This window comes from Excalfactoria chinensis, chromosome 2 (assembly GCF_039878825.1).
Source record: "Excalfactoria chinensis isolate bCotChi1 chromosome 2, bCotChi1.hap2, whole genome shotgun sequence".
NCBI classification, from domain to species: domain Eukaryota; kingdom Metazoa; phylum Chordata; class Aves; order Galliformes; family Phasianidae; genus Excalfactoria; species Excalfactoria chinensis.
Genome location: NC_092826.1, coordinates 78,792,323 through 79,077,995, shown reverse-complemented (window position 1 = coordinate 79,077,995; position 285,673 = coordinate 78,792,323). Strand labels below are relative to the sequence as shown.

The 285,673-nt window shown below is 44.1% G+C and overlaps 7 protein-coding genes across 14 annotated transcripts; 3 read left to right on the top strand and 4 right to left on the bottom strand.

Moving 5' to 3' along the window:
* The first annotated feature begins 56,294 nt into the window (after window positions 1-56,294).
* Window positions 56,295-151,054, top strand: SLC22A23 (solute carrier family 22 member 23). 3 transcript variants are annotated; one of them, XM_072328383.1, is made up of 11 exons: window positions 56,298-57,767; window positions 71,826-71,929; window positions 77,049-77,203; window positions 123,231-123,399; window positions 126,345-126,472; window positions 130,968-131,057; window positions 135,769-135,871; window positions 138,410-138,642; window positions 141,360-141,392; window positions 142,281-142,404; window positions 146,732-151,054. In XM_072328383.1, the coding sequence occupies exons 1-11, from the start codon at window positions 57,267-57,269 to the stop codon at window positions 147,087-147,089; spliced, it is 1,998 nt and encodes a 665-aa protein (XP_072184484.1). In that variant the 5' UTR covers window positions 56,298-57,266; the 3' UTR covers window positions 147,090-151,054. The 3 variants fall into 3 exon arrangements, with proteins under 3 accessions (XP_072184486.1, XP_072184484.1, XP_072184485.1); XM_072328384.1 differs by lacking the exon at window positions 130,968-131,057 and having other exon boundaries at window positions 56,302-57,767; XM_072328385.1 differs by lacking the exons at window positions 135,769-135,871; window positions 138,410-138,642; window positions 141,360-141,392; window positions 142,281-142,404; window positions 146,732-151,054 and adding an exon at window positions 134,466-134,494 and having other exon boundaries at window positions 56,295-57,767.
* A 1,304-nt stretch (window positions 151,055-152,358) lies between these two features.
* On the bottom strand, window positions 152,359-156,572 carry PSMG4 (proteasome assembly chaperone 4). Its single transcript, XM_072328763.1, has 3 exons — window positions 156,345-156,572; window positions 156,196-156,271; window positions 152,359-152,613 (listed from the first exon to the last, which is right to left on the bottom strand). Exons 1-3 carry the CDS (start codon window positions 156,519-156,521, stop codon window positions 152,492-152,494), a joined length of 375 nt encoding a protein of 124 aa, XP_072184864.1. The 5' UTR covers window positions 156,522-156,572; the 3' UTR covers window positions 152,359-152,491.
* Window positions 156,573-165,516: 8,944 nt separating this feature from the next.
* LOC140248045 (tubulin beta-2 chain) lies at window positions 165,517-168,016 on the top strand. Its single transcript, XM_072328420.1, has 4 exons — window positions 165,517-165,664; window positions 166,039-166,147; window positions 166,401-166,511; window positions 166,723-168,016. The coding sequence occupies exons 1-4, from the start codon at window positions 165,608-165,610 to the stop codon at window positions 167,781-167,783; spliced, it is 1,338 nt and encodes a 445-aa protein (XP_072184521.1). The 5' UTR covers window positions 165,517-165,607; the 3' UTR covers window positions 167,784-168,016.
* Window positions 168,017-175,602: 7,586 nt separating this feature from the next.
* On the bottom strand, window positions 175,603-198,370 carry BPHL (biphenyl hydrolase like). 3 transcript variants are annotated; one of them, XM_072328424.1, is made up of 8 exons: window positions 198,137-198,326; window positions 196,842-196,945; window positions 195,596-195,762; window positions 190,495-190,648; window positions 188,161-188,292; window positions 186,496-186,619; window positions 183,939-184,046; window positions 175,603-176,261 (listed from the first exon to the last, which is right to left on the bottom strand). In XM_072328424.1, exons 1-7 carry the CDS (start codon window positions 198,223-198,225, stop codon window positions 183,959-183,961), a joined length of 858 nt encoding a protein of 285 aa, XP_072184525.1. In that variant the 5' UTR covers window positions 198,226-198,326; the 3' UTR covers window positions 175,603-176,261; window positions 183,939-183,958. The 3 variants fall into 3 exon arrangements, with proteins under 3 accessions (XP_072184525.1, XP_072184523.1, XP_072184526.1); XM_072328422.1 differs by lacking the exon at window positions 175,603-176,261 and having other exon boundaries at window positions 183,628-184,046; window positions 198,137-198,370; XM_072328425.1 differs by lacking the exon at window positions 175,603-176,261 and having other exon boundaries at window positions 183,838-184,046; window positions 188,164-188,292.
* Window positions 180,950-185,574, top strand: LOC140248046 (tubulin beta-1 chain). The gene is made up of 4 exons (XM_072328421.1): window positions 180,950-181,108; window positions 181,738-181,846; window positions 182,097-182,207; window positions 182,401-185,574. The coding sequence occupies exons 1-4, from the start codon at window positions 181,052-181,054 to the stop codon at window positions 183,459-183,461; spliced, it is 1,338 nt and encodes a 445-aa protein (XP_072184522.1). The 5' UTR covers window positions 180,950-181,051; the 3' UTR covers window positions 183,462-185,574.
* An 8,619-nt stretch (window positions 198,371-206,989) lies between the features above and the next one.
* Window positions 206,990-227,227, bottom strand: RIPK1 (receptor interacting serine/threonine kinase 1). 3 transcript variants are annotated; one of them, XM_072330124.1, is made up of 14 exons: window positions 226,840-227,227; window positions 225,218-225,319; window positions 224,140-224,293; window positions 222,947-223,158; window positions 221,289-221,442; window positions 220,673-220,810; window positions 218,020-218,248; window positions 217,028-217,177; window positions 215,883-215,959; window positions 213,467-213,554; window positions 210,846-211,391; window positions 209,391-209,462; window positions 208,638-208,790; window positions 206,990-207,940 (listed from the first exon to the last, which is right to left on the bottom strand). In XM_072330124.1, the coding sequence occupies exons 4-14, from the start codon at window positions 223,096-223,098 to the stop codon at window positions 207,654-207,656; spliced, it is 2,046 nt and encodes a 681-aa protein (XP_072186225.1). In that variant the 5' UTR covers window positions 223,099-223,158; window positions 224,140-224,293; window positions 225,218-225,319; window positions 226,840-227,227; the 3' UTR covers window positions 206,990-207,653. The 3 variants fall into 3 exon arrangements, with proteins under 3 accessions (XP_072186225.1, XP_072186226.1, XP_072186227.1); XM_072330125.1 differs by lacking the exon at window positions 224,140-224,293; XM_072330126.1 differs by lacking the exons at window positions 224,140-224,293; window positions 225,218-225,319.
* A 21,673-nt stretch (window positions 227,228-248,900) lies between these two features.
* On the bottom strand, window positions 248,901-261,996 carry NQO2 (N-ribosyldihydronicotinamide:quinone dehydrogenase 2). Of its 2 annotated transcripts, XM_072330127.1 has the most exons (7): window positions 261,521-261,996; window positions 260,134-260,298; window positions 257,884-258,014; window positions 256,109-256,222; window positions 254,134-254,235; window positions 253,044-253,204; window positions 248,901-251,459 (listed from the first exon to the last, which is right to left on the bottom strand). In XM_072330127.1, the coding sequence occupies exons 1-7, from the start codon at window positions 261,525-261,527 to the stop codon at window positions 251,405-251,407; spliced, it is 735 nt and encodes a 244-aa protein (XP_072186228.1). In that variant the 5' UTR covers window positions 261,528-261,996; the 3' UTR covers window positions 248,901-251,404. The 2 variants fall into 2 exon arrangements, with proteins under 2 accessions (XP_072186228.1, XP_072186229.1); XM_072330128.1 differs by having other exon boundaries at window positions 248,901-253,204.
* Window positions 261,997-285,673: the final 23,677 nt, after the last annotated feature.

Here is a 285,673-nt window from a genome sequence, read left to right as displayed (position 1 = left end):
GTTCTGTTCAGACTTGTGTGTTTAGATCTGGCTGTGTGTGGCCAGATCAATTTGAATTTCTGAACCACAGCTTTATTTCCTGCCAATCAGAATCATTTGTCCTCTGACCACTGCAGTCAATCAGTGATTTGCAGCAGTTGTGGAACTGATACAGCAGTGTGAGGCTAAGTAGATAATGGCAGGGGAGGGCTGCTGCTGCTGTATATGGTGTTCAGGGAGGTTTTCTATGGAAACTGTTTTAAAATCCCACCATACAGCAATAGGAAGTGCCTTTTCTTCTACTCTTCTTGAGGTAAGAAAGTTGAATAGGTCACTTCTATCTTTAAAATATAGAGTTTACTAACATTTGCTTGAAATTCTCAGCTTAGGAAGCCTAACAAAGTAAAACTTCGGGATTTCCACCAAGTAGAGATGATGTCACTGCAACCTGGGATTGCTCTGGGGCACTGGGTTGCTATAGGCTCTTGGTTTGAAGTGAGCTTCCAATGATGCAGAAGCTCATTAGGAAAGGGAAAGCTATCAAACAGCAGTGGGTTTTCACTTACCTTCACAGAAAGCATAATGCATGTGTTCAACTCCTGTTCAGCATCCGTAAAACCTTATCTCATAAAGGGACTCTGTAAATGAACAAGGGTGTTGAATGGTGATGCTCCTGTTTGCCAGCAATTTGTGCTATTCCTGGCCTGCTGGGCACTCTCCCATGAATCCTGACAATACTGAAGTTTGTTGTTTTGTGTTCTGAGCTACCTGGATTCTCTGGGTGAGACCTGGGGGGTGCACTTTGCAAATGTAACTGATAGAGGAGAACAGAAAAGCTGTGCACTTACTGATGATGGCTCTTTGAGTGTTGTTCAGGATGGCAGCAGAAGGAACAAAGTGTTCTTCTGAGAAGTGACCTGTTTATATATATCCTGCTATTGTACTTTAGGTCAGAGTAGCATTGTCTTTGCAAATGGCACTGAACCCTCTTTTTCAGAATCTGGGTCTGTTTAAAATTTGACGTTGCTCTTTATCTTCCAAGCAAAGTACGTATGTGTATACGTGTATGCATGCATACTGCCCTTAGAAACAAGTGCTTCTCTTGCTGTCTATGCCAATTTCTAGTGGCCTTCTGCCACTGCATGGCATTTACCAGTCCTTGTATCTGTTACGTGATAGGGTTGCCACTCAGATATGTGCTTGCGTAGGGTGGTGCAGAAATATTTCAGCTTTATTTCACTGGAAAGGCTCAGAGGCTGAAAGCTTCTGTTAATTGAGTGGATAGAGGAGGGGTTGTTGGACGTCAGGTCCTCTGAAAGTCCCAATAGATTGGTTATGCTACCATTGAATGTAAGGTATTCAAAGCCTAATGCAAGGACAGTTTTTGTCCGTGTTTTGTTTAGGGCTGTGGATGCTTCTGTATAGCACTTCTTCAGTCTTTGTGTCTCATTCTTCCTGGCTGCCTGCTCATTGCAAGGAGCTGCACTGCCAACTGTACAGACAGCTCTGTCTTTCACCTCTAGATCCTGCCATATGTCAAGGTCTTTCTTGCAGTAACAGAAAATGCTTTCCTAGAGTGAAAAATAACCAGTGACAGCTCGCAACACCCCTGAAGGCATTTCTTAAAACAGGCTGCTTGCTTATTTCACTTGTAAGGAAATGTGGAAGACCAAAAAGAGAGCTTGGGCAACTGATTGACCAGATTCGAAATGTGGCAGTCTTAACACTGCTGTGTGCCCATATCTCTTTCTGATCTATGACGTCCCTTCTGCTTCAGACTCTGTTATGGTGGGACCCCATTGGCTCAGCAGCACTTCTGCTTAAGGCATCCATCAGGGAGAGGCATTGTGTCTGGCCTGAGCTCTGTTACTGAACTGGTGTGACTGAGGAGGTCATTTGGCCTTCATGGGCCTCAGCTTCTCTTTTCATAAATGGAAATGGTGACAATTCTGACATGCCAAATCATAAATACGCAGGGAATACGGACAAATTGAGCTTTACTGTTGGACAGGAAAATTGTGTAGCCACCGGGGCAACAAAGTAACAGTAGGAGCCACTAGTATAATGCAGAGATCCCTAATTCCACTGGGTGGCATCTGAGACTCTCTTTAGATAAAGAATAATATTTTCTTCTTTTAGATTAAAGGCATCACCCTCTGTAGTGACAATAAATGGATTCAGAATCAAGTCTACTGCAAGCTTGGTTCTGAATCCCAAGCATGAGGCTTTAAGCATCTAAGATGGCCTGTTTCCCTTTGTCTGTACTTCTTGAATCTTTCAGTTTTAGAGTCCTCTAATTTATTATAGATAATAAATCAAGCTCTGAACAGGGAAACCCATTACACAGGCTGGTTTTGGATTACTAATGATCTACAATGTTTTTAAAGGTTCGACAGAAGCCTGCCCATTTTTTCATTTGATGTTTCCTGTTGCCATTTGTATAAACACCAGGACAACAGGATCATATTTCCTGTCAGTGGCAGTGAAGGTGGCAGAAACCCAAACCAATACCTCCCCTTGTACGGAACTGCAGAGCAGATCAGATTGCATACAAATACCAGATTCCCTTAGCTGTGTCTGGCCGTGACAGGAACCAACCACTTCATGGAAGGTCACTGGGCCTGGAATGGTGTTCTGGTAGTCCTGTGGTGCTCCCAGTGGTGTTCTTTGCTGGGTAATACCCTGATAGCAGAGACCAAAGCACCACACAATGCACTGTTCTGCTCAGCTCAATGTTACCCTCCATCCCTGCTGAACCTGATGTGAAACAACTTTTAAATGATCAGTTCTTTTGTTTCATTTTGGTGCTTTAGCATCCCAAGCTGCTCAGGGGCTGGTTCTTATTTTCTGTTCAAGTGGTAAAGCCTCTGTAAACCATAGGCTCATGGGTTAGGTTGTAAATTACTGACATAGTTTAAAGCTGGTCAGATGCTTTATCAGTGCTTGAGGAGGAAATGCTGTGTCCCTAGTGGAAAACCAAAGTTTCACCAGCCCTGCTTGGAGGATTTCCACTGGGGTACTAGAGCACTGTGTCCTTCCAAACAGCTCTGCCAGATCAAACTTGCTTGCCATTAGTGTGGGGGAAAAGGCCTTTTTACTTTCTCCCTATGCTGCTTCAAAGTGGGTTGCACCTTGAGTTGCTAGAGGAGTGTGAAGATGGTTGTCTTCCCCTGCTTGTCTCACTTTACTTTAAAAGTCATTGGATGGGCATGTGACTTCAGCACTGAAGTGAACAAGACTGTGGAAATACTGGACAGGTGATAAGAATTGTTTTATACTCCATAGATCACCTGCCACTGACAGTTTAACTAAGGTAGTAGCGTCACATCAGTTTCTTGCTACTTGCCGTGCTGAGCACTATTAATGCACTGAGAGGTAAGAGCCATCAAAGAAGCTAATGGTGGCTCTGCCCAGGTGGTATAGACAATCCATAGAGAACCCTGGAAAATGTCAAAGCAAGAAAAGCATAAGATAACATTAACTTCAAGAAGAAAGCAAAAAGAAAAATAAAAGCTTCAAGGTAGCTCAATGCTCAGCTATGACACATAGTGCCCTCCCAGAATAGTATGGGACTTCAAAAGCATGTGCTGATGAAATGGAAAGGATCTGTCCTTTGATGATGGAACTGGGCGAATGCCCAGGACTGACCACCAAGCTGAAACACAAATGTTGTCCTGGGGACACTGTTCCCTGAAATGGCTGTGGTACGTCACTGTTTTTGATGCTAAGCAAGGGGAGTTTGGTGCCTTGTTTTATGTAGTCACCCCAAGGACTCTCCTCTCTGCTGTTCCTCTGCCATCATAAAGAAAAAAAAATTAATGTTATTTAATTGTATTAACTTAATTGCGTTTATATATTTGTTTCTGTAGCTAATTAATCTGAAGGTGCTGGTTAGGAGGAAAGCCCACTTGGGAAAACTACTGTAACAGGAGAACCTGCTTTTAGCTGAAACTCTTCCTTTGTTTCAATAAATTTTTTGGCATTGCCTTCTCCAAGCCTCTGAAAACAGAGGTCTGTTCACTTGTGTACTGTAAGAGCAGCTAATGGTTCTATTCTAGCTGCACAAAACATGTAAGGCCCCAGTTAGGTGCTGGGATGAGCATGGAAAGCATACATATGAAACCCACTGTTTGCAAATATGCTGCCTAGTGCTGGGGCTTTTGGAGGAGCTATGGGCTGAAAGGAGAACCTGTAGGTCAAATTCTTCCTTGCTGCAGCTTCATTTTTCTGCACATTGACCTCTTGTTTAAAAATGGGTCAAGCAATGCTTATGCTACCCATTTGTTTCCCAGAGGACAGATAAGTCATTCACTTGTGTGTTGCTCAATGTTTGGAAGCAAAGAACATGTAATTGGGGTAGGGTATTTGTGGCTGGTGTGCACAAATAGTTTGACTAATTAGTCATCAGTTGCTGAAAATATCACCTAAAAACACAACTGGAGATAATGTGCTAGCTGACAGCTGATGTCTTACCTTGGTAGTTTATTAACCCAATACCAAGTTTTAAATTGATCTCACAATTAACAGCTGCGAGATAAGTTGCTGTGAACTGTAACTGCTATAAATGAATTTCACTGTGTCCCTCAATGAGTTTCTGAAAGATTAACTGAATCAGTTTAATAACAGATTGTAGTTAAACTGGGAGTTATTTAGTGCAAGCCAGTCCTTGGGGCTGGGAGGTTTTGTAGTGAATCAGAGGAAGGTCTGCTAGCCGGGTCCTGGGGAGAAACCTCAGACTGATGCTTCTACCCGTGCATCAGCAGCCATCAGTTCCTCTGCTGTCACTGGAGAGAAAAAAATCTTCCTTAAACCAGATCAAAAATGCTACAACCACAAGAGTCAAACTGCCAGGACAGTGTAATTACTTTCTGTCAGTTCCAATTTCCTGAATACATGTCAGTATAGCACCTGTTTTTCACCAAGCTGTGGATCAATTATTGCTCATCTCTTGCACCTGGATTGAAGTTTCTGGATTTAGCTATCCTATAGAGAGTGCAAATTTCAGACTGCACTAGGTCCTTCCGACAAAAGTGTTTGTGAGTATATTTAAGCTGGATCAACCTTGCACTGGACACAGGTTCATATTAATGACTTTTTTTTAAATCCCAGCCTTAGAAATAGCAGCCTGGATGTGTTATTCTGCTCAGTCCCCCACTGAGGTTGTGTAGGTTGTGCCACACATAATGCTATTGTTTTCTCTGAGAGATAACTGCTTTTCAAATAAAGCTTTCTCTCTGTGATAAGAGAGAAAACATAAGCAAATGTTTTAAGATGGTGATAATGAGAGCACAGGTTGCAAAATTTGTAGCATCTTGGGAGGCAGTAGCTCAGATAATGTTCCCTTGGGTACCTGAGAGCATTGCATTTGCAATACCATCTTGAATACTGATGGCAAAGGCAACAGCTATTCACTAAGTTGTGCAAGTGTAAGCAGTGTGCTGTTTAATGGACACAAAGCTATCTGTCTGCAAAGAACAACCCAGCCTGCCCACCAGTTCATTTTTGGGAGACTGGATGTTGTTTGGGACCCAGATGCTATCTGCCCAAACTCTGGCGGCATAGTAAATGTGTCTCACTGGGCTCCTGCACCTCAGACTTGCTGAGCAGATAGTGCTGTGAAATGCTAGCAAAAAAAAACCAACAACCAAAAATGCTATGAACTTTTAGATCATTAAGCACCTTATCAGATCACTGGACATCTATATTGCACAGTAATGAGCACTATCTGGCACTTATGGCAGCCCTCTCAACAAGGTGCTCAATGATAGATTAGGTATGAAGATTAATTTCTGCTGGGTCAAGGAAGGAATGAAAAGCTGGGCAGTTTGCCCTGATTCTGTGCTGTGGGGGTTTTGGGGGCTTTTTGACCGCTTGTGTTTGGTGGGTTATTTGTATTATTTAAAAACAAAAACAAAAAACCAAAAAAAAAAACAACAACATTGTTCACTGAGATTAATTAAACTTCCCTACCATTATCATAACCTCAGCCTGTTGGCCTGGTTCTTCTTCCTGAATTACCAGGTTGGAGGGTGGACCATCAGTTAGAGGAGCTGGTACAGAGAGTGGGAAGTGGTATTAGGTGCTTTCAGTTAGCCCTCAGGCAATTCACTGAGCTCATAGAAGAATCATAGAATCAGTGTTGGAAGGGACCTACAAGATCACCCAGTCCAACCATCCTCCCATTACTGTTGCTACCACAGGCCACTAAACCATCTCTTGTAGCTCCTCATCCAGATGCCTCTTGAACACTGCCAGGGATGGCGACTCTACCACTTCCTTGGGCAGCCATTACAGTGCCTGACCACTCTCTGAGAGAAAAAGTTTTTCCTTATGTCTAATCTAAATCTCCTATGGTACAACTTGTGGCCATTTCCTCGGGTTCTGTTTGTTGCCTGGCAGAAGAGGTCAAACCCCTTCTCATCACAACCTCTCTTCAGGAAGTTGTAGAGTGCAATGAGGTCTCCCCTGAGCCTCCTCTTCTCCAGGCTAAACAATCCCAGCTCCCTGAGCCGTTCCTCATAAGACTTGTGCTCCAGACCCCTCACCAGTTTTGTCTCCCTTCTCCAGACATGTTCCAGGGCCTCAATGTCTTTCTTGTAGTGAGGAGCCCAAAACTGAATGCAATACCTGAGATATGGCCTCACCAATGCTGAGTACAGGGGGATGATTACCTCCCTGTTCCTGCTAGCCACACTATTTCTAACATGGGCCAGAATGCTGCTGGCCTTCTTGGCCACCTGGGTACAATGTTGGCTCATGTTCAGCCGAGCATCAACCAACACCCCCAGGTTCCTTTCCCCTTCACAGTCATCCAGCCACTCAGCCCCAAGCCTATAGTGCTTCATGGGATTATTGTGGCCAATCTGTAGGACCCAGCACCAGGCCTTGTTGAAACTCAGCCCAGCTATCCAGCCGTCCAGATCCCTCTGAAGGGCCTCTCTACCTTCGGGCAGATTGATACCACCTCCCAGCTTGGTGGTTATGCATTGCACAGGAAGAGAATGTCCAAGAAAGGCAGCAGACTCCACTAACTCACCACAATGCTCGTTAGGAGTTCAAAAGCCTCTCATCTTTTCCTTGAATTATGAAATCTGAGGGAAACAAAGGAATCCCTGGCTGTAGATCACCAGTAATGCTTCATGTTTGAAGGGGAAATCCCCTATTCCAATGGTGATACTGCAAAGTTTGTAACCTTAAGTTATATTTACCACTGAGTAGAACACAGAACTCTAATCTTTTTTTTTACGTGTCGGAAAAGTTCTGTGCGTGTGTCACCTGTGTTTTGATATCTGTCCACAACTGTAGGAGGAGGGTTGGTATTTGCAGTCTGCATGGACCAGGCACAATGAGGAAATGTTTAACATCATAGAGTCATCAAGGTTGGAAAAGACCACTGATATAACCTAGTCAAATTACTAACCCATCACCACCATGCTCATTAACCATGTCCTTAAGTGCCACATCTACATACTTCCTGAACACCTCCCTTGGCAGCCTTTGTCAGTGCCTCACCCTTCTTTCAGATAAGGGATTTTACCTTGTATCCATCCAGAACCTCCCCAGATGAGAGAGAACTGTAGCAAAAGGACAAGGGTGAGGATGAGGAGGGAGACTGGGTGCATTGGTGTAGACTCAGAATCCTTAAAGTTAGAAGGGACAACCGAAGGCCATCTAGTCCACCTCCCCTGCAGTGAACAAGGACGTGCACAGCTAGCTCAGGTTGCCCAGGGCCTGATCCAGGGACAGGGCATCAACTGCATCACTGGGAAGCCTGTTCCAGTGCCTCACCGCCCTCACTGTAAAAGACTTTTTCCTTATTCCCAGCCTAAATTTTACTCTCTTTGAGCTTGTTCTATCACCGCAGGTCCTGCTGAAGAGTCTGTCCCCTTCATTCCTTTAATGTTCCTTAAGATATTGAAAGGTCGCTATCAGGTCACCAGCCGACATGTGCTGTGTGAATGATCTCCTTGATCCTTTTGGCTAATCTTATTGCTCCTCTACTATGACTCAGGGGTTAGGAATGAGGGTGTAACACAGCCAGCCACTACAGGCTCTCTTGGGGCTGGCAAGCACTTGTGTTTTCAGATCACCGAAGCAGACATATGGGAGGAAGACTTACCCCTGTCCTTTATGCTAGCTTCTGACCCAAATAGCCTAAATGAGAACAGGAACTGGGTGTCCTCAGTAAATTCCACCATATAAGGGAAGCAGCAAATAAGAAGAAACATCAGCACTGACACTGGTGTGATCCAGAAGATAATTCAAATCACACTGATTTTCAGGGAGTCCTCACTTTCATGTTTTGAGGATTTCTGCCAGTGCCGTCTTTTGTAGAACAGAAAGTATCTTAGGTAAAGATGATAGTTCAGTTGGCAGGTGCTGTAGCTCTTTTCATTTAAGAGTGATGATACTTCATGCAGAAGCTTTCGTTGCAGGATGCAAGTGAATGTGCTGTAAATCAGGTGTTGTGAATGAAGTATAACAACCATCAGCAAACTCAGCACCACACAAAGCTTCTCCATCACAACTAGAAATGAAGTGTGTATTCCTTGAACAACTAGGAATAAATTGTGTATTCTTTCATTCCCAAAACAAGGTTGTTTTTCTTCCTCAAGAAGAATAATTTTAATAATGGTGTTATTGACTAACATCCTTGTGCTCTAGTGTGGTCTGCCTTGTTTTGGTAGTTTGCTTCAACTCAAGAAATTTGTAGATTGAATGCATTTTACTGACATGGTTTTCCTTATCAGTCTGCCTTGTCCCAACTTCTATTCCTATCACATTGAGTTTTTGAGGTTTATATAGGAAGAGATGTAGTCTGTTCTAGAAAGAAAAGAAAAAGAAAGGAGTGAAATCTAAACTCCCCTGCTGCATGTCATTTCAACTTCCCTACCCTGTGCTTAAGTATGATGCTCATTTTAAAGAAAGAAATCTCTCCATCTTGTCCTGAAACTTTTTATTAATTTGAAGGACAGATAAGGTTAAAGCGTTTTATTTTTCATCTTTGTGCAGCCATTAAAAGTTGTGCAAAAAAACCAAACATTTGTATCTCACCCTGATAACACTTAGCTTGCCCTGGTAAAAATGACTGCACAAGTGGTAGAGGGGAAAAAGCAATCCTTTTCACTTCTGGATGACTGCATCTGTGAGTGTGGAAGACCAAATGTAACAGCATTGAGTCCTATCAAAAGGGGAACTCCAGGCTGTGACTGCCCTGTTTCAGCAAATACCAATCTCCTTTGTTGCAAGACTTTCTGCATGCATCATCAGTCACTTGACATTCTGTGAACCCGGGAAGTGTAGAAACAGCAGCATCGATGCTAATTTGTTTATCTGTTTTAAGGAACTCGTTTACAGTTTGACTTTAGTCACATTGTTTCCTAAATTAACTTTCAAGTGCCTGACTGAGCCCAGGGTTACTGGAGAGCAGCCAGCCTACCCATGGCCTTTAACCATTTTACCTCCTTATTCCTCATTCTAATGACTAAGCTTACCCACGGTGTTCAGACATCTGTAGTGCTCGTGACCTTCCCAGGCTTTCTAACATTATTCATAATCGTGATTCATTGGCTGTCACCAAGGCCTATCTATGCTCGTGGTGCATGGGGACAGCCAAGCTGCTTGAGCTGTAGGTTTAATCCAGTAGATGGAGCAGCTGCCTGACACTGCGGAGATGCCCTGTGGCTCTCTCTCAGGCACTGTGATCTGGTGGTGGGGGCAGCTGGTAGTTATTAATTGAAATGTGGTCGTTATTAGTTAGCATCCACAGGTGAGAGTATAATCTCTGCTCCGCTGAATGCTCTGAGTTTTGATTTCTTCCTTCTCTTGCATGATCCCACTACAAAAAAGAACCTATAATCTTTATAAGAGTTTGTTATTAGGCTTTTAGAGCTTGCAAGTCAGAATGGGATCTCTGTTGCAGATGGTGTAAATCTGGGATATCATCTGATGCTGGTTTGATTGCTGGAAACTGATCTGCGATTCAGCCCATCTTGGGGCTTCAGAGCAGCAGGCAGTGCCTGCATGTCTTCTATAATTATCAGTGACTGTAGTCAAAGATGGCCTGATGCACCTTGTGGAGTCTGGGGTTTCCAGCTAGTATCTGTGATGCATGGAAATGCCCCTTACCTTACGTGTAAACTGTTCCACTTTGTCCCGTGGGAATGGAGCGTAAAGTAAACTTTCCATTCACGAAGCTTTGTATGCTTTTACAATGCTTTCCCTACACCCTCCTGGATCAATTTTCTCTTCTCTGTTCTTTCTTGACCTTCCTAAATGGTGCCCCTGTACTGCTGACAGTGAAGTGCTACTAAATTGCAATGCGGTTTAGAGATGACAATTTCAAACAATGTATGATAGGCCTTCATCCTAATACTGCTTAAATGTGTACTTTGGGAAACAAGAAAGGTAGATAATTATGTCATTTATATCTTGATGTGAACCTGTATCTATGAATCCAAAGCCCATGGGCTGCCTTGAACCCAGTTTGCAGTGTCTGTGCTATCCCAGGCAGGTGGAGCTCATCCTCACAAAAAAGCAACCATCACAACATCTTTGCGTGTTCTCAAGGCCCACTTGAGGAATCCGAACAGAGCTCATGGAGGTTCTAGTGTTACTAAGGCAGCATGGCGCCTCTCTCCACAGGGTCAAATCTGTGTTGCCCACTGAGCTCTTGCCCACTTGTGCTATTTAGAGCTGCTCCGTGGCCATGTAGAGATGTTGCCATGATGATAACAGAGTGTAGAGACAATGTTATTGGCTTTTTAATATTGGCCAGAGCCCCTGGGAAGTTCTCTATCTGTCAGTTTGGCTTATTTCCCTAGCAGAACAGAGATAAGGCCTACCAGCAGAACCATTCTGTTGCTGTGTCTTTTCTAGGAGCACTTGCCAATGCAGTTCCATCTCTGTCTAACACAGAGACCAGTTCCCTCTTCATGAGAACTGTGGGCAAGGTTCCAGTTACAAGTGGTGGTTGCTAAATCTGCTAGCCTGAAAATTTCTTCAGGCAAACTCCTGGGTCTGTCTTTCACTTCTGCTTTGTTGCCTTGAGTCAGGAAATGGTTTGGGCATGACTGACCCTCTGCCCAAGGTGGCACTGCAGGAATTTGGGCCAGTGGCATTAAACAAACTACTGCCTGGAGTGTTGCCACTGCTTTCCTATGAATCTGGAGGTGCTGTCTCTTTGCTCTTGCACTGAGTAGAGTTCTGCTTCTAGAGGGAATCTGGCCCACTATGATTAATTCTTCAGTTGAAGCCTAGGTGCCGTTGCTTTAATTTCTTGTTTCTAAGATATCTTCTTGTGTTGCAATATTAAATATCTAGATCCCTCAGGGATTCATTAAGCAATAAGTGATACAGGATGTAGTCTGAGAGCTGGGAAAGAGAACTTATTGACAAGACACAGAGACCTGTGTTTGGTGGAGACCCAGCTTCCATTTTGCTTTCCTGAACACTGGACTAATCTATATCTAAAACATGCATGCTTCTTTCTCATTTTCTGCCTTTGGCTCTTGTTTCTATACCTTCTCTTGGCTGGCCATAGTAGAGAGATCCCAGTCTCCTTTAAATTCTTATTTTCAAACCTCTTTTGGGCCTTTGTATGATATTAATGACTTGGAAAAATAAAACTGAAGGCTATATTCAAATCAGATGTTATTCCTTAGGCATGCAGCTTCCTATTATTTTGGTAATATTAAATACAAGAAATAGTATTTGCATAGTAGAAATAATTTCTGGGTTTTCTAATTGTCTGCCTTTCATATGCTTCAGAAAGGGAATTTATCCATGGTTGGTAAGTCAGTTGTGTTCCTCTGTGATCCTGAAAAAGTTCAGCTTGAACACCGCGACAGTACAGGTAGTACTAGAAATAAGTCTGCATTTTTTTATCATCTGTTGTCTAAAACATAGAGTCCAATTAAACCCAATGGTTCCTTGACTGGGATAAAGCAAGACTGGCTTCTTCTCAGCTGGAGGCTGCCCTGCCTCTTCACATGCCCATTCAGTGCTCTGCCCTGGCTGACAGAGGTGCCAATTAGTACAGCTGCCCTTTGATGTTATGGAAACTTGTCTGGTGAGAACCAAATGGAGATTAAATTGCCATCAGAAGATAATGATCCCTTTGCTGAGCCGGTTGACTCCTGCAAAGAAGGTGCTTGCAAGATTGTGTCCTTAGCGTCTCACTCCTAATCTTTCTGTGCAGGTTTCCTCTTAATACAACTTTCCTGTTTGACCTCTGTCAATGTAAGAAACCTGAATGTTCTTGGGGCATTAACAACAGCAATACCTCATCTCCCTATCTCCCAACTTGCCCCATTAAAATCAGCCTCTGCAAGTTGCAGAGTGCTGATGCCCAAGAGAAACAGTGAAACCTTTCCCCAGCTGATGAGCCCTGACTAGGTCCAACACTTAATACTGCTGTTTTCCTGGCCCTGTGGCAGGGTAAGCAGGTACCCAGTGTGTGATCCTGGGACATGAGCCCACCAAACTGGAGAGCAACTGCTTCAGAGAAGTTTGAGCAGGTAGAACAGATCCATTTCCTCCCAGGTTGTGTCCTGGCAGAGCAAACTGACTCATGAGAGGGTCAGATTGGGAATTCCTTTGGAATGAGAAACATTCCCTACAGCAAGCATTTCCACCAAGATGAATGCTGGATTTGTGGCGTATACAGTAATGAACTAATTTCCAGCTTGTTTTTCTTATCTCTGAAAATCTCAACATCTGCCTGTGTGCTGATTCAGTTCACTGGTGAAAAGACATTTTTGAGGCACTGGTCTTTGTCAGCTGAGATGTCCCTGCTTACCCTGCCATGCTTTATCCTTCTACCTGGCAACTTGCAATTGGTGCGGAGGACACCAGCTCAAGGTTGGACAGGGATAAAAAAGGAGGGAAGCTGCAAAGACTTCTAAGAGGGTGAAGAACTGTGGGCATGGAGAGATGCTACCAAAAGCTAATTTTAGCTTGAAGTGTTCATTTCCACAAAAGCAAACAACCAAACCTGGAATCAGAACATTAAATCAGCTTGTGTTTTGTGAGTTCTTTCTCTTTCTTCTTGAAAATGCTTTTTCTTGGGAAGCCTTTGATTATTTAACGTTACCTCAAACCCAGAATTAATTCTGGGAACTCTAAAGCATCTGAGGAGTACATATCACTCTAATTATAAGTTGTTTCCCTTTTTATTTAACAGAAGGGTACATTCTGGTACTGTCCTACTGGCTTTACTGGAGCTGCTGACATAGCAGCTCATAGTTTTTGTCCATTTTCAGCAGTGGAATTGTTACACGAACCTGGTGAAAGTTATGGGTTGGAAAGAGATATACCATGGTAAGATTCATGCCAGTGTGTCAGGGAGCCTCTTGTCCAATCCTGATGCAAAACCTAAGCAAGCTCTGGTGCAGTTTGAGATTCAGCAGCAAAGATCATCCATTCCTCTGCTCAGGACAGGGTCAGAAATTGTGTTGACCCTGACAGACACACAAAGGAGAACATGGTTTGGCAAATACTAGTCTCCAGCTAAAATACTTCTGTTCTTCTCTACAGTGCTTGGAGAGAGATGCATTCTAGAAGCTAGCCTGCATGGTGCAGCCAATGTTTGTGGTTCTCCTTGCTTCAGGCATTGTGTTTGGTAGGAACTTCGACTTGGCCTGTGGGCTGAACTTTCTCCTGTGTGTTAGACCCAGATGGATGGAGAGAAGCTGATGTAGGCACTGGGCAGACATCAGCTGGGTCCTCTCCAGGGCTCTGCTGACCTCCAGGTAACCTTCTCTTAGATTTAAAAGATCTCCCTCCCTTATGTGATGAGCAGCATATGTCTGGGTGCAAAGCCCTCCGCTAAATCCACTGCTCAAAACATTCACGATAAGCAGAACCCTTAGAGATCATCTCATCCTCTGTAAAATTTGGCTGACGTTAATGCAGGTGCTATTTTGAAGGTTTGATAGAAAATGCATCCACAGTCAAATAATTTGAAAGTAATCTTTTGGTTTAGGGGAAAAATGCTAATGGAAATCAGCCAAGGTGAACATCCGGAAGCATGCCCCGCTTCTGAAAGAAACATTTAAGTCTACTGCTGAATCTTGAAGACTATACTATCCTGATAGCATTATAGGAAAGTAATGGTCCTCAGATGTGTGTACACTCCATCATGCCAGAAATTGCTTTTATTTGAATGCAAATAGGTTCGTTTATAGCCTAGCTGTAAGCTGCTGCTTAAAATTTTCCACTGCTTTATGGGAAGCTGAAAAGTAGATAAGTGAGCCTGGCTTTATATGAGGGCTCCTACAAAAGTAAGGCCTCCTATTTTATTATACTGGCTCATGATGTCAGAGGCAGATGCTGATGGTATGGCAGTAGAAGTTGAACCTTCCTACTTCCTACAGTATTGCCTTACATGTTGTTGCTGTGTGACAGATGGAAGCAGAGGGGCAGTCCGACAAAATGGTGTCTGACATGGAAGTGTGTATGAAACAGAGATGTGTCACTGAATTCCTCCATGTGGAAAAAATTGCATCCATTGATAATTCATCAGCTCTGAATGTTTCTGGAGATCAAACAGTGGATGTGAGCACAGTGAGGTGGTGGGTGGTGCCTTTCAGCTCTGGCAACAGTGATATTAAAGACAAGCCACACTCCAGATGGCCACACATGGCTGTTACATCATGGCATGAAGAGTGTCTCCATCAGCTCATCCATGTGAATCGGTGATTTATGACAAGGGAACTGTGGATGCAGCTGGATATCGGCTTCAGTGCATTGGAAATTACTGTAGCAGTTTTGGAATATCACAGAGTTTTCACTGGGTGAGTCCCTCAGAGTCACACAGGAACACAAAGAACACCGTATGTAAGTTTGTCAGGACCTAGCGAGTCAACATGAGGCTGAAGGTGACAGTTCCTTGGATCACATAATTACCGGTGATGAGATGTGGTGTCACTGCTATGAACCAGAGGCAAAACGGCAGTCCATGGAGTGGTTACATGTGAATTCCTCATTGAAGACAAAGCTCAAGACGCAGCCCTCAGCAGGTAAAGTGATACACACTGTATTTTGGGATCGGAAAATAATGATCTTTCTGGATTTCTGGAACACAGACAAGTAATGAACTCTGACTAATGCACTGTGACGCTATCTAAGCTGAAGGCTCCAACTTCCAGAGTCAGGGTGGAGGAGAAGATAACCTTTCTCTTGCAACACAATAATGCCAGGCCCCATTCCAGTGTGAAGACTGTGGAGCGCATTGCCAATGTTGACCATACTGTCCTACCACATCCACTTATAGTATAGATTTGGTGCCTTCTGACTTCCATCTGCTTAGGCTGTGTGGGTAAGATTTTCCTGGCAAGGATGCCATCATAGCAGCTGTGAAGCAATGGGTAATTTCTGCTGGTGCAGATTTTTACAGACAATGCATGCAGGCTCTTCACTGACAAAAATGCAGAGCTAGTGGTAGTGAGTCTGTTGAAAAACAGTGTTTTGTAACAGAAAATGTTCTCTGTCAAATAGTGTAGTTGTGCTCTCTGTACCTGTCGTAGTTTCCACAGAAGTAAACAGGAGGCATTACTTTTGGAACAACTCATGTAAGCTCACAAAAAAGCTCTTGTCTTCCTTATGCTCTAATGAACTCTTAAGTACCTGGATCAGTTCTGCTGTACTAATAACTTCTGAAATAGCTTAGTTTTATTTTGCTGCCTTAGAAGCACCTTGCTCTGATGTGGAACTCGGATGCTTTAATTTCCTGGAGTGCCTTAAAGAGATATGGGCAATTTGGACTGTAAAGATGTTGTATGACTAAGTGTGTCATCAGCATTCTAGGAGTGGTTGAATATTTGCTGCTCTATTAGATCCTGTGAGAAATGAAATTATACAATCCTTAACTATACTACCTTCTGCATAAATAAATCAAATTAGATAATAAGGTGTTGCAGTGTCCCAAAACCAATCAATAGCATTTATCACTTACTTCACTCTCTAGAATTCTTTTCCAAAGCTTTTGGTACATCAACTACTTCGCAATTTGCTTACACAATGTACCGATGAATCCCAGCTGGTACTCCTGACCACTTCTTCCTTTTTCCTTTCTTTATTACAGTGACTATAATAGTGACTGAGTGACAATTCTGTCTCCTGGTCAAAATAAGAGCATCCTTTTTTTCCTCTTACGATTCCATTTCCTTTTTGGTTCATAAGGGTGCCACTTCAGTGTGGCCATGTAATATAACTTATATGCACATCTTTTTGAGAGACTGGCTGGTTGTGTTGGGTTTGTGAAGTTTGTGAAGTTTGGGATTTAGTCAATTAAGAACTATGGCCATCATGAATGGGCATGGCTATGGCTTGTCGCATGATCATGAGAGCTACTGGTTCAGAGAAAGGGAGAAAGCAAGCGCTTTGTGATGCACCAAATGTCATGGGTTAGCACTGTGCAGTGTCTTCTCCTGGAGCAGAGCAGCATCAAGAAGTCTCCCCCAGGATTAGCCAGCAATGAGAGAATGCAGAGTGGTTTTATCTGCCTGGCACAGGACAATGCTGAGATGCTGGAAGCAGGTCAGGAATGAGGATCACAAAGCCTAGGTGTCCCTCTAACTGTCTTGGTTTACAAGGAAGACTCTTGTACAGGATCTGCTGCTTTGGGGCTCAGCCTGGCTTGAAGTCAAGGCTGAAGAAAAAGCCTACAAGTTGCTGGATGTGCAGCAACACTGTGATAAGCTTTGCTCCTTGGTTGCTAGGTTGGTCCTGAGACAAGAAGGGACGCTACAGACGGTTTATTGTTGGCCTTTTTGAGTATTCTAAAAACACTTAATGGAACAAGTTGTGGGGAGGGGCATTCACCCAGGTAAACTTTTGCTGAGAAAGACTGTGAAAATACTTCTCTGGCGTTTAACAGAGTAAAAATCATCCTGGATCTCAGCATAAAGGGCACTAGTGAAGCTGTTGGTGTCTGACTATAATGCTAGAGAATGTAATAAGCCTGCCTGCTTGTTAGCTTTTATCACTCTCCCCAGTCATAGGCTTGTATGTATGGCGTTTACTTATTTATGCCAGGTGATCTATGTGAACGAAAGCTGGCAGGAGCTGCTCAATAATGGATGAAACACTGCAGTTCTGCTGGTGGCAAGCTCGACAGCACAGAGGAGTGCTGGGGGCTTGCTGCTCCTGTAGCTGAGTTATTTGCTCAGCTTTGCCTGGCAATAGCCAGAAACTTCCAGCAAGTCCCGAGGTGCCTCAGTGAAGAATGCTTTTCTGCAGAATACACCCTCACATCCTACCTCACGGTCTATTTCATTTTCTAGCTGGTTGCTCCCATGTCTAATGAAGAGCCTGACTAGCACTGGCTTAGGGGAACAGCACTCCCATTTTTTTTTGCTGCCTTTTGCAGCACTTCCAGAACTGCATCCTGTAGGGCTCTGATCATTAAGTTTGGAATAGGCCTCTAAGATCACCTAGTCCACCACCAACTCACCACCACTATGCGCATTAACCATGTCCCTCAGTGCCACATCTGTGCATTTCTTGAACACCTCCAGGAACATGCTTTACTAAGAAAGAAAGCAAAATGTATGTAATTAGGGTAACCTGATAGACTGACTGATCTTTGAATGCAATGCTGAGAGTAGGTCACGAAAAAGCTTCTGCCTTTATCATATCTTAATCATATATCTTGGTTTCCAGGATACTTAGAGGCTTCATTCTGATGGTTCACAGATTACACTAATACGAGAACAGAGTCATTAGCATAATAAATACTTAAGAAAGGCAGAGATCCAGCTGTAGGAAGCCTTCCTGTATTTGGCCTCTGGGATCCATTGCAGTGGAAGTCTATAAAAAGTAAGCATTGACATCTGGTGCCTGTTACCTGTGTGTACATCTGAAACATTAATCCTGCTGGTTTTGCAACAAAATGGGGCCAGGAAGGCTCAGCTTGGGCAGCACATTTTGCTTTGTGCTCTGGAGGATGCTGAGCAGTCCTTGCTAATCATCTGTCTATTAAAGTCAGCTAATAGCAAAGGTCTGATTACAGTTCAGTGACTTGTTCACAAAGCGATTAATTATTCTCTCCACTAAGTGAGGAACTTGCTCCTACAGCACAGCTGATGAAATAGGTATTTATAACCTCATTTGCAGGAGGGAAAGGAGTTGGTTGAGCTACAGTAGCCTGGTTAAAAACACCTGACCGCTTGATCACACAGCTGTGGTTAAGGACTCATTCCACTTCCTCTTTTATCCGGGCAGGGTTTGACCTCAGTAGAACCTCAATATCTTCAGTTATCTGATGGCTGCTGGGAGGGTGTTGGCTGGTTTGTAAGCCTTTGTTTTGCTGCTCTGCTCCAAGAGGTGATCACTATTTCTACCCTGTAGCACTGAGGCTCAATGCCTGTATGGTACAGGAAAGGCTGAAGAGCAAGCAGAGGAACCAGAGCATGGTGAGAATACTGGGGTACAAGCCAGCTCCTTTCCAGCAGCACTAATCCGCTGCCACTGGGGATATCTCACTAATTTTAATATAGCAGAGGAACAGCTACCCTGCCTCAACTGAAGGCTAATATTCAAGGATAGTGGGTGTTTGAAAGCACACCAGCAAGGTTATGCAGTAAGCGTGCCTTTGGGCAGTGTGATTAGATTGCATCCCAATGAGTTTGTTGCTAATTCCATCCCAGTTTGCTCTACTGCTGTGAGCAGCTGGAGATATCTCTGCTGGCTCCCTCGCTTTTGCATACAAAGGCATCTCTGAGTGTGTGTAACAGTGTCACTATTTTCTTTTTTCTTTATCTTTCACTCCCAAATGGCTGTGAACAGACAGCTTTTTCCTCTGTGCAGCTTTGTGCAGATATTACAGTAGGGAAAGCAGCCAGGGAACTGTGGGGGAGACTATTAACACTTTGTTCCTCTTTTGGGGTCTGGCAAGCAGATACAGGGGTTACTTGGCTCTGGGAGGACTGTGCCCCCCTGCTCCTGGGCTGGAATGCATCTGTGCATTGCTTAAAAGCAGCAGAGGGATGGTATATGTTGAGGTGGCCCAACAAAGCCTTGGTGTATGTGGGATTTTGGAAAGCCTTTGTGTAGAATGAGGCATGAAAGCTGACACCAAGGGACTAGGGAAGGTATCTGTCCCCTGCAGACCCTTGGTGGCACTTTGCTGATGCAGTTACAGTGGCTCAGAGAGGGAACTGGACAGGGCTGGCAGACAGCCTGCATTGAGCCAAGGGGCTTCCCTGTCTGCTGAAGGGATTGCACAAAGACAAAGGCAAATGATGTTTGGCCTGGTGATTAAACTTGAAAGATCAGCTTCCTCAGGCCTCTCAGAGGCTCTCCTTTGGGCTGTAAATACATACTTTTCTGCCTATCCTCTGTCACAGTGGACTTTTGAATTTTCAGTATCTTGTATAAAAGACAAAACCAATTAAAAGGTTCTGGGAATAAAGCCTGCCCTCTGGTTGCTCTCTCCTATGCTATTTGCACATCACCCTCTCTGCCTCCAGGTACTGCCCATCCTTCCACAAACAGCAGCCCTGGGCCTAGAGGTCACCTGCTCTCAAGTTCCCTCTGATAGTAATTCTAGCAAATACCTTTAAACAAATATTTAGCAAACGTGCAGAGCTACTGTTAAGAACAAGGAAGTCTGCTCTGAAGTTTCAGTAAAGCCCGGTCCTTGGTGGGGGGGAGGGGGGTGGGTTGGGATATAAGGTCCATCACACCCCTGGTACAAACTCTTTGCTTTCAGTCAATGCATTTTTCACTTGTATCTCACACTGTGCAGCTTCCTTCCACCTTTAAAATAGCTGTGCTTGCCCTTAATTTACAATGGAATTTGTATGACGCATGCTAGGATGCCTTGTACATGGTGCAGTTTTCACCTGCATTGACTCAAAGACAAAGAAGAGTGCTTTGACTTGTTTTATCCCTTCAGTTTTTACTTCTTCGATCTGGGTTTCTCAGTTACTGAAAACACTGGCTTTTAACAGGAACTGGGGAATCCCATTTCTGAGTGTAAAGCTAGTTTTATTTATATTTACATATATTCTGGAGTTTATATTTTTGTACTTTTTTGTGTGTTTGTTTTTATGCTTGTGTTTTCCCTTTGTCCTCAACTACTTGATCTTCCTGGTAGGCACCACACCACACGTACAGCAAGAGGTTGTTTCCAACGCCCAGCTGCAGGCTTGTGGTGAGGCATTTAGTGGGGACTTTCCTCTGTGGACTCCTTCCAGGCCTGCCCTAGCTTTTTCTTCCTAACCTCATCTGTTCCTCAGCAGCATTTGTTTTTTATCTTCGGTATGAGAAGTCATTGTTCCCTAATAAAAAATAATCTGTTGAGAAAAGCTGGATCTGTTCCATCTAGTCAGGTGCTTTTTTTATCCTGCTTGGAAGTGAGAGGTGGGAGCACAAACTGACCCCTCTAATTCTGTTTCTGGACACCTATGGCAGTTCTTTTGCCTTCAGGATGCTGACAGCCATTTCTAAAGGAGCAAAATGCCTTATCAGCCCCTCTCAGAGCTGCTCAGAGTGAAGTGATGAGACCAGCTGCAGGCAGCTGCCCATCTGGGTGGCGATAAAAGGCGCAAAAGGCTGCATCATCACTGCAAGCACCATGCCACAGAGGATGGTTACTCTCCATCTGTGAATGATGAAAACAAAGAGCACTGGAAATGCTATTTCTGAAGTCATGTGAGAAACGATGATGTCTTTTCTAAAATATCCCTGCTCTGTTGGTAAACAATGAGACTGTTCCAAAGCTGTGATTACAGTTTATAAGCTTTCAGTCCCCTAGCCTGAAAATGTTGAGGGAAAGGTGGGGTTGGTTTGGCAGTTTGCTGTCAAGCTCTTCCTTCACTTTCTGGAAGAAGCAGGAGCCGCCCCAGGGAGGCTCACACAATCACTGTTAGTCACCCCATGTGGTCACGGTCTTCTACAGGCTCTGTTTACTCTTGGTATGAAAGGGGAAAGTCCAGTGTCAGTAAATCTGGAAGCATGAATGCATGCCTTAAACATTTGTACTTGGTTGTTTGGTTTTTTTTGTTTGGTTTTTTTATTCCTGGTTTTGGCTTTATCAACAACACAAAAATTAGGGTGGACTCCTCTATTTAATATCCCTTAATGTTGAAGTGAAAAGATCAATGAGAGATATAACTTTTTATTTCAAAAATATCTTATTTTCCGCTCCCTTGCCCCTACATATACGCTCACTTCTGCTCTTTAAAAGCCTAGCGCCACTTTTTAGCAGGTCTGACTATTTGCATGAGGGTGATATCTCAAACAGGCTCAGGACATGAAAAAAGCATGGGAGTCTGCAATTGTTCTCATTGAAATCTGTTTATTTTTCACGTGGCTTGTTGTCCTCATAGAAGCATGTGTGTTTCATGTCCTTGTTTACCCAAGCTACGCAGCTGGTAGCGTGAGCCAGGCTTCGGCTATGAGAGGCCCTGAGGGCCCAAGCCAAAGGTTGACCCTGTAACTTGAGCACTGGATCCGAAGGGAAGGTGCTGAGAGGATTAGGCTGCCTTTAAAATAGAGCTTTTTGACTGTCTGTCTTCCGGATGCAGTTGTTTGGAGCACATCCTGAACCAAGGTTGATGTTGCAGAAGCTTGGCTGTTAACTTCCTGGCAAAATGACTCTGAACCCCATCATGTTACGAGGTTTCAGAAGTGTTTCTTCATCATGTCTGGTTCTGAGCCGAGGCCTTGTTGCAGACCGGATGAGCCTGAGCATCTTGGAGGCCCTGAGATGTGTCAAGCAGATATCAGCTACAGGGTTTTTCACTTGTGTTAATGCCTTAACAGCATAAAATAAATAAATAAATAATGTTTAGAGCTAAATGCTCCAGTTTTAGCCATTCACTGATACCGTGCGGGATACTGACCACTGAATGCTGCATCTAGAGGTTTTACTTTATTCTGTGGAACAGTGCATTATATGGGTGTCAGGAGAGTGGCTCATAGTGCAGTGCTTCTCCACTTGTGGTCTGTGAAACCTTAGAGCTTGGATGTGCAAGTGAAGGGGAAAGAAAATCAGAGCAAGCAAATCTAGTTGGAGAATTATGGGGGTAAGAAGGAAGCAGTAAACAAGCATTAAGATTAACCTAAGAGTGAAAGGTATGGGATCTTACTGTAACATTTTGGTGAGGGTTTTTTTTTTGTTTGTTTGCTTGCTTTCAAAACCTTAAATAGTTCTTCCATTTCCAAAATGAAAAGGAAAAAAAAAAAAAAATGTTAGGAAATGCTGACCTAATGTTAGGTTTGATCTATGAATAAGGTCTTGGTAAACTTTCCAACCCGTGAGCAAAGGCTTTGAAATCTTCGCCTGCTTGAAATGGAGCTGAATGAGTTCAGTGGTAAATGTGCAACAAGTGCAATGCCTGTTTCCGCTCTTTGTTCCCCTAGGAGTCATTAAAACAAAACAAATTCAGTGCACACTAATAAAGTGGGTAGGTAGCTATTGCAGCTTAATAGCCTGGGCTCGACCATTTTCCTTGGCAGGGAGTTGAGGGAATGTTTCCAGCTAGGTTATGATATCTTCATCGTGTACTGTTATCAAGACTTGCATTTCCTGGTGTCAAGCCACAGTGCTGGAAATACGCTGCTCTTTCTGCACCAGGGAGATCCAGAGTTGTGCACTGCATATGTGCTGCTCCACACAACCCTTTGTTATTGCTGCAGCATTCTCCACTGGCTTTCAAAACATTCTCCAAACAGAGCACGTACTGGGAGTTTGACTGTTTGCTTTTTCTTTTCTTTTTCTTTTCTTTTCTTTTTTTTTTTTTTCCAAGCTGTCAGTGATTGCTGGGACTAGCCAGACCATTTTTCTCAACTCTATCTCCTATCTTTAGTTTCATTTTAGCAAGTAGCAGGACATAAATGTTTTGGTCTGTACCCTAAGCCTGACACTGCTACCTGCTCTGCATAGTCCTCAGCCATGGCTTGCCATGCACACTGGAGGTGAGGAGATCAACTGCAGAGCTGGAAACACAGCCAGGATTTACTTGGTGAATGATGTTCTATGCCTCACTCGCTTCCTTTACCCAGCCCCTCTGCAGTTCTTGTGCTGAACTGGGTCATGCGCCTCCAACAGATGGGACAGTACTACCCTTCCTCTGCAAACCAACAATTGTATTTGGTGGGTTTTTTTACTAGTCTTTAGGAAATGGTGCAAGAAACTAGAAAAAGATCTGCATTCTGACAAAATAATAGTACATGGTTTCCAAACATTTTGTGTCCATAGCTCAGCATCTCAGGTTTGTCTTCTTTTGGGGATTCATAGAATAGAATCATTTGAATCAGAAGGGTCTCTTAAAGGCCATCTAGTCCATATCCCCTGCAATTAACAGGGACACCTACAGTGAGATCAGGTTGCTCAGAGCCCTATCCACCCTGACCTTGGATGTCTCCAGGGATGGAGCATCCATCACCTCTCTGGACAACCTGTTCCAGTGCCTCACCACCATTATTGTAAAAAACTTCATCCTTATATCCAGCTGAAATCTCCACTCTTACTTTGAAACCATTTCTCCTTGTCCCCCCTCCTTGTAGATGAAGGTTTGTCCGTCATATACCAAGGTAGGATCCTCCTCTATAGCTTGGAAAATCCATGAGAGGTTACTTACGGCACTTCTGCTTTCCTCTAACCTTGTAAGCATAACGAGCATATTGAAGTTTGAGACATTGAAATTTGCTGGAAGGGTTGCTAATTACTAAGAGTTGAAAATGAGCTAGGTAATGTGACAGTACATCTTCTTCAGGAAACTCTAACATTGCTCGTCCAGCTTGGACTTGCACATTGTTCTTTTCTTTCTAGTTTGGTGTGAATGCATCCTCCTTTGCTAGAAGATTGATTACCAGGAAATTGTGCCTGAAAGATTTTAAATTTACCTTCAACATCTAGAAGGAACTGATGTTCAGACATGCAATATGATGAAGTACAGTCTAGTTTAAATCAGAAAACCATTAATCTTGCCTTCTGGACCCCTAATAAGAAAGAAGCAAAGCATTTCTGGTGAGTGGCAGATTAACTGAGAAACTCAGATTAGAATTATTCAGAATCCCGAGGCAAATTCAGTCAATAACTGAGCAGAATTTAAAAGACCTTGAAACATAAGCGTGTAGAATATATTTTGATGCTTAATTGATTATTTCTAAAGGCTTTTTTAATTATTTAAGCTTTAGGAAATAGAATCAAACCATTATAAAAAATGGAACTCTTAGTCATTTTGTCCCTGGTTTTGTAGTTTTGTAAGAAAATAAACGTTTGCTTCTGTAGTTTTGGTTCTGTCTAACAAAAAAAAGTAACGATAATTGTGGTTTGCTCTCAGAGATACTTTATTATGTGCCCAGTGTTACCACTAGTTACGTGTTCAACTTTGCACACACTGGTGGCTATTTCTTATGATAAAATCTATACCTGAACTCTAAAGGTTATTTCAGCTTTCAGTACAATATTACCTAAAATGCTATACATTGAACCATGCGCTTTAGAGGCTGATTTTTATGTGCCTTACCTTTTCAGGTGGCCCAGATCACTGATTTAAAGAGATCTGTGCAGTCTTCATGGCTATTGAAATGCCAGCTGTTGCCATTGCTGCTCACATGTGGATGTAGAGCCTGAATTCTCAGCCCGAAAACTTAAATACCTGCAGCATGCTTCCTAGCATATTTTATTGTCTATGTATTTGTCTGTAGAGCTACCCTGAGCCTCTCTGCAGAACTGCTGTGTTTGCAGTTATGATTTTCAGTCACATGATGATCATCACAAAAGCCTAGCTCTTTCCTCTGTACTAATGGAGTGGTACAACTAGATGTTAGTGTTCAGGAAGGTTATGTTTCCTACAGTGACAGTGGGTACCAGTCTCCCTCTTTCCCCAATGACTTTGGCCATTCATGGCTGTGTTAGTGGAGAGGCTGCCTTGCCATAGGTCTCCAAAGTGACTACTTCTCTCCTCTCTTGATACCAGGTCCTATCTCCAGTATTGCTGCTGAAAATTAAAACAAGACCATTTATCTTTTCAGTGTATACACTGTCCTCTCTTTGTGCAGGGCCAGCATCTGTTTGCACCAAAAAGTATTGGAGCTCTTGAGAACTGGTGGTGAGACATAGATGTGGGTGCTGCACCCATGGGTGTGCTGAGACCTCACGTAGACAGAGACAAGCATGGAGAAAGCAGTTATGGGTGCCCAGAGTCTCCATAGGGAATATGACTCCAGCAGTCTGTAGCACGTCCTGCAAATTGCTGTAGCTATTAGAACTCTGCCATGGTGAAGTTTGTTCTGTGGTGGTCTTCTGTCCTGCAGCACAGACATCAATGGGCTGCCTATTCTGTCCTCATAAAGGAAGCTTGTTTTGCAGGGGACATGATGCAAAGAGTCTGCAAGCTTGAGATATCTGAATGTCTTCCAACTTCTATTCCCAGAAGTTTTGTTCTAAGAAATAATGTTGAATATACAGTGCAGAGGGGTGCAGGGAGAGACTCAGCAGGAGATGGGATCATGCAAAACATCACCAGTCTTGGAATAGCACAATTAAATAGCCTGCCTTAGATCTTTTAACTCAAGTTGCAATGATTTCTTCTTTAGGAAATCACATTGCCTGGGAAAAGCAATAACCTGATGTGTGTTTGATCAGCCACACTCTTGAGTCCAGAGGTTTATTTTCCAATCTTCGTGTGGTCATGCGTATGAATTTCAGAATGCATTTAGGCATAAAAGTCAGCTGATGTTAGGAGTTCCCCCACTCACTACAGCAACTGGGTAGTCTTCATCTGCCAGTCTAGCAGCAGGAAATATTAGCAAAACTTTTCCACATTCTCAAGCCCCCAAACTTTCCCCTTAGTCTGACTTCACAGCAGCCAGTAGTCCCCACGACTATCACTGCTTCCTGTTTGTTTAAGTTTAGACATTCACAGACATGCTTTGGGAAATGACTATAGCAGAGCCAAGTTGTGAAGTTTGCTGAAGGAAGTTCTGTGGTAGCAGAAGGAACTGGAAAGATTTCTCCCTCTGCGTTTCCCAGCCTAGATGAGTTATTGACAAGTTCAGCAGAGCCATTGGCCTCCAGCTGACTCTGTTCTGCTTCTTTTAATATCCTTAAACCTCAGCGTGAGGAACCAGACTCCCTACACATTTGCTCTTGGGAATATGGTAACAAAAGCCAATGCACTCCCCTGGAGAGGTTAAAGAACCACCTTGAGAAACAAGCAAATTGGAAAAATAAACCACAGCAATAAAAACGAGCGAAGGAAGAAGAGCACAAATGTATTAGTCATATCTTAATTGCTCTTGGAGCCCAATATGTTTAACATCCTGAAATAGAAAGCCCATCAGTTCAGTTCTGTACATTAGCAATTTAAAAAGAAAGTAAAGTAAGACCTCCTGAGAATGGAGTCGTGTATATTTTCATATTGTCAAACCAGTGCTTTTCTTGTTTGCAATCTCTCAACTTAATCCTTGATGCTTTATGATATTCAGGACTTCTAGACAAATTCCATTTTGGACAAGAGAGAAGTGTTTTTCTGGACTTCCAGGAAACATATTTCATATTGCATGGCTTGAGTGTGCCAGCGTCCTACTAATATAAGAACTCTTATATGTGAATAACCCTGAGAGCTGTGCAAGAACTCTCAGTCTTCAATTTTTTCTTGCTTGGAAATCTACCTTTTGAAGCCTGTGTCTCAGAGGTGACGGCATCTATAGATCCATTCAATTCAGCAAAGCTAGATTTTTTTGTTGATAAAATCTGTATTTTACCAGGCCAACTAACTCTCTCCCTCTTGCACAGTGAATGTAATGGAAATTGCCTAAGTGGGAATGTTTGGTTTGCACATAGTAAACCAAGTGATCTTCCTTACAGATCTCTGGGGCCATCCTTTGTTCCCAATTCTTGGGTATATCAGCTGTGCCAAAAGTTGCCATCACCTGTCTTCTGTCAAAGAACATTTCCCCCAGTGTGTCTGCCCCCATTTCCTTCCTCCCCATGACTTCATTCTTCCCTCATTACTGCTTCATGCACCGGTACAACTTCAGTTCCTGGGTGCTATTTCTTGGCGCTTCAAGTAGATGCGGTCAGCTCTGGTTTGGAGGCATCAGATACTTTCTGCAGGGCATTCTGAGGCTGCGAAGACAGCAACCTTTTGAAATCTGCTTGTGCACAAGTTAATGGTAGGCACAGTGCTGATTCTGTGGGTTATTGTGTGACCCATAATTTTGCTTGGCATTGCTGACATAACTGATCCCACAGCGGTAATCAAACAGGTTTACATTCTTTAATGCGTTTCCCATGAGGTGTTACTCATGGTGATATTTTGATGGTGGAGAAAATTACGTATTGGAAAAAGCATTGTGTTCACAGTTGCATGGCAGAGATTAAATGGTACCATGTTGAAGAACGGTTGTTGTGTGAAAATAACCGATATTTTAAACTGAAACTATGTTTTTAACTATTTTCTTTGAGATTTATAGCTAGTGCTTTATTTATTTTGCTGAGCATTAAGACTCTTTGGCAGTATGAATTACTGTGATTTTTAGAAGCACTTCCTAGCAGTGGATTAAAAGGTCATTCCAAAAGGGGCCAGATTACCAAGCCTTCTGATTTCTGGATCACCACTCCACTCTTTCTAGTAATTGCTCAAGAGTCTATAAATGCACTGAAGTGATGGCTCTGTTTTTGACAGAGAAAGAGTGCACACGCTTGGAGCAAAATCTAATATCAGAACTGAAGGTCTAAAATCAGATTTAGGGGTTCAGATGAGTCTTCAGTTTTGGTCAAAATCCTTACTCTCCACTATCAACACTACAGTGTTATCATAGGTATTGGCATTCCTTATAATTTCTAGTGCAGAAGCCAGCAGGACATGAAGACGTTCAACCTCTGTAAGTTAATCACTGCTTGGAGGAAGCTCAGGTGAACAGTGCTTAATGCTATGCCAGTTCCAGGAAGGAGAAGAATTTCATTCTACAGTGTTCGCAGTCTCCAAGCACTTAATCAGAGCTAAATTCACATGCGGCAGTCTCTCAAATGAGCTCAGCAGGGAGCGCTGGCATTTGCAGCATCTGCTGAGCTGACTTCTAGCCCTCCACTACCCATGAACTTTAGTGGTAGCGGTGAGGACAGCAGGAACACTGGTGTCAAAGGGAAGAAATTCAGACAGAGTTTGTGGAGAGAGATCTTCAGACACAATCATTTGTCATGCTTGTTCTGTAATCCTGTATTGCTGAGAGTTAGTACTTAAAGCAAGGGCTGAAGGAGAATGAGTGGGGTGAAGCAGTATTTGAGGAATACCTGGGGAAGAGGATCCCCATTGTCAACTCTGTACAAAGGGACAAAAGGAAATTGATCGTTTCTCTTTTGTTTCATGGTGTAATATCCTAGGGCCTTGGACTCTCCCCTCATTACATCGAGGTAACTGATCTAGAGTCAGCTGTGAGCAATGAAAGCTGTTGGAAAAAAAAACAACAAAAACAAACAAACAAAAAAAAAAAACATTTTGATTTAAAATGCAGGATAACCACAGCATGCTGAACTTCACTTTTGGAGCACTTCTTGGCTTTGGAAATGCTGTTGAGCTGCAGTGATGGAGGGAGTTATCTTCTTGACAAGGAGATAACTGGCTGTGGTGCACCACACAGGAGAAGTAGCCCCGGGGCTCATAAGAGTGGGTTTTAGCATCACTTTAAGCAATACTCCAGGCCCACGTGTATTTTATAGTCTGTGACTGAGGGAAGTCTATACTCAGGCCATTTTGGTGACTATCTGTGCCTGCTGGATGACCACAACAATCAAATGACAAGGTCTCATCACAAACCAGCATTTTTTTCTCTTTCTTTTATTCAGTTTTTTTAAGGCACACTTCTCAGTATTGAATGGGCAAAAACGTTGTCGTTTATTGTAAACAACCCAAGATGTGGAATGTGGGAGAGTTTTCTGTGAGCAGCAATGAAAACCTTCCTTTGTTATACATATGAAAAGTTTCCAATATACATTGCTAAAAGACTTTTTAACTTTTTCTTTCCCTTCACAGCTTGTACCTTCAGGCTCTTTAGTACTAACAAAATCGACTTGTACTGATAAAATTGAATGTTCATCTGCTTTTTTATCTGGGGATACCTAAGCTATTTTGCGTGTCTACAGTGATGACACAGAAGTAGAAAGGTTCTTGCTGAGATGTGTGTTGATGGGTTAAGTGTTTGGTATGACTCTAGGGCAAACAAATTACCAGTGCAAACTTCTGAAGCTCCATAACAGAATGTAAATACCTAGGAAGTCTGAACACAGACTGTACACACAAGCTCTAGGGGTTATGTTTGTTTTGTTTTCTAAGCCAAACTTGACTTCATTTGAGCACAATGAACAACATAAATTATTTATCTCTCCAAACAACTAAACTTCACAAAAAATCCCCTCTGATCCCTAGCACATACACACTCAGACCAGATAGGTGCCCCCACAAACACGTGTGGCTCTCTGGGCAGAAGTGCAGTCCTTGCAGTGAGCCCCATCCCCTACAGAATGAAGCAATCAACATTGAGATCTCCGCTGAGCAGCACCCGCAGAGGGGAACTTGTTGCTATTTCATTCTGCAGCTGAAGAAACACACAGTAGTGGCAGGGAGCCTTGGGGCAGCTGATTTAAGGGTTGGTTTTGTAAGCCGTTCCTTACTATCTGGCATTCATAAAATTTATCTTGAATAGCTGTCTTTTTTTTTTTTTTTTTTTTTTTTTTTTCCTGGTTTTGTTTTGTTTTGTTTTTTTTCCTGCTAACCAATTCAACTCCTACCAGAAGAGCATCGTGTTGGCCAAATGTTTCCAGACCATTTCTTGAGCTGGTACCATCCATACTGCAGTCCAATGAGAAGTGCTGTATTCCCCACTCCAAGTTAAGATCTGCTCCGCTCCTTTCCAAGGCACTCTGCGAACGCAAGCAGTAAATTCTCTCCCCAGAGAGAGCTTCCCACCATCCTCTGCTCTGTTCTGAACAAATGAGGTAGAGTTAAAAGAGAATAATTGCTTCTGGGCAGCCAGTTCCTGGCCAACCACATGGTGATTCCACACAATTTGGACAGAAACTTTTAATTTAATGCAGAGTTGCTAATCAACATCAAACACATGAACGTCAATGGCTGATAAAATTTAATTGGGTGTTTGTTTAAAAGTATTGCAGGAAGTATGTACTTGAAGCATCAAAGGTTGGGCTTCAGAACTTCAAACGATACTCCTGTTAATGTTTTGGGGAACTGCCAGTCTTCCAGGTCCCTTCCCTTCATTCCCATTTACCTTGAAACTGTCTTCTACCCCTTCTTTGCTAACAGCAGAAGTTGGAGGGCATGTGGTGAATGAAGCAGGCACTGGTAGAAGGGGAAAGAAGTCTCAGGCAGCTGAATGTGGTCCTAGAGAAAGGGATTCCTTCCCAGCCTGAGCTACAGAGCTCTGGTGAGGTGCTACAGGTGTTCTACTGCTCTTGGTCATTCCTATTACTGTGCCCATCTGCAATCTGTTTTGATGCATTAAACCTTCCAAATTTAAACAGAAATTAGCAGAATGTGCCCTGAATACATAACTTCAACCTTTCAAGAAAGCAACATCTTCCTGTGTGTCCGTTGCCTCTCTGTAAAATAAGGGCAACAGAGCGTTTTCAGGGGAGTTACGTAAGTTTGTTAATACTCTCCAAGGACTTGGATGCTGTAGTGCAGTGCGGATGAGGCCATGAGGAAAAGATGAATTCTGTCCTCACCATGGGGGTTGGACAGTATGCCATGAGGAAGGCCAACAGTCTCATGCTGAGCTTTGACAAGAAGAAAACAGCATATTAAATGACTGCTGATTAAGTGAGCACTTTTCATTCTTTGCGTTAAAATAAGGTAGGAATGCTAGAGAAGAAGTCATATATAGTATCTTTCTGCATAGGGTTTAAGGTGGGTGATTTGCCTTAGCTTTCTGTGAATGATTGAAAGCTTTCAAATGCTACCCACAAGCATGTGCATTGAACTAAGACAAAGAAACTACGCTAACAACAACAGGAAATCAGCTCCGTGGATTTTATGTCTCTGTGATTGACCAGCTGGTGGATGACTCAGCCCAATATGGGCAAGTTGACAGCAGTGATGGGTTGACCTTCTCTGGGCTGATCGATGCTAGGGGTGTGGGGCTCCATTGCCAGGAGTTGGACAAAGGGTAACTTGTCCCATTCCTTGTCTTATGCTTGCCCTCATCATTTCTAGATACCTCCTGTGGCCCCAGTCTTGGGCTGCTATCTGTATACAAACAGTCCTGATGCCTCCTTTCTTCCCTCCCATTGCTACAAAATGCCCACTCTAATGACCCTTTGGCCTCAGACTTTTGGTGGGTTTTTGGGGTTGTTTCTCTCTCTCTCCCCCACCCCCCCACCCCACCCAACCCAACTTTAAGTTACTCTTTCCTTCAGTGAAGAAAGTGGCCAGCTCCAGAACAACAGGCAGCATAGAGCAGTGGCTGCAAGGGGAGTCCTATAGCTTTCCATTAATTCCTGGCAGAGCACATCCTATAGGGATGGTGCACATGCAGTGTAGTCAGGTTTGGCCAAGCACAGCAGATTTTCAGAAAACGCTAAATATACATTTATAGCAGAAGGGCTTTTCCACTAATGAATAGGAAAACCTTACTTTACAGAGAGGAGGGTGCTGGGAGTGTTTGAAAAACAACCACGTTGCATCATTTTACACAGAAAATTAGAAACGAACAACTTCCATCACCCTCACCCTGCAGAAATGGCCCAAAACTTATGCCTTTATGTGAAGAGTGTTCAGCAGCCGATGTATTGCAGCTCTACCTGCAGTATCCGGCATTTGTGTTGTTACTGGCAGCATCGCCCTGAAGCTGTAAGATTTAAAATTGGCTATTAGAACAACTTTGTGGAACCAGGAAGAAAAACAAGCAAGCATTAAGACCTGATGGTGAATCTGCACCTCCAAGAGCTCGTTTGTTTGAATATTGGCTGTGCCATAAGAGCTACTACATCTCTGTACAGACCTTTCTAGCCTTCAGCATGTTAAGCAGAGTGTGTTCGGCATCATAGTGCTGTGGGTCCATGGGTTAGGAGTGAGCTTGGAAGAGCGTAAAAGAAATACGTGCTGGTTAGTGTGGGGCTTGGAGGCTGAGGTCTGCTCTGATAAAGTTATGAGGGTGCTTCACCTTCCATACAGCTGCTGTTCTACACTTGCCTGGGGCCAAACAGGAGCTCCAGGTACTGTCTGCTCCAAGGAAAGCCTCCTGTATTTAGAGGCTGGGGTGTTCTCCCACAGGTCCTAAACACTGAGGAATGCAGGCATGAATTGTATCAACCTGATTCTCTTCTTTCCTGCTCTCCCATGTGTCTCTCACTCCTCTTCCTGCCCAGAGATGTGTCCCACCATTAGCTCCTCCTGAGAAGAACCCCAGCTTCTGTTGTGCTGATTCAGCTGATGAGGAAAAAAAAAACAACCTTTAGAAGAAGACTACATTGTCTTCTCCCCGGTGGCATTCTCACCACCGAGGACTGACAGATTACACAGAGTAGGTGGCAATATCCTACTGAAGATCAGGTGAGAGAAAATCTTAAAATGACAACAAAACGACTTAATAATTAGTGGAGAATCAATGGGATTCAGGAATTTCTCTGCTCTTCACAGTCACCAAGCGTACAGTGTCAGGGATCATTTTCCATGTGATTCTGACTTTTGCATTTGTTACTTGTTACCCTTTTCTCTGAATGTGGCAGTCAGAAGTTTTGTAAAAACCTACTTCTCCTCCGCCTTCTTTGAAAGCAATCCTAAATCACAGATTCCCTGGTAATTCAGGAACAAATGTAGGGCTTGAGTCCATTGTCTAAGAATCGCTATATATAGTATAATTAACAGCTAGAAGAAGAGGCTGTCCTGGTCTGGTTAGTGAAATTCAGGAATGAAGTTGAATCTCTCAACTGTGATTTCATGATCTGTACATCCTGTAGGGGAGAGCATGTCTTGTTTATTCCAGCATCTTGCTCTCTTTAAAAATGCCTACACCCTTATTTTGCTGGACATAGGACATAGACCTATTGGCGCATGTTCAGAGGAGGGCTACAAAAATATTTCAAGGGATGGAGGACAGACTGAGAGCTGGGGCTGTTCAGCCTGGAGAAGAGAAGGCTTCAGAGAGACCTATGAGCAGCTTTCTATATCTAAAGGGGGGCTGTAAGAAGGGACAGACTCTCTAGCAGGGTCTGTGGTGACAGGATAGGGGGTTTCAAACTCAAAGAGAGGAAATTTAGGTTAGATGTAAGGAAAAAGGATGGTGAGGCACTGGAATATGTTGCCCAGAGAAGTGGTGGAAGCCCTATCCCTAGAGGCATTCAAAGCCAGTCTCTAAACAGCCTGATCTCACTGTTGATGTCCCTGTTCATTACATGGGGAGTTGTACTAGATGACCTTTAAGGATCCCTTCCAACTCTAAGATTCTATGATGCAGGGTAGTTATTCTACAGATTGGTTTGCAAAGGGGTTTCTCTCTGCTTATAGCTAGCCTTTGTTCTATCAATTAAGGGAAAAACTGAAGGAATGATGCAAACTGGTAAAACATTTCCTGCTCCTTGCAGTTCCTCTTAGGAAAATGACGCAATACCTGAGGCTGCTGGCATATTGAACTGATCCTGGTTAGGAGTCAGAGAAGCCAAAGCTGAACATGAACCATCTAATGGGCTTTGATGCCTTTGTGTGACTTCTTATGATCAAGTAGTATTACATCAGCAGAAAAGAAGACCAGAAGAGATTACATCCCTCTGGGGCTCCCTAATTTTAGATTACACAGTGAGTTAGTCAGATGAGAGATGTTTAAAATGAATAGGAACTTCTTTCTATGCACTCTTGGGAATTCCTGGCTTCAATAACAAAAACCACTAATAGAGCACAGTGGCAAAGAGAAGGCTGAAATTCTCATTTCAGTCAATTTCTGCCCTCAATTACCCCAGTGTAGGCATGCTCCTTCCTGGTGGCCTGGCTTTACTGAAGCCAAGGACACTGGGTCACTCCTGGCAGGTCTCTGCTGATGCTTGCACTGCAGAGCGTCCTGCCTGATCGCAGATGGAAAAATCCATATTTTAATATTTTTGTTAACAGAATGCATTGCATACAGTGGTTGAGGCACTGCAATTATAACAATTCATCACTGTCCTCAGTGTTTACTGCTTTGTAAAATAAACAATGGTCTTACAGTCTTTAAAAACATGGTGGCCTTAATCAGCTTTTTCCCGGTTGCAGTTATCATCCTCAGTAGGTGCTCAGTCAATGGTCCCTCCTTCACAGTGAAGACTGAAATAATATTTGGAATATAATGGAGTTAATTTCAAGGTGTCTCATTATATCTATGGGAATTCTTATTTTAGCTCCATCCGATGTTATTAATGATACTTTTGAGGGAACGTGGGTTTCTTTGACATTGTACTCTGAGACTTATTGATTAATGGTGACAAAATCTGGCCTGACTTGTCTATCTGGAGTTTCAAGTGAAAAGCTGCTGGTGCAGCATCACCACCTAATTGACTGAATAATTCTCCCCCGTCAGATATCACAAAGATAAAAGAGATCAGGGCCTAATTGTTTTCTAGTGGAGATAGCTGATGTGCAAGCCACAGTTGTGTTAACCGAGGAGTGCAAGAATGCTGTTTGCAGAGATTTGGATGCAATCAAGCTGAGCGTGCCCAAATGAAGAGTGGTGCACGCAGAGCAGACCCACGGTGCGCTACCAGCCTTTTGCAGGAGGTGTTCAGGAGGCAATTATTGCTTCTTTGTGAAGAAAGCTCCAGTGCTCTTATGAGACCAGGGCAAAGCCAACGCCTTCTTGCTGTGCTGCCAAGGGAAGGGTCAGGTTGGATATTAGGACAAACTTTTTCTCAGAAGGACTGGTAATACATTGGAACAGGCTGTCCAGAGAAATGGTGGAGTCATTGTCCCTAGAGGTGTTGAAGGAACATGTGGATGTGGCACTGAGGGGCATGGTTAGTGGGCATGCTGTTCTTTGGTCAGCAGTTGGACTAGATGATCATAGTGGTCTTTTCCAGCCTTAATGATTCTAAAAACACATCCACATCACCTGTGGCTGCTGTGTCCTGGTGCTGCCAGTGAACAAGAAGTAAATAATAGATTGTATTCAAAAGCTAAATCTCATAAATCAATGTAGTGTCTATAGAATAACTGGAGAGGAAATGGCAAGGGTCTTGAATTGCTTCAGGGATAACATCACTCAAATATTAGTAGAAACAAAGGCTTTCTAGGCCAAGTACTTTAATAAATGGTCTGATCTCTGAAGCAAGTCTGTAACGTTCCCACTATTTGTGTGTGAACTGCAAGAGCTCTGCCATTACACAGACTCCAATCTGAGATGGACAGTGCACCCATACACTCAAGCAGCGTATACCTCTCCCCCAGGAGCCCATATGCTAAGATCCCTGTTCAGCAGCCCACCCTCAGCCCCACCCTGCTCCCCAATGACTTCAGACTGGTTTAAGATCTAAGGAATAAAATATCATCTCTCTTCATAAACTTCTCTAATTATCTGTGCCTCGTCTCTCAGTGGCCTCAGAAATTGTCATATCTCTGAATTGTCTTTGCCAGCACCCTGGGGTGTGGAGCTCCTTGCCCTACATGTTTACCCTCCCTCCTAATTTTGAAGTCTTCAGCCATCCCCTGGCTGCTGTGACCAATCAAGGAGAACAGAGTTTCTACACTTTGAACCACTCATAATTTCTTTCGCTTTTTCATCTCCTGTGTTTAGCTTCTCCTTAGAGAGACAAACCCAAGGGGTTTCATCGCTTTAACGTGAATCTTTCTAAGCCTTTGATGGGATCTGTTACTCACTTCTGAAAAGCTTCTGGTTATCCAACAGCCGCTTTTAGGATAAGCTGCACTGAGCGTGCTGTTCCAAGAGGCTGGCCCATTCATTCATCTTACAGCATTATGACCCTTTCTTTGCGTTTATCTTCATCTCGTTCCTTATAAATCCTCTTTTGTTTCCTTTTGACTGGAGTTGGAGATCCAACATAAATCTTCACCGAGCCGCCTCAGTTTGAAAAATGTGTCTCTTTCCCCTATTTTATCTGCATGTTTAGGAGAAAAGAAAATCCTGTGGGAGGAGAAGAATGCAGTTTGTATGTCTGCCCTGCCCACACACACGTCCTGCTGCCCCTTGCCCTGTAAGATCCATCATTTCCTAACAGCCTGAGGGGGGTCTCGCCGGCCCTTCAGTTGCTTGCTGACGGCTCTGTGCTGCAGCCCAAACTCTTTTACAGTTTCCCTGCAATTTTGCTCTCACAGCAGAAAGTTCAGAGCTTTCTTTACCGCTCTGTGCAAAGTTTTATGGGATTTAACTTAGAAATGTGCAGTCTTGATCTGACTGGGGGGTACCCTGTGGGTAATTCAGAGCAGAAGCAGCTCGTTGGAACAGTCTTTGAAATAAAATCTGCTTCAGCATAAAGGTCTAAGATCACCTGAAAAACACTAAGCTTGTTTTGTTCTACTGCAGTGTTTCTTCGTGGACTTTTGTTTCTGTATCTTGGCAATACTGCAGTAAATAAGGAAGTCGCAGAGTTCAGCAATGGACAGACGTAAGATATCAGCGGTAAATCTGTGGAAACATTTGACATCAGAGCACTATCAATCTTTAGTCTCATTAAGATCTAGTGGATAATTACAGTCCCAGGCTCTTGCATGTAGATTGATGTGTTTGGATAGTGGGGCTTACAGTTATGACTTTGTGCTGGCATAAATGCTTATTTATGCAGCCTAGAATAGATAACCCATAGGGGCTGTGGAGTCTCCTCCTGGAGATCTCCAGCAGCCACCTGGACAGAGGCCTGGGCACCCCGCTTTGAGTGTCACTGCTGGAACAGGAGCTGCTTTGGATGGACCCAGAGAGCCCTGCCAGCCTCAGAGCTTCTGGGATTCTGCGATAGCCACAGCCTGGATGCTGTTTTGTAGCATCAGCAAGTTTAACATTTGTGAACCGCAGGATGGAGCAGAAACCTGAAAGCAATACAGCTTCTCAGTTTACCGTGCCCTACTTGCAGACTAAAGCCTGCATGAGAAAAGAGGCAGGCTCATGCTGCATTCAGAACCCAGCACAGGTGAGACATTACATGCACACATGCTCAGCAGCCTGCCCAAGGTCTGCAAACCAGGGTTTATTTCACAGCGGCCATATCTGACATTGGCTTTAATAAAGCAGGCAAGAGGAAGGAGTGGTAGAGCCCTCACCTAAACCAGATTAGGATGCTGAGCTCATCCTGGTCTGGAAACCAGCACAAAGCAGAGCATTGGACAGAGCCAGCAGAAACTCTTGTTTCACTGCTGGTTGCCAGGTAGCCTGAGCTTCGTGGAAGGTTTATTATCCAAGTAACAAAAGAGAAGGGTAAGTTTTCACTGACACAGAAAGATTACACTGGTGAGGTCTGTGTATGCACAGTTGTTTTTTTTAACTCTTATTGCTTTCTACTGTCTCCTCCCTGCTACAAACATAGAATGCCAGAAATGGGAGAGAAAAAGCAAAGCTCAGCCTGTAAGAGGGGCAGAAACTTGATTTCAGAGTGGTTTGAAGAGACTTCAAAACTTATCTAGCACAGGGAGCTCTGGTGCTAGAAGGCAGTGAGCAAGATCATTTTTTGTTATGCAAATTAATAATTAATAATAAGCAAACAATTTCTGCATTCTTCTGCTAGTTGCTTTTATTTTTATTCTCCTCTCATGCACAAGGGTTTCCCACAAAGAATGAATTTTACAGCTGCTGGGCGTGCCAACAGGGGAGAGCCTCACTTTACAAAATAATTGTCCCCTGCTGCAGTGTCCTCATCGCCCGTTGCCTGCCACAGGCCCTGCAGTGAGCTTGCTGCTCCAGCTGGCTTTCACACTGTCCCTTGGCTGCTCTCCTGCCCCTGAGGAGCTATTCACAGGCTCCAAAAGGCCAACTGGCCCCACGTGTACACTTGTGATCATGCACGGACTTTGCCTTGGTCTCCAGCGTGCAGAGCCTGGAGGCTGGGCTGCCTGGTGCCGCTGGCTGGTGGCATCCAGCACTGTGTCAGCACACCTTGCCGAGGGCTTGCATTTAGCACTGAGAGTTGTTCCTAGGAGGAAGAAGTGTTTTCAAAGGGTGAGATAGAGAATGGCTGTGCTTTTTTAAACCTACCAGGAATGCTTCCTATGCAGGCTGGTTTTCACATTGTGTTTTCTTCCTCTCCTCTGGGACAAACGCTGCTGCGTCTCTTTGTCAAAAGGAAGGATGTAGTTGCTCACGACCTGGGGGAGAGGGAGGCTGCTCTGGTGTCTTTGTTGTATTTGTTTGTCATTTTTGTAGCCTGGTTTCTTAAGATAAGCAGAGTTAGTTGGGCCGTGTCATCTGTTTGCCTTCCTCCACCATTCTTCTTAGTTTTATTGGCAAATTTCATTCTAAATTGATAGAGGTACTTGAGATATCAGTGATGCTAGATATCTGTAAGTTTTAAGGAAATGATGCTAGATAAGCAAGAGAGATTGCATTAACATCCTTACTGTGGGACAAGCTAATAAAGTGACCCTTTACATCAGAGAATCCCTGAGGAAAAAAGAGGTGCCTGTAATTCTACTTATTTTAATAGAGAACTATCTGACATGCCAAGGGGCATACAAAGTAAACAACGTACTGCCAAGATGTGTCTAGTGCTCAATTAAACACGCAAGTGGGCACATCGAACACACAGGGCATGCTCTGGAGGAAGGGAAATAGTACAGCGATTGCATCGGACTTTCTTGTTTGAAATGAGCTGCTGTGCTGATGTGGTGGTGCTGTTCCCAGCCTCGCCGCAAGTGCTCATCAAGAGCAACAGCATGAAGAGCAAGGGCGCTAGTTGCAGAAAGGACAGTGGGTCAAAATCACTGTCGTCATCTCCTATAAATCTCACAGTTCTACCTTCAGGACTAAAACCAAAAACTGCCCAGTGTGCAACTTCTGTGTGCAACAGCACAGACCTCAAATTGCTGGCGCTGCACTCCCCCGCGCTTGAAAACCCACCGTCTGTATTTTTAACTGCACTTAGGTTGCATACTGTCAGGAGAAGTTAGAAACTCCATCTCTTTGGATTCAATGATATCGATGAACCTTTAAATATCGGAGAGCTACTTGCAGCTCCTGGGCTTTTGCATACAGCCAAGGAAGCGCCAGTGCTGTACTGTGGCCACCGCATGCTCTATTTGGTGGCACTTTAGATTAGTAAACTGGAATTTTAAAAAAGGCCTTTTTATTTTTAAGTGTTCTTAATCCACCAGATGCCCATGAATGACATTAATGATGAAGCTCCTACCTGCTGACAAGTGAGGGAGGCAAAGGAACATCTGCCGCTGAGCGTGCAAATGGCAGGTCTCAAGTGTGTGCGACTGTGATGGGGGGAAAAAAGAGAACAGAGACCTCGGAAGAGCACCTGGCTTAGGTGAAATGTCAGACTGTTGCAATTAATAAAAGAACAGACATGCTTGCCACACGGTAGGCGCCCTGTGGTCTGAGAGGCCTCTTTTGGCATGGATTTCCTTTTCCACCCTAAGTCCCTCATCCCACCTTAGCTGTGTCAGTTCATTGCCCCATAGCTCCCTTCAGATGAGCCGCTTGACACAAGCAAGGGGAATAGGGCTCAGCCTGATTGAATATACTTCAGAGGCAGCTCAATCTTTGTCAAAGGAGAAAGAAAACTGTGCTGTTCCCAAATGATCACTGTAGTCTGTACAAACAGGAGTTCTTGTATCTTGAAAAGTAAATGCTGTCCAGCCTTCCTTTGCCAACCTGTCACTGAGAAATCTCATTCTAGGAGCAGGAAGTGCAGAAAGGCGGGGTTGTAGTTTAGACCTCCAGCAGGGAACATGAAGACTCACAGGATAAATAGCATGAACATGCCAGTCAAATCTGTTTTATACATAGCACCATTTTGGGATCTTAGTTCATTTTTAGCTGTCATTTTGGTGTTGCGCACGTGATCAAACTAGATTACCATTGAGATCTGTGCTGTTTGGATGGAATAATTGGGCTTTATTGGCTGTCCTCAAGTTCAGGAGGCACTGGGACAGTGATTTCAAACCAGACATAGGGTCTGAATTTTGGGTGGTCCTGTGGGTGATCCTTGTGGGTCCCCTCCAGTTTGGGATGTACTATGATTCTGCCACACAATCTGAAGTACTGATTACTAGGTTTAAAAAGAACTGATGGTACAGCAAGTTTGTATTCCCAAGGTGTCTTACTGGAATTTCACATATCTACATATTTTGCAGCCATTCTACCTATTACAGAGTCTCCATGACTGGTTTGTGAGTCCTAAAGGAGACAGGGAGAAGGGTTTGTTCGACAACAACTCTTGGCTTTGGCAGCTCTTGACTTTCAGAGGGAAACTGGAGTTAAGGAAGATAAAAGGGTGAACAGAGATTTGTCAGCTGAGCATTACACCCCCGGTACTGGCAGTCAGGAATCATGAATCCCTGTCACAGACTTAGCATCAGCCTTTGCTAGTCATTGCTTCTCCTATCACCGCCTCCATGACATTGCCCTAGGGAATGTATAACACAGAGTAGTGTGCACATCAGTCTTTGAATGCAGATTTATGATCTTTGCATAAAAACTTTCCCAGATGACATGATAATAACAATCATAGCTGTGCAATGAGGTTTCTTTGGTATTTATGTGCGCAGCATGACAGAGAAATATATTATTAGCATATGTTTTGCCTTATGGTGATTTATTCAAGCTTTTAACCTTGCTGTTGAAATTTCACACCTTTAATTGCTATCTGTGTCAGAAAATGGATGTCACCTACATATTCCCCCAGCTCACTGCCACACACTAATTAGCTCAGAGGACAGCGCCAGTGAAACTAAAGCTCAGTAATAGGTGGGAATGGTAAAAAGTGAGTTCAGCCAGAAGTCAGGAGGTCTGATACAGCGGGCTCTGCATCATGGGACAAAATAGACAACACCTGTTTTAAATGACTAGCAGTCAGTTACTGAAGACTTACGTTCTTAAGTATTGCACAACATTACAGAGTCACATGCCAACCTGATAGAGCGGACAGCAGTACTCAGGAGCACTAAAACACGTAGTTTTTCTGCTCTAGCTTAGAGAAAACCATTTAATGAACCATTCTGAAAAGTGGCTTGAGAAAAATAGCAGTCTTGCACAACACAGGGGCTTAGGGCCAGTCCTCAGTAGTAGTTACCATCTTAACATGGTTTACCTTCAAATCCAAAGGGCTACATGGCACTCTTCCCCCTTTCATTTCAAGAGCTTTTCTCCATCTCCCCAGTAAGAATGTTGACAGCAGTATTCAAAGCCTAATCTACTGAGCTCAACTTATCGACTGACTTGTGCTGAACTGGCAAGCTGTGCTTATCATTTAAGTCAACTTCCTAAATTTCAGGCAAACAATACAAGCTCACTTGAACACGTTCATGAAATACCACTGGAGCTGTGGGGACACTGTCTACTCACTTTGTTTTCATCTCATCTCTTTCATTGTTAACCCCACTGTATTGCAGCTGTTTGGAGATACCAGTGATCTTTTCTGCCCTTGCTGACTGCTTAGGGTCAGTTGTCTTAAAGGCTCAAAATGGATGTGCTGCCTTTTTTCGCTTGCTGCAAAGGTACACAGTAAACCAGAAAGCTTAAGAAAAACATACAATTACAACACAGAGCTACATGCAGCTACTTAGTAATGCATTTAAATGGAGGCTCCAAAACACATATATACCCATTCCTTAACGATAAAACAAAATGCCAACAGCTTGAGTGAGCTGTGAGAGCCTGGGCTCTGCAGTAAGCCTCACTGTCTTTCTCTTGGTTTCAGCAAACAAATAGAGCTTGGAGTGCACTTAGCTCCCATGGAGAGAATCAGCACAAAACACACGCATCTTGAAGACCCATTTTGAGGACTCAACCAGGATTTAATTGGTACATTTTGTGGTAGATCATTACCCGGCATGAATTCTGCTTCAAGAGAGTTCTCCAGACTAAGGGATTTTGTTTGTTAGTTGTTTGTTTTAAGATCTTCATTTTTATGTTCAAGGAGAACAAGCTGAATTACCTTCCCTGGCACACCAGTAGTTGTTCTGCAACTTCCAGTGAATTACACTGCTCAAATCCTTTAAAAATGGGGAGGTTTCCATGGCATCACTAAAAGACGCCCTTTGAAGGGAATGTCATTGCCCTTGCACAAATGAAGGTAGAAATCACCCAGAGAATTTTCATTTCTCCCATGTTTCACAAGAAGTATAAAAAGAAAGGAGGCCTCTCGTGAATGCAGAGACCCCAGCCTACATCTGCAGAAGCAGCAGCTAGAGAAATTGTCTACTCAGTGCGTGGAAAAGAAACTGAGAGCTGCTGGACTGTGAGAGCTGCTGCTCCTTCAGCTGCAGTGTAGAACAGTGCCTTCAGATGTAAGCCTCGAGGAGGTGGATAGTCCAGGTATTACACCCATGCAGCATATAACAGGTGCCATGCTGCCTCCCCCTTGGGACAGCTGAGGTCAGCTCTGTTCGCAGGCTGTGAACACAAGAGTCCTCTCTAGGCTGGCACTATGAGGTAACACAGGAAAGTGCTGCTCCACACTGTGTAGCTAAATTGGGGATTACATTCAGCAGCCCTCTGTACCCAGTATGGCTCCTCGGGAAGCCTGTAAATTCACACGTTTTCTTTTTTAAGGGGATGCCTGGAAGGCATTCCTGGTGAAGGCAATGGCTGCTATGACTAGTTTAATTAGTGCTTACACACACTAATTCTACTAAATTTAGCACCTGGGTCTGCTAATCTAGCACCCAGCTGGAGGGCATTGGATATCAAAGGATAAAGGAAAGTAATTGCTCTGACCCTGGGGATTAAACATTAAAATTATGATGGAGAATTGAGTCAATTGAAACATTTTACTCTCTCAGGGGAGAGAAAGAGAAAAGGAAAAAAAAAAAAAAAAAAAAGAAGAAGAAAAAGAAATAAATAATAATTATTACAATTGCTTGGTAAACAACTAATGTATTGAACATCTGCCTGACATGTACACCCAGCACAATACGTGGCACTATTGAATTGTTTTTGCATTGAATCACAAGCAGGATTTTACAGACTGATGCCATTAATTAACATCTATTAGTTATCTAGAAGTCGGAGCATCCCAGCTTCTTTGCACGTGAGCTCTCCAGCAGAGAGTAGAGGTCTTTCATGGGGACTTACAAATCACTGTCCCGCATTCTGGTGAGAAGAAGGAAGACATATACTCTTGTGTTATTATCAGGAAGGGCATTCAGTTAAATAGTTAAATGTTGCTTTTCATACCCTCTCTAGAGACTTGTAAAAACTTGTTCTTACTGGGCCCTAAGGAGCATACATCTCCTGATAGCCTCAGAGGGATTACAGGCATATCCTCCCCAGGGCAATAGCCAACTCTGAGTAGCGTAGACCAAGTTGAAGATCCCCAGAGTGTGCCCTGGTGCTTTTCATCCCTAAAAATCAGCTTGGTGAACCCAGGTTCTGCACTTATGTACATCTCACTGTGCTGCTTCCTCTCCTGCAACACATTTCTGTGTTAGAAACCCTGTCCCCTTTACTCCCTGCATCACCAAGGTGAGGAGAAATGCCCCACTGCCTGCTCAGCTCTACTGCTGTAGGCTGGGACCGCCTAGAATCATAGAGTTGTTAAGATTGGAAAGACATCTAAGCTCATCTAGTCCAACCGCCAACCCATCCCCACCATGCCCACTAACCATGTCCTTCAGTGCCACATCTACATGTTTCTTGAATACCTCCAGTGACAGTGACTCCACCCTAGATTTCCCTGGGCAGGCTGTGCCTCCCCACTCTTACTGAGATGAAATCTTCCTAAGGGCAGGGAGTGTGGTGGAAACCTGTCTTCACTGAGTCTTGCTTTTATTGTTCTTCACCCAAGCTTCACTGTGCCAAGGCACAAGGAATGCATGGCATTGCCTTGTTCTGCCTTCTGGGCCTTTTCAAAGCCTCTGAGCTTTTGGATTTGGGGTTTATTTTGTGAGAAGTCATCATTTTTCCAGTAAAATCAATAGCTAAGAGACAAGCTCCTTCTTCTCCACTATGTCTTAGACCCTGAGAAAGAGTAATGCACATGTGTAAAGGCAGGAAAATAATCCAGATTAGTACCATAGATTATTGTTAAAACTGCATTTTCCTCAGTATTCAGGATCTTAAGGAATCCTGGATTCCTGAAGGGGTAAGTAATCATACACTGTTTCTTCTGTTTGAAAAAGAAATACATGTATTTTAAGTTTAGCTATAGTGAGGTGCTGTTTGAAAGAGTTTAGTGCGGAGAGACACAAAACAGCTAGTGTAAGGCACGCAGCTTTGGATGCTATGCATTGCTTTCTGGAGGTGTCCAGTTCTTAACCCTGCCTGCAGAGGTAAGTTAGGCTCCAAACATCGCGCATCTGACATGGCATTTAAACTAGATGCTGAAAAAGTGAGGGAGATTGGATAGTGCTCAGAATGTCCCTTGCTACCAGCAATTAGAATCAAATGCTAATTGCCTGCTTGGGTTTTTGAGGTACTTCATTAGCCATAATTTATGCCTATAGCTCTGGAAAACATGGCATCTATCTCTTCATGCTCTCTTCACTCTCTTTTCAGCAGCGATCCCGCTGTTTAGATACCCGTAACAGCAAATTTTGCTTCTGTAGCAAATTTTGGGTGCAAATTGCTTTCTGCAAAGTACAGCTAAGTTTCACATTTTCACACTGCTTCTGTTCCTTCTTTTGGGGAAAGAAAAAAACGCTTAGGACAAATACTAGAAGCACCGGGCTTTTGTGTATCCCCACAGAACAGATGAGGTCCTTCAAAGCGAACAAAGAGAGTAAGTGATAACTTAGGTTTTCAGAACTGGAGGAAGAAAAAGGTAAAAGGCAACATCCTGACATAATGAGCACAACACTCAATTCTGTCAAACAAACAAACCAACAAACAAATAAATCACAACAAAATAACAACAAAAAAGCTCACCTTGCACTGCAAAGCCATTATGCTCAACAAGAGGAAAATACATCCCTACAAGGAGATGTAGACTTGCAACTCAGTTCAGTTTCTCCATGTATAAGCAGACTGTCACCCCGGCGTTTCAAAGACTCACAACAAATACTCAAACCTCGCTTGTTTAAAATGAGATGATGGAAACCACGGCTCTAGAAAGCACGAGGGAAGTGTAAAAAAATAATAATGGACTGAACTGTGGTGGGCAAAATTACAGCACTTTATTATAAAGTACAAGCGGTTCTGTGCCTGCTGTAGTGGGTAACAACATGACTGCTCATGTAGCATTCACCGGATTATAGAAGGTGGTTACAGGATCTGTATAATTCCTGCTAAAGCTGAGACTTACCAATTACTGAGAATAATATTATGATGCAGCTTGTGAAATGGCAGCCTGCAGCAGACTTTGCAATCAGGCTGTCAGAGAAGGCTGTAAGCTGGAAACTTGGCACTCTAGGAAACTGTTATGGAAGGTTCTGATCGCGGGGGGATACTCTTGACAGCGTTGGTAAAATCTGAAAACAGAATTTAATTAAATACTTAAAGGAGACATTACATTTTGGAAGACAAAATAGAAGTACTATGTATCTTGCTCCCCTCTGCACAGATAAGTAGTCTACCAGCGATGAAGCTCTTCACTCTGTGAGAATTTTGTTGCGCTGTACTTGATGGGAGAGGTTGAAGAAGGTTCAGAATCAACAAATGCCCTAAAACATTCAGTAAAATTGATGGTAAAGTCCTTCTGGCCCAGAAGAGCCTAAATTTCCCTGTATTAGTGGACTAGGTTTGAAAAGGATGTTGCCAGCATTGTGGGCTTCATCAAAACCTTGTCAAAAAACTCACAGAGAATGGGCTTGTTAATAAAAGAAGGTGAACCACTTGCTCTCTCCAGTGCTCTTAAGGACCAAATCTACAAGAAGAGTCTGACTGTGGATGGAGCCAGAACTTTTTTTTCCCTCTAAAGAACTGCAAATTTCCCAGGAAGACACATACAGAACAGGAGAAGCCAAACTCCACATTCACGTGTCTAAATTCACCTCCTCCCACGTATCACCTGTAACATACCCTACACAGTGAAAATCTGATGAGGGGCTCTTCAAAGCTGTTTTAAAATCTGAATGTCACAAAGCCTATTGCACTGGAAATGCAAGATACGCTACAGATATATGGGTTGAATTTCAACCCCATTCAACTGATGACTCAGCTTTGCTTGTTGAAAGCCAACTATCAATTTGCAGAAGGTCATTGAGGTCCATTCCAAAATATTTTTTGTTCAGCCAAACCAAATGCTGACTGTTTTGCAGAAAGGTGAAGCTGATACCAATGTTTTCCATGACAGTAGCAGCCAACTTGAAAAATGAGAGGATTATGGATGCCTAATATCTGTCACAGCTCAGGAGTCTGCACCTCCTGCAATTAAAAGGGAAAGGCAGCAGAGAAGTCTGATTTAAAGTTCGCAGAAGATTTAGGTAATTTCACTTAAAGAAAACTGCAGCCTGTGAACTTCATCCAACTTGGACTCTGTTCTTCTGTTTCTGTTTTTAAAAGAAGTAATTATGAGCTTTGTACCATGCCTACTTTTTCTATCTATAATGAAATCTGGTAAAGCAACTCAGTCTTAAACTTTATAACTTGCTACCCGTAATCTTCTTTTTTACTGTCAGCTAATGCCCAATGAGCACAGCACTGATCTGCGCTGAGGTCTTTGATGAGTGAACAACACAGTTTGCATCTGCATTAACTGGTGGAATAAAGGTTTGTCTTCTGAGCTGAAAATATGGGAAGAATGGGTTTAAGCTCTAAGAAAAGAAATAAAAAAAACTTGAAATAACTGACTCCAGGAGCATTCTCCCATAGCAACATGCTTTTAAAAATAAGTGAGAGAGGTTAATAGAGAATTGCTGCATAATTACATAGATTGGTCCTCATCTTGTAGGTATTGGGGCAGTGTACAGGGGCCACTCGTGTGAGGAACACGAGTAAGTGCTGCAGAGAAGAAGATGAACTGGGCACCAGTTAGTCACCAGCTAGGGGTGAGGTTATGAAAATAAAGAGAAGCCAGAGAGGTGACTACTGAGGATCATTATTTGGCACTAAGTTGAGAGATTGCAGAGGGGTCAACACCATTGAGAATCTAGCCTGACAGTCTCCCCTGCCTAAAATCCAGAAACAATATTAAAGCTAATAAATGTACGCAGCCTTCTGACAAAACCAGGAATATTTCATCACTACAGAAACGAGCTAGACATGAAAATGTCCCCCCGAGGTAGATGGCAAAGCAACTATGTTATGAGATATGTGAGATGTTTGCCAAGACAGCTTTGGCTTATTTCCTATCTCATCCCAAAGAACCATGAAGCTGGTGGAGGCCTTTTATGTTCTCCCATGACAAAGTCACAACAGGGAACAATTTACAACAGCTGCAGTCACCAGTACAGACAGTTCTTTAAAATGCTAGCTACTTGGTGCCTGGTTCATTTCTTCCTGAGAAAGATGGCAGAAAATAACGATTGTCTGAAGAGAAACACAGGTTTGCTAGCAAAACTCACACTCCTCCCTGCACATGGAGGCCACTGGTGTTGATCTGCAGCCTGACCACCAGGGAATCAGCAAATGGGTACAGGGACAAAGTGCACAGCAAAGACTGCGCTTCTCATATACACTCCTCTGTCCTTTTGTATGTTAGCCAGTTGGTAAGACAAGGAGAAATGGTTTCAAACTAAAAGGGAGAAGATTTAGATTGGATATAAGGATGAAGTTTTTAATGATAAGGGTGGTGAGGTACTGGAACAGGTTGCCCAGGGAAAGGGTTGGCACCCTGACCCTAGAGACATCCAAGGTCAGGCTGAAGGGGGCTCTGAACAACATGATGCAGCCATAGGTATCCCTGTTCATTGCAGGAGAGTTGGACTAAATGGCCTTTAAGGGTCCTTTCCAACACAAAGGATTCTATAGTTCTATGAACCACAAACAGGAACTCTGCAGGGAGGAAAGTTTAATTTCCCTTTCCCCTGTCATCCTATACCAAGTTTGTTTCTTCCCAGTATTGTTTACTGCTTGCTGTTTCCCTTTTTCCTTAAGCCAGACCTCCCCATACCAGATGTTGTTTCCCTCCCTTGTAGCATTTCTCCTCTCTCCAGGTGTAACCTCTCATTCTCCTCTGGCTGCTGCTGACAGCTGTTCCCTCCAAGCAATATGTTGCTAACTAGAAGCCTCCAGATGGAGAGCAACTTGCCTTTTCTAGCTGGCTGCTGTGTTCTCAGACTCCACAGACCCAGCATCAGCAGAAAAGGCTGGGGCAGATCTGCGGCAGCCATTTGGTACAGAACATCTGGTAGGCCTGATAGCTTCAGCTCCCCATAGACACACAGGGTGGCAGCATCCTGGTAAGCCACACACCCTACCTAGTCCAGAGCAAAATTGGCTGCTCTGTGATTTTAGTCTGCAAATGCTCAGGCTGAAAAAAAAAGAAAACAAAACAAAAACCAAGAAACAAAAAAACCAACCAACCAACAAACAACAAAACGGATTGTTAAAGAGGAGCTTGGTATTTCCATTAACAGCACAAGGCAACATTTCTAGAGTGCTGGAGAGGGAGTAGTGACCTTTGTGGGGTAGGGTACAAACTGGTGGATGTGCCTGGAAAGACAAAGTCTGCTGAGCTGACCTCACCACAGAGCTGTATTTACACAAGCTGACCTGGATTCTAGGTAGCTACAAGCTATTTAACTCCTAGCAGTGCAAGCCTGTTCTCTCCCGAATCTTCACATCTTGATGGAAAACAAAAAATAAAAAGCTATCATTTCTCCCCCCACCTCTTTCTTTTCCCTTTGTTCTTGTGGTGGTTATTTTTTTTCATAACAATTTTCTCGAACAAAGTCAACATGCACTTTCTCTGGCTTGAACTAATTAACACTCTTGTTTCCCCACTTAAACCATATGTGCACGGTCATGCTTGGGTGGTATGCAGAGAATTGACAGTGTGCTCTTCTTGATATTTTTGTAAGGATTTATTGTGGAGAACCCAAACCAGGAGATGAACTATGGCCTATGGTGCAGGTACCCCTGTGGGTAGGCAATGGGAGAGTATCCTGGGCTGTATTAAGGAAGCTCAAATTTAGCAGGGTCTTTGCCAGTTATCCCACTAATTCCTGTCTGTGATTTAGGGAACAGCATCAGAGAATGCCATATAATGCATAAAAGGATGGGTGGGATCAAGGAAATATGAAGAACCGGGTTCCTTGGAGCTCACTCTCTGACAGCAAAGCCACTTGGATGACAGGTGAGTTGGAGCTTGCATGTGCAGTAGAGGAGCAGGCATGGAATGAAACACTTTCCATTGAGCGTTTCTTGTACTCAGGTATAATTTAAAAAAGAAGCAAAGGGAAATATTTCATGTGCAAATGAGTTTCTTGATTATATGTTCTATCCTTATTAAATATGCCGGTTTAGTCCTGCAAGGTTGGAACCTAGTGATTAATACATTCGAGGCAATTAGGCTTTGAGCTGCCATCCTTACGTTTGTTTGGTTATTTTCGGTAGCACATATACACACTTGCACAGTTAGTCTGCATGCAAGGTGTAATTTATCTGTCTGAGGGCTGCACTCTGAGTCACTGACTTACCTCAGAGTGTCGTGATTCCTTTCCTCTAAATCCTCAAGGAATATCCTAGGTGCTGTCTGACTTTCACATTCCCATTAGAAATCAAGTTACACCGTAGAAGTGGCAGTAGCCATCTGCATGTAGCAGCTTGTGATTCCCATTAAAGGTGAAAATACACCCATCTTTCTACTGAACTCTTAGGATTCCTATTCTAGTCTCGTTATTTCCGTAAAGAATCTGTCAGCAGCCTCAGAGAAATATATGCAATATATTTCTACTTGGTGATGTTCAACATTAGTTATTTGACTATAGTCTCATGACCAAGGGAATGTAGAATGAATGCTGTTTGAGACTTTGGTCCTTCGAAGCAGGAATCCAGCTCAAAGCCTGTGTTTAATTTAATTTAACTTAATTGTTCATTTCATTAAATTTATTTAATTCTAGTATTTGAAGATCTGTTTAAAATAAAAAAAACACTGGACTGACTTAATTCCTACCTAATTTCCCTATATTCCATTAAGGCATTCAAACCATCCGTGTCTAAAAATTATACACACTGTGTAACTTGTCTTGTGTGAGCACTCATTGTTTTTTGCATTGTTTTAATGTATACACACAGAGAAAAAGCCCGACATTAAAACACCACAAAGAATGCAAAACCAAACACTCGAAAGTAAGGAATTACACTGGGTAAAGAAGCCTATGTAAATCTAATTTGGTCTCTGTGTGTGTCTGCATTCACATAATGTCTATGTTACACACAGATAAATAATGAGCGCAGTGTTTCTGTTTGTACTGGGATAAAAGCCTTTAATTACATGAGAACCTCCTGCCTTTTCCATAAAGGATTTGCCTTGTTCGGTGAACAGGACAAACCTGCTTTCAATGTGGGTCACTTTACAGTGAGGAAGGCTGTTCCCCATACGACTCTGCCCCATTTGTCCTAGCGGTGAATCATAAACGAGGTGGGAGGCTGCAAGAAGAGCTGAGGTGTACCGCCGCTTCTGCAGGGAATTGAATCCATCATTTAGAAAGACAGCTGGGCGACAGCTGACAGGTATAGAAATATCTGAGCCTAGCTCCTTAACTCCACTCAAGGAGAATTCTCCTGACAAGCTCATGCAATTTAAATTGCCCATCAGAATGAACTCTGCCAGTTTACCCTGCTCTGAAGCAGGGGTGAATGCGGGAGCAGTTCTGCACGCAGACTGCAAAGGGGACTAATTTCTAGCAAGGAAATGGTCCCAAGAAGCTGATGGACTTCAGCTCTTCTGGTGTCACCACTGTGCCTAGAAGAGAACAACTTGGTAACATAGAGCTACCTCAGGTTTATCTTTCTTACTCTCCAGTTGCTAATACAGTACAGGAGGACCTTCATCTTCATTAACCAAATTTATGAGCTCATTTAAGAATTGGTAGCGTGGCAAGGTTTCTTTTTCTTAAATCCAGGTCAACTGTCTCTAATTATTTTACTCGGTTTTAATTCTTTATTAATCAAGTGCTGCCTCAGCAGCTCCAACATTTTGCCCAGGAGTGATGTCAGGCTTCTGCCTCTTCCTCCGAGCCCCATCTGATGTTATTCCAGTTGCTTTTGTCTCCTTTTATGAGTGCATGCCTTGAGACTCCGGACTCTGATGTACAAAAGCACTGCATGTTCACGGTTGCCAAGAGGAGCTGTGCTAAGAAAATACAAAATGCTGCACCGTGCTCAAGAATGCTAAACTGCTAGGAGCCGCAAGTTAGGCACCCAAAACTTCATAGTTTTCACCTTAACCTATCTGCCTCTGGGTTTCCCAATAAAGAGAAAGGCAATAAATCTTTATTTTATGGAGACGCCATAAAAATAAATGCATTAATATTTGTGAAACACTTGTATACTTCATAGGGGAGAACTATAAAAAAGCCCATGAGGACATTAATCATTAGTTCTTGAGAGCAGAGTTTGAAGATAGTGCATTAAATAAGTCATGCGGCTCCATACTGAACAAAGAGAAAACAAAATATTGAATCGCTCCTCATTAAGACCCAGATTCTCAAAGGTATTTTAAGAGCCTAAATCCTGCTGAGAGTCTGGGCTTCTTAAGTGGCCATCTTTCCCCTCCTCCCTCCTCCCCCTCCCCCCTTTTTTCCTTCTGAAAATGGTAGGAGTCCCGTGAAAAACATTGTATATGATGGTGTAATTACTGATTGCATCACAATGCACGCATAATTAATGGTTGCATTGGAATGCACATGCACAAGATTTGGGGCACAAATTAACATCACCCAAGGAATCTTAGTTGCAGCATTTACCAACGCCAGATTGCCTGGCTTTGCAACATTCATTATCTTTTCCAATAGCTACAGTACAGGTTATATTTTCTCTGGGTTTAGGATAATAAACATCCCTGGTGGACAGAGGATGGGAAGCTTGCCCTCGCTGCACACCACCCTGCATGGCGGTACAGACCTCTGCCAGCAGTGTGAATGGTACAAGTAATAGGTTGCCATCTTCTGCTTGAATCTGCAACAGGGAGGGATGGCACATTTTGCCAGTGAGTTTCACTGATATTTGCTGACATCAGAAGAATGGCAAAAGTTGAGTGTCTTTAGTTTAATCCCAGGATTAGCGGGGAGTGTGCTGAAATGAGCACAGGCCTTTCTTCCCGTTCCCCATACAATGCAGCCATTTTTACCACCCCATACAGTGTAGCCATTTTTACCATTTTAATTGTCTCTCTTCCTTGTCCCTCACCCAGTTCTCACAATATACCATGCTGTCATGAACTAAAAAATTCCCTGTAGCACCTGGATAACACCCTGTGCATCCTGATCCCATAGCTGGAATATGATCCTTCTGGTCCTTTCCAACCGGAATTATCCCATGATCCTATGAACTCTTTGTGGTTTTCTTCATTATACAAATAGTCTGTATTCTATTAGGCTATTTTATTAATCAGTCTTTGTACCAAGTAGCTTTGATTTTTTGCATTGTCATAACTTCACCCCTCCAGTACAAGATTCTTTTAGATAAAAAAGGCAACCGAGCATACATCCCATAAAACAGTAAAATATAGCCATGGTTGTTATTATACCAAATAAGGCTGTTGCAAATTCTACATAAAACAGGAATTGGTGCCAGGTGCTCTTCATAGTGCCATGGCTGGCCTTCCAAGAATCTGGAAATGCTAATTTCAAGGCTAAGGAAACTTGGTTTCTTTTCCTTCTCTGTAAGCAAGATGATATTTGGAGTCCTGACTCTAAATCCTGCAAGCTGTGGCTGGGTGCTGACAGACAGGATGCCAATTATGTGACCAGAGGCTTGCTCTGCCCAGGGTGACGCTCACTGGTTTCCAGTGCTGCCCCAGTGCTGAGAGTCCTCCACACTGTGGCAGGGATCAAAACGTTCCTTTCAGTTCTGAACAGCAGAAGAGACCAAAGCCACCTTTCCTGCTCCTCCTCCCCAAACTGCTGAGAACACAGGTTAACAGCATGCAACTTCCTTAATATAATCCAACGACAGTGGAAAAAATATGCTGAAAGACACTGAATCATTCTTGAGCACAGCCTATCTTTTCAATGGTATTTTTGCCTTCTAACAGAGAGTCACCCCAAAGATACTCCACCTTTTGTCAGAGGTCAGTGAGGCACTGGTTAAGAAGCCCTGCACAGTAGTGAAAGGCTTGCTTCTGTAATCTTCCCCTCAACATTTACTTGTGTGTAAACTCCACCATGCAGTTGGAATATTCCTTTCAAACTGTTTTTGTTTCTCAAATCAAAATCAATTTGCACCAGAACATGTAATGACCTTTCTGTTATTCGAAAGATATTTTCAGTGAAACACTACTTCAGTACTACTTTTTCATCCAAAACACATCTTAGCTACTAGAAATGTATTTTCTTTCCTTTTTTTTTCCTTTTTTTTTTGTTCTTTTGTCCTCAACCCTCCTGTGCCCAGAAACAGTCTCTTGAGGATCCCTATTTCAAGGATAGGAAAACTTCTGCTACATAAATCATGTGATTCCCAGCAATGTACACCTTGGAAATTTTCTGCTCCAAACGTTATCTTAGGAGACATGAGCAGCCCAGAAGAGGCATTTTGCATGAAGGTATATTGTCACCTCTCGTTATATGCTTTTCATCACCCTACAGGATTTGTGCCTATAGAACCGTTTCTACAGATCTACTCATTCACATCACTCCTGTCCCTCTCTCTGAACCTTTTCTTTTCATAGAATCACAGAACAGTTTGAGTTGGAAAGGATCCTTAAGAGTCCAACTCGCCTGCAAAGAACAGGGACACCTACAGTGAGATCAGGTTGCTCAGAGCCCCATCAGCCTGACCTTATGTATCTCCAGGGATGGGGCATTGGCCACCTCTCTGGGCAACCTTTTCCAGTGCCTCACCACCCTTATTATTAAAAAAACGTCAAGAACAACAAAGAAAACCAAAGAAACAAACAAAAAAACCCACACCTCCTTCCTTATGTCCAATCTAAATCTGCCATCTTTAAGTTTGAAACCATTTCCCCTTCTCCTATCTCAACAGATCCTACTAAAGAAACTGACCACTCTTTCTTATAGATCCCACTTTAGATACTGGAAGGCCACTATTAGGTCTCCATGGAGCCTTCTTTTCTCCAGGCTGAACAGTTCCAGCTCTTTTAACCTGTTCTTGCTGGGGTGGCGTTCCATCCCTTGGATGATTTTTTTCCCTCCTATTTCTTGCAGAGTTTTCTGTTCCTTGCTTTTAGTCAGATTTCTCAAAGCTGTGTTTGACCTCTGTTCCCAAAGGTCATTTCTGTTTATTCTTGCCAGCTGTAGGCCTTGCCCTTTGTAGGAAATGAGATCTGGTGGTATCGGGGAACTGCTAGGCCAGTCCTATTGCAGAAGAAATCCAGGAAGAGTAGTGAGCAACCGACTGGGGTAAATCACAAACTCACAATGGCAAAAGCGTGGAGAAATCAGGTAAGGTTCCTGTGGGTTAAGTACAGAAGCACTGGATAGCAGGAGCATGCAAGGAGGCTCAGTGCACTCAACTTGCACTCAACTGCAAAAAGCTGATGGAGAAAACAAAACTCAACTAGTGAGAGCATCACAAGTAACAAGAAATCATTCAGTAAGTACGGCAGCGGGGAGAGGAAGTCAAAAGAAAGTGAATTAGTCATCAGAGACAAAGCTATTGACTGATGCTGGGAAGGCTCAGAGTGCCTAATGCCTTCTGTGCACCAGGCTTTGCTAAGAGAGTTCGCTTGTGATTAGGTGATTGCCATTACACACAGCAGTGACAAAGGAAAAGGAAAGAAGAAAGTACAAAAGCATTCAAGCAAGTTAGAAGTGTTCAAATCAACACGCTGGCCTGGCTACGGGTGAGGGTGCTGAAAGGAGTGGCTCTGACAAGGCTGGAAACATTAATGTCCATCCCTGGGAGCTTGGGAAGGGCAAGTGAGGAATGTGCTGATGGAAAAGCATGAGTGGGGCCTATCTGTGGAAGGATGCTCTAAAAACACAGAGAGCAGGCAGCCATTTTCTTCCCAGCACAAACAGGCAAATCCATTGCAAACAGCCAAGATGGTCAAGCTGATCAAATTGCCTTTGGCAGCAGCAAAACGGACCTTGTGGTGGGAGAATGGAGTGACCTCAGTTAGGTTCTTGTTCATAAATGAAAAAGTTCAGTTTATGTCAGGTAGAGGGCACAGAACTCTAGATGCCAGCAGTTACTTGGTCGCTTCCTGGCAATTGAATATATTACAGGTGCATTTCCAAAGAGGTCTGTTTCATTAGCAGCCTCCACAGGCAGCACTAACTGGGGAGTGACCAGGATGAAATGGGAATTAATCTATATTAACATGACTGGAAGTGACAGGAGGCAGCGCTGTGGCCATGGGGGCCAGCAGGCTGAGATCTACAGCTACATGAGGGCAACAGGGGGCCATGAGGCAGCAGGGATGTGAGAGGGTGCGATAACACTGTGAGGAGATGGGTGTGAGCTTCCTGGGAAGGAGCTGCTCAGTAGGGTATGGAGCAACCAGATAGGAGGGTGAAATGTGTGAGGAGCAGGGTGAGGGGCTGCCCGATGGGGGAGGCCACAAGGACTGGCGTCCTGCCGAGCAGTGCTGAGGGAAGCCATGCAGACAGGATCCAGAGCCACTGGTAGAGCACAGGCCTCATGGTGCCCTTTGTAAGAAGGAAGCTGAGGGGAACGAGATCCGAGGAGTTAATGATGCTCCATAACTCGCTTGCAGAGAGCAGATCGGATAAATATGGTTGTCCACCACCAATCCGCCCTTCCATTTACATTCAGTGAAGATGCCAATCCTCTACTAATGCACTCACATATTTTCTGCTCGCTAACCATGTTCCTGTGTACGAGCACCTATCGATCTGCTATCTCTGCTTCTCTTCTTCCATAGAAACAACTGCATAGCTCAATAATGCACACACCGAGGCACTTACGTGCCCAAGTGGGTTTAGCCAAACACAAAAGTAACCTTCACCAATCCGAAATGCCTATGTTACAATTTACGGGAGGCGTCCACACGATCAGTTTAAGCTCGCACCGATGCGAAGAGACGCAGTCCCTCCCTTCGCCCCGCTTCTACTCCCCGAAGTGCCCCCTCGCCCCGCAGCCCCGACCCCCCTCAGCCGCTCCTCCTCCTGCAGCGCAGCCAACCGCAGCCGCACTGCATTAGTAAAGGCACACCGCGTAAATAATTGATCCGCGCAGCACCGCGGGCCCGCCGCTCCCAGTCCTCTCCTTTCAGCGGGGCGGTGCGGCGGGTCTCTGCGGGGAGCCGGGCCAGCGGCGCGGCGGGAGCAGGTGCGGCTGCCCGGCGCGGCGGGGGCGGAGCGGAGGGCCGGGCCGGCAGGTGGGGGCTGCCGGGAGGCGGAGGGCCGGACGGCCGGGCTCGGCGCGGGGCTGCTGGGCGAGTAGCCGAGGGAAGGAGAGAGGCGGGCGGCGGCGCTCCCGCAGCCCGGGCCGCGAAAGAGGCCGGCGGGGCCGCCCGCTGCTGCTGCGGAGCCAGATGTGCGGGACGGGAGGCGGCCAGGGGCCCGCGGGGGGGTGCTGGGGGCTGCCGCCGCCTCTGCTGCCGCGGCCGGGGGGGGCCCTTTAGCTGAAAGCCGGGCAGCCGCATCGGGAGCTGCTGTTTTCTTCCCCTCCTTCCTTCGCCTTTCTTCTCCTCCCTCCTCCTCCTCCTCACCAAAACCGGGAGAGGAGGCGTGTTCGCAGAGCCTTGCTGCACCGGTTTTGCTTGGTTCGCTGTTGCCGGGTTTGGTTCGCAGGGTGATTGGGCTGCGGGATTTTTTGTGTGCTTTCTTCTTTTTTTTTTTTTATTTCCCCCCCTTTTTTTCTTTCCCCTTTCCCTCTCCCGTGGCCCTTCGCATGCTCGGCTCTGGCTGGATCCTTTTCTTTATTTTCGGCGGTGCCGCTCGGAGGGGGAAGGGAGCGCGGGGATGAGTGCAGCCTGACGCACGGGCACGGCGAGGGGGGCCCGCCGCCAGCCGCAGCCCTCCGCGCCCGCAGGGCGAGGGGCTCGCCGCCGCCGCCCCCTCCCCTCGCCCCGTTCCGCCGCAAGGTGTGCGTGCGCGGACGGCAGAAGAGGAAGGAGGAGGAAAAGCTGCCCTCCGCCTCGCCGGCAGCCGCCGGGCGCCAGGGCTGCCGCCGTGCCCCCCCCTATGTAAGGCCCCCCGGGCGGCCGCATGGCGATAGAGCGGCGCCGTGAGGCGGGCGGCGGGGGCCGGCCGCTGCCCGAGGAGAACGGCTCCGTGCCGGGCGCCGCCGCTCCCCCGCCGGGGTCGCCCCCCGCCGGGGCCGCCGAGATCCAGGCGGTGCCGCCGCCCGCCGCCGCCTGCAGCCCTCTGCTACTCGACTACGACGGCTCGGTGCTGCCCTTCCTCGGGGGACTGGGCGGCGGGTACCAGCGCACCCTGGTGCTGCTCACCTGGGTGCCGGCCCTCTTCATCGGCTTCAGCAAGTTCTCGGACTCCTTCCTGCTGGACCAGCCGGACTTCTGGTGTCGGCAGGCCGACGGGCAGGGCAACTGGAGCGTGGCCCCCGGCCACGGCAACCGCAGCGGCAACGGCAGCATCTTTCCCCCGACTGCTCTGCCCACCCCCGTTGCGGGGAACGCCAGCGAGTGCGATTGCCACGAGTGGCACTACCGCATCCGGGCCGGCCTCGTCCAGAACGTCGTCAGCAAGGTGAGCGAAGGGCTGTTGGGTCCCCGGGTTCACACTCGCCTGGAACCAGTCCCCCCTTTCTCATTTTCTTGTCCCCGTTGCTGCATGGGTTTGTTGTCGTCTCATGTCTTGAGATGGCATTCTCGGCACTGTTCATGAGCAGACATGTCTGGCTGTCCCAGGATGCGGGACTGTCCCAGACAGGTGCGCATGGGAGGGCTGGGACAGGGCTCAGGCAATGTGGCCCTCAGTTCTGTGTGCCATCAGAACTGAGAGCTGGGCTGGTGTGTGGGGAAACTGATGATACAGGGTAATGGACAAAGTTCTGCTGAATTCCACTTGTTCTGCAGCCACTCCCTCAATAAGGTTTTCAACTGAGTAGTAAAAGAGGAAATGTCTCGTGCAAGTTGTGTACCTCTTCCGAGGTAGAAAGCTCTGTTTTCTGCTCCCTGATGCAATGGCTAAAGTGGAAAATTTCTGATAAAGGAGGCTGAATTTGCAAATAGAGGCTTCATCTCTTCACCTTCTCAGGTTTTGCTTGTGCTTTGGCTGCGTGAAGGCTCTGCCGTGGGCCTGGTGGTGTTAACAGAGCTCCTGAAAGCGCTGTGTTATCTGTAGCTCTTGGAAGTGCAGAATTAAACTGTTACACCAGGAAAGTGGTTCCCCTTTGGCTCAAAACCCTGAACTCAGCAAAATTGCTTCCTGCCTAGGAGCGTGTTAGGGATTAGCTGCGCTTATCTGGTTGGGAGAAAGCAATGCAGCAGTGGCTGGGTGGTCGGTGTGCTCGCGCTTTGCTCTGCCAGCAGGCACCGGTATTAATCATCAGAAATCGTCACAGTTTCTCTTCATGTCCCTCGAAAGCGTGTGCAACACTGGGAAAACAAGCACAGCAAATCCTTCACAAACTTGAATCCAGAATGGATTTAAACAAGCCTGCTGCACGCCTTCCACGAGAAGGAGCGCAGGCACATGGTGGACTTGGTTGGCTTGTGGCGTAAGAGAGCATAATGAAATCTGACATTTAAGAGAAGCAGATTTCCTTCTGTTTATAACTGGAGATGGAACGTTTCATATGTTTTTGGGCTTCACACCGATCCTGGAGTGTGAAGAAGCGATCTTGAAATATTTCCTTCTAGTGCGAACTGTAGCAAATCTTTTTTTTTCCCTCAGAATGTTGGAGATCTTGTGAAGGTCATCATCACGTTGGCCTCAGAAGGTCGAGGGAGAGTTAGTTTGCTATCTTGCACGCTTTCATAATAATAATAATAAAGTGTTCTTTGGAAGAACTTGCGGCAAAGGGCAGATCAATTTTAATGGATAAATAAACAGCTGTGGTCCCTGCTGTCTTGTTTTCTACTAGGAAGAATAATAATCATCTTTTGAGACTCTGGGTTTTTTTTTTCAGTGTGGAGTTCTTGTTGTGTGTTTGCTTCCAAAAACTTGGCAGCTTTTTCTCTTCCATTTCTAATCCCTTATAATTATAATTAGGTTGTTTTTATGGGGTCAGGATTCCTCCCTAGCTCGTGTTTTTGTTCTCTTTGGGGCTTTCTGGGTGGGTGTGCTGTCTTGTTTTCATCACAGTAAAGAAAGAGGGAAAACCCAAACAGAACGTCAGCGTATGGCTGAATGGTCTGCCTCCCATAAACTGCCAGGCACTCCTGTGGTGCAGGAGCATTCCTCATCGCTGCTGGCTCTCCCTGTGTGCATCCCACTGGCCTTGGTGCAAAGGGGCTTTGCTGAGGGACTGAGGTGTTCCCATCCCAAGGTATTGAGATCTCCCTTAACTCCTCTCAACAATACTTTTGTATCTGTAAAGGATTAGGCGATGTTCTCATCTTTCTAAGTAGAGTTTTATTAAATCTTAGTCGAATGTACAGTCATCTGTGTAATAGCCAGGGGTTATATGGAAATATTGTAAACAGAGCCAAAGGTATATCAATAAAAAGTGCACTTTTGTTTGGCCACTAAGCCACTTTGTTGTTGAGGTAATGCACTGGATCAGTCTGCCCGAGGAGTTGCTGAAGTCACTGTCCCTGGAGGTGTTCAAGAACCATGTGGATATGGCACTGAGGGATCTGAGTTGCTGTGCATAATGGTGATGGGTTGATGGTAGGTGATCTTAGTGGTCATTTCCAACCTTGATGATTCTATAACTTTAAGTTCCACCATCTCCACATCCTTTCCTCTCATGGAACCTCTATCCAGTTGTTGTGTCTCTGCCCCTGTTCTCTCTGATGACCCATCCTCCACCAGGCGCAGGGCTCATGGAGTTGTGATCCAGCCCTACTTGTTGTCTGGCTTCTCCCTGTTCTGACCCAGGAGGCTGCTGGGGCTGGAGGTGGCCTCGTGCTCCTTAAAGGCCAGCACTGCCTCACCTAGTGCTGCCATCACCCTGCCCTCCTCCAATGAGTCACTGGGAGCGCTGCTTTTTATAGTGCTGCCAGTCATTAGAACTGGGAGCGGTAATAAAGGACGTGCTGCTCGTTATTTAATGCTGTTGAGATGCATATAGCGAAGGGGTCAGGTGCATAATTTAACCACAGGAATTCCAGTGGCCATATTAAATCATGGATCTGAGCTCATGTCCTGCCTTGGTGCATAAATCTTGGTCTTGAGCTATTTCGTGTGTAAATATCCCTAGGAGAATATCTCTCTAGGAGTATTCACTTGTGAGGCTTCTTAACGTTAAATGCTTCTTGGAAGCATTTTCATCTGTTCTTTGTCACGTCATCACCACTGTCACATCACCACAAGCAGAGCGGTGCCCGTATCACTTGTGATATATGTATCCTGAACTGTCCTTCAGGCCAAGAGCTGGCAAGTGAATCATGTTTAGCGGGCTGTGTCTCACTGCTGTCCGAAGGGTGGATGCTGAGAAATATTTCCTTCTTTTTTTTTTTTGAAGAGGAGAAACCTGAGTCTCACTTTGGCTGTTTGCAGAGTGGCCATTCCGATAAATTATTAACATTGATGTAACAAGCAACGTCATTACAGTTAAATGTATGTAGCTGTGCAGTGTGTTAGGTGTGTTCACCTAACAGGGACTTTTCCAGTCTTCTTGTCACTCTCTTCAGTGGCTGCATCTTCTATCAGTCTGCAAAGCCAGCTGTACTCCTGGGGTGAAGTTTTCATGGCAGTGTGTAGTTATGGGGCTGATGGCTGTTGCTTTTCCCTTTCTTACCAGGATGACCAGTCTGCTGTGTTGAGTGTTGTTATGTGGTGGTGTGGTGTAGTTCTGAATGCTAATCTGTATAATGAACACCAAGAGCTGGCAATGGGCAATGACTGAGGCTTGATTAAATTGCAGTGGATGGCAGCATCACTCCATGCACACTTGTGGCGTTCCAGATCAGCAGCGTAGGGCAAAGTGGTTAGTTGGAGGCTGCTTTTTAATCATCTAGAACAATTATGTAATGGTATTTTGTGTCTGGTCACATGGGAATTCTTGTTGTGGCTGCTTTTCTGTTCCAGATGCTTTGTTTTGCTGCAGTGCTGTTCCTCTTGGCTCTTTGCTTCCCACTTGATTTGGGTTGAATCATCTTCTTTCACAAGGAACGTGCCATGATTTTACCTACTTGCTGCTGGTTTGATCCTTCTCATTCCAGTTTGATTGGGCCTCAAGCAGATTGTCTTCCCTAAAAGAAGGGAGCGTAATTCAGGGGATCCCCTGTGTGGCCCAGCTATGAGCATGGGGCAGCGCTGTCTTGGCGGGGACTTGGGTTAGTTCAGGCAGTGATATGATGCTCTTTGCCTCTGCGAGGGCATGTCTGTGCCCTGCCAGGTTTTATTCCCTTCTCTTTCTTGCAGTTATGGCATTTTTCTGGTCTGGTCTTCTGTTGTTTTGTGTCGCTTTATCTGGCAGTGTTTTTCCTCTTGTATTTTATTTTAAATAATCGTTTTCTTTTTCCCTCTTAAGTTTTTTTGCTGAGTTAATGAGGTGAAATGGCTCTGCGTGGTGACTCATGCCCTGGGCTGTGGTGATGTCTCACAGGTAACTGCAAGTAACCTGAATGGGATAACAGTGATACATTTGGCACTGCTCATGGGTTGGTAGTTCTTGGAATAGGAAACAGGTGTGCATTTCAAGTGCACTTTTAGAACTGTTATTAATTCAAAGGGATCTCTGGCAAGGTTCTTCCCAAAGGAGGAGTGACCAAGCTCTGGCACAGTGCCTGTGGAGTCTCATCCTTGAACATACTCGAAAGCTGTCTGGACATGGTCCTGGGCTCCTGGCTGAGTAGCTTCTCTTTATTCCCAAATCTATTAAATCCTCAAGTCATGGTATCCCACACAGTAGGTGGGCCAGAAGCGATAAGATCAAAACTAGTGCCCTGCCTTTGCTCTTGCTGGCCTTATATGGATTGAAGGGGGCAAAGGGACACACAGCATGGTAATGAGGCTTTTCCATTATCAGGGTGCTAATGAATACCATCCTAAAACAAGGCATGAATGTGTGTGTGTTCTGGCTGAGCAGAGTGTGACATGTGGCTGTTCCGGTTGCAGTACCTGTGTTTCCCAGTGTTGGAGCTGTGCAGAGCTGGCTGTGTCTGCCTGCAAACAATGTGTTATCATATGCTGATGTATGCGATAACCAACTGTGATCTCACTAGATGACAAATATGTGCCTAGTGAGCTTACATGGTTTTATTTACTTTTGAGAGGGTGTTATGTGCACACCAAAGTACTTCTAAGCAATTGGTGTAGGAAACAACAACTACTTTAGGATCTGTAATGCCACCAGGACTCATATAGGCTTTGTTTGCTTTTTGGTGCGGGTTTTCTGTGCTAGAGGGAATGTGTACAGAGTTAATGTTTATTATCAGCTTGAAGATAGTGTCTTGGATACTGGAATCTGTTTTCAACCTACTGTGAATTTTTGCTTCTACAAACAGCGCAAACTATAACCATTTGGGAAGGTATCTCCATGTTACAACATCTTCACATCATTCTCAGCTTTCACAGACTGATTTTGGACCTTTCCTATTCCTCATTTTCTGTGAGTGTGCAAAACCACTGTGGGTTTTTGTTGTTGTTTGTTTGGGATTTGGGTTTGAAAAGGTTGGAGTTTTGTTTGGTTTTGTTTCTACTCCCTGGTAGATCCTGTATCTCAGTCATTGAGTCTACACATACCAGCTCTGCACCTGTTGCGGCAGGAGTTGTGAGCTTCAGTGTGTATTTCCCAACTGTTCAGGCGGTTTCATTTCTAATGTGCTTTAGCAGTTGTCTTTCTGCTTACTCTGGCCGCAAGTGTGTGATTGTAAAAGATACCCTCTCTGTTTTCTTAAAGAAATTGTCAAGGAGGATGAACTGGTGTTGAGGAAAAGCATTTATTCTGGAGCTAGTTGTGCTGTTTGTCATGGTAACACTGAGATGAGGTTTACAAGCCAGCTAGTTGTGAAGGTGTCCACTTTCAATGAAGTAACATCTGGAATAGCATGAGATTTGTGGTTTTCCTTAAAAACTGTTGGCTTAAACTAAAGCTTTCCAGATAAATTCTAGAGAGCTGCTAAATTTGGAAGGTGCCAAAGGAGATTTCAACTTTCCTGTTGCTCTGGTTCTGTTTTCCCCATTAGCCCTCTAGTTTCCACCCATGTTCCCCTCTGCACTACCTGGTGTACCCTACTCCTTCCTACCCTTGTGCTCCTGCAGCGTAGCTGGCTGCCTCACGGTTATCCATTAGCAACTATAGATTAAAAGAAGAAAAGTTCTTTTTTTAAATTTCTCATCTTCTCCTTGGGAGGAAAGTTCAGTACATGGTATAGAGGGTTTTTTTTAGGCTTTCTATTCTGTATTTAATTTGCAGCTGAGAGAAAAGCCCTGGATATGGGCTGTCCCACTGCAACGCCAAGAACAAAACACTGGATAAATACTTTCTGATACTTGTTCTTGGTGCATGTATTTAGGAACACAAGGAGCAGGGTCAGGAGAATAAGGAATGCTGCTTGTATGCTGGATTCACCTTCTCCAGCAGCATGTAGCTTGGCAGCATGGTGTCCCCCTCTACTCTGCCCTGGTCCCCCTCTACTCTGCCCTGGTGAGGCCTCATCTGGAATACTGCGTCCAGTTCTGGGCTCCCCAGTACAAAAAAGACAGGGATCTCTTGGAAAGAGTCCAGCGGAGGGCCACAAAGATGGTGAAGGGCCTGGAGCATCTCCCCTACGAGGAGAGACTTAGGGAACTGGGTCTGTTTAGCCTTGAGAAAAGAAGGCTGAGAGGAGACTTGATCCAGGTTTATAAATACCTGAAGTGTGGGAGCCATAGTGGCAAGGCTGGTCTGTTTTCAGTAGTGCGTGGGGACAGGACTAGGGGAAATGGGCTGAAACTTCAGCGTAGGAAGTTCCGCATGAATGTGTGCAAGAACTTCTTTACAGTGAGGGTGACAGAGCACTGGAACAGGCTGCCCAGGGAGGTGGTGGAGTCTCCTTCTCTGGAGATATTCAAGACCCACCTGGACGCCTACCTGTGTGACGTGGTGTAGGGAGCCTGCTTTGGCAGGGGGGTTGGATTCGATGATCTCTAGAGGTCCCTTCCAACCCCTACAATTCTGTGATTCTGTAGTCTATGGCTGCTCTTGTGCACTGTTTCAGAGTACCAGGTAGGTGGTTCAGTTTCCTGAACCAGGTGGTTCATCCCCAGTGGGATGGGTCTAGAGGAATTCATTTTGGCTCAAGTGCTGTCTTTGCATTCCTGTGCAGTACCCTGGTGCTGCCCAGTCTCCTATTGGCCTGTGGGCCGAAGTCTGTGAGGATGTCTGTGGTGTCACAGTGTCCAATCTACAAATATCATTGAGGATAGGTCTTTCTTACCTGAGTTACAGTGGTGAGAGGGCAGGGTCATGGCAGCGATAACTGCATGTCAAAATTAAGGTGTCTGTTCTTTTTATGTGCAGCAATGTTGAGGAAGTGTTTCTCCTGAGGAATGGCTTTCCTTTTCTTATCTCCTTTCCTTGTTCCCGTTCAGGAGTTTTGTTCCATGCTTGACATTAAGCAGTGCTTAAGAAGGCTTGTGTGGTTTGTTACCAATATGTATTGTCCTGAAAAATACTGGCCTTGAAAGCGTTAACTTGGTTTTGATAATCAAATGATAGTGAATGTTAATATTTAACTAAAACGTTGTGGGTTCTTTACGTATGACTTCTATTTACAGTGAGACCTGTTCAAGATACCAACATGACAACTTGTTTGGTTTTTTATTTATCTGGATGGTGAAGCCAGCCCCACCAGAATGTGGCTTTCCGGAATAAGTGTGGTTAGCTGAAAACTGAGGTGTGCCATTAGGGCACTGTAGAAAAGATCTTTGCATGTCTCAGTCAGTTCTAGTGAGAGGCGTCATTGCTCCAGTCTTTTCATGCATCTGGAGGGTGGCAAACATCTGTGGGTATTAAAGTAAAGCATAGGTTTGAAGTCAGTCAGATCTGTGACAGTGGTTTCCCTGTGATGTCACAACGTACGTAGAAAAGATGCAGCACAGAGATGTAGAAGGGAGGTGAAAGTATCCTACATGTGAATGTAGTGTCCATGAAAGCTGCAAGACTTAAGAAGTCTTAATATCTCCCAGTGCTTTGATGTTAGATGATACTGTGGAGTTGGCAAAAGGGGAAGCAAATTATAACAGCTGGAAAACAAGTTAGTTAACTAATCTTAATAGGGTGAAGTCTGGAGAAGATGAGAATGTCTCAGGATGAAGGGAACTGCTAGTGAAAATGAAAGAAGTGATAGAGAAGTGGGTGGTATGTGGATGCTACTAAAACTGATTTAACCATGTTGAGTATTCACAAGACTGTCATATGATTAACAAATCATATTTTAATTGTTGGTGTATTAGTGATGATTATTTACCTAGCAAACTTCCTTCTTCCCTGTCCCAGTGGGGAAAATAAACAGATCTGAGATGGGACCAAGGCTGGAAACAGAAGAACTAATTGCTCCTGTTTAAAATGTGAAACTGTAGATAGGAAGAAAGCTGCCTAGTTTGTGGTGTTTCAGACTGCATCTTGTCCCTGTTGGACTCTGCTGATGTTGTGGTTTTTGGATAGCTTGGAGGCTCATCTTCACCTGTTGCATGAACTAAGGAGTAATTTGGTGCAGAGCAATAGAATTTATAATAGAAACCTTTTCTGTGTTAACATAGTGACTGGGTGACAAAGTTAGTTTCTATGGTCTTGTGTATTTGAAGTTTGTGACTTGTTTTTTTTTTGATCACACTGCTGCTGGAGCCATGTCACCACTGTGGGGAGAAGACCATCCCGGGTGAGCCATGATAAAAAGGCATTGAATACAATGCTGTGCTTACAGATGTGAGTGGGGAAGCTCAGCTGGCAGGCATAGAGTTGGGGCACAGAGTTACGCTGGGGGAGCACAGCCATCAGCATCGTGTCACAGGGACTAGTGGGGCCAACCTGTTTAGCCTGAGGTATTATATAGGGCAGTGGCTGAGAGTGTCTTAATGTACCCTGTGCCTTATGTTTGCCTCTTTGTGATAGAGCTGAAGTTTACAAAGCAGGTGGGAGCACTGTTTTAGGTATCAGTGTTTGCATAGAGATGTATGGTAGCGTGGCACCCAGCCCTCGTGCCTTATTTGTAAGGCTGAAATACCAGACTTTAAAAAAAATAAAAAATAAAAAAAAATAAAAAAAAATTAGTGTGGAAATATCACAGTGAAATCGTGCCTATCCCAAGGATGTATTTCAGCAACTCCGGCTTTGTTAAACTTCAGAAACTGTTAGGTAAGCTTTTGAGATCCACAGTTGTGTACTGCTTTGAAGGAATGTTTTCATAGGTACATGAAACTGCTTTCATGCAACACTGTGTGGTCTAATTATATCTTTCTGGGAAGCCTGCTGAACACATGTCCTCAGGCTCATGCATCCACTCCTCTTTCTCTCTCCTTTCCTGTCCCCCCAAACCCTTGGCTTTGTGGCAACTGTCAAAAGTATCTACACCCAAACACTTGATACTACTTGATACAATGCTAACAACAATATATTTCTTGCTGCCTGAGTAGAAGTTCTTGCAAACTTGGGCAGTTATGAACCCATCGGAATACCAGCGGGTGCTTTCTTAGTAGTGATTTTAGTAGAAGCATTTCTGTTTAACAAAAGCATCCATTCAGGACGAAGTTGAAAGAAGTTAAATATATGTGGTGTTTGGAAGTCTGGTGTCATGCAGAAAGGAAACAGCTTGAAAGTCAGGTGTTCCGGGTTCAGGCATTCCAGCATAGGAGGTGCATATTTCTTTGAGTAGCTCTTGAAAGAAAACATACAAAAAAAAAGCTTTCAGTAGCACTTTGCTGGCTTTCTTCTTGCTGTTCTTACTTTTTTGTTGTTGCCTTGACTCTCATTTTCCAAGTAAGTAGGTTGTACCTGGTAAGAAAATAGGGCTTTTGCAGGGATTTCCTCCCATCAATGGGAAAGACATGTTTTGGAAGACTGTTGCTGAATGTAGCTGGCCAAAGAAATTTGAATTTATTTTTGTCCCTTATTTTGAAGCCTTTCAGGATTATTTGGTTTATATTTAAAACTGCAAGTGACTGTTTTGGAATGTGACATTATACTTACTTACAGGTGGCTGTATTGGTGATCAAAAATGCCAGGTGTTCCTGAAAACAATTTACTGATGCTTCAAGTATATTTGAGACTGGGGAGTGTTTTGCCCAGCTGTGTGCTCAACGGAGTGGCATTGCTGCCCCGAGCCTTGAAGATTAAAAAGATTAAATGCTCTTTTGTTGCCACTGCTGGCAGGAAGGTGAGGCTGGAAATATGATGGGGCTTCCCCTGTTGTATTTTTTTTTGTCTTGATTTGTTGTTGTTCTGATGGGCTTTTTGTTCAAGGATGTCTGTCAGTAAAACCACCCCAACTCTGTGCTGCAGACAGGGTGGTATATGTCTCTGGGTGGCTTTTCCTGCAGCCTCTTCAGTGTTACAGCTGCAGGGTTACTTTCTGTAGAGCTGAGCATTGTGGTGTTTTCAGGATCTTGTACCTTTTCTCAAACTTTAACATTAAAACACAGACACGTTGTTACTTCTGGCTCGAGGCTGAGACAGCAAAGAGAGGAGCTTTGTCCTGTAGTAGCCTGTAGGGACTTCTTGTCACTGTCCTCTACAGCGGCTGTCACTGTGAGCAATTGAGTTACTGGGAGAAGGCATTAGTGATATGCGTAGTACAGTAGAAGGACTGACTGTCCTACTTCTTTGGTTGTGTTGGGGTTTATATCTGTTTGGTTTTTTTTTGGAGGGGGGGTATATTTGCTGTTTTTTTTCTGGTTGTACTTTGGCCTGCTGACTTGGAGCTTTTCCTCCAACAATAAGGGCCTGCAGATGGTTTTGATTTTTGTTATGCATAGGATATGAAAATCATCACTTTAATTCTTTTTTTTTTTTTTTTTTTTTTTTTTTTTTTATTTAGCTTGTTATATTTGGCGTGGGTTTGTTTGTTTGTTTTTTAACTAATTTTGTGGTTCATGTTTTTGGGGAAAAATACTGACAGAATGCAGAGGCATCGTAAACTCTCACTACACAAGGTGCTTGCATAGGAATGGAGATGGGTTCTAGAATGACATAGGGAAAACCACCAAGCTCTGGTAATAAAGTGATGAATCAGGAATGGGTGTTGGTGGCATGTAATTGATTCTTGTTTCCTAACTACTGTGCAACATAGCAGTGTGGGGCTTCTCCCTAAGAGGGGTCTTTGGGCCGCCCCAGCTGGCTGTGGCATGCATAACATTTAGAGGCTGAGGATCCCAGGGTAGCACCTCTTCTACAGGGACTAATGAAACAGACAAGGAATGGATTTTACATTTGCGTTTCACATAAAACTATTGCCTTAATTTCACTACAAATCTTGGCTTGCTGTATGAATCCTTTTCAGACTTCCATCTTATGTAAGGAAGATATGGGATGGTTACATTCAAGGTACACTAATGTTTGCTGAGCGTATTCTGAAGCATGTTTCTAACAGTCCTCCGGCTTGACTTCTGGCTTTTGAAGCACAGTTACACTCAGCATGGGTGGTGACTCACTGAGATCAGTTAAACATGAAGATGCTGAAGGTGTGACTCCTTAGGCTTTGACAAAAAGCGCTGTCAGCGTGTAAAAAACACTTGCAAATGTATTACATATCTGCTCAGGTGAAATTCTCTACATTGCTCTACTGTTACAGAAATGGCTTTTTTTCCCCATTTATTTATTTATTTTAGGACCCCTTGCCATGCTTTATGTAGCTCTGGGTTTGATTTTTATTATTTATTTATATATATATTTTAAAGCATAGCCTGTTGCTTCAGCACAATCTCTCTATCAGATCCTTTGCACTATGAGGCTGGATGGAAGATGGAGAAAACCCAGGGTTCACTGTGAGTTTACTAGCGTCCTTCCTTCAGGCTGCAGGCTGGTAACTACCAAATGGGAGGGAGACCATGGGCTTCTGCCAGAGCAGCTGCAGGATTTACTGGTCTTCCTGCTTGAAACAAGTTAGTCTCTCTTTTGTCAGAGGTGATAGGAGATTAGTGTCTAGTCTCTGGCCAAAACGGTCTTCTGGTCTTCTGGTGCATGTTTACTTGGAGTGCCATCTGAGCTGCCTCTCCCAGTGTGCAATGATGTGGGAACTTGCAATTTCTTAGTGAAACAGATCTGAGTATCCTATTTACCGGACAAAACCACTGGTGCTTGTAGTAGGCCGTACTGCATAGGCAGGCTTTCAGGGTTGCATGTGCTTGTGCCCCGTTGTGCTGCTCTCATGGATGTGGAAATGTTCTCAGTTGAGCCATACTGGGCTGCAGAGAAAGCCTTCAGAAGGCAGCAAGTGGCCAAATGCAGGATTGGCACGGAAATAGATGTTTTTGCTTTCACGGTGGCTGAGAAGTTGGGCAAGAGCCTTGAGAGCAAACAGACACATGGTTCCCAGATAGCTTATCAGAAAGTGCACTCGGCATTGCTGAAGGACTTGCTGAGAGTTTAACCTTTCTTCTGGTTTTAAGTTTCTGCTCTATGTGCTAAAGTGGACAATTTAGTGTCTGACATGTTGTCCCAGCATGGAATTTCACAACAGCCCTTTGTGAGGCTTGGTCTCCTCTAGCCATGAACCTTCACTTCCACCTGGCCTGGCATGGTACGTTCCCTGTCTGGGCTCTTGTGATGGCTAGCCATTGTGGCTGGCAGTGGTAGGCCCTGTAGGTAAATGGACCTCGTGTTCTTTTCATGGTGTTACTGCTCATCTGACAGTAATAAAATAAAAATGAGCAACTTATGAATATTAGAAGTACTTGTGTATAAATTTGGCTATTTTTAATGCCTTTAATTTATAATCTATGCTCAAGAGGTTTCTCACTCTTAAGACCTTCTGGATTGTGGAAATAAGCCCAGAGGCTTCTGGAAGTTTGTCTGGAACTCAGAGGTACCTCCTAAACGTGGTTTTGTTTGCAGCTTGCCTGCTCAGGTATCTTTGTTGCAAACTAAAAGCTGATTCTATAGTTGTGCAGATATGAAGTGGAGGAAATGTAATTCCTACTAAAATACTTAGAAAACGTCAAGAGCTGAGAAGAGCAGTTCTCACTGCCTTGCTGAGCTGCTTCCTGTAGATAGCCAATAGCTATTTGGTGGGGGGAAAAATAACCATACTACTTGCTTCTGGTTCCTTTATGTGCCTTCAATATGCAGCTTGCAGAATGGTGTAGAGAATCAGACAAGCCAGTACAGTGGCAAACTCAAAAATACATTTAATGAAAACGAACTCCTGAGCCCAAGTGTTTGCAGAAAGCTGGCGTGTTTCTTTCAGCCACAAAACGCTACGGTTCTTGGTGAGATGGTACGTTCTGGGGAGGATAATCTTCTGTGATGTTGAATGAACCAAATGGATGAGTCAGAGCTGTATGTCATGAAAATGCCTAACTCTGCACTGCACCTAATTGAGCTCTTTTGAGGGAAGGCGCTTCTTTTGAAGTTGCATCAGACTTTTGAGAATAAATTCATCTTTTTTATTTTGCATGATTGACCGCTAAATTTCAGTTAATATTTTTGCGACTGCCACTACAATTACATTATACACAAGCAGCTGTTTATTCTGTAGTTTTAATTCTGGTGTATCTGATCCTTCAAAGTTGGCTGTACTTATTTTTTATTAAATGTGTATGGCTCCTGTTACCATCAATATTTGAACACTTTACAAACCACGAGCAAACATGCCTTCCTACATTTATTCAAGGACAGAATAGAGCTATCTGCACTTTACATACAAGAGAGACTAAGTTGCCTGTCTGAGAGCAATGAGGATGTTGGGCTAAAGCCAGGAATGCAGCCTGACTCTCCTGAGGCTTAGTTTGAGCCTAAGAGGGAGAACATCTTGAAGGTTAGGGAAGCCTTGCTAGAGACCTTCATTATTCCCATCGAGTGCCCTAATAATGGGCTTCACGGAATGGTCCATTTTCTCTTCTTTTGGATGAAAAGGGTGGCTTTGGTATTAGAGATAGCTCTGGCATGAAAGTTTGTTTTGTGAGCTGTGATGGAGGCTAAGGCTCTCTGGCTCAAAACAAGGAGCTGATTTGACAGGACATATAATTAATCCCTGTCACCTTCCATATCTAAGCATGCTTTTCTGAAAACAGAAACATCTTAACGTTTTGCCTATGGGAGCCTAAAGCCAGAAGCCACTGGGATCTTGTGGCAAAGAAGTTGCTTTTCATGCTGTATCCCAGTGATACCATATAAGTCAATAGCAGAACATTGTCCTAGGTTGTCTAGCAGTAAGTGTTTGGGGACATTATGGTAATGCACCCTATTTGCATCAGTAGTGTCAGTTGTGCCCCACAGTGTCTAAACAAAAGTGGCCTGAGGAGGTAGAGATTTCAGTGTTGGGTGCTCCCCTTTTGTAAATATGGGCCTGATCAAACTCACTCAGATTAATCTTTATGTGAATTTCATGGGATTTGGGGCTCGATTTGAGAAGGAAAGCTCTCCCCTGTTGTTTCACCATAAGTTTCCATGCACTCATGCTAGGAATGAAGCTTAAAAAACAGTCTATTTCAATGTTAGTATGTTTAAAAGCATATGAGAAGTTCATATCTTATTTTTGTTTATCTGTCTTCTAGTGGGATCTTGTTTGTGATTCTGCCTGGAAAGTCCACATTGCAAAATTCTCCCTACTTGTAGGATTAATCTTCGGCCATTTGATAACAGGATGTATAGCTGACTGGTAAGTGCAATATCTTTTAATGCAGTATATCAATTAATTAAATGTCAATATTAAATATTGCTTAGATTTTTATCTACTTCATATTCATAAAGAACCTTTGCTTAATGATTTTCAGGTTTGGAAAAGAATGTGATGAACAGTTTAAAACTGTGTGTTAATTGCTTGAACTGAGTAATGTGCTCCAAGGTAAATAACAAGAAAATAAGCTATTTGATAGTTGACTTAGTTATTTCCTGCTGGCACAGTTTATTACAGCTGTAGAGCTAGTGCAGAAGTATGTATTTGCTAATCATGTAAGTGAAGCCTTTGCTTTAGGGTTTTCTTTTTTCTTTTACTGAACTAGGAGATAAGAAGCTGAAAGCAGCATTGATTTGATTGTATACAAGAGAGTTGTGTAATGTCAACCCCGTGTTTACACAGTGACTTTTAAGAGTGGTAGAAGCCTGTTTGTTGCAAACCTTTCAATTGTTCTATTTTTAAAGCTGTTGTTAAGCAAACGTTCTGAATTAGTGTTAAAGAATCTCAGCCTTAGGTGCTGTTGATATTGGGGTATTAGATTTGAGCACACAAAGTGCAGTTCCTTAAATTACAGTACTGAAAATATAATGAGGTTCCCCAGTTGTTCAGAGTTCAGTTTTTATGTAAAAAGAGGGTCTGGTAGCGCAGGAGAAGGGGAAGAAAATTGAAGGCCTGATTCAAGTGATTTAAAAGGAAACTTGCTGAATCTGAAACAATAGCTGTGATGCCGCCCCAGTCATTTCAGTGGCTTCCAGCACAATTGCAGTGTCAGAGCTTTAGTTGGCCCCGGGTTAACTCTTTCACTGTTTGCTAAGCCAGGAAAGGAGGGAGTTGCTTATTAAGGAAATTCTAAAAAGCCTCAGTGATGGCTCATCAGTCAGCGGGTAGAGAAAAGGCTCCCTGCAGCTGTGCAGCAATGCATCTCAAACTTGTATAGCAAAACTATGTCTTTCTTCTTGAACAATCATTAAATGTTTTTAGACAAATGAGGAATTCTGACTTCTCAGTGAAGCAGGGGATGGGCATGGTGAAATACAGTTGAATTTGATTAAAATGCTGCAGTAAAACAGGGCAGTAACAACATGTAGAAAGTATAGTGGGGAAATGAATCAGGGTTCTCACTTGGTTTTCCAAAATAGGAATCTGTATGAAAGAAGCAGACTTATTGCCAAGCTAGGGAAATGCTGCTGTAATTGACAAATAAGTCACAAATAAGCCAACAACTTGTTGCTTTAAGCACTGGCTTCAAGGGAAAAATCTGCAGTAAGCAGATTTAATAGCTCTCTGAGAAAGGAGTATCCTGTTCTTCCATCCGTTTCCTTCCTCAGTGTGTAGTTTGCTCTACCACATGTTCTTTTTCTGTGTTTTCCCTACAGTGAGATTAAGAGAGTTTAAGGACAGTTTGACAGATGTAATGCGATGGAGAAAAGGGTAGTTTGTTAAATAGGGGGGAAAAGAGTTCACCCCTTATCCTTTCGCAGGCATTGCATTGTTCTGGCTGCTGCCACCAAAGCTGATCCTGGTGCTGGTCCTCTTGCCCCCATCATTGTCATATAATGTAATTGATGCAGCAAGGTAGTTCTGCACTGGGGTAGTCCTTTTTCATCTGGTAGTGGCATTTGCTGCTGTTGAAAGAGCACCTAAACAGGATTTGCTTTGTTATTCAATCACTGTTTGAATTTCCTCTAAGACGGGGGGTTGTGTGGAAAGACAAATACAAAGCGGATTGTACTTGTGAAGAGTTATTTTAATTTTTAAAAAGTCAATCCACAGCAAGAGCAGGCAAGATAGGGCCAGATCAACATATGGAAGTGCTATAGTCTTTCACAATTCTCATTTCACTTGTATATCACTGTCCAGTTCAGGTCATCAGAAGAGGCTTTGGGTGTTTGGTTTAGATTGGTTGATTTGTTGCTGTTTGGTTGTGGAGTGTGTATTTTGTTATGGGGGGTTTTGGTGTTTTTTGTTTGTTTTAATTTGTTTTAAGCCCATAAGATCCAAGGCTTTGCTCTTCCTTTTTGAAAGGTTTTTAAAGCTGTACATGGCCATAGCATGGCATGCATTATGACAGTTTGCTATGCGGACTGGAGTGGTCTGTGTTCAACATACAGTAGATATGCTACCTGCCCTGGTACTCTTTGGCACCTTTGTACCAATTCAGATCCCAAAACTGAGAGAGAATGCCTGCAAGGACTGACACAGGAAGAATAATGAGATTGGCTGAAGAACCAGTCTTCTCAAGGGTGGCGCGATACATGTGTAAGAGCGTGGGAAGGGCAGGTCCTGTCCTCAAAACATTTGCCTTTGCCCTGTGCCTCTGATGACACTGGAAGTGTCTGTTTGATTCATCTGCATATCACTCTGCGTAGGTTGCAGGTTGATCAGAAGCCTGTGGTTGCTTTTATTCCTGGTTATTTACCTGTGTAGGCAGAATTTAACATCTGATATAGATAATAATACATGGTGTAGGCTGAGGCTGTTGTGGCATGGAAATTTCTCTGAAGTAGTGTGGATGGCAGCAGATAGCATCCCGGGTCTGTTTTTACAAGGGAGATTGTGTATGGTTTAATCTTTCACAAGCATTTCCATGTAGCATTAGTCAAATAACTCTGTCTACACATAAAAGGCTTTATATACTCTTAAGACAGCATCCTGTCAAAACGCTGCTGGATCACCAACGATGTGGCTGAAAGCTGCCCTGCAGTTCTGATTTCTTTTTATTTTGAGGAATGTAATGAATTTGGGGGTGAGGAGAAATGCTAGCTTTGTCTCTGAGAGGAGGTACTGAGGGGCTCAGGGGCTTTCAGAAAGCCCAGGAGGATCTCCTGATTCTTCATTAGCAGCAAACATTCATTTGCATAATTTGTATAATGGTAGAAGAAATTCCAAGCCCTAATGATGGGTAACCTCAAGTAAAGAGGAGGGGAGGAGGGGAGGGAGGGAACTGATGTCTGTGAAGCGTGGAGCCTTTTTTAATCAACATCAGGAAATGGCAGGTCAGGCTCGTGATGAGAATTTAACTCCCAATTCTGAGGGCTTACCTTAATGCCTTTCATCTATAAAATGCTTCCACAAATACTAATTGGTATGAATTGCAGCTTGACTGTTAGGAAAACAGGGCTGTGAAATTCTGTGCACATCCCTGATAACACAGTTGGCAGTTTTTGTATTCAGGATTTGGTATGAGGTATTTTACCTCCCTGCTCATGTGCTGTGTGCCCTGTAAACACAAAATGTAAAGCAGAGGCATCAGCAACTGCCATCATGTCCACCATGTTCCTGGCACATTGCATATCACTGAGGGGGAAGCAAAGCTGTGTTCTCACCTTGAGGCTTGTCTCTGATGATCTGCATTTGCACCCTGATGAAGAACCATCTCCCTCTGACCTTGTGGTCTCCAGCCTGCCCCCTGGTACTTGCTGCTTTCATAGAACAGAATATCCTGAGTTGGAAGGGACGCATGCGGATCCTTGAGTCCCAACTCCTGACTCTGCACAGGATGACCAATGTTTTATAAACGTGGAATGTTTGGTGCCAATGGCTTAAGTCTTGGTGAGGTATCCTGCAGTTGATGCTGCAGCTGGAAATAAATGAAAACCCCAAAACCTGTCCAATATCATCATCTCTGGTGTACTTTGAAAAAGTATAAGTGATGACAGAATTACTGATTTGCTTTTCCAGTTCCCAAAGGCATCAAATATGATACTTCCTTTCCAGCCCTTTGCCCTTCTATTTCATTGATCTTGCTCCACTTTAAAGCAAAATCCAAAGTTTTAGTTGTGACTTTGTGTATGAAATATGCTTTACAACTGCTGGTAACAATAAAATAATTGAGTTGAAACACTTCAGTATGTGAAACTGGATTAAGCAGTGATGTTTATATGCTCTTTGTTGCACTGACATACAGCCTGATAGCTGGCTTACAGCTGACAGTCTGCTTTGAATGGGTCTGTGAAAGCTGCCTACGAAAAGCAAGTTCATGTATTCTTGGTGGAAATGGCATATGGAGCCGACTGAAAGAAATCCTCAGTTCCACTGGAAAACTTGTGGGAGTTGACAAGTTGAAAAATTTTGGAAGTCTCCATGTAACGATCCAATTTTTGCTTAAAAATAGCAGCATGCTCTGGTGCTTCGTATTACCAGCCTTGTGCAGGAAAGGGGGGTGGGGGGTGGGAAGGGGAATTACAAACAGTGAGCATGTGAGATGTGTAAAAGGAATATGAAGCTTTGCATAGGGAACTGACTTCTGCAGCAGGTGCCCTGTGTTTGGTGGCAGCAGAGTTCCTTATCGGCACCTGCAGCTGAAAATTTTCTCCACCAGGAAGGGCTGGAAATGCTTACACCTCAGTTGCCAATGATTGCTTTGGAGTGGCTTCTTCCTCCTCTTCCCCCTTTTCAGCTGGTTCTGTGGGTCTTTTCAGCCACTGTGAGGATGTGAGGCGGATGGAAGAGTGGAGCTCACTGCTTTCCTGTGAGCATTACTATCAGCTGTCTGAGGATTAGGGGAGCAGCACAAACCCTGTTTTTACATTCAGTCCCCGTTTCTTAGGCTTGTCCTTAATAACGAAGCTAAGAGAAGTGATCTTTTGAGCACGCTTCTCTTGCAGAGGAGTCTGGAAGGTGCATGTCTGTTGGGAAGAAGAGACCTTTGCAATAAGCTCTGGCTGTAGGCTGTGGGGAAATAATATACGCTGTCGTGTAACATATATATCATAAACCCATCTTTTCTGCTACTGGAAGCTCTGAGAAGCTGTTTTTGATCTCCAAGATATTTGTTTATGGTCCTGTTGTAGTTCGTAGAAGTTTCCTCGTTAACTATTGGTGTTGTGCAATTGGTCAACTGATGTCTTATTGAAGAAGTAACAAATCACATGATGACCCTGCTTAATCCCACCTGAAATTAATCTGTCAATGCGAAGCTGACTGAAGAACTGAGTGGTTTTTAGCAAGCAGCAGGGTGGGCAAAATGGAACAAGTGTTAAAAATGGGTGGGAATATTTGGAAGGCATTGTACGATTTGTGCTACTGTTTGTAATGCTGGAATATTATGTCCATCCTGTCTTTTAACGCTATTTCTCTCTACTTCCTTTCCTATTTTTAGGGTTGGTCGGCGGCCCATACTGCTCTTCTCTGTCATATTCATTTTGATATTTGGACTGACTGTGGCACTCTCAGTGAATGTGACAATGTTCAGCACACTCAGGTTTTTTGAGGGGTTTTGCCTGGCTGGAATAGTCCTCTCCCTGTACGCATTGCGTGAGTATACCTTTACAGCCCATCCAAATGTATTTTTACACAGTATGTAGCTTGCTGTTCTGGGGCATCCTGCTTTCCTACAAGCAAACAGTTCTGAATCACACCCTTTGAAAAAAGCTTCAGCCTGTGTTTTGATAACAAAGTAGGGATTTTTGCAGCTATCTCTTTAGGTTGGTACAAAGCAATACTAAGCTTGGTAGGAGACTCAGTGCTTTTCCTGTCTGGAACTATTTCAAAAATTCCCCTGCTACTTGCAGTTAAGAGTCTCTTGTCCCTGCCTTGGATTATGAAGTACAGCAGAAGTATGTGAGATGTGGAGCCCAGTGTCTTCTTATCAAGTCTTCTTGATCTTTGTACTTTTTGTTCTTTTGTTTTGGAGTATTTCAAGGGGGATAAAACCTGAGAGAGTCTTGAAGGAAAGCCTATGAGAAATGTCTGCATACTCATAATATCTAGGAGAGATGCCTGTTAAACTTGTTGCCAAAACATATGGAAGTCCCATCCACAGGTTGTGCCTTGAGAAGGTGCGTGTGCAATGCCACCAGCCCTGACTGTGTCACTGGAATGCACTCTGGGGAGCTCTGTGTGCTTGTGCTTCCTTTGCTGTTTGTGATAAATGAGTAGTACACCACCTGAGACAAAATACATCATTTCCCCCTTTTTATTATGGCTCTGGAAAAGTATTGCCTAAATATATCCTGGGACTTGCTGTACAAATCTTCATAAAATTTTATTCACTTCCTATCTTAGCTGTTAAATCCTTATGGGTTATAGATACCACAGTATCCTCACTCTACATGGAGTATTAAGCTCTACAGTATTTGTTATTTTGTTTTGAGATTGTGCCACGGGGAAAATAACCCGAGTAGAATACGCAATGGTTTGTTCTTTTGCACTTCTTTGTAGTAGACAATGCAGTACCCAAGAGAGTTTCACTCTTTTTCTTCCTGCTTCTCTTGCCTTTGGTGGTGTAATCCCAAAAGGGGGATTGGACCAGATGATCTGCAGAAGTCTCTTCCAGCTCCTACAATTCTGTGACTCTGTAATTCCCAGCAAGAATTCTTCATCAAAAAGTAAAGCTATTATTGAAGACATCAAATCTTCTTTTGTATTCCCCCCACCACTGTATATAATATCAGTGAGAACTTCATTATCCCTTTTACTTAGTGACCCTAGAGATCTTGCTAGAACGGAAGAAACCGATTAGGATCTTCAGCTGGAATTCAGACTAGTTTGGATTTTTCACTGCTCATTGAAGTACGTGTGTTTTTTCTTGGTCGTGTTGTTGTTGGGTTTTTTGTTTTTTTTTTTTTAAGAGAGTCATTGCAACTGAAAATTTCAGTTGTGATATATACAAAAATTTCATCATGGTCCTGAGGGTGTGTGTTGTGTTGGAGTAGTTTGACATTAGTTTGCCAGACAATGTCTCATTCAAAAAAAAAATGGAAGATCAGGGTTAGTCCATGCTCTGCTTGATTCAGATCAAGGACTTGAATTTAATTTCAGGCCCACCCCCCACCATAATTGAAGTGTTTGCTTGTAATTGCTTACGTGAGTGTGCCCATTGCAAGTGGGCATATGTCTGCATAGGCATTGCAGCCTTCTGTGTAGTCGTCTTCTTTTTTCATAGCCCCTTTTCTCTTCTGTTACTGGTTTTGGTTTCTCCCACCAAAGCTTTGGGCCCCAGAATTCTCACTTGGTGGCCCTGAGCAGAACAATAGAAAATAGAAAGTTTATTCAGCCAGAAAGAGTCACCAGCTGAAATTTCTGAAGCTACTGTGTTGAAGAAAACTACAGGATTGCACAGCCTGCAAAGATAATTACTCTGCCACAGAGATCCTCTTTACACTGTGTCAAGCTCACTGGTTATGTGTGGATTTATGGTCTGCCTCAGGGAAATTGTAAATAACCATCCTGATGCTCTAGGAGTGGGAATAGCACCAAAGTGCTGCCTTTAAAGCAAAGGGCTGCTGAACTTGAGTTGCCTTTGCCGTTCACACCATGCTCTGCTCAACAGCCTAATGTGGTTTTCCTGTGGGTCCCTGCCAGTGTGCTGAGCAAGCCCTGGTACAGGCCTTCCTTTTTGTGCCACTACAGGCTGGCTTCAGCACTGCCATGAGTTGGCTTCTTGTAGGCTCTGCATATTGGAAAGGGGGCTGCAGCAAAATGCTGTTTGGCCTTTTTTTCTCAGGTGACAGCATGACAGGATGTGAGGAAATGGCCTCTCGTTGCACAGCAGAAGTTTAGATTGGATATTGGAAAGAATTTCTTCCTGGAAAGTGTGTTTAGATATTGGAATAGACAGTGGAGTTTGCATCCCTGTATTTAAGAGATGCGTGGATGTGGTGCTTATGAATATGGTTTAGTGGTGAATCTGGTAGTGTTATGTGATGGCTGGACTTGATGATCTTAAAGGTCTTTTCCAACCTAAATAATTCTGTGTCATCTTGTTGCTCAGGATTTAACTAATCAAAGTAGTTTCTTTGGCTAAGGTAAAAAGCTGTCTTGCAGTTGTTTTAGTTTTTGTCAAAACTTTTCCTGGGAAAGGATTTCAGATGAAACTTCTGGTGAACCTGCAGGAAGAGATGGTCTCTGCACAGGTGCTGGCACCTGCTGTGAAGGGAGTAAGTAGAGGAGAAACGAACCTGGGATTTTATTTCTCAGTGCTGCATTCATTGCCTTGTTTGGGAGAATAAGAGGGATATGGTCCTTCTCCCCTGAAGAAACTCCAATTCTGTGAAACACAGGCAGCTCTGAGAGGTCTTTCTTTCATGATGGAGCTTCCTGCCTCTTCTGCCCAGTGTGCTGTACACTACAGCCTGATGCACAGAACTTGGGTTGCTGGTTTGGTGACCTGCTGTGTTGGATGAGTAGGAGGGTGCTGAGACAGCAGGGTGGGTATTTCACATCAGCTGGTTGCAGGGTGCTGTAGCGTGCTGCCAGGCTGAAGGTGAGGGGCTTCAATTTGACCCATTGGGATGGAAAGACCAACAGCTGGGAGAATTGGCCTTGAAAGGGGAGGCAAAGGGAAACCACCCTGAGCAGTGCCATGTGTGCCTGAGTGCTGCCTCAGCTGATGCCTGCAGGCTTTTACAGCTGGTGAAGGTGTGCCGCTCCCCACAAATAGCTCTACTCACTGGCTGCCAGCCCTGTGGGACAAAGTATGCTCTGCAGATGTGGAAACCACAGACGTGAGCAGAAAATGTGACTCTGGAGAGCACAAAGGGAGCAGTTGCTGGTTCCTTCTAGCCTGGCAGGGATATTGGAGTGGCTTCATACTGCACTTCCCTAGCGCTGGGTTTCACAACCCACATGTGCTGATGCAAGAGCTGGCAGGGCTGCAAGCAGGAGATCTGCACCCATACCACTGCCAAGGCTGTGCTGGCATCAGTAGTTGTATGGGGAAGCTGTCCCCATCCCTCAAAGGGCAGGGCAAAGATCCTGCTGCCAGCAAGATGTGCCTAGCAGTCTCTTCTCACCTGCCTTTAGGTGTTCTCTGGGCCTGGGGGTGCAGAAGCTGTCATTTTCCAGAGCAGAAGCTGGGATGATGGCGTTAATTACATTTAAGAAGGAGGTGGGGGTGGAAGGTATTGTTCTGCAGCTCCCGTAGCAGCACTGGTGATCACACCTGAGATCAGGCAGCAGGAGCTGTGGTGTGGGTTTGCAGGCTGTTTGATTGTTTCATGGGTGGCTGGACTGCAGATTAGGCTGTGAAATTAGAAAGCCTAGGCTTGAATGGAGCAGTAAATAGGCTCTGAAAATAACTCTGCTGAAAGAGAGACATCATCTCTGCAGGTTGGAGTGAGGAAGCAGGGGTGCACCTCTAATGCGTAGTAGTGGGATGAGTAGGCACACTGTTTTCTCCCTTTCATTGGTAGGAGGAAAAAGGTAGAAACACAGTGAAAAATAATAGCTTGTGTTTGGAAAGGCTGAAGAACACTGGCAAAGGTTTCCAGACTGGTTAAGACGCCCAGCTGTGATGTATCTTTCTCAATTGTAGCTAGGTCAACCTAACCTGTTGCTTGTGAAAATTACAAGGCACTGACCTGAGAGAGGCTCAGTGTGACTTCTTAAGCTGCTTTTTTTTATTTTTATTTTTTTAATGCGTATCCTGGAAAGCTGGAACAGCATGCTAGAAAGCTTGCTAATGCTGAAGAATGAGCAGAGAAGCATGTGGACTCAGGGCTATGGAGCATCCCCAAGCACACAGCCCCCAACTCCATTGGAGCTGGAGTGATATAAGCAATAATTGCTCAATTTTTATTCTCTGTTTTCCTCTCCTGCCTCTTCAGCAGTAAACGTGGTCTTGGCTAGGCAAGGCAGGTGAGGTGCTACAGGCTTCAAGTCTGTGCTGTTCCATCTGAACCAACGGAATTAAAAACACTGTAATGCCTTCTTCTCTTCAGATCAGGGGAAGTGGAAAACATCCGGCTGTGTTCCAGTGCATTGACATGTGCTTCAGTTCTGCAGTAACACGCCGTTCTCTTGGCTGACACTTGGTGACAAGAGCAAGGTTGTTAAGCCACCTACCTTCTGTTTACATAACCAGCCTTCTCCTGCTCACGTAACCAGCCTTCTGTTCTGAGTCATCCAACTCAGGTCTGGGAGGGGTGATCATGGGAGGCTGTACTTCATAGAGGTCCCCCTAGAGTGGCCAGTAATTGCTAAATGGTTTGGACGTTTTTGGTAGAATTAAGTTGTGACTTCTCATAGAGTCTGCTGCCTTCCTCCTTGATGTTTCTTTCCCTTTTTTTTGCTGCTAAGAGTGGTGTGAACTCTTCTGGAGATGTGGAGCCTGCCCATGGTCTGGCATGCTTGTTTTAACCTCTGCTATCTGTTTTCCAGGTCTGAAGTGCCTTTGGAGCATTGTGGGCACTTTTTTCCCAATTTTTTGGAAATGTTGTACTGTTTGAGGCAGCAATTTGAAATAAATTTGTATCAACTCGTGAAACATGCCTAAGGGGAATAAAAACAGTATTCTCTGTAAAGCTCCTTGGGAGGTTATTATGAGAAATCCTACCTTCTGTTGTGCAGTTTCTTGTAACTCATCATAATTGTAATGACATTTCTAGGGATTTTTATTTCTTGTTGAGTAATGGTGGGCAGAATTGGAGCTGTGCTGGAGGGATGAGGAGACCTGAGAGCTCACAGCCACTGGAAGGAAGGGGGGTGGGTTGGTTCCTGCTTGCCTTCCAAGTTACCTCAGTTGCTTGTGGAACTGATCAATAAGAGGGAGTGTCTAAGATAGGTGCATAGTTAAATCAAAAAAGTTGCCTTTCATTTGTAGCTCCTTTGCTCAGATGAAGTGGTGTTAGAGCTTTCTTGTAAGTGCAAATTGTAAAACATCTTCTCACATGCTTCTGTGTGTGTGTGTGTGTGTGTGTGTGTGTGTGTTCCAACTGCTCTGTTTGTGTCAGCAGGGAAATGGAAATGTCCCATTACAGGGCACACCAGTCCTTAGTACTGCTGTATGTCTGACATCACAGCTTTGTTGGTAATCGTGGACTTGTTAAAGTTGGAGAAGACTTCTAAGATCATGGAGTCCAACCATCACCCTATCACCAAATTATACTTCTCTGATCTCAGAAGTATGTTTCTTCTCAGAAACCCAAGTGGATCAGAGGCAGGGATGTGAAAATTCTGTCAGTTGCGATTCTTATTTATTCATTTTTCCTGTCAGGAAATTGTATCTGCTACAGAAAGCTTCCTTTGTTGAAGGCATGCATATGCAGCCTATTCTGCTAAGTCTGATGGCTCACTGGAAATCACCTATGAATGGTGTTTCACTTCCCTTTCCTACTTTTGCTTGCGGACTTGTCAGAAAAATCCAAGTGTCAACAGGGTGTGCATAGAGGAAAAGAACGTGTATGTGGAAGGTGGATTTAGCAGTTATCTGCAGTGATTTTAATATTTAAGTCTAGCAACAAATGTCAGCACACAAATTCACTTAAATATTTATGTGCCTTTCAAGAGGAACTGTAATTTAACAAGACTAGCCAAATTTCCATCCCCAGTCACACAGACATGACTCTTATTTTCTCACCTACAAATAACATGACCCCATGGAATTTTTTTGCTAGTTCAACTTAATTAAATTTCACTCAAAGCATGAAATTTGCAGGCAGTGCTCACTGCAGTATTTCTAAAACTGCGTATTATTTTGTCAGATGTAATAAAAACTTCACTTTTGTTTTAATTGTTGCCTTTATTTGTGTGATTAAATTCTGTAGGCTGATGACACGCTGCACTAATTCTCATACACCCCATTTTTCTTTTTGAAAGAGAGCTACTCAGAGTTGCACTGTACATGCTGTAGTTACGAGTATGAGCTGTGTTTTTTGAGAACATCTCATCCCCTCTTCAATGAACTGTATAAACAACCAGGTAGTTCTTACAGATAAGTTTAGGCACGAGTGTCATTGCTAATTTGAAAACTTGTTTGCTTGCATTCTTTGAATTCTGGTTATGGTATGAATTTTGAGAGAAGAAATCAGTTCACTGGAATCTGCACCTTCAGTTCTGAGCTTGATGTTCCATGTAGGCATCTGATATGTTCAGTACTGAATCTTTGAGTTTAGGTTGAGTTGGGTGATCTAAAACATCCTGGAGTAAAGGGGCATTCGAAGAAAGCAACTTGGTTTGGAAGTGTGGCTATCTCCTGATGAGGGGTTTCTGTGCTGAAGTATGAATGGGAGTGTGGCTCACTCTTTGCTTCGCATGTTTGGGATCTGCATTCTTGTACCTCTGTGATTCAGGTTGGATTAGGAAAAAAAAAAATCTCAGAGCAGTAATGAATGCTGAATGGGCTGTCCATGGCAAAGAGGGATGTGGCTTAGTGTGCATAGCAAAATGGGTTGATGTCTGGACTTGATGATCTTTGCAGTCTCTTCCAATCTTAATTAGTCTATAGTTTCCCTGGCTCCTGGATGCCAAGCATCTCAGTCCAGCTTGTCTTCACAGGAATTCAGAGCAGATAAACCATTCTCATGGTTTCTCCCTTCTACCTTTCTGTCCTGTTACTTTGTGGCAGAGATTGCCCTCTGTAGAGGCACGCTGTTAGATTCAATGGTGAAGCCTCTGTAGTCTCCAGTATAGTCAGGCACTGTTGTGTAAATACATCTCTACCAGTGGCTTACCTCACATCATCAACATAATAGGGGGTATGCATTTCATTCTGCTTCTGTGTACCCTCTGAGGAGAGTAATTGCTGGCAGAGGTGGTCATGGAGCGCTGTTCCTTAGCTGAGGATGCAGAAGTATTTGGTATTATGGAGGAGGGCAAACTCTGATGGAGTGCTGCAATTAACAATCATCTGTTGGAAATAAGTACCAAGTGCTGAGGCTCAGGTAAGTTGCTTTGTGTACCAGCTGTTATCCAATCATTCAGACTAATGGTGTGGAGAAATTAAGAGGGTGTTTCCTCTGTGAAGCATTCAGTTCAATACATATTTAGACTCGTGGATCATTGTTTAAAATAAACAGATTAATGAATCTGTCAAGTTTTCTGATTGATGGGGAGTACAGTGCTGCTCTCTTAGCTGTTCTGCAAGGCCCTCTTCTAGACACATCGATGTTTTCGCCCAGATTTTGGTGCTGTGCTGGCAGCGTAGGTGCATTGTGAGTACTCAGAACTTTGTTTGCAACTTCATAAGGGAGGTTAGAAAGAAAAGATGCACCAGAAACACACGGGAAGCAGAATCAGTAATGTCAGACAGGGGATGCAATTTAAGAAGAAATGATTTTTGGGCTTTGTGTTTTTGGGTTGTTTTTCTTTTTTTAATTACAGTAAAAAGTGGACTGAAGGCAGGGAGGAAGAACAAGAGCAACTTAAAAATTGTATAATGATAGAAGTAGCTTGTATGTTGCAGTTGCAACTGGCATTTCTAAGAAAATCCTATTTTAATTTCCTTTATGGCTCTGGCATGAAAAGGGGGTTTAATCTCAAACTTGACTGACTTATTTCTCAAAACAAAAGCAAATCTATTTCTAGGAGGCTTGAAGAAAATTAATTAAAGAACCTCTGGTTTATAGATCCATTAAAAATAACTCTGCTTTGGAAGTTAAAGAAATAAAGCTGTCGTTGTTAGTCATTGATTGGAAAAATGATTTCTGTACCTATAGAGAAAACCAGTTGCTGCACTTCAGTGTTTTGGAATTTGGACAGGAGAAGCTTTGACTGTATGATCCTTGGTTCTACCCACATCGGTCTTTTGGGATGCTACATGTGCAGTTAGAGTTATGGACCATCCTGTCCTGTTCTTGCTTCCTTCATTCTTAGTGGTTACAATATATATAGAAGAGAATACATGGAGTTCAGTTTGCATCTTGTAAGCTTTTAACCTGATGGATTCAACTTTTTAAGGGAACAAATTTCACTCTTCTTGACCAAATGTCATATCTTGATAAACTAAAAATAAAAAGTAAGTATCTGTGCAGCTGACGTTTGTCTTGACGTTTTAGTCTGCCTTCCTTGGATGAGGGAAAGTGCTTCATGCAGCTCTGGGGACAGCAGTGCTTGGCAAGGCAGAGAACAAGAATAGCCTGTGCATGACCCGAGGAGGAAGAGTAAGGAAAACAGAATACATAGCGTGTACAACAGCTGTGCCTTCTCTCTTCTTCCTGGTAAGAGGGAATGTGACAGATAACTTTTCTGAAAGAAGAAATCCGCTTCTATGCAGTGAAGAGTAACAGCAACAATGAAAGATTTTGTATCCTAGCTATTTCAGAAACAAAAACACAGCTAAGAGAAGCAGGCTGTGCATCATGCTAGTCTGTGCAGATCTGGGCTGTATTGCCCTCCTGGTGCTTTGAGTGACTAGCAGCACTTGCATGGGACATATTCATGCCTTTTCCTGCTTGGACATCTTAGTGTGAGGTCTGTCCTGGTGAGAAAACATCTATTTATGCTATGTTTCTATTCTTACTTCAACCCAGGTTTGTGTCCCTGCCTGGTGCTACTCATCTGCAGCCACCCAGCTGCACTGTGGTTCTGAATACAGAAGTGGAAATCTCTCAGATATCTCACTGGCTCACACAATATAGGGCTGGTGGGCTTTTTTTTAAAGAAGAGACAAATCTCTTCCGTTCTCTGATCCCTAGAAGTAGCTAAAATATCAAAACTGCACTGCTGAAATAGGCTGAAGCTTTTTCCCTGCTCTTAGAAGGAGATACAAATTTAGCTTGCTATGGTGCCCTGCTGTAGATGCAGTTTTGTTCTTGAATGCTTGTTGCAGCAACCTGAAGTCTGGAAATTCTCCTGTTAAAAACAGATTAGTCTGCTACAAGTCACTGTGAAGCTTGCCTTTATTCTGCATGGGTCATTTTTGAACACAGAATTTAGAACGTCTTTCTTACAGGCTCTTTAGAGATTATACTGTGTTTAACTGCAGCTTGGCAGAGACAGCAGGTTTAATGTGTTCATCTAAATGTGTGTCTTGGACAGGTTGACATTTCCTCCCAGGATAGCTGACTGCTTGCAGTGGTAGCAGATGGAAGTCCTTTTGTGTCTTCTGGGCATTAACATGAGATGGAGATGAGTGGATGAACTGGCAGCAGAGAGGAGGACTCTTAAAAATGATTTATAGTGATCTGTATGGCTTTGTTTAACTTTATTTACTTCAGCTCGTGGTGTGAGGAAACTGGGTTTGGGTTTATTTAGAACTTCTAAAACTCAGTTGGAGAACCAAATATGATCAGGTCTTGCCTATGAGACTTCCAATTTTCTGGCTGGCTTTTCTTAGCAACATCTAAATTAGCGAATAAATAGAAAACTCCAGTCTGCCGATGACAACGAATAATGTGTGATTCAGAGTAAAACAACTTGATTGTGGACTTGGCAACCCTAAACCTTCAGGAGCAGAAATGCAGACCATCAATCTGATATTGCAGTGCTGGAAAGACTCATGAAAGGTCATTTTGTTGCTGTTCTTTTGGTAAATTAAATGCTTTAAGGAGAAGACTAGGTTTTATTTTTGGCTTTAGAGGGGAATAAAAAGTTAGGACTGAGGGGCAGAAATGACATTGCTTGCATCTAGTATAAAGATGCTGAAAGGTTCACTCTGTACTGCACACAGCTCGTATGACAAAGTCCCCAAAGATTTTTATAGGTTTTGGTGTGTTTTTTTTCCCCCTTGTTTCTTAATAGTTTTTTGATTGCTGCTTAGGTTGTTGCCTGACAATGTCTGACCACAGTGTACATCCCTATTTTAATATTGAACTGAGTAATACAATGGGAAGCTTCTAGTGTCGTGCATTTGGGCAACAGTATCACCCATATTTTTTTTTGCTATAAAAAGTAGTACTGAAAAAGGAAGGTTTTTTTTTCTCAGCACTGGAAGGGAGTAGTGCATATTCTTTGGAAAAGACCCATGAGACAGGTATGCTGCAACACAGACTACAATATATTAAGAGAATTCACTAAGATTTATAGAAGAATGTATGTGTCCTAATGATTCTGAATGGAGAATATTGGTCTGCAAAACATTATGCATAATTCTAACTTACATTTAAGGTGTTACTGTAACAAGGTTAAATGCCAAACCAGAATAGCATCATTTTTTTTCTGGTGCAATGCAGTTATGCTTGTACAGTTGGTGTGAAGCAGTGCTGCTGTGACACAAACCCTTTGACAATTTTAAGTCAGGCATTTGGTGTAAATTGTATCAGATGGAATGTCACTGTTTTTTTCCTGGTGATTGCTATCATGAGAACTGTGCTGCAGGTGTGATCCCAGCAGATGCTGTTGCTCAGTGATCACAGCCATAGCTTTCCTATTGCTGTGGTCACTGTACAGGAGAGCTGCATTTTCACTCTTTGGCTGCATGCTGACTCCTGGTATGAACCTGCATGGAGGAGCTCCTCCTGTTCCACATTCTGAGTTGAGCTGGTTTAGCCAGATTTGTGCTTGAAATCAGATGTGCAAGATGACAGGGATTAAAGGAATTCAGAAGCATCTCTTGAGCTATTACCCTCTGTCTTTTAAGAGATCCACCTTACACCTGCTGTGAGATTGCATCAGCAGTGGAGTTGGTGCAGCTGAGGGAACACAGCCTTTCCTTCTCACACCTCTATTGTCTGTGTGCATTGAGAATGAGCTGAAAGCAGATCAAATGGAAGGAAATCACAACATCGTGCAATGAGAAGGAATGGCAACAGCTTTTGGACCCCGGTAAAGGAAGTTAAAGAAACAAAGAGTGCTGTGCATATATGGCCTCTAGCTAAGCTTGCAGTTTTCATGTGGGAAGGGGGTGAAACTCTCTCAGCTCACTCTTTTTGATAAGAGTTCCTTTTCCTTTTCCTTTTCCTTTTCCTTTTCCTTTTCCTTTTCCTTTTCCTTTTCCTTTTCCTTTTCCTTTTCCTTTTCCTTTTCCTTTTCCTTTTCCTTTTCCTTTTCCTTTTCCTTTTCCTTTTCCTTTTCCTTTTCCTTTTCCTTTTCCTTTTCCTTTTCCTTTTCCTTTTCTTTTTCCTTTTCTTTTTCCTTTTCTTTTTCCTTTTCTTTTTCCTTTTCTTTTTCCTTTTCTTTTTCCTTTTCTTTTTCCTTTTCTTTTTCCTTTTCTTTTTCCTTTTCTTTTTCCTTTTCTTTTTCCTTTTCTTTTTCCTTTTCTTTTTCCTTTTCTTTTTCCTTTTCTTTTTCCTTTTCTTTTTCCTTTTCTTTTTCCTTTCCTTTTTCCTTTCCTTTTTCCTTTCCTTTTTTCCTTTCCTTTTTCCTTTCCTTTTTCCTTTCCTTTTTCCTTTCCTTTTTCCTTTCCTTTTTCCTTTCCTTTTTCCTTTCCTTTTTCCTTTCCTTTTTCCTTTCCTTTTTCCTTTCCTTTTTCCTTTCCTTTTTCCTTTCCTTTTTCCTTTCCTTTTTCCTTTCCTTTTTCCTTTCCTTTTTCCTTTCCTTTTTCCTTTCCTTTTTCCCTTTCCTTTTTCCCTTTCCTTTTTCCCTTTCCCTTTTCCCTTTCCCTTTTCCCTTTCCCTTTTCCCTTTCCCTTTTCCCTTTCCCTTTTCCCTTTCCCTTTTCCCTTTCCCTTTTCCCTTTCCCTTTTCCCTTTTCCCTTTCCCTTTTCCCTTTTCCCTTTCCCTTTTCCCTTTTCCTTTTCCCTTTCCCTTTTCCCTTTTCCCTTTTCCCTTTTCCCTTTTCCCTTTTCCCTTTTCCCTTTTCCCTTTTCCCTTTTCCCTTTTCCCTTTTCCCTTTTTCCCCCTCCTCCATTTGGAGTTCTGAAATGTTAGCAGCAGTCCTAGCAAAAACAGGTATATGAGCGAGTGGAGGAAAACAGATAAAAGGTACCTGATAAAGCACTAAATGGAAGTCATGGCAGATGACTTACAGAAGGGGAAGGCTGCCTAAAACCATATGCACGTTTCTTCTTTTGAAAACTGTATTGCCTTGAGATAAACATTCTACAGAAGGTGCTTCGTTTCTTTGGCATCTCTCTATGCTGTGGAAATCGTAAATGTCTTGTTCTGGGTCAAATTTAATTTCTGCGGTCTCTGAAAGTAATGTGATGCTCATAAATGTGATATTTATTCCATTCCTCATGCCCGGACTCCTAGACCGTATATTTTTACTGCAGGCTTCTCCCTTGCTGAACTACTCTGTTGTATCGTGGGAATTCGTAGGCAACAAGGACAGACTTAGGTGAAAACAGATGTCAAAATAAAATTTCTCGTGGGGTAGAGACTCCTCATCCCACACACACAATGTATATAATCTGCTATTGGCATAATCTCCTCTTTTATTCTTCTGCATGAGGTTCTTAGCAATGAACTGAGACTGGTTTACAGAAGATGCTGACTGAGCACAGTGTAGAATGCCCCGAGATGTTCACAGAGATACCTTGTGTGCTGCGTGGGTGTGAGGTGGGAGAGGCAGTTGTTCCCAAACCCTGAAGACATCAGCATCTGTGTGTTTGTACCTGATCACCAAGCGATTATTCCTTTCTCCATTCATTTAAATGAGGTTTACAGCAACAGCCCAAAGCCTTAGGGTGAGAAGTCAGAGCCTTTTTTGGGAAGCTCCTGGAGAGCCTTTAAATAGTGCAGCGAAGGCAAGAGCTGAGAGCCTGTCCTGCTCCTACAGTCCTGGGCTCTTCTGGACCTCTGTTCTGGGGGGATATATTCCAAAGTAATGATTTTTATTTTGTTTCTTTTGTATTTTTCTTTTTGTGTGGCATGGAATCGGTTAACCTTTCTATGTACTTTATCTTCTAAAGATAATGTGTTTAAGGTGCATAATGAAAGGTTGGCAGATACAAATTGTGAGTTTAGTTACATTTGATGGTAAAATGGTCTCAGATCGGGTGCTAGATCTACAGGCAGGCAGAACTGGCTCCTTACTGCTGGTGTGCTTGGCTCTGTTGGCAACACTCACATTCTGTGTAACACGGAAGAGTGCTTTTTTGTATATGAGTGTGATCCTGTGCCATTCTCCCTACCTACACTGACCTGAACTTTGTTGCCACTCTTCTCTCTCTCTTCTAGGCTTCCCTTCTCCATTTCTTTCTAAGTATTTTAGGGAATGTTGAGCCGCTTGAGGCAAGGAGAAGGAGCAAGTCACACTTTCATGTATCCTTATGGATTTGCTGATGGCACTGCACCCACTTTTGATCCAACAGTAGTGCTCTTCACCTGAGCAAAGTCATCTAATGCCATGCCTGTCTGCCTCACTACTGATGGTGATTTCCTGGCAGCGGCACTTAATGGCTTATGTCTATTATAAGCTTCAGCTGGATTCCCTGGACACAGCAGCATGATCTGTTCCTCCACTCATCGCCACCCCTCTGTAGGGCATTGTGGGTACTGGTAGCAGAGCAGCTGGCATTCTCATTACTTCCTGGGTTTGGTTTCTTTGCTGGCAAAACTTCTTAATGAAACACCTGATGAGTCAGTGTGAACTGATCTCGCTTGGGTGTAAGGCTGTCATCTCCCTGAAGGCCAGGGACAAGTTCTAAGTGTCAAGGATGCTGTACACTAAAAAGATGATGTAAATGTATAATTCTGCACTTGTACGGATAGCAAATTGTGAGCGGAACTGGTGCAGCCAGAAGGAAGAGTGTCCCCTAATCCCTTAGGCAGCCTTTGTACATAAGAGGGACACTTTAGATGTGCATATTGAAATTGATTTCATCTTTCTGCCCCATTAAACAAGCAATTGGTTTTCAGCAGCAGCTCGCAGATGAATCTGAGTCAAAGCAGGCTGATTAACTGGAGGATAGCCAACTTAGCAATTGTTTGTCATCTCCTGTTTAAATCTAGCTGTATACTTCAATAGACGTGTCAGAGGCTTAAAACTTCTCCCCTCAAGAGACAATGCAGTATATTAGTCTGTTGAGAAATTGCTGAGGTTTCAGCATCTGTACCAACTTCTGGATTTAACCAAGTACTGCTGCTGGAGTTGTTCACATCAGTGACTTGCAGCAAAGGCTGGAAGACTTTATTTGTGCCTCCTTGCATCCTGTGTTTATGAACGGATGGGTTGGAATTCAGTTGGATCAAATGCGCTGAAGTGAAACCTAATTCCTGTCAGTTAATAGCAACTATTTCTCATTCAGACAAATGCGCTCTGCTTTTTCTCTCAGAACTAGATGATCTGAGAGCACAAATGCCTGTTTGTATTCTGAATATCTGAATTTGGGATTTATTGGTGACTAACCTGACTTCTAAAAGGCAGCGGTGCTAAGGAGTGTCTGCTTAAAGTCTGACAGGTCTTATCTGTAATCTCCCAATATTTGTCGTCTTGATTAGTTTAAAGGAAAAATACTTGTATTTAAGAGTTCTTAATCTTCACAGTCTCTCTGTTGGTTTGTTGATCAGTGAAGCAAATAGACAGGGAGTGCGAGGAGAGAAGGTGAAGGGAGGGAGGAAGCTGCTACTGCTGTGTACAGGGTGCCTATGACTTATATTTTCTAATTCACTTCATTATTTCAAAGGAGAGTTAATGAAAATCAATGACTGTGATGCTACCTGGGGGTTGGGAACTGAAGTAAACCTACAAATGAAAATGCAAGCCTGTTGGGCACTTACTAATCTATATCAGGGACAAGTGGTATCCTTCAAGGGTCAGTGCTGTGACTGATGCTCTTTAATATCTTCATGGATGACATCAACAGTGGGATCGAGTACACTCTCAGCAAGTTTGCAGATGACATCAAGCTATGTGATGTTGTTCGCACACTCAAGGGACAGGATGCCATCCAGAAAGACCTAGACAGGCTCAAGCAGTGAGCCCAGGAGAACCTTACAAGGTACAACAAATCCAAATGCAAGGCCTGCACCTGGGTTGTGGCAACTCCTGCTATCAATGCAAGCTGGGGAATGAAAGAATGGAGCACAGCCTTGTCAGAATGTACAGATGGATGACAAGCTGAACATGAGCCAGCAATGCACCTTCACAGCCCAGAAAGCCAACTGTATCCTGGTCTGCATCAAGAGAAGCATGGCCACCAGGTTGAGGCATGGCCAGCCCCTTTAGATCTGAGCTGGTGAGACCTCACCTGGAGTACTGCAAACATATGTGGAGTCATCAGTACAAGGGTGATGTGGACCTCTTGGTGCCCATCCAGAGGAGGGCCACAAAAATGATTCAGCGAATGGAACACCTCTGCTTCAACGTGAGTGGTGTGAAGCAGGAGGACTCTCTACTTGCTCCTTGTGCCAGTACCAGTTTTCTTCCTGAGATCCCCTTATGTTTCCTAGCAGTGTTCAGTGAGCTGAGCAGCTCCTGCTGCTTTTTTTCAGGTGGGAGAGTCACAGCTGTGTGCTGGGCTTTGTCCTGGCCACCCTTCCACTTCTTGTTAAGTCTGGTTGATACCCACTTGGCATGAAAGTGAGACTGGCTAAGGTGTGTTGGGGAGAGGAAGGATAAGGCAGCTTTTTGAGACAAAAAGAGTAATAATGTGGTTCTGGTTTAGTCTCTGAATCCCAAGAAGTGGGAAGAGGTGAAGAGAGAAGTGGAGAGCCCTATCTTTGACACGATGTGTTTTCAGCTAGTGCATTGAGTGCTGATGGCTAGCGTAAGCCCTTTGAATTGATCACCTTCCAGCTTTCTTGTATTCAAAAATATGCAGAGCTTAAATTCTGAAGGTCTCTGCTGTGCAGTCAGTGATGTATAAGCAAAGACTTCCCGAGTGCTGGATTTTTTTTGTCCTTTTAACCTTTTTATTTTTTCATTTTTAGCAGTCCGTGCAGTTAAGGCCACACAGTGTTGTCTTTGTGGCTGATCCTGTTTTTTAACCCTGGTTTCTGGAGGCAAAAGATCAGGGTAGTATCATTCTGCCTCATCTAACTGTTTTTAATTTGGTTGGGGTGCTGCTCAGTTCCCAAACAAGATTATATGGGTTGCCTGGAGCAGGTCAGTTGTACAGTTAGTGCCTGGCATCACTGATGGCACAGTGTTTTTTTTCAACATAGAAAATAGGTTAAACTAAGCCTGTGCTCCTCGATTCCCTGCAGTGCTGTTGGTAACTGTGTGTACGATGAGTACTGGGTGGTATTGACAGCTGGTAGAAAAAGCAGTATTGTTTTTCAGTTTGGTGCTATTTTAGTCACTTGTCAGTTTTCAGCAGGACATCCAACAGGCAGCGTTGCTCCATCAGAGCAAAGTATGCACTTCCCGCTGTGATCACAGGAATGCACAGCTCTTCATTTCTGATGTTGGAGCACACGCATTTCTAGGATTGCTGAGGTCTACAGTTTAGTTTGGAATGCTGCTATAGCAGCGATGCTCCGAGTCCTCAGAAATACTGCCTGTTTGTTGTAAAGCTGTACGCATCTTACTTTAGAAACAAACTAATTACCAATTTTGTGTTCAAAAAGTAACTTCTTTTAAGGGATGGATGTGCAAACACAAAACAATTTCCTGATGTCCTGCAGTTTGTGGTGTTGATGTGAAAAACTGTGAGCTGGAGTGCACATACTTAAGTATTCTTCCTTCCTGGAACGGAGGAGCACAGCATTAGACCACAGTTCTCACCAGGAGCCAGATCTGTGTGCAGGACTCTGACACGCACACATTCACAAGAAATACGTTCTGAGTTGCATGCTTTTTTCCTTACACCACTGATCTGTAGCCACAGTGTTCTAGAGGTCATAAGCTGCCTTTCTTGCTTACTTCTACCTTTGAGAGGATCGGTTTATCTATTCTCCCTGGCTACTCCATATGCAGCACCAAACTAACTGTTGTCTGTAATTATGATTTCAGCTGTTCTCAGTTTATTGCTATTTATTTACCTTGGAAACTGGCCAGCGTTTTCCATGGGATTATTTCTCATTGCTGAAGTCAGGATGGCTAAGGCAAAGCAAAGCAACTATTAGTTTTTAGGCACCGAAGGCCAACTCGGGACTTTGGAAGCCTTTAATTTACAGCCCGGAATTGTTTGCTGCCCAGTGTAGGGGAGCTAGAAAGTGCTGTTGCTTGCATATATTCACCTAATGTTTTGCCTCCCATGAAAATGTGAGAAATACTGCAAAGATCACTGATGAACTGTAAAAGCAGTACCTGCTGTAGGAAGCAATCTTGCTACTTTTTGGTTAACTGCCAGCAGAACAGAGCAAAAGGAGCTTTTTCCCCGATGGAAGGGCAAAGCTATGATAGGAGGAGGAGCCTCAGCAGCAGTCTGAGAAGTGACAAAGAAATTTGTAGAAGGAGAGACAGCATTTTGTAAGGAGCAGCATGGACACATCTAATGAAGCAGATCTCAGTGGATGGTGTTTGTTTCTTAGCTCACTGCAGTGGCTGTTTTGATTAGGCTTTCCACTGTGTTGAAATGTCCTGGAGTAGGTAAGGAGTGCAGGTAATGAGTGTTGTTTTTCTTGAGGTAATAGCTTTGCTTATTTGAGCCAAAGGAAGACAGGAAGCCAAGTTAATTTAGTATGGGCTTCATCTATGAGGTTTCTGGTGCCTTTTATTATTATTTTCTTTTCCATGGTGAAAACTGGCAGAATAGGAAAGGAGTCTTTGCGACCTGATGGCTGAGCAAAACAAGACTGCTAATTATGTTTAGGAGGGTTGCTTAGATTGTCATAAATATTTCTGCTTGCATTTAAACCCACAGACGTCCTTTTTTAAGAAGATAAGAATTCAGGGTGGATGTCACTTGCAATTCATGGACTTCACTCCCTGTTTTTGTTCCGGTGCTGACTCCTGTGTGGCTTTATTTGGGCGGGCCAATTGCTGGGTGAAACTACCTGACCTGTCAATTGCTAAAGCTGGGCAAATGAAGGGTTTATAATTACCTTGCCTCAGGAATGAGACCTGAAGTGTTATCTGACTTTGGCTTCCCTTGCCCTCTAGCTGCTGCCTCTCAAGTGTTGGGTGCCTGGAGGCTACCACAGGAGCAGCAGCCCAGCGCTTGGGGTACAGTGGGACCCCACAGGGGTTCTCTTGCTCTCCTTTTCATAAACACAAAGTGAGTGGAAAGCTGCAAAGTTTGAGTCACCTTGTCTTTCACTATAATGAGGCAAGGGGGAGGAGGAGGAGGCAACTGGATTCAGATTTCCTGTTGTTCTCCCTCTTCTGGCTTAGTTTCTCAGCTTTCCTACCCCCTTGCTACATGCCCTTGTGATCCCCTGTCAGGCTGTGCTGCTGCACAAGGAAGCCTTTGTTGCAGATGGAGTGTGGTATTTATGTGTTGTGAGAAACACTACAACAGCAATCTATATTGGAGGCTCCAGGCACTTTGGAGCACTTCAGACCTGAGCTGTGTGGCCCACACCCCTGTGAGGTAAGCATAGAGCTGTAGGGAGGCTTCAGGCAAATGGAGAGGATGCTGCAATGCCAGCCAGTGTAAAACAGTGCTGGTGGTCGCTGCCATGTAGGTGTTTCTTCAAAGCAACTGCTGTGTGTCCACACAACAGCAGAGCAAATCTTAAGATATCTGTAGAAGGGAAGAAACTTTTGATAGATCAGTCATACAGAAGTTGCAGGGAGCATCATCTGCTTGGAGAAGGAATACTTCTTGGGGGAGTTCCGCCTGCAAGGTGCTTTCCTTCACTTACAACTCCCAGTCTGCACTGTGTCCAGCAGCCCTCCCATGTCTGCATTAGGGTGGCTCATTGCTCTGTTATACCAAATGTCATTAAGAAAAAGCTGTCATGGGAAGGCCATAGGCACTGCATGGAGCCTTCTTTTGAGTAAGCCTGTTGATGCTGTGCTGCAAGTGTATCTTGTTCAAAGGCAGTACTAATTATAAATCAGTCTTGGGAGATGAGGGTAAAAATATCTTTAGTTGGCTTGTCTCTGTAAACAACCTGTGATGCTATTTGGAAACATGGCACAGTTTCTGTGTTACAGGGAATACACATGCTGTGCGTGAATGACTTTAGCACAGCCATGGTGCAGAGCTTTCTCCTGGTCCTACCTATGAACAAAGCAAGAAAGGGATTTTTGTTTGAATATCAGAGAGGTCAGAGTCAATGAGTTGCTCCATGGTGCAATAAAGGGAGATATTGTTTTCCTCAGAACTGGAGGAGGAAGAGGTGTTTATAGCAAGCATCTCCCACCTTTTCTTCTTTTAAAGAAACTCCAACAAGGAAGCACCCTTGGAGTACCCCTATGTTCTTGCTGTATGGATTTGGGTAAAATCTCTCCTGTGCTTTACAGGACAAATAGGTCGTGCTGGTTGACCTGTGTTCTGAGCTATATTTCTTATGAAACAGGCCAAATATGGGTGGAAGAGCAGTCGATACACCCGCTAAAGTGCCACCAGCTCAATACTTTGGGACTACACTGATAGTCTTGAGGGGAGAATGCCTGAAGTGCACAAAAGGATTTATCGTCTGGACTAAATTATTCATTGGGGTACTAAAAGAAGAGCATGTGAAAATGTAAACTGCATAGCACACTGCAGGCTGTACCGAGCTAAAGGACAGGTAATGATCTTAGGGAGAAGACAGAGGATTTCAATTAGTGTAGTGCTGTCAGAGCATATAGCAGCACAAGGGCAATGCCAGGTATTCGTCATAGTTGTACTTGTTTTTTGGTAGCTTAAATACAGTAGGGCTTAGTGTGTATTAACAATAGGTTAAAGAACTTGTTTTCTCTGTCACTAGCAGTGCTTCAGGCAAAATCCTTCTCTTCACGAAGAAGGTCTTGCCATAGTCTCGATGACAAGCTCAGGTATTGTAGCAGTGGGATTTGATTACAGAAAGTACTAGGGCATGATTAGAAGTAGTTTGCATTCCAGATGGTAATTAATGTGCTGGAAGTTGGTCAGCTTGGAAAAGGACTTGAGCATTTGGGGGAAGAAGATGCTTTTCTGTGCTTGTTTCCAACTCTCCCCCTTTTCTTCCTCCTGCTCTCTCTCTCTCTCTTATTAATTAATAATAGTCTTTGTGTGGGTGAAGATTTGTAGAGCCCGGAGTGAAATGAACTAGGAATGACCTGGGAACTTCTGCCATTCTGCATGTATATATATAGCTCCTAGACAGCCACAACAAAGGAGATACTGCTAATGATTTTCCAAATTTGATGGAGGCATGAATTAAAAAAAGGTACTTGGATATTTTTGGAAGATGTTGAGCAAAAATTTTCTCAATTTAGAAGCTGCTTGATCTGTTTTTAAATAAAGAAAACGTGAAAGTCAGCTAAAAAGAAGATGAGGGAGAAGATTTTGTTGTGCTTCTTGGCCTTGTCTTTGTTTTCACTCTACAAGAGTATCTGTGTTTCAAACTATACCAGGAGAGAAGGGAGAACAGAGATATATAAGTTAGGTGTGCAAATAAAGTTGAAATGGCTTTCTGCAAAGAGAAGATTATCACACAGGATATGCAGTGGAAACCACAGATCTTTCTCATTATTACAGATAGCCTGGGAGATACTGCAGGGATCTCATGTGAGATTAGAAAACTAAGCAGATCTGTCTTTCAGTGATATGATTAGGGTTAAGGTCATCCCTGCCACCTTCGCCTGGGGAAAATTTAGTCCTGTGTGCCTGAGGAACTGAGTAGTTGATGTCATTTTCTGTTGCTCAGCTGTGGAATGCTTGGTTTTTGGCTGGATGATTTTCTGTTTGTGTCATTTACACATCTTTCTGGTCCCTCAGCATCTACAAATGTTCTTGTGTCCTGGGACAAATCTAGCCTGGCTCATTGCTTGCATTCTTTTGAATTGTAAGACTCTCCGTTTAGCTCTTCACCCTCTGCTGAGTTCAGGTAATTCCTTGTCTGATATGTTTTAGCTTTCATCCTCTTACTTAGTGTTACACCTAGTTTGGCAAGGCTTTAATTTTATGTCCCTTTAGCTCTGCTCAGTGGTCCATTACTATTCATGTGGCCCAAAGGAATGGGTGAAAAAATTCTTCAACATAAGTAGTTGCTTCCAGCAGGGTCAGAGATTTTGGTGCATTAAGTATAAGGCTATACCAAAATCGTTCTGAAGAGCTGTGCTTTCTATAAAGGTTTAAATTGTTTACATCCTCTTTTTGCTGTAAGACAACAATGTTCTTGATTGTAGCATTGCTCAGATTTTTTGGAAGCTGTCATCTATTGATAGGTGTGACCTATCAAGAAGATATGACCCGAATTGTCACAGTTCTGCTTCATTTCTCCTTGCTCTTTGGAGTTGTTCCACTCTCCCTTTGTTAAGCCTGGAAAGTGCTTTTGAAGGAGGAGTGTGTCCTCCCAGTCATTAAGCCTTTCCTTAGACCATGTTCTAATCTTAGACACCCATTTAAGAAGAAGAAAAACTTTCTTCCTTCAGTGCAAGTTAGGAGCTAGCAGGTCTGCCGTGGGAACAATTAGCATTTCTTTTCTTGTCACTTTAAAATGTATAGCTGTTACTATGCTACAGTTCACGTGCTAGCCTAAGAGCTATGGTTCAAACTGAAGTAGTTAATGAACTTCCTTGCTTCTAGCAGCTTGTATGCTTTGGCAAGTATGCGAGTCATCCGAACTAAATGAATGCAAATTGGCTGGTTACTTCAGATAGAGCTGAGGTGCACAAAAACTGTGATTACATCATGCTTGGGGTGAGTCTCCATGCGTGCTGGAAGTACTTCTATGTATAGGTTGAATATGATCCAACTGAGAGGTGTCAGCAAAGTGATCTTCATGTCCATGACATAGCAAACAAGAAGAGGAAAAAAAAGGCTTAAAAACAAAAAATAAAACAACAAAAAGGACACAAAAAACACCACACAGGGGTTTTGCAGGGTCTTTGCTTATAGCTAGGGTATATTTGTCTCCGTGTTTATTACTGTGTAATTGGCGTTGTGAAAGAACTGGCATCTTACATAGAATTACACGAGCTACTTTGTCCTGAGCCTGTTTTCTGTAAGTTAATTTCCAATATGTCTTTTACTAGTAATCATCAAGTATTTGTGAGCAGAGAGGTGACATATTGTAACATATGAAGTAAAAGAGCTGAAATGAAATCAGATGATTGACGGTAAGGGGGAGGGGAGCATAAGGAAGACAGCTTGATTAGCTGCCAACATGACAAAGAGTGTTAGTTCACTGTTGGTTTCTTTTGTTTAATTTTTGTTTTCAGTTTTGATTGCCTGGTTGGGCTCTGAAAGGTGTATTATTTATGTAAGGTAGTGCTGTCATTTCTTCAAGATGAATGCTTATAGCCATTTATATAAATAGAAGGTCTGGTACTGGCAGGATTGATGCAGAAATACAGGTATCAAGCTGGATTTGCTGTATGCCATACATTCTCCTTACTTTTCTGGGATTTGTAGCACAAAACTGTTGTTGTTAAAAGCAAAGCTTCTTTAGGGCGTTAGTTTAACATGTTTACTCTAAGCTTCTGAAATGCTGAATTGAAATTGTTTCCCAGTTTGTATGCGCTGCCAAGCCTTCAGCAAGAATGGGGAGAGTAACTTGGTTAGCTTTCATTCTGCCCTCTGCACAACACTGAACTGATTGTGACTGTACTGAATGAAGTGGTCAGAAGTGGAGGGGGGGGGAGGGGAAAGAAGCTGAACACGGTGTTAATAGTGTCAAGCAGTATGGTTGCATAGCTTCAGCATTTTATACAGAATATGTATAAAGTCACGTGTTTTGTTGTTTTTTGTTGGGCTTTTTTGTTTGTTTTCCTTCCAGGCAATAAATAATGCATAATTGAAACTTTAATTTGTTGAACAAATTAATATATTTTTCTCAGAAGTCAGGGTCAAGCTTTCTTGGCACAGGCAAACATTTAACAATTATTTTTATTTAATCCAAACAATCTTCGCTGTTGGCAGACAAATTGCCTGTGTCATTTCATGCTCCGTGTTGCCAACACGTTCTCTGTTTTCCATAGTGCTTGTTATATCAGAGAATCAAAGAATGGCCTGGATTGGAAGGGACCTCAAGGATCATCAAGTTCCAGCCCTGCTGTCACTGCAGGGTTGCCATGAGATCAAAGTCTGAGATCAGATCATCCAGGGCTCCATCCAACCTGGCCTTAAACACCTCCAGGGATGGGGCATCCACAGCCTCTCTGGGCAGCTTGTTCCAGCACTTCAGCACTCTCAGTAAAAAACTTCCCTCTGACATCTAATTTAAATCTCCTTTTGTTTAAAACCATTTCCCCTGTCCTATCATTATCTACCCTTGTAAAAAGTTGATTTGCCTCGTGTATAAACTCTCTTTAAATATTGGAAGGCTGAAATGAGGTCTCCCTGCAGCCTTCTCTTTTCTAGACTGAACAAGCCTGGTTCCTTCAGTGTATTTTAATAGGAGAGGTGATCCAGCCCTCTGATCATTTCATGGCCCTCCTGTGGACCTTCTTCATCTTTCCTGTTTTGGGGGGCCCAGACTTGTACACAGTACTCCAGCTGGGTCCTCATGAAGGCAGAGTAGATGGGGACAACCACATCCCCTCTCTCTGCTGGCCACCCTTCTTCTGATGGAACTCAGGATACCCTTGGCCTTCTGGGCTGCAAGCGCACACTGCTGGCTCATGTTCAGTTTTTCATCAACAAATGAGAAATCATATTGTGCATACTCACTGCAGGTTATTTTTTTTTCTGGAATATCAAGCCAATTTGGTGTGAAAGAAGAAAACTTTTCTCCTTGGGCTATTGCTGCTTTCTATATATTTCATATTTTAACTGATTTATACTCATAAGAGCTAGTCTCATAGTAAGAAAGCAAGTCTTAATAGTGCGAGGGATAAATTGGCAGCAGCTTATGGTAATTGTTAGGACTGAGTGGACATCAGGAGAAGGGCTGCCCTTGCTGAACCAAGGCTAAGTTATGGATATTTTAGTGGTTCATTAACTAATATTGAGAGCATGGACCTGAACTGAATTTTTGGGGGTATGTTTGTTTTAGCCAGGTGTTGTGGCTTACTCAGTTTGGTGACGTTGTAAATCAGCGTGATATGCAGGGGTGGAATCAGACCATTTAAAACACTCTTGCAAGTCTCTTTGGCATGCCAAGAAGGCCAGAATATTTAGTTTTGAAAGTGTGATAGCTGCCATGAAAGCAATTAGTACTTTCTTTAGGAGTATCCTTTCCCTGGCTTTGTAGTTCAAAAGTAGTTAATGGTTTGTCCCCTGCAAGCTGTGTCAGGGAGCTACTAGTCTAGTGAGGAAGCAATCCCAAGTATTACCAGGTGGCTCGGGCATGGGCCACAGCTGGAAAGAACACTCCGCATTTCCTGTCCTTGCCTTCAGTGTCCTGCATCCCTGAGCCTAGAAATTTGTCATTCTGTTAACTGATTTTTTTTCTAATCCTGCTTGCCTACAAAAATCAACTAATTTAGCACAGTTGGTCACCGTGTATTCTAGTTCTCTCCCTCATTCATTCTTTCTTTTACTCGCCCTCATCCCTTTTGAGCCCATTTACCAGTTTCAGCCTACACTCTGTGCCATGGCTTAGCCATGGCTCTCTTTCTGAGGAGTCATCTCTCATTTCTTTGCAGTGCCCTCCATTTGACTTAAACACCACAGGCTTCATATGCAGCTCCTCACTATTATTCTGGCCCTCACTTAGAAAACAGGTGTTCCTAGACTTAAACTTTGGAAAGCTGAAGGAGTGCCTAGAACTGAGATTGGTGGGGCTGCAAGCTAGGCATGCGGCAGTTGCTGTGTGTTGCCCCAGCTGCGTTAAAATGCTCAGCATTCGGTACCTTCAGAGGGTGCTGAGCTTCATCTGGAAGGCAGGAGGAGGCTCTTGCAAAAGTTTTGGAGTAGGTAGTGAAATAGGAAGAAGCTCATGGGGCGTTTAAGCTTTGTTAGCCATTGCCAAGTTTCCACAGGGTTGTAATGTCAAGTGCTTCTGTAAACAAGACCTCAGCCCACGCTCTCCTCCTGTGTAGGTGGACACAGAGCTTTCAGTTAAAACCCTGTGCATGCCTGTGTGCAGAAGTAGTAATGACTGACCTAATGACTCTGCCAACTAAACTTTAACTTTCAAGTCTCATTATATGGCTGTCAGGCTTAGGAAATGCTTACACATCCTGAAGCTTCCTGGACAAATGGGTGCAATGTAAAATATTTCCAGCTCCAGGAGCAGCTGAATAAAAGGAAAAGTAGCACAGCTCAAAAATAAAAGGAAGCGCCCTCTCATTTCAGGTTAAATAAATAGATGACGAGCTCTGAAACTGGTTGTTCCAACTTTGTTGACAGGAGGCTTTACTGAGACCTGTGCTGGGCATGGCTTGTGGTGCTTGAATGTCTCAAGATATGACTGAGATTTGGTCACCAAATGCAGGTGCAGGTAAACTTCTGGCCAGGGAGTGGTTGGTGCCAGGTGACAAAATGCATCTCAGCATGGCACGATTGCTCAGGCAGGGTAGCAGGGCAGCTGTGATGGGGTGTCTCATTCTCTGAGTGAAGGCCATTGCTTCTTGGGACCCATATTGTTCCTCTCACAAAGCCCGTATTAGGCTGCCTTGAATGTGGTAGGTGCTGGATGGGGTGTAAGCAAATCTGCAGCTTCTTTCTGCCTTTCTCCAAAGGGACTAGGAATCTTCTTGTGAAGAAAGGTTTTTTTGCTATTATTTTTAGTGCTATTTGATAAAGCAGTTTTTGAGGTGAAGATAGCTGCTGGTAGAACAGTAATCCCCAGCGGCAACTTCTTTTTCACATATTGATTATACAGCCATGTCTGTAGACCAAAAGTCTGTTTATTTTTTAGGATTTTTTGAACTTGCTTCAGTGCTTTGAAGCTATTTGGAATAGAAACAATCAAAACAGAGTAATGAACTTCATGTGTGCACAAAGATGTTATATCAATTAGTGCTGGAGAAATCCACACCAAGGGGTCTTTGGGCTATTGCTTTTCTGGTTTGTGGATTCAAACCAAGATGTATTTGCAGTTAGAGCAAGAATTTTTGCTTACGTTTAACACACAGGCTGACAGACCTAGGAAATCCTTACGCGTGCTTTGCTGTTCTTAAGATATCTAGTGACACTTCTGGGATATGGCTCCTTCTGGAAGGGAAGCTGGATGGTATTTAGAAATCTCTTGAGTTACAGGTTTTTACTGATGCACATCCAGTATTCATTTGTCTGAAAATGTCATTCATTCAAAGGTCAAACTCAAACCTACTTGAATATAAACATATTAGTTTTCTCCTCTTCTTTGAAGAAGGCTGGAAAGAAGCTGCTAGGATATGTGTTTCCTTGCTTAGAGTGCTTTGGATGTCCCTTAAGTCCTTGGATGGGAAGAATGCCTCATGATTGTTCAAACCCAGTTGGATTTACATGCTTGGCAATAAGGCTGTTCTGGGAAATGGAATGAACCTACAGAGGGATATATTTAAAGAACGGAACTGTAGTGAACACACATAGAAGTGAATTTAAATTTAATTAAGTGGATTTAAATCCACTTGTCTAATCTCCCAGACCAAAGTATCATTTGCTCTGTAAGTTCATTTCCTATTGGCTTGGGTGCTTTTTTCTTTTTTTTTCTTTCCCTCTAGTTGTTTGCTGTCAATTTTTTGCTTCTGAGATTTAAGAGCCTTTAAAAAAAGATATATATATAAATATGTATATCAAGGTTAGGAGCTTCATAGAGAGCTTTCTGTACATCAAAAATCTACTGTCAAAGTAATATCAAAAATCTAATGTCAAAGCAATATGTAAAGAGTGCTTTTCCGTACATCTTAATTGAGGAAGAGCTTTTCAAATCAAAGCCGCTTCTACGGCCTTCTTTTTTATTTCCCCCAAGAAAAGTGCTTTCGAAAGGAACATCTGATATTGTTGTTGCAAAATATTCTAGTCTTAGAAAAATTGGGAAGGAATATCAATGGTCTGGCCTCATCCTACCACCTGATAACTGCACGGTTCTGTCTCAACATAAATGTCATCAGTAAAATATTGTTAACAGTGTGCTGGAATACTGAAGTTGTGGTTGTATGATGCGGTAAATGAGTTTTTGGTTGTTTGTTTTTTGGTTTGTACCTGTAATGTTTAGGGCAATGGCACTCTGGTCCTCAACCACAGTCAGTATAAAAGAATCATAATTCGGCAGTTTTAGAAATTTCTGCTTTATAAGCATGGAAATACACACAAAGTGCATGTTGGGATATGGGGACGTCTGCATGTGCAGGGTCAGGTTACAAATGTTTGTTCCTAAACCACACAACATGTACTTACAGTAAGAGCCCCATTCATTCAGGTCAGGGTCTGCAGCAGGGTCATATGCTGCTTTAACGTAGTCCACAAAATTGCAGTGATTTTGCCAGTAATTGCAAAAGCTGGATCCATCTGCTAAGTCCAAATCCCAATTTCACATCGTATCTTAAAATAGAATATTTGGTGTGGGAAATACCAAGAGTTGGCCATAGATTTTATATTCTTGCCTTCAGGCTGAAACTCTAGCTTAAAATAAGAGCTAAATTATTTAAGATGCTTTTCCAAAGGAAAGTGATCACTGGTAGTAATTCAAATACGATGACTTGTAATTAAGTATAGTTTTCACATTCGTTTGGCTCTGTTCCTGGAAAACTGGGTGGGTGCATACTGTATCTCTCTGTACACGTTCTTACTCAAGCAGTTGTAGGGCTCAGCTCGCACTTGCTCAGATCCTGATTAATAGCTGTTTTTTTTTTCCCTTGTAGCTTGTGCCAAGCTGCGTTTGGATGGAAAGTTGAGTTGAAAAGCACAAACAGCATTTAAAGACTAATTATTAGTAAAATAAAAGCTTGTTCACGAGCTCTTCTGCTTAAGTGAGATGGAAATTTATCAAAATGTGTTTCTGTTCTTTCCAGCTACCCAATCTCTTTAAACAAAGGGAGCGTTGTGGCTTTTTGTTTCTGGTCACTGTGCCCTTCAAGGTTTTAGATATGACAGTAGATAACATAGTGTGTACTGGAGAGATGAGTAAGCTGTTGGTGTCCCGAAACTTCCCCTCAGGTCATTGTCAGCATCAGGTTCAAAGCCTGTAGTAATGGGTTACTTGAAACAAGCTGAAATAAACTTAAATTAATTCTTTGCACGTCTGTGAGAAAGTGGAGCTGTCAAAAAATTAGAAAGACTTTCTGCAAACTCCTGTTTCAGGGCCTTAGTCAAGGGCTGCTGTGACTTCAGCATCTGCCTTTCTTTAAAGTTTTCACAGCAAATCGTATACTTTTGAATTAATTTTGTTTAATTTTGTTTTTAGAATTAGTTTTGAATATAGTAAGCATACTTTGATTTCAGCAGTAGAAGTGAAAGGATTTGATTAAGAAGTTCAGATCTACTTTAAATCTGGCTACAGAAGCACATGGAAGTGTGATTTGGAGTGAAAGGGTTCCTCATTCCCTAAACCACCTCCCATCCCAGCAGGTCTTACTTTTGCTGGTATCCTGATTTTAAAATTGGGTAAGCATCATACAGAGATGAAAAACAACATACTCAAACTGGTTTTCTAGGAAGGAAGGCTAGTCCTAAATATTGCAGCACATCAGAGATTAAAAGCGAAGTAGCTGGGTGTGTACGTCAAAAATAAGGCAAGATTTCCGTGAACTACCTGATATTTCTGCAGTGCATTTGGCAGACTTGAGGTATTTCAGAAACTGCTTGTGGTGTGAGAAGGAGCATCTTTCAACTCATATTTGGAATGCCTGGGATCCTCCAGTATGGTGAGAGGGGGAAGAGCAACAGCAAAAAACTTCTTAGAACTTCTAACTTTATCTTTGTTCCCTACCTCATTCCAGTGGTGTATGACAGCCCTTATATCAAGGAAGACTGTGTGCTTAGGTGCTGCTTTGCAGGTAGGCTGGCATAATTCCTAAGTCAGGAGTATGGGAATGAGAAATATCACCTTATATCTGTTCAGGTAGGTGTGTTCCCATTGGAAGAAGGAGGAACAGCGATTCAGGAAGAGCAGATATCAGATTTATGGTGTTTGTTGCTGTTTCTTAATTTCTATGAAAAAAAAAAAAAACAAAAAACAAAAAACAAGTAGCATCAGGCATGGATGTTATTCCTTATTTCTTCTTTTTTAACAGTTCCTTGATGTAAAAAAAAAATTGCTTGGGTGAAATTGCACAGTCATATAATCATAGACTCATAGTATGGTATGGACAGAGTGGCTTGTATCAGAAATAGTGTAGACAGCAGGTCTAGGGAGGTGATCATCCCTCTGTATTCAGCTCTGGTGAGGCTGCATCTCGAGTACTGTGTTCAGTTTTGAGCCCCTTGCTATAAGAAAGACATTGAGTGTGTCCAGAGAAGGGCAACAAAAGCTGGTGAGGGGTCTGGAGCACAAGTCTTCTGGGGGTAACAAAAGCAGCTGAGGGATTCTTTAGCCCAGAAAAGTGGATGCTCGGGGGAAGCAATTGCTTTCTGCAACTCCCTGAAAGGAGGTTATATTGAAATGAAGATTGGTCACTTTTCCCAGGTTACTAGCAATATGATGAGAGATGGTGGCGGCCCTAAGTTGTGCCAGGAGAAACTGGATATTAGGAAAAATTTCTTCTTAAAAAGAGTGGTGAGATCTTGGAACAAACTGCCTGTGGAGGTGGTGGAGTCACTGTTCCTGGAGATGTTCAACAAAAGGGTATAAGCAGCACTGAGGGACATGGTTTGTGGGCATGGTGGTGATGGGTTGATGGTTGGACTAGATGATCTTAGTGGTCTTTTCCAACCTTTATGAATCTACGATATTGCTGTTAAGCAAGGAAGGCTTTGGGTCTGGTTGTTACCATTATAAATGGAAGAATAACCCTTATGGTTTGTGAGAGTGGCGATGAACAAGCAAAAAGCAAAAATGTCTGAGATGGATGTGTTTGGCTGTGGGAAAGAGGTGGTGCCAGGCTGCTTGGAATGCAGCTACTTAGAGAAGGAAGACCGATCACCAAAGGAGGATGCTTCCTTTTGCTCGCTCTGCAGCTCTCCTCCATGCAGAGACCTGGCACACTGCCTGCTTGTGTAAGCAAGCAGCATTGCTACAAACAAGCAGGCAAAGCATGTATTATGGATAGTGTCTCCAAAAAAGCCTGTTAGAAAGAGAAATATCTTAATTCTCAAATAGCACCAACTTGTGTTCTTTGATTTCCTATGCAGAAGACATCCTCAGTCTGGCTCCTGAGGAAAAAGGTACTATTTTTCAAGCTCTGTGTCTTTTGTCTTTTCCCTTTATACATTTATGAGACTTAAAAGGATCTTCTTCTTTCTAACAGCTAACCCAATTCAAAGGAAACTCTGTGGTCCCTCTCAAAGAGAGATGGTGGCCGCTGAAGGATTTCAGGCGCACACAGTGCCAAGATGGGACTTGGGGGACATGGCACATAGCTGCTATCTGAAGAAAATGGGAAGGGAGTTCAGGCTGTTTCTTTTGAGGATCAGTTATTAAGCCTCACATCTGTGTCTTTGGATAAGGAGCGGATTTGACCCATGGTACATAACACCATAAATTACTTTGTGGTTGTCTTCTAATACAAGATACGGAAATCTGCTTTGTTGCCAGCATTGCAGATGTACAAAGAATCTACCTATTGCCTTTCCTTCTTTCATTCCATGTTAACCATGTAAGTGTCCTACCGTGTTACATTAACGCCACCACAGAGCCGTCTGTTAGTAGCATTCACAGTGTTGGTTAGCAAGTTTTTCACAGGGAATGTGCTTCAGTCAGAGAAAACTTACTTTTTTTTAGCCATAGTTCTGCATATTCTGGTCCTGTATAGGATGCATTTGGCCATGAGCCTTCATAAGCTTCAGTGTATGCCTTGCAACAGGGATCAGTTTTAATTCAAGCAATAATGTGTGGAGGAAAAGACTCTTTTATTGTCTTGTGGATGTTTTTTTAGATGCCTCACACACAGATCTCCCAGAATGCTTTCACACATCATTAGTTATCTTAATGCTTTGTCAAAACCACAGTCACCCATCCTACTTCATCTACATTTCCTTGGAAATTCAGTGCTCCCTTTGCTTCCTTGCCAAGAAGTGCATTGAGGATCATTTGGTGTGTAACCGGTTGAGTGCTCCCCTGGTGGCAAATGTCCCTAGGGCTGCACGGCTGTGTGCATGCTGGGGGGCAAGAGGCTGCCAGCTTCTGGCCTTGTTTCACTGCCTGATCTACCTAGTAGTTTCACCTGTAATTTTATTTGCATATCTTATTTATTTTTGAAAATCAACCTGTTTTTCTATAGTCCCTACAAAAAGAAAAACTGAATGAGGGGAAATTTACTCAAGTGGAAGAAGCCACTGGGTGTTTTAGCACCAAGGAAGTAAGAACCTGAAACAGACAAGCTTTTTCTCTTCACTGCTTTGGTACAAGGTATAATCAAACACATCCTTTGAGTTGTCTGTACCTTATATTCTTCTTTGATTAAGTCTTTGTTGTACATGACGATGCTTTTTGTAGCACAGATGGATATTTGGCTGTTTCAAAACGCAGTGTGTTTAAGTGGAAGTAGCATGGTCAGTCGCAAAGCGGAAGCAGCAGAGGGAAGCATCAGACATTGGAAAACCTGTTTCGTGGGCTACAGGCGTATTGTAAACATAAGAATTTCTTCCTGAAGTACATTCTCTAGCTGAAAATGTTGGTTTGTTGCTGCTGTGATTGCATTCTTTCAGGCTAGTACCAATTGTACTCATCAAGAATGTCCAAAATGATTTTCCCATGATAATTCTGACGTTGGCCATTTATGTCCCGTTATCTGCTGTCCTATTTCTGTCTTAAATAATAAGCTCAGATTTCTTCATAATGACAATTTCCTAATCTCCCCTGAAATAAATTGTGCCTTCTATGAATGTTTCTAGGAGATCTATGAATAATTGACTACCAAGAAAAGGGAAAATCCTTTTAATAGGCAATTGAATCTGATATGATGTATGAAAATTAATAAGTAGATCTAAAGCTTTAGATTTGCTATAAATAGTTCAGTGTAGGTGTACAGTGTTCAGGCATGAAGATGCTCTTAGTAGTACCAATTCCAGACATTTTTCTTTTCCAGATGTTTTCTGTATGCCTCTAAATAACGTCAGTGTATTTTTCCTAATGGTTCAGTTTGCGGTTGATGCGTTGCGGTTCTGTGTTTGAATGCACGGACACACTGAAATTGTCACATTATTCATGTCTAGGTGAGGGAGAGGATCCAAAACAAAATCCATTTAATTTTACTTTCTTTTGTTTCTTCCTTTCTGTTTTTTTTTTTTGTTTTTGTTTTTTGTTTTTCTAAATTATTATTAACTCCTCAACATCTGTTTCCTCTTTGTTATGCTTTTGCAGGCATTTGCTACAGTGGAAAAAGCCTTGTATCTTTTAGGATGGGCGTGCAATGATTATTGAAATGAAAAATATTTTACAGCTGTTGCTCTTACGGTTGCTTTTGTATGCAGCTACTGATGAGCCAATAATAAATCAGTGCAAGCCTTTCATGCCCACGCTTTTCCTTCTTTGCACAGAACTTGGATATTTTTTGCTGCTTGCTCTCCTTTGTGTGGTGGACTGCCTAGGGAGTTTTCCTGTTCTGGAGGAGGATTTTGAAATGAAGTTACTACCACGCTTCAGATCTTAATCTCCACCACTGTTTGCAGATGATTCTCTAGCAGCCAGCTGGGTCAATATTAAAACCATGCTGTGCTGCTGAAAACCCCGCAGCCATGTCTGTATCAGCATTTCCAATTTCTCGTATCTGGCGTTCAGAAATTGACTGTAAATCGAGTTCCCTGTGGGGAAGAAAGGGTATAAGCAGCAGTGCTCACCGAGCTTCTCACCCATCTGGCTGTGTTGAGCCCATAGGGCTGAGCCAGACACGGGTACAGGGGATGCTTGCAGGAAAGGCAACCGCAAGCACAGGAGGGAAGCGGTAGTTTTGCGTTGGTGCTCATTGCCAAGCTGCGCTGCTTTTGATGAGCTGTGTAGGGCTGGGAACCAATTACATTGTTATCTTGGTATCCATGCTGCAGGCACTTTTTTTTTTTTTTTTTTTTTTTTCCTTAATAAACAATTTGCCTTGTTTAATTTCTGTGCTGCCTATGTTTGTATTCTCTTTTTAGGAACTTGTGTTATTGCCTTTTGTCAGCCATAGTTGTAGTAATACATACATTAATGTGGTTAGGCTTGTACCTGGGTGGTTGTTTTATTTTTTTATTTCCTGTGTGGTTCCCAATCCCTCCCTTGATTTGCATCTTCCCAAATTAAAAACTAACTCCACAGTACGGTTGCTTTTGCTTTGATCACTGTGGCCATGCAGAAGGGTTGCCCCGTCCTTGGAGGTGTTCAAGACCAGGTTGGACGGGGCTCTGGGCAACCTGATCTAGTAAAGGCGTATGTTTGGTGGCCCTGCTAGGCAGGGGGGTTGGAACTACATGATCCTTGAGGTCCCTTCCAACCCGGGTCATTCTGTGATTCTGTGATTCTGTGGTTGCTGGAGACAGCAGCATTGTGGTGACAGTGGCATTCTGATAGTAGCTGTCTCAGCAGTTCTCTGGCTTGTTCACCCTCAACTTTCCCATCTCTATTTGTTTCCATTTCAAAGGTGGCCTCCTTCTTAGGAGGGTTTATTTTAATCAAATGCACGTGGGTGCCTGGCTGTGTTATTTATAGGTCTGTGTGCCAAATGCAAAGTGATCTGAGCCACAGCTTCTGAATAAGTTAGAGGAGATTCCAACTCAAGGTGAGGGCTGTTCCCACTGTTTAACTCTGTGCAGGCAAAGGGATGTGTTGTCTGCATTCAGGAGTGAGGTAACTCATGATAGGTTTGTGGAAGTTTTGCAGGTTGTTTATGTATGGGCAGCGTACTGTCACGCATTGAACACTGGAATATAGAATCATAGAATCATTTGAGTTGGAAGGGAGCCTTCCAACTAGCTGGACATCTAGCCCAACTTCCCTGCAGTGAACAGCAACACCCACAGCTATATCAGGTCGCTCAGAGCCCCAGCCAACCTGACCTCAAGAGTCTCCAGGGATGGGGCAACCATTACATCTCTGGGCAACTGTTCCAGTGCCTCACCACCCTCACTGTAGAAGACTTTTTCCAACCTCTTTTAGTTTACTATATCCAATCTCCAGAGTTATAAATGCTGTTTCTTGCCTCTAGCTCACTCTCCCCCAATATGGATTTTTTGGTTTTTTTTGGTGGTTGGTATGGCTATCTGTGTTGGAAGGTGTGAGGTAGATCTTGCATTTTGTCTTCTCTTCTGGTGCTGTCTCTTACTGTCATTAGGACACAGTGACCATCGTTGGCCAGGCTATCCTTTCTCAGTAATGGTCTTATCCACTGCCTTCTGTAAGGCAGGAAAGCAAAATTAAATAACCAGCCCGTGGCGTCCTTCATTTCTTGCTGCTCTGGGCTCAGGGATGCTTGCTTTCTCCTACACAGATATACTGCAACCATGTATAAGGTTCAGTTTTGGAGAACCTGGGCTGACCTCCAGCTGTGCTCTCCAAGGAGCACAAACAGGCTGGCCACACGGGCACTGTACACTGGGACTAGAGTAAGCCCTACAGGGTGCAGTGATGTGAGCAGGCAACCAGGGCTGCATCAGGGTAGCTGCAGAGCAGAACAAATGCCTTGGCCGTGCATTCAGCTCTGCTCTGTGCAGGAAGAGCTCCTTGCTCTCAGTGCTGATGGACCCTCAACCACCCACCCCTTGCATATTTAATGTAGCCAGATGTTTAATTTAGCAGATCCACTTCCTACGTTTATTTATACAGTAAAAATAAAAAATGTGTTGCAGGCAGCTGGGCACTTGACATCAGCTCACATTAAAGCAGAAGAAATTTCAAGATGAGAAGCCTGTGGTGCTGGTTCTTCTCTTACAAATACTACCTCTATACCCAGGCTGATGAATGCCTTTTTACGCATTGAAATGAGATCTGTGTTTCTTTCAGAGGCAAATTCTGAACTGTTCAGGCATAGCTGTACACAGATGCAGATATCCCCAGCAAAATAAAAGCTCATTATGACAAATACAATTTTACAGGCTACAGAAATTAATGGTGTATTTTACTGGCTTGTGAATGTGTAGAGGAGTCCTGATGCCAGTGGTTTTTCTATGAATGCAGCACGTACCCTGAGTGGAGATTTTTCCACTGAAATGTGATTGTAGGGGTTGGGATTTTTGTTGTTTAAGGGCAGTGCAGTACCACATAACCCTTGGAAAACCAATTCCCTTTCAGTCTCTGTCAGGCTGTGCACTGCAGAGCAGATGTCTGGCACCTCACCCGCTTGGAACTCAGGTTGTTTTGTCATCCAGCACTTATGAGCACCAAGCATTTCCTCTCCTTTAAACGAAGGTAGCTTTATTTAGAAAAGAGCTTGCTTTCATCTATTTTTGCTCTCGGTAGAAATGGAATTCCTACTTCCACATGGAACATCTGGTGAAACTGTAAATGTGAGGAAGTGACTGAAGAAGTGGTTCAAGTGAAGTGTTGCGTATTGCATGGTTTTCTGTGTGTTTTATCTTGGCTTAACTATATAGGAAAATCCTGTAAAATAAGGAAACAGTGGCAATAATAGAAGCTCCTGTTCTTAGAAACCTGAGCTTAACATTGCTTTGTGAGAAATAGATGGCTGACAAAGACGCTAGCAGTGCTGCAGAGGGTGTCTGCAAGTGTCATGCAAGCAAACAAGGTGGTCTAAAGAGACTTCTTGCTTTAACTTTCCCTGCAGTCTCATGCGGGAGCTGTCTCAGATTATGGAAGCATGGGCTGAGTTCAGAGGTCAGAGAGCTGTAGCGGCCTCTGTCTGTGCTCTCCCTGTGGAACTTGTGGGCCATGTGTCTTTAGACATGCCTGCTTTTTCTCATTTTGACCAGCGAGCTCAAAGGTAATGAGGCAAGGCAGGTTGTGGCAGTCTTCATCCCATGTAATGTTAGCCATTTAATTTTACCACCACATGTTCTGATCCTCACATCTCATAAAGTTCCTTTAATCCCTCCTCCAGACCTCAAGATGGCAAAAAGCCCTTCCTTCTGAGACTGCACTTTGAATAATGAAAACTGAAAAGGAAAATAGTAGATTTGTTTTTTCTCCTGTAGTCCATAAATAGCATAGTATGCCTATAGAAGCTTTGTGTTTTGCAGCTTTATATTGTATTTTAGTTTACTGTCTAGAACCTGTAGTTCGGAACAGTTCTGCTCTTTATTTTTATGACTCTTGTGTTACTCTTCCTTGCTTACTTGCTTATTTTTGCCTTTGGCTTGGAATTCAAGATGTGTCCCATTTATAAGGCCCTCTGAGCTTTATCCTTCATTGTGCAAGCTTTGGAGTTCAACTTAACAAATACAGATGCTCTATGGCGGCACCCTCCACATGTCTGTCATAGCTGAAGGGTTTACAGCACTGTCAAATGTCTTTAGTTTTTTCCTTTAAATTTTGATTAGAAACATCACTCAGCAAGACGGAGCAGCAGCTCACATTTTCTCTGCTTCTGTAAACACATATAAATGGAAGTGAAAATTAGTTTTTCAAAAAACATCTACGCTGCTTTTAAGTAAGAGCAGATCTTATGGATTTAGTTATTCTTTGCAGGCATACAAACCAGATTGCCTTTTAGATATAGATCATTGGTGAGTACCTTCACTGAGAAGGCAGTACTGGCAAGGGTCACCCAGAGAAGCTCTGGATATCCCATCCCTGGAGGTGTTCGAGTCCAGGTTGGATGGAGCCTGGGGTTGCCTGATGTAGTGCCAAATTTAGTGGTTAGCAGCCCTGTCCATGGTGGGGGGGATTGGAACTAGATGAACTTTGAGGTCCCTTCCAACCCAAGCTATTCTGTGGTCTTGGTAAAATCAGGATGTTAAGTACGGAGTGGTTTTCCTAATAGGACTATGCAGCTTAAAAGTTGCATTGGAATCTTTTTGCTAGTTGGTCCAGTGCTGCCTCTGGGGAGCTGCTGGTGTCCCACCACTGCCTGGGGCCACTGAGGAGGTCTTGTGGGCAGGGAGTGGCAGGGCCATCAAAAAAACAACCTTTTTTCTCCCATCACTCAGTGCTTGTCTCAGGGATGGATATACCCATTGAATTTACCACGTTCCTTTAAGTGGCTGGGTATGACTGCAGAGCAAAGGGTTTGCAGTTTTCAGTCTGAGCTGAAAACTGAGCTTAGCTCTCATAGTTCTCCAGTTCTGCCTTTTCTTTCCTATCTCTTTACTGGCAAGAAGATCAAAAGGAAAATTTGGAAACTTTGACTTAACTATTCCTGTTGTGTTAAGCAACAGGGTGATTTGTTTGTAGCTTAGTATGGGAAGACACATGGAAAACTTCAGAACAGGCAACTAGCCCATGAGAAAGGGCTCTTATTAACTTGAGAAAACAAGTAAACTGCCTCTAGCTTCTGCTGGTAGCTGGAAGAAGCTTGTTTGTGAGAAACTGCTTTGTAGCTGTAACTAGGTATCCTTGCTTATCCTGATAACGTCATACTTTATTGTCTCCCACTGTTATGTATGTGGCTGCAGTGCTAAGGAGCATGTGGACATCTTGCTGACCACCATGAGTATCTGCAGGGGGAACCCCAGGGCTGCCCCCAGTAGTGAGGACTTGGTGGAAGCTGGCCACCCCCAGTAATTTGAGTGCCTCTTTATTAAACTTGTGAATGGTAATTTGTCTCCATGTACTTTCTTTGACATCAGTAAACCTTATGCAGAAGTGCTAATGCTTTTGCATTACTGAAGGAAAGCTAACATGATGAGCTGAGAACACTATATCTATAGTTCCATCGTTTCCCACACCCTACTCCCCACCTTCCCATCTTCTTTCTTCTTCCCAGTCCCCTTCTCTGTTGCACCAGAAGGGTGGTAAATGCAGAAGGGACACCTAACACCACATGCTGTGCAGTGCAGGCACTGCCTGCAAAAGGTACACCATGTCAAAGTCATGCTGTCAACTGTGAGCAATCCATGTATTGTTGTACAAATGTTAATAGGATTGTAACTGAGATGTTGCTTGCTTTTTGCATTTGTCTTCAAGGCAAACGCATGTCAAACAGCAAAACTTAGTAGAGATACAACCTCCCTCGAATCGCATGACCTTACTGCTGCACAGTTGCACACAGGCAGGTGAGATCTGTGCCAGGTCTCCTGGCATTGCCTCTGCCCATAGCTCTTAACCTGCCTCTGGCTTTTCACCACCAGAAGCAGTGAAACACAGCTCAGTCATACCCACTGTGTGAAATGCGTGAGTAAAGAATTGCTTGGAAGTTGATAAGGAAAGGTTAAAGATTAACCTCCAAAGGGCAGAGGAGTGCATGTATATATCTCGACAATTCTAATTGCAGTTGTGATGCGTACGAAGTTTGCTAACACTGTCGAGAGAACAAATGAAAAATCCACTTCTGCGAAGTGCAGCTGGATTCTTTCCAAAGAGCTTAGTTTCTTTTAAATGTTATTTTATTAATTAGTTCAGCAATTCGTTCTGGTTTTGTTTGGAACAAATCAGCAAGTGTTGCCATCTTTTAAACTCCGCTGTGAGGGACAGAGTTGAATGAAAGAGGTTTTTCACTGCTGAGAGCCAGCGTCCTCTGCAGGCCCTTCTTCTGCAAAGGGACATCTCTGTTAATCTCTGTGAAAGGGGGTTATGACGAAATGTCAGCTTTCTCACTTCCAGTTATTACAAATGAACAGGGAGCGGTGATGTTCTGCCATCTGTTCAGCAGAAATATCCCACTTTTACCATGGTTTTATCAGATTATATTGGTATTTTCCCCTGCTAGGACTAGCCTGCTTGGATTTTACATACAGTTAACTAACTCATATGTTTTTCAGAGATCCTACCCTTGGAAAACTTCAAATCCAAGTGGATGTTCTTGGATGGACTGTTTTGGTATTGTGTGGGCATACATAGCAGAGCAGTTTATGTGGACGTTTTAATGCCAGTAGCTCTTGTACTGTTCTTCATCCTCAAGTCAGTCACTCTAAGGAGTTCCACTTCCTCAGTTGCCATGAGGGCATTTTCATTCTGTGTCCCTTTCTTTGCCTTCCCCTGATCTGTGTCAGTTTTCAGCATTGTTTAAATTCTCCAACAAATACAGGCACACAGTTCCCTCATCGGAAGCATAAAAAAAGAAGAGAGAGATTCTCTGATGCTTCTTGCGCTGTAGTTTTTGTTTCAGCTGCTTTTTTTCCTCCCCATCAAAAAGATGACAGTTGTGATTTAGAACCTGCCAGAAGAAAAGGGGCCAGCTGGCGTGAACACAGAGGTGTTAGGTTTGCAAAATAGTCATGTGATCAGCTGCATGCTTCCTTTAGAGCAAGCCAACATTCTGGAACAAGGAAGAATGCAACAATTCTAGGCTATCTTACTCTGGGGCAAAAATAAAAACAAATACTGATGTGGTTTTGGAAAGTCTGAGGTGAGGACAGGAGGTTATTGGGCTGACCCATTTCTTTTATGGGGAGAATTCAGGAAATGCTGAGCCTTGTGTTGGCTGGATGTTGGACAAGAGGTGTTGCCATCTTGGTTGGTGCCGTGTGACTGCATATTGCAGTGCTCATAGTGGCAGAAGTTGGGTATTGAGGTTGGAGGGCGCTTTGCCTAGTGGCATCTGTAACAGTACACTGGTGGCTGGACTCAAAATGAGCACGTAGTGTGGTTTTGGTGAGAGAGAAACCCATTCAAATGAGTTATTTATCTCCTAGCTTAGCCTGATGGTGCCAGGTGCATGCCCTGACCAGGCGTAGGGAGTGCCACTATGTATGTAATGAGATGTGACTGGGCTGCCCATCACAGTCTTAGAATCACAGAATTGTGGAATAGCCTGGGTTGTATAAGGACCGTATAATGTTCTAGTTTCAACCCCCCTGCTATGTGCAGGGTCTCCAACCACCAGACCAGGCTGCCCAGAGCCACATCCAGCTTGGCCTTGAATGCCTGCAGGGATGGGGCATCCACAGCCTCCTTGGGCAACCTGTGCCAGTGCGTCACCACCCCCTGAGTGAAAAACCTCCTCCTAATATCTAACCTAAACCTCCCCTGTCTCAGATTAAAATCATTCCCTCTGTCACCTCAGGATACATGTTTGCAAGTGGCTGGTTGGATAGTTAAACACATTCATTGGGTGTAAATGGTGGCATAGTGCATGTTTAAAAGAGATGGACCCTGAGATATGTGGAAAAGTACTTTTGAAGGAACATCGTTGCCCTTTCCCATACATTTTAGGATAGCTTTTGTCCTGTGCTGTATAGAAAGAAAATAACCCCATTTCTCTTACTTGAAGTTTAGTCTGTTACAGCTCTCTTTGCTTGACAACAGATTGAATTTCTCCAGAGAGGAAATTAGATTTTTCCCTTTTCTTTCTCTCCATCTCTGTCGTTTGTTTACATGAATTGGCTGATTGCGGTGTGTGCGATAACCTTTCCTTCCACATTCTGCTTTATTTGCTGTTCCTTAATAAACTGTATTTACACACACTGCCTCCTTTTAGCTGCTTCTGGTGACAACCAAAACGATCAAGAAAAAGCACTGTGTCTAAACTGAGCCAGGAGTGCCAGCAGGCTTAACCTGTGCTGAATTAGAAACACGCTGATTGAGGCAAGGAGAGAATTGAGCTCCTGAGTAGGGTGTGCGGCACTTACGAGTTTGAGTCTGTAAGTGCCTGAAAATTTGGATATATATGCAGGTATTTGGTGAATTTTATTCATGTATTTATTTTTCCCCTGGCAGCCAGCTGCAAACTTAGAAGTCTTGCTGGGGAGTTATTAATAGCTTCTGCTGTAATAGTATCTGGTAGTCTAGCCATGGGCTGGCATGGGGGCTGTGTTCCTCTAGGAACATCCAGCAGAATTATCTGCTCCCAGCTGAGGGCAAAGGAAGAGGCCCCTGGGGTTTGAGAAAGCTTGGTGGGAGTTGTGAAATACAGGGCAGTAGAATGGGATCACCTCTCAGCACTCCCCAGGATCACTAGGTGCTGGAGTGTGCCGCGCACAGAGAGTTTATAATGCTACCGACACTAATGATTTCAGGTGCCCTGCATTTTACACCTAATTCTACGCTGCCTGAGCTTTCCCTCTGCTCACCTTGTAATGAGGGCTTTGTTGCAGAACTGACTGTTCTCCTCCCTTTTGAGGTAAGGGTTGCATCGAGAGCCCTTGGAGTGTGGGAACTAAGACCTTTGGGTAGATAGCAATATGGTGAAAACTGCCAAAAGCTGATTTTCTTTTTCTTTTTTCTTTTCCTCCCAGCATTTCTTAAAATACAATATGAAACTGAAAATAAATCTGTAGTCAGACCATCTCCTCAAGGATTCCTTTTTTTCAGTGGGAAGCAACAGCCCAGGCTTCAGGTGTTTTTCCTTGGCCGTTTTCTCCAAGGGATTATCCTATATAATTACAGCCTTGGCAGCTCATAGACTGAAACTGGGAGGGGAGAGAACACTGCAAAGGCACAGAAAGCGGTTAGCTTGTGGTTTGTAATGTACCTAGTGTATGGACTGCATTGAGAGAATTGCTTTGTGCTTTGGGACCAGAGACGGTGAGTGAATGCTAAAGAGTTCTTCAGGCAGTGTGACTTAACCTCTTTTCCCTCTTGATGTATTATTTGCAAATGGCTTACTGCTTTTTCTTCTTTTTGGTTTTTCTTTTTAAAATGAAAGTCTTTGCTGTTCATCCTTGTGCTAATGTCAGCCTTTGAGAACAAATGAGGGTCTTTCTGAAATCTGAAGCAGGAAGTCTATTACCAGTGCGCAAGGCTAAGACCAAGCAGGAAAGCCTGGTCATGGCCCTTAGTCCCTTCCCAGCCTGCTTAGCAGGTTTGGGACCTTGTGGCTGTGTGAGCTGATGTCAGCCCAGTGTTAATGTCGTCCTTCCTCCATAGTTGCCTGTGTGTCCATCTCCTCTGCAGAGTCTCCCATGAGCTCACTCCTCTCACCTGAACCATGACCTGAGCTCTCTGCCCCCGGCCTTGTAAACCTTGCTGGCCGTGCAGGGCCATGTGGTGCAGTGGTGCCCTTTTCTGTAAATCTGAGCCTTTTTGGTGGGCTGTTTGGATGGCAGTTAATTTGGGAATGGAGCAGTCTAGAGCCCTGTTGTCTTTAGCCAGCTGTATCTAGGTTTCCAAAAATGATTTTAAAAAAGAAGTGAAAGCTATTGGGACTAATGGTTGAAGACAAATGCAAGCATGAGATGTGCCATACTTCTTCTGCTTAATATCCCTTCCAGACCAAGCCAATGTATGATTCTATGATCTAGAAGGATTAAAACATCCCAGGAGTGTGTGTTGCTCTGTTAGGGACCAAGCAGGGCCTTTGCTGGTGTGCTAGAGGGTAGAGGAAGAAGGTTGGTGTGTGAATCAGCAGTGGAGTTTTGAGTCCTCTGAAATCTGTCCTTCTGCCCTCATAGTTAGCATGCCAAAAAATGTTCACTTGAATGTCCTTTTCTTGAGCTCATTCTTTGTCATTGGGAGCAGCCAGCATTGGTGCCATGGTTCTTATTCCCTTGGCTAATATTTGAAAATATTTCCATTTCTCTGTTCTTTTTTTCCCTCTTGGTCATGATAATTTATGACCACGGCCGTGTTCGTCACATTTTTTTTATACCTTTAGGTTTCTCTTTTCTCCTTCCACCTGGGTGAAGTCGCAGAAGGGCTGTGATTGACATGGTGGATGTCTGCCAGCCCCACACTCTGCCTTCTTCTGGTGCCTGCTCATTTGTTCCTCTCACACGTTATCGCTATGGTCTTGTTCATCAGTAGTTGTAACACTTGTCGTGGGGGTTACTGCATGAGGCTGACCGTAGCAAGGTGTCTGTCCCTGGTGCTTTTCCCTCAGTGCCTGGGGATATCTCTGTGCATCCTGCATGGTTAGCCATGGGGTTACACTGAGTGCAGCACACAGCCACCAAAAATGGTTGGTGCCCCGTCAGAGGGACATGGTTCACATTGTCTCTCTGTGTGGCGGGCTTGCAGACTGTAAGGTTAGTGTATGCCATGGGTTAACCAGTATTCATTGATTTGCTTATTTCCCTAGTGGAATGGCACCAGATAGAGTTCCAAAGCAGAATTCTGCTTTTCACTTCTTTGTCTCCCATCAGAGTGTGGGCCATGCACTGAAACTCATGGTGTTGTGTCTCGCGTTTGTGGTGCTTGCAGAGCCCACACCTGCATCACATGTGGTGAAGCAATTGCCTGTAGGAACACAACTACAGGGCAAATAAGCAAAGTCTTTTCAGTGCCTCTCTCCTTGCCCACACAGTGTTTTCCAAGAACAAACAGATGTGTCCAGGAGTTTATGATACTGGTGGCCATTTCCATGGTTTGTGTGTATGTTAAGGGTTTGTTTGACTCTCTACAGTCAGCAAGATATTTGAGTTGCAAACCTTTTTGCTGAAGGGGAGAGCTGGAGTTTTCTCACTGGATTTGCCAGAGAGCTGATCTCTGTCTTTCAGTGATTTCACATGAGTTGGTAATATCTCTTGTGGGACTGGGTGAGCGCATCGCGGCCCTGGTAAGAGCATCAATCAGGAAGCCCTTGCTAGTCCTGCATAGAGGTGCTGCAGTGTCTTTACTGACGGGGCTGGAAAAAGCCTGACCGCTAAATGCTTGCTAAAAACAGCAGCACTGAATATTTTATTGTATCACATCGAAGGCAGAGGTTGTGGAAAGTCAGTAGACTGTCCTGATGTGTAGAACATTTCAACAGAGATGCGATATTTCATTTAGGCAGAGCACTTGCTGATGACGCTTGAAGGTCATGCTCACCCAACTACTGCAAGGACTTTTCTTCCCCTATCCAGTTCTTCCAGGGGAAAAGGCAAAAAAGGCTTGTGATTATCCAGAAGAGAAAACAGATGCCAGACTACCACTGAGGTGATTTTCATCCTATCCAATGACTGACTGCTGCACGTGGAGTTACATGCATTATGCTCCAGTGACTCCAAAGAGCATAACTTCCTTATTTTCATGCCTCTTCCTGACGTCATGAAGAAGTTGTTCTTGTCTCAGTGAATTTTTGTTATCTCGTGCTAACCTGAGCAATGCAATTGAAATGCCAAAGTCTCACCTATCTAATGCAGACTTCCTGTTTCTATAGCAACGGAAGTCATCCTTGCACTTAGTGGAGGCATACTGGAGCATGAGAAACTGCGACTTCAGGGTGTAGGAAAGCAAACAGAAACATTTGTGCTTGAAGATCAGGAAAAGAAAATACAAGTGACCTCTTGGCACAATTAAAGAAATGGCTGAGGCTTGGAATATTTCATTAGTAAGATTGAAGCTGTATTAGTATCATAAGAAGTCCTGTGTTTTAATCTCATTTCCCTAATTAAAATGTAAAAGCCCTTTATAGCAAATGAGAGTCTTTGAGGGTTTTTTCTCCCCCTTCATTTTCCAGAGCTGTTGTGTTTCTGGTTACACTAATGAAAATTTGGGCTGCCTCACAACCGATGTGTTTCCCTTTTGTGCTGGTAGAAAAGCATCAGTGTTTTTTGTCACTGACCGAAAGAAAAGGAAACAAACAGCATGTGGTGCCTAATCCTATATTTGATCCGCAGGCGGCCAGTTCCTGGTCAGTGGGTTTAGATCTGTGTTACAGAGATAAGTGCTGAACAAGCTACAGATGAGAAAGTGAATGAATGAGCAGCTGTCTCCTCTTCCTATTGTCTTATGGCTTTTCAAGTACTATTTTAACAACCATTAAATCATAATTTAAAATAACTGTAGGAAACATCCCAAGGAAAAACACCAGCACTGACAGCAACACATCATGAGTGTTTATGAGCTTGTGTTTGTGTATCAGCATACTGATAAGTACTGCACAACAGTCATGGCAGGTTTATTGTACTTGGTTATTAATCTGTGAAAGTGAATGTAGGCAAGTGAGAAATATGACACAGGGGGTTCTATGATATTCCTACTAGCGAAAACATTATTTATGTTTGGATATATTTTAAAAAGGCAGTCCAATTTTAATGCTGTTTCTTCTGGGTATAAGAAAAGAAAAAGAAAAAGCTGCCTTTTTGATAAATTCATCTTAGTTTCTCAAGAATAAAGGTAGCCAGAATTCAGGATTTAAGGAAGCTTTTAATCTACTGGCATCACTTGTCACTGGGCAGCTGAAACAGCCGGTTCTAGCAGTGATGGTGGTTGTTTGCCCTACAACAAAAGGAGGGATGGGAGACAGGATAAGGCAGATACAAGGCTGTCTTGTTTGAAAGTTGATCAAGACTAGTTATTATGAAAATAAAAACCACACCCAGAAACAATCCACTCAGCAAAATCCGACTTGAAACCAGCTGACTTGCAGCATGTTTAGCTGTGAGAAGCTAGCATCCCATAGGAGCTGGGATCCTGCTGAGAGCTGTGCTTTTCTGCCTCCAGCAGACTGACTGGGAGGTGTCTGCTGTCTTTGAGAATCGCAGTAAGGCTCTACATGAAATCTGTGGATCACCTGTCATCTTCTAGTCTCCTTAAATATACATACATATATATATATGTATGTCTATATGTATATATATATATAGTTTTTTGGGGGGTGGAGGCATAGGCTGACAGTCAGAGATGCAGCAGGTCTGCAGGAGATGCAGTATGTTCATGGAAGTTGCGCATGTTAGCACCACAGCCAGCTGCTAATGAGCTTCCCTTTTGCTGCAAGGGTATTTGAAGCCCAAATACGTGAGGGAACAGGATTTATGGGATGGTCAAAGGTCTTGACGCTAAGTCTGTGGAATTTCATGAAGCTGGGCTGCCTGCTGTGGGGAGGTGCTTCTGTGGGGGTCTGAATGCATTGCATGTGCTCTGTGTTTCAGGGATAGAGCTCTGCCCTCCTGCACATCGGTTCATGATCACCATGGTGGCAAGCTTCATTGAAATGGCGGGGCAGTTCCTGATGCCAGGGCTGGCTGCTCTCTGCAGGGACTGGCAGGTCCTCCAGGCTGTCATCATCTGCCCCTTCCTACTGATGCTGCTCTACTGGGTGTAAGTATTTCTTCCCTCTCAGGTCAAAGGCAACACAAGTTCCTAGTGCTGGACTTGAGAGGTGCCTGGATATAACGGTGCTTCTCCATACGTCTAGATTATTACCTTGTTCTTCCACTCACTTTGTGTGAAGTTTTGGCTGCGGAGTAAGAAGAAATAATGTTGCAGCTTACTGTAGTAGCCATAAGTTTTACATGTTGATGTGTCAGGACTCAGTAGATGAGTATTCTGTTGGGCAGAAAGTTGTACTTAGTAATTTTTCTGGCAGTAGCTTCCACTTTAGAGATACAAAAGGATGTGTCCCAGCCTAACTGCTTCAACTTGTGGCTGCACAGCTCGGTTTTCTCTTTAAACCTGCACTGTGGTTCTGGGCAGTCGCTGTTCATTCCTTTGGCCTTGGTTAAGCCCATCTAGGTAAAAATAACACACCTCTGCTCATGAGTATTACAACTGGGCCCAGTGTGTGCACGAGGTGGCTGGCTCTGAGCCTCCCTGCTAGTTGTTGCCCAAATTAATGTGCGCCAGGCTGGCAGCCATGTAGCCAACCTGCACTGGGAAGCACTCCCACAGGTCGCTTCTCTTTTCTGGCTCCTTGTCCTCCTTCACTGCCAGCCCTGTGGGCTGTGATTTGGCAAAGGGTTCCAGGCCTGGTGCTGCCTGTCCTGGAGAAGTGGGGGGGGGGGCCTCTATCCTCACCAGAACTTCATAAACCTCCCAAAACCGTGTATTTTTGCTTCTGTCTTAAGAGTGACACACAGTGGTGGCATAACATAGCAGAGACTAGTGAGAGCAGGGTTGTACAAAACCATAACAGTGAGAACAGAGTAGATAATTAAATTTAAAGTAATGCTGGCCATGTTTAAATGTATAGTTGCTATAGACTGGAAAAGGAGCAAGTTGTTGGTTGTAACACCTAACAAGTTGCAATGTGTAAGAACTTGTTATGATATGTGACACTTAAGTTCTACGTTTTTTCTGTTCTTGGGTAAAGATGGAGTTCTCATCCATTCATCACCATTACCCCATACGTAGAAATCTCTTTGCCCGTCTCTGAGCTCACATAAGTAGACATACTACAGCTTGGGCTGAGGGCAAAGAGCAGCTCAGGGGAAAGTTATAGGTCTTTTATAGGATAATGACCTCTTTTACCTTCTTGTTTTCCAATATATAATAAGTATTTTGCTGGTGATACCTTGATGTTGAATAGCCTAGAACGTTGCTGATGTACAAGACTGTTTTCCCAAACCTGCCACGTGATGTACACATGCAAACGGAAAACTCTTGCAGTTCTATTCCCAAGCCTTGTGCTGGGATCCCACCATCTGAAGGGCGTTATATCCACCAGTGGATAGAACCCAGTGCAGTGCTTACTGATATCTGTGTCCAAGCAGAAGGAAGATGTCTAATGAACATGGTAAACAGGATGAGCCCCCAGTAGTTTTCTGGAAGAAGCAGCGTGTTCCCCACATGGCTGAGGCAAAATCTCCTGCATTTCCTCTGAGAATTCAACAGGGACCTCTTCACAAGGGATTGTAGTAATAGCAAATGCTAGAACTTGTTACCAAATCTGCAAGAGGTTTGTGGTGTTTTTGCTGGGCAGGATGGGCAGAGAGCACAAATTAATCCCGCTTAGATGATATGTGATATGATAAACAGGCCAAGCAGCAGAATTTGCATTGCCTGGGGTTTTTGCATTTGCTGAAATGGGCTCTGCTGTGGTATGTATAAATACATCTAAATACACTCACATACTTTATCTGCAATGAAGTTCTTGCTAAGGGTGAGGTCCAAATTGCAGTAACCTTAAAAAGTAGTAACCTAACAGTACAATCAACTGCTCCACTGCTTAGAAGAGCTGGGGCTGCATTTGCAGCAAGGGTCGGTGCTTTGTGAAGGAAATATGAGTTGTACCATATATTTGAAGTTAAAAGAAGCTGATAAATCCATTCTTAGAAAGGTCTTTTGGAAAATGAGTGAAAATGAGGACAAAGCAAGAAGGAAAAAAAGACGCCCATTCTGAAAGTATCTGTATTGATGGAAGTGTAGGGCTCTGGTGGGGGTGGTTGGTGGGTTTTTTTGAATGGTTTTTGTTTTTTATTTTTTAGATCTTTATTTTGTGTGGCTTTTGTTCATTTGATTGATTGTTCATTTTAAATGAAAAGAAAATGAACTTAGCTGAAAAGGAAATAAGGGAGAATTAAGCTGGAGATTCAGGTGAATGGCAGCGCTTGAGGGAAACGAGCAGATGAAAAATAAACTCTTTTAAAAGATGACTGTATGTGCATTTGTGTGTATGCTCGTAAGGCAACTCAATTAACATCAACTTGTCTTTACTGGGAGAAATTTTTATAGCAGCTACTGAACTTTATCTGGCGTACACACCATATTCACTCGTATAAGAGAAGGCCTTTAAATCAGCATGTGAGGAGGAAGATTTTTTACATGTTTAAAAATTAAACAATTCTGTTCCGTTATAATCCTGGAAAGTAATTTTTCACTTTTTAATCTCCATCTTTACAAGAGATTTCAAATCGCTTCTGTCAGATGTTTTCCTTCTGTGGCCTGAATTATCCTGTGTAACCGTGCAGCTCATCTGTCCCCTGCCTGGCAGCAAATGTCTCCTGCTCACGGTGCTTCCTCCTTCTCCCCGTTCTTTCACAATGGTATTAATAGGCAGAACTCCTCTACTGTGTTATAGAATTCTAATATGTCCTATCTCAAGGTGATAGGATGGTTCCTATATCATTTGTGGATCGATGTAAAAGGGAATGGCACCAATTCCCGTGCTCTGAGCCTTTTTTTTCTCCTATATTTTTAACAGATGATTTTTCCACTTTTTGAAAATAGTTTTATTACCCACAAATACCTAAATGAGCAGCTGCCCGCTATACTTTAACTCTGGCAGAAACCGGGCAGCAACCCTAATGTGTTTTCCATCTCTGAAGTATTTTCCCAGAGTCCCTACGGTGGCTGATGGCTACGCAGCAGTTTGAGGCATCCAAGGAACTTATCCTGCAGCTCACGCGCAAGAACAGGATGAACACGGAAAGTGACATCAAAGGAGTGGTGCCTGGTGAGTAGAACAGGCATCCATGAATCTGTCTATTCAGATGAAATTCTTTTCTATAAGTTATTATCCAGATGCTTTTTTAACTTTGCTGGTACTCACTGTCAAGGGTCTCTGAAGTAGCTCACGTCAGTTTGGTTTTGTGCTTAAGCTTGGTAGTCATACCAAGGCCAGTGCTGTGATTTCTGTAGTAGCTGGCAGACCTGTGTTAATTATCTGGTTTGCATGTGAATTGCATATCTGAAGTTTCTTGGATCTACATCACACACAGCATGGCTGTATGATGTAAATGACATTTTCTTGGTAAAGTTCTGGAAAGCTCAAGGGTGTGGAGCAACCCCTGATCTCCATCCCTGTCTCTTGCAGATCTTCTGCAGGGTAGATGAAGGGACTTGGAGAAAATGTTCTTCAGAGGCAATGAAAGGTCTCACAGTTAGACTTGGAGATTCTCAACCAAGTCTAAAATTGGCCTTTCTCAGCTAGTTAGCTACTTGAGTTTGCTGACAAAGTGTGTTTTTAGGGGAAAAATAATTACTTGAGTTTCCTTGCAGGAAAACGATAAAGATGCAACTTGGTGCTAGAGGGATTTATTTAAGCTATTTCTAGTTCCAGTGTTACTGAAGGAGTGCTAAGTATCAAAATGGTTTTATGACTATTACTTTTGATTATTTTTTCAGTTTCATGGTAGAGCCACACTCCTGTTCAGGGAGGACTCCCACTCATGTGCAAAACGGTGTTATTGTACCTCTTAGTGGTATGGACTCTTCCTGCAAATGCAGTTAGATATTGTAGTTGTCAGCATGTTACCTTCTGAACACCTTCCTAAGTAATACAGAATGTGCTCAGTTCTGCCACTTTGCTGATGCTGGATTTTTTATTTATTTATTTATTTATTTATTTATTTATTTATTTTGTGATTTGTTTTATTCTCTGAAGTGGTTGGAAAACATTTTGCTTCAGTCCAGGCCTGTTGTGTTGCTGTTTAGTATTAGTGATAGTAGCCTTGTGTGGTGGAGTCACTCTGTCTGTTGTTGCATACAGTCTCTTCCAGCTAGAAACCCCAGTGTAATTCTACTCACCTATATCAGTCAAATTGGTGTACCCTGTGTAACAGATTGTTACTGGAGTTGTATGTATATATTTTGGCAGCTTCTAACAGTTCAGTAATAGAAAGAATTGGCATTGAAATGAGTGAAATATTTCTGGGATGGAAGAAAATGCAATTTTGAATTGTGGCCCAAGCAGTGAATGGGTATATTTTCCCTTCTGAAGAACTGTGCTGCTCCCATTGTTGGAGGAAAGCTTTTAATTCTTCCTTTGGTTGTGCTACATATAGTAGAAACCAACCTTCTGTAGCCTCTTCGTGCTGTAGAGTGGTGACCCATGTGTTAGATAGGAAAAAAAAAGAAAAACTCATTTGCTCTGTTTGAATCAATCCATGAGGTAAAAGCAGTTTGTCAGTGTTCTCCTAGAAGATGCCTCCAAAGAGAAGAATGAATTGTCATACTAGTGGTCGCACTGGGGTTGTGATAACAGCTTCTATGTCTGGAGACCAGCACAGACAGCTGATGGGCAGTGCTTAGCCTGCAAGGCAGTAGGCAAACAAATTAAAGCTGGACAAGAGATGTGGATTGGGGTTGAAAGCACTGTAAATTAACACTGCCCTCATCTTCTCAGTGACCTGAGTGGTGTCTCCCAGGGACCGGTGCTCTTTGACATGTTTATCAGTGATATAGATGATGGGATTGAGTGCACCCTCAGCAAAGTTTGCTGTTGACACCAAGCTGAGCAGTAAAGTTGATGCAACAGAAGCAAGGGATGCTATCCAGAGGGGCCTTGATAAACTTGAAAGGTAGGCCCATGTGAGCCTAATGAGATTCAACAAAGCCAAAGTGTAAAGTGTTACAATTGGGTCAGGGTAATCCCTGTTGTGAGGTGCTGGAACAAGTTGCTGTGGATGCCCCATCCGTGGAGGTGTTTAAGGCCAGCTTGAATGGGACCCTGAGCAACCTGATCTAGTAATTTTTCTAGCAACTGGCAACCCTGCCTGTGGCAGTGGGTTTGGAACTTAGTGATTCTTGAGGTCTTTCCCGATCCAAGCCATTCTGTGATTCTGTGACCTGCCCTAAGGATGTGAAGGCAATGTATGTTCTGAACTGCAAAACAAATGGAAGGTTGGCCCCTCAGCCAGGGCTTTGTTCTGGGGCAACTGGTACACCTTTTGATTTGGGCTATGTGAACAGTTTGCCATCTCAAGGAGGGCTGGTGGTTTATGCAGTTGTATTTTCTTCTTTAACACAAGAATAGTAGATGCACATACTAAATATCTCTGAAGTCTCAACATTTTACCAGTTGGCTCAACAGTTCACCTTCTGTTTTTTGCAAGGGAAGTTTGCATTCATTGTTGCAACAAACTAATTATTTTTACCCCGCTGCATTTTGAAATGTAACTTACAAAGCAGGCCTGTTTTGTTGAGAAATATTTCAGAACATCCCCAGAATGAAGCCATCTTCAGTCATGAGCAAATTAAATATTCTGATAATATTAATTTGGTAGAGGTTTTTCGCTGCCAGTTTCTTCTAAAACTTTCTCATCTCTTCTGTGTTCCACTGTGGAGAATGGAGATCAAGTGCAGTTTTCATTACAGCTTTACACTCCCGTTCTACACTTCACTGGTCCACCATGAACCCCTTGAGTACTGCATGTCATTTTGGGCTCCATAAAGCTATCAGAATATCCAAAGGAGGGCTGTGAAGATGGCAAAGGATGCTTTTTTTTTGCTCAACCCTAGCTGAAAACACAAACTAGAATGGTGCTGTGGACATAGTGTATATAGACATTACTATTTAAGGTAGAGCCATTCCATTCCATGGAAGAAGGCACAAAAATATTCTTGCAGCTTGGTGAAATAATACTGATGTAATTACAAAATTGTATGGTGGTGATAAGTATTGCGTGTGCGTACGAATGCTGGCTGCTGCTAGGAAAGATGTGGTTTTCAAGGGGTTTTTCTTTGAATTAAAAAAAAAATATACATATAACAGATCTCCTTATGTCTGAGTCAGTCTACTATTACAGTACTGTGTACGGACTGGGATGGATGAAGAGCCAGGTGTATTAGACAGAGGAAGAAAGGAAGTTCCCTAGGTCAGTGACACAGGGTAGCCTCATGTGATGCTGCTCCATACAAACCTGCTGGATGTGTTCCTTTACAAGATCCTGTTTCTTGGTTGTTTATTAGTGCCGAGCTTAAGTACCCCATGCAAGTCCCTGGGGTTAGTCAGGTACATTGTGGGAAATTCAGTTCAAACCATTGGAATAAAGGCAGCCTTCAAGTCTCACGGACAAAAGAGATTTCTGTGTTAAAGGAAACCAGCCAGCAAGCAGTGATTTCTGTTGCCCTCTTGAATATCCGATCAGTTTTCAGAAGGGGCTCCTTTTTTCCTGACAGTCCCTTCTTGTCTGCCAGTGGCAGCTGATGAAGTTTGTGCAGCTCCTTCAAGGCGTGCCATACAGGAAAAATAGTGAGCAACAAGAGTAAGACTGATGAATGTATGTCCTCTTTTGCTGGTTGAATATACAGAAATGGAAGGAGGTCACGCATGCACTGGCTATATGTATCCCTGTGAAGACAGTAATGACATGACAGCTACAGGATTTGAAGAGGGAGGGCGTAGAAGGGAGCACTGCACTCAGAATGTGCCTTGTGGTGCCACTGGGAAAAGCCAAATACGCTGTAAAATAAAACAAAATATAAAGAAGCAATCAGGTGGTGGTCAGCTTCTCTTAAAGCCTGACTGAACTTCAGTGGGAGCTTGGCATGGAGGGCTAGCAACCCTGTTGATCTCACTGCTCATGTGAACAGGGCATGAATGTGGAGCAAGGAGAGGAAACATAAAGAACCAATCAGAGGAGAAGAGCACTAAGAGGGACTGCTAACAGAGAGGAGAGGGAGTAGGAGGTTGAAAAGAGTTGTGGGGGAAAAGTATAAAGATAGTTGAAGGTGACCTCCATGAGCAAAGACAACAGGGACAGAGGGCATTAATGGCTGCAGAGGAAGGAAGAAGGAGAGCTAGGGCACAAAGACCAAAGAGGCTGTTACTACTTGCTTCCTCCTCTCTCCAGAACAAGTTGTCAAGCCCTAGGATGTAGTTTCAGCATTCTTCTCCTGTGAAACCCACTTCTAAAATGTGTGCCTCACTCCTCTGCTGCCCACCTTGCTTGAAGCTCCCTCCATAGCTCCAGCCACAGATAGCCGTAACACTTGTGTAGGTATCTGAAACATGATAGCCCAAGTACAGCTCCACACAATGACATTTGAGATATTCTTTTTTGTTTATTTTTGAATGCTGGTAAGGTTAGCAGAATGTAAATATTGGCAAGTCAGGCTCTCAGAAATGCAAAAAGTCAGGTTGCCTGGGCAACCCTTGCTTGGCCTCCTGTCATGAAGATAAGATGATACAGCCTTTAATAACGTGACTGCAACCTATTTTTTCACAGGACATAGGATGGAGGAATCAGTGCATAGGATGGACGATGCTGTGGGAATGAAGCTGTTGTCTGTTCCTCATTTGTTGCAGAATTTGGAAGGTGTGTAGTGAACGAGCCAGAGGGTTGCAGGAGGAAAGAGGGCAGTCCTGGGGGAATGGAGCTGAATAGCTCGTGAAGAGCTGTACTCATGTCTGTGTCCACCAGGGATGTTCGTGCACAGTGATGGAACATTCCCTGCAATTAAGCTTTTCCAGTTGTCACCAATCATTGTTTCTTCAGTGTGTGTCCCTATAGCATGTATTTCTGGGGCTTGGTTTGCAGAAAGGTAGTGTTTATTTCAGTACCTACAGTGAATATTGCATGCAGAGCAACCCAGAGCTCATATTTCTCAAGCTATAATCCTAAAATTACTGAGTGATTTTTTTTTCTCATTCTGGACATTATTTCTCTGCATTTCATCTCCCTGCATTGCAAAACTGGAATAATCTTACGAGAAAGCAGTGGGGGTGATTCCATTGATATTTATGAAGTACGGGAGTATTCTGACAGCACTGTGGGAATGTCTCTCGGGAAACCTACCATTTTGTATTCACTGTGAGGTCTGAATAATAAGGCAGAGGGGCGCAACTTGAATGAGAAAGGTAGAGAATGTCGTTAATAGCTCATTTGCTGACTGCAATGAACATTTTGGAAGAGGAAAGCAATGTGCGATCATCTAATTAAGTGCTGTATCATAATGTGTATGAGCGACTGAAAGTTGCAATGGAAACCTTGTGCCTGGCTTTTCCCACCTTTTTTTGAATGTAATTAGAAACACGGATTGAAACAGATTATTGCAGTCAGTCATTTGTGTTTGTAGTCAATGAGTTACACAGTTGCTTTGACTACCTGGGATTCCTCTTAAATGCTGTTAGCTTTTTTGTCCCATGCTTTTGTTGGAAAGCTATTCCCTAATCCGGATTGCTCTTACGCTTGGCTACATTTTAGCATTCAGTTCAAATATACTGTAGCTGTCCAGATTCTTTGTCTTTTTTCTGTTCCCATTTGCTCCTGTTCTGCAACTGTCTCTATCTTAATTTTCTTTTTCCCTTTTCCCACACTGTATTGGCAGACAGCTGGAGTTCTTCTCTATCTCCTCTCCTTTGATAAATAGGCTTACCAAGGCTTTAGTTTCTCAAATATTGATGACTAGAATTGTAAAAGAGCACCCATATTTCATTGTGTGGTTTGGAAATACTTTATAAATGCGGCATGTGGGTTCCATATAGTCAGAGCAGAAGCAGAGAGCCAGCGGCATTGCAGTCCTTGTTAAAAGCTCATATTCCAGCAGAAGCGCTTCTCTTGAATTGCTGAGTTGTATTTTGTATTTCCAACTTGCATCTGCCACACACGATCTCAGGTTCATCCACTTATCTCTGTTGTCCCATTTCTGTGCTGAACGGCTGATAGCGCCTCACTGTCATCAGCAGTCGTCATTGACACATCCCTAAGTTTTGTGCCGAACTCCCTACTGCGTTTATTAAATATCGTTTTTGTTTTTGAGAATGACAAGTCACCCCAGCAGTAATCTCCTCCATCCTGCTCTCATTTCCATTTTTGTGCCCCTTTTTGCTGCCTTTCCATCAGTCAGCCCTTTACCCAGCTCATACTTTTGCATGTGACTTGATAGCCTTCAATACTCCTCCAACATGAGGCTTTTAAAAAGTACGACATGCCGGGCTGCCAGTCCTTGAAGAGGACAGTGTGGCTGTGGGCAGGTTGCTCAGCTCTGCATTTCATCTTTCTGCCTCCTGCTGTTGAGCTCTGGGGACCGACGGAGCCTTTCTGTTATGCTTCCATAGCTCTTTTCATGTTCAAAACACTACTGACAGTAGCACTTAGCAGCCAGAAAAATGCAACAACTCTCCGTCACCATATGGCATTTGTCACCTTGGACATCCTTTTTCAGAGGTTTGCTTCAAGCTTTGTCCACTTTGCCTTTGCCAAGCAGTGCGGGGATGGGTGGCTTCATTTGAAGCCTTGAGAGATGCTTTACAGTTTTGAAAGCCGTGGTCCCGAGATGTAGTGAATCCCACGAGAATCCAGCAGCGCTGGGAGCTGGAAGCTGATGGGGTTCCCCTCCCTGTGAGACTGTCAGAATGTTCCAGTGAATAGCTTTAATTTCCACTGAGACGTGAAGAGCGAGCATGCTGACAGTTTTCCTACCGAGTCCTTGAATAGGAAGCCCGCAGTGTGTGTGGGCTCTGGAGTATGGGAAAGCTCATAATGGGCCTCTGGGAACGTGGGGGAAAATGTATTTTATTTTCCACACTCTCCTTTCTGGCGTATCAGTCAGAACCAAAATGTTTAATGCAAATTCCTTCTGAACTGATGACTTCGGTGCAAAATCAAAGGAAAGACTGGGGGAGGGGCAGTTGTTCTGCTGTAACTGGCAGAGCAATAGTTTGCTTCTATGTGACTTTAATGGACGTTGGCTCGACTTTTAAGATCATATCATTGACCCGTGGAGTTTAGACAGCCAAGGAGCTGCCAGGGCCGTGCTGCTGCTCTCCTGGTGGCCTATCACAGTCACATACCTGATTTGTTGCAATCTCAGTGATGTTTTGCCTCTTGTAAATGTTTGTGTGGGGGTAGATGAGTTAGGCTTGGGGTTGGTTTTTTTTGGTATATATAAAGGATGGAGGAAGCCATCGGAAAGATATATGATATTGGAGACTTGGGGAGAGCCAGTCATCTGAAGGAAGTGACTTGTGAGTAGATTTGGATTTTTTAAATATTGAAGAGATGGGGGGAAAATAAGTGGTAGAGTCCAAAGGCTCCGACAACATTACATGAAAGAATGGAAATAGCACTTGACTTAAGTATATATATATATACATATATATATATATATATCTTGTGTCCTCTTCATTTCATTTAATGAAGTTGCGGTTCAGCAAAGCACAGATTGACAATGAAAAATGACTTTGAGAATCACAAGCACCCAAACTGGGAAAGCCCAAAGAGCGTGGTGTTAGGGACAGTCTGCTGCTGACAGAGGAGGAAATGTTTTGCTTTGAGAGTCCAGATCTGGTCGTACTTAAACAGACGGAGAGAAAACCCTGGTGCCCACAAGAAGTCTGTACAGTGTGTATTGTGTGGATGGTGATTTTCATTGTTTCTCTTGAGCCAAGTTAGTAAACAGTCATCCTCTGTTCAGCTCTGCGAAACCTTGTGCTTTTTCTTCTGCTTTGCTTGACGTTTTCAGTACAAAAGGTTTAGCAAGGGCTCAGTTATAGACTTTAGAACACTGTCTTATCTGGCTGCTTTAGTTGTTCGGAATTATTATCTTCCCATTTAATCCTTTCCAGAATCTTGCTACAAAAATCATTTTGACCTTGCTCTGTGAGATTAAGTACCGCCATTTTTATTGCTTTCTTTGTTAAAATAGCCCCGATCCATTGCTGTGCCCGCTGGGTGCTCCTGTCTTGCAAATATTAATTTGGCCAATTTCCTCTTTTGCTCCAGCTCTGCTGTTATGATTCTGTGGGCCTCACGCTGCATAGATGCTGGGGAGAATGGATATTATCAGGTATAAGGAGACTAGTGCCATAATATCCTGCTTAAGTACGGTCATTAAGTACAATGAAATACCTCTCATTTTTTTTTCTCAGAAATATCCCACATAGTTAGAGCAGATAGGTGACCAGGAGTGACCTGTGAGCAGTGAACAGTGAGACTATTTGCATCCAAATAGTCTTTCTTTGCTTTATTATTTTTATGACACTGTTTTGCAGTAACAGCGGACAAATGCGTCTTTTGTTTTGGTTGTAAATTAGAGTTGGTCTATCTCATTTCTCCCCAGTGGTTTGCTTTTTATTTCTTTTTTCTCCTCCTCTCTCTCTCTGTCTTGCATCTCTTGAAGGGATTACTGTTCAGTGAGTAGAGCAGAGGCCAGGGCAGTGCAGTGTGGGCAGCTGAGGACACTGGGCTGATTGCCCATGCACAAAGGGAAAGGATGCAGGGTGCAAAACAGGGCTCTGCTGCTGCTGTGGAGCAGGCTGGAAAGCAGCAATACAAGTCTTTGCCCTAAAAAACAGTCATGGTTTGCACTCCTGGGATAGAGCGTTTTTTATTATTCTGTTTTATAGCTGTGGCTTCTGCTTGCAGCAGGCTTCATGCCCTCCTGGTCATCGCACTGCTATTATATCTTAGAATCATGGAATCATTCAGATTGGAAAAGACCTCTAAGGTCATCTCGTCCAACCACCAGGCCATCCCCACCGTGCCCACTAACCATGTCCCTCAGTGCCACATCCACACGTTTCTTAAATGCTTCCAGGGATGGTATCTCCAACTGCTTCCCATAGCTTGGGAACAGTGGTCCTGTTGCATCCTGGGTAGGAAAGAGTTCACTTTCAGTCTCTAGGCTGATGATATTTTGGAACTGAGCAGCATCCTTCATTTCATCCTACACCAAGGAGGGTATCAGATACTATATTTGAGAGGTTTGTGTGTTGTAGGATTGTAAATAGAAGTTGTTTTGCAGTTAGCTCAGTAGTTTAAGGACAAATCTGGTTCAACCATCAACCCATGCCCACCATGCCTACTAACCATACCCTTCAGTGCCACATCCACACATTTCCTGAACACCTCTAGGGATAGTGACTCCACCACCTCCCCGGGCAGCCCATTCCAGTGCTTTACCACTCTTTCTGAGAAGAAATTTGTCTAAATATCCAACCTGCACCTCTCTTGGTGCAACTTAAGGCCGTTAACTCTTGTCCTATCACTAATTACCTAACGATTTGGTTCATTTGTTTTCTTTCAGAGCTGGAAAAGGAGATCACTAGGAGATCGAAGAAAGTCTGCATAATCAAAGTGGTGGGAACCAGGAACCTGTGGAAAAACATTGTGGTACTGTGTGTGAACTCGTAAGTCCCATACTGTGTTTCTGTTTGAGTATTTTTGTGGTTGGTGACCTGAAAGAAATGATGGGGACTCTCCAGTGAGGGACCCTTAGCTTGAGTCTGATAAAGACCGTGGAAAAGCATGAGCTGTTGCAGAGAGCAGTTTTATACGACAGAGTGGAGGAAATGGTCGGTCATCTCAGACAGCAGCACCATGTGTCTTCCCAAGTATTACGCTGCAAGTGCATTGCCATCAGAACTGCTCTGACAGATCTCACACAGCTGCATGCTTATAGTTGCAAACTCTTCTGCTGGCATCCTGGAGGGGATTTTTGAAATCATTAACACCACGGGAGCACAAGCCTGAATTGTTTACATCTGATATAGCTGCGTTGCAGAGGAAGACATTGCTTACCAGCAAACACAAGCTTTGCTCCCTTGTACAGCAGTGCCCTTGATGTGGCCTCAGAAAGAAACTGCACGTGGACCAGTCTTAATGCAGAGAGGACAGCCCCTGAGAGGCATGCAGTTCTGCACTGGTTGCAGAGCCAACTCTCTTCTTTGGGCATTGCATTCCTCTTTGCCACTTCTCAGTATTTGGCCTGGTTCTGAACCAATGTCTTCTTCTTAGGCTGAGCAAGCGGATTGAACAGCCAGAGTTAGCTGTATGTGGAATTCTCCCTTTCACCCACACCCTTTCTAGTGACGCATGTTTGGAAATTCCCTAATCCAGAACTAGGGAGCCCACAGAGCAACTTAGAGCAATAGAGCATGGAGGCTGTTTGCCATCCAAATAGAGTGTGTAGCTGATGTGTGTTTAAGGAAATAGCTTGCAGGTTTGTCTTTATGAAGTGGGAAAAAGTAAATCTAAGTTCTGTTGATTCTGTTGCTTGGGTCTGCACTTGATTTTAGCAGCGTGGATGGGACATGGAGGAGGAACCTTTCTCAGGGAGTGGCGAGATACCAAGGGAGATAAATGTCATCAGTTTCAACAAGATAACTGAGTAATTCATGGGGAAGCAGACTGGGTAGCAGAGCACAGATGATGTGCTAATCTGGCTTATTGGTCATGGCCTAAATATCAACCTTAGCAAAGCATGTGTGCATGCACAGAAGAGGAGAAGATAGAAGCTGGTAAATGCTGCTTCTTTGTTAAAAAATGAGTTTGCTAATTAGTATTTCGCTTAGAGGAGGAGTTATCCAGATACCCAAAGCAGGTGACATTTCTGTATAATGGCAGGTAGCTGTGCTGCTGTTTGTTGTTGTGGGGAGGAGTGCGGTGCTGGGTGGGGTATTCTTGAACTGTGGTGTTGATTCACAAGGTTGCAAGAAAAATTCCCCAGGCTCCATGTAGTCACACACTCAGCAATTGTGTATTCCCCAGATGTTTCTATGCTTAAATTAATACCCGGTTTACACTGACAAGTGCTTCAAGTTCCTGACACTCGGGAGGATAGAGGTGCATCAGCATAATGCACCTGCCATTCATTTTTGGAGACCCAAGTCTGCAGCGCTGTGAGGCACTATGAATTTGACATGAGCTTACAGTAGGTTTGTCAGGTGTAGGTGCTGGGGCAGGAGGCCCTTCCCTGTGGGGGTACCGCTGCTGCCCTGGGGGCTGTTGAGTTGAGAGCATCGACCTCCTGCCAAAGCTGTGCTGCTACAGTGCAGTGTTGGCACCACACTGGAGTGGCATTAGGGCTTCTCACAATGATTTCTGTGCCTCCAGCCTCCCTGCTGGAAGGGAGCTTCCTTGTCTTCTTTTCTTTTTGCTTTCTAGCATTGAGGGGAAAGGACAGGAAGGAGTATGACAGAGCAACGAGACGTGGAATCATTGGCATTGTGAAAAGCCTTCTAAAAGGAGAGATGTTGCTCTAATGTGATATACATGTGTAGACTGAACTAGGGGTTGTTGTTTCATCATAGTAATAATCATTGCAGAACAATGAGTGACTTTGAAAGCTCATTTCTGAGGGGTTTTCAGTTGTAACAGGCTAACATGGGGGGTGAGATGCCATCCGTAGTATAATCCAGTGCTGTGGGCAGGAGGGGCTTTCTGGAAGAGGTGTTTGCATTGTGCTGTGTTCTGCCACCCAAGCACACAGGTTGCTCCATCACAGCAGTGCTGGTAGAGTGGCCATCAGCAGTTGGATATTGGAAACAGTGAGATGCTTGAGAGAGGAGTTCCAAAATGTGTTGGGAAAACCAGTCATAGAATCTTAGAATCACAGAATGTCTCAAGTTGGAAAGGACCATAAGGATCATTGAGTTGGAGCTAAGAGTCCTTACAAAATTTATCATATCCTGATCTTGAGCAAAAGCTGTACGAATGATGACAGTAGATTGCGAATCTCTTCTTGAATAAGGTTTCTTTTTTTAATTTCCTATTTTAATCATTTCTTCTTTTAATGACAGCACCTGGAGGATGAATTAGAGATGGGTCTTTTTGCAGTAGGTGTTGTATTCTCACAGCAGAATTGCTTCCCACGTGAATATGTTTCTGTGTTGAATTACATTGCAGTACATGGTGATGATCTCTCGCTGCCCTTTCCTGTTCCCTAGGCTGACTGGCTACGGCATTCACCACTGTTTTGCAAAAAGCATGATGGGGCACGAAGCGAAGATGACGATTACCCAGAACTTCTATGCAGACTACTATACCATGGCTGGGATTGCGCTGGCATCCTGCCTGGCCATGTGCCCTGTGGTTAGTTTCCTGGGGAGGAGAGGAGGGCTCCTGCTCTTCATGATCCTCACAGCCCTGGCATCGCTTCTGCAGCTGGGCCTTCTGAACTGTAAGTTGGAGATGAGCTTTCCGGGACCACAAGAGGCTGAGTGTGATACATAGGGGTAAAATGGCCATAGAGGTTGATGGCAGAGAGTCTGACAGCCACATAGCTGTTTGGGAACATGGCTGATTTCTGTGCCATATGATTCTGCTGATGGTGATTACAGAAATGTCACTTAGAGTATATTTAGGCTCCCTTTTATTTGTAGTACATCATTAGGTGCTCATAGGAGTCTCCTTTTCGATGTTTCCTTGCACTGTACAGGTACAGAGATTAACACTATCACAGTTAAGAATTCACTGTTGAATTTTGGATGAAGGTTCCTTGCTTTCCGTTTTTTTCCTACGGGAGGGGAGAATTGATTTTAAATTGTTCATGGAGTTGTTGGAAAATGTTATGCATTTTTTCATGCATTGATTCCTCCCCACCTCCAAAGATCTTTGGATAAGGGACCAGGGAAGGTTTCCATTGCCCCTCTCAGATTTGACATGCAGTACACCTGCTTAGCTTCAGTGGCTGAATTTATCTGAAGGTTTCTCCAAACGCCTGTTGCCTTAGATTCATTAAGAAGAGGAATTGTGTTCTGGATGAGTCCCAGTGGTAAAGCTTATTGAGTGTTGGTGCTGCTTCTAGTTCTGTCACGTGAAGACAAACAAAAAAAAACCATTTATTTCAGTGAAATGGGCTTTTGGGAAGGAACTGAGTAGGGGCTTGGGAAGGAAGAAACTTCCCACTTGGTGTGCTTTACAAATGGCCTCTATAAGAAGCAGGAGCTAAAGCAATAGGTGCATGTCTTCTGCCTACTCTGACCATCTTGCTACTTAGAAATAGTGTGTGGGTGGCAGAGAAGCAGAGCTGAGGAGCCCTACTTCTACTGTGGCATGTGTGTAAGGTCAACGTGTATATGTAGGTATGATTTCTTGAGGTGATGCATCTCGTCTAAGAGGTTGTTCCTTTCAAAAGCAAGAGATTCTGCCCTTCTTCTGGGGGCTGTTGGGAGACAGAGACGTGCCTCTGAACAAACTGGAATTGTGACAAACACGAGAACACTGGTTGTTGCTGTTTTCTACTTCTAAGTTTAGAAATGACTTCAGAACTTTAATGAGAGAGAGTTTTTACTTTGAGGATGGAAAGATTTTTATGTTTCCTTGTGTTGAGGGGGAGCCCTTGGCCAGCAAATGTTGCCCATATTTACAGACCATATTTCCTGAAAGTGTTGACCAAGTTAACCTTTAGTGAACACTCTATTTGTGGAAGTGAGAAGGGGGAACAGTGAATATCTTTCAGGACATTGAGGAGACTCCAGTGTTGCTCTCCACTTGGTACAGATGTTTACATTTCCTTTAAGTGCACGTACTGTGGTACTGTGCCCAACAGTGTCAGCTGAAAGGGGAGAAGCTCCCTGCCACATCTCGTTTGGAAATACTGTGACATGCAGATGCACACCGTGTGTGTGTGTGTATTCTCCCAGAACTCCAGGTTGTGGTGATAGTATCCAGCAGGGTCTCTACAATACATTCATCTTTCTTTTTAAGGGCATCAGATATTTGTGGAGGCTGCGGAGTTAATAAACGTAGTTGCTTTGTAGAGAGAAAGTGCACTGGAGCCGTTAAAATCTGGTTTCAGTTTTTTCAGCAACAAGGGCTGATGGTAGGAAGGAATGTCCTGTAAGAATTGCTAGAACCTTTTCCGTGATGGGTCTGTGTGGTTTTGTGAGCAAAGGCAGTGGTGCAGCTGCCCAGAGAAGCTGTGCTGCCCCATCTCTGGAAGCTCAAGGCCAGGTTGGACGGGCCCCTGGGCAGCCTGAGCTGGCAGGGAGCAGCCCTGCCCATAGCTAGGGGTTGGAGCTGGGTGGACTGTAAGGTCTTGTCCAACCCAAACCATTCTGTGACATGAAGTAGCTAATGTGTAAAAACAGCCACAGACCCTAAGTGCTTTCTGCTATGCTGACACTTACACTTTAGCAGATGCTCTGTTTCTGTAGGCTGTCCCTTCTTTCCTTCCCCCATTTCTTTGTGCAAAGTGGAGAGAGAGGCAGCCTTGAGCTTTGGAGCAGTTTGTCTCTTCCTGCTCTAGACCATACCCCACTTCTTCCCCAAAACTGCTGGAGAGAAGTAGCGACCCTACCAAGTATTAAATCTGCTGCAGCTATATGTAGTTTAGCATAATTTGGGTGTAATTAGCAAATGAAACGGGAATTGCAGAAAAGGGGAGAGGAGTGTATCCATCAGCAGCAGGCATTGTGGCTCATCCTGATCAATGCTTGCTCCAGACCCCAGGGTGCCCCTTGCATTGCTGCCGAGTGAGGAGGTCACTCACCACTTAGCGATGCTGACACTGAGAGCTTTGCTCCAAGCACAGCCTGCATTGGCCATCTCCTTGGGGCTGCAGGATGGGGGCAGTTCTCTACTCCCTCTTCATTAACAACAAAGAGGCCTTTGTGTTATCCCAGCAGTAATTCTGGGTCTCTTCAAAATGCGTTTCCTCTGTGGTTATTATCACCATTCCATTAGCATTTATTTGGCTGAAGCTGGCACGTCGCATCAGAGGGCATGCCAGTCCTGCTGTGGGACAGGGGGAGTGCGTGGGGCTGAGGGAGGCATGCGGGGCTTGTCTTGTCTTTTTTTACTCTGAATGAGTTGCATGAGTAACAGCAGTACATTCCTGTTTTCTCTCCCTCTCTTATTTTTATCATATTATAACTTCCGTGATCTTGGACACAGTGATTGGAAAATACAGTCAACTTCCAGACTCAGGTACGGTTTACATGCATGTCTGCAACGTGCAAGAAGCAATGCTGAAGTCTGTTCTGAGAAGGGGACTCAGACACTATTTCTCAGTCTGAAGTAATGTTGTGGCAATAGCATGGGCTACATAAAGTGCCCAAGAGCCTCACAGAGTCCCAGAGTGCAAGGTACTGCACTCACATCCCTGTCTGCCAGCAGGATTTGTCCTCTCCTGCAGACTTGTGGTACACGGCATAAAGGGTTCAGCCCTCAGCAGGCTGTGGGAATCACTGGATACACTGCAGAACTTGTGACCTGAGTACTCCCATATACTTTTTGCTCTCCCAAGAGCTGATATTTTCAGCAAGAATGTAAGTGGGTGGTTATCCATTGGATCCAACACAGTGGGTCAAGCTGAGTTGCAAATCTGCAGACCCATCACTTGCAGGGCATTGGCAGGTGGAATGGAAGTGGGAGCACATCTGTTTCCCTGCCCTGACGTCCCATGAGCCTCTCCAGCACCCAGGCCTGTGAGCTGTACCAGATGATGGCAACCTGATGAACACCGCCTGCATCCGCCTGTCTGTCAAATGTGGGAGGGAAATGTGTGTCTGGTGCCTAAAAGGCTGCCCAAATAGGTGGGGGTTTTTTTTGGTCTTTTACCTTTTTGTGGTGGCTGGGTATAAATAATGCAGAGATCACTGCCATTTTTGGCACAACATTACAATGTTTCTTCATCTGTGTTTATGTCTTGGATGCTTGGGAAAGGATTTTATAAATACCTGTCTTAAATTAGCATTACAGAAATGACTCAAATCCTTATTTGAGGGGAATGAGTAACGTAGACCTGTTTTCTTGTTTTCCTTCTTGGAGATGTGGCCTCCTTCTCTCTTTTCATGCTCATCCTTGTCTTGACAGGTATGAGTGACAGTGTCAAAGACAAGTTCTCTACCGCATTTTCCATTGTGGGGATGTTTTCTTCGCATGCTGTTGGAAGTCTCAGCGTATTCTTCTGTGCCGAAATCACACCCACAGTAATAAGGTGAGACAGCAGGGCCCCTCACCTTAAAGTGCAGGGAAGAAATTGAACTCATTTTCTTAATAATGGGCTGTGTAACTTAACACGTTGTTTGGGGGGGGATCTCCCATAATTGGAGAAAGTGCAGTAATTTCTGAGCCACTTTTTAATCGCTGCAGTCTGTCTGTCTAAGTGAATGCCTATCTGAGGACAGAGGGGCTTTGTTTCAGATGGCTCCACCTCATACCCTATCGTGGCGATTTTCAGCAGGCCAGTCATCACATGAAGTGCAGTTGTTTACAGCATGGTACGGTCTAAAGTACTTAGCTGAACCAGATCCTGTAGTTTTATACCATTTTCTTACTCTGCTTACCCTGCTGGATTTGTACAAGCAGTGTGAGCCCACAGTTGGATATAAGATAGATTGATACAAGTGGGCAAAGATGGACGTAGCTGCAGTCAGTTCCCTGCCTTCGTAGGGTGAGTTAATCCTACATTAGGAGTGGTTCACTGGAAAGGACTTGCTGCAGTATGCAGTGATCTGCAGTTTCACCTACAGCACCACTTAGTTCTGCCTTTACTACAGAATCATGCTCTGCCTCTTTACCATCTTTCTCTTTGGCCCCAGATCTATCTTAGCCAAGGCTCAATGTTTCTCTAAAGAGGAGTGCTCTCATGCTGGGCAGTAGTAGAACTCGGGCAGATGATCTCTGGAGAGCCTTCAGTAACTTGTCTTTGTATTGTGAGGCTTTTGTACCATGTTATTTATTCACCGTTATCTTTCCCGGCACAAAGTTTGTGCTTGTGTGTTCTGGATTGTGCTTTCAGCAATGCCACAGCGATTCCGGAGTCCACCCTGATTCCCATTGAATTTCATAGGAATGTAGGTCATACGGGTGGGAGGGAGAGGGGAGAGAGGAGGAGGAGATTCTGTGCTTCCCTCTTCCCCTCCAATTACACGGTTTTTCAGTAACTTTGTAAAAGCTTTATAACAAAACTGTCAGATTTGCCCATCCCCTCAGTCCACAGCCTGCTCTTCTAAGCTCTCTGACTTTGGGAGCGTATTTTACAGATAACATTATTCCCACAGGGAAGGGCAATGTGAGTGGCGAGCAGATTGCACAGCAGCCCAAAACACTAGCAGCTATTTATTTACGTGCCTGTCAGTTTGGTCTCTTTATGCCTCTTTAATTTTCTTCTCATCTCTGTTTGAAAGGCCTGCAGATAAGGAATTGGCTGAGTCCACTAGAAGGGGATCTGCCAAGTGGGGTCAGATATGCAGTGTGAACCTAGCAAGCTTTTTCCTTAAACCGCTCGTGTTGTAACGGAGAGGGGAACAAATTCCTGTCTGGGAACCAAAGTTGTGCTTCCCCTGGCTCTACTGGGTGACACCAGCCGAGTGACAACAGCTGGATGTGCCTCAGGGTCCCCGTTTATAAATAGGGATGATGATACTCTGCAGCGCTTTGCAGTCCTACCATTGCAAACCTGTTGATGACATCAGCTCGGGGCTGTAATTATGTTGTGGCTCTCAGGACAGTCTGTAAACATGTCTCAGTAGGAAGTACAGTTAAGCTGTCTGTGCCTTGCACTGCAGTGGGCTCTGGCCTCGTTGCCTGTTTTCCAGAATACCACCTCCCTTAGTGTTTCAGAGCATCATACTGGGCTTTTGGTTGAACCTTGAGGAGCCTTAAGAGAAGTAGTGAGAGAACTGGAGCTGTCTCTGAGGTTTCCCTTAGCAGGTGGTTTATTTGTACCACGGACTTACAGCTACTGAATGTGAGCATCAAGTAGAGCTGGTAATCCATCTCCAGTAAGCTTGATGAGAATACCATTGTGGGTTGCACAGCTCCTCAGTAGGAATGGGCTGAGGAAAGCATGGTGTCCTCTCCCTGTCCTCTGTGTTCTCAGTCACTAACAAGTGGGAAAAGAGGCCTGGACTGGGAGTTCTTTTGGTGCCCTGCTGTTAACTGGGACCTGGACCAGGCTGGTCTTTGCAAAGGCATCAGGGCCATGGGTGTCCAAACTCTGGCCTGGAGCTCAGGCTCCAGCAGGGCTGTTTGTGTAAGAGGAAGGCTGGCAAAAGCCACAGGAGCATTCGGGGGATGATTTCAGAAGCAGCTGAACAGACGGGATAAAGTCCTAATAAGCAGTTGGTTCTGAGGACAAATGGCCAACCCAAGATAGGATGACAGTGCACTGTGCTAAGCTGAGAAGGGCAAGTCCTTCCTGTCAGGCTCAGCCGGGCTGAGGCCAAGAGCCCTGGGGAGGATGTTGTGCTGCTTTCTGATGGGCACTACAGCCCCCAGGGGCCTGCACTGGGCAGCTGTTTCAGGCACAGGCCCCTTCAGGACAGGGCAGGTCTGCCAGGCCACCTGCTCACTGCTGTGCAGCAACATGAGCTCTGTCTGCTCCCTAGTGGTGGCACTGCTTCCCTGTTCTCAGAGCTTTCTGCTTTTTTGCTTTTCTTCCCCCCTCCCATTTTCATATTTGCAGCATAGTCAGACATGAAAAAACTAAGCACACCAATGTATACTTTCAGTCCTTCTCCTGCCAGTTTCTGAGGGCAGGATAAAGTAACGCTTGCTCTAATTACTGACACAACGTGGAAAAACTGTATATTTCCTGACTCCAAATGTGAAGCTGCTTGCCCTGTAGTGACAGAGCTGCCTTTGTTGCCTTTTTCTGCTTCTTTTCAGCCTCTCCAATGTCCTTCCGCAGCTGCTTTTAAGGCTCCCGTTAGGTCCCCTGACTCGCTGGGATGCAGTGTAGCTGCAGCAAGTGCTGATGTGAGCGAGCCAACTTGGAGAGCGGCTCACCATGTGTTCGGGAGGGAAGTTCTGCACAGCACCCATGTGAGCCTATTAATGAAGCTGCAGGGAGGCCGCTTGCACAAGGGGCGCATTCAGCGAGGTTTCTAAATTGCCATCGGAAAGCTGGCAAGGTTTTAATTAGGGCTTTGGCAGTATTTGGGGAAAATTCACTCCTATCTGTGTAAAGAGCTTCACCAAGTCGGGAGAAGCAGAAGGTACCTAAAGGAATTTTTAGAGAGAGAGTTTATTAAAACCTGCACATCTCTGCCACTGGGCCTGACCTCCCTCTGCAGGAGAGGGCGCCTTGGGAAGGGCACGCTGCAGCTCTGTGGGATGCAGCTAAAGGGAGCCGCTTTGGGTTACAGCCAGGAGGTCGTGGTGTTCCTGCCACAGAAACAGGTCTGCCCATGTCCATAGTGTCAGCAGGCGGGGTGGGACAGCCTCAGCCACGTGGCTGGATGTGCACGGGGCTTGGAGAGGCTTCAGGGAAGGTAAGGCATTGCCAGAGGGGCTGCTTGCATAACCCAGAGTCAAAATGGCATGGAATGCAGCTGGTACAAACATTTCCTTTCTTGTGATGGGGTGACAGGAGAGGCTGGTTTCACACTTCAGCTTTGAGCTTTACTGCATTTTCACTCTTTTTCAGTGCTTGCATGTATGATCTCAGTACTCCGGCATGTTGCTGTAATAAATAAGCATTTGTGCCATATTCTATGAAGTTCCCCATTTATAATGTAAGCATTTACCTGAATTCACCTTTTTGTCACCCCTTGTTGCACAGCATGCAAATACATGAGGAAAGCAAGAGCAAGGTGAGGCGCCTCCCTCATGGCAAGTTAGGAAGAGATCTCAGAAATGAATCCCAGAATTCTTGGCTTATTCTCCTCTTTCAGCCACTTGCTGTGTTATCTTTTATTTTTTTCTTTCTTTCTTTCTTTCTGAAAATGATTCATGTTGTACAACGCCGGTGCATGTAGAGGTTCCAGCCCCAACACATTTTATAGGGAAAATATTTCAGTGCTCATACAGCAGAATGAGGCAATAGTCTGTGAAGCCTCATCTCCTGCCTCCACTGTCCATTGCTGCCAGGTACTTCAGGGACAGCCGAAATAGACTTCTGCACCTACCACTTCAGGTGTGTCTTGTGTAAGCAGGATGCTAAGCACAATCTGGTTTGCCCTTGCTAAATACAGGAGCACTTGGAATATGTTAGAGGGCTATACTCGCACAGTACAGCTGCTCTTCTCCTTGTGTAGGTACAGTTACGTGGGTGTGGAAAGATACTTGAGTAAGTATGGTTATTTCTCCCCATAGCAGCAGATAGGCAGTAATCATCTACAGCAGCAAAGCAACACAGCTTTTTTTTCCACACAGCACAGAAGCTGTGAGCAAACAGCTTTGTCTCAGAGATTTCAGAGTCCATGTGCCCAAGTTGCTTGCCCAGTAAGACAGCATTGAGTCTCAAGTCAAAGGGGTGTTCAGGTGCTTTTCCAGCACAGTCGTGCGAGGTTGGGCTCTCACCTCTGCTATATTTGCAGGGGTGGAGGGCTGGGACTGGTCCTGGCCAGTGCAGGTTTTGGCCGCCTGACTGCCCCCATCATGGAGCTGCACAACCAGAAAGGCTACTTCCTGCACCACGTCATCTTTGCCTGCTGTACGCTCATCTGCATCATCTGCATCCTGCTGCTGCCGGAGAGCAAGAACCAGAACCTGCCTGAGAACATCCCAGACGGGGAGCACTACACCAGGCAGCCCCTCCTGCCTCACAAGAAGGGCGAGCAGCCCCTGCTCCTCACAAACTCTGAACTCAAGGACTACTCGGGCCTTCACGACTCAGCAACTGTGAGCGATGGCATCTCGGAGAACACCACTGCCAACGGGATGAAGTCTATGTAACTGGGTGGATTTTCTCCTTTTTCTTCTTGGTTTTTGTTTCTTTGGTGGGTTTTTTGTTGTATTGTTTTGGTTTTGTTTTCCGTTCTTCCCTTCCTTTTGTATTTTATTTGATGCTGTTGTGCAGGAGGAACAGCACTTTGGGCAAAGGTGTTTTGCACAGGTTTTACGAACCAGCAACAGAGCAGATGCAAACTTGGGGGAATTCAACTCTGTTGCTAAAGCAACTTGTAGGAATCATCAGCTGTTGTGCGGATCACTCTTGAAAAATCATGGGGGAAAATACTCCTCTGAGAAAGGACCTGGCTGGAGGTAGCCCTTCAGAACTCTTTTTTTCCTGCCATTAAATATGTATATTTATTTTGATTTATTCTCAAGAAGCACTTTATTTCCTTTTCCTTTCATAGATCACAAAAATGAAGCCATCTTATTATAAGAGGTGCAGCCATTCCAAGAAAGAAACCATGGGTGGAGGGCGGGGGGGGGGAGGAGTGGGGAGGTTGTTTTTTGTTTTCTTTTTGTGTTCCTTTAAAGGAAGGAGGTATCACTGCAAAGTTGAACCTTGACTTGTGCAACATTCTTCTGCCTGTCTAGAAAGGCAAAGCGCCCCGGTTGCCTGCTGTGTTTGTATACACCAAAAAAAAAAGAACAAAAAAAGAAGAAGAAACAAAGCAAAACCTGTTGTGACTCAAATTCTGACTGCATTTTAGGCAGCTTATGGTTCTTTTTTATAGCCCGTGTGCATTGAAAAGTTACTTTCTAAATTAGTACGGGTTTTTTTTTTTTTCACCAAACGCATCGAAGAAAATCCTACCCAAACAAGCTGGTTTTTCAGTGAGAATCAGCCTTATGCATTTTAAGAGTCGGTTAACCTATTTTAGACTGTTCCTGCTGGTGTTTAGTACTAATGTAGATGTAAATGATTTTGACCGATGATGCAAAAAATCAGTTTTGCCAAGAATGGCTTTATTACTGGGAGGTCCTGAACCTACAGCTGACATCTCCAGAAGACCACGGACCAGCAGTAACAAAAAGTAAGGAGCATTGGCTACAGTTTGTACTTTTATTTCCCAAGGCAGCGTGGCTGCCTTTGCCAGTCCTGGGAAATGAGAGTCCTGGCATTGCCCTGCCTGCGTTTAGAACCAGGGGTTTTGCTACCAATTTAAGTGGACAAAATGTTTAAGTGACTATCAGAAAGGAAGGAATTGATAGCCTGGGAATGATTTATTGTCTGCTGTTGGCCGTCTTTGGACTTTCTGAAATGATTTCTGGTTCTGACCCGTGAATACACGGTGAGCTCACCTGTACTTCCCCCCTTTCCCAATTGCTTTTGTCAGATTTTCTTTCAGGAAAAAAAGAAAACAAACAAACAAAAAAAATTAAATGGGGTCAGTCCCACTCTGCTACTCCAAGGAAGGTGAATATCCAATTTGTCACGTACTGTATGGATAGCACTTTGATCACGGCCACTTGACATCCTTCCTCTGGACTCCAAGCCAACTACTTGCATTGGCCATCAGCTATTGGTTCTCACTGTGTGATGACTGTGAGGACCCAGTTCAGTGCGAGAACACTGTAAACAAACAGCTTTCTTGCATTGTAATTAAGCTCTCTCCTCTCCCTCCCTCTTTTCCACTCAGGCCATCCATTTGTGATTGCGCAGTAGTGCAGACGTTTGAACAAACAGAGCAGCAGGATGTCGATGTTGTATTGCGTGTCCATATGATTGCCACTTTGTTTGATGTACATCTTGCGTTTGCGAGCATGGAAAGCGCTTGTTTGCGCTTTCCTCCTCTACCTGCCCTCCCCTTCCTCCTTTGCTGTATATAAATTGTCTACTAACTACTGAACGTAACAATTTCCATCCTCCACTAGGCTGCTGATGTCCTCTTCCAGTCCCCAGTATATCAGAGAGGTGCTGCCACGGCAGGCACTGAGGTACACAGCACAGCTCAGATACTGCCGAGCAGGAGGACAGGTAGACCCGCGGGAACGACAGAGTTTGTCGTGTTGAGTATAACAATGTTGTCCTTAAGCTACTAATGTTTGTACAGAGGATGTGGACATTTGGGTTCTTCCTGAGCCCGGTACGAAACACTGGACCAGTTGATGCTAATTTTGCCCACAATTACACTACTGTTTTTTCATCTGTGCTAGACTTGCTGTGATGGCGAGAGCCTGATCTTCCTTACACCAAAGTTTTACTGCCCAGTTTGAGAGTGGCCATTTCCCTTTCTGTTCTGTGCTGACTTCCATGATCTGTGCTCACCTAAAGAAAACCCAAGGCCTTTCGAGTCCATGCGGTATCCACGTGCCAAACTTGTGCAATACCTCTCGCCTTCAACTTAAGACGTTTGTGGAAAGCCACACGCACTGGGGGGAAGAAGTGAGTTCACAAGGGAAATTGACGAGGCAGAACAAGTTTGAAGGGAACAGAAAAGGTCTTTGTGCGTGTGTACTCAAGCTGCGGTACGGCTCTTGGAGCCCATTCACACAGCTGGCTGCTTGCAGCACCGTCAGCGGTCCCAGTATGCTCACAGCTGGTGTCCACAGCGCTTTATCGTTTCCTATTGTGGTGTTTGCTCTCTGAGGACAGGCAGGCCCAGGGAAGAGAATGCTTGTTTAAAAGTATCAACGTTGATGTAATGAACACGAGGTGACAGGAATATTTGGCGCTTTTTGTTGTCGTTAATTCTTTAAAAAGTCACATGAATTACTGCAGGCTTTTTTGTTGTTTGTTTCCCTGTAAACAGATACTTGGTACTGATCTGCAGTGTGGGGAGTCACAACTTCTCAGGCCAGTTTGGCCCTCCACCTCCGTTGTGATAGTAAAACACAGAATCGGTAGCTTGTTTTGCACCTTCTGAAAAGATGAACAATTATGTGTGTTTTCTTCTGTTCATGTTTCCTTCTCCCCACGCTCGCATAGCTGGAAAGCTTTTCTTGAGCTTCTCTGGTGTGGGAGAGCTCAGAGGAGCAGTCGGGTGCCGCAGGCAGACACTCAATGCCTTGTTGCTTGGCCATCGGCTCGTCCATCCGCTCCTCTGCAGTCATGGCCAGGAGTTGCTCTTCTGCAACGGCCGTTTCTAGCCACCACAGTGCAAGAAGCGCTCCAAGTTGTCCTGTCCACATCAGTCTTTTTCTGTGAGCCTTCGGCAACCTCTCAGCCCGTCCATGGATTTTTTTCTTTTGGCTTACCAGTCAAGGGCTTTCTTCTTTCTTTCTCGTTTTAAAGAAAAATGTGAAAGTGACGTTATGCTTGATCTTGGTTGTCTTTCCTTTTAAGGTTTCTGTAATGCTTGTGCTGCCCGATGCACTACAGACAGATACAGACAGCATGAAGAAAGCTGCCATCTGTTTGGAGGTGTTTTTGGCACCTGTGAGAGGGTTCTGTCTGATGTACCCTGCAGTTTTGGTGAGCACGTTTGTTGTACGGTTGTTGGTTTTGGTTTTTTTTTATCATTATTATTATTTTTAATGGAAGTACTTTGCTTAACTGTTGCCACTTCCTGGAGCCAAACACTAAAGGTCACCAAATTGGAAGCAGAAGTGCCATTAAATGAACTCTGTGAATGTCAAGTCAAGTTGCGCCTGTAGCTGGCACATAAGACAACACTATTTAAAGTGAGGGATCATCTCCCCCACTGTAACTTTTTTTTTTTTTTTTTAAGACAAATGACAAACCTCATTTTAAATGTATTGTGTACAATGTTTTGGGAAAGGAGTAACAGTGTGTTATGTCTATGGGTGAGACTTCCCTCCCCATTGCGGTTTCTGATGAAATTTTAAAGAACTGTGTTAACTGTATGTTTTGATCATGAATAGTCTGGTGGTGCTTCCTCATAGCACAAGCTTAAATCGAGTACTGAAAACAGTCTTACAAGCTAAATGTCTGCATGATGTTACATCCGTTGTACCTACTGAGAAACTTTGTATGTAAATGTACAGAATAAAAAGATGTCGTCTCATCGGTTTGCTTTCTGTGGTCTGTCTCCCTCACTGTGAGTTCGGGTGAACCCTCCTCTACAAACAGAATGAAACGATTTCAGTTCGGGCTAATTAAATCTGCACATTGATTTGCAACTAATTACCCTCTGCATTCAGTCACTGAAGCCTGGGCTGTATAAATTAAAATCCTCTCCAACAGCTGCTTTTGCTGCTGTGATCTTGAGCTGCAGCCAACTGCTGGTGGCTGTGCCTACCAGGTAAGAACATGCCCAGTGCTCCCACATGGAATGTACGATGCCAATGGCAGGTCTGCAGCCATGGACATTACAACTCCTTCAGACAACTGGAGACTGGCTGTAATCCAGCATCACGCACCAACCTCTGGTGAACCTGGGATTTTTTGTTTGCATCAGAAGTTTGAGTCAGCTTGCAATAAAAAAAAGAAAAATACTACATTTGCTCATCAGGTTGCTGTGCTCAATGTTCCTGAAACTGCTGTGAAGAACAGGTACTGCTCAATAGCACGGCACGTATTGACAGCCACAAACAGTCATTACACCATTGGCTCTGTGGTGTTTTGGAGTTCGGGGGTTTTTTATTTCCCAGTTAATTTTTAGCTGCCTGTTTTGTTGAACAAAATAGCAAGGAGGGGTGGGGGGGGTTATACCTTTGAAAGGATATCCTAGCAAGAAGCAAGTCTAGAGCTGTAGCAACAGAATGCCTAGCAGTGGTGGTGGTATTGACTGCTCTGATTTCTCTAACAAGTATGTTCAATTTATACACGATGTATTTGTAGCAGCTGGCAGACTTACCTACTGCTCTAGAAGTCAAGCTGTGCTTTTTCCCTCTACATTGCTGTCAGGGCTGTACAGAAAACCCTTTGTGAAAGCCTCCCAGTATCCAGAAGATGGAAGGCGATTCAGTGTTTAGCGCTAGTACAACAGCAACTAAAATGACAGAGCAAGGTAATGCTCATTGTATTTTACAGCTGGTCAATATAAAGCCCACGTGGCTCCATTCTAATAGTCCCCATTTCAGCTATTCCCGTCATTTTCCTCTGAAGCAAAAAGTGCTGTCTGGTACCCTCACAGGTGTTTATATGAGCAACTGCAAGCTGCTCTACTACATTCAACACTACCACATGGCAGATGAACTGCTACAACTTGGCACTGATTTCCCAGCAGAGGAAGCAGGCCAGATGTTGTACACACTTCTACAATGATGTTCTTATGTGGCAGCACCTTCCTACTCAACCAACCTGTCCCCAGCTTGGCAGGGTATCAAATCTGGGGTAAAAAAAAATTCCAGGTCCAACTGTATTTAGGTCAGCTACATTTAATAACAAATGCAAATCCAACCAATGCAATGCAAAACAAGCACGCTGCTTAATGCAGTGTGGACACCGCACTCAGTTCTTCTGAAACAAAAACTTCTGGTTATTTTACAATGGTGCAAAGTCAGAACTTCTCAGGAAAAGCCGTCATTTCTTCCTTGATCCTGTTTTCTATGAGTAAGGTGAAACTGCTGTCTGTGTTTGGCAGATTGTAGCTGACAAATACCTGCTTTTTTGTCTTCTTGGCTAAAACACAGAACAAAGCATTCAGACATAGTTTGCTTCATTAAAAAAGCCATGGAGACACTCAAGCATTCATTCTAAAAGATGACCATGAAGGTGCCTACCCGACCACTGTCAACTTCCTGCATGCCAGGACCCAGTTGTAAAGCACCCAGCATGGGCATGTCAGGCAAATCTCTGCACGTCACCAGAGTGGGCAATATAATCCCACCTGGTGACTGTGAACAAGTTTTTGGAGTGACACTGAAGCCATCAGTCGCTGGAAAACCTCCCCGTGCTTTCTGTGTATTTTGAACAATTCTTAATCAGAGGATAGTGGAAGTGAAACAACGGACCGAGCTCAAATTGCATCGCTGACACTTGGTTCATGAAGAACACAGAGGGAAGGCAACAAGAAACTTAACAGACCACAATTAGCAAAGCTCTTTTCATTATGAACACCCCAAAAAGGCCCCCAAAGCTGCACACTGCTTTTGTCAAAGCCTGCTGTCAGTGGTTGTGTTTCCTCTACCCTTCACTTATGTGGTGTCCATGGACATCAGAATTTCTGGGCTACTGTGCTGCTAACTACCTGGAGAGAGGTGCTGTGAAATTAAAAGCTGTCATGCATCACAGAACTAATTAACAGTGACAGAACCAGTGTCCACTGGGGCAGGAAAACTTAATTATCGGAGCAGAACGGATAACACAAAGAAGCATTTTATAAACAGAATGGAATTCTACTTAGATATTACCTCTGTGATATCGCTGTCCTGTAACTCCCTTAACACATGGCTAAAATTCAACTGTTGAAGCACCACCAGGGAAGGACAGACACTAGGTTTAAAACAGTTGGGCGAAATAAAAGACAAAAACGGTATTTAGGTCACACCGTGCTCCTGACTGGAGGAAGCTGGGAGCTGCCAGTCCCCAGGGAGAAATCAAGAGTGTTCCACTCAGTGTTCAAAAGCATCATCTGAGATCTAAGAGCTGAAAATAAACACGCCAGAACGCGTGATACCTCAGTCCTTCTTCAGGTGGAAAGTTAATCTCAGAAAACCAATGTATACACTTATACTCATATTTTAACACACACACACACAAATGTGTGCACATAAAATGCAGTGTAATTACTCCTTTGAGGCATTTTCTTTATGCAAACCTGTTCATTACCGTTTTCCATTCTATCAGCTCACCCTCTCAGCCTCTTCGTACACAGAGCTTTCCCTAGAAGGGGACTCCTCCAGCTCGCAGGGAACAATCTCTTAGGACACAAGTTTCTCATCACGAGATGCATCTCATGCTAGAGTATGGAGGTAGGACATCGTGATACGCAGTGGGAAGCAGCTGCTGCACCCAATGCAGATCGAAATAGGTATGAAGGAATGGGAATGCTGAAAATGTGCTTTCATCAGTGGAGGGGAAAAAAAAATAAGGGAAAAGCCAGAGCCAGTACACTAAATGCAGCTGTTCTGGCTAGGAACTTGGTCAGACTGTAAAGAAAACAGTGGGAGGATGTGTGTATACTGACACATGGGAGCACCAAACCTCCTGCCTCCGAACAGGGAACTTGGCATTGCAGGAACAAAGCGCAGGTGATGGAACACAACTGGGAAGCAGAAGAAATACTACTATTTGCCTCCAGATGGCATTGTGTGCCACTTAAACGAGAGCCTGCCAACAGCAGAATGGAAATGGCACATAAAAATGTGGTGACAGCACAGAGAAAAAGAAGCTATTGCCTGCTTGAGGGTTCCAAGATGGCAGGATGGGTAAGAAGGCTGCCTCAGCTACGGGGCGGGCTGAGATCACACAGCCATCTCTGTTATTGCAGAAGCTGTGGGAGTACGAAGGATTTAATTCCCCCGGAGCAAAGCTCATCACCAGCCAAAGCAATGCTTGGTATTTCTGCTCAGGGCAGAGCACACATCTCCTTGCCGCACATGGAACAGAGAAGACACGGAGAGGCTTGGCAGTGATCTTACACTGATTTTGTTGATGCTGAGATGTGGTGTCAATAACTGACCTCTGACAGGAGAGGAAGTATCAGCATTGTCCCTGAATCCTGCAACTATTCCCTGGAGGTATTCAAGGTCAGGCTGGATGTGGCTCTGGGCAGCCTGGTCTGGTGGTTGTTGACCCTGCACATAGCAGGGGGTTGAAACTAGAAGATCATTGTGGTCCTTTTCAACCCAGGCCATTCTATGATTTCATTTCAGTGTAAAACAGCTTTGGACTGAGTGGCTGCAAGCTCACTTGGCCCATGTTACATTGCTGGGCTGGCAAATGTAAGCCTAGAAACCAGGGTGCAGAATCTCAGGAAGAAGATTCAATTGTCTTCTCAAAACCCCACTAGCTAATTATGATCAGCAAGCACATGATTAGTCAAAGCCAAAAGTGTGTCAATGACTTTCTGTTTCCAATCCAAAGTGAAAAAGGTCCCCAGGTCTTCCTCAGAAGAGTGTTCCGTAGGTTGGAAACTACAAGTGAGAAGAGGATCTATTAAGAACATAGATGGGGGTGGCCAGGGGGGAAAACTGCAGCCATGAGGTGAGCTGGACAGGAACGCTCACCAAAAGACCAGCTGGGCATGGGAAGCTTAAAATAAAATACTGACAGGTACTGCATGCTCACAAAGAGAAGAAAGACATGAAGGTGTGTTATGCTGTGAGTATCAAGAATAACTGGTATCCCAGTACCAAGCTCTCGGTAACAAAGACAGGACAATGCACTAGCTACACATAAAGAAACCATATGGCACCCCATAACATTACTAGTGATAGTGGAGATGCCGAACCCTGGTAAGAGAAAGAGCTGCCACCAGGGGAGACTACAGCAGTAACTGGTAAAAGACAAATTATAGGGATTAGGAAAGGACACCAGCTGGTGATGGTTGTCCAGTAACCTGCAGAAGGCCACTGTTGAAGCTAAGGTGCTAGGTGCACTGACAGGACATGCCAGGGGCTAGAGGCATACATTTGGGTTACTGCATGCATTGGTGTTGTGCTGTGGGTACACCAGGTTGTCCTAACACTGAATGGAGACCTTAAGAGATGTAATTTAGTGGCCAAGGTGGTGACAGGTTGAACTTGATGATCTTAGAGGCTAAGAAAGCACGAAGGGTCTGGAAGGTGTACAAAGAGTGACTGAGGTCTCTAGTTCACTCAGCGCAGAGCAGAGGAGCTGAGGTGAGGCCTGATGGTGGCTGCAGTTGCTTACAGGGAGCAGAGGGGCCGCGCTGAGCTCTGCTCTGTGTGACAGCGACAGGGCCCGAGGGAACGGCATGGAGCTGTGCCAGGGGAGGGGCAGCTGGGGGGCAGGGAGACCACCAGAGGGAGGTGGGCATGGAACGGGCTGCACAGGGCAGTGGGCACGGCCCCGAGTGCCGAAGTTTAAGAGTGTTCGGACAGCGCTCTCAGACATGCGGTCTGATTTTCGGGTGCTGCTGCGGCTCTTGTGGGCCTCTTCCAACTCGGGATGCTGAGTGATTCTGTGATGCTACGACCGCCCCTCAGAAGCACTCCCGCCCCGCCCCACACAAGGCATCCCCCGCCGCCCACAGTCCCACCCCAGCGGTACAGTTCGGTCCCGCAGCCCCGCACATACCCAGGCGCTGGGCCAGGCAAGCAGAGGCGGTGTCGGAAGGGTCCCCCAGCAGCGAGGTGGACACGGGCACGCTGTCCTGCGGGCAAAGCACAGCGCGGGCTGAGCCGCGGAACGAACCCGGCGGGGCGGGGACGGGGACACGCACTCACCCGAGGGCTGCACATGGCCACGGCCAGGCTGGATAGGGCGGGCGCGGCGCCCACCCAGAGGAACAGCGAGTCCTGCAGCCGCATGGCGTGGAAGTGCACCCGCTGCTCGCCCAGTTGCCCGCTGAAATCGTGCAGACCGATACATCCTGCGTCCACACCGCCGCCCGCCGCCTCCATCTACCCGGCCAGGCCGCAGCGGGATCGGGGGCGGCACCGGGCGGAGCTCCGCCCCGGCAGCGGCGGGATAGGGCCATGTGCGGGACCGCCTTCAAAATGGCGGCTTCAAAATGGCGCTTGTAGGGAGTCGGCGGTGTGGTGCCTGTGGTAGCGCCTGCAGGTGGAGGGGGGTTTCCAGTTGGGAAAGAGCAGTGTGGGGCACAGTTAGGTTGAGATGCTTGGGGCCTCTGCTGAGGCCTGCTTTCCATCAGCATAAGGGAGGTTAGGGTGAAAGGTGGGCACACTGGGCCATGCAGGCATTTATTTATGTAGGTGAATCTTTTTCTGGATTCCCTGAGCCAGTTTCTTTGCTAAGTTAGGCTGGAGCCAGCGCTGTGTGGTCCTAGTGGAGGCTGTGATAGATCACAGAGCAGATCTATAGATAGATAGATAGATAGATAGATCTAGCAGATCTGCTAGAGCAGAGCTCCAGTCCAGCATACCTCTCTTGCTGGGTAGGAACTGAGGTAGCAGTCCTCTCGTTTCTCCCTTGGTGTTACTGCACCAAGTATAGGTCTCTTCTATTGCTTACAGAGCTGCCTACAGGCTTGTTCCTCCCTAAGAGGGGCACTGCATTTACTTTACCACATTTGGTTCTCCTCACGAGTCATCTCAGAAGCAAAGAGCACTGGTAGCTTTCCCTGGGATCTTAAGACCTCCAGAACCCTTGAAAGCAAGTCCTTGAAGGCCTTAGAGTGGCCTTAGAGGGCCATTCTGCATGTATGCAGTTCTATTTAAGGTCTTTTGTGAAATACTGCTGCCTGTAAATCATGCTGGGTCCACGTGCAAGCTCAGAAGAGGAGTATTCACCTGTCAAGTAAATGGATGATGAGCTTGCTGATTTGCCATGCAGTTGAGAAGGGTGAATGGAAATCAAATCAGGCCATCAAATGTGAAACACATTTTCTAATTACAGCACTGTGAGGCTGTCAGAGCCCCTGCAAAATTAGAGGATAGCATGATCCAGCAGCATAGGAAGCCTCTTGTATTTCTTTTAACATGCTCATCTTTATTTTGCAGCTAAGAAAGCTGAGCCCGTTGTCATCTGTCTGATCTGTCAGGTACAAGGCCAGGATGAACATCAACTGCACTGAGACATCTGATAGAAAATCAATGATAAAGCAACAATACTGTAGCAAAAAGCACTGCGTGTGTGTATAGGGATGCATTTATATTGCTGCTGTGATGAGGTCTAGGCCCCAAGAGTGTGGTTTAAAGGCATGCAATTCTATTCTTCCTGTTCTTCTCCAGAAGTTATGTTGCCCACGGGAGCAACTGAATCCTAGACACTGAATCTACAGCCCACCTTTTCCCTCTAAACCTTGAGTAAATCTCCTTCCTGATAACTGAAGGGCTAACAGGTGTAAAGCATATGATTATGAACTGGGATGTTGCTGAGAGAAGCAAGTATTTTCATAGAATCACAGACTCATTTGAGTTGGAAAGTGCTCTGAAAGGCCACCTAGTCCAACTCCCCTGCAATGAACAGGGACGCCTACAGGGTGCTCAGGGCCCCAGCCAGCCTAGTGTTGAATGTCTCCAGGTATGGTGCATCCTCATCTCACCACGCTTATCATCAAAACAAAACACAACAAAAACCACCCTTCTTTCTATCCACTCTAAAACTCCCCTCTTTTAGTCTGGAACTGTTTCCCTTTGTTGTATTACAACAAACCCTGCTAAAGACCTAAGACTTGTTTTGCAAGCAGGTGTTCCATTTGGGCTCCATATCACGCGTTGGCCAAGCAGGTACAGTGTGCAGGTGGAAAAAACCCTGCAGACCCCAGGAAGAATAAAAAGCAGGAGTGAGGCTGTGGTGAGAGAGAGAGGAAAAGTGCACCTTGAAGCAGGGGATGTGTTCCTTCCCTCTCCTTGTGGCAGATTGCTGTCTCTCAAGGGTTGGTAAGTAATAGTGCACTTGCTTAGGGAGTTTCTGCTTCCCTGCTCCTGGGCCGCCCAAACATGACCATAGTTCTTTCTTCACCTGAAGTCTCGAATTATCTGTACCAAGCATCCATCAGCCTCATTCTGTGGGCCCGGAAAGAAGGCCAAAAGAGAATTCAAGCTGACTTTCTGGAAGAGTTGTGAGGGGAGTGCACTGAACTCCTACTATGAATTACATGATCCAAAGCAGCATCAAGGTCGATTCCTCCTGAAAGGCTCACGTCTGAGGAAGCACACGTAAGCAAATGTAAAGTCTAGATGACAAGCAATTGCCTGTTAGCAGAACTGCTGTAATAACCCCCTGGTGCCAGGTGCATCTGAGGGTTCCTGGATAGACATCACTGGAAGAAATCCAGTTCCTGCTTTCCAAAGGACTTAAGGTAGCAGCTTTTCCCCTGGGGGAAAGCCTCTTCTTTGCATGGGGTCGGTACCCTCAGCTGTTGGCATCTCTGATGGGGTGGGGTGTAGAAGGCAGGGTGATTCTCTGGCCAGCAGCTCACTGTGACCTGCTGCAGTGTTCTGGGCCAGAAATCAGATTTCACGCCTGCCTGGAGCTGTGGCCATATGCAAACGCCTTCCACTCTGCTTCATTTCATTCATCTGCAGACTGGAAGTGTGGCAATCCCTGCTTGTCTCCCTGCAGCTGAATGAATATCTGCATAACTCGGCTCTTAAGGAGCTTTCTGAGCACAGAGCAAGTGGTTTAGACGTTTTCTTTTTGTTGTTATGAGTCATGGGAGGAACTTGTCATAGATCTGTCGGAGCTTCTCAGACACGTGGGTCTATCTGTGGATGCTGGCCGTGGCACTGACACTGAGTGACTCATCACTCCCTTGAGACAAGAAGAGGTTTGTGCAATCAAATGGAAATCATATTTTTTACACAGATAGAGCACTTCACCCTGGAGAAACCCCAGACTGCTTGCAAGCATTGACTCTGGCACGTAGAAGCTGTATTGAGATTTGCAGCTGCAATTGGCTACTACGTACCTGTGACATGGCTGTGATAGGACTTGGAAGAAAGGACACAAAAGCTTAATGGAAATGAGCTTTCAAAAGACTGAGAAAAGAAGTGTGAAAAGATGGTACCAAACAATGTTTTTCCTTAAACAGCTGGATGGAATGCCCAGATCCCACATGGCACTCAGTACGCATGATGGATGCTGCTATCTTCCTGTCCTTAGGCCACCAACAGGATCAAGGCTGGGTGTGCAGCATCATCGGGATGAGCCTGAATCCAGAAAGGATCTGAGAGTGCTGCAGCCCCCAGTGCAAGGGCTGAGGCGGGCTTCTGCTCAAACCACACGGAGCCATGTTCCTAGCCTCGCAAATCTCTGACACAACACACAGTGCTGGTTATCCTATAAACCATGGTCTGTCTGTCTGAGGTTCAGGTTGTGGCTATGCACTGCTGGCCTCTTCCCTGTCTCTCTGGGTGCTTTTCCTTTGCTGATGGCAGAATTTCCATGAATCTTCTTTTCCTCCCTGGACTTATATAATAGTCCTGCAGCCCGTGGCTTGGCCGGGCATGTCTGCACACAGTTTCCCCCTTTCTTTGAGCACCAAGTGCCAGTGTCTCAGTGCAGCTCTCCAGACAGTCATCCTCTTTCATTACTTCTTACAGTCCTGTCACAGCCTTTTAACTTTTCCGTTCTCAACAAACCCAGCTGGACAAAATCGGCTTTGATTATTTCCCTTCCTCCTCCCCAGGCAGGGAGCAGAGCTAACAGCCTGCCACTGTCCATGGCAGCCCCACGCGTTTGCTCAGAGATGAGCTGCCTCGAGCTGGGATCTGCTTTGCTTTTCCTTCCTGCTCTGTTGGATACGGAGCTCAGCACGAAAAGCAAATATCCCAAATGGTAGTTTGGTGTCTGTATGTGATATTGGGGGTGCATCTGATTTCCTAGCAGAAGCATCAAACTGCTGCTGGCACTCAGTTCATGTGAGTGATGATTATAGAGGATGTAACCTTCAGAAACACCACTTCGTCCCCATTCTCCCTGGGGTAAAAGTGTTACATTTTAAAAGAATTCTTAGCACTACCGCTGTAAATGCAGAATAAATCCAAGAAGAGTGTGTTACCTGCTAGTGCAACAGCAGAGCAGACAATAGCTGAGCTGTCAGAACGTGCTATCCCAGGAATATGTTACCAGTGTATTCTCAGTCCCAGGGGGTCCCAGCAGGCACCTCCTAAAGCCTGTGTCCCACCCCTGAGCAGCAGCTGAGAGCATCCCTCCCTGCTGCCTCTTGGAAAGCAGGAGGAGCCATCTCCCAGCTTGGCCGTGCATTTGGAGAAGCTGTGCCAGGCGTGGCTGGAGCTGAGCTCTTGGATGGCGGCCTTCCCCACGGTCGAGAGGCAAATGCAAGCACCGGGTGCCACAGAGCTCACCTTTGTTACGTGCTTCTTCCGAGGCAAGCGAAAAATCAGGTGAAAATCATTCCCAGAGCTTGTAGAGAGCCACAAATGGGAAAACCGGGAGAGAAAGAAAGACAAAGGAACTCACAGCACTTGGGAATGATACCTCCCTGCCACAGATTCGGGATCTGAGCCAGCCGCTACCAAAATCAATTGTAAAAGCACCTGCTGGCTTCCGAGAGCTGAGGATAAGCTGTTCATTATGAGCCTTGCTTATCGCTCACCCAAAGCGCTGCAGTCAGGCTGGCAGAGGCGTGCCCTCAGCCCCACGAAGCCTGCATGTGCTGCTGAGAAGGGGCAAAAAACAGGGCTGGGAGCAAAGCCCGCGTCTGCCGCCCGCCCCAGTTTGGTGAGGACGCTTCCAGCTCCATAACCCAAGTGATCAAAGCCTTTGTTTGAATCCTGCCATCGGGAGAGGCTGCGCTGCTCTCCTGAAAGCATAGCACGGTGCAGCCACTCCAAACCCTGCTTTTCTCAGCCACAAATTCCTGGCGCCCTGATCTTCTCCCTTCTGCCCAACACAGGCAGGCAGCTGATGCTGGGGAGGGAGGAGAAAGAGATCTTTCCACACAGCCATTTTATTTTCCTGTAAGCCAGAGATTTGACATAATATATATATTGGAATGATCTGGGGCCATTTTGTTCGTCATCCAAAAGCATTTTATTTTTCTTTAGCCTTCAGAAGGGTGAGTATCAGAGGCACCTGAGAGTAACCAAAGTAGCTGCCTGATAAGATCTTTAATATCTTTACGATCCATTTCCACAGCGGTGCCTTTTGCAAAGAGAAAGAAAGTGTTAACGAGTTGACAGCAGCTCTGCCTTGCAGCAAGCTGCGCTGCTCTCCGCAATGCTGCTGCAGGGAGGGGAGAGCTGGGTGGTGACAGGAGACCTTGACAAATGCTTTGTTCAACCCGTTTGCCGAGCCCCTGCTTCATTAACACACCACGTCCTAGACAGCAATGGATTCTGTAGGATCCGTAGGGATGCGGGGCAGTGTGTTGCTATTGGGTTTGCAAGGGTGAGAGTCCTTGGGATGAATGAGAATAAGGTTTAAACAAAAAAGGCTTGAAGCAAAAAGAAGCATTTCCCGGGCATGTGGGTTGCGTGTCGCCGTGGTTCCAGAGCGTGACCTGAGGACTGCAAATGAAGTTCCAGCAGTGCTTTTGCCCTCTAACGTTGCAATCTTCCACCAAACCCCCCAGCTATGCAAATCTGCCCCATCTCGGTTCAGACCGCACACAAAGAGACTGCTCAGGACAAAACCGACTGAGAGCAGATTGCAAGAACGACTCAGACTAGCAACTGAATCTTTTCTTTCATCCCTCGCTCTTGTGCATTCAGCGAATTCGTTCCACATTCACGTAAGAAACAGCTGCATCAGCACTAGTGCCGAGGCTGGAACCCTATTAATATTTATGCCCGGAGAGCCGCGCACACAGGCACCAAGTGGCCCTCCTGCCATTGGCTCAGGGATCACGGCATCAATAAAGCACCTTGCCGTGCCCGTTGTCCACGCGACGAGATTTATGTGAGGATCAATTCCTCATCAGCACTCCTGCACCATCTCAGGAAAACTCTGCCCTTCGCCTCCCGCCTGCTCTTTGCTTCTAATTGCTCAATCATTTCCTAATCACGGACACCATTTTTCACCTCTCTTTTGTGCTGTGGTGGCTTATACTCCACTACTACACACGGCTTGAGATGCTGGTAGACTCTCACACCGCCCTTTGTCTGCCGTAAGGGCACACCTGCAAGCCTCAGCAAGGACGAGCCACAGCAAGAAGTGCCCACACTGCGAGCTGTAGGGCAGCAGGTCTCCCCAAGCAGTCATCCTTCCCAGCCCTCCCTCTTTTCTTCCCTTTAGCATCCTACAGAAAGGCTTTCAGAGCCACTGCTGATCCTCCCCTGCTCCGGAGCTACCCGTGATCCTGTTCCTATAATCCTCTTTCTGTCTGCAGTTTTACCTTCTCCTATCCAGCAAGGCTCTGCTCTAATGACTTTCTCAGAGCTTAGCCATTTTCTCAGGCTCCTGGGCCAGGCTGTGCAGCAGGGCTGTGCAGGAGTGTGCTGCTTCGCACCCTTTCTCTCTGGCCAGCACAGGTTGAGACAAAAGCGTTTCCTCAGCCCAGACGCCGCTGTGAAATCCTCCCAACTCATCGGATCTTTAGGGTTGAAAAGGACAGCTAAGATCATCTAGTCCAACCACCAACCTACCACCACCACGCCCACTAACCGTGCCCCTACACCGTGGAGCTCCCCAGCCTCTGTCGTGGTTTCCAGGTCTCTGAGCCATTCGCATCCTCCCGGGGTGCCCCTGGATGAGGATACATGGTGGGCACACGGTTTCCAAAAGGAAGAGCAAGTTCTTCCTTGGGTAAAAAACATGCCGGTGAGCACACACTGCTGCAGCACCGCACACCAATGCAGATATCACAAAGTGAGAAGATGAATCCTTCCCTGGGGCATTCATTGGCCGCCTCTGGATATGTTCTGCCCCCTGTGAGGGCCTCTGGTGTCCATCAGCCACCACTCCGGCAGCAGAGGGCTGACGGGGATCACACCCAGCTCCCATATGGGAGGATGCAAACCCTAACAGCAGCAGGGAGAGGATGCATCGGAGAAAACCAGCCCGATCCTCCGAGCTTCATTAAATGTGCTCCGTGCTGAGGTCACATTGTGCCTCCTTTCACTCATACAGCCAGCGGGGATGGCTGCACAATAACCCTGGAGCTGCCATTGCCTGGCTCATGTAGCCACGCCACTTTTACACCATGGGAAATCAGCCCTGGGAGCGAAATCGTCGCGGGGCTTTTTGTTCCCCTCCCTTTGCTGCTCAGCCTGTTTCTGCCACCGGGCCGGTTGCCTGGGGAACTGCTGAGGGTGGCATCCAGCCCGCAGCCGGCAGACACGGGGGTGCAGGGAGGAAAAGAAGGGCGACAGAAAGGAGCAGCCCAGCAAGCGAGCCATGGCCTTGCAGAGCGTTTGCAATGAGCGCGCTGAGCCCTGCCCAAAGGCTGCCGCAGTTATCTGGGTGGCTCCCGTGCACGGCCACAGCTCTCAGCTGGGGGTACATAATAAAACACAGCCGTGCTTCATCCCCCAATGCCCCCCTACATTTCATTTGGAAATAAATAACCTCTTTTCTTTTTGTTCTTCCTTTCTTCTTCCTTTTCCCCTCCCAGTCTCAACGAGTCCTATAGAGAACACAGACACGGATTCCTCCCTTTCAAATCTGTGAATTAATTTCTTCTAGGAACAAGCAGGCGGGGTGGGTTTCTTTCTGGTGCTAAGAATCCATTCTCTTGAACTGGGTTTTAAGATGGCTTCCTTCGGAGCCTGGAGCTGCCGGCAATGAGCTTAGCGTAGGTAAGGAGGATGAGCGAGATCAGCTACGCCCCGCAATGCCAATAAATCCTGCAGCAAGCAACTAACACACAGCGTGTGCCACTCAGAACACCTGGAGGTAACGGTGGCGAGCACTCGTGGTGCCGGCATTATGCACCGCTTCTGCTGCAGCCCAGCCGTCCTTACAGCAGCAGAATGGCTGCACTTGGTCAGCACCTGCAGCACGCGGTGCTCCGAGGGGGCTGCTGTTCTGCGGGCTGCTTGTCGAGCAAGCACGTAACGCGCCGCAGAAACCTTTCGCGTGGAGCTCGAAATGCACATCGCCTGCGAAGCGTGCTCAGCCAGACAATGGGACCGGCTCGTGGCTCAGCCCGGCGCACACAGCTTTTGTGGGGAACGCAAGTGATGGGATTTTAACCCAGATCCCCGTGGAACAGACAAACCCGCGGGTGCGTTTCCAATCCCTTCCAACCCCCCCAGCCCGCAGCTGCGGCGCTAACAAAGGGAGGCAGACATCAGAGCCACGGGGACCCACGCGCGGTGCGGTTGGGTGGCACGGGGGGTGGCGGGGACAAAGCAGACGGGCGGTGACAAAGGGCAGAGGGGGGGCGTGCCGGGTGCCCCCGTGGCAGCCGCACCCCGGCACGGAGGAGCCCCGACGCCGGTCCGGCTCCCGGCTGGGGGCACGGCGCTTTCTTCACGTCTGGGGGACAAACCCAAGAGCGGCCATCCTCACCGCCCCGCTACCCCGTGTGTGTAGCTGGGGGGGGGGGTGCAGAGCGCACCCGACGCCCCGCCGGCAGCAGCCCCTCTCTCCACACCGCCGTGGGCTCACGTACCCCCCTCCTGTGACAGCCCCCGCCCCTCCCGGCGCCGCCCGCCGCTGCGGCAGCGACCGGCGAACAAAGGGCCGCGCGGGCGCCGAGGAGCGGCGGTGCCGGTACCGCAGCGGTGGGACGCTTCGGCACCCGCACGGCCAACGCAACCCCGGGGCGCGACCCGCGGGCCGCCGTCCCGCTCCGTCCGGCCGCCCCGACCCGCGCCTTTGTCCCCGGTGCCCGCGGCGGGGCAGGGCGGGGTCCGGGCGTTGGCCCCGGTGCGAGCAGGGCCGTCTCGAAGCCCCGCCCCCATCCCCGCCCCCCGCTCCCTGCTACAGGTTCCGGCGCCGCGGCTCCGCCCACCTTCCGTTCTGCCATTGGCTGTGCACCTCTGCCGCGTGACGTCACCGGCGGGCGGTGCCCGGCGCCCCGATTTAAGGCGCGGAGCGGGGCGCGGCCGCTGCAGCGCGGAGAGCGGGAGGTGACGGAGCGGGAGGCAGCGCGGCACCGGCGGACACCGGCATCATGCGTGAGATCGTGCACATCCAGGCAGGGCAGTGCGGCAACCAGATCGGCGCCAAGGTACGGGCCGCCGCCCCTCCGAACACACGGGGTTACACCACGCGTTCGCGCGTGCCGCTTTCCGTGCGTCCCAAAGCGGGGCTGACCCGCGGTGTCCTTCAGTCTCCAAGCGTGAGCGGTTTCGCTCGGTTCCTCCGTGCCGACGGTTCCTGGTCCGGCTGCGGTGGGTCCGTGCTGTGGGCGTGGCGCGGCTCCGAAGAGGAGGGTGGGGGGGGAAAGCGGTTCTGCTCACCGCCGTCTCCGCGGGGTCCCGGGGCAGCGGTGCCACACCCGGCACCGTGGGGCGGCTGCGGGGCTCCACGCGCTGCGTGGCGGGGCGGCGGTCAGGGGGCGGGGCTGCGGTGACGCCCCTGTCCCTCTTGCGGTCCCTGCAGTTCTGGGAGGTCATCAGCGATGAGCACGGCATTGACCCCACCGGCAGCTACCATGGGGACAGCGACCTGCAGCTCGAGAGGATCAACGTGTACTACAATGAGGCCACAGGTAACTGCTCTGGGGAGCACGTTTTGTCCTTCATCTCCTTTAGGAGAGTGCATAGGGACCTCACATGTGTGTTCTGTCACGAGAGCTGTGCACGGCATGTGGTTTTGTAGCACAGTGCTATAGCTGATTTGTGTCTTAGCCCCTGATTTGCTCCTAAGAATGCCCTTATGCCATGGGTGGTGACTTAGAGGGAGGCTGAAGGGAGCACAGCAGAGCTGCAGGGCTGTAACACTGGCACTGGTTTGTCCCGCAGGTAACAAGTACGTCCCCCGTGCCATCCTGGTTGACCTGGAGCCCGGCACAATGGACTCGGTGCGCTCCGGCCCCTTTGGACAGATCTTCCGACCCGACAACTTTGTCTTTGGTGAGTGAGCGTGCCGTGGGGGTGTCCCCAGTGTGAGCAAGGTGCATGCGGGAGACTCAGAGCAAGTGTGTGAGTGAGCTGGGGAGGTCAGATCCCAGCAGTGCTCTGGGGATGGGAACAAGGAGCCTGAGCCCCATGGAGTGGGCGGAGGTGGGTCTGGGATTCCTTCCAGGGGCACTAAGGTGGCACGTTGCTTCTGGTCTGCGTGTAGGTCAGAGCGGGGCCGGCAACAACTGGGCCAAGGGGCACTACACGGAAGGCGCTGAGCTGGTGGACTCTGTGCTGGATGTGGTGAGGAAGGAGTCGGAAAGCTGCGACTGCCTGCAGGGCTTCCAGTTGACCCACTCTCTGGGCGGCGGCACCGGCTCGGGGATGGGCACCCTCCTCATCAGCAAGATCCGGGAGGAGTACCCCGACCGCATCATGAACACGTTCAGCGTCATGCCCTCTCCCAAGGTGTCGGACACGGTGGTGGAGCCCTACAATGCCACCCTTTCTGTGCACCAGCTGGTGGAGAACACGGACGAGACCTACTGCATCGACAACGAGGCCCTGTACGACATCTGCTTCCGCACCCTGAAGCTCACCACTCCCACGTACGGGGACCTCAACCACCTGGTGTCGGCCACCATGAGCGGCGTGACCACCTGCCTTCGCTTCCCCGGCCAGCTGAACGCCGACCTGCGCAAGCTGGCGGTCAACATGGTGCCTTTCCCGCGGCTGCACTTCTTCATGCCGGGCTTCGCCCCGCTGACGAGCCGCGGCAGTCAGCAGTACCGAGCCCTGACGGTGCCCGAGCTGACGCAGCAGATGTTCGACTCCAAGAACATGATGGCCGCCTGCGACCCCCGCCACGGCCGCTACCTGACGGTGGCCGCCATCTTCCGCGGCCGCATGTCCATGAAGGAGGTGGACGAGCAGATGCTCAACGTGCAGAACAAGAACAGCAGCTACTTTGTGGAGTGGATCCCCAACAACGTGAAGACGGCCGTCTGCGACATCCCCCCGCGTGGGCTCAAGATGTCCGCCACCTTCATAGGGAACAGCACGGCCATCCAGGAGCTCTTCAAGAGGATCTCGGAGCAGTTCACGGCCATGTTCCGGCGCAAGGCCTTCTTGCACTGGTACACCGGCGAGGGCATGGATGAGATGGAGTTCACGGAGGCGGAGAGCAACATGAATGACCTGGTCTCAGAGTACCAGCAATACCAGGATGCCACTGCTGATGAGCAGGGTGAATTTGAAGAGGAAGGAGAGGAGGATGAGGCATGAAGTGGAAATGGGTAGGAGTCAAGTGTAGTCTGAACAGGCAAGTGTTCATTGGGAGGAGAAATCTGTGCAGTTGTGCTGAAGCATGCGTTTCTTAATTTGGTGCTCTCCACTGTTGCTTTTGTCAGCAGTTTTGTATCCTCGACTGTCCAATGTAACAGTAGTTGCAAAAATACTCCACAGTCTTCTGTTGAAATGGTTAACTTCTCAAACATAAAGGCTTTTTGTGTTCTAAACTGTGTCCTCTGCCTTATTTCTCTCTAGCTCTAGAAAATAACTCTTGTAGTTTTCTGTCTCTTTCACTTCTCGTTCTATGCCTTTTTCCCCTCATCGAAAGGTTTAAGTCAATAAAACAAGATTTTCCAGGCCATTAATTCTGCATAGTACATAAACTGCACTTACTCGGCTTAAATGAGTAGGCACTGAAAGAGGGTAGCCAGTCCACAGGCACCGTGAGTTCAGTATTAGGCACTCATGTTTAACAGTTAATCTGTTGTTACTGAGGAAGCTGCCTTAACTAATAGGAACAAGATGCTCCACTTGAGGGTACTGCAACTTCTATTTATGGACATACATGGTAGTGAGGTCAGCCAGAAGGTATTGAATGCTACGTTACATGCTGTCAAAGCTGATCTGACAGGATAGCTGCAGCACAGGCTTCTCAACTGCCATCTCGAGCACTTCTGATTGAACTTATCTCAGGGCATAGATGCTGTGCATATGGGTGGCTGGCCGTGGGCTTACTTGATCCTTAGCTGTCCTGGCTCTGTGATCCTTCTATAAGTAGAAAGAGTTCATGCACGATGTATGAAGGGTCTGTGCTCTGAGCACAATAGCAGCTGAGATATTAACTTGAATTCTGTTCTGAGGTGTGGAGAATTTCTCTGAGGTGTGTGTTTACCAGAGAAAACAACCATCAAGTGGGCCATTTCTGTAAGAGGGAATGACCCTTCGGGGCAGTCAATTCCCTTTGGGATTTGGGAGGAGATGACAGGCAGGTTTCTAAGTAACATGACTCAAAGCTGCCCAGAGCATAAATGTGGTCCTGGAGTAATCATGTGCATATCCTCACAGTAGCTGTTTCTCACACCCCAATTACATATTTACACTGCTGCTGTTTGATGCTCTCAGTAATTGCAACAAGAAGTGGACCTCCAGCCAGGCAGCTGAGTGGTGCAGCAGGATCCTTGCGTACATCTTTGCTAAGGTAAGTTCAGCTTTTTTTATGGTGGGATTTGTGGTACCGTGTGCTGAAGGCGCACAAGAAGCCTAGGTGAATTTGAGATGGGGTTGAGCCTACAGCGTAGTCATCAGTTATTATAATGTCTGAGACTCTTCTACAGAATGAGAGTAAAATCCTATACCTAGAATAGGTAGTTATCCCATATGTGAGCTCACAGTTGTTAGTTCCCATAACACTGCTTAGGGAAGAGCTCTTATGCTTAAAAAATACCCAGCACCTTTTGAGAGCTGCTAGTAATGCTATAACCACTGCAGTCCTTACTGCTCTGAAGGAGCAGCTATCCACCTATTTGCAACCTCTTGTGTGATCCTTTAATGGAACTCTGGCAAGGCATTACCAGAATCAACACTTAAAAGGGAGCTACTGTGCACTAATTATCTTGCCTGTTTTGGCTCTGCTAGTGGACTCTATCTCTTGAGCATACAGTTGCTTTGCTGATGGGCTTGTTATCCTCCAGTAAGGTCTGAGACTGTGTGCAGAACAACAAGCTTTTCATACAGTTTCTTACCTCATCTCTATCCTTCATTTCATATAAAACCTCTGAAAAGGGAGGTGAGGAGCACTTAAAATGCCTGAACCATCTTTAAACAAACGCAGCACTCATAATAGCACTTGTATTTCTTAGAACATGAGCAGTTCTGGGATTAAGTATTAAACAGATTGAGGTTGTTTTAGTAACTGAGTTACTGTGTGCTGCCTCTGGGCCCTCTGAGAAATAACAACCTGTCTGGTTGTCACAGTAACCCTCTCTTGAAATTGCCCAAGTGGATTGTGCTCGAACCTGTTTGTCATAAACTTGATTCCTAAAGGTGAGAAGGGAAGATGGAGAACAAATTCAGTTCCTCAAAAAGATTAGAATCTGGTCATTGTTAGTGATAGTCAAGATCTTTCTTTCTACAGTGGGACCTTACAGAGTTTCACTAGTGTTCAGCATGTTCAGATCCTTTTTCTTAGTGTAATTGCTCTTCAGCTAACACTTAAATATAGTTAACCCAAGAGAACCATTGCACTACAGCTCCTGTATTAGAAAGTAGGACACCTTCCTACATTGCCTTCTTGGAAACAGCATTGTTGTTTCTTCCTCTCCCCAGAGGATTAGAAACCATAAGTGGTGCTACAGAAACACGTCCATCCTACACAGCTTATTTGCCAGCCATAATACTTAAGAAACCCAAACAAACCCACCTCCCACATAACTTCAGTAGGAGTTAAGGATAATACAGGAAAAGGGGACACTAGGAGACTTAAAAGGGAGGCTTAATCCTGTTTGATAGGAGTAGTAAATCAATTATAATGGAAGGTAAGCCTCATATTGTGACTGGAAGTTGCAGTACAGTTTTTTCTGTTGTACCTTTGAGCTTTATCTGCATCTACACTTAGGGGGAGCATTCATTATAAAAACTGATGACTGACTGTTGTATGCCAAGCAACAAACAAATGTCTCTTCATATGTTCACAGCTCTACTTCTTTCACAAAGAGCGGAACCACTGAAACTATTTCAGATCAAATAACCTGATCGCCTTAGCCTGTGTCGGCTGGTGACTCGTTCTTATACATGCAATAAACAGCTCTAGGATTTAAGGTCTTGTACGAAGCATCCTTTCTGGATGAAATGATGGTAGATACTACAGGCTCAGTGGGGTACAGTTTAAACCATGTGACTCGTCTGTGTTGAGAGGCTTTATCAAAAAGTGGTTTCTTTCATTTAAACACAATAACGGTGACCTGTAGGAAAGCATCCTATCCTGTGAACAGTTAGAATTGATAGAGTCAGGGAAGGGAGCTGTCTCTTTCATCTGCTTTGTTTGATGTCTGGTGTTTTTAGGTGTTAGCAGAACATCATGACTAATGAAAGCTACAATAGAACAACGGTATACAAGTGGATGCATAGGCGATAAAGCTAAATATGGCTGTAAACACTTTAAATTAAAATGGAATGAGGTTTAGGGTTCAGTAACCTGAGATGCCAACTCATGAATTCCCTGTTCTAGGGCCTCAGTCTAAAGATATTGTACAGTGTTGTGGAAGGATAGTCCCATGTTTGGGCTGGGCCTGAAAGAAACAAGTCTGGTACCCTCTGTCACAAATTTCACATGAGCTAGTATCCAAAAGCTTGAAACATTCAAGTATCTACTGAGAATGTAGGCCTACATCTGCTTTTCAACATATGTTTTTTTTAGTCTGTCAGATGGGAGTAACAGTTTTCCTTCATTCTACATGAGATGCCCTTCTACATCAGAGTAGAATTGCATTTAATACAGGATACTTCCCAGCGATGTTATCGTCTAAGAATGAACTCCATGGAGCCTGTCCTGTTGACAGAAGCTTCTTTGCAGAAAGTATGAGATAAAGAAGTATGTTTTCTTCATTTGCAACATGAAGAAAGAAGGGAATTGAATCTCTCCAGCTAGTTCTCTGCACAAATGGAGGCAAAAAAAAACCAACCCTGATACTTAAAGACATAGCCTGCTTCTGGATGATAGACTCACATACTCCATGCTACAGTAGTATGGTGCTAGTAGACTGTTCCAGGCATCTGCAAGTGCCTCATGCCTAGACAAACCACAAATAGACTGTCTGTTATGGGACAGGGATGTTGCAATGCACTGCTGCAAAATGTAGTGGTGGTGCCTAGAGAAACAGGCTCTCTTAACTCAAAAAACAGGGCCAGAACATCTATAATATTCTATAATATTCAATGCAGAAGGGAAGAGTTCTCCTCCGACTTGCTTCTTTTGCTGCTCTGTGAACTGAATAACAAGTTCTTATCAGGGTGAACCCTGATACGAGCTTAAGGTATGACTAGTTTTGTAGTTATTGCTTTGAGGCCTTTTTATAGAATTACCTTACTATCTATTTTTAAAGGTTCTATTAGTTCTGCTGCACAGGGAGGTGGGGTCTCAGTTACTGGATTATTTTTCTATGTAACAGGGTCTAAAAACGATATTTGCTAAAGGGATGTGGAAATAGGAATCCTCCCTAGAGAGGTCATGTGTGTCAAGTAAATGGGGTGGTCCTGCCCTTTCTGCCAGCGGATGTTACTTTTCCATTAGGCACTGAAGTGTCACTGGAAGTATACAGTAGTTACTGATCAGATACTGCCGCCCGCATAGGAGCTACAAGTAACACTTACTTGGCACATGGGAGGCACTGTTCCTCTCACTCCTCAATGTTCCTGTGCACTTTTCTTCCGCATTTGTTGTCTTCATTAAACAAATCTCATGACTTTGTTATGGGCTCAAGGCAACTCAGGTGGGGTTTTTCCCCAACTTCTGCTCTGCAAGAAATAAACCTTTGTAGTATTTGTAGCACTTTTGAATGTGATTGAATCAAAAGGTCTTGAGAGTTTTTCTCCTACCGATCTCAAATTGCCACGCTAAGCATCTGCCTTCTGATGTTCCACCAATAACCTGTTCTGTTCTTTGTTAACATGGGAAAGTGCATTCTACTGCTTACCAATGGTTCCGTTTGAGATGGTTGTTATCTTTTAGCTTGTCTACATGAGAAATCAAAATGGGAGCATTTGGTCATACAGCAAAGTGCCTGAGGCTGTGGAGTATTTTGGAAAAAGGCATTACTCTATTGGACACTTACCCATCTGGAGCCCTTTGAGCATTTATTTTAATGCATGTTGAAGGCCTGGTATTGAGAGGAGTCTAATCCCTCAGTTCTTACCAGCAAAGGAAATACTGCAGTTGATAATGACCAACCTGTTTCTCTGCTTGTAGCTTCAGTATCCAGTTTCAAGTATTTTATTTGCAGCTGCCAGAAAGAAAAAACCACTTATTTTCAGAGTATTGTTAAATTGGTTGTCCACTTACAGTAAGAAAGTAATTTCACAGTAGGCCATCCCAGCCTTCTCACTCAAAGCCATTTTTCTTCTACGGGCAGAGTTTTTCTCTTGAGAGAACATCAAGCTGGCTTTGTTAAATTCCTGCTTATTAACATTTGATTCTTCTGAGACACAGATTTTCAAACTGGTCTCAGTTACTGATATGTCATCTTTTATAATCAGGTTGTTTTTCTCACCTGGCTTCTCACCTGATAAACTCAAGGCTTTTTTTTTTGTCAAGAGTGTATTTATCATTGCAAACAGAAATGCGAGTAATTTAGCTTAAGAATGTGAAAGCACTTGCTCCAGGAGATGGAATGGCTGCCCTGGCAGAGACTGTGGAGTTTGTTCAGTAAACAGCTTTGTGTTGTTTTGCAGTGAAAAATGTTTCTGCCTTTTTACTACGGATCTGACAAATACTCTGCCTGCCTCTGCAGTGAATAATTAAACAGGGCTTTCAAGCAGAATTCAAATGGCCTCACAAAAAACAAAACAAAACACCTTTACATGCATTAAATGAATTTTAAGTATGACTTAATCTGCTACTGTGCATCCAGCATAATCCTGGTTTTATTGTTAATAAATAAGTAGAATAAGTAGTATTTGAAAATGCCAGCTCCACACTAGAGGACAGGGGAGAAAGCTCATAGAGTGAGTTTAGATTAAAGGTTTCCAGGACTTTAAGAGAACTGCTACTTGTGGAATTGGGTGGCTCCATGGGTGAGACTCATTCGTTATCCTTCTGCTGCTGAAAAGGATAGTCCTACCCACTGCCTTTCCTTAGGGGTTTTAATTCCCTGTGGAGCACGTCTGACTCCTCTATGAGTCAGTTTCCTAAAACACAGGGATGTGGTAAATGAGGTGGGGAGAAGCTTTTTCTTGGCTTAACGAATGTGTCAAAGTGAGAACTGCTACAGAGAAGGCAAAAAAAACAGTTTCTGCAAGGGAGAGCAGAGCAGGTGCCTAATTGGATGGAGCCACCTGGAGCAACACCACCCTGGTCTCTCTTGCAGAGAACCTGGGTGATTTTAAGCAATTTACATCAAATCCCACCACAGACTGTGGCATCTCTTAGGAATTTCCCAGGATAAAGCCTAGAGTTAGCAAGTGTCGGTTTGAATTACAAGTAATGATTGGATTTCAAGATAGAGCAAGGAGGCTGAGGAACAAAAGGAACTGTGACTAGCTGATCAAAGCCTCTGTCTGTTCCTTGTTCCCACTGACGAGTGCGAAATAGGCTGCCCTGGAAAACATGATAGCAGCATTTCATTTATATTGATGCTGGAATCGGTTGTACGTTGACTCAAAGATCTTAGCTGATAGAGATAGCAAACAGATTTCATCTTCTGAGTGATCTTAAAAGGTAGATGCATCCTGGGTGGGGGCAGGAGCCATCTGGCAGCTTCCCCATCACATCTGGTGTGCCAAGTGGAAATAATGAGAGGCTGCATTGTTTTGCCTCTTTCCTTCTCAGTAAATCTGTGCATGGTGATGTTAAACATATTTTCTCCTTTCTGCAGTCATTTAGTGATATCATAATGATCGTATTTGTTATGGTAACTTTTGGAAGCCAGATGAGCAGAGACTGTTTGTCTTGTCCTTCAGGACTATGTAAACAAATTCCTGACTCAGAGGTTACAGGCCAAGTTCCCAAGAGGAGCCATGGGGTATGGAAGAAACATTAGGTTCACGAGGAAACGGTTCTCTTCTGAAAATAAGCACACTTCATTTCAAAACTGACAGTGCCCAGTTATTGTTCTGTGATGTTGTCTTGCACGCCGCTCGTCCTCTCTCTTCTTTTGTTCTTGGCCAAGCACAGAAATTTAAGTCCGAGGAAAAAGCCCAAGTATAGAAGGCTCTACCTGAGATTGCTTTTGCTCATTCATAAAATTGTGCTCAGCACTGTACTATGTAACTGCTTTTTTTTATAGTGCCTGCAGTGGGCTGTAATTCTGCAATAAAAATAGATTTTTGTTATCGTTTTATTACTAGATTTAAAAATACCTCCACAAATAATCCACCCCCTTGCTGGGGAAAATACTGTTAACACACGTCGCTAGTGATTAAGCATTGGATACCATAAGTGATCTCAGAGACTCCGTAAGGTGGTAATACTGTTATTGTCTGGTGTAATTCAGACGAAAAAGCGAATGGACAGAGCAGCATCCATTGATTTCAATGGGAAGACTCAAAAAATCATTTCGTTTCTGATATACGTGTCTAAGCACTACATGCTATTGCTGCTTGTAAATGAGAATAAAGCCATAGGCAGATGCTCAGTCTATTACTGTGTATGCTTCAGCAGCTCCCAAATTTGTGTTTGCAATTCTCCGTCCTACAATAGGAAATTACAGGCACATTAAAATGTGCTAACATTTCCACTGCTTCCCTTGTGCAGCTCATTTCCAAGGCTCTGCTGTTGCCTTGGAAACAGGGGAAGGTAGAGTTATGTTCAGCTGGCTGCTGAGCTGCAAGCAGTGGTTTGGCTGCAGAGGGGCACATGGGCGTTCCCATGCACAGGCACTGCAAATCTATGAATGGGGTATTTGGATTTTTATTTGTAATATTAAATACCTTCAGTTTGCTTGGGGGAGAGGAGGAGGGACCAAACTATGTTAAAAATGCTATACTGAACCACTCTACTTATTTAAACACCATTAATGGCTATGGTTTTCTTTGTAGTGTTTATTTGCCAAAATGTAGGATTCTGGATTGATGTTTAAGTAATTAATGCTTAATTTTCTTTGCTGTGTGTTCATGAGTGCTCAGTATTACTGTAGACAAGGGATATTTTTAGACACATAAACATGAGCCTCGTTGTAGGTGCTCTTTTTTTCTTTTTTAATCTGGAGTTACACACCTAAAACCCAGTGGGAATCTCCAAAGAGATGGGTGCTATAGCTCCTGTGAATTAACAAGTTCAGAATCCTTAAGAGTGTAATAATAATAAAGCTCTAAATAAGCCACTGCGTGTATGCGGGAAGAAGGCATGTCAGGGAGTGTCCAGGTACCTTCAGATGGGGAATAAGGATGCCCAAAGCTGTTGCTTTGTAGATTTCCAAGAGTAACTTGGCAGCCAAAAAGCTCTTAAATACTTACGTATATCCCATGGAGATGCTGAGAGGGACAGCTGTTTTGCAGCTCTACAAGTAGTGAGAAGATGTAACAGCCCGGTGCTGCCTAAAAGAATGCAGGCGACACCCACAGCATGCAGAAATGTATATACACAAGTTGCACCAGCAGTAACAAAGATTGTCTGTGATTAAGTACTGCAAAAATGTGGCAACAGAAAACACGATAGCAGGATATTTTGTGTTTTGCAAAGCAATAGCAGGTAGTTCCACGTGTTACCGAGCTTGAGCCAGTCCATGTTTATGATATTTCAGTGCAGCTGAGGTTTCTGCCCTATGGGAGAAAAAGAGATGTGGTTTGTTTGCACATCAGTACACAGAAGAAAAGTGAGGACTGCTTTTGAAAAATCTCCACGTTGTTTTCCAAAGGTCACAGCAGCCAAATGTAAAACAAAGAAAATGTCAGTGACTTACTAGATCAATGATTAGCTCCCATCTGCAAAGTTCTGCTCATTTTGTTGTAACTGTAATTTAACATTATAGTACAGTGTGGCTCTAGGACCAACAATCCATCGACCTGATGTTACTTGTCACATGTGTTGGTCCACTCCTCTCCCTTTCACAGAACCAATGAATTGTTGAAGTGGGGAGGTATCACTTGAGATCATCCAGTCCAATGCTACACCCAGCCCAGCAGGGTCAGCTATGGTAGACTGATCAGAGCTGTGTCCAAAGTTCTGAATATCTCCAAGGATGGAGATGCCGCAGTCTCTCTGGACAGCATGTATCTGTGTCTGACATCAAAGGTTTTTCCTGTTTACGTTTAGTTTCTGATATTTCAGTATGTGCGCATTGCCTCTCCTCCTGACATTGGGTGCTACTGAGAAGATCCAGGCTCTATCTATCTTCTTTGCAGCTTCCCTCCAAATATTTATGAGATTCTTGATAAGATACCCCCCATCATTCCCCAGGACAACCGATCCTAGCTCCCAGTTTCTCCTTGTATGATGAGAGTCTCTAGTCTCTTAACCTTTATGGTTCTTCACTGGACTCACTACAATGTCTTCATCTCTCTCTTGTAATGGGGAGCAGACTACAGAATTTAGATGCAAAATTCCAGATGTGTTTCACCATTGGCTGAGTAGAGGGCAGAGATCCCCTTCCTTGAACTGCTAGTAACTCTTCCTAATATATCTCAGGTTGCTGCTGGACACCCTCGTAGCAAGGGCATACTGCTGGCTTACATTCAACTTGGCACCCACCAAGACCCCCCAGGCCCCTTCCTGTTTTCCTTCTGGGTGGCCTCCACCACGCACTGGTGCCTGGGGTTCTTTCCCTCCAGATGCAGGACCTTGCTCTTCCCCTTGTTGAACTCCGTGAGGTTCTGATCAGGCATTTACTCTGCCAGTTATGAGTCCTTTTTTTGTTTCTGCTTTCAAACTGTCAGTTCAGCTAGTTTTCCCTCCTTCTTGCTGCCCGTTTATCTAGGCCATACCTCAACGATTTGCTTACCAGGATGTTACAGGAGACAGTTCAAAAGCCTGCATAGCATAAATGATATTCATTGCTCTTCCACCATCCACTGAGCCAGTAATTGTAGAAGGCTGTCAGCTAGGTCAGACATAACTGGCTCTTGGTAAATCCATGCTGACTAATGCTGATCACCTTTTTGACTCTAATGTGTTCAGAAGTTGTTTCCTGGAGAATTTATTCTCCCATCTTTCTAGGAATTGACTTAAGGCTGAATGACCTGTTCTCTGACCTTCCTTGTTGTTCCTCTTGAAGTCAGCAGTGACATTTACCTTCTTCCAATCCTTGGGAAGATTCTCCAGTTGCTGTGATATTCCGAAGATTGTCAAGTGTCCTCATAATGACAGCAGTCAGCTCCCTCAGCACTTGTGAGCGTGTCTCACCAATGTCTATGCACTTTTTGCATGTTCAGTTCATCTAAGTGTTCTTCAAGAAGATCCATCTCTACTAAAAATAAATTCTCATTGCTCCAGATTTTTCAACAGGTCTCAGAAGCTTGAGATTTCTTAATAGTAAAAAAACACAGAGAAGAATACATTGAATAACTCAGTGTTTTCCACGTCCTTTGTCATCAGTTCTGTGTTCAGTAGTGGGTCTAAAATTTACATTTACTGCAGATAGGTCAGTAGTTCTTGCTGTCATTCACACCCCTTGCTTGATTCAGCTCTGGGTGAGCTTTGACGTTCTTAAACCTAACACTGTATACCAGGACAGAGTGTCTATATTCCTTCTGGGTTACATGACCTTCCTTTCACCTCCTGTATGTTTCTTTCTTACATCTGTGTTTAGCCAGCAGCTCCTTGTTTGTCTGCCCAGGCCTCTTCCTGCCTTTGCTTGATGTCCCACTTGCCAGAAAGCACCATTCTTGAGCTGTTTCATAGAGGTGAGTCATAGAAGTCAATCAGTCCTCTCCGATCTCTCTTCTCTCCAAGACAATCTCCCATGGGATTTTTCCAAACAGATAACTAAAGAAGCCAAAGTCAGTTCTCCTGAAAGCCTTTGTTGTGATCCTGCTATTTGCCTCGTTCTCTTTTTCTCAGGATCTTGAACTATGCAATATTATGGTCACTGTAGCCAAAGATGTCTCCTACCTTCACAGTCCACCACCAGTTCTTCCTTGTTTATAAGAAAGCCCAACAGCATCTCTCCCCCCTTCAGACTTTATGACAGTAAGTTATCATTGATTTGCTTCCAAAACTTCCAGGAGTTCTTGTATCCTGCTTTGCTGATCCTGCAAGAGATACTCAGAAGATTCAAGTTCCCTTTGAGAATAAGGGTCTGTAGATGTAAGGCTTTTTCCAGTTCTTTGATGAACTCACCTATATCTTCCTGATCAGGAAGCATGTAGCAACCAACCACCACAATACAGCATACATTAGTTTGCCCTCTATTCTTGACCCCTTAGATCATCATCCATCCCCAGGCAGAGCTCTGCGTGTTTCTGCTGCTCCTTCACACAAAGGGTAACTCCTCTGCACCTTCCTACCCTGTCCATGCTAAAGGGCTCTCATTCATCTGTTGCAGCATTCCGGCATTCCACCATGTCTCTGTGATCCCCACAATACCATAGTTCTGCAACTGCACACAGATCTCTCACTCACTGTGCTAATTCCTCATGCTGTGCTGATTCACCAGCAAACACAGGAGAGTTTGCCATGCTGTCCTCATGGCCTTGGCATTTCTATATTTGTGTTCACGTGTTTGAGGTGGACCTCCTTCAGCCCTGTTGTGTTGAATACGAGGTACACCATGCTGCTCCCTCTTTGCCAGCCTTGTTGAAAGCTGCCATTATCCTTCCTTGGTTCCGCTGTAAAGCTGTCCTTGCCAGGCCAACAAGTCAAATGAATAACACTTTTTTTTTCACAACTGAAAATTTACAACTGCAAATTGATTGATGTTTTACAATCAAGTTTCTGCCCGATCCAATTTTATTTTATATGTCCAGCAGTGAGGATGCAGATATATCACTCATACAAAATGTCATGGGGCTCTCACTGCAGAGGTAATAGCAGCCCTTAACTATATAATACAGATCACCTGAGCTGCTTGGGAGGATCACAATCCCTTTTGGGCTGCCGCCTTCCCCTCTGATTCTTGTAGCACTGCTATGGCTGAAGGAAAGTCACTATTATAAAAAGGCACTATTATAAGAAGTGCTCTTTCCTTGATAAGCTTGGCCTGTCCTGAGACAGGCTGAGGGAGCTGGGCTTGTTCAGCCTGGAGAAAAGAAGGCTGCAGGGTGACCTCATTGCAGCCTTTCAGTACTGAGAGGGAGCTTAGAAAGAGGAGGGGAGTCAGCTCTTTGAAACGGCAGATAATGGCAGGACAAGGGGAAATGGTTTTAAGTTGAAGGAGGAAAGGTTTAATTTGGATATCAGGGGTAAGTTGTTCACTATAAGTGGTGAGGTGCTGGAACAGGATGCCCAGAGAGGTTGTGGATGACCCGTCCCTGGAGGTGTTCAAGGCCAGGTTGGATGGGGCCCTTGGCAGCCTGATCTATTATTAAATATGGAGGCTGTTGGCCCTGCCTGTGGCAGGGGAGGTTGGTGCTTGATGATCCTTGAGGTCTCTTCCAACCCAAGCCATTCTGTGATTCTATGATTCCATGATATATTTCTTACAATGTTAGAATGATTTGAGTTGAGAGGGACCTTAAATACCAACTAGTTCCAACTCCTCTGCCATGGCCAGGGATGCCTTATGCTGGATCAGGTGTATATACAGCTTGGTTTAAAAAACACATTCTCTCTGCTTCCCTTGAACTGTCCTTCCTACCACAGCCATCTGCCACGGACTTGGATCAGTTTAGTTTATTTCCATACATCAACAACCAGAGCTGTTAGGAGCAAGGTCAAAAATCTTCCCAGATGAGGTGCACAGTGGGTTTCTGTTGACACAGAATGTAAGTTCACTTGCAGAAAAACAGACATCTCGTTCCTATGGGCATTCAGGTTACAATTGCTGCCAGACTGCTCTCAGCAAAAGCTGTTCTTTCAGCAGCAGGGTAACTTCATGCTGGCCCTCTGTATTCCTCAACTGGGAGCCTCGCATGGACAGGTCTGACAGCTTGAGCTGAAACAGTTCCATACTACTTGAAAGCTGCTGTTGGCTGCACCGTGGCTGCCCTCCAATTTCTGCTTGTTTTAAGAGTCTGAACCTCCGAACCACAGAACGATGATTTTTGTGCTTCAAAGATGTCAAAACATAGCTCAGCGGGCCCGAGCTAGAAACACAAGCTGGAAGGCGCTGCTAAAACGTAGCTCTGCCGTTGCAACAGACGAGTGAAGGCATGAGTGCCAGCAGGTGCAGAAGCAGCTCGGTGTAAATCATTTGCAATTCCCGAATTCCAGCTGTCCCCGGCCGTGCCCCCCCAAGGGGCAGCTCCAAACCAGCCCTGGGCTGTCGGACCCCCAACGGGAGACAATACCGCAGCTCCGCCCCGCTCCCGCGCTCCCATTGGCTGAGCGCCGCTGCCGCGTGACGTCACCGGCGGGCGGTGCGCAGCGCCCAATTTAAGGCTCGGAGCAGGGGCGCGGCCGCCGCAGCGCGGAGAGTGAGAGGTGACGGCGTGGAGGCAGCGCGGATAGAGACATCATGCGTGAGATCGTGCACATCCAGGCCGGGCAGTGCGGCAACCAGATCGGCGCCAAGGTACGGGCCGCCTCTCGGCTGTCTGACGAGGGTCGTGCGACCGGCACCGGGGTGCGGCGCGCAGCCCCGCGGGGGTTTATCCGCGACCGGAGCGGGGCTGCCCTGCGGCTTCGTGCCACCTGGGACGTGCCCGGGTTCGGGTCCGCGCTCGTGCGGAGCCGCCTCGGAGCCGCGCGTACGGCTCGTGTGGGAGAGGGGCGCGGTGTTAGGGCCGGCCACGGGTGGGTGCTGGGGCTGCTGTCGTCTTGCGGTGCCGCTGCCATGTCAGTAGAACAGCGAGGCTGGTCTAGGCGGTCTTAAGCCACGGCTAGACAATAGGAGAGTATCAGATAGATGGGGATGCGAGCGTTGTCGCCCCGTGGATGTGTGCTAAAAATGAATTAGCTCGAATTCCAGCGCTGCAGCTGCCCGTTTGCCCTCCTCCGCTCGGCGCTGCTTCTGTTAATTCAGCTGCCGCGGCCAAAGGAAACTCTTCTGCACTGACTCATGGAGGTGCAGCTTCCTCCCAGGCAGCTGCTCAACCATGCTAGGGAGTGGTCGGGGACGCTGTGTGCACAGCCTGCTAGCACGTGTGATTGGCACCGGCCAGCTGTAGTTAACAGCTGCCCCTTCACAAAAATCTCTTCCAGTTCTGGGAGGTCATCAGTGATGAACACGGGATTGACCCCACCGGCAGCTACCATGGGGACAGCGACCTGCAGCTCGAGAGGATCAATGTGTACTACAATGAAGCTGCCGGTAAGTCTGTCTGCATCCTCTGACACCATTAAATAAATGTGGAAGAAATGCCAGTTCATTGTAGCTGGGAAATATCTGAGTAAGAGTTGTGATCTACTCGTGACTTCTAACAGAGCTTTGTTCTCACAATGGCTCTGATAGCACTGCAGTTTTGATCTAGACAGCGCAACTCTCCAGTGATTTATGGAGAGGCTGAAGGGAGCACAGCAGTGCTGCAGGGCCGTAACACTGGCACTGGTTTGTCCTGCAGGTAACAAGTATGTCCCCCGTGCCATCCTGGTTGACCTGGAGCCCGGCACAATGGACTCGGTGCGCTCCGGCCCCTTTGGACAGATCTTCCGACCCGACAACTTTGTCTTTGGTGAGTGAACGTGCCATGGAGGTGTCCCTCAGCGTGTGGGAGGCTCAGAGCAAGCGTGTGAGTGAGCTGGGGAGGTCGGATCCCAGCAGTGCTCTGGGGATGGGAACAAGGAGCCTGAGCCCCATGGGGTGGGCGGAGGTCGGTCTGGGATTCCTTCCAGGGGCACTAAGGTGGCACGTTGCTTCTGGTGTAGGTCAGAGCGGGGCCGGCAACAACTGGGCCAAGGGGCACTACACCGAAGGCGCTGAGCTGGTGGACTCTGTGCTGGATGTGGTGAGGAAGGAGTCGGAAAGCTGCGACTGCCTGCAGGGCTTCCAGTTGACCCACTCGCTGGGCGGTGGCACCGGCTCGGGGATGGGCACCCTCCTCATCAGCAAGATCCGGGAGGAGTACCCCGACCGCATCATGAACACGTTCAGCGTCATGCCCTCTCCCAAGGTGTCGGACACGGTGGTGGAGCCCTACAATGCCACCCTTTCTGTGCACCAGCTGGTGGAGAACACGGACGAGACCTACTGCATCGACAACGAGGCCCTGTACGACATCTGCTTCCGCACCCTGAAGCTCACCACTCCCACGTACGGGGACCTCAACCACCTGGTGTCGGCCACCATGAGCGGCGTGACCACCTGCCTTCGCTTCCCCGGCCAGCTGAACGCCGACCTGCGCAAGCTGGCGGTCAACATGGTGCCTTTCCCGCGGCTGCACTTCTTCATGCCGGGCTTCGCCCCACTGACGAGCCGCGGCAGCCAGCAGTACCGAGCCCTGACGGTGCCCGAGCTGACGCAGCAGATGTTCGACTCCAAGAACATGATGGCCGCCTGCGACCCCCGCCATGGCCGCTACCTGACGGTGGCTGCCATCTTCCGTGGCCGCATGTCCATGAAGGAGGTGGACGAGCAGATGCTCAACGTGCAGAACAAGAACAGCAGCTACTTTGTGGAGTGGATCCCCAACAACGTGAAGACGGCCGTCTGCGACATCCCCCCGCGTGGGCTCAAGATGTCCGCCACCTTCATAGGGAACAGCACGGCCATCCAGGAGCTCTTCAAGAGGATCTCGGAGCAGTTCACGGCCATGTTCCGGCGCAAGGCCTTCTTGCACTGGTACACTGGCGAGGGCATGGATGAGATGGAGTTCACGGAGGCGGAGAGCAACATGAATGACCTGGTCTCAGAGTACCAGCAATACCAGGATGCCACTGCTGATGAGCAGGGTGAATTTGAAGAGGAAGGAGAGGAGGATGAGGCTTAAGTTCCCTCTAATCTGAAGAACTTCTCTAAAGCTGGCATGTGTATGGAATGACTTTTGATAGTAGTGGTAAAGCATGTTCTTTAGATGCTGTGTACCCAATTATCCTCTTTGCACTTGTAACAGGTTTTATCAATGTAACAGTTCTGAATCCCAAGTTATTACAATGTTGTTTTTTTTTGTCCTTTATAATGTTAAGAGCACATAAAGGCATGCATTCTAGATGATGTTTTCTGTCTTTCTTAACTCCACCACTAGACAAAGCACAGCTATTTCTTTCCCCACTGGCTGAATAAGTTTCAAGCCATGTCAGATGTCTTGAAATGCAATGGTATATTCTGATCCACAGAGGCTTACACAGTGTTAATATGGATCCCTCTAATGCAAACACCTTTTTTTTAATTTTCCTTACAGGACTTTTATCTAGTGTAAATGAAAAATGAAATCACTAAATTTCCTGAACAGTGCAGAGACAAATACCTTTCACTTTACAGTTTAGGTCACCGTAAGAATTCTTCTACTTCTCTGTTGAACTCTTCTGCAAAACGCAGGTGTAGATTATGCTTTCCTTCTGGCATCAGATGCAACCTTAAAAGAGAAGGCGAGGGGAACCAATATTCTGAATATGCACTATGTTCTGGGAGCACAGGTAAACAGTTTGTTCTTTTCCTTTGCTCTTGGTTACCCAAGTAAAAATATTGATGCAATGCTGATGTACTTTTTTCCATGTATGTGGATCAGAATGTCAATTACGTCAACGGTTGAAACAACAAACAAACTTCCTCTGCTTTGGGAAGGATAAACTATGTTTTAATCAAAGTTGTGTTTCAGACTTAGTTTAAGAACCTTTTTAGTGGTCTGCAAAGATGACAGTGAAACTGAAGCAGTATGATACATCTAAAGGTATGTCAAACACCTAAGCTGCTTTGCCTCTGTCAGAGAACAGGACAGAATGTCCTGAACAGACTGGGTGGTGAAACTAAATCTGTAGCCAAAGAAAACTTAACTGGCATTTGGAGTTTCTCATTTTTCTGCTTAAAAACAAATTCAGAACTAATATAGTCCAGCATTTTAAAGCAAAAGGGCAAGTCTGTACTTCCATAGCTGAATTGTGGCTTAATCTACAAAAAGGCTCAGAGTTTCCACGTAGCCTAAATCTTCAGGCTGCTAACTGATAGGTGAGACAAGACTAAACTAATTGCTGTTGTTTTCTGTCTGAGAAAGCCTTCATGTATGTACTTCTAGCACTTAAATCAGGTTGTGAAACTCTGCTTTACAACTTTGAGCTGCTTCAACAGCTAAAGACCATGTTGTCTGATGCTTTGCTTTGCTGTCTTCATACCATTTGAATCCTACTACAGCAAAGGCAATAACTCTTCTTTTAGTGCTTATCAGGTGATGCCTGGTTTCAGGAAGAAAAGAGTACCAGTGTAAATGTATATAGTTCTTCCAGCACTTCTGTCTGAATTTCATGAATGTTGTTTCTTCAAAGACAAAGCAATATACAGATGTGCAAACATACTACAGCAGTCATGAGTACCATCCACAATAGTAAACCTAATGTCACTTAATTCTAGCCATACAAATACAGAGTAATGGCATGCTTCTGACAGAAACAATGCATCTGTACTACAAAGAGCAAATCCTTTTCTAATTTAGTATTCAGGAAAAAAAAAAATCTATGCAAGTAAAGGAGACATTCAAATTATTACTGGAAATACATTGAATTTAAGCCTTTCCACCTTTCATGAAATATCTGTAGTGCAACAAGAGAAAAAGGAGATCGATCATGTGCCTGTCTCTTGTCTGTATTTCTGATATTTAATCACTGGCTTAATTTCTTATTGGGCAAATGCATATATGGGAGAGCACATCAGCACAAAGACATGTAAAGAACAGCTTTACGTTTTACTGTTTGGCAACTTCTAATGCTTTCCACCCTTGTGGTCCTTTTGAAGAAGCTATCTGATCTTTGTCTAGTTTTTGTTATGGCATGCCTTAGCATCTAGAACGTTTTTCAGTGAAATCTAATACTATTACAGGTATTCTAAGCAGGGCATCTGTGGGACTAACTGACTGTCAAGCATTTAAAATAAAAGTCTGTATGTGGTTATTAGGAAGGTCTCCTTATCTTTCCTTTCTTATCTTTACTGTTGCATAATGTCTTTTATGAATGGCAGAGCTGACTTTAATGTAAATATGTCACTTAGTTTCTCACAGAGATGACAGCAGTGAAACAGATTCTTACACTCTGCATTCATAAAAATGTTTCACTTCTCATTCTTTCTTGAGTGTTAATCAGCATGATCTGTTGCTGAGTAGTAATAGAATCCCTGAATTTACATGCAAATCTATGAAGAAAAGAAAGATGGTGAAATCCCTCCTTTTTATGGTAAGTGTTTTTGGGTTTTCAGGATGAATGCTTCAAGGCTTTTCTTGTTTATGGAGTAATTCTTCAACATAGCTGTACTTTTTATTTTTTTTCCCCATTTCACTTTTCTGAAACAACAAACTCATGGAACTTCTGAAAAATAAGATCTTAGAGGTTGTTGCTCACATCAACAAGGAACAACAGAGATCAGTATCCTCTGCCTGTCTATAGTCACTAGTCATCTTGCTCTATTCATAGCATCTAAATTCATCCCTCCACTGAGTGGAACAGAAATTAGGTATCTCATAATGTAAGAAATGCACTGGCTATAACAAGAAAAAGATAGATGTTTTTCCTAAGTATTGGAGTATGGTGAGATTTGGAAAGATGAAGAGGACCTTCCTAAGTTTCTTCTGGAGAACATTAGGAAGGTACTTACTGAAGTACTGATTCTTCTTACTTTTTATGTAGAGAGAAAGGTCCGAATGCACTGTTTGCATAACTTGATAGGGAAGTGGAGAATAGTTTCACTTACATCGGGACCGATTTGTCCAAATGCATATATATATATATATATATATGTATATATATATATATGAATTTAACATTGTGGATTTTAATTTCTTCTTTATCAATCAGTTAGAAATACCCCATCAAGTAACTTACCGGGAGCCTTTGATGTGCTCATGAATGTAGTCTGCATGAAAGCGTGGGACCAAAGGGTCTTTTTCACCATGGATTATTAATGTAGGACATTTAATATGAGGCAGCAACTGTTGACAGATACTACCTAGGGAAAAAATAAATGAAGGTTACACTTTATTAAAAAGTAAAAAATGAAAGACCAAAGCAAAGGACTTGAGCTCCACTTGGGTTCTAGCTATTGCTTCTCCTTGTGGATAGCATGCAATTATTCCACAGAAGTGCGTTAACAGGAGTAATATTAATTTCTTTTAAGTAGCATGCAAACAGTAAAATTTGCTCCATTAGTGGTTATTAACAGAGCAAACAAAGCTGTTGTCCCCATCCCTGCTTTTATTTTTTCCTCTTCAGCCTTAGTTGTTGCTTTTTGCATTCAATGCTACATTTTGTTACGTAGGTTTATGTGACCTCCAAATCTCTTTCAGTGGGGCTTCTCTTTAGCATCTCATCTCCCAGTCTGTACGTACGACCAGGGCTGCCCCTTCCCAGGTGCAGAATCCAGCACTCAACTCTTGTTAGACTTCAAGTGGTTGGTGACTGTTTTGCTTTCTAATTTGTCAAGATCTCTCTGCAATGTTTCTCCATCCTTGATAGAGTCAGCAACTTCTCCCAGTTTAGTATCATCAACAAATATGCTCAGAACAACTTCTAGTCATCCAAGTCATTTATGAAAACATTAAAGAGAACTGGCCCTAAAATGCAGCCCAGTACTACAGACCTCTAAGAGGCAGGGCTGAAAGCATCACAGAGTTTACATTTTTCTGCAGCTAAGCAGGCTCCATGTACCTTACTTGACAGAAAATACAGGACACAGGAGATAAGTTTCAACATACCTACCACTGAATTTCATGGCACACAAACCCATATTTCCATACAGACTTTTATTTTTGTATGTGAAGAGTATATGTTAGTTGAGTCACTTACAGACAATAAGTCTTAAAGACTAAAGTCATCTATATTGAAATAAAGGAAGGCTTCAAAGTTTAATTGGCCTGGTTTTGGACTTACTCTTTGTCTATGTAGAGTAATTGGAGAAACCTTCAGAGATAAATATTTAGTAATGATTTTATTGCCTGGTTTAACTACTGTTATGGATTTTAAACACCCAAGCTGTGTCAATAGTAATTTTTTTAATGTTTTGTTCAGTTTGAGCTGTCAAAATGTGAATTTCCTTCTTTTTGTACTCATTGTATGCTACTAGTTTTTAAAAAGTGTTTCAGCTCCCATTTTCAGAAACTTAATATGAACACACCTCACATTTTGGAGAGCTTACAGATGTAACCAAGAGCTAGTCCCTTAACACTGAGAAAGCAGAGGAGAAAATAGCTTAGTAGAATCCCTCCTGTTCAGTCTGCATGACAGAAACTATTTACTAATGTAGTTTAATGGCAGAACAAGCAGAAAGACTCATCAGCTAGTGATTTCCGTAAATCTTTTATCCTCCTGTACCTTACTGGTTCTGTGAACTGTCTATGAAGTAACTGCTTTATTCATGAGTGTGAGTCAGATCCAGCTTTTAATGCCATATGAAAAGGCCTTCCTTTCCTGACTGCAAGATTACTGTTATGATTCTTAGGCAGAATTGTCTGCTGTTATAACTGCTTCAAATTAACACCGTGGAAGCCTTACCACCTGATTTTTCAGCAAAGCGGGCTATTCCATCTACCCAAGCCTCACAGGTTTCTGCGAAGTATTTATGCCCATACAGCTCTTCCAGAGGTTTCTTAACCTTTTCGCTCCATTTTGAAACATCTCGGATACCTACATAAGATAACATTGAAATATGTTAGGATCAGACCTGCAACAAGACGAAACTCAATACTTGTCAACGTTTGAATAAGTTTTCAAATGCAGACGTATTTCAAACTTGAAACTGCAGCCTTTTGCTTTGGCTTATGGATGGAAGATCTTCCATGATTCTTAGCACTGCTCGGAAGAATGAAGCTCTTACTAAGGCATTCCCGCAGGCTGACATCATTATACATTTGCCATGGTCTTCAAGAAAAACAAGCAACTTTGCTTAATAGAGCCCAGTGACTCATGACATCCTGACTACAGTTGTAGAAATAATCTGACATTAAGTTCACCTATTTTTCCCCTAACATTTTCAATATAGGTCACAGATTGGACACCCATAAAGGTAACTTTCTTTCAACTGTATTTATTTCAGTTGTAAATATTTAAATCAAGAAAGCTCAAAATAATGTTGATAAAGCAGAGAATGTGAAAGAGACCTATTCAGTAGTGAAAAGTACCAAATCATCAAACAGTAATATATGCCATATAATATTTGACATAAGCAAAGCTCTTAATTGGCTTCAAACAGGAATTAAGGGGAAAAAGGAGTTTGATATTAATTAACAAACAGAACCTGTTGAGCTAAATGAGCAAAGCAGTACTGACTGATCAAAAGTGTTCTTTTATAACAGCATCCGATTGGTAACCACTGGGAAATAAGTTCAATCATCCCAGGTCATCTGTTACTGATGTTACTGACTGTTGAGGCTCACCACAAAAACTCCATAAAGGAGCAATCTTCAGAAAGAGATGCTGCCTTAGTGGTGGTCAGCCCTTAAATGGGATCTAGGAGAGGTGGAGTCAAGCTCTATTCCTTCCGGGAGCACAGCTGAATTACCCTTGCCTGTGCTTCTGCAGCTGACTTGTTGCTTGCCTCAGATGGTTAATCAGAGGTTCAGACTGTGATCAACTGTTTCCCTTACAATATCTGCTGTTTTATCCATGCTAATGTGTTGACCTTATTTTATGAAGATGAGGGAAAAAGAAAGCTAAATATTGAAAACCCTTTCTTTCTTACCAAACCCTCAAGCACAGATGAAATGCACTGATACTCAAGCAGCTTTATGGCCCAGAGATGCTGGAAGCACCAATCCACAAAAAGGCCAAAAGTGAGCATTGGAGAAGATGCTACCTGCAGTCCTTTCAAAGTAAGACTTATTTTATTCCAAATGACTGATTCTGACTTATGTACATTTTGTAATTATTATGTAATAGAATCTTTGTTCATATAATAGCACGTAGAGAACTAAAGTAGTGTGTTTTCAAAGCTAAAAAAAGAAACAGAAGAAACTACTGCTACTACTAATGGTAATAAAAATGACTTAGTACAGGTGTGTAACACACACACACTAGTTACTGAGATGAAAAAACCACTCGGTTTCACAGCTGGTAGAAAGCAAACTCTAATCACTTAAATAAAACTATCCTCAGTTACGCTTGTTGAGAGCCATTAGGGTTAATTCTTCATTTCTGATTTCAACTAGTGCCTTTTTTGTTGTTTTGCTTTAGATGGTAAATGGTCAGATTTTATTTTGCATGAATTTAATAATGATCAGAAATTCGGTGTTTGTTTATTTTGGAAAGATTTTGTAACCACAGCAATTAACTTAAAAGAAATGCAAATTAAAAAGGTATTCTGGGATTTTACATGAATAATTCATTTGCTTTCTGACCTCCAAACAGCAAGTTATGAGCTTGTTTTCTTACTATGTGTTCTACGTGCCCTAGAAGCAAAAGATATTACTTGTTGACATAACGATTTTCTTTGGACCTTGTCTAAAAGTTGTGCAAGATGTGAGAAAGTAAATTCAGCCAAGGGTTGGTAAGATAATTTAGAATTTAACTTCAAGAACTTGGCATGGCAACAAAACCTCACCTTCTGAAATATGCTACTAGAAATGATGCCTTTTAGCAGCTGTTGCTGAGGACTTCTTTTTAATCCCACTAGGTTACCCTCGAGTAACTGTTGGGCAAATTTTACCTATGATTTTAATCTATCCCTATGTGTAACAACTTGGTAGGTTTTGTACCCTGTTGCTTTAAATTTGTTGTGTCCTCAGCTCTGTCTCTACTTAGCTGTAACATGGCTAAGATCCTTGGATGGAGAAGAAATGAATTAATTATTCTAGGATATGGTATTTCTCTAGCCATTCAGTTCATACATACCATTATAAATTCTCACATCCTCTTGAGTGACGCTAGCGTTTGCTCCCCAGACAACCAACTTGTGGATAAGAGCTGGATACTTTGCGGCTGCAATGAGTGCTGTAATGCCACCATCGCTCCATCCCAGCAAAGAGAACTTCTTAAATTTCAGTGCCTTTGTTGGTACAAGAAAGTTATATAAAGCTGATATTTTTAATAAGCAGATATAAAGCATTCATCAAAAACTAGCAGTACCGATCTAGACGCAACGCTGCATCACTGAATTAGATAGGGTAGCTTCCAGCTAGATTTTCCTGCTATAGGAAAGGTCATATACTTAGAAAAAATCATGACAACCCGTGACAAAAAGAAACTCTACCCGCTCTTCTAATTTTTCATGACTACTTAATAAAACAATCAGTGATTATGTTAGATTCTTACTGCATTTAAGAAATTGTCTTGAAATTAAGAAATGCTTAGTTAGAATGGATAGTGAAGACCTAGAGAGGTATTAGAGATTCACTTAGTCCTATGACCTTGAAGTCTTGGACACCGATGGTACGTAGAATGTGTGGATTCTCTTCATATAAAGTTGGCAAAGACTACTGCAGTGTGGGATGGCATATAACCCAAGATGAACTTGAGAAAAAGAAAAGTTTAAGAATTGGAAAACGAAATCCAGCGATTTAATTTATTGATGCTAGCTGACCTATTTTAAAAACATCTGTAATTGACCAAAAAATGCTTAAAGAGCGTTTGCTATAGTATCAAACTATTGTATCAAATTTAGGTGCCTAATCCACGTTTTCTGAAGCATACGTGACATTTTAAATATTAGTACCTCATGAATTCCAATTCAAAACATTAATATTGCAATGTCTTTTTCTCAAAAAGGAAGGCTCAGAACAAAAAATACGTCAACCAGGACATTAATTCGTTCTGACTTATACATTGCTTTGCACTTAGAATCTGAAACTAGTTTTCTCATATTTCAAGATCTGTGGTAGAGGGTAACAGCAGTGACTGGACAGAAGATTTTGCGCATGTGATGTTCGGTGAGCAAAAGGTGAGGAAGATAAAAATGCTAGGAAGGAAAGGAATAGGCCTCACTGCAGCCTTCCAGCATTTAAAAGGGGATCATATACAGGAGGGGAATCAACTTTTTACAAGGATAGATAATGATAGGACAAGGGGGAGTGGTTTTAAGCACAAGGAGAGAAGGCTTAGATTGGATGTCAGGGGGAAGTTCTTTACTACGAGAGTGGTGAGGTGCTTTAACAGGCTGCCCAGAGTGGCTGTGGATGCTCTGTCACTGAAGGTGTCCAAGGCCAGGTTGGATGGGGCCCTGGGAAGCCTGGTCTAGTACCAGATCTGGAGGCTGGTGGCCTTGCGTGCAGCAGGGGGGTTGGAACTTGATGATCCTTGGGGTCTCCCCCAACCCAAGCCATTCTATGATAGAAATCTGCAGTTTGTACTGGAACAATATTCAATAGCAGTTTTGTATGTAGGAGCCTGAGTTTGTGAACTCTTTAGCAAAAAGGCATAGCTGAAAGTTTTGAAAGGGTTTGCTTGTGTGTATTCCTTTTTCTTTTAATTTTTTTTTTAGATGGCTTTAAAAAAGATATTGTACTTCTGAAGGAAAGAAAAAAAACAAAACAACACCAAGTCAGTTGAATGTGTTGTTTTGGCATTTAAGTGTTTTGTTGTTGGAATACCAGTCCTGCTTTCTTTGGAGAGAAGAAAGCAGAAGCAGGAAAAGAGATACAAAAGAACTACAGAGAAAGGAAAAAAGTAGTTATAATCTGAAAGCTTGTTCCTGCTTGTAAACATGATGCTCAAGTGAGGCACCCCCTTGCAGTCAAACTGATACCTGGTTTTCTTCTATTGCTACTGGACTTATCTGGTTTTGGCAGCTTCCTTGATTCTAGGCTCACTGTAGTCTTGCTCAATCCCAGATTTCATCTGTCTAAACCCTAATTAGCAAACAGAAAAGAAATAAGGTAGGGGATAGAGAAGGACACATAAGGTAAGATCTGACAACAAGGAGCCTTGAATTTTAGCAGCTAGTCACATGCTGGCCCTGGTCTGCTGAAAAAAAATTAGTTACAAATGAGCAACTTCCAGTATTGTTCTGCCAAAGTGTCGCTGGTGTCTTGGCAAGTTTTAGGAGTTGGCAGCAGTGCTCATAAAGCTTTAGTTTTTGTTGTTGCTGCTGTACTCCTAGTGCCAGTAGCAAATGATGCATCTCAAAGTTGCCTGATGGGTGGTATAGATGATTAAAATCTTTGCTCTAGGAAATCTGCCAGTGTTTTAACTGAGATCTACTTGCCTCCAGTTATGTATTTCTCTCACTAGCTAGCCATTATTTTGTTGCATTTTTGGGGGTTTTCTCAGGATGCTTTTTCAGCAGGAGGAATTTATTTTATCCTTTGTGGCCTTCCAAACAAAACCAATGCAATGAAACAGATGTCTTGAAAATGGTGTGTGTGTTTGTTTGCTTTAGTTCTGAACTTACAGTGTGGGCCACTAACTTACATTGGCAGTTACCTGGGAGCTTGTTTCATCTCCTCAGTTCTGTGGGTGATTTTGTGCTATCTTTACCCAACAAATGAACAACGTTTATTTTGAAATCACCTTCTCCATCAAGGTCAATGATGTGAAATGCAATCAAAAGATCATGCATGTTGTGACAAAAATAATTGACAACGTTAAGTTGCAATATAATATCACTCTGTACTATATTATTTCTTTAGATCACAGGAAGTATGCCACAAGGGACACAGTTTATCTACAAAAACTGGGAGAAGCCCAAACCCACCTTTTTACTTCAACAGTACATTTTCAGGCTCTTAAATATCACACTGACTGTTTCCATAATAATAATTCTTAATGTTTTGAGCCTTCATTGTGCTTTTCATTAGAGACTGGGATGGAGTAGAGCAGGATGGACCTAAATGCATTAGACTCCATCAATTTCAATTATATCTCAGTTCCTTTGCAGAACATGTTCAGTGATACATAGCACTGTCATCTGCATCAAGGTGCTAAATACTCTTCAGAATTTATACTTCTGTTATTTCACTGAAACCCTGCAGCAGTCACAGCTCCAGGAGAGATAGTAGAATCTGAAAGAGCCTAGAATATTCTGAAGGTTCACCCGAACAAATGGGTTTTGTCTGTCTGCAGGCTGTCTGCATGCAAACCATGCACCAGCTCTGCAGGAGCTCTGACTTTGTTTTGTGCTGGAAATCCTAGTTGGGGTGATTACGTGGGAGCTGTGCTATCCTTCACATGTTGTGCTAAAATAGAATCAAGTTACCTGCCTTTGGGAAGATTTTAACGAATAGTTGTTGTATGCTTACATCAGTGAACATCTTCAAAAAAAAAAACAGGATGCCACATCCCATTTGTTTTGGCAGCTTTAGAGCTTGGTGGGCTGCTGCCTTGTTTGACTGCACGCCTTATGATTACATGCTTTTTAAGGACAGCTCTGTTTTCTATTTTGCAGCTCTTAGTTTTTTAACAGAGGCAGGGAAAGGGAGTTACAACCATTTAGACTGAAAGTTTGTCACCTACCCATGGTAGCAGCTTTATTTTCTTTGTGTAGCAGAAGAAATTGGTGATTTACTGTGCAGAGACTGCTTATATGGTTAGAGGGCACAACTGTATTTCAATCCTGATTCTTCTGTCAGACTTATTTTGTTTCACCATGCAGAATACTCGAGGGAGGCTGCATTTCCAGTTTCATATGGTTCTTTCTGTAAGGCTACTGCTCGTTACAGAAATACAGTTGGATTCACTGACTGAATCTTGTCTCATATTTTTGGAATTTTCATGCTCTGCCAACTTTCTTAACATGGCCAAAGAAACTGTATAGCTTAACATAACAAGGCCAAAACGTTAGTTAGAACTAAACCAGAAAACAGTATTAGCACATAGAGGAAGGAATAAAAGCACAGCTTAGAACATAAATTAGAAATTAAAAAAAAATCCATAAGATGGAGAAATAACAACAGCTTTGAATCATAGTCTTCATAATCGCAATAGCAGTGTTGGTTAAGATCTGGTATGATTACAGGAATCCTTTGATTTCCCACAAAAAAGATTTCAGTAATAGGCTGTAAAATGCAAAGCGCAAACAGTCAGTTTCCACAATCAGATGTCTGTTGAACTGGATTGCTCGAGGTAAAATGTCAAGTTTCTATTAGCTAGAAAAATTTCTAAGAACCTTTCACTACTGTAATCTCTTCTAGTTAAATCACTCCGCTTCCCCTTTGTTTTTCATACACAGTTTAGCAAAACTCACGTGGTTCTCATCTGTAAATCTCATAGGGCAGGGCTTTGGAGTAAGAACATATTGCTTTGTAATTCCCTAAGCTGAACTTCTCTGTATATTGCAGAAGAAAATATTTTCCAGGATAGCGCATATCTGCTCAGTTTTAAGCCTTCATTTGTATGTTTTGCTTAACTTGTCATCTGTTGGAAACACCATATTGTCATGGTTTTGACTGGGATAGACTTAATTTTCTTCACAGAGGCTTGTATGATGCTGTGGTTTGGATTTTTACTGAAAATAACAGTGATAATACGCCAGTGGCTTTAGTTATTGCAGAGCAGTGCTTATACAGTCAAGGATTTCTCTGCTTCTTATACCAATCTGCAGTGAGGAAGCTGAGGGTGTGAGAGAAGCTGGGAGGGGATGAAGCCAGGACAGCTTACCCCAACTGACCAAAGGGATGTCCCATACATGGGACAATGCTTGGCAATACAAGCTAGGAGAAAAGAAGGAAGAAGGGGGTGTTTGCCTTCTCAGGTAAATGTGTGATGAGCTGTGCTTTCCTGTGGCTGAACATCTGCCTGCCAATGTGAACTACTGAAATAGATTCCTTATTTTACCTTGTTTGAATGCATAGCTTTCGCTTTACCTAGTAAGCTGCCTATCTCAACCCATGATTTTCACCTTTCTGCTGCTCTCTCCCATCCCACCAGAGGAGAATGAGCAATCAGTTGTGTGCTGCTGAGCTGCCTGCTGGGGTTAAACCAAAACACATACTTAGCAGCACACTTCCACCTGCAAAATTTAAGGTTTTATATATACGATAAAATCTGAGAATAGATTTACCTGCATAAGATCCACAGCATCTTTTGCATCTCTCTCAAAGAAATCTGGAGGGAAGTCTCGAGAGGGAGGGATGGACTTTCCATATCCTCGTGGATCCCAAGCAACAATTGTGAATAGTTGCTTATTCATGGATTTAAGCTGTGGTCCAAAATCCGTTTGACCACTCCCTGGAAAACCATCATTCTTCAATTAAAGAAACCACCATAATAATAAGTCTATGGGTGTTTGAAGCTGGACTTTAAATATGTTGTTTGAGGAGACAGTTGTGACACAAAAGTACAGAATTCTAACTTTTTATTTTTCTAAGGTGTTTGTTGCCAATTCTCTTCCTCCTGACACAGTACAGTTTCATTCATAGCCTTACTTTCAAAGATTAAATACACTGAGCCTAGAAAAATAGTGTTGCACTAAGCTATCTCTGAACACCAGGAGAAGACTGCAGTTTACTTCTAATTTGGATCATGGTTATGCGGTAACAAGTCACACACTACTTAAATAAAACCTGTCCAGCTCTAGTATGTAATACTCAAATAATGAAATATTGAGCTATTTATTGTTATATCAAAAAGGCTGTTCAAGGGCTAGACATGCTGCAAGAACTGAGGAAAAAAGCCTGTGCAAATTTCAAAGGGTTATAATCAAAAGCAGTAGTCTCAGCGGACAGGTATCACATAGCTAGCAGAATCTGTTGTCCATCTGTAGAAGTCAGTGAGAGTTTTAATGATGTTGTCCTCAATATCCCCAACACAAAAATATGTTTTAAAGCAAAAAGCAAGTCTCAGCTATGCCTTTTTCCCTATGAGCATAAACTGCAAGTGCGGCAGCACGCTTATTAATTCAACTGAAATGCACCTAGTTTCTAAGAGCAATGCAACAATCAGCTGTGTAACAAATACTGCTGACCTGCTTTTTTTTCCCCTACATTTCTTTGCACGTTGTTGCAGCTATTTGCTGGACACTCTTTTCTCACAGTCCAATCCAGAACGTATGAGTGACTACGAGAGTCAAGCAATTGAGAACCAATACCATTATGTATAAGAGTTGCCCAGTGTGATATTTGAAATCTTTAAAAGCAGTTAACTGGTTGCTATACGTTTTCTTTTGTATGTGAAACAATCCTCCTCTTAATGAAAATGTTCTATAATCAGGTGCTGGACACGTTACAAAACAGTTTGTGCACTGTAGCAAAAGAGCAGATGGTTAAAGAGGTGGTTGCTCTACAAAGGTAAAAACAAAATCTCCAGACCTAGCATTCCAGGCAGCAGAAGAACAGCATGGCTTCCTTCTCCTGTTTGCTGATAATGCAGGTTGACTCCATTCACTTGGATTTTGGCAGATGTTATCGAAGTACTAGGGATGCAGCAAGGAAAAGAAAAACATTCAGACAGGTAATTCTCATCACTACAAGGACATTCAAGGAATACCCAATAATTACTTTTTCTAGATATGAAGGATAATACAAGAAAATCTCACAGACACACGGAAAACTAAATATGAAACTTGACAGGTGTGCAGACGCGTTCATTATGTGACCATCAAAGAGGTGATGGAGTCTCCTATGGAAATACTCAAGACCCATCTGGACACCTATCTATGGGACCTACTGTAGGGAACCTGCTTTAGCAAGGGGGTTGGACTCGATGATCTCCTGAAGTCTCTTTCAACCCCTCTAATTCTGTAACTTGTACTCCTATTTCACAGTTAAATGAATCCAGATAAAGGAGGAAAAAGAGTCGCGACCATGCAACTGAAGCTTTACATAACTACAGAAAGACGTTGGAAGAAAGATACCATAGAGGAGAAACCTCCTTCTGCCATGTAATAACTTTTGAAGTAGCTAGGGTTGACCTTATTGCTTCTAAACTGCATTTCTCCGTCTGTGAAACGCATCACAATCTCTTTGTTAAGGTGGATATGTTGTTCTGTAAGAGTAGCATATATAGAAGGTAACCAACGTGTATTTCTTGTAGACAAGGGATGTATATAACGATTTTGAGATTCAGATAGTGTTAGACTTTTTCCACTGCTCTACCTTATTCCTGATTAATTATTAACATTGGGGGCTCAGGAATTTTGCTGAGCTTGTGCCATACAACCCTTGGATCACGTCTCAGCATAAAGCCCATTGAAATGCCAGTATTTTACACATAGTGTGTTTTTAACACTTTTTGGACTAAAATGATTTGGTTCTTTAGCATGCTGAGAAACCGTACTGGAACCGGGTATTGCTAAAACAGATGTTTTTCCACATGAAACTTCTGCATCTGAACTCAGTTCAGTATCGCTGCCGCCACCGCGACTTCATTTCTGCAAAGCATCCGTTAAAACACCCCATTTTTCATTGCTCGGCATAATCATACATGCAAAACAACCCACTTAAAACAGCGAACAAACAAACAAACAAACAAACACCCACAACCCGCAATGTAAGGCAGCTAGCAGCGTTAAGGCTTATAGCCGTGCGGAGCACCTGCCTGTATACACCAGCTTAGCACAAGGCAGAGCACGCAGCGAGCCTCTGGGGACTGTGCTTTCCATTACCCGTAGGAGGCGGCCGGTCCCCGGCTTGTGAGCAGCGCGGTGCGAGGTTGCAGCACCAGCAGAGCCGTGCCCGCGCTCCGCCATGCCATGGTGCCTCCTCCCCCTTCCCTGTGAGGGCGGCCCGCCCTCAGGCCGTCACCCGCGTCCCCAGTGAGGGGCGGTACGACATCAGCCCTGAGGCAACCGGCTACTCAGCGACTCTCTGCGCATGCGCAGAACCGCGATAACCCTCCCTCGCGCCGCTCGGCGGGAACGCACCTCTGCCGCCGCGCTCTGATTGGCGGCCGCGGTTGTCAGTCAAGGTTAGGAGAGGAGGTGGCGGTGCTGGTGGTGGTGGTTGTTGTGGTGTTGTAAGAGGGATAAGAAGAAGCAGGCTGCGACTTTTTGCTGCTGTGTCTGCTGTTGCTGCCAGCAGTGTGAGAGAGACTGAGAGGGGAAAAAAAGAATCCGTGGTGGTGATTTGGAGCTGCAGCTTTGCTTTGAACGCGGACAGTGAGGAAAGCCTCCAGCTGGGCCTATGCTGAAGGCTGTAGCTTCTCTAAGGCAATGCCTTCAGTGTGTCAGCCTCGCCAGGAATTGTTAACTCTGCTATGTGTGAAGGAGAAAGACCAATCTGAGCTACAGCCTTCCCCGGGCTGATGGTGAAGAGGACTGTGCAGATACTAAGGGGAAATGTAGAAAGCGTAGGGCTGGTACCAAGCTTGAAGAAGACCCAGGAAGTGCAATCTCCTGCCTTAGACCATGGCAGGAGGGATTATTCCAAGCCAGCTCAGTTGTGCCAGGGTAAGTTTGGGCTGAAATGTCAGGAAAAACTTCCTTACTGAAAGGGTTGTTAAGCACTGCAATGGGCTGCCTAGAGGGGTGGTTGAGTCACCATCCCTGAATGTGTTTAAAGTCTGTTTGGATGTGGTGCTCAGGGACACGATGTAACAGAGGGTTGTTAGAGTTAGGGTAGCATGGTTAGGTTGTGGTCAGACTCGAAGATCTTTAAGGTCTTTTCCAACCTGAATAGTTTTATGTTTCTATATACATTTCCTGCAGCCCAATGGGAGTGCAGTGGCTGTCCTGAGAGTGAGAAGTTGTCAGCCTTCTTGCTCCAGTGCAGTTTGTTTATATATAACCAACAATGCTTAGAGGTGAATGACAGTCATAGCAAATGCCAGTGCGTAAAGAGATTAACTCAGCTGTGTGAGCATGCTGGTTTCGTTTATCCCCTCAGCAGATCAAACCATTTAAGATTAAGGTCTTTAGTATAGCTAATTACAAGTAATCCACCATCAAGACAAGCTGCCTTCACTCTTGCCCAATGGCATGCACAAGACCCTGCGGTTTCCTTCCACTTTCAGAGGCCCGTTTTTGCTGTGTGTGTGTCACTGTTCTCACTTCCTTCTGGTGAAAGATGGTGACAGCTGACTGTTGTGGCCTCACAAAAAAAGAAAAGAAAAAAAAGAAAAAGAAAAAAGAAAGACAGTGGTGTTAGAACCGCCGCTTGCAACACCAGAGGGCCCGGGTTCGAATCCCCCTTGTGGCGCAAGGGGTAAAACTGCCGCTCTGCTACACTAGAGGGCTCGAATCCCGGGAGTTGGACTCAATGATCTCTAAGGTCCCTTCCAACTCGCATGATACTATGATACTATGATACTATGATGATGACATAGCTTGCTCTTTTGCTACATGAACTGCTTTATTTCTTTGGAACTCTCACATCAAAAGCGTTCCTATCTCACCTTTCACTGAGGAGGGTGTCTCAAACTTTTTGTATCTGGTTTCATTCATGTGAAAATGCCTTTCAGCGTCCAGTCTTACACATCCTCCTCCTCCTATGGCTGAAGATGTAGTAACTTGTCAGAACCTGTGGTGAAGAAGTGAGGGATAAGGTAGAAAGCACTGAGTACAATGTAGGAGGAGAAAAGAGGTAGTTAGAAAGGTAAAGCCCCGACCTCTCACCAGATAAGAGAGAGACGAGGAGGTTTACGTATCACTTAAGAATTAAGGTTCGTGTAGTTCTGGATCAGTTAACCACACTGTCATTATGGTGAAAAGCAGGTGGATGTGCTGCACCATCTTTAGTCTCAGATCTGGGCCACGTGAGTAATAACCATTCCTTTCCCATATGCTTGGGCTGTGCAACTCCTCTCTTAGGTTTTTGTGCCTTCTTTGGCCCAAAGAGAGCCCTTCCTTGCCCTGCAAACTGCATTATTATATTATAGAACTGCTGAGTTCCTTTGTTCCCTGTCACGTAGAATCATAGAATCAGTTGCTCAGGTTGGAAAATACCTTAAAGATCATGAAGTCCAACTGCAACCTACCCATAACACCCTAACAACTCTCTGCTAAATCATGGTCTAAGCGTCATCCAAACAGATTTTACACACATCCAGGGATGATGACTCAAACATAGGGAGCAGTTGGCTCTGTACTTGCTGTGCAGAGATGTATTTAATCTGGAAATACTACCCTTTTGTCTCCAGTTCCATGAAACAATTGCTAGAGAGTGTCCTCCTGCTGCGGACTAGGTTCTTGAGCCTGTGTACTTGTTAATAGGTTGTTTTTCCTTCTTTCTTTTGAGCTGCTTTTTATGAAGTGAAATGTCCTGCTGTTTTTGTGTTTGCTCTGGCACTTGGATTCCTCTGCTTTTCAGATGTTAAGCATCAGCCAGCATATTTGCCATCAGACAAAGCCTTGTTGCTGCAGCTCCACAAAATGTTACAGTTTGGACTGAGGTGAATTGCCTAATTCAGGGCAAAGATCATAGAATCATAGAATGGCCTGGGTTGAAAAGAACTGTAATGTTCATCTAGTTTCAATCCCCCTGCTATGTGCAGGGTTGCCAACCACCAGAGCAGGCTGCCCAGAGCCACATCCAGCCTGGCCTTGAATGTCTCCAGGGATGGGGCATCCACAGCCTCTCTGGGCAACCTGTCCCAGTGCGTCATCAGCCTCTGTGTGAAAAACTTCCTCCTAATATCCAACCTAAACCTCCCCTGTCTGAGTTTAAAACCATTTCCCCTTGTTCTATCACTATCCACCCATGTAAACAGCTGTTCCCCCTCCTAGTACTGGAAGGCCACAGTGGGGAAGAAGAGTAACATTCAGAAGATGGCTTTTGGTTTGTTTGTGGAAGAGGCTGTATGAATGTCTTTGCGTTTATAAGAGGTGAACTTGGTGACCCAGATATTTCTTCTAGTCTTCCACTTAGCTCTTGTGACTTGAGATATGTGTGGGACGCACAGGAATTGCAACCCACGGTTCAAAACCTAAGCGGTATTACTGACTCACTAAGGTGATTAGAGTGGATTTTTGTCTCAAACAACTCTCATCAAGAATCTCTGAGTTCTATAAGCTTTAGTGCTCGTTATCCGATTGCATCTTAGTTCTGGTACAAGTTAGCATCAGTACCAAAGAAATAAGGAAACTGTGCTATAGAGAAAGGAAGTGACCTACTTACAGTCATAAAGGAGTTGGAGAGAGGAGGGAAAGCCAGCATAAGTCAGGAGTTCTCCGACTCCTACGTTTCATCTGTAGGACAGCTTCCTCCAGCACAAAGGCAGCCTATGGGCCCTGTATGCTAGACCCTGTGCTGATCATATCTACCCTGTGGGTATCATGCCTTTTGACTTGCCTGGGCCACACTGAATGCAGAGGAATTGTCTTGGGACAGATACAGAAAATACAGTATGGTTAATGTGTATAAGTAACAAAACATATTATATATATTTATTGTTATTCAAAAATCAGCAACAAAAACATAAGACAAGCGGGATCTTTGACCTTGTTTTTGTGAAATGAACGCATCAATGTCTGGTTCAGTGGAAGTGGCTGCGATTCTTAGTGAGGTCTCGAGGTGTTCACCAGTGTTTTTTGTTGAAATATGGCTCTTCCTGTACTTCATCCTTGGAAGCATTTGTTTACAAATGTATGTGCTGCCAAAAGTGACGATGTGAAGGAGGCGTGGTTGTGAAGTGAGGGATATTTCTCTCTGCTAAGACTGTCTTCTAAAAGCTTGGAGAGAGACACGATCGACATTTTCTTTGTGTTGAATGTCTGGTTGCAGCTTTATAGATCCCGTTAGAAAACGTGCAGGTATTGTATTCATGTTGACTGAAAATGGAGCTGCAAATATATGGAACAATTGATGCTATCTTTTGGAAATCTTGAAACCCATTCTCAAATTCTTTTATCAAAGTTTAAAGCAGGCTGCATCTTTGCTGCTGCTCACGGCACCGTGTTTAGCCAACACATCAAAACGTCATTTCAAATGCTTCTTCATTTCAAATGCTGTTGTGGTTTGAAACATAGCACAGATAAATTGATTTTCACCTCGAAGGTGTATATTTAACTCATTTAAATGAGCAGCCAGATCCACCAAAAGTCCTAAATCTGTGAGCCGTTTTTAATCTTTCAATTCTGGCCCAATTTTTCCTTTTGATTCCATAAAAGAAGTGATTTCATTGAGCAAATCATAAACTCCTGGGAGCATTTTACCCCCAGCTTAGCCACCTTGCATCAGAAATGTAAACGGTGTCCCCAGAATTAGCACCCATACTTCAAGGAACTCCTGGAATTGTCCAATGGATTGAATCATTGCCTTCATGAAAGTTGCAGCTTCATGATTTGCACATTATCCACATTTAAAGCTTTCACACTTAAGTTTTCTTGCTGTGTGATGTGGTGACATTTCATCAGTCATGAGTTGCTGGTGGTAATTGCATTGTCTTCTATGAATGTTACAAGTCCCTCTTTTTTACCTGCCATTGCCAGGGCACTGTAAGTAGCTATATCAGATATATCTAATGCCATGACAAACAAGCACTGATCTGTCCAGTTTTTGTTGAATGCCCTTCCGCCCTTCCTCCCTCCCTCCCTCCCTCCCTCCCTTGTTTCCTTGTTTCCTTGTTTCCTTGTTTCCTTCCTTCCTTCCTCCCTTCCTTGTTTCCTTCCTTCCTTCCTCCCTTCCTTGTTTCCTTCCTTGTTTCCTTCCTTGTTTCCTTGTTTCCTTCCTTGTTTCCTTGTTTCCTTCCTTGTTTCCTTGTTTCCTTGTTTCCTTCCTTGTTTCCTTCCTTGTTTCCTTCCTTGTTTCCTCCCTTCCTTGTTTCCTCCCTTCCTTGTTTCCTCCCTTCCTTGTTTCCTCCCTTCCTTGTTTCCTCCCTTCCTTGTTTCCTCCCTTCCTTGTTTCCTCCCTTCCTTGTTTCCTCCCTTCCTTGTTTCCTCCCTTCCTTGTTTCCTCCCTTCCTTGTTTCCTCCCTTCCTTGTTTCCTCCCTTGTTTCCTTCCTTGTTTCCTTGTTTCCTTGTTTCCTTGTTTCCTTGTTTCCTTGTTTCCTTGTTTCCTTGTTTCCTTCCTTGTTTCCTTCCTTGTTTCCTTCCTTGTTTCCTTCCTTGTTTCTTTCCTTGTTTCTTTCCTTGTTTGTTTCCTTGTTTCCTTGTTTCCTTGTTTGTTTCCTTGTTTGTTTCCTTGTTTCCTTCCTTGTTTCCTTCCTTGTTTCCTTCCTTTCTTCCTTCCTTGTTTCCTTCCTTCCTTCCTTGTTTCCTTGTTTCCTTGTTTCCTTGTTTCCTTCCTTGTTTCCTTCCTTCCTTCCTTCCTTCCTTCCTTCCTTCCTTCCTTCCTTCCTTCCTTCCTTGTTTCCTTGTTTCCTTGTTTCCTTCCTTGTTTCCTTGTTTCCTTCCTTGTTTCCTTGTTTCCTTCCTTGTTTCCTTCCTTGTTTCCTTCCTTGTTTCCTTCCTTGTTTCCTTCCTTGTTTCCTTCCTTGTTTCCTTCCTTCCTTGTTTCCTTGTTTCCTTGTTTCCTTCCTTGTTTCCTTCCTTCCTTGTTTCCTTCCTTCCTTCCTTCCTTCCTTCCTTGTTTCCTTCCTTCCTTGTTTCCTTCCTTCCTTCCTTCCTTGTTTCCTTCCTTCCTTCCTTCCTTCCTTGTTTCCTTCCTTTCTTCCTTCCTTCCTTCCTTGTTTCCTTGTTTCCTTCCTTGTTTCCTTGTTTCCTTCCTTTCTTCCTTCCTTGTTTCCTTCCTTGTTTCCTTCCTTCCTTCCTTTCTTGTTTCCTTCCTTGTTTCCTTCCTTCCTTGTTTCCTTCCTTCCTTGTTTCCTTCCTTCCTTGTTTCCTTCCTTCCTTGTTTCCTTCCTTGTTTCCTTGTTTCCTTCCTTGTTTCCTTGTTTCCTTCCTTGTTTCCTCCCTCCCTCCCTCCCTCTCTCCCTTCCATTTTCTTTTGAGCCACCATTAATTAGGCTGCAGTATTAATATTAGTGATCACCGTGTGTTTCTCGCCAAGTGGCACAAGCACATGCCACATGTAATACATGTGGGGTTGGATGGGACTGAGTGTCTGGTAGGTGCAAGAGGAAGAGTCAGCACTGCACTGCACCTTTCCAGTTTTTCAGCCTGTAATGGTGCTGATTGCACACTGATGGTTTGATTGTTACTGAGCAGTGGGTGCACATCTGGTGCTGGGCCAAACTGAGCCATTTGGCAGTGGAACCTGTATGTCAGGGCTTGAACTGGAGGTTGATTGAGCACCTGCTGATGGAATGTGGTTGGCCATGTGACCAGAGAGGGTGGACTGAAGGTGGAGCCACCCTGAGCTCATATAAAGGCCTGCCACTGAAGGGAGAGCTTCTCTTGAACCTAAGTTGTTTCCTGTGAAGCGGTGCTGCATAGCCAGAGATCTCTTCTGCTGGGTGGTAAGTTCAGTTCTTTCTCTGTGTGACTTTTGGCCTACCTGTGAGTGCTTTGATATTGCCAAGAACCTGTCAGAAGCAATTTTGCTTCTTTGTGAGCAGAACAGATACCTAGAGGGTATTAGAAGCTAGCAAAGAAAGCCCTTTATAGTACTAGAGAGCTGTTAGTTGGCCCTGCTTGCACTGGATGATCTTTCCTACTTTGTCTGCCTTTAGATCCCTCTGGCCATGTGCAAGGCTGGGCATGTTTCAGAAACCTGAAGTTTCTTGCTCTATTTTTCACGTGGCTCCAAGGCTGAACTAAGGCCTTTGTTGTAGTGTAATGAAAAAAAAAAGAAAATTAATGCAGATAAAACCAGAGCTTATTTAATGCCACTTGGATCAGTCAGGGGCCAAATTCGAGAGTATTGCCTCTGTTTGGAAAAGTGGCTGCAGGAAGAGGGAGCGAAGTGTTGTCAGCCCACTTCAAGTCCACATATCAAACGTTTGCAACAGTGTCTTCTCTGAGTTTTCCATTCTGTACTGCTAATTGGTATTACTTAACAGCTATTTTAGAAGCAGTAAAAGTTTAAAGACATCAAGAAGATTCACAAATTCCCTAGGTAGTCTATTCCAGTAGTTAATTATCCAGTTTATTAAATATGTATTAATTCTAATTTCAGTGTGCCTGGCTGTAGCTTCTAGCCACTGGGTGCTATTATGTGGCTTTTCACAAGACTTAAGAACTCATAATGCTTTGTACTCTGCCCAGGAATCTGTGATTGACTTCTGGAAACAGTGACTGAAAGATTTTTTTGGTAGCTCCCACTTCTTTTCTATACGATCCACAAAGAGAACTGAATGCTGAGCTCTAGTGTTAGAATTGGACTTGCCAGTGTTAAAGCTTAAATGAACGTCTATCTCCCACATCCCAGTTCTTTGACTACTCTGTGCCTGTTGTACTGAGATGTTTCACATCTTTTGTTGTCACAGTTACTTCAGAATGTAAGGTCTTGGCTTGCTTTCATTAATAAAGAAAAAACTGAACATGCTCACCATTTATTCTGTGCATCAAATAAGACAAGGATCTTATAAGGGAAAAAATAGAATACTGTGCGAATAAAGACTATGTGTGTATGAGACTAGAATGGGGTATATGGAATGGATGTACTGCAGTGAAACCAAAGTACATGGATGTTTTTAGACCTGTTCTGGAATTTGTTTCATGGAGTAACGTAGCAGGTGGTGGTAGTAACAATCTGTGGACTAATAGCAGAAAAAGACACATGGGTTTTAGCATATGTGACTTTTGTTCACATAAGTTTTCCACTATCTGGGTGGATGACGCAGTCTGCATAATAATTCTGCTTAAGTCCTCATTCTGGGGACCCACTTTCACTATATCTTATTCTAAATAGTTCTAAAGCTGAGAAATATGTTGGAATTTGCTGTGATTCCAGTTTAATTTTACCTTTACTAAAACAGTGGCTGCTGTATCCTACGCTTGTGTTAAATTGCTAACTTTCTGGCATTATTTAGAAGCTAATGAAGCTTACTGCTTTTTCTACAGCAAAGAGACCTGGTCCAAAAAAATCTGTTTGGCTTGTAATAAACGAAGAAGAGGTATTGTTTTTTCATAGGAAGAGTTTGGCATGATTATTCTTAATGCAGCTTGCATTAAAAAAACCTTGCAGCTCAATAATTCTTCCTTTGCAGTATGAAAGATCTATGATTGTGTCAATACCTGTAAATTAAAGAGTGACAAGAAACCTTCCCAGGCACTAGGACACCCAAATCTGTGCTACGCAGCTCTTCCAATGTTCCCCAGTACAACTTAAACGTGGTGAGGCAATCCTTGCTTACATGATTCCTAAGCACGATTTAATATTTTCAAGGTTAAATGAATTTGTTATCCTGGCAGCAAGCTACTCTTTGCTAGCTGACCTCAGCACCCAAAGTGCATTTTAATTAACTGCATAATTTCATGCAGCCTAGGAGTGTTAGTAACTAGTAATAACTCTTAGTCATATAGTGCGCAGGAGAACGGGTCTTCTGTCCTGTAATAATAAAGCATTTTCCCCTTCCCAAAGCTCTCAGGTTTCCCAAGTCTTTATTATGGGTTGCATAATGATTGTTTTTTCCATATTATAAAGCAGACCAGAGATCACTTGTGTAAAATCTTCTCTACCAAGCAGCGTGAAATCTAATGTAATGTCAACCTGTGAAAGAAGATTACTTTAGCAATTACACACTTTTTCAACAACAACAAAAAAAAAATCATTCTTGCTTTTATTCACACTTCTATTCAGGATAGTTCTGGATATACAATTAACATTATAAAAAGGTTTAAAAATAATAGCACATTAACTTAGAGCAGTCTGAGATAGTTGTAGCCTTGTAAGTATTGGCGAAATTTAAGGGTTGATTTTGCTTTCTGTCTAAGTCTTTCCAACAGCGAGCCAGTCTTTCATGTTTGTACTGATCTATTGGTATTGCTGAAATGATATACCTTCTGCTCAGAACCAAACAAGAGTTTGGTTCCTCATGTTTAAACAGACTAGGAACTTTGTATAACTTATCTTCCTTGAATCAGTATTATTAATGCCTTTGTCTAATGTTTGCAAAAATCTTTGTTCTTAATTTTCCCTCCCAGAAGGAAAATATCAAAGTTTAGCATCTGGAAGACCTCATTATCTTGACACAAGTTTTTTGAGTTGCTGGAGGTATTCACTGAAAACTGCTCGGCAGAAAAATCCATTCCAAAGAGGAAAAGTGTGCAAAAAGCTCCAGAAAGTCTGTTCAGAATTATTTGTTATTAGAAAGTCTTCAGGTAAAAATATCCCGTGTTCCTCCCCCTCCAGCTTCAGTCAATTTATTCCTCATTCATTTGCATCAAGGCAGTAAGGAGATCCAGTCTTTTGCAGTCAAAGAGGGCTCTGGCAATTTTTCCAACCGTTGTACCTTTGGAGCCTTCTCTCATTTCCCACTTACTCAGCATTTGGTAAACTTTCTCTTTTAGTCCATATCGTTCATAGTCGTGATCGATTTCATCAATTTCAGAGTTGCTGAAGCCTAATTTACGGGCACAGTGCATCCACTGTTTCGCTAACTTTCCTCTCACCAGATCCATCTGTTTCTCAGTCAAGACAGTATTATTGTCTGAAGAAGAAGAAAAAAAAGAGTGTAAGTAAATAGCATTATTTAACATTCCTTCTGCTCCCCACACTATGTCAATCGTCCTTTCCAAAGCATTTGCAATATCCTGAGGTAGAACTTTAGTGACAGGATGAAAAGTGGAGGCGATATTACCTAATGAATACCACAAAAGAAACTTGCAGTTGGAACGTGTTCACAAGTCAGCTGGGGGACTTGCTTTTATTTTTCCCTGAGGCTACTTCAGTTTGTTATTGAAACACCTCCAAATTCAGAAGCTCTTTCCTAAAGTCCTTGTGTAGCTGACTGATGTTTATATGTCATCTCTTTTATATTCTGGGACTCCGTTACTTTGTTTACTTAGGACTAAAAGGGTAGCTTAATCCAATATTGACCAATTAAATAAATATATTAAAAATCTTCCAAATTCTATCCTAATGGAGTACTTATGTCAGGTGAGAACCATCAATCCCAGCCTCACTCCTATCAGTTTTAGAGTTGCTATTCCTCTAAATCTATACTTGGATCTGGTGTTTCATGAAGCCAAAAAAGAAATAAGGTGCATAGTATTACAGAACAGCATTGGCACAAGTCTTTATATTTTCAAGTACTGTGCTACTGTGTAGAAAAGGAGTCACAGAGCAGCTGAGTTGTACTGTTCTCATTGAGGATAATACGCCGAAGCTAGGGAGATGTATCTTACCAAATATACCCGTTGATTCATAGTATGAGTAAGATGTTTCTGTAGCAACAGGAGAAGTGCTGATGTGTTGATTCTGCTCTTCAATCTTCATGTGATTGTGGGATCCAATTTGAATTCCAGAGCTGTTAGTTATGTTGTACATGACTGAGTCTTCTGTGTAAGGAAATTAATAGAGTTTTATAAACATCTCCATACAAATCAAAAATCGAAGCAGTACTGTATGAACAGTGAGGATGAAGGTTTTGATTATCAAGGGAGTGATTAAACTCTTGTATTTAACATAGAAATAGAATTGTTTCAGTTGGAAGAGACCCTTAGAAGTCATCTAGTCAAACTCCCCTGCAGTGCACTGGCAGTCATGAATGTATTTTCATGTAGTGTGACACAGCTGTGCTCTAAAAGCCAGTCTTACTCTATCCCATACCAAAATGCCCTAAACAAAGGACAGAACAAAACTCAAGGGGTTTAAGGTAGCTGAACTTTAAAGACCTGTGCTCCAAGGTAGGATGATTAGAATGATCCTTTTGATTTACATTAAAGATGATGATATCCTTGATCAAGCAAATATAAATATGTAGATACAGGTAATTGTAGAGACAGAAATGAGTTTTGCTTAGTAATATTGCTAACTTCTGCTATATTTAAAGCAATTGGGTGAATTGTTTCAAGATGCTGAAGCTTTTTTTCCTCACTGATCGTGATGCAATGCATATACTGTTGGCTACCAAGACAAACAAAGGCTACAGCATTTACCTCTGGTTATTGAAGGTGCAGGACGATAATATGTGAAACTTCCCTTTGTGAAAGAGGCGGAAACCTTGATACCTAAACAGAGGGGAAATGCCAGAAGTGTTATGGAAATTAAAAGGAAATCTGCAAGTACTGCAGTTACTTGTACAGTGTGCATAGCGCTCTTAAATACAAAAAGGCAGTAAGTTTTTTAATTAACATGACTTTATCTCCTTAAATAACTCTGAAGCAGTTACCCTTATGGTGATTTTGCTTATGGACTGATAGCCTTTGTGATCCTTGGATTCCAGTGAGAACAATAGGATTCCACATGGGTGTATGAACACCTGCCTGGCAGATAGCAGCACACGATCACAGTGTAGACACAGATATTACTGCTTCCAAGCCAAGAAGGCTGCCAAGCACACTGCTGTTTACTGCTGAGACTGATCATGGTTTGTTAGGATGTTAGTTGTGACCAGCTGTAGCTGGGGATGCCACCGTATCTTCTGTTGGTAGCAATAATGTCCTGCAGAGATGTAACTTCCTGTCTGGCATAGTAATGGATTTGGATGTGCTCAGATGAGCTCTCACAGTTTGTGATGGGGCAGTAAGAGTGACTGGGTTATGGTCACCAAATAAGACTAATAAGGAAGAACTGCAGTGCAGGTCTTCTGCATCTGCCTGATGCCTGCCATGATATTGTATGTTCCCCCTACAATAACTGCTCTTAGTTTTTTTTATCTCTTTATAATAGTGATACTGACAGTTCCCGGCCTTCTGACATGGCAGCTCTCAGACTCATTTCAGTGCATAAACTTATAAATAGTTACAGCTTCTGTATAAATAATTTAACAGAATAACAACTTCATGGCATTCTGCCTGTAAGCAGCTGCGTGTCCTGTTTATTATTACCTTATTTTTCTGCGAAGATATAGAAAAGAATGCCACAATAAAAATCTCCTGTAACTAGTAGAAGACTAATGTGTACCACACTTCCTTTAGTTCCTAGAGGTTGTATCTTAACTGCTGCTGGTTACTGACCGCTTATATCCACTTATTACTGACACTCACTGTTATCTTTGTTTTCTCCATACCTTTCTATTCCACAGTTCACTAGCAAACTGTAAGAGCATCTCTGTGTTAGCACTGAGCAGTGTTCTCTGGAGAAACCAGTTAAGAGCTTCCTTTTTAGCTCCCTGAACTCTTAACTTGCTGCAAATCAAGCTTAGATATCTATTTTCTGAAATGCTACACACACACGAGAAAAGTTCCATTTTTGTGCACACAACCTGTGGTGTGAATTTTACATCCTGTGAGTCAAAAATACTCCTTAGTTTTCCAAGTGTGATTAGTAACAGCTCCTGGTTTTGTTAGCTGCTGCAGTATTATCCACTGTCTGCTATTATTAAGGCTGCTTTGTCTTTAGAGGAAAAACCACGCTTTCAGAAACACAAGAGTTAGGAGGAGGAATCTCACCTGTATCCACGTCTGCATTCTTTTGTTGCTGGTTTACGCTGCTCTGTGCCACCAGGTTTGGGCGAGATTCCGGCACAGGAGTTTTGCTTAGGCTAAAGGCACTGGTTGAATGTGGATCATAACGATCTTCAGTGTTTCCTGTTAGGAGACTGTTAACGTTTGGCCCATAAAAATTATCTAAATTTCCCTGAGTTGGTATTGCAGCTTGGTTTGGCCAAAACCAAGGGTTAGTGTTTGATCCTATGTTTTCAACTCTGTGATACCGTTCACTCCACTGAGGAACAGAAGGCAGCTTTGCAAATGGATCATTGGAAACTTTTCGTCTCATTTCTCTCTCTCTCGTTTCAGGGGTGTACGGTGGAGCTACTGATTTATCCATCCGGCTGCCATATGCGTGGTAGTCATATTCACGTTCAAGTTTTCTTTCTAGATTTTCAGGGCATGTAAACGAAGTCTCGCAGCTCTCAACAGGCTGGTTCTCATGGTAGGCAGCAAACAAGGCTTCATTAATCTGACCCTGAGAGCTGTGTAGAGAATTAGGTTGATCTGAAAGGGAGAAAAATTAAGTATTTGAAATAGATTCTATTGCATGTATATAACTAGTGGTGACATTAGATTCTATTGATTTATTTTTAATATTATGGTGAGTTATAAAGGATGAAACTGTAGCATCACTTCCAGCATAAACTGTTTTATGTAATACTTCCCTTTCTGGGAAGTATCACAGAATGACATGTAGGAAAGCGGTGTGTGAACTCATTGTGTATTCTGCTTATATTGACACCAGGTTCTTAGTCACTGAAACAGCAGGTTCCCAGCAGCACTCGTAGGGTCTGCCTTACTATTGAGTCTTGACTGCATTAACTGGTATTTAATCAGTGTAAGACCAGAATATAACAAGACGGTAGATAGAACTCACTGTAACTGGTGTTACTTAATGCAACACAAATAATTTTGTCACTGAAGTCCTATCTGCAAAAGATTATGTAGAAATCCTATCTGGAGATTTCAGGATTAATCCTGAAATTTTGTCTGGTTTATTCTTCATTGTTTCAAAGAATACATTTCTATAAGCAATGCCTACCAGATAGAACAGTCTGTCATCTTTGAAACTAATTCTATCAAAGGAAGTCCCAGATTAGACTGAATTACAATCTAGATCATGCTGCAACATTCCTAGACTAAACAAGACTGTAAAATTCTGCTTGTTACTACCTGTTCTTGTATTTTTTACAGGCAGGAACTACCGTTCTGAAAGCTTCACAGGTGTCTAGAAAATGTTGCCTGTTATCTTAAGCATGGGACTTGTGTAGGTCACTTTAAATGTGGAATAAAGTTTATATGCTTTTAGTTAGCTTGGATAATGTCAGTAAATTTTCTGTTGTTGTTTTCCATAGCTCCTTTTGATGCCTGCTTGTTAGTATGCATTCAGTTTTACTTGATCTGCTTCTGTTGTTACTGCTGCTGAAGGGACTATGAGAGGAATAACCTAACACAGAAGCAACCTCATCCAAACTCACAGCTGGAGAAAATTAGTATTCACATAATTGTATGACATGTATTCTTCAGAGTCAGCTTGAGATGTATGAGCAGGGTCCCGCAGGATATCTTTATCAGTGTCTGAGTAATGGTCATTGACTGGACCATTGACTGGGCATCTTTAAAAGCACAAAAACATCTCTGATCTGTAGTCTTACATTCTTATTTTTGCTAGGGAAACGTAACTATGCTAATTTAAAAGTCCAGCAATAGGCCTGCTTTACTAAGTCCAATAGTTCTACTTCTGTTATGGCAAACGTAGTGAAGGTTTGGTGAAGGTTTATCGGTTGCCTGTTATAGTTCCAAGTTACTTGTTTAATAAAATCTTTACAATGGTGTGGGCAAAGTTAGTAGGATTTGACTTCTACTGGATTTTAGATTGCTGTTTGTAAATCAGTGTTGGAAACAGGATCTCATTTCCTTTGCTGTTATGATACTTTGGTAAAACAGTTCCAACTATGCTACAAGACTATCTACATCATAATGTACTAGTGTGACAGCTCCATAAAACATGCAACTCATCCAAGATTTAAAACAGGAGAGGAAGGAGGGAAGACTTATCTATTAGTGCTTTTCTGGTCAACTCTATAGACAGCAAGATCACAAAATACTGTGGTGTCTTGGGTTTTTTTTATTAATAATTATGTGTCCTGGTTGTACTCAAATCATTTGCAACAAAGGCTGGAGTGGGAAAAAGGGCAAGTTTGTGGAACTGAAACTGACAGGACAAGAATTAAGTTAGTTGGTGTGACCAAAAGGATGGGAAGGAATATCAACTATGTAAAGCAATTATCAAATTGACCACTGAAAAATCTAATGTAGAAAAAACGGTTGGCCTGGAAGCGGAAAGTGCAAGACTGAAATAAAATGGGTTTGAACTGTAGATGGTGGAAATATGTTATGAGCTTGGGAGCAAATTTAGTTTTTTCAGTGATTAAAATTCTCTGTGAAGTACTGAATGATTGATTCTCTCCATAGCTACTTAATGGTAACATGACTTGCTTTGAACACGGGGCAACTTTATCTTTAGCACAGAGTACATGCCAGGATGATGTGCAAGTTATGCAACTTGGAACACCTACCTATTTGGCCATTGCTGGTATCTACTACAGCATCTATTTGAAGGGATTTCATCCTCTGCAGCAATTCTTCTGATTCAGGCCACATTTCCTATATGTAAGGAAAGAACATATGATCAAGTTATAGGTAAAAGCTTAACAAAAGGAAGCACTTGTAGAATAGAAAACACATCTTCACAGTGAAGTCACCTGGGTGAACAGATTCCATCAATCTGTTGGAAGAGATCCTCTTACAGAGGGCAGAGCCTTGCAGAAAATAGCCACTGCTTTGCTACAGCTGGGCAAAATCTTATCTTCAGTGAAAGGAGGAAGAACTGTAATGCAACTGTAGTAATACTGAGCTGGCCAGAGAACACCATTTACCTAAGTGAGTATAAGCTTAATCTGTACATAGGGATACATTTCATAATTAATGTGTCTTCTGACGTATTCACAAAAACACTGATAACTGTGAGCTAGATAAGCATACAGTGACAGGATTTGCTTAAGCCCTCTAACTCATGTTCCTAACGAACCTGTACTAGCAGTTCACCACCCTGACTTGCCTGGATGCTGTATTCATACTTTCAGTGTGAACTGATATGACCCTCAGTTGTGTGAACTGATATGAAGGGATGCTTTTCTTCCTGAGAAAGTAATAGATGTACCCCATTTTCTACATAGTTCTTTAGTCCCTGTGATTATTTGGGACTCCTATCATAATATGGACATTTGGACTTCATATCACAAGTCAGTTCAATCAAATCAGTCCAGGAAATCTATTTAATCAATCTTATATTACTGTGATAAACAATCGCTTGTGCTTTGTAGTCAATAGGCTTTCTAAACCAGAAACATTCAATTCCACAATTGCAGGCTTGGTGACAGAAGGAAGTGCTTTAGAGAAAACTACAAGTGAATGGTTTCCCAGAGGTTCTTGTTTTGCTTAATTAAAAGAACTGGACATATGCTTTCTGAGCCTCACCTTACTGCAGAGACTAAACCCTAACTCTTGGAGTTCTCATTGATAGCTGTCCTGACAAATGAATAAGTTAATAAAATCTACTACAAAAAGATTCTGTCATCAGACGATAGTCAGGATGTTCTTCATTCTCTTATTTCATTTTCAGTCCAGAAATCATTCTTTGTATTATAAGCTGTGAACCTCAAGCCAGAAAAGGAAGAGAAACCAACTTACGCACTAAGGAAAAATAACTGATTTCAAATAAAAACGGGAACTATTCTTATTGCTGTTGTGTAGCTCCTGCTTTCAAGCAGGCTGGGAATTTACAAGCATAAAAAAACCAAACCAAAACAACCTAGCATGAATTCAGATTTTTTTTATACTTACTTTAAATCATATTCTGACACTTTTGAATCTCTGGGAATTATATTTTATTATGTGAGACATTCTGGACATGATAGAAGCTTTTCTGAAGTACTGTGTTATCATAGTTATTCATATCAGGGTCATTCAGGTTACAGTGGGCCTTGGGACGTATCTTGTCCCACATCCTGCCCAGAACACCACTGTCTATGGGGTTGGACCAGGTAGCTCAGGGCTTTGTCCGTCTGTGTCTTGGAACAATCTCTAAGGATGGTGACAGGACAGCTGCCTTGGCCAGCTTGCTCCACTGCTTGTCTGTCCTTGTGGGGCTATTCTTGTTTCACTTATGCTCACTGTCTCTCACCTTCCTTCTTCTGTGTGCTGCTGTGAAAGAGCTTGGCTCCAGCTTCTCAATAAACCCTTCAAAGGTAGGAACAGGCTGCTACTTTTATGCCTTTCCCAAACCATCTCCTGTTCAGGCTGAGCGAGCCCTGAACTTTGCAGCAGTGCTGCTCCCCAGCCATCATTGAGGCCATGTGCTGTTTCTCCCCTCATGCATCGCACCACATTTTGGAGTTTTTTTTTGAGTTTTATAAGGTTTCTGTCATCCCATTCTTCTAGCCTGTTGTGGGCACCCTTGACCACAATGGTACTTATCTATCCCCAGTTTGTCATTTGCACACCTTATGAGCTCACTCCTTTGGTCGCTGATCAAGGTGTAAATCAGGGCATGTCCCAATACAGTAGATCCCTGTATTACTCCAGTTCTTCCTGTTCTCTATGTGAAGTAGGGCCCACTAACCACTACCCTCTAGGACCATCCAATTTGTTTTTAACCCATCTGGCCATCTCCCCATCCAGATGGTAACATCTAAGCCTGGACACGGGAATATTTTGGGAGACAGCACTGAAAATCTTCCTGAAGTTGAGGTAAATGATGTACACTGTTCTCCCTTCATTCACAAATCCATCCATTTTTACACTGAAGGAAATCAGGTTGGTCAGGCATGAACAGAGCTGGGGAGAATCTGGCAGTAACTGGGCATGTGGCACAGCATGGTTGGGAAACCCACTCTTTAATACTTAGGAAATAATACCAAACAAATTACTCACTTCTATCTTCTTCAGATCTTCGTCAATATTTTTTTCTAGATTCTGATAGTAAAAGGGCACGTACTTGTTACTAATTTCTGCAAAAAACAAACAAACAAACAAAAAAGGAGAACTAGATGAAGATGGTTTTCAGTAGAAAATAAGTAACTTCTACTGTTAGCAGTCTTGATGTACAAGGATTCAATCAAGATTTTATATCAAGTCAGAAACAGTAATGGGAAAGTTAAACGCACATGACTTGTTTAGCCGTAGTGTAGTTAAAAAGAATAAGATTTTTTTGGTTGTCTTATTGCTTTTTAGGAGGAAAGTGATCTGTGGCTGAAGTACCTTCCCTTGGCTGCCAAAGTAAACAGTAATACCTGCATTCAGGTATTGAATAAACAGCTACTCTACTTCTACTAAAGATGGAATTACTCAAAGAATCTACAAACATCATTGCAGGTTAAATACAGAAACAGCTGATTTGCTTCTCCATGTCTATATGCTTCCCGTGAATATTGATCCTGCTGCATACGAAGCTCTAGGTGCCTCTGCATAAATCCTAACTCCCCATTTCCTATAACATGCAGGTTTTCTTTTTGGGGACTTCTGTTGTGACAGAGAGAAAAGACAAAAAGAAATGAGGAATACCAGCTTATGTGTGTTGTATATTTGATGACTGCTCTTATTTCTATCCCTCTTTCCCCCCTGCCCCCACCTTCTGTCAGACCATTCAATCCAGGCTTTTACTAACTTCAGTTGTTTTGGATTCTGACCATATAAAAGGATGAACAAACTGTTGCGTTGCTAATGGGAGGCTAATCAGCTTTTGATGCAAATTTTGATAGGATATTATGTTGGTTGTACCCAAGATGTGCTATGTTCCTTCACACCAGCTTTTTTATAAGCTTCAGAAGGAAGATCATACAATGTTGAAAAAAAAATTACAGCACGTACAAAGTGTCTTCTCTCCATCCAGTCACTAAAGTTTCTCAAAGCTATAAATGTTGGACAAGATGCTGATTTTAGTCAGTGTACAGAGAACAGGCTTTACTGGGCATCTGAGTTGGTCACTTTATTTTCTAACTGAGAATTAATTCACGTTTGCTGCATTGCAAACTATGGATGGACACATAACAAAAATAATCCCCCCGGTTACGTCTTACCTGCAAAGGTGGGTCGATTCTCTGCCTTCTGCTCCCAGCATTGTTTCATTAAGTCAATAATTTCCTTTGGACATTCCTCAGTGATTTCTTCTATGTTCGGTCTGTTTCCACGAATGATTCCAAATTGAATATGAGCTGCATTTATACAATCTGAAAAATTAAAAGTTCCAAATCAGGTTCTGATCATGGGTTGTTTTTCTCTCCCTGAAAGTCACATCTTTGCAGGTATAAAGGAACAGCTGAAGCAACAGCCTGTATATTTGTGGATACATCAATGAAGATTTCAAAGAAAGATGTCTGAGTTACAGATAGAAATTTGAGAGATTTGTGAATCTGAACCCAGATCCCTAACTCCTGTACATTAGCAACTTAAGATTAATGGATGTTTTTACAAAGGTGTGCCATGTAAGGGTGGCACATCTAGATTTGTAGAACCTGAATCTCAGTTATGCTCTGTGCTAGAGCACAAAGATAGTCGCATAGGCACTGTTTAGACAGTTAGCGGAACAAAACAAACATTCAGAATGATAAACACTGCTCTGGAATTCCATGGTCTGCTCCCACTTTTCTACACATGTGCATGTTAAGAAATTAGCATTACACAGCTGAGAAACAGTAACTGGCTGCATGAACATTCCTGTTAAGGAAAAATGCAGGTATGTTTAGCCCATGTTAGGAAACAGCATACATGCGAGTTTCCATCCTGGCCTGCCTAAGGCTTGTCTAATTTCTGCCACTAAGTGCAGGTTTACAGGCATTCTGTATGGTCAAACTTGGGCTTATGCCTATATTTCAAGTGCAACTGGGATATTCCTGACCACATGTAAAAGGAATGATGCAACCAATGCCTATAAGTGGCCATGAGATGTAAAACAGGGGCTATACTTGGGCACAGGCAACATAATCCACAATTGTTAACACTGTAGTTTTAAACGCTTAGCATTTATAACCTAATTTTGTAATCTAGTCTAGTCTTTCCCCAAGTAACTTACTCTCATATGGTTCTTTGTTAGCAAAAATTGCCCAGATTACAATGCCAAAGCTGTAAACATCTGATTTCTCCACAGGTTTTTCATTAACATTTTCTAAGTGCTCTGGGGCCATATAGAAAAGGGTCCCGGCATTGTTCTGGGAAGCGCTCGTGATTTTCTTCTGTCGGAAAGTCTCTTCTGTGGTCAGCCGGCTCCAGTGCTTAAAGGAAGCGACACCAAGATCTGCAATCTTTAGATAAATAAATAATTAATTAAAATGTCAGAGCTGGTGCTGCGAGGAAAAGGAGATAAGGAAGTCGTTCATGCAGTGCGCCACGTTATAACAGTTGCTGGTAGAAACTGCAAAAGTGTAACTAAAAGGAAGGAGGGAAAATGTTTTCTGTTTTCTTTTTTCTCTCTTTTTCTTTTCCCCCCCCTAAATAAAATATTACGGCCAATTGTAAGCCATTAGGTTGAACTTTCATTACTACCCTAAGACCACGTGGAGCAATGGTACAACGCAAGGGGAAAAACGTTCAGTTTTGCTCATAGTGATAATCTTGTTTGAGATATGTTTTGCTCTATTCGTAGCACAATAGAAGATCCACAAAAGCAGCAGCTAACATTCAGGAATAACCTATGAGAAACACGTACATCCTCAACTCCCCCTTCTCATTTAGAATCCATTTAACACAACCCCCCTTAAGCCTTTCTACAAAAAAAGGAGAGGAATTAGATCTAAAGTGATACAACACGTGTGCTGTAAGAGACATGGAAAAAGGACAGCATGAAATAAGTTAAAGCCAGAGTATCTGGGTACTGCGCACTGGATAACATGATGTTACTGAAACCTTAGGATGCTGTTTTACGACAGCTGGACTAATGGCTGGTGGTGAACAAAGTAATTCTACCCTCCTTTTCTCACAGCCTCCTCTCATGTGCTCGCTTGGCTTATTCTGGTCCTGCAGTGGCAGGGCATGTAGTGCAAGGCGCTCAACCAGCTCCCCAACAGAAGGGTGGTCAGAAGGGTAGCCAGAAAGGCAAAATGTAGTCTGCTTGGTTTGGCTTCCTAAACTATAGTGGGGACAGGGTGGACAAAGTCCGGGAATTCAACAGGAGAGGAAAAATGGAAGAAAGTGGGACTACCTCAATGGGCTACAGGAAGCTGTGAACCTCAGCTAGTTGTGTAACCCAATCACTTCAGATACAACTGGAGTGACACACTGCTTCACTTCTAACTTTTCTCCTGCTGCCTCTAACCAGCTTACTGTTCCTCTTCAGTTTCTAAAGCTCTCAGAATCACAGAATCACAGAATGAACTGGGTTGGAAGAGACCTCAAGGATCATGAAGTTCCAACCCCCCTGCATGGCAGGGCCTCCAAACTTCCACTCTCATCTAAATTTAGAGGAGATACATTCAAAGAGGAAGAAATTCTAAGTTCAAGCCTCCTTGGAGACCTAGGTCTCCAAGTTCATGTCTAAAAGTGACAGGAGGTGTAATGTGGCAGAGGAAAACATGATAAAAAAATTCTCCTGCATTTTCAGTTTCCTAGAATGGCTGTTTCCCATTATAAATATTAGCAACATTAAACACATCTGAGCAGACAGATCATTCAACAGCTGCCTTACGTGAGACTTTTGGTCAAACTGCTAAGTCTGATCTGACTGGGAATTTGATCCTGGGCTCCAGTTTGGTTTGCCATACGTTGTGATCATCTAATTTGTGTCTGTCTGTATAAGCAGTCTGAAACGCCCCAAACCATCCAATTTACCTTTAAAGTGGATAATGAGGTGGTGGGTTTGTTGCTGGTTTTTTGTTTTGGTAAAAAAAAACAACAACCCAATACAAGCTTATCTCTCTTTTCTGCAAGCTGCTCATACTGCACATGACTTGCTACTATCTTAACCTTGTTAAATTATTTCTCACTGATTTATGTGTGAGAAGTATCAAATGACAGTTTTCTTCACAACATTCTATTCACTAGTTTCCTATTGTAACAAACTGATTATCTCAGTAACTCACCTTGAGCAGGACAACTGATGAGGACAGCTGCAAATTCTACTCAGGTTTATTGAGCAGTAGGCTCTATATGCACACGTCTGGATCCAAAAGCCCCCTGAAGTTAACAGAAGGACTTTGGAACTGGTTTATAAATCATTCTCTGTAGTAGTCTCCTGCTGATTTATTTAGTTAGTTATTTATTTCTGTAGCTCCTGGCTGTCAGTTAAAAATGATGACTAAGGGAAAAAAAAAGAGGGAGACAAAAGAGGAAAAGATAATAAGGAGAAGAAGAAAAAAGGAGTTAGAGGCAGGATGAGAAATTGCAGCAATAAAGGACAACAGATGTGATCCTTAAGATACCTTTTGATTCAAACTCTGGGTGCTGAAGTTTGCTCTTCTTTCTTTTTAGTTGTTTCATTATTCACTAATTCTCACTAATATTGTTCAACTTTTAATGCTTGCAGTGATTTTTCTTTTCCCCCATAAACAGGGGGAAGATTACGCAAATCTCAAGTGCAGAACTTGCGTAGGTCACTGCTGATATTGCCTTAGCGATAGCTCAGTGAAATACAGAAGAGTTCATCTACCAATCAGCAATACCATCCGAATGCAGACGGACTGTGGGCTATGATGCAAATTATCAGCATTCTCCATTTTCATTTTAACACGCACCTTAATGTGAAAGTCTTTATCCACAAGGATGTTTTCTGGTTTTAGATCTTTGTGTACTAAGCCTTGCTCGTGTAGATAAAGCATTCCTTCTATGATCTCCAGGATGAAACGTCCTTTCACTGACAAAGGTACTGGGAGCTGAAATGAAGGAAAACCACCTGGTAAAGAATGCTATTACAACCATCAAATAAGAAACAATATTTAACCAAGTTTGTTTCTCAGTCTTATGATTGCTTCTGTTCAAGACAGGGTATGAAATGAACTAAAGGTCCTTCCTGAATCTAAATTATTCCATTATGGTAGTTTTAGAGTCACTCCATATTTACAAAAGCACTCTTAATGAAGAAAATTCTTCAGGTATTTCTACAAACATACCCCATTAACTCTGAACCTACAACTGTGGTTTGTTCCTCTGCAATACACAGGAAGGCCAAAGCTGTGTTCTGCTTTTACAACCTGCCATCTCTAGAGCAGGAAAGGTGCCACTGGCCCTTTAATAGAGAAAGGAGAATCCGAAACTAAAAGGACTGCATCCTCTGGTGATGGTAGTAACATCCTGTCCCTTTCAACCATCAACTGAAAGGAGCAGCAAGGAATGAAGCAATTGACTGCTCACTTTTTGGAGCACTTTCATCATGTTGCCCCGGTGCACATATTCCATCACGAGTGAGTAGTTTCCATCTTCCAAAATTATACCGAGTAGTTTTACCACACGGTCATGCTGCAGATTGCGCATAATCCTGCCTTCTTCAAGGAGGGAAGCATTACATCTGCAAAACAAACAAACAAACAAACAATTGCTCTGAATGCGGCCTATGAAAAAACACAGGAACGAAAACACTTGATTCATCATGAACACGATGGCCAGATGTCAACCTCTGCTGTAAGATGAACCGTTTCTTCTGTTTGTTTTGACCTGGTACAGTGGATTTACTATAGAGGAGTCTACCCTCATACTGGATGCTGGTAACATTTACTATGGATTATGGGTTTAGGGTGAACTCAAAGTCTGGTCACCTGGACCATAGTACAACCCACCAATAGTCACAGGTACGCAGACAGGAGCTCACTATTAGAGAAGGAAGGTACCCATGATTTTAAATATAAGAAGGGATGGTATTTTACTATTACTCCTGTTACATCACAGACAAACGGTGGCAAGAACAGCTTGAGACTGTATTGCTCGCTAGCGCTTTCCTAGGCTGTGACTTGAGAAAATGATTTCTCGCTCTGTCTTCCTCTCCAGTATTAGTGAAAGTGGCTGTTTTGTTTGCTTTAGGCTCATTTAGAAGGTTGCTTAAGACTTTTGATTCAAGACTTTTATTCAAGGAATAAAAAGCTTAAAGAGCCTGGACAGTGAGACTTGCAAGAAACAAGACCAGAAACAAAGCTGGCAAGCTTGTCGATTTAAACTGTCTGTCCCAACCATCAGTGCAATCTGCAAACTACCGGCATCTCTTAATTCACTTTACACTGGCAAAATAAAGACTCGAGTTATTCACCCTCACTCAAATTAGAACATGGGTTTTTGTCTCTCTCTAGTAGATGACTCAAGGGAGAGTTTTATGATGGTTAGGACTATGAGGAAGTAGAGACAATGTGACCAGAATCCATTGAAATCAACAGCTATTTCAGTCCCTGAATTATGTCAGTGGGTTTAGCTCACATTCCTTCTCAGAAGAGAGACCTGCATTCTTGGTATCATAACTGTAGGGCTGGAGTGCTGCCGACAGACAGTGACTGTTCAGTTCCTTGTGGTTATCGACAGTTGGGACAACTATATTGAAAACTGATCAGCAAGCTTGAAAATAACATGTCCACTGAGTTCCTGCATCTGTTCAGGTGTGCAAGACTTAACAATTCACAGCAGTGCACACCTTGCAAAATAAAACAAATCAAAACCAAACCAAACCAACAAACATGGAGGCATTCAAGGCCAGGCTGGATGTGGCTCTGGGCAGCCTGGTCCGGTGGTTGGTGACCCTGCACATAGCAGGGGGGCTGAAACTGGGTGATCATTGTGGTCCTTTTTAACTCAGGCCATTCTATCATTGTATGAACTTGAGAACTCTACTGTAATGAGTTAAAACTGCAGAAAATGTGGCTAATGAGGGAAAAGTGAAAATCTGAAGGAAAGCTGCTAGTACTGTATTAGGAGTGTTTTCCCCCAGCATCTCCAGGATTCAAAGATCTACAATTATAAACTTGTATTCAGATTTATCTCCATTGAATTTAGAGGACTCATTAGACTGAAAGAACACATCCTTAACTTACTCAGAGCGCTGGGGTCCTGTGTACACTGTTTTTAATACTACATATCCGTGTGTCCTGTGACGACATAACAAAATTTTTCCGTATCCTCCAGCATCTAATTGTTGTTTGTCAAGCAAATCCTTCGTGCTCATGTGGATGTCATCCAGTGACATGTTTGCAGGCTTTGTGGCTTAGCAGTCAAAAGGAAAAGAAGTACTCTAGCGGTTCTGGATCTACAGGAAAGAGGAAAAGAAAGTGTCATTATTCAGCATTTAGCTGTTCCACTAAATCAGCCTCTATGTAAGGAGAGCAATGCTGGTATATACACTCTTGTAACTCCTCCGAACTAGCTGCATTTCAAAGGGCCTCGGTGTGAAACTGAAGATTCTGTTGTTCTCTTATAGGATCAGACCCTAAGATCACAAATGATGTATTCTATCAATCCATTAGTTATATTACATTGATGTTTAACTGTTTCTTCACCTGATTGCTGCAGACTGCTGTTAATAATAATAACGTGTTCTTATCCATATAATATGTAGTGGGTTGGTACTGTCGTTGTACATCAAGCTTCTCTAAAACTGAGAACCTGAAAAACCAAGAGCCACAGTTCTAAAGGCAGGTTGTGCATAGCAATTCTGAGAAGCAGTTTACAGTCTATATTGCTTGAATGTGGGTCTGCCTAGATACTTATAACTCTAAGCTACCTCTCAGGCATCTTTGTAACCTCAGCTTCGATACTTATAACTCTAAGCTACATCTCAGGCATCTTTGTAACCTCAGCTTCCAAGACTTCGCTTGAAGCTTAAAACAAAGGCAAGTTTTCTCTGGATGATGAAAGAGAACCCAACTTCTGCAGCAATCGCCTTTGCCCAGCTGCTTCAATGTAAGGAGACAAACACTGGCAAGGACTGTGGTGGGGATATAAGGCAATCCTCTCGTCCCCATCCCTTGGGGAAAGAAAAAGAAAAGATGAAGAAATTATGAAGGCTTGCAGTAACTCCTAAATAAACCGAGAACTTGGGGGAGCCTTGAAATGGGTAGGCAAGTCACCCCAGTGAATACCCAAGTGATTTTAAGCTTTTGATAAAGCTGCAGCACTCTCTTACCTGACGTGTCTCTCAGGAGGTAAAACCTGAAAAGAAGGCTACACAGCCTACCTCAAGTGCACGTCAGCAACCCACAAGCTCTGCTATTCCATCCTGAACTCTCACCTTTATCATGTTATGTCACGTAAAGGAAAAGTTTTCTAATAGAAGGCAAAGTCCAAGAGACCAGAAGGGTTGTGCAGTTGCAGTTTCTTCCGGGTGGCTGTGACAGCTATAGCAGAGGCACTGTCAGCAGCAATAGATTAGTTCATTCAGGTAGCTGAAGGAAGAGAGATGTTATTGTGCAGATCTGGAAACTGGCTGTTCATTTCAATACTGACTGGCCAAAATAAGAAAGAATAATAAAAATACACCTGCAGAATACAAAGAGCAAGAGCTTCTTCCCTGCATATGTATATGCTACGATCTGTTGTCATACAGACAGAGGAAATCCTGCTTACAGTTGAAGCAGTTCACCTCTCTTCAGAGTTTTCTTCTTTAGCTTTCCTAGACTTGAAAGAATGCTGATTGTGTTTTGCTGGAGCGCTAGCCTGCCTAGTAAGCACAGCACTGATGATATGGCACCTTGTGCTGCTGAGAATCCCTGCTGCCACTCTTGTCTCCTTTGATGTGCCCAGTGATGGCCTTATGGCTTCCTTGGTGTTCTTGGTGAGATGCTGCTGGTGGGTATTGGTGTCATGAGTACAAAGGCCTGAATTCAGTCATGAGACTTTTAACATGACATGGACTAATATTGCACTTCTTTATCTGGGCTAGCCCTTTAAAATACTGCATCTAAGTCACATATCCATAGTTTGGTTTAGGTTAGACATTAGGAGGAAGTTTTTCACTCAGAGGGTGGTGACGCACTGGAACAGGTTGCCCAAGGAGGCTGTGGATGCCCCATCCCTGGAGGCATTCAAGGCCAGGGTGGATGTGGCTCTGGGCAGCCTGGCCTAGTGGTTGGCAACCCTGCACATAGCAGGGGGAGTTGAAACTGTGGTCCTTTTCAATGCAGGCCATTCTATGATTCTACAATCCGTAGTAAGTTACGCACGCTAACGGTAATTTCACATCTGAGTAGTAAGTGCTCATACAAGAATCGCACGTACTGCTCTTCTGAATGCAAATTACATATGTAGGTGTGTATCATTTGAAGACTGCTTATTTCAGTATGCTAACTAACGAGATACTGACTTGTTACCTGAGATTGTCAGATAATGCAGAAATCAAGGAGGAGGGCTCAGGTCCATTCAAAGCTTACTTCTTTTTGAGATACATGGCGATTTGGATGTATCCTTAGCACCTGTGATACATCAATACACACATTAAGTGCCTGTGATTGAGAGGAAAGAAGTTCTGTAGTTCAGCTCAGCCTGATACTACAGAAGCCAAGTACACTCCTTGCAGGTAGTTTGTATATAAATATGTATTCACTCTCACCGGTACAGCTGGTTGATTACAAAACACATTATTTCCAACACACTACTCTGAGCATCTGTATTAGAGATGATTCATATTTCACAACTATGAATATGTACTATGAGAGCTTTGAACAATGGTTTCTAACGAGAGGCATTTGATTTTATCCACCAGCACGCATGGCTTTTCTTTGGAGAGCAGTAGCAGTGTAACATGTGGTTCTGTTTTCTTTTTAACCCCACGGCTGTGTTCTCCCCTCTGGCCCCTAAGAGCAGCACAGACTCCCTAGAATCATGCCCTGATCACCAGTCATATGGACGTAACCGGCGTTTGAAAGCATCTCATTCCATTCCACTGGTTTGATCCCGATCTGACGCAGACGTTGTATGGCATGCGTGGTTGAAGAGGTCTGCTGGGTGTATTAATGTGGTAATATGAAAAAGGGTCAACGAGTAATTACAGCCCTTTAGGTCGAACGCTACTTGGAGCAGGTTATTTCTTGTGAGGCGTCGCCAGATACAATCAAAGCAAGGAGCCGAGTTTGCAGTACCTAAACCTCTTGGCCACGTAGTGAAGAGTGGAGCAGAATAACAAACTGGAATTGGTATCACTGATATATATGGGCAAATGGGGGAGAAAGGTGGGATGGCTGTGGCAGCGGAGGACAAATTATGCACTTACAGATGTTTCAAAACCTGCCAGTGCCTCACAGCTCTATCTCTGACTGTCATAATGCACTCAGCCCAAACCCTTCTACTCTGATAAGTTTTTTTCTTTTTCTCTATGGTGTTTTTTCACTGAGGAGCATTTACTTCTTTACTTCTGGAAACCGCAAAGACAATATGTGTTGCACGAGCAGTCTCTAGAGGGGAGTCCATGGGAATGCAAGGAGAAGCCAAACTAAAGGAAGCAAAGAAAGTAGTGATACACTGTGTGTTCTAGTAAAAGAGCAGAGGCAGATGGGGAAATGGAGAGCAGAGGGTCTGCGCGACGCTTTGCAGCAGTACAGTTGTATCACCGTCGCTTTATAAGCGGTCACAAAGACGCGCATCCCCCAGCGGGACACGGCACGGACAGCAGCCTGGTCGGCAGGAGCCGTGGGTGGGCTCCGGCCTACTTCTCGTTGGCCGGCAGCGCGTCCTCTTTCGGCTCCTCCCGGCGGCTTCCTGCCCGCCGATCCCGGCTCGGGCCGCCTCCCCGCGCGGCCCGGCGCCCCTTCCCGCGTGCCGAACACCTGCGCCTCGCCTCGCCCGGGGCTGTCAGCCCGGCGGGCACCGGGACCGGCCCGGGAGCTGCGAACCGGCGGCGGTATCGCCGCCACAAGATGGGGACGGTGCGGGGCTTTCGGTTTCGGCAGAGAACTCGGCTGCCCGGCCCGCTCTCCCCCGATCCGTCGAGCCTTACCGTGGCTACGGGCTCCGTCCTGCCGCCTCGCCGGCCCCTGCCGAGCCCCGCGGCCCGGCGGCGGAGGTCTCGCCGTGCCCCGCCGCTGCGCCTGCTCGGAAGTGAAGGAGGCGGCTCGGGCTGCGGCTGTCGTTCCGTCGGCTCTTGCGCAGGGTAACCGGGGCTGCGCGAAAGTCACACACCCTCCGACGGGAAGCGGCAGCGCGGCACTCCGGGCGCGGGCCTGGCGGGGCAGGGATACCGCTGCGTCGCAGGGGTTGGAGAAGCGCGTTTCTATGCTGCGGCATCGGTGCTTAAAAGGCAGCTTAGTGTGGAGGAAACATGATGCAGCCGCAAAAATACCTAAACTAAAAGGACCGGCATAAAGCAACCAGTCCATTCAGCTCTACTGAGGTCAGGTGTGTCCCGCCTGCTAACAGCTAACCTAACAGCAAGGAAGACTGCACAACTTTGTAATGTATTCTATTATTTTCATCGGGAAAGCTGTTAATAGAAATAATGGCTAATGTAGCATCTTTGCATAAGACCAACCCCTAAATCACAGTTTGTTCAGTGAAACAGTGATAACTACCTTTCTCATTCTAGGGCATTCTTGCACTCTTCGCTATGCTGAGTGGGTGCCGCAGAGTTCAGAACTAACAGAACAGCAGCAGCAGGTCCATGTGGTAGGTAGCAGCAGCCCACAGGTTATGTTTAAGGGAGGGGATCTTTCTACAACTGGAAAGCAAGCTCTAGATGTGTAATGAAGCATCCCAGTAAGTGATCCTGTAGCCTGTTTCTGTTCTCTGGTGGAAGCTGAGGGCCAAGACTATTGCAGATTAAAAAGAAACACAATGGCCAGGGTGGAGTTGTTTAATTCTGTGCTAAACCCCCACAGTGAGTTTCCTTGATGAGGTTCCTTTGCTGTGAAAGACTTCTGAGGCTGTGTTTGTATCAGTCCTATGCCTGTCTCTTGCAAACAAAATGATCACACTCCCTTCAGTACTGTAAAACTTTTGAGGTTTATATGAGTATACTGGTGTGTAATGCTGGCATATCCTGGAACTCTGGCCCTCTGCAAGTATAGAAGTTGAACTTTATCCCCCTCTGCGATGGTCATCAAGGAATCTGAATGTTTTAAACCACTGATGCATCCTTATTTGCCCTTTCAGAGAAAGAGGCAATCTGACTTGTACCTTCTGTTTACTCTTAAATATCTTTATGGATGATCCGACACTAAGTTGGGAGGTAGTGTTGATCTGCCTGAGGGTAGGAAAGCCCTACAGAGGGATCTGGATAGGCTGGATTGATGGTCTGAGGCCAGTTGTTCAGCAAGACCAAGGGCTGTGTCTTGCACTTTGATCGCAACAACCCCCATACATCCTTACAGGCTTGGTGCAGAGTGACTGGAAAGCTGCCCGTCAGAAAAGGACCTGGAGGAGTGCAAGAAATGTGCAGGTGTGACACTGAGAGACGGGGTTAGTGGGCATGCTTGTCATGGATTGGCAGTCGGACTAGATGATCTTAGAGGTCTTTCCAACTTTAATGATCTATGATTCTGTTGTATAATTCTGCTGGCCAGCATGTTCCTCCACAAGAAACAGGAGACTCGTACCTTGCGGCTTTCTGTGAAGCCTCTCTTTGGAAAGAGGTGGGAAATGGCAGTGTGTGGAAAGGCAGAACTACCTTGGTGGTAGCACAGTCGCTTCAAGGCTGAAGTTTCCTCCTTGGGCCTGAAGATAATTTTCTACACTTCGTTAGACAAATAGCTTCTTTCCGAGTCAATCTCTATAAAACGCTGAGTATAACTGCTACTGCTCTAAATAATAATGAATAATAATTAGAATGAATAATAACGATGATGATAGCAATGGAATTGGCGTGTGCCTAGTGCATCCCTGTTTTCAACTAATTCTGGATTGACTAGAATGGAAACAGTTATTGGTGTTTAATGCTTTGGCTGCTCTAAATGGAAGGGCTGTTAACACCTATAGTAATTCAGAGGCTTAGGGCAGTCCCTTTGAGATGACAGATTAAGTTTAAGGTAGTTGGAGGACAGGTGTTTCTTGGCAGCCAATATTGTGAGATGTTGTAAAGAAAGCTATACTAAAACCCACAGTCCAGAGATTCTGAGATGGGGTAGCAATGAAACGAAGCAAAAATTAGTTCAGACATATAACTGGGGTGAAGTCACTCACTTCTGCTGTTGTTTTCTTCTCTGTTGCAATCCCCGGCATTATGAAAATCATTGGACAGCATTTTGTTTCTGGGTTTCTTCGATGCTCTTTGTTTTTGTTTCTCCGCTTCTTTGGAGCTTTGCATTATGTCTGTGGCTGAAGAAAGGAAGTAAGATGGCTAAATCTCTAACAATTGTGTGGTTGGAAACTTTTCAGTCTTAGTCAGTACTAATTTACCGGTGAGTCCTAGGCAAAAAAAAAAAAGACAGAAATTAGCATTTATTTGTTGGTTCTCAAGAGCTCAGTGTTGCCAGTTATGACACCCCTTCTGAAAACGAGTAGGGAAAAGAAACTGATCCAGCAATGCAATCTGAATTTACACAGAAATCTCTTAATTGTGACTGAGAAGAAAGGAAGGCTATCCCACGGTGGGCAATAACCTCAATAACCTTAAGGTTTTGCACAGTAATGTATTTATATGGGCAATAACCTCAATGCTTCTTTTTAAGGCTTTGCACAGTAATGTATTTATATGAGCAAAAATGCTAAATTGTAGCATTAGTGAGAATAAAATAAACCCAGTGGTACCATTGCACTGCTGAAAAACTGCAGGAGGCTGATAAATAGAAAGTGTCAGAACAGCAAAGTGCTGGACCAAGGTTACCTGGAGACAGCTTCCCATCTTATTAATCTTCAAAATAAAGTGAGATCACAGTAAGTTTGTGCCGTACTGGGAAAGGGACTTTTCAAAGGAAACTGGATTTCCTTCATTTCTACTTGTGACTGTGGTTAGCTCAGAGGCTCTTTCTTTTCTGTGTCTCATGTGCTTTAGGAGCTGTGTAGGGACCGGCACACTGGTGGGATGTGAGTTTGGTGGCACTGTTGCTGCCCATGGCTGCAGACTCGATGGGGAGCAGCAGGGAGGAGCGATCCCTCACACTGAACGTTCCCAGCTCTGGAGTCAACGCTGAGACGTTAATTCCGGGCTCAGCACCCTGCCCAGGATGCTGTACAGAGGGATGATCAGTGGACAATACCCTAAGCAGGTATTTGTCTGTAATCTTTCTTTCTGTAATCTACCTTTTAATCTAAAGCTAAAGCATTATCTGATCTAATTGATCCCACTGCTGTCCTGCAGCTGTCAAGATATTATGTTGCGCCGTTGATTTTAACAAGGAGAGGTCACGATATTTAGATACCTTTGGCCCACCCATTCCTCAAAAAGTTCTGTTGTATTTCCCTGACACCATAGGGCAGAAGAAGAAGCAACCGTGCAACAATCAGCACTGAGGTGTGGAAGAAGGGCCGTATCCCCTCAGGGAGCACAAGTGCAGAGTGTGATGAGGGACTACTGCTGTTTGTGACTGGATGCAGCCAAAATTTCCTGTTGTAGTTAAGTTCAGAAGATCTTCCACGATCCTTCCTGGATGCTGAGGTGTGGCCCAGCAGCAGCTGTAAGCGTGGAGAATAGTAAGAGGATTTACTTTCACTTGGACTTTATATAGAGTTCCAGTAAAGGCATTACCTTTGCTGATTTTGGCAGAAAGCTGTATTTCCTATGGCCCCTGCATCCCCTCCAGTTGCACGTACCAATGCAGCCCCCCAAACAGAGTTCTCAGGGGCACATGTGGCTGTGTGCTGGGGAGATCCTTCAGTCAGGCTGAGGAGGTGCTGGTTACAATGAAGCACCTTTGAAATGTTGTTACACCAGGGCATGCAGCGCAAGGAGGAGCAAGTGAGAGGAGCCGGAAGCCTTGGCTCAGTCCCAGAGCTACAACATCACTGGCTTAAAGTGAAACCTGGTGGGCAGGTATGGACGTCCTGAGTTGTTTAGCAGGGATAGGCAGGGCAGGTGAGGTGGGAGGTGTTTGTGTGTGAGGAAGTGGCTGGGCTGTACAGAGCTGGCAGCTGGTGATGGCACAGTTGGCAGCCTCTAGGTAGGGATTAAAGGACAAGCAAATAAAAGGGATATTGTTGTAAGATTCTGCTATGGGTCACCCAGTTAAGACAGTGAAAGCAGTGAATTATTCTTTAAGAATCATAGAATGATTTGGGTTGGAAGGGTCCTTTAAGATCACCTAGTGCCATCCCCCTGCTATAGGCAGGAATATCTCCCTCTAGACCAGGTTGCTCACAGCCCCATCCAGCCTGGCCTGGAAAGCCTCCAGGGAAGGGGCATCCACATCCTCGCTGGCAGCCTGTTTCAGTGTCTCACCACCTTCACAGTAATGAATTGCTTCCTGATATCTAGTCTAAATCTACTCTCTTCCAGTTTAAAGCCATTTCCCCTTGTCCTGTCACTATATGCCCTTATAAAAAGTCCTTCCCCAGCTTTACTGTGTGCCCCCGGTGGCGCACGGTGTTAGAACCGCCGCTTGCAACACCGGAGGGCCCAGGTTCGAATCCCCCCTGTGGCGCAAGGGGTAAAACTGCCGCTCTGCTACACTAGAGGGCTCGAATCCCGGGAGTTGGACTCAATGATCTCTAAGGTCCCTTCCAACTCGCACGATACTATGATACTATGATATGATACTGTCAGCCCCTTCAGGTATTGGAAGGCTGCTATGAGGTCTTCTCAGAGCCTTCTCTTCTCCAGACTGAGCAGCCTCAGCTCTCTCAGCCTGCTTGCTAAGAACTTATTACTGAGAACTAAAGAGATGCCTCTGGATCAGCTGCCCTTGGCCTTATGGGTGACTTCAGCTTGCTGATGCAAACATTCATCCTGTACTTTGATGATAACTTCTTGTTACAGGTGCAAAGAGAGCTGACTAGGAAATGTGCTCCTCTTAAATGGAGAAAGTTTTCATGGGTGAAGAGGCCATCTAGATCATAGAGACTGTGAAGTAGTTGAGTTTAAAATCTTTGCTAGGAGGCAAACTACCACCAAAACTTCAACCCTGAATGTAGGGAGAGCAGATTTCAGGCTGCTCAGGAAGCTAATTAGCAAGATCTCCTGGGAAACTGCTTTTGATGGCACTGGCGAGGGTTGTTCTTCCCCAGATATTTGTAGGCAATGATTCTTTTAGACTTTTTTAACTTGGTTTTTGTAACTAAGGCTGGAATAGCTCTCAGTCTCTGTAATGACTCACCTAATTTAAAAGGAAACGCCACAAATTTTCAAGCTTCATTTTTAAGTATATTAATTCCTTTAGAATGACAAGACAGTGTCTGGCACAGAAACTTAACGTTGCCACTAACTTCAATTATTTGCTTTCCTTTTGTGTATGTAAGGTCAAATATTTAAGCCAAAGAGTGATATAAATCAGAGGGGCATCTGCTTGTTTATCTGTGTTTTTCTGATGTTGCAAATGTGCTTCACCTGCTGCTATAAGATATAAAAATAAAGAAAAATTGTCATGATCATCAGAGAACAAGACCAGTGTTGCCTAAACATGTGCGGGAGAGGAGGATCAGCTGCAAGAAGATAGAAATCCAGACTAAATGGAGGAGGGAAGCACGTTGGCCTTATACCCTTCTCCCATGTCTGAGACAGAGCTGAAGTTACCTAAATCTAGCCTGGTTCTGATGAAGTCAGTGTAGTTTTGATAGGACTGTATTTATCTGCTAGCCATTCAGCAGAGCAATATGTTTTTACAGGTAAATCGCTGTAACATTTCCAGCACTTCTAAAAAATTGATACTGTCCTTTCTTTTTCCTCTTTCCTTATTAACTGCAGACCACCGTCTCAACATTCTCCCTTGAGTTTCTGAAGGGCACATGCCACAATACATATGTACCATGCTCAGTGCGTGCTACACTGAAGGCAATGAGAGTGTCTCAGCACCCACTGTTGCACAGCTGACTGGCTTCTAAAGCACTGCGTGAGCACCCTTCAGCAAACATGATTTAATCTGGTACAGATCCACACCCTCGACACAGTACAGAGTTCTGATTACCTCATTCCAGAATAGACATAGCAAAGGTAGGAAGGAGTGACAAGAATTATTTGGCACGTGGAGCAGTTTCTGTGTGGGAAAAGATTACACAGGAACCAACTGAGATGACTACGGAGAGTTGCAGTTGGACAGTTGTTCTTCATAGTATCATAGTATCGTGCGAGTTGGAAGGGACCTTAGAGATCATCGAGTCCAACCCCCGGGATTCGAGCCCTCTGTGTAGCAGCGCGGCACTTCTACCCCCTGCGCCACAGGGGGGATTCGAACCCAGGCCCTCCGGTGTTGCAAGCAGCAATTCTACCACTGCGCCACCGGGGGCACACAAATGGTCCCACGATCTTGTTCTTGGTTTATTTATGCACCCCATCATATATCCCTTTGTATAATGGCTTCAAAAATTCTGATAAGGTAAGGTTAGGAAAGATTACAGCATGGACACATATCTAGAAGACAGGACAAAGAAGGCAAATGTAAACGGTCAGTTCATTGTTCATGGGTTGTTACAAGTCACGTTCTGCAGGGATCCATGCTGATGAAAATAAATGGTGTGGAAAAGGAGGTGAGCACTGAGGCTGAGAAAGTTTGCTGGTAATACAGTTGTTCCACGTGAGAGGAGCCCCCTTTAGCTGTCTCTGCTGGGCAGTTCAGTGGTCCCACAGCTCTTTCTGAATGTCCACTTCCTCAAAGCCAGGCAGCAAGCAGCTTAAAACAGCAAAAGACCTCTGGACAAGGGGCTTGCTTACAGTTCTTCATCCTCCCGCCTCTCCCACCGTGTAGGTGTTTTCTGACTGGTTGGGTGAGGAGAAGTGACTCAGATGTGCTGTTTCATCAAGAGGGAAAGTTGCTGATAGATTATGTATCCCAGTTTTGGTGGGGGTGAGGAATTAGAGTCAATATGTAAAAGGGGCTAATGTTTACCATCCTCAGCTGTAATTAATAAGGTGACGTTTTTGCTACCTACTGCAGGTCACCAGGGTAAGTTGGAGCCTCGAGTGATGATCAGTGCTACAGGCACTTGCACCTTTGACTTCAGCCCCTGAGCCTATGAAGCTGCTGCCCATTTCATTGTGCCTTTTGTCTCTTTTCTGTGGAAAATTGTGAAAGGTGTTTTGTTGGTATTGATGCACGAGGGCTTGGAGAATTGATATGAGAATCTTCTGTGGGATCTTTTCTGCTAGGCCAGGATTTTATCTAATTTTTGAGGTCTCTGAGAGTTTAACGATATTTTGAGACAAGGCTCCAAGCCACCCTGGTGATAACTAATGGGCACTTGTTTTCCAGTGACAGCCTTGCTCATGTTTTTTCTCTGGATCTTGCAGGGTTTGAGTACAAGGTGTGAGTCTTCTTCTCATTAAAGTCACTTCTAATCTGCTCCACTCAGACAGAGGAACTGAGGCTGCATTTTAAATTTCGACTCAAAGGGAATAATGAGAACAGATTTATTCATGTCATTAACAGACAGACTCACTGGAAAGGAGTGAAATGCTGGAGCTCCTGAAGTCTAGGAGATACAGATTTCTTCCCTTGTTGTCTGAGTTTATTTAAGGCTTTGCTTTTACTTTATCTTCTTATAGTTTGGCAGAAGGCCCACTTCCAAACATTTCAGATTTGCTTGTATTTATGAAGGAATTTTCCATAATTTCATTATTTGAGCAAGTAAACAAACATAACTGTGGTTAATAGTCCAGCTCATGGGTGTCAAACCTTTTGGCTTGTCTGGGCAAAACCGAGTGAAGAGGGATTGTCTTGGGCAGCATATAAAAATATGTAATATAGTTAATGTGTATAAGTAACAAAACTTATTTCATCATTTAATATTTTTATTAAAACATTAAAAAAGAGCAACAAAAGCATAAAACTGGTTGGATATTTAACCCTGTTTTTGTGGAACTAAACAAGCTACTCTTTATCTGCTGTTGATCTGTTGGTGTGGTGATACACATGTCACAGCATGAAGGCGCTGAAAACACTGATGAACAGCATGGCCTGAATTTAAAGAGGACTTGGAGAAGCAGGATATGTTCACCTACTGTGATCTAAAGAAATATGTTCTGTTCTCTTAAATGTATTTTGCTCCTTTTCCTTCATATCTCTGTATTTCTGTTTCCCCATTCTGAATAGGAAAAGAACATTAAAATTGCATCTCAGACCTGAATAAGTCAATGAGAGGCTCAGATGAAAACGCGTCCCTCTGCTGGCTTTCTTGAATGCTTGAAGGAGGTGAAGATACACTCTATGTGGTAAGGAGGCAGGAAAGGTTTGCAAGCGAAGATACAGGTATGTACTTTCAGTATTTCTTGGTTGGGATGGTGTGTTAACTAAGATCTGACAGTCTTCTGATTTTCAAAGAAGAGTACCTGGGAAAAAACACAAATAAGTACCAAAAAGAAATACTCCATGCACAACAGGCATGAAGGATTGAAATGGTTCATGTCCAGCAAAACCTAAGTATATGAAGACACAAGTCTACATTTGATATCTTTGTGGAGACAGGTGCAGGAGAAACAAAGGTTTTTGAGGTTAGGTTTTGACCGTGTGTAAATATCTGTTCTTTCAGTTCTAGCCATGATTGTAGGACACCTCGTGTCACAGAGAATGTGTGTGACAGGGATGCCTGAGTTTGTAGTTTGTTGCACTGTTTTGATAACTGTGGAAGCCAAAAGCCCACCTTGTCATGCAAATATGATGATAGGTGAGTGAGTAGTTGTAAGGCATGAGGGAATATCACACCAGTGTCATGGACTGGATTCTCTCTGAGGCTGGGGAGAAGCTCTGCTCCTCACAGAAAGCCTTCTCCCTTCCAAACTCAGCACCAACCCTAGCAAGATCTGGGCAGCTGGGACAAAGACAGTTAGCACATCCCAGGGCTGTGGGCGTGCAAGATGATCAAGGGCAGGTCTCCCTGGTGCTGGGAGCCTATCGCTGTGCCCAGCGCTCCAGCTGCAGCCTCCCCAGAGCTGAGCTGAGGGGCAGCATCTCTACCCCTTGCACGCTGGCAGCAACGCGAAACGCCTTGTCAACAACACTGAGACATTTTCTTACTATTTGTAACAGATGTTTATTAGTTATTATAAGCAGCAGGCTGAGAGGTAGATGTTGGCCTCTCAGCCTGCTAGAGCCGTGCTCTGACGGCAGTGCGGTGCTGGCCTAGCGCCACCGCCGGGGCCGCCTCTTGCAGGGCGGCACAGAGTCCTGGGGGCTGCTGCGGGCCTTCCTCTTCAGGGAGCGCCGGGGTCCCCCAGACGAGCGGTCCCTGCCCTGGGAAGAGGGGCCCGCTGCCGCCGCCTGCCCTGGCTCCGTGCTGGGCCCTGCGGGGCTGGTGGAGCGGCCTGGGCCCGAGGCAGGAGGCTCCTGATGGGAGGTGCTGGTGGTGGGGCTGGCTGCAGGGCTGTCCTCCCTCCTTCCAGAAGCACGGGCGTCCTGGTGGTCCATCTGGTGTCTGATCGTGGGACCGTACAGGGCTGCAGCGGTGCTGATGAGCCTCCTTACAAAGGGCAGCACGTCCCCTCTGGTCATCAGCTGCAGCGCCCGCACCAAGGCCTCCTGGTCCAGCCCGTGCTGGCACAGGAAGTTCACAGTGGTGCACTGTCCCACGTAGACTTCCCACCAGTCATCGCTGGACGTCTCCTGGATCTCCTCCTGCAGCCACTGTAGCAGGGGTCCGAGGTCTTCCGGGTGGTTTTGGAAGAAGGCAGCCCAGACCTCGGCTGGGAAGTTGTGCTCAGGTGGGATGAGCACCGGCTCTGCAGGCCCCTGCTCGTCCTGCAGGCCGTGATCCGAGTGCGCTGCGGGCTGCGGGACAGCACACTCGAGGTAATCCTGGTCCGACCTCACCGAGTATCTGATGGTGTCAATTTTGTGCCCACATACGGCACAACTCGGCTTCTTGCTTGCCCACCAGATGGCACAGCCATAGCACAGCTGGTGCTGGCAGGGGGTCACGTAGGTGACATCCTCCCGAATTTGCCCGCAGATGGGGCAGGTCCAGTTGGATGGCACGTCCATGGCCCTGGGCTGTGCGGTGGGCTGGGGAGAGCTGAGGTCGGGAAGCTGCTCCCCTCACAGGTGCTGCAGCAGGCAGAAGGTGTTACGAACTGCAAGAGAGAGAGAGAGGCCACCGTCACTCGCTGCCTCAGTCTCTCATTATCAAACCCTCCCTGCCCCTGTTCCCCTCCAGACACTGTAGGAAGTAGACAATACGCCTTACAGGCATAGGCCAGACTGGGGAGGGTCCCTCAAGAAGCACCCCCAGCTGCTGGCATGAGGCATTGCCACGCTGCCCACCTGCTCTGCTGCACGCTCCTCTCCTTGATGTCCCGTCTGCCTGCTACCAGCAGGGTCGGGGTACACCACAAATGGCCCTGAAACAGCGTCTGAGAGCTGCGCAAGCAGCACCCAGAGCACGTTCCAGCTCCGAATTTCGCCCTGTCCACACTCCAGTCCTCGCACACACGCTCGGTTGGAGGCCAGGCACGAACTGCTGGGCTGGGCTGCTGCGCCCGCATTAGAGCAGTGTGGGCCAAGCAGTCACAATCCATCGCCTGGAGATGTCACAGACCAGGGCTTGGCAGTGTTGCCAGCCTCAGCTTCACTGGGGGACATCACCACCCGTCCCACAGCGATGACACCCTCCATTGCATGGTCATCACCATGCGCCAGCCTCACCTGCTGCACGTGTGCCAGCAGCACTCCAGTCCCAGCACACATTTCTGGGCTTTCCCCAGCACTGCTGGCCACCCCATTTAACGCCGCAGCTCTTGTGTGCTTGTCATCAATGTTTCACATCAATATCCGAGGCCTGGGTCGTGTCTTCCCACATGCCCCATCTGGTTGATCTGGCTATGGCCATGGCACACAGCCCCTGGCTCATACAGCAAGTAGGTTTATTGTTCAATAAAATTTCATACTTCCCTCTATCTCTTGCAATAGGAGATGTTTTCCAGCCTTCTTGATTCTATCATATTGTGCTGCCCAAGATTGCTGTAGAGTGAACCTTTCACTTCAGTGGAACATAATTCGTGTCACTGTCCCCAACATTGTCAGCATTGTTTATTTAAGCATTTATTTTTACTGTTCAACCTGAAGTGCAGCGCTCTGGTGTGCTGAAAAGCCAGCCTGCAGAAAAAGCATAGGGCAGCTAATTAACTGGGGTAGGGTAGCTAATGGGGACCACATTTGACTAGAATAGAGAACTAGAATTACTAATACGTTTTCATTACTGAGATGCTGAGTAGCCACTGAGGCAACTGTCTGTGCTTGTCAGAGTGCTGGGGAATTAACTGGCCACCAGTGAATAGGATGTGTGTGTGTGCCTTGCCTGAATATGGCCATTTGTGTGAGATTGCAGGGCCGTCCCAGCTGGTTTTGTTCAGTCACTACACAGGGTTTGCTTGCTGCATACCCCGTACACTTCCATTACCAGACCTGCAGTGGTTCCCTGACACTTGTCAGGGATCACTATCCTGATCCTGCTTTGTCTGTGAAACGTGATGAAATAAAAGCCTAACGTGCTTCATGTGTAACTTCTGCTCTGCTGCCGCTCAGCTGATGTTGCCACGTCTGCACTGAGTGGATGAGGTGGCTCTGCTGACTTCTCGACTGAGGTGCCAGGAAGTTTTTTACAAGTGCACTTGCTGAAGCTTTTCATTGCATTGAATAATCTGGGATTGTTTCTCATTTTTCCTATGTTTGCTGAACAGTCACTGGTGCCTCGTGTTATCTGGAGTTTTTCATTGGACTGATTTTCATCATCAAATCAGGTACCACATATGAAGCTGTTCTCCATTAAAACAATCAATGGATTCAAGCCAAAGATCATGATATAACTGAAGTGTTTCAAAAATTAAGGAGATCAGTCATGGCTGTGTGCTGCTATTGGGTTTGAGTTTGATTCTTTACTTTTCCGTGTGTTTTCCTTCCTCTGATGCATTCCTGCATTACTCACAGTGAGATTATTTGGGACAGGGACTGATATTGTGATGTCATCACAGAATGTCATAACACGTCATAACAGTTGATCCATCCTCTGCTCTTTGGGGTTTTGGCTCTGTTATTAGTCATATCAAGAGTGCAGATTTATGGTCATGGAAGAAAAGATGAAATGTAACACCCTCCGTCAGGATGGAAATATGGAGAAAGCAGCATGGGTAGGATGGGTAGGGACAGCAATGCCAGCAGTTTGTCAATAACACACAGACATTGTCTTTTTTTAAATTTTTTTAACTGATATTTATTATTTATTATAAGCAGCAGGCCGAGAGGTAGATGTTGTGCTCCCAGCCTGCCGGAGCCGTGCTCTGATGGCAGCAGTGCCGGCCTAGCGCCGCCGCTGGGGCCGCCTCTTGCAGGGCGGCGCAGAGTCCTGAGAGCTGCTGCAGGCCTTCCTCTTCGGGGGGCGCCGAGGCCCCCCACACGAGCGGTCCCTGCCCTGGGAAGAGGGGCCCTCTGTCACCTCCTGCCCTGGCTCCGTGCTGGGCCCTGCGGGGCTGGTGGAGCGGCCTGGGCCCGAGGCAGGAGGCTCCTGATGGGAGGTGCTGGTGGTGGGGCTGGCTGCAGGGCTGTCCTCCCTCCTTCCAGAAGCACGGGCGTCCTGGTGGTCCATCTGGTGTCTGATCGTGGGACCGTACAGGGCTGCTGCAGTGCTGATGAGCCTCCTTACAAAGGGCAGCACGTCCCCGCTGGTCATCAGCTGCAGCTCCCGCACCAAGGCCTCCTGGTCCAGCCCGTGCTGGCACAGGAAGTTCACAGTGGTGCACTGTCCCACGTAGACTTCCCACCAGTCATCGCTGGACGTCTCCTGGATCTCCTCCTGCAGCCACTGTAGCAGGGGTCCGAGGTCTTCCGGGTGGTTTTGGAAGAAGGCAGCCCAGACCTCGGCTGGGAAGTTGTGCTCAGGTGGGATGAGCACCGGCTCTGCAGGCCCCTGCTCATCCTGCAGGCCGTGATCCGAGTGCGCTGCGGGCTGCGGGACAGCACACTCGAGGTAATCTTCGTCCGACCTCACCGAGTATCGGATGGTGGTAATTTTGTGCCCACATACAGCACAACTCGGCTTCCTCCTTGCCCACCAGATGGCACAGCCATAGCACAGCTGGTGCTGGCAGGGGGTCACGTAGGTGACATCCTCCCGAACTTGCCCGCAGATGGGGCAGGTCCAGTTGGATGGCACGTCCATGGCCCTGGGCTGTGCGGTGGACTGGGGAGAGCTGAGGTCGGGAAGCTGCTCCCCTCACAGGTGCTGCAGCAGGCAGAAGGTGTTACGAACTGTAAGAGAGAGAGAGAGGCCACGGTCACTCACTGCACCGGTCCCTCACCATCAGTGCCTCCCGGTCCCTGTTCTACTCCAGACACTGTAGGAAGTGGACAATACGCCTTACAGGCATAGGCCAGACTGGGGAGGGTCCCTCAAGAAGCACCCCCAGCTGCTGGCATGAGGCATTGCCACACTGCCCACCTGCTCTGCTGCACGCTCCTCTCCTTGATGTCCCGTCTGCCTGCTACCAGCAGGGTCGGGGTACACCACAAATGGCCCTGAAACAGCGTCTGAGAGCTGCGCAAGCAGCACCCAGAGCACGTTCCAGCTCCAAATTTCGCCCTGTCCACACTCCAGTCCTCGCACACACGCTCGGTTGGAGGCCAGGCACGAACTGCTGGGCTGGGCTGCTGCGCCCGCATTAGAGCAGTGTGGGCCAAGCAGTCACAATCCATCGCCTGGAGATGTCACAGACCAGGGCTTGGCCGTGTTGCCAGGCCTCAGCTTCACTGGGAGACATCACCACCCGTCCCACAGCGATGACACCCTCCATTGCTTGGTCATCACCATGCGCCAGCCTCACCTGCTGCATGTGTGCAACATTGCGAGATCGTGTCAATGTGATATAATCAACCTGCCATGCCTCCCCATATTTTCCCTTCTACGATTGTACTAATCCCATAAATTTTCATCTTCTTGGTTTGTTTAACTGAGCAGCATGTCTCACAGTCATGGATAAACTATGCAATAGTGGCCATAGTTAAGTCCATCCCTCCTTCTCTCGGCCTCTTGTATGTTGCATCTCTTCACTGATGGTCTTAGGTTTCATGGGCCCACTGAGCTTGAAATAATTCACCCTTGTTCTGCCAGTCCAAATCTATTTGAGACACTTTAATTCTGGCAGCACAATATACATAAAGGCTAGTTTGTTATTTGTCAGTAGCCTGACTCTTGAGCACATGAGCATCCACATGGTGCACCTGGGCAACTGTATTCAGGCACCAGAGTCTTCCAGCTCAGCAGCCCTCACTAGTCTTGCCCCTTTGTGGCCAGTTGTTTTGTTCCCACTGCGGTAACCACCCCCATAAGGCATTTGCCACCATCCACGAGACAGCATAAAGACAAAGCATTGGCCACCTCTCCTGTTCATCAAAATCTAAGGACATCTGGACAGCCTTTATCTCTGCAAACTGACTTGATTCTTCTTCACCTTCAGTGGCCTCTGCAACTTTTCGTGTGGGGCTCCATAGAGCAGCTTTCCGTCTGCTGTGCTTCTTCTCAGTACATCACGATCCATTTGTGAACAGGGCAAATGTCTTTTCATTTTCTGGTAGTTCATTGTATGGTACTGCCTCTTTAGCATGTGATACGTCTTCTGCTGGTGATGTATCAAACTTTTTACCTTCAGGCCAGTCCATGATCACCTGTAGGATTCCTGGCTGACCGGGATTCCCCATGCGAGCTTGTTGTGTAATCAGTGCAATCCACTTGCTCCAGGTGGCATCAGTAGCATGATGGGTGGAGGGAACCATTCCCATTAACATCCAGTTCAGCACTGCCAGTCGAGACGCCAGGAGAAGATGCATTTCAGTGCCAATTACTTGGGAAGCAGCCCAAACCTCCTCATATGTGGCTGAGATCTCCTTATCAGTTGGAGTGTAGCACTCTTTGGACCCCCTGTACGCTCAACTCCAGAATCCCAGGGACTGGCCTCGGGTCTCTCCTGAGGCTCTTTGCCACAGGCTCCAAGTGTAACCTTTCTCTCCAGCAGCCATGTAGAGGATGTTCTTTACACTGCGTCCTATTCACACTGGCCCCAGGGCCACAGCTCGGGCTTTCTGATGTTTAATCTGCTCAAAATCCTGCAGCTGCTCAGGGCCCCACATAAAACTATTCTTCTTCCTTGTCCCCTGATGAAGGGGGCTTACAGCGAGGCTGTAGTTTGGAACATGCATTCTCCAAAAGCCCACTACGCCCAGAAAGGATTGTGCCTCTGTCTTACTTGTGGGTGGAGACATGGCAGTGATTTGCTGGCATCCCACAACTTTTGGGATGTGTTGATGCCCATCTTGTCACTTTATTCCTAGGAACCGAATTTCCTGTGCAGGAAATTTCTCTTTGTTTTACTTAATAGCGAATCCAGCTTGGAGAAGGTTGGGGATTATTCTCTCTCCTTTCTTGAAACCTTCCTCTGCTGTATTGCCTCCCGCAATAATGTCATCAATACATTGTATGTGCTAAGGAGCACTGTCTTGTTCCAGTGCAGCTTGGATCAACCCATGGCAAATTGCTGGACTGTGCTTCCACCCCTGGGACAAGCAGTTCCAGATGGAGGGAACAACTGAATGCCCCAGCAGGTGAAAGCAAACTATGGCCTACATTCTGTGGCCAATGAAACGGAGAAAAGGCGCTAGCATTGTCAATGGTGGCATGCCAGATGGCTGCTTTTGACTCCAGATCATAGTGGAGTTTTAACATGTCCGGCACAGCAGCACTCAGTGGGGGTGTGACTTTGGTGACCAGACTGGTAGATGAGGAAAGGCTGTTGATGCCATCTACCTAGACTTCAGGAAAGCCATTGACATGGTTTCTCACAGTATTTTCCTGGGAAACTGTCTGCCTGTGGCCTGGACAGGTATTCCCTCCTTTGGGTATGGAACTGGCTGAAGGGCCGTGCCAAATGTCTAGTGGTTAATGGAGTTAAGTCTGGAAAATCCCTTACAAGTGTGTTACGCAGGGGTCGATGCTGGGGCCCATCTTGTTTAATATCTTCACAGATGACCTAGGTAAGGGGTTTGAGTGTACGCTCAGAAAGTTTGCAGATGACAACAGGTTGGGAGGTGGTGTCCATCTGCCTGAGGGTAGGGAGGCCCTTCAGAGGGATCTGGATAGGCTGGATCGCTGGGCTGAGGTGAATAGGATGAGGCTCAACAAGGCCAAGTGCCTGGTCCTGCACTTTGGCCACAATAACCCCATGTAGAGCTGTAGGCTTGGGGCTGAGTGGCTGGATGACTGTGAAGAGGAAAGGGACCTGGGGGTGTTGGTTGATGTTTGGCTGAACGTGAGCCAACAGTGTGCCCAGGTGTCCAGCAGGGCCAATGGCATCCTGGCCTGTATTAGAAATAGTGTGTCCAACAGGAGTAGAGTGGTAATCGTTCCCCTGTGCTCAGCAATGGTGAGGCCGCATCTCAGGTATTGTGTTCATTTTCACTATAAGAATGACATCAAATGTGTCCAGAGAGGGGCAACAAAACTGGTGATGGGTCTGGAGCACAAGTCTTACGAGGAGAAGCTGAGGGAGCTGGGACTGTTCAGTCTGGAGGAGTCTCAGGGGAGACCTCGTTGCACTCTACAGCTTCCTGAAGGGAGGTTGTGATGAGGAGGGGTTTGGCCTCTTCTCTTAGGTGAGTGGGAAAAAATGCAGGGAGATGGGCCTTAAGACAAAACAGTGGTAACAATCTCTTGGGGAAAAACAATATACTAAATATGATAGCGGAACATGAGATAACATAATAGAACATAAATGGAATTGAAGCCAGTGAATAAAATGAGAGTGTCCAAAACGAAAGGTCTTTCTCTAATGCTGAAGGTGAGACAGCTGGGGAGCACGTACTGCAGAGACAAGCAGTAAGAGGAAGGTGCTGTTCCGTGACTCAATCTGCCAGTCTTCAAATTTCCAAAGACGAGTACTCGGAAAAAAAAACAAATAAATACCAAAACAAATACTCCACTCACAACAGGTAGGAAGGAGTGAAATGGTTCATGTCCAGCAAAACCTAAGTATATGCAGACACAGGCCTACATTTGATATCCTTGTGGTAACAGGTGCAGGAGGAACAAAGGTTTTTGAGGTTCGGTTTTGAATGTGAGTGAATATCTGTTCTTTCAGTTCTAGCCATGATTGTAAGACACGTCGTGTCACGGAGAATGTGTGTGACAGAGATGCCTGAGTTTGTAGTTTGTTGCACTGTTTTGACAACTGTGGAAGCCAAAAGCCCACCCTGACATGCAAAAAATATGATGGGTGAGTGAGTAGTTGTAAGGCATGAGAGAACATCACACCTGTGTAGTGGACTGGCTCCTCTCTGAGGCTGGGGACAAGCTCCGCGCTCAGTAAGCCGCGCTCCCTTCCAAACTCAGCACCAAGCCCAGCAACCCCTTGGCAGTTGGGACAGGGATAGTTAGCACAACCCAGGTCTGCAGGCGTGCAAGATGATCAAGGGCAGGTCTCCCTGGTGCTGGGAGCCTATCACTGTGCCCAGCGCTCCAGCTGCGGCCTCCCCAGAGCTGAGCAGAGGGGCAGCATCTCTGCCCTTCGCACGCTGGCAGCACGCTGGCACCTCATGCAGCCCAGGACAGCAGTCAGGTTTGCGGGCAGCGCTCCTTGCCGGCTGAGCCGAGTGTCCGGCAGGACTCCTGGGTCCTGTCCAGCTGGGTGGCCCCGGCTGCGGTGTGGCCTGGAGGTGTTACAACACAGGTGCAGAAATTTGCCCTTCCCCGCACTGTTCCTGATGATGGGATTATTGGAGTAAGGTGTGCTCCATCCCCAACTTGTTGGGGCCCTTGTATGTTTTATTAGTGCTGTCAAGAGTGCTGATTCACTGTGGAGGAAATAAAGTTGCATTTCTGTGCCAGGCTTCAGGACAAGTAGAAGGAGATAGCATCATGGGTAGGAACAGCAACGCGAAACGCCTTCTCAACAACACTGAGACATTTTCTCATTATTTGTAATCGATGTTTATTAGGCATTATAAGCAGCAGGCCGAGAGGTAGATGTTGTGCTCCCAGCCTGCCGGAGCCGTGCTGTGACGGCAGTGCGGTGCCGGCCTAGTGCCGCCGCCGGGGCTGCCTCTTGCAGGGCGGCGCAGAGTCCTGGGGGCTGCTGTGGGCCTTCCTCTTCGGGGGGCGCCGGGGCTCCCCACATGAGCGGTCCCTGCCCTGGGAAGAGGGGCCCGCTGCCGCCGCCTGCCCTGGCTCCGTGCTGGGCCCTGCGGGGCTGGTGGAGCGGCCTGGGCCCGAGGCAGGAGGCTCCTGATGGGAGGTGCTGGTGGTGGGGCTGGCTGCAGGGCTGTCCTCCCTCCTTCCAGCAGCGTGACTGGCTTGGTGGTCCATCTGGTGTCTGATCGTGGGACCGTACAGGGCTGCAGCGGTGCTGATGAGCCTCCTTACAAAAGGCAGCACGTCGCCGCTGGTCATCAGCTGCAGCGCCTGCACCAAGGCCTCCTGGTCCAGCCTGTGCTGGCACAGGAAGTTCACAGTGGTGCACTGTCCCACGTAGACTTCCCACCAGTCGTCGCTGGACGTCTCCTGGATCTCCTCCTGCAGCCACTGTAGCAGGGGTCCGAGGTCTTCCGGGTGGTTTTGGAAGAAGGCAGCCCAGACCTCGGCTGGGAAGTTGTGCTCAGGTGGGATGAGCACCGGCTCTGCAGGCCCCTGCTCGTCCTGCAGGCCGTGATCCGAGTGCGCTGCGGGCTGCGGGACAGCACACTCGAGGTAATCCTCCTCCGACCTCACCGAGTATCGGATGGTATCAATTTTGTGCCCACATACGGCACAACTCGGCTTCTGCCTTGCCCACCAGATGGCACAGCCGTAGCACAGCTGGTGCTGGCAGGGGGTCACGTAGGTGACATCCTCCCGACTTTGCCCGCAGATGGGGCAGGTCCAGTTGGATGGCACGTCCATGGCCCTGGGCTGTGCGGTGGGCTGGGGAGAGCTGAGGTCGGGAAGCTGCTCCCCTCACAGGTGCTGCAGCAGGCAGAAGGTGTTACGAACTGTAAGAGAGAGAGAGAGGCCACGGTCACTCGATGCCACAGTCTCTCATTATCAAACCCTCCCTGCCCCTGTTCCCCTCCAGCCACTGTAGGAAGTGGACAATACGCCTTACAGGCATAGGCCAGACTGGGGAGGGTCCCTCAAGAAGCACCCCCAGCTGCTGGCATGAGGCATTGCCACGCTGCCCACCTGCTCTGCTGCACGCTCCTCTCCTTGATGTCCCGGCTGCCTGCTACAAGCAGGGTCTGGGTAAAGCACAAGCGGCTCTGAAACAGCGTCTGAGAGCTGCACAAGCAGCACCCAGAGCACGTTCCAGCTCCGAATTTCGCCCTGTCCACACTCCAGTCCTTGCACACTCGCTCGGTTGGAGGCCAGGCACGAACTGCTGGGCTGGGCTGCTGTGCCCGCATTAGAGCAGCGTGGGCCAAGCAGTCACAATCCATCACCTGGAGATGTCACAGACCAGGGCTTGGCAGTGTTGCCAGGCCTCAGCTTCACTGGGGGACATCACCACCCGTCCCACAGCGATGACACCCTCCATTGCTTGGTCATCACCATGTGCCGGCCTCACCTGCTGCACGTGTGCCAGTTGCACTCCAGCAAATCTTCCTGGGATGTCTGCAGTGTTGCTGCCCACTCCATTCCCCCCCAGCTCTTGTGTGCTCAACATCAGTGTTTCCCAGCAATCACTAGTGCCTGAACCATGTCTTCCCACAGGCCCTTTGCGTGGCCATGGCACACAGCCCCAGACTCATACAGCAAGAGGATTTATTCAATAAAAGTTCATGTTTCCCTTTGTCTCTTGCACTGGATGAACTTAGAGGTCCTTTCCAGCCTTCATGATTCTGTGATCTATGCTACCCACATCCATGATCGCTGTTGAGTGAACGTTTCACTTCAGTGGAATATCAAGTCACGCTGCTGTCCCTGACACTGACAGCTTTCGTTCATTGAAGTGCTTTATTTTTTTCTGTTGGATCTTAAGTGTGCAGTGCTCTGGTCTGCTGAAAAGCCAGCCACTGTAGAAACAGCTTAGGGCTGCTAATTAGCTTGGGCAGGGTAGCAAATGGGACCATATTTGACTAGAACAGTGAGCTAGATTTACTACTTGTTTTTCATTACTGGGATGCTGAGCAGCTGCTGGTGTAATTGTCTGTGCTTGTCAAGGTGCTGTGGAATTACCTGGCCACCAGTGAATAAGGTGTGTACGTGTGCCCTGGCTGAAAATGGCCACCTCTGCAAGAACACAGTGCAGTCCCAGCTGATGGTTCCAAGTCAGGAAGCAAACTTTCCTTGAGGAGGAGTCTCAGTTGAAGCTCCTGCGTTTCACCATACTTTGCTGCATCTTGGCCTTGATGAAAGCGTTTCAGTAAACAACCCAAGACATCTTTGCTCACTGTTCAAGACAAAGCTTTTTATAACTCTCTTTTCTGAGCCAAAAGTTACTTCTGTTGGAAACATTATTTATTCCAAGGCTCCCAGTCTTCATAATTCATGGAATTGTGGATATTACTTAAATGCTTCAAAAATTAAGGAGATCACTCACATCTGTGTGCTGTTACTGGGTTTGAGTTTGATTCTTTACACTTGTGTGTGCTCTCCTTCCTCTGATAAGTTCCTGCATTTGTCATAGTGGGGTGGTTTGGGATGGGATCTGCTTTAGTGAGTTTGTCTGTGCATATCCTAGAAGTGTGGAGAGACATGAGTAGAGGCAAAGATGCACTTTATATTCATAGTAAATACTTTTGTCAGAAGCACTTCTGCTATCATGTGCTATTATGCTTAATGGAGAGAATGGAAGTGATGCACTTAAAAGGGCTGCAGGTGAAACTGGTTTAAAAGTGACTGTGTGCCCCTGCAGGCAGGAGTTGTTTTGGGGATTTCCATTAATGCTTTAGCAAACTTGTTCCTTCTGAGGTTGTAGACTCATTGTGCTGTCCTCTGAGAAGCTGAAGGTTCCATCTGGAAGTGCTAGACAATGGAAGATGTGTGCTGCCTCTGTGAGAATCTGCAGTGTGCTCAGCTCCCGCAGTTGTATCCAAACATACTTAAGAAACAAGCTTTGAAGATCTGTGCTATATGTGAATGTTCTGGTCTTTTCTTTGCCCCTAGCCAGCAAGCGGGCTGAGAGCATGTCACTAGCAATTGTTTCTCCTGTGCAGGGGCTGCAGAGCTCTCTGCCCTTACTAGAAGGAAGCAAGGCCAAGTCATGCAGCAGGTAGCAGCTTTAGGAAAATCTGTACAGGCTGAAGCCTCCTCTCTTGAAAGAAACTGAGCGCTACCCATACAAAAGGGAGTCCAGCATAGAGCATGAGTTAAACAGGCTGATGATGAGATTCACTGAGTCATATGCTCTCCGTCTTGCATAAGGACTACTGATTTCAGCTTGAGTACATCAGTAGTTGCTGCTCTGATTTGGAGCTACAGATAATAAAACTTCCTACTACGCATTTAAGGGTGTGCTCCTTAACTGCAGTTTAGTTCTGACGTGGCAAGCCTACTAGCTTACCAACTTTCTAGGCTTAATTGAGCAGAATAACATCCCAAATGACACAATTAAAACATCTTTTACTGTTCAGATGTTTTTCTTTATAAGCCTATGAACTTTATAAGAAGCAACATTAATTGAATTGTATTTGATTACTTCAAATAAATAATAGAATTGGCATAATTGGTGTGAGTTCAGTAGACAGCCGTGATTCAGCTGTTCCTGTGTCTCGTTTTGACTGTAAAGATGGAGCTTCCAACCTCCACAGTACGTGTGCAACAAGTTTCTAGGCAGGAAAAAAGTTGTTTTTAAAAGAACCTTATGGGAAGTACGGGTAGAGCTTCCTTCACAGTGTAACAGGATGCGAGTAGAGCTCCTTATTCATTTAAAACAAAAACCAAGAAGTTACTCCAGGCTGGTTATGCATCGTCTATTTATTAAACTGGCCAAAAATATTCTTAAGCTGGGCAGTTAAGGACAAGGCAGTCTGTCTCAATCACCTTGATCATGCTCCTTTGACTCGCCATCCTCCCACAGCTCCTTAGTATCCTTCTATTATAGCAGTGGATTTTTGCATATAGAGAACTTCAGACACAAATAATAGCTAATTTATTTGTGTGCATGTATGTGTACCTTTTTTTTTTTGTGTGTGGATAAACATACAAAGAATATTTCTGTGCGTAGTTATCCATACAAAAGTATATGTGTGTGTGTGCGTCTGTGTATATACATACACATAAAAGCACTTTGGAGCACTCCGGCCTCATACTTTTTATTACAGGTTCAGACTTCATAAGAAATAAACTATTTAGGAGAGCAAGTGATGTGTGTCTACATAACTCTGTCGTGTGGATGAATGGATGAAATCAATCATTTACTGCTTGACTGGGAGTAAACAAATGAAACTCTTGGAACCAGGTGCTTCTCCCCCTCTGGGTTTCTCCAGCCCCAGTGCCATGTGCAAGGAAAAAGTTGACCAGATGGACACTGCCAAAGAGCACTGACTGCTTAAAATGGACATAAATCCATGAGAGGACTAAACAAAATACAGAGGAGAGATCTACTGCAGCTGGTAAATGTGGAGAAAACAAACACAGCCCAGGAAATCCCCCAAACTAAATGTAGTCAGAGGTTGGGACAGCATTCAGGGGAAGTGTTTGCTCTTCCTGGCTTATAACCACTGTGTAGAAAAGCTTTGGAGTTAGAGAATCCTTGTTTTAACCTAACACTGCTGCTCCTTACTTTATGCCTAACCGGGCTAATACTGGCATTTATTATCATGATGTAAACGAGCTGACACACACACAGCAAGTAGTATCCAGAAGTGTATCTTAATCATATTCGAGTAATTATCATATATTGTATAATAGATGCACATAATGTATGTGTATATAATATGTACATACAAATATACATATAGAATAATATGTATATTAATTATACTCTTCACCTAACATTTAAACCTACTAAGCATCGTAGTTGATTCAGCAAAGTAACTTTTTGTTTGACAGTTTCAACTTCTGCTTTCATATCCACTTCCTTTCTTGAATTCTCTGGTAACTGGACATAGTAAAGTTAAGGATGATTAATCTTCTGTACTACTTTAATATTTGCATTTACAATCATATAGATTGGAAAAGACCTTCAAGATAGTCACATCCAACTGTCAACCTGACCGTGTCCCTTCGCATCCTTATCATCCATGATAATCTTGGAGTTTTGAGTTGATTCTTATTTTCTCAGAAATCTTTTTGTCCCTTCATGGGTTTAATGATGGAAGGACTTAGGAAGCAATAATTTCCAAATTTGAAATTAGGCTTTGTTGTTAGAATAATCATTTTAAAAGCTATTATATTCTGGTCTTGATTGCTTTGATGGAGACACCTCCTATTGTGCTATGTAACACCTCAGTTCCATCTTTGCACATGCCTCTGGTATTAACTCCTCTGCAGGAAATAACACACACAGGATGTGCTGGGAAATTCTGATACGGTTTCACTTGTTGTCCTTAGGAGATAACAGTAAGTGTTCCACTGACCCTGAATAATGTCTTATTCTTTCCCAATTTTTAGAAAATAATTTTCTTCTGCTGTGTTAACTGGTCAGATCACTCGACACAGTGAAAAGAGAAGGGGAATCCTTTACTGAGCAAATGTTTTGTCCTGACTGGGCTTTGCAGTGGGGTTCTGTGCTGGGCAGGAAATTGTAATTGGGATTTTTTAGAATTTTTATGCATGTTGTAAAGCCTTATCAGCCAGACAGTGACATGAAATTTCCTTCTTGAGAAAGTCCTTACGGTGTTCAAGAAACATTTCGATGTTGTACTAAGGGATATGGTTTAGTGGGGAAATTTTGGTGGTAGGTGGACTGGATGATCTCAGAGGTCTTTTCTAACCTTGGTGATCCTATGATTCTGTTCTATGATTCTTTTCAGATGTTCTGTATGCACATGATTTCACAAGATCGGTCGTCAGCTGAAGAACCAGATACAATAGTCATGGTTAGCTATACAGAATGGTAGAATTTCCATGTCAGTTGAGATCTTTTCTTGGTACCGGATACTCATCCATCTTCTGGCAAGGTAAGCACCATAATTATAAAATCCAGGAAATTGTAAAATTAGGTTCCACACATCTGAAGATACTCTGTGGAATATGGATAATACTCTATGTCTTCCAAAGAATTACTCTCCTCCAAATCAGTGAGTCTTCCATGGTAAGACACTTATTTTCCTGTGGAGAGGGTTTCACTTGTTCTTCAATCCCTCTTTAGGTAACTTCAAGTTATTTTCCTTGTGTCCTTTGGACAAAAATGTGCTTTCTGCACATGACATTTTCCTTTTTATTCCCATTCCCCTTCATGCACAAAAGATAATGTACCAAGGCAAAACTGTCTCTTGCTTGTATAACTTAAGGGCTCTGAATCACCATGCAACTGTACATCCTTTTATATTATCCGCAGTTGAGCTTCATAGTTCAAAGGCACAAGTGTAAATCTTTCATTTAGTAAAACAGGTTTGGCCACAGTGAGGTTGAGTATAGGCAGTGTATTTCCTGGTCAATAAATAGGAAAAGGCAGTTGGTAAGAAGAGTGTTGAAATAAAATTGGCAATGTAATTTACTGTTTCATAAGCGCTAATGGTATAATTTGCAATTAAATAACTCTTGTGTTACTAACCACGTGAAGGCAGAATGTCACTGTTTATATGGGTGAGGACAGTTCACAGATCACAGAATCACAGAATGACCCGGGTTGGAAGGGACCTCAAGGATCATGTAGTTCCAACCCCCCTGCCTAGCAGGGCCACCAAACATACGCCTTTACTAGATCAGGTTGCCCAGAGCCCTGTCCAACCTGGTCTTGAACACCTCCAAGGACGGGGCATCCACAGCCTCCCTGGGCAGCCTGTTCCAGGACCTAACCACTCTCCTAGTAAAGAACTTCCCCCTAACATCCAACCTAAATCTTCCCTCTTTTAACTTAAAACCATTTCCCCTAGTCCTGCTATTATCAGCCCTTTCGAAGAGTTTGCTCCCCTCCTGGGAGTAAGTTCCCTTCAGGTATTGAAAGGCTGCAATGATGTCACCCCGCAACCTTCTCTTCTCCAGGCTGAAAAAACCCAACTCCCTCAGCCTGTCCTCATAGGGGAGGTGCTCCAGCCCCCTGATCATTTTCGTGGCCCTCCTCTGGACCCTTTCCAAAATCTCCATATCTTTTTTGTACTGAGGGCTCCACACCTGGACACAGTACTCCAGATGGGGCCTCACAAGAGCAGAATAGAGAGGGACAATCACCTCCCTATCCCTGCTGACCACCCCTCTCCTGATGGAGCCCAGGATCCCATTTGCCTTCCGGGCTGCCAGAGCGCACTGCTGGCTCATGTTAAGTTTCTCATCTATCAGGACCCCTAGGTCTTTCTCTGCCGAGCTGCTCTCGAGGACAACTCATTCCAGCCTGTACAAGTGCCTGGGGTTCTTCCGGCCCAAGTGCAAAACCTTGCACTTTGCCGTGTTGAACCTCATTAGGTTCACCCGAGCCCAGCTTTCCAGCCTGTCAAGGTCCCTCTGAATGGCATCCGTTCCCTCCACCGTATCGACTGCACCACTCAGCTTAGTGTCATCAGCAAACTTGCTGAGGGTGCACTCCATTCCCTCATCGATGTCATTAATAAAGATGTTAAAGAGCACCGGTCCCAAGACAGACCCTTGAGGGACACCGCTCGTTACCGGCCTCCACCTGGACATAGAGCCATTGACCACCACCCTCTGTCTGCGGCCTTTCAACCAATTGCTTATCCATCTAGTTGTCCACCCATCAAATCCACTTCCCTCCAATTTGGAGATGAGGATGTGATGGGGGACCATGTCAAAGGCCTTGCTCAGGTCCAGGTAAATGACATCGGTCGCCTTCCCTTCGTCCAGTTCTTCACAAAGAGTTGTGCATCCACCATTGAAGAGAATTCCTCAGAAATCAATAAAGACAAATGCTTTACTGCCAGCAAAGCTGCCAGTTGTAGTCTTGAAGATACCTATAATACATACAAATTCTGAAGCTATCATTCTGATATTGAGATAAAGCACCAAAAACGATGTAAAAAAAGCATCTATGATCTTGCATTTGAATATTACTTAAAATACCACTCAGGAGAGCAGTTTATGGGTTCTTCCTTCCAAAGAGTCCTCAGTCGCTGTGCCCAGGCAATAAGCATCTCCTTCCTTTTCTCCTCAGAGACATATTCTGGAGCAAAGCAGATATGAGGCTTAAGGACTTTCACACCGCAAAAGTGCATGATGCCATGCTAAAACCAAAGGAAAGAAAGAAACATGTTAGCACATAGTTAGCTTTTCACTTTCAATTCAAGCACGTGGTATATTCAAGTCTAAAACTGCTTCTGTGACCCTATGGGAGACAGGTTTTCTAAACCAGTGTCTTTATCAAGGGAAGGGAAATTAATTGAGGGCATCTGGTATTTACTTTGGCAGTTGGTGCTGAAGGGCAGACATGAAGCAGAATAGCATACAGTGCACTGAATAAGGTCAGTTTCATTGATCCTGGTCTGTGGTATTTGTCAGCTCAACTTGCCATTTCTCTTTGCGTGTCTGAATTCACAGCTGCATTTAACATTCTTTATTATGCTGATTTGCAAGATACACAGCTAGGTAGCCTCACAAGGGCACACAGACAGTATTCAAAATGGTTAGACCAAAGAATTTCTAGATAAATTCATACATACTGATTGTGTTATATCAAGAAGTAGCTGGCCCGATTTGCCTTATCACCTAAATTACTCAGGAAACTTTTTCTACCTCTGACAAAAGAGCAGCAATAAGAAAAGATATGCCAGAATAATGTGTCCCCCATCCTATGTGACTCAGGTAGGCATGGGAACAAGAAACTGCATGCTAGAGCTAATGGAAATTCTATCGTACTGGAGAAGCAGACATTGTAAGTTTTCTTCAGAGGAGAAGGTACAAAGCAACTTTAAAACTCTGTGGACTTTCAAAGCAGTTGCATGATTATAGGGCCTGGCTTGTAGATGATTGGAATTAACAAACTAGTTATTTCTTATTATAATATACAATAAATATATCTTGTGTAAAACTAACATCAATACAATTGAAAAAAAAAAAAGATAATAGAAGAGACGTAGAGATAATAAGATATAATAAAGAATAATAAAAATTAAGGCCAATGAGTAACAGCAACAATAGATTTCATTTCTTATACCTGCATGGGCCACAGGATATAGCGGATATCACCACTCATACTTCCTTTCATATACATCTCTTCAGTTCCCCCAGTGGTGAAAGAAAACATAGCTAACTTGTTCTAGAATTAAAAAACAAAACAACACTGCTTAAGTCAGACATGTTTAAAGGAGCGTTGTTGAAAAGTTTAAGAGAGATTCAGGAAAACCTGGACATAATCAACTTCTAGGGGTGTCCTGTTTCCTGGATCTCAGGTGTAGCAGCAGCTCTGAGTCATAGGCTGAACATGAGCAGCTAGACAACGGTCTGTGCATCAGGCTTTTAGGCACACATCATAATGAAAAGGGATTACGTATACTGACACCCATTTATGAAACAGGGCTGACCCTTGCTTTCTCTGATTCAATTTTGGGAAAACTGTGATGGGAAAGCAATCTGTTACTGAGGATACCTTTACTCCCCTCTCTCACGAATGCAGAAATTGAATGCTACAGTCCTCATTCAGACTTGGACTTGCTTGTCACTTTCCAAGCTATAACTGGTTTTCAAACTATTCCTCAGGTTTTCTACAACCCCCATGTTTCTTCTGATTCAGTAACTGTGGTATTGGCCACAGGCTTGTACTCAGCACATGTTCTCTGTCTTAGTAATTAAAATCACTTTTTTCCTGGAATGACTCAGTGCAGTATCTCAGCTTCCTTGCTTGTAATCAGCTTGCAGCTATGATGATTACAGTTTACTCTTATTCATCTCAGTTGGGCACCTATTTCTGAAATTTAAACCAACTGAAATATTTGGAATAGTGAAAATCAGAAATGACATAGATTACAGCGCACAGAAGGGGTGCTTGGAAGTATAAAGACATTGACCTGCTATAGCCCCACTAGTCTGAACTGGTAAGAATATCTCTAAGTGATGCTGAAAAACAACTGCAACAGATGGAATTTGGAAGCATGGCACTCACATCTTCCCCCCTTGACTATGAAATGATTCATTTTATTATTATTATTTTTTACCTTTTGCAATGTATTGCAGAGGATTGATGTCTGGATTACATTCTGGAGGAAGATGAGGGAATGAGGCCCAGTAATGGACTAGTAAGCAGTTTTTGTAACTCCTTGCACTTACCAAGCAACTATTGAGTGCTATTCAAGATACCTTTGGATTGATAAATACCTCAGTGTGTCAAAGACCTGAACTTATGTATTAAGGCTGCTCCAAAAGTAATGCATTCTATTTATTTCCAGGGAAACCACAACAGATACAAAAAGCATATAATGCTTTATAGAGAAAATTCTCAGCTACAAAACACTACTTTTCAACATAGTCACTACCATTAGCTATGCATTTTCACCAGTGATGAACAGCAGCCTGCATGCCTTGCTCATAAAAATCTGCACCAGTGGAGGTGACATTCTCACTGTTGCCACTGCTGAAACGTACCGCTCACCACCTCACTGTGCTCACAGTCCCTGTTTGGACTCCAGAAATGTCCAGCAAGCATTGATGAATGTCAGTGAATGGCATGCTTTCTGCATGGATGAATTCAGTTTGTTTCATACTCAATTCCATTCATACCTTTGTTTCATACTCAATTCCACGTCAGATGTCATTTGGTCAGACCACTCCTCTGCTTCCATCTGTCACACAGCAACAACATGTGACAGAATACTGGAGGGATGGTTCAACCTCTACTGCCATACCACCATCTGCCTCTGACATCAAGTGCCAACATAATAAATTAGGCATTACTTTTGGAGCAGCTCTTGTAACTGCAATGCTGAAGGCCTGAATGAGCCAGATGCTTTCAAAAACAAGTAATTCCTCCAAAGAATGGAGGACAGCTGAAAGTGAAAGCTTTATGCAAATATAATGGAAAAGATCGCTTCCAACCCAAGCCATGCTATGGTGCTATGATTCTATGAAAAGAAAGACCATTACCTAAACTGCGCTGCAAAGATCTTCAACTTAATAAAACAGTCTCAGAAACATACCTTGAGCAAACCAGTATCGTAACACTCTGGAAAATCGTGAGCGAATCCTTGGACCAAGACTCTGTCCATCCAGCCCTTCATGATTGCTGGCATGCTGAACCAGTACAAGGGAAACTAGGCAAAAAAAGGAATGACCCTGTTAGTACAGAGAGCCTAAGGCATCCTTAGGCCTGGTCTTTAGGTAATCTCCTGTTTTCCTAATCTGTTCGGGTCTTGTACATATCTTTTTCCAAGAAGGAGAGGGAGTAATTATGCAATTACCCTTTCCTTATATTATATTAATTTAATTTAATTTAATTTTTTTTTTTTTTTTGCACCAAAATGTACTCAACTCCTTCTGGTATTTTACAGACAGAAAGTAGAAAGCAATCTCGTCCTTCAGGGGATGTTTTATGATACTTATCTGAGAAACAGTATTTTGAAAATGATGAAAACATGCACTGAAATACTCGCTCAAGATACAGTCATATCCTAAATTTCACCAGGAGCAGGACAGCGGAATACATGCAAGCTGTGCCTAGGCCAACAGTTTGATTATGAATTTGGCCAGAATATTTTCCTGGATATCAGCACTCTGGAGGCCAGTACATTGTGTACTTTATCCTTGCTATTGACTGTATTTGCACAAGTATGTGACACGTTTCACTCTCTACACTGCTGATGCCACTGTTTCATTTAGGAGCTACTCTGCACCCAGGCATCTGTTTCCCATAGGTAACACTATTTCCATGTTGTGGGGCTAGTGATATTTCTGGGCCTTTTGCACGCCAAAGATAGGACTCCTGAAGAAGAGAGCAGAGATGAGTTGTAAAACTCAGCTAGCAAGTTCAGACATTGCTTGTTTAACTCAGCAATAAAAGAGGGCAGTATGGTTGGGGAAGTCAGAACTCCCCAAGCCTGCTGGCTGCCCCAAACTCCTTGCCCATAAAAGAAGCAATGCCCGGCTTCCTGCTGCCTGATAACCATGGCCAGGTACATCTTTGTGAATACAGACATTACATTTGGCCTTGTTGCAGCAAGTTTCTGGATCTGCTGTTATAACTGCTCTGATAATTGTACTCCTGATCTGTGCTTGTTCCTGTGCCATTATTTAGAGATGAAGCGTTTATCCATACAGCTGATGGTTTGGTGTCTGTTACAGTTTCCCAAACTTGAAACTGCTTTCTTGCACTTAAGCCTTTACATTCCTGTGCATAAATCTGTGTTTGGCTTGTTCTCCAAGGCATGAGTGTAGTATCAGGTTGCATGATACTATGGCATGGTTCTCTTATTGAGAATTACAGCATTAGTTTGCACTCGATACTTCACAGTGGACCCATGCAATTGTTTTAGAGTGCAGGTGGCATAAGAAGCAGTCTTCCCAAAAGCAGTCTAATTGTACTTTGAATATTGGTTTCTAAGTGAAATGCAGGTGTGAATTTTACTTGGATGCTTTAAAGATCTGCTTTGAGATGCCTTCCTATTTGCTAAAAACGTCAGTGTGGAGCCTTAATTTGGTGAAAAATTCATACTGTGCCAGCACAAAGAATACACTTGATCTGGTATCTTTGATGTTTTCCAAAATACACACCATATCAGGAAAACCTGACACCTTGAAATTGCTACGCTGGGTACAAACCATTTTATGTTGATGGCTGAACTGCTGCCTGTTTTCATTCTGGCTAGAGTTAACGTTCTTAATGAAATCTGTAATCTTTTTGCTTACTACTCCTTTTAGGTTGTTCATCCCTGTACTTTACCACTTGAAGTATTTTAATACAATTTAAAGTAGCAACCTGAAAAATCAGCAGGTCTGCTTCCTGCACCTTCTTTTGCTCTTCAATCAAATCGTTGGACAAACATCCTCTCTTGTAAGCTTCTGCTGCCTCCACTGCATAACTGAAGTTGTCTGAGTTGTGCAAGCAACCTGTGGAGAGAAGGGCACAGTCACTGCTTACTCCGTCCACAGCACTGTAGTCAAATAATTAAATATGTGTTGTGATCTACAGTTCTAAACTGAGTTACTTGCTTACCCTTTTTTTTCTCACATTTTTTCATGGATATTCAGTATCATCACAGCTGATAGCTGAAGGGCTGGAAAATCAGCCCTATGAGGAGAGGCTGAGGGAGCTGGGGCTGTTTAGTCTGGGGAAAAGGAGGCTGAGGGGAGACCTTATTGCTCTCTTCCAGTATCTGAAGGGTGCTTACAGTGAGAGCAGGGCAAGTCTCTTCTCACTGGTGACAGGTGCCAGGGCGAGGGGAAATGGCCTCAAGTTGCAACAAGGTAAGTTTAAGTTGGACGTTAGGAAACACTTCTTTACAGAAAGGGTAGTTAAACACTGGAATAGGTTCCCCAGGGAGATGGTTGAGTAACCATCCCTGGATGTGTTTAAGAGCCGTTTGGATGTGGTGCTCAGGGATATGATTTAGCAGAGGGTTGTTAGAGTTAGGGTACTATGGTTAGGCTGTGGTTGGACTTGATGATCTTCGAGGTCTTTTCCAACCTGGGTAATTCTATGATAGATGATGACTTGGTTGTAAACTGGGGAGGAATGTATGATCTCAGAGTACTGAAACTTTCACCTTTCTATAGTAGCATGCTATGTGCAAAAAGAAGACCTAGTCTGGTGATGTGGGTGGATGGTTTAAGAAGATGTAAGAGAATTTTGCTAATTGCTCTGCCTCTGCATTGGGGATTACTGAAACTGCAGTCACAAGCACTACGTAGCTGCTTTTCAGTTTCTGTGGGAACTCAGCAGAGGCTGGGGAACCAGCATCCACTGGCTCTGCTGGCTCCACCATGGCTGGGTGAGCTGACACAGGTATGTCCAAATGAAACTACACATCCATTCCTGCAGACTGGATTAGCAGTTCATCAGTCTTTAGCAACAGGACTGGTGAAAAATATGGGAAGGCAGAAGCATTAATCTCATAAACTGAGCTAAGTAAGTTGTACAATGATATCTGAAGACATTTCTCACTCGAGAGAAGTGGACCTTAAATGAGAGATTAATTCTGAACAAGTGCTAATGCATTTTTGTCTCTCACTAATCTCACTGTAAGCCAACGGTCACATCCAGGAGTCGACTTTTAGAAATGCTTAAGTTTTGTAGCCTCACTGTGTACAGGAAACTATTGCTCACAGCCTGAATCTCTGACTGACCACCTGAGGCAAAGCAATGAGTCAGCTGCGGGAGCACAGGTGAAGGTAATTCAGCTGTGCTACCAGAAGGGTGCTGCTTGGCTGCACCTCTCCCAGATGTCATTTAAGGACTGACCACCACTAAGGCAGGATCTCTTTCTCTGGAGATTGCTCCTGTGTGGAGTTTACTGCAAACCGTCAACATCAATGAGCATTTACCATAAATGTCTTTCTACTATGATAGTCTTTTGTATGAAACATCTATTCAACTGTTGTCTGTATGTTTGTATAACTGTACAACTACATATGCTTTAATAAGCATCTTCTTTCTTTGCTAATGCTTGCCTTAGGCCTGTGATATTTCTTTTTGGTTCTTGTTCTACAGAAAGATTGTCAGTTCTCATAGGTGGTGATTTGTTCTACGTAACTAGAAAAAGTATTATGGCTAAATGCTATAAAATAGTTGTGAGGTGCCAAAATGACTCGCAAGCCCATGCGCTTAAATGCCTGGAGTTAATTTGCAGAAAGCATTTGTAATATTGTTCGTTAAGGGGATGTGGTTCTTAAAGCATCTCCTCAGTTGGTTGCAAATACCAGGAAAACAGTCTTTCAGTCTATAGGCAGAACACTGTTTTACAGGTCTGCGCTATATGGGTGATTTATCATTCTGATTGAAGGGGCATTTTTAAGACTTATTACACAACAGGTGATACTTACACTGGCATCTTTTTTATCAGTGCTTGCAGAAAATAAAAAAGCAGAGTCTTGTTAGTTGAGTTATATAGGTACAGAATGATAGCAACTGCTTTTCAGAGTGCACCTAACGGCATGGGTTCTAGATTGTTAATGCAGCAGGATGAACAAGATGCAAGTTTGTCTCATTGCTACTGTTAAAATCTCTCACCAACAATGTCATTTCTTGTTGCCCGTGGCTCGAACTGCATTGCATATAAGTCAGACACTGTGACACTGCAGCCCTGTTTGCTCAGTTCTTCCACAGCAACAGTCTTCAAAGATCCATTAAAAGAGTTGGGCTCTTGATGTGCGTAGACTATCAGGACTTTTTTCCCTGGGGGCAGAAAGAAAAGCAGAGGACACCTTTGAGACAGGCAGATACAAAGCAGTTATTGTGCTGTATTTTCTAGTGAAAATTGCAACAGCGTTTGATTCCTGCTCAACAGGAGTGACTCATGAGGAAGTAATCAGTAAGTGCCTCCCCTCCAGCAATTTTGTGCTATGCTGTTTTCCTAGGTGGAACTTAGTGGACAGTGGGTGTATTTCTTTAGCACGTCACACTGCCCTATGCTGGATCAAGTCAGGGCTTCTCAACTTCTCCTCAAGCAAGGTCCTCTTGAATCAGCTTTTGTGTTTGGCTGGTTCCACTACCACCCAAAAAACCACCCTACAACAGAAAAACAAACAAGACGGCCTTCTGTTGATTTAGCCCTTTCAGCTGGGGGTTAGACAAGCGACAGCAATTGTACAAACATGGTGGGATCAGAGCGGCACCAATTTACGTGGTCTCAGACTGTCGTAGAAACGACTTCTGGGAGCTCAGAGCATCTTCTTGCAGGTTCTCTACATCTTCTGTTTCAGTGCTGTGTGACTGACAACATCAGATGTTTAGATGCCGCTATCTTCAGTGTCTTCATGGTGATACCACCAGAAAGCGACATGATTTCTCTTAGTGTGTCAGTGAGCTTTCTGGTTTGTGTCAAACAGCCAACAGAGTGTATTTAAGCTAAATCAAATGGCAAGGTTGGATATGTTGGGGTGTAGCTTCAGAAAGAGCAGTGAGGCAGTGGCACAGGCTGCCCAGGGAGGTGGTGAAGTCACGGCCCCTAGAGGTATTCAAGAAACACGTGGATGTGGCACTGAGGGCTGCGGTTAGTAGGCAGGGTGGGGGTGGGTTGATAGTTGAAATAGGTGATCTTAGCAGTCTTTTTCAACCTTAATGAATCTATGATTCTATTCCCTGGAATTTCAAGGTATTATAGGCGAAAACCTGAATACACAAAACAAGCAGCTCTCAGATCCTGGCTGGCAATACATAATGCAGGTCTCTCCTGAGCTCATTTTCTCCAGTGGTTTATTGCCCTTGAAGGGGAGCCGAGTGTGCTCCGACACCGTGTTTGGAGAGACTGGAGTTTTCAAGTGCATCCTCTGCTGGGGGAATTGCAGTGCTGTGACAAAACACTGGCTTAGTATCATAAGCCAGCACTACAGGCATTCCATACACCAGCCTGCCCAGGGTTTAAGTGAATTGCATTTGTATTAGTAGATGTTCTTACCTGCCATTTTCCACTAGCGTTCTCTGATGCGGCCTGTAAGCTCAAACGATGTTTGTTTACGTGGGAGACACCACCAGGAGGTACACGAAGATCCCTGTCTGCAGGAGCAGGGTGAGAGGCCCACAAGCACGATCTTTTGTGAGCTCTGCCGGACAGACAGAGCGATGGGAGAGAACGGACTTCTTACATCTCCCCCCCCACGCTGGGCAGAGAATCGTGCTTTCGTTTCGGCCTTTCTTCTTGTCGCCTTTTCAAACCCTGTTTCAGACCCACTCGCCGCTCCTCGGTCTCGCTGCAGCGTAGACCCTGGGGCGGCGATGACGGGCTCGGAGCTCACGGCTCAGCACCGCTCCCCGCTGTGCTTTACCCTCAGCGGGGCCCAGCCGACTGAGGCTGGCTGCCAGGCGGTTCGGATCCGAGCCGAGCCGCTCCCTGCCCTCCCGGTGCCTTCCGGAGGGCCGGGCCCTATGCGGGGCGGGCAGCGGCCCGAGGCTGTGGCTGCTGCCGCCGCTGGAGGCGTTGGTTGTGCTGCGCGCTGTCATTACCGTTGTGTCTATGCCTATAAGTGTAGTATGTGATGGATCACACGCTCACTCATGTTCTGCTATAAAGGGCGATGCTCACTGCTGGCAACAGTAGCTTGGTGATAGGAACACCCACACCTCCTCCAGCCTTCGTGTGTAGAGGGGTGAGCATGATTCTTTGGGGTTTCCAAACGGGGAGTCTGAGGGTACAGCCAAGTGTTTGAGCACAAAGCACTGATCAATAAACACCAGTGCTACCTGTGTCCTTCTGCAGTGAGAAAGCCTCTGTGCAAAGCTCACGCCACTGGCATTTTTCACCTGCTGTGCCCGGGTTATTGGAGATGTAAGCCCCACAGCATTTCCCATTACTTCCCAGGGAGAAGGTGCTGCGGGCACTGAGACTGCAGCAGTGGGCACTTACAGGCTGGGCAGGGCTCTGAGCAACCTGATCTATCAGCAAACCTTCCTGTTCATTGCTGGGGAAGCTGGACTTGATGATTTTTAAGGGTCCCTTTCAACTTAAATGATTCTATGATTCTGTTCTATTCAATATCACTGAACATCAACCAGGACTCTGCTGGCACATGGCCTACTCTGAGGTCTTGCTTCCTTTCCTATCCACACCCACTGCTATCAGGAGCCTACCCAGAGTGAGCAATGGCTATTGCTCAGCCAAAAAGCTTTCCAAAGTGTCCAGACCTTTCACAGAGTCTGATGGGATCTGGCATGTTCTTGGTCTTATCCTGACATGAAGCAGTTCAATTCCTATGTATAGCTGGCACAGAAGTCACAACTGTCTAGGTCTCCTGTAATGCAGACAGTGAATGTAAGATGTACAACTGAAGGACAGATTCTTTTTCTCAGAGTACAAAATATTTTTGTCCTCCTCAAGATGTGTTGTTAAAATATATGTAGTTAATCTCAACGATATTTGAAAAGGTTCACATGAACATAGAAGTCACATTAACACACATTAACAGGGGAGTCTATTTCATGTACTTCAGGGAGTACATCAGATGGATGGAAAGATGGGGAGCTTTTGGAATAGGTCCAGAGGAGGGCCATGAAGATGATCAGAGGGCTGGAGCACCTCTCCTATGAAGACAGACTGAGGGAGCTGGGCTTGTTCAGCCTGGAGAAGAGGAGACTCCTGGGAGGCCTTCTAAAACTTAAAGGGAATTTATAAGCGGGAGGAAAATAAACTCTTTATGTGTCTAGATAGTGATAGGACAGGAAAGAATGGTTTTAAAGTGAAAGAGGGGAGATTTAGACTAGATATCAGGAGGAAATTATTCATTGAGAGGATGATCAGATGCTGGAACAGGCTGCCCAGAGAGGTTGTGGTTGCCCTGTTGCTGGAAATGTTCATAATCAGGTTGGCTGGGGTGCTGGGTAGCCTGATCTAGTGCCTGATTTAGTAATTGCTAACCCTGCCTGCGGCAAGAGTGTTGGAACTAAAAGGAATATTTGAGGCCCCTTCCAACCTAAGTTATTCTGTGATACACTGAAGTGTGTCTTTCTCCAATACTGTGAGGCTGATCTCTAATGATTCTGCAAAATAATATTGGAAAAGTCAGTCTGTTTTCCCGTTTGCCTTTGGACGAGTCATCTTGTAAGGATTTCAGCAGCCTGGTTCAGTCATTTCTTAGAAATCCAATGAGCACATTTTTCAGAGCTTTTAAGAGAAAGTTCAGGGGTTTTAGGAATTATTTTTGCTGTTTAGGCAACACTGTGGGACAGGCTGGGGGTTCTTATAGTCTCCCTTCCACCTCTTTTGCGTCCCCCTCATTTTTAATGTTAATTAGTTCCCAGGAAAGTGTTTAGAGTGGCTCAGGCATCCTCCAAGAACAGTGTATTCTCCTGTCCCTGCCAGTTATCCCTGAGCATTCACTGAGTAGTACTTCATAAGAAATATGTATATTTATAGCTTATCTGGCTTTTGATTGGCAGAACAGACTGTTCTCCTCTCTAACACAAAACAGAGCTCCTAAGATAATAACAATGGCAATAGAGGTTCAGACCAAGGGCCTGTCTAACCTAGTATTCTGTCTTCAACTCTGCTCACAAGTAACTTCCTTCAAAACAGTAAGGGCAAGGTAAGCATGTAGGATATTTGCCCTACTGCTTGGCTTGCAGATATCTTAGACCTGAACATATAGCAGTTTGTATGGTAAACTACTATATGGTTTACCTCTTTGTTAAGTACTTTGCCTGATCTCCCTATAAATCCATGCCAGTTTATTGCGCATGTTGTCCTTTCTCTTCAGTAGCCTATTAAGATTTTAAAACAGGTATCCAAAGGATATCTGTTGTGCCCTCTAGTGCCTAGTGCAAGGGTTTGCACTTTTATCAGGGGTTAAAATGAAAGGAAGCCTTTATCGAGGGCAAGGTTTTGTACAGGCCATGAATGCTGAAATTCTGCACTGTACCTTCATACGTGTCTCAGTAACACTGTTGTTATCCCTGTGTTTGTTCTGCGAGGTAGTGAAAAGGAGACGGTCAACCTCATGTGGATCTCTCTTCTTAAAGCAGTAGAGTTGAGAGGCTTGAATAACAGGAAGGAAGGCAGTAGGAAGACCTACGTAACTAACAGCCTCTCACTGTGACCTGTTTTTCTTCTCAGCCCCTGTCTGGGAGTGAGTAACAGAAATTGGAAATGGTGACCTCTTGTGTTAAAAATTATCCGGTATCTATAAGTGAAAAACAAAGCATCAGTGAGGACAGCATCCCGGGAAGTAATTCTGATTAGTCATCCGGGTTGGTTTTAAAACTTGCGATGGTTAAACATTTAATAATGCTTAAATGGTTTAGAGTGCTTTCAAATGTATATATTTAAGGCTTCTATCAATTTGAAACTTCACTGCAGCTTCTCCTAGCAAGTCTTTGTCAAGGCATTAGGGGAGCAGTTAGTCAGGTACTAATCTATGCGATGCATAAATCTCATAGAATCTCCTGATTTAGAAGGGGCCCACAATGATCAGTGAGTCCAACTCTGTCTTCTGTATTTACACGACACAATCATTACCTAAAATTGTCCTGGCAAAATTCTAAGTCAGAAAGTTCAGACCAGGTGGATTTAAACATTACAGATTAGACAGGAGAACAGTTCACAGGGCAGAAATCTTGAGCGTAGCCAGATGGGAGATGGCTATACATTCTGTTGACTTGCTCCCTCTGTCTCTAAGTAACAGTTTGCCTATGCATAGAATATAAACTATTGTTATTGTTGTATTATTCTTGGTTTGTACCAACTACTACGACAGCAGTGTTTGTTCTATGATCAAACTGTAGTTACGGGTGAAATTCAGGTTTCCACATTTGATAGTGTTGTTTAAACACTCCTTGAACTCCAGCACTTGGGGCTGTGCCCACTGACCTGGGCAGCCTGTTCCATGCCCACAACCCCATGGTGCAGGGCCTGTCCCTGACCCTCCCCTGATGCAGCCTCATGATGTTCCCTCAGGCCCTGTTGCTGTTTTATGTCCTTCTGATATGATGGCACTTAAACCTGCAGCTGGTGCTGGAGGTGCAGCTGCACAGCGCAGAGCACAGTGGGACAGTCCCTTCCTTGCACCATAGTGTACATTTGGACCTTTGGTCTGCCAGGGCACTGCTGACTGAGATTCAGTTTGTCGTCAGCCAGAACCCCCATATCCTTTCCCATGGGGCTGCTCTGCAGCTTCTCATCCCCCAGTCTATACAGATCTCCAAAGCTGCCTTATACCAGGTGCAGAAACTGGCACCTGCTCTTGTTAAGCTTCATGTGGTTGGTGATTTCCCTGCCTGTTAATTTGTCAAAATCTCCGTGCAAAGCACCTGTTGTATCTGCTGATAGTGAAGTTTAGCTATGTTGCAGAATAATATGTTCAACTCCTGCTATAACTGGCTTCAACCAGCAGGTGGTCCCAAATTTGGCCGATTTTGCTTTTAGTTCCACAGCTAATGCATTGCTACTTCTAGTTCAACTCATTTGCACCAGTGCCTTTCCCTGAAGTCGAGCCGCCTGTATGTAAATTCCTTAGATGCTATTTAATATTCATCCTAATCTGCATTTCCATGAACAGCTACAAGAAACTGAGAGGCAGTGCATTCACACTCTGTTGCCTTTCTGTCACAAATGGGACAAAGACGTACTGTCTCTGCCTTGGCAAATATTCTCATTATTCAGATACAAAGGCAAATCCTTCTGAAAAATATGTGGAAAGACGATGTAGTCACTGCTCACTGCCAGTACAGGCTCATGTGGGAAAAGCCCTGTTTAATGAACTTACTTAATCTCTGTTTATGGTAAGTTTATCCACCTGGTTGACCAAGGGAAGCCAATTGAAGTAATCTTTTTTGGATCTCAGCAGTGCTTTCAATACTGTTTCTTACGATACCCTTCTGGACAAAATATCCAGCATAGAGCAGGACAACAACATAATATGAAGGTTAAACTATTGGCTGACAGGTTGGGATCAAAGTGTTCTAACAAATGGGCTTACATCAGGCTGGCAGCCGGTCACTAATGAGTGGGCTCCATTTTAGGCTGAGTTTTCTTTAACGTTTTCATCAGTAACTTGGATAAAGGACTTGAAGGTGTAAGTAAATTTGCAAATGACACTAGATTAGGAGGAGCTATTGACTTCCTTGAGGGTAGAGGGACCTTGCAGATAGATTTTGACAAACCAGAGGGCTGGGAAATCACCAACCACATGAAGTTTAACCAGAGCAGGTGCCACATTCTGCACCTGGGAAGGGACAGCCCTGGATATTTGTACAGACTGGGAGATGAGAGGCTGGAGAACAGCCCCATGGAAAGGGAACTGGATGTTCTGGTTGACAAGTTGAATCTGAGTCAGATTATTATATGGAAGACATAATTCTGGGGGTAGGCTCCTATGAATTTATGCCACACAAATAGTCACTAAGGTTTCAACAGGAGTAAAGAAACAATTCATAATCTTTAGCATCCCAAAGTTACTTTGGCCGGTGGTGAACCGTAGAAAAAGGATGATAGTGCTTCCCTAGTCAGAGCCCAGAAGAGGGCGGTGGAGAGCTGAGAACACTCTTCTAGTTGCATTAAGTCACTGAAATGCAATGAACAGTAGATCCAAATACCAACTATCTTTCTCGATAGATCATTAAAATAACGAAAGAGATAGTCAAAGTCTTTCTCACATTTGGCAGATACAGAATGCACGTATATGCTGGTGCCATGTGTACCATCTTTCAAATGTATTTCAGGACCCATTCTCATTGCTTCATTTCTGTGCAATTCTTCTGAGCAGCTATTTTGTTACTACAACCAGCACGTACTGGGCTATTTTTATACCAGAAAAATATCTATGTGATGTGAGCTTCACTTCACATATAGCATTTTATGCATAGAACAGATATTATTTCTGTAGCATTTGGTACAAATCAAGAATAATAATATAATAATAATACATAGAATCATAGAATCTCAGGTTGGAAAAGACCTTAAAGATAATCGAGTCCAACCACAGCCTAACCATAGTACCCTAACTCTATCAACTCTGCTAAATCGTGTCCCTGAGCACCACATCCAAATGGTTTTTAAACACCTCCAGGGATGGTGACTCAACCACCTCCCTGGGGAGCCCGTTCTGGTGCTTAACAACCCTTTCTGTAAAGAAGTTTTTCCTGATATCCAACCTAAACTTACCTTGGTGCAACTTGAGGCCATATCCCTCTCATAAGAATAATTTATATTCTCTTTATAGGCAAACTGATATTTAGACACTGACAGAGCGATTCAGCAGAATGTATCTCCCTTCTGTCCATGCTTGAGATTTCTGCCCTTTAAACTCTTCTCCTGTCTAATCTGTAATGTTTAAAATCCATCTGGTCCAAACTTTCTGACTTAGAATTTTCCCACTGTGTTGTGCAAATGCAGAAGATGATGCCTGGAGAAATAGCAGTGGTCCAGATTTCTCCTCCTTGCAGTAACAGGCATAAACCATCAGGCTACAGTCTTGCTGCTTGTGAGCTGTCAGTTTCTCAACTCTATTCTGCACATTGAAATCACTTCAGCCTGGGGAGATGCCTTACCTTTCCCCTACTCTTTAATTTCCTTCTCAGCTGTAATACCAAGCATTTTGAGGGCCAAGGTACACCGAGGTGTGAAACTTGTGACAAAATCTTTTGTTGCATGACTTGAAGTTCAGCCTTAGTCACTGGGCTATAACACAGCAGAAAAATGAAGGGTAGTACCCATACATTCTGGAAAAGATAGGTGCCTGCTTCTGGCTGTGGCTATTTGTTCCCTGAGGATGTACCAGAATGTTAGAGGAAGGAAACAGCTGAAGATACATTCCTGGCATTAGCTACTGTTGTTTTTACTATTGCCCGAATGCAGGAATGTTGTCTTTATTTCACCCTCTGCCTCAAGGCATCTTTGCCTGGTTGTTTGTGTCAGCTGTTCTGTTTGAGCTGTCCTGATGCTAGCTGCAGCTGGCAAAGAGCATTCCCAGGAACAGCTGGTTTTTGGTGAATGGAGGAGAAGAACAGCTTGGATCTCAACCTCTTAGTCCCTGCAGATTAGCTCCTAAGCGCACCTGGGCTATAATGCTTGCAGTTTTGATTCAAATAAAACTAAAAGCTTTTAAAACACCGAATATGTAATGTAAGCCTCTTCAGGACTGAAGTTTTAACATATCTGATGGGCACTCCCTGACAGCTCTGGATGGCACTCACCAGAGGTGTGAAAGTGTCGTTTTAACCAATGTAACCACTGTCCAGACCTGCCTCCTCCTCAGGCATGGGAAGGAGAAGTAGCTCACCACAAAAGGAGGTATTTATTTCTGCAGTACCAGTGCAGAATATGACTTGTTAAGCTGCCTTGTAAGGTAGAATATTACAGTCTTGGAAACCAAGGAATACAGTAGATTTTGGCAAATGACAGTCTCTACAGACCATTAGGGTGATATAAAATTACATCTTCATGTAAGTTGTTAACTGATTGATTTACATGTGCTTAGTGTTTAGTATATGCTTTGAGTGTTCTGGTTTGAGCAATGCATTGTTAAAGTGATTAGGTTTGTTGCAATAATGCTGACTAAAATCACCTCGGTGTGCCCCATTACTTTAGACTGCCTCTACACTTGCTCTGTATGACACAGTTCCATAAACTTAGTATATGGTTCAGAGAGATACATCCCCAGTACTAACTGGAATTAATAGTATAGATATATGTGTGCTTTGACACCCCCCCCCCCCCCCTCCCTTTTTTTAAGCACTGATTTGGGGTGTCCCCATTTGTGCCCGGAGCTCCTACAAGAAAGGCTCAAGCACAAAATATATTTCCCTGAAGCACTGTAACCAGTCGTGCAGATCTACCACCGCTGCAACAGCGCTGCCACATTTTAGAATTACTTCCTTACCATACATCTGCACAACCTTTCTCCCATCCCCTCCCCCTTTTCTTCTTTGCTACTTGCAGCATTGCAAACCCTGAGAGCAATGAGCAGAACTGAGAAATCCCCCAAACTCAGTTATCCGTGCAGCTACTCAGCATAGCTCTCACAGTACTCAACACGTGCACTGCTTGCCCCATTGGGTTTTTTGACCTTTTCTGTGGCCTATCATCATTTAGCATCCTGCGTCACACTACCTTACAAGCTCAAGTAATACGTTCTGGTATTAATTGTTGTGGTTCAGGGGCTCAACCCAAAGTGCAGGATAGTGACTGCTATACAGCAAGGCTAACAATGAAACCCCAAGTGGAAAACTGAAAGAGAGATGAATCTCTCCTCTCCTCTCCTCTCCTCTCCTCTCCTCTCCTCTCCTCTCCTCTCCTCTCCTCTCCTCTCCTCTCCTCTCCTCTCCTCTCCTCTCCTCTCCTCTCCTCTCCTCTCCTCTCCTCTCCTCTCCTCTCCTCTCCTCTCCTCTCCTCTCCTCTCCTCTCCTCTCCTCTCCTCTCCTCTCCTCTCCTCAGAATTCTTTGTATAACTTTGGATGGACAGATCATGGTTGTCTCTTCTGTCTGGATGTAGTAATCAAAACTTCCAGAACAAAAGTCCTATTTTTTTTTTCTGTCTTGACCTCCCAAATGCTGCTATGGAAGTTTTACTTAGAAATGTGTGCATTAATGTTCATGGATGCAATAATGAAAAAGGATTTTAGTTTAGCTGCAGAATAGTCAAGGAAAGAAGTGGAGGGCTGGGAAACTTCATCTCTGCCACTGACAATCTGTTCTGGAAGGGAAAGTTGAATAGACCCTTAGTCTGAGTGTTCATTCACGTAATTTGAGTTAATGTATCTCATGCTTAGATACCTTAGATACCTCTCTATGTAGAGAAAGATGGGGGATTGCCACAGTCACACAGTCTCTGTTGCAGTGGGTTTCTTAGAGACCTGTTGACACCTAGTTGTTCTAGAGAGCAAGCTCAGGTTGGGCACTCAGAAATGAAAAGGCTGCTTTTGAGAAAAGGCTGCCTTGAAGAATCGTGATGCATACATGATACAAAAGGCCAATGGGTGATGGATGAAGCTCAAGGAGGACTTGTTTGCTGGGAGAGAGCAATTTTGTGGTGCTTCACAAATTTTAAATTATGGTGGTGATTTTGATTCAATCTTAGGAGATGTTACTGATGAACAACATGGTCACCTTTTGACCAGAGAGTTTGTGTGTTATTTATTCATTTATTATAGGAAAGGATCTAAAATATAAACATCATTGGAAAGATGAGAGAAATGGGAACAAGGACATGCATGACATGTTCCTGACCTATGTAAGTGCATCACAGAATTGAGTTAAAAATAGGAAAGTAGCAGAAAGCTCTGTGGATTACAAGTCATCTGCTTAATAAGTGGTGTGACAAGTTAAGCTGGAAAATTTAGCCTGGGTTTAACAGAAACCAATTCCTTCCTTTTATTTTAGTTTGCTTACCAAAACCCTTGACTAAAATGCATTGATGCTGCACTCCTTCAAGCATCTATTATTGCACAACAGAGCTTACTATTATATTTTCATTAGCACAGGCAGAAACTTGTATAATTTTCTGTACCTAACAAAATGGGGTATGGGTCACATTTGGAATCCTCAAGTCACAGTGCTAACAGAAATCACAGGACAAATAGTGAACTGTTTGCCTAGCACTATGGGTGCCAGTGGCTACACCAGACATTTACTCAAGCCATTCTCACCACTGTTATCTTCTGAAGTAAAGCATTTTCATGCACTCCGGAAAGAGGACAGCTTTTTACTGATTTCATGTGTGCTGGAGTAAGTATGACTTTTGAAGGCAGTGTGAGTATAATGAACAGAGCGTTTGATAATTCTTACAGTTTCACCCCTTGCGATGTAGTGACTCATTTCTTTACGTGTGTGCTTGTGGCAAGTAACACTTGCAAAGCTGTTCTTACAGTTTCTGGTACTTGACTTGTGGATACCTGTGTCCTATCTTCATGACTTTGCTTTTGGAAAATATCATTCTTGAAAAAACCTTTCGATTTCATTTTGATTACCATATCCAGCTTCTTCTCTTGACTTGCAGTCCCAGAGTAGTATAAAACTTGAAATCATTCTTTCACTATGTTGAAAGGTGTCGAGAGAGGAACCTCCTCTTAATAGTTCTTGTATCCCATAGCACCGATTATTTCCTTTCTCACTTCCACAATATAGCTGTGTATTGGAAAGCTGCCCACTTACACTTACATCCTAGGGTTCATATAAAAGCTTAAGAACTTAACAATTATATTGTTTGAAACAGGAGTGGGAATGCATGTTCTTCTGTGTCTTCCAAGATCTGACCACCTTTCTGACTGACTTTTTGATGTTATCATCATCATCAGTCAGCGTCACCCACTGCTCACCTTCCTCTGAACTCTGCTGAGAGCTCTTCTTGAGGCGGGGAATCTGCAAAGAGGAGGAAATGGTAGTGGTCTCATAAAAGTCAAATGTGCTTCACTTTTTCCTTGCCCACAGCAGAGCTCCTGAGCAACCACTGTGTAGGAAAACAGTTCAGCTTGAAACCGTATTGCACAACACACGTAACCCCACTGTACGAGGGAGAAAATAGGCATGTTGCATACAGGGGGAGGTGGTCAGAGCCAGAAGCAAAGCATCTAGCAGCAATTGAGACTGTTGCAGTAATGCTGATGTGTGTGAGATACGTTACTCAGAGAGATTTCCTCTGGCTTCCCCATGAGTTTGAAAGACTTTCATGGAGCCAAAGGTAGAGATGCAAAATTTGTGGCTGGGCTTGTAAAACTGATTTTGTTTGTCCCCGGATCCCAGGATTGTACAGTTTCATATGCCAAATTTTATGAGTAGTTTTGGTTCTTAAACAAAGAACGTGGTGTATGGAAAGAGATGATTGTAAGTAGGTGATTTAATGCAAATGTGAAAGAGGAAAGTGAGCTTTCATTCCCCTGTGTACTTGATTTTCCAACTAGAGATCTCCTCTGCCTTCAGAGGTAGTACAGAACTAGGAGAAACACAGCTGGAGGTATGAAAACCAATGCAAAGCCTTCAGTAAGACTCAGAATGAAAACCAAGTAAACTGAATGAAACCAGGACTGTGAGTGTTAGATGTAAAATCTTAACTGCTGATAATAAATGATTGTTTTGTCAGCAGAAGGACTAACCCTCTCTTGGGCATGAATCTTCACTTACTCTTGACGTCAGTCAGGTGCAAGGTTTAACCATGCAAGGGAGTTACCTAATGAAACTTCAGCTTTTAAGATTTAACAGCCTGTGTTTATGAGATCAATGTACATAGTTCAGGCACTGTTCCTGTCACAAACTTTGTCTTCCTTTTTTTTCTTTTTGTGGCAGGTTATTCTATGTTGGAAAGCAAACAACGCTTAAAGGGATCCTAGATTAGCGTTAATTAAAATAGCTGTGCAGTGATGTACATGATTACAAAAGTATAGCTGCAGTGATAGATATTTCCTCTGTAGAAGTGAAGCCAAAATCTTTTATTCCAGTTCTTAATGAGGATATATTTAATTAAGTTATGTTTCAGTGTTTGTGTTCCAAAACTCTTCTTTGGAAATGAAGACTCTGTATTATCATCTTTCTAACCTGAAAGGTTGAGGAATGAACTGATCTTTTGTGGGGTTTAAGCCTCCAATACGGGCAAATCTATTATAAATGTAGCAGCAGACCTTCAGATGAGGTACTTGCCCAATCTCTGATGCTGCAGAGTTTGATCCTTAGAACATCCTAATTTAACAGTCCTGAAAAACAATATTAAATCTCATGGTAGTAGCATGCATTACAATACACACTAAAGCAAAACAATTCACAACCTGTCAGACACTGCTTCTATGAAGCGATTCTGCTGAGAAGTTGAGGCCAGCTCTCTTATATAGCATATTATCCGTGTAAATGCTAAAAAACAAACAAACAAACAAAACACCCCCAAACCAGCAGGTTATAAGCCTTCAGCAACGAGCTTTTTGAGGTACCCAAATTAACTCTGAATCCATGAGTTTGAAAAGGGTCTGTTGTGAATGGATTGCGTGAGACTGCTATCCGATGCAGCTGCACACTTGATGATGTTGACCCGTGAAAGCCATCATGGGAAGGTCTTGTGAAAAAGGAGAAGTTGTTTAAAAGCCCCGTGCTTCCTTCCTTCCTCTGTTGGGCTGCTCTAGCAGTATCTTAAGTTCTGTTGCGTACTTTAGGGCTCGATTTTCTTTGAACTCACCTGACTGGGGGTTATACTGGAGGAGATGGGAGAGAAGACGCTTTAAGCTCACTCATAAAGTACACAAAAATAGTAGAGTCTGCATGTAAAGATTAAGAAGGATACTGAGGAGTCTGATAGGTATGTAGAGGCTGCTCCCAGTGCAATAGTAACATGATATCTTTGCACGTGTATTACACAAGCTTTTGAAGAGGAAGTTATGAGAGAAAGCAAAGGAACCACATACATAATGAAACTATATTATGAGTGATGAAAGTACTACCTAGCCTGTTGGCCTCCCTTTCTCCAGGAGCTGTTTAAGTCTTAGTTTCTTTGTATCTGTATTCTGTAATTGGCTCTTGTTTCATTTCCCTGACTGTCCAGAAAACCTCTCCCTTGTTGGTGACTCAGAATGTTTCCCATGTGAGCAGTATCACTGTGCTTGCACTGGTGACTTACTAAGGCAATATGTTGGCTAGAACCAGCACAGTGCCAGTGCATTCCCAAAGATGTCAAGGCTGGGTAGAAGTAGAAAGACAGAAGAATTGGGAGATGGGATAGAGTGGATCTTTGGAAATATTTAGGTAACAGAAGAATGATAAACATCAGGTTTCCCTGATGATTTCTGTCTCCTTGAGTACACGTGCCCCTTCAGTAGTATCCAGCTCACTTTCCCAGACTTCAAGAAAAACAAGATGTGGCCATTTGTCCATTCTCCCTATATTTTCCAGCCCTTATGCATACCTCTCATTCAGTTCTTCAGAAACTGAATGAAGCCATAATGTTCTAAGTTTACTCTTTTTGTGTTATCCAAAAATACTCATTAGGGCCACCGTGGTTGAGACAGTAGGATTCTATTTCAGCTCTTCCAGCAGGCAACCAATTGACCACAGGTGTTTTGCAATTTTGTAGTTAATTTCTAAGAAGATACTGAAGCCAGCATTTTGCCTCAGAAATATTAATTTCTACATCATAGTTTCTGCACCAAATGTACCTTCTTCTTAATGTAGAATAGCTTTACATGATGAGCAAGGTGTTTCCTGATAAAGCAATGTGTTTAAGGTTTGCTGATGAGTGTAAAATTTGGCTTTCTTGAAACATGATCAGCTCTGGTTTAAAATAGCTCTGTACTGAGAAAAGAGGACAGGAGTTAAAAGACTTATCTGTTAAGAAACTGATTTGTGGTTGAAGGGATTTTAGAATTATTTGGAGGCATAAAGCATGGGATGAAACCTACATAAAATACTAGTTATTTATATTGAAACAAAATATTTTGTAAAACCTATCAGCCATATCCATTGCTTATATACCAGCCTTATCTTTTAGTGACTTTAGTTGTCCCTGAAGGAAGGCTGACTCTGAAACAGTAGTGCAGGATCCAACACTATGCTTTCATTTTGGCTTGCTTGATATCCCCTATCCTCATACGGCCCAAGGCTACGGTATGAAATTATTAATGAACAGTTCTGTGAAATGTGCTCTCAAGCAAGAGGAACATATTCAAGCAAAAGGAAGATATTCTACTAACATTTTCTGGTAGCCCACATCACCCACATCCTCTGCAAATGAGAGAAAAAGGGTAACAAAGATGATAGAAGTCTTTGCATGTGTTCTCTGGAGCTGAAAGGCCAAGATTGGGTTATTAATTCCAGAAAACTCCTAAATGTTACCACTTGCTCAGCAACGCAGGGGAGTCCCTCTGCCCCTTTACCCTACCCCTCTTTTTAAAGTGCACATAAGCAGTTGTGAACAAAATTTTCTTTGTTTTAGGACTTCTGAGTCACTCCATCTCCATTAGGACAGCACTTTCCCACATTTGATACGATTGTCTTACCTAACTCATGGGGAAAAAGTGATTGTTCTTGCATTTGACTGAGCACAGTGAGGTTGGAAGGTGCTCAACACCATTCAGCAGAAGTCTGTTGCAGAAGACAGATTGAATAGTTTTGGATATTTTACAATTGCAACAAATTTGAGGTCATCTTTATACCATTCTGTGCTTTCTTCCAGGTATCATACCATTTTTGGAAGGTGGTAAAATGCTTGGATGACTTAGTGTCTGATACTTGGTCATTCCTAACAATATTTTAGGGATGTGAGGGAGCGAATGCTCAGTGATACCTGAAGTGAGGCCAATTTTGCTTGGAAAAGATTATGACTAGATTTCTCTACAAGCTTTTTTTCCTACTGGTTGTTTCTGAGTCTTTTCCTGGAAAGTTGTTCTCTATGGCTCACGGTGTGTGGCAAGCTTTCTCTGAAATTCCCATCTGGCACTTTCAGGAGCAAAGCTAGCTTTCTGCTTCATCTTACTACCCCCACAGAGAAAAGATTGCAGAGGAGAACCGAGTCACAGATAGAATTGCAAGGGAGTCCCTTTTCTTAATTAAGCACTGAGTAGTCAAGATTTTCTGTGCTTTGGTTGTGGGTACAAAAGCTTCACACAGTCACATCAGGAGATCCTAAGCTATTGCTCTGGGATGTGGAGTAGGCAGCTGTTTCTTCTACTGGCTCAATTTGCAAGGTGTTAGTCTACATGAAGTAGTAGTTGTGCTTTTGGCTAAACCTGCCAAATAAGTATTTTTAATTTTAATTTTTTTTTTCCATTTCCATATTTTTCACGTAAAAATCAGTCTGATTTAGATCATGACAAGATATATTGATAGACACCCACAGGAAACTATTAATACAGATCTTTCCCTATGGCTCTGTCTAACTCATATCTTCTTAAGATAGGAGGAGAAAGTAATAATTTAGCATGAATTAGTGTCTGAGGTGGAAGGATTTAGCAGAAACTTTTTTTATCTCAAGATGCAGTGTAGAGATATGGGAAGGAAGTGGGATGTCAAATGAGAAACTTCTACATCTGATTCAGTTACAAGTCCAGATGCAAATTTCAGTGCTTGTCTGAATCTTCATTTCATCCCTAACACAAGACAAGGACACAGCTGGACTTGTGAATTAAAGAATACATACGACATAATGTGTGTCTGTTGAACTGCAGACACAAAATTCCCCCATCAGAGAAACTACCCAAAGAAAAGAACTTTAGTTGCACTACTTCGACACAAACAAAAGATGTCACTGCCAGATACAAAAAGAGTTGAGCTAATTAAGGATTAGTCTGAAACTGTTCAGATCATGCCGTCATGAAACAACAGTGAATATTTTTTAGTTTCTTTCTTTATGCGAAGGGAAACCACTGAAGACAATCCGTGAAACTACTTTATCTGAAAAAAAACAACCTCAGTTCTGACTTATGAAGCTCCTTTCTTGATAGGAATGCTTATAGAAATGCTTCCAGGTTCCTGTAAATGCCCCCACGTTTCACACTCATCATATCATGTGAAGTTCTTGACCCTAAAGAAGATGCAGGGTGAATCATTACACCAAAATGAAAGAAGAAGAATATGGAGAATAGAAAGTTTGCAGATTGTGAAGGCAAAACATAGAGTAGTTTGCAATGTAAACTGAAGGAAGATGTTATCTCTCCACTCTCCTACTTACTTCAATGGGGTTACACTGTGTTAGAAGGATGCCTAGTACCCTATGCACATCAATTTTCATTGTACTATTGAGGTCAAACTCCTATTGCCTTTTTAGAATGGAGAACTATATTCATGCATTATAATCAGACAAAACTGTAGGGCAGTGCTTTCCCAGGAGTGTAACTATCAGGAAAGCAGGCACAGCCAGGCTCTTTCCATGTCCAGTTGGATTTGCATATCCTGCCCTCCTGTTCTGGGTTACCTCTGCCCAGATCTGGACTAGATCTGAAAATCCTTGCCTGGGCCAACTTCTCTCTTCCAGCTTTCCTGGGAGTTTCAGCTGTTCTCTCTGATTCTTAGGAGTGGTAGAGCAGAACACTATCCTTTGGTTCTCCTTAGTTTTACCGAGATCAGCTGGCATATCAGCCAAAAGAAGTGTGCATACCTGATAATCCTTATCCCTGCTTTCGTGTCTGCCTAGTCACCCTCTGATACTCTTGTTCATGCTTTTCAATGCTCACTTTGTTTTTCTTTCTTTTCTTTCTTTTGTTTTCTGTTGTGTGAGCACAATGTTCACAGAAGAGGCAGTTCAAGGGAAGAAATTCATTGTCCCTCTGTTAGTCCCTTGGGGAATCTGTTCAATGCTCAGTTCAGCTGGAGACTCATATTCATTTCTCTGTGAGTTCCTTCTGCTCTGGAAAACTTCCCCCTTCAAGGGAAAATCCAACTTCAGCCACCAGTGGGGAGTCCCAGGCAGCTGGACAAGAGGAGAGGGGGGTGTAAAGGACATAGAAATTGTTTCAGTGGAACAAAAACATCTGTGGAGACAATCTTCTGTGCATGATACTAGACATAATTGGGTCTTTGGAGACCTTTAGATGGAACCTATGACTTGTTCCATGTTGAAATTGGCTATCTTGGTCCCACACCCTGGCAACAGAGAGTTTGGAAAGTAGGTGAAAGCAAGCTGTGGAAAGTGATGGGAATTTTTGCCTGGTAAAACACTGGGAAAAAGCTGACCACACATGTTGAGATCCAGCCAGATGAAGGAGTAGAGGAGGTCTCTAATGTTTGCAGAAAGAAAAAATAATACTCATATAATTCAGGTGTATTTGTCAGGGTGTAGAAATTTTATCTCCCAAATTGATTCGTAAACTAGTTGGTAGGGAATATACTAGTATGTGTGCAAATACAGGGGCTGGTATGGCACAGTAGGAAGCCTGTTGTGTAGCTCAACTGCTGATTAATGTATTTTAGAAGTTGAATCTATTCTTTCAATATTTATTTTCAGGACCAATTTTGATTATTGTTATTGTACCAATAACCTAACAGATCACGAGGTCAGGTGGGCATCATCCTACACTGTGCTTAAGATGTAAATTTAAGATTATATTTGCATCTATTTAGATAATTTGTTTTGTGACAACAACTCAATGTCTTTGGAACCTCGACTTTGAATATATCCAAAGTAATGAAAAATTTTGTATTTCTTCTGTAGGATCTATCAACCAGATTATCACTTTCCTGTTGAATGATAATAGAAGTGTTAGTGGTTTGATCTTACTAAGGATGAAAAACAAGAAAAACCTTTCCCATCTTAGGAAAACTGTTAGATGGGTGACAGCAGAAAATGTATTTAAGAGATATTCCAAGTGTTGATTAAAATCTTCGATCAGTTCTGGGTATCGTAAGAACTTCCCTGAAAGACAAGAAGCACAGTCTTCTTTTCTCTTCCTTATCTTGACATCTCCTTAAAAGAATCGACTATGTCACTCAGCAGAGTGCAGTGTTACATTAATTATAGCATGCCACGTAGCATGTAGCAAGAGCTGATTCATTTAGCTTCGGGAAAAAATATCAAAGTCAAATTACTTTTGTTTCTGAAGAAGTGTGCATAGCGTCTAGAATCTGTTTTTCTAAGGTGATTTCTATCATAGCCTAAATTTCTATCATTCCTAAATGTTTTTACGTTTCTTTGTGTAGTAAGTGGTTATATGAAATATTTACAGATACAGATACAACAGAAGTTGCCAATTCATGTTTTTATTTTCCAGCAATTGTAGGACATTTATTTATTTATTTATTTATTTTTCTGTAGCTGTTCTTTTTATTGATGCTGTTCTAAAATGAAAAGCCTTTCTTTCAGTCATGCAAGAGCATGATTACGTCACCTGATACATATTATATGCCAGTAATGGCACGTGTATCTGTGTCACTGTGATGAACTGGATGCTGCTATAAAAAAGACTTTTTGGAAACATCTACTCAGATGCACAGGAGAACACTGTATTTGTACTGTGTTTGTTTGTTGCTTATTTGCTTTACTGTGGTGCTTAGACTGAAAATGGATGTTAAATGGCATTGCGCCTGGAAATTAGAGTCATATCACTTTGCACAAGTCTTTGTGTAATGCTTCACTGTTTCACTGGGTTATTTACATTGTATTCATTTTACTTGCCTGTGGTAGAACAAGGAAGTTACTGATGGGTCTAATCCTGTAGTTAAGTATGATTAAATTGTACAGTTTAGTACACAATCATCTGAATTATGCAAGCATTTACAAACCTCAGTCAGTCTACCTTAGAAGCAAATTTATTTTGGAAAAGGTATAATTTATTGACATGTTAGGAGTTAGTAGTACTGAAGAGTACCATAGCATCAATGCAAGGACAACATAGCCATTATTTTTTCACTTATCTATTCATTTACATGTATTTCAGGAACCACAAAACCCATTGCTATCTTCGCTGTCCTCTCCTCTTAGAGCTTTATAATCTATGAGTAACTCAAAGAGTCAAGAGAGGAACAGTTGGTAGTACAGATGGGACTTAAATGGATCTCACTGTAGCATAATTTTTTAGGACTCGCAGCAAAGTAACGTTTTTAAGGAAAATGTGTAGGAATACATAAATAGGATAGAAGAAAATAAAGGAAGGGTGCATATCTAAATGTAGCAGGTGGCTGTTCCACAGGCAGTAGACACATTAGGGTTATAGTGTAGCATCCTACTAAAGATCCTACAAACAGAAGACTAGTAGCATTCTATTTGTAATGATAGAAAGCTAAGAATAAGAGCAGAGAGGTCACAAGAAAGGAGATTAAATCAATATATCAAGGTATAAAGTTCATCTCGGCTTAAACATCTACATGGTGAGGGATGGTTTTGCTAAAGCCAGGAAAAGATTATTGCTAGCACTGAGATGATGCATGATGAGAAACAAAACAATCATAGCTGGATAAACAGAAGAATGTTTTATTTAAGGCTGTTATTCAGAAAGTATCTGCAAGATTTCTTTGTAGCCTCGCATGAGGATCAAGAGGGAAATTCAAGCTGAACATGATGCTGCTTTAATGGGCCCAAATGATTGTCAGGATGGTGATGTTTCCACTGTAAGGGAAAAAGAAAAAAGGGGGCAGGTGGGAAATTACTGGAGGAGGATGATTAACCATAATAAGCTTACACTGATGATTTCACATCCACTAGTGAGCTGTCAGAAAGACAAGCTGCGTGGTTAGTTAAGTGAAAATGATTCATGGCTAGAATGGAAACGTGGATTTGTAAGCTGTGAGTATGAAGGTGTTAAGTGCACTGAGGGAGTAATAATAAGAGAAAGGAGGCCAAATGAATCCTGTTCCTCTTTAAGTGGTGGAGGGCATTGAAGATGTTCTCCAAACCGTGTTTGTGAGCTGCTTAAGAGGTGGAGAGAATGGAAACTCTGAAGCCAATGAATGCCAGACTTTCAGAAATACGTGACAGTTGTGTCAAGATGTGGCAGACCAAGAATGAGATGACTGCAGTGCTGCAGTCATGAGGTTCAGTTAAGAAGTCATTGGAGGCTGTGGTGAAAATAGTTGAGTTGAATTCAGTTGCCAGGAACTCAGCTGGATGAGGTCTAAGATGTAAATAATAAAATCAGCTTCAGGTAGTTCTTCTCAAAGCACGTTAGACAACCTTGTAGTATCTGAAATCATTAGTTTGATCTACTTGCTAAGTTAAACCTCATTGCAAAATAATTCTGTAAGAAGGAACTCTTCCATTTTCCAATATCAAGCCTGCAGAAAACAGCTGTACCTGATTACAGAAGACTGGTAGTATAGGATGAATTAGTCAGAAGAAGGTAACTGCATGTAAGGTTAAAAAACGGGTAGCTGTTTTGGTAAAAGTACAAAACAAAACAACCTCACTGATGCAATGCAAACTTGTTGAAACAAATCCAAACTAATGAAAGAACATGATATAATCGGTAGAATTCAGAAAAAAAAGTAGTTTAAAATCAAAAGGGAGAGCTAAGACAACACTGCACTGGTTTTATAGAAAAAAAAATTGCTGTTCATATCTGCATCAATATCTTCTATGTTGATTTTGGCCATAATTTTAGGCCTTTTGTCTTATTGATAAAAATATTTTACCTAATGAATCTTATTCCAACAGAGATGAGAGGAGAAAAACTATGGAAGTGGCAGATTTAAAGACAGAGTAAGAACAAGGTTACTTGTGTTGGGAGGAGAAACAAGTAGTCATGGAAGAAAAGTTAAGAAAAAAGGAGACACGGAGTGATGCAAGGAGGTGTAAAATAGGGCCAAGAGCTGGGAAAGGGAACGATCATAGAATTAGAATCATAGAATTACTCAGGTTGGAAAAGACCTCAAAGATCATCAAGTCCAACTGTGGCCTAACCATGCTACCCCAACTCTAACAACCCTCTGTTAAATCATGGCCCTGAGCACCGCATCCAAATGGCTCTTAAACACATCCAGGGACGGTGACTCAGCCACCTCCATGGGGATCATGGTAGTGGGAGAAGATGTTAAATGGGAAGAGAAGGAATCAAATTTCTACGAGTTAGGTGAGAAAAGGGAGAAAGCCAAAGAAAACACATGAACAACTAAAAGCAAGCTAAAGTGGGGAGGAATATCACAGTGTATTTACTCAGTTATCACTTGAAAGAAATTGGTGTCTTCTGGTGCGATTTAGGACATATTCTGAAATTTCCTTACAGAGACACGTTCTGTTGGACATTAGATTCTGGTTTTCACCTCAACACTTTTGCCCTGCTTTGATTTTTCCTGTTAAATCAATCTCTTCTCCCATCATCTTCTTTTTAATAATAAATTCTTGCTTTTAGTTTACATTTCCCTTTCTCTTTCATGAAGGCTAATATTATCATATGAGAAACAGTGTTAAAAGAGTTCACTTGCTCTGGATTGTTTATCCACTCTCCAGATCCCATCTTACAAATCTACCCACTTGCATCAGAAGGTTCTTCTGATGGTTACAGGAATGAATGATCTTTCTACACTGAAACAGAATGAAGCTGCCTATCATTGTTTCTTTCTAAAATGGTACCAGGAAGCTACTGTTAGTATGAATTCACCCTGCTTCAATATTGTAAGTTTTGTCTCTATTGATTGCAGTAGAAGATATATATATATATATATATATATATATATTACTTCCTTATTCAGATTAAAAGTCTTTTGGAAATCATGAGAAGGTTTGTTTGAATGTGGACTGAAGAATAAATGGGTAGATTTAGATGATGAAATAAAACTTGGAAGCACTTGGAACACTGCAAGGCAACAAAACCAAGCCAAATTTTTTAAAGTTCTAATTGGAATGCACCCAAAACTAGTAAAACTTCAGTCAGGAGCAAAGGGTGAGAAACACTCTGGGAAGTTCCAGCAAAAGCTGAGATTTGGTTAAGATTAACTTTCAATTTCCCCCACCCACATGTGTCATCTGATATTCAAAAATCTTCAGAGAAAAGAGAAACTGTATGGAAGATTATAGTTTCAGCAGCATTTCCTAGCTTTAATTTTAGGACTAAGATTAAATGAGAAAATTTAGTCTCATTGGTTCTCTCAGAAAGTAGGAATCTCTTCTGACAGGCTGCAGCGTAGAGAAAGTAGATTTCCTAGAAGCCTGGCATTTAAAAGATGAAGCAGTAAAACCTGTTATTCTTTTCCCCCATTTCTGCTTATAACTGTTCATCCATTTATAAGAGTGTCTCTCTGATCTTGCTTTGCAAACAAAATAATGCATTCCTACTACAAAGATCTTAAATTCAGCTGAAGCAGATGTAGGAGGGAGGAAATAGTGCTATCCTCACTTTCCCGAGGTGCAATTTTTAGCATGATCATTGTGTATGTTTACTCTGTGGACTTCATTAGGGTAAATATATATCAAAGGTAGCTTTAAATAAAGAATTCTACTTTTATGATGTAAATTAGACTTCTAAAAGCCTTAACGTGCTCCAGCTATACTACTTATGCCTCTGAATTAATTCATATGAAGCTCTGCAATGGAGACCTACCCAAATGCAGGAAATAGCCCTGAGTTTTCTGAATCTGAAATTCAGCATCTTTGCTAACACCCTTCCTGTCTTCCATTAAAAAATAGGCAGGAAATAAGAACCGGGAGGAGAGCTAAGAACATGAAATTAATCTTCCTATGTAGCTTACAGAATTTATTTACTTAATTAATAGAGGAGCTCAACACTTTTAGCAAAAGGAAAAATTATAGGTAGCAAAAAGTCTGTGATAATCTAGAATATTCTGAAGGAATTATCAACGACTACAGGGAAAATCACAACAATTGATGAATAGAAGTAGATACAGTACTAAGTTTAAAATTCAGATCTCCGGCTCTGTGTCTTGGAACCCTGATGACTGAAAGGAAGGGATGAGTGTTAGAGAGCTGATGTACAATGGAAACACACCATTTAGATATAGACTGAATGTGTAAGTTTTCAGAGCCGGATGAGTAAAAGATGGCATGCAATAGTGAGACTAAGCTGAAGATGTTTGTGTTGTCTGGATGATCGGGACTGTGCAAAAGATGCTGGGGAGAAAGGCTTAAAGTTTTTCCTGTGGTGTCCTTGAAATGTTGGCAACAAAACGAGTATTCACTAAGATGGCAGAGGGAAAAAAAAAAACAGATTTGAGTGAGGCTAAAGCTAGCAGTGAACAGCTACTATCCTTCCCCAATTGGGTTTTGGTTACATGCAGTCTCTCGGGGCACCTATTGGAGTGTTTAACCACCCTCCCAGTGATGAAATGCGAGCTTCTACAGGGCTGCGATGGATGCTGCAGAAAGGCACGGTTGTTTAAATTTAAAGGGGATCTGTTTGGAGGCTTTCCTTGGCTTTGTAAAAATGCACAACCAAATTCAATAAAAATGCTGCTGATTTTGGTGAAAGCAGAGTTAGCCTTACGCTTTGTGGTTTTGAGAATTCTGCCTATCGATGACAATTGAAACTACTCTGAATATTAACTGTGATGGAAAAAATGCATAAGTACTAATATTTGAGACTGAGAGTTGCAACTTATAATTTAGTAATGCGATGTAGTCCTGTAGGTGCCAGACCTGCTTGGTTTTCTCACCTCTGTGCTGCATACCCAAGAGTGACACCTTGCGTAGGGCAAGGCAGAGATACTTGCTTGTGTCTCAGGGAGCCACAAAACAATGGAACAATGGTTTGAATGTCACAAGCACACAACAAGCATGCAAAGTGTGTAGCAGATTTCCAGCTGAACAGCAACTAGAGGCTGCTAAGTAAAATCTATAGTGCAAGCAGTACATTTCAGGTGCAAGGGAGACATATGAACTTTGTTAAATTACAGATCAACTGCTGGGGTGTGCTATAGCTTCTTTAAGGTTTGCCTATCCAGACCTCTCTACTGAGGTGTTAGTGATATGGAGGTGGTTGTGTTTTAGTCCAGCTGGTGTTCAGATGCAACTGTGTACCTGGTTCAGGAACTGGGAAGTTTTCCCTCTGTTTCTTAATCTGAAGGTAACTGCAAGGGTGTTTTTCATTTCCAAGAAGTGTCATTCTTCTAACTTTGCTGCTGTCCTTGTAACTCACAATTTCTCCTGCATTTTTTGTTGAAATAGCAGCTTTCTCTGGTTAACCACTAAGCTAACACCAGGATATGGTCACTGAAGGTTCACTGCATCCTAAAAGGAGATCTGTGTCTGATGCAAAGAAGAAACAAGTATTAGTTCAAATGTGGCTTTAGTCTAAGACCTCATGGAAGAATTTTGCCTTCCACTGGGCCATGTTGATACCATCACTTGGGTTTATGACCAGAAAAGTTTGGTTTTTTTCCCCCGGGTTTTATCTCTGTCCATCTTGTAGCCATGACCAACTAAAGGAAAAAAAATGTTTTATTTCTGTGTGAAAATAATCAGTCTTTTGCAGCAAGGACTCACGCAATTTAACTCAGTTTTAAATGCCCCCTTCTTTTGTTCCACAGAATATTCTGGTCACCCTGAAAACAGTGAGTTTGCATAGGAAATATTAAGGGTCATAATATCATCTTCTGGAAAGAAATAAATCAAGAAGGAAAGAAGTCATCTTGATTGAAATTACTGATGATGACCAACATGAAACCCCACTTCACAGTGTATGACTGCCCCTGAGATGTTAATTTTGAATTCATAAAGCTGAACAATACTTTTGCTGAACTCTATGAGCAGTAGATGCTGTTGTACATAAAAGATTT

Coding starts and splice junctions, on each gene's coding strand:
- SLC22A23 (XM_072328383.1), top strand. CDS start 57,267: ATGGCGATAGAGCGGCGCCGTGAGGCGGGCGGCGGGGGCCGGCCGCTG. Junction 126,473..130,967: donor CATCAAAGGAGTGGTGCCTG/GTGAGTAGAACA, acceptor ATTTTTTCACAG/GACATAGGATGGAGGAATCA. Junction 135,872..138,409: donor GTGGTACTGTGTGTGAACTC/GTAAGTCCCATA, acceptor CCTGTTCCCTAG/GCTGACTGGCTACGGCATTC.
- PSMG4 (XM_072328763.1), bottom strand. CDS start 156,521: ATGGAGGCGGCGGGCGGCGGTGTGGACGCAGGATGTATCGGTCTGCAC. Junction 156,272..156,344: donor TGGCCATGTGCAGCCCTCGG/GTGAGTGCGTGT, acceptor CTTTGCCCGCAG/GACAGCGTGCCCGTGTCCAC. Junction 152,614..156,195: donor TTGCCTGGCCCAGCGCCTGG/GTATGTGCGGGG, acceptor TCTGTGTTTTAG/CCAAGAAGACAAAAAAGCAG.
- LOC140248045 (XM_072328420.1), top strand. CDS start 165,608: ATGCGTGAGATCGTGCACATCCAGGCAGGGCAGTGCGGCAACCAGATC. Junction 165,665..166,038: donor GCAACCAGATCGGCGCCAAG/GTACGGGCCGCC, acceptor CGGTCCCTGCAG/TTCTGGGAGGTCATCAGCGA. Junction 166,148..166,400: donor GTACTACAATGAGGCCACAG/GTAACTGCTCTG, acceptor TTTGTCCCGCAG/GTAACAAGTACGTCCCCCGT.
- LOC140248046 (XM_072328421.1), top strand. CDS start 181,052: ATGCGTGAGATCGTGCACATCCAGGCCGGGCAGTGCGGCAACCAGATC. Junction 181,109..181,737: donor GCAACCAGATCGGCGCCAAG/GTACGGGCCGCC, acceptor AATCTCTTCCAG/TTCTGGGAGGTCATCAGTGA. Junction 181,847..182,096: donor GTACTACAATGAAGCTGCCG/GTAAGTCTGTCT, acceptor TTTGTCCTGCAG/GTAACAAGTATGTCCCCCGT.
- BPHL (XM_072328422.1), bottom strand. CDS start 198,225: ATGGCATGGCGGAGCGCGGGCACGGCTCTGCTGGTGCTGCAACCTCGC. Junction 196,946..198,136: donor GGACCGGCCGCCTCCTACGG/GTAATGGAAAGC, acceptor CTGCATCCCTAG/TACTTCGATAACATCTGCCA. Junction 188,293..190,494: donor GGATGTGAGAATTTATAATG/GTATGTATGAAC, acceptor TATCTTATGTAG/GTATCCGAGATGTTTCAAAA.
- RIPK1 (XM_072330124.1), bottom strand. CDS start 223,098: ATGTCACTGGATGACATCCACATGAGCACGAAGGATTTGCTTGACAAA. Junction 209,463..210,845: donor GAATGCAGACGTGGATACAG/GTGAGATTCCTC, acceptor CCCTCTGTTTAG/GTATCAAGGTTTCCGCCTCT. Junction 208,791..209,390: donor TGCACCTTCAATAACCAGAG/GTAAATGCTGTA, acceptor TTCCTTACACAG/AAGACTCAGTCATGTACAAC.
- NQO2 (XM_072330127.1), bottom strand. Junction 256,223..257,883: donor CAGACCTGCTGATTTTTCAG/GTTGCTACTTTA, acceptor TTTTTTGCCTAG/TTTCCCTTGTACTGGTTCAG. Junction 254,236..256,108: donor ACGATACTGGTTTGCTCAAG/GTATGTTTCTGA, acceptor TTTTAATTCTAG/AACAAGTTAGCTATGTTTTC.